The sequence below is a fragment of the Amblyomma maculatum genome, chromosome 2 (genome assembly GCF_055883805.1).
Source record: "Amblyomma maculatum isolate TAMU_Amacu chromosome 2, ASM5588380v1, whole genome shotgun sequence".
In the NCBI taxonomy this organism is placed as follows: Eukaryota; Metazoa; Arthropoda; class Arachnida; order Ixodida; family Ixodidae; genus Amblyomma; species Amblyomma maculatum.
The window spans coordinates 22,064,737-22,353,094 of NC_139345.1; the positions used below are offsets into that span (position 1 = coordinate 22,064,737).

Here is a 288,358-nt window from a genome sequence, read left to right on the forward strand (position 1 = left end):
AGTGCGCGCTGACGTAAACTAGGGTAGGGGGTACCGAAATGCTGAAAAGCGGTAGATGACTGCGGTGCACGAAAGCGGTGCACGAGCTGCCTTGAGAATTTCATATTTTTTGAGAGCGTTAGTTCTTGCATCTTTTTATTTCCAAAGTCACGCGCGTTTAATATGAACGTGAAACTGAGGCTAAAAGGCAATAAAATAGTTATCACGCGATCATACTAATTAAGATGCATAGCATCAGTGAGTGCATAGGGCTTCGAAAGATAACCACACCTTCGATTGCTTACATACGTGCCAGTATATCGGCCATATGTGTGGGACCATTTTCAGAACCATTTGGACACAATTTGGAGGTCACCTGTTTGACGCAGAATATTCAAGTTTGTGTCCAGGTATTCAGCACCTTCTAAAGAATAAAATTACTTTTGAAAGAAAGTCTAAAGTGTGCGCGAGAATCACAACGACGACCTTTCTTCCGCGAAGCCGTGAAAATGGTGGAATTTTTTTTAGGGGGGGGGGGGGCATAACGGCTGAACTGTTTGTCATATAGGGCTCCGGATGGTGGCAAACGGTTTGTCTCATTAAGATGGCCACGTTTATACGATCTAATATCTGATATAGCGAATAAATATTCCAGATAGAGCAAATGGGCTTTTAATCCATGATATTAGTATTTAATCCACGGAGCAGATGGCTATACATCAAAACGAATAGGATGTTTCCCTTTTGACGCAGGACATTCAAAGTGGCGTTACTTGACATGTTCAAGAAAATAAAACTACTGGTTGAGATGAGGCCCAAAATCTGCGTGGAATCCATACCGACGACCTTTTTGCCTCCAAGCTGTGCATGCTGAGGATCTTCAGACGGCCTTTACGGCCGAACTGTTTGTCGCAGTGGGTTCCAGTTAGTCTGCTTCGGTATATCGGGTATAAGCAACTCAGGCTATGAGGGACGCCGAAGTGGAAGCTCCGAAAATTTCAATCACCTGGGGTTCTTTAACGTGCACTGATATTGCACAGCACACGGGCTGCTTGATTTTCGCCTCCATCGGAAAGCGGCCGCAACGGGGGCGGGGTTCGATTCTGCATCCTTGAGCACAGTAGTCAAGCGCCCTAACCACTGCACCACCACGGCGGGGTGGTTCCAATTTGTGTCAAATGATTCTCTGTATTGTGATGCACACGTTTATGAATGTTAGTAACTGCATAATATAACGGATAAATAGGCAGGATATAACGAATGTGGCTTTATTTAACAATAGTTGCGCAAAATCCATAAAGCTGATAGCCCTGCTTGAAGCATCTGTAGCTAACGCTCTTAAGTCAAATACTGGAGCAGTGCTGACGGAAGTTTTTTCGGACTCAATCTCCCTGTGGAACTTGAATGCCCTACAAATCTCTTTCTCTTATTGTCATTTTTGTACATATGATGCTTATGCCAGCCTCAAGCTGAATTTCCGTGTGCGAAAACAGGCAGGTGATTTAGATCAGCTAGGACACCCGTTCACTGAATAGCCTCCTCACTTTCTACTCATTTTTTCTTTGGTGCATCACCTGTACAAGCAGCGCTTAAACAGCCTAAAGCGTTCCTTGTAAAGGTGATGGACGCGATTTCTAGCTCATAGCCTTATAGCATCATGAATCACGTTGTCAATTTTTGTGTTTTTTCTGTTAATTTTTGAAAACTCGGCTTCAGGGAGTTTGGAACGCACCAGACTCACTATTTTCAAAATGGGCAATGTGACAGGCACTTACGTATCAACTCTGCATGTTTCGATTTAAGTTTTTTCTTTGTTTGTTTATTTTTACGTTGCACAGCCATGCAGGCATTTTTAGCTTGCATTTCTGTTGGATTTGATTAATGAAGTACTAAAAACATCAATCACCACATTTAATGACTGAAGACTACGCATGACAAGGGTCTGCGCTCTGATATAAGCAGTGGGCGCTTGGAACATAACTTGGCGGATGTTTCTTGCCGGTCGCATTGAACTAGTTAGGTACCTTCGAGGAAAAGACGCTACGGAATTAGGCGACTTGCTATAGTTTTCAGCTATATGTTATGCGTCTTCCTCATCAGTATTTTATGTGCGACATGAAAACAGACATTGTGGAGACGCAGCTGGCTTTCCGCGCTATACTGAACCTGGTGGTCGCGCAATGCGTTGCGTAAGAACTATCGTTTTTCAAAGAAACGTCGAAACTGCTTGTATACGTTGCCGGCGCGCTTTGTTCGACGCTACCAAAAAAAGAAAAAGAAAACATCTGACCGTAATGTCTGATGGCAGCACTGTCTCCGGGTCAGTTGTTTTAGAACATCCTCTACTGATAAGGTGCAGTGTGAACCTATCAAATGTGGACATTTTTGGTTGATCGTCAAAAACCCGTTATTGATACTTATGGATGGCTCATTTTTATTAAGACTGTGGGTAAGCACAACAAGCCCGCTGGTTGCATTCACACAGTAACTGAAAATAATGGCCCACTAAAAGAAACAAAAATCAACCTTAAGCGCTATATGTGTACGAGGCTTACGCCGAGCTATTTTTCGTAAACTTAGCAGAAAATAAGGCAGAAGTGATTTAAAATTGCTAAAAGCCAAGGCCCCGTTTCGAACTTGATGAAAGGCGAAAGAGGTGGGGCTCCTTTGTGTCACTGCGCCGCGCTCGCTAGCTCTCACCCCCCCCCCCCCCCCCCCACCTTTTTTTTTTTTTTTTTTGCACTGCGCCAGCCATTACTAATGCAGCCTAGCCTGGTAATGGTTCCAAGTCTGGACAGTGGCAAACCTAATGAATATTTAAGCCCAAAGGCCCCTTCATCGCCCTCGGATATAGAAAATGAAAGAAAAGAAGCGGCGTGAACGGGATGGAAAGACTTCCTCACTCCTGGCTTGAAAGGCCTTGCCTTTTCGAGTGCCGATTCAGCAACCCGGCGGCTGGCTAGCATTACTTTTTCTTGCTGCACCTCTAGACGGATGTTAATTTACGTCGATTATACACACCCAGGGCATGTTTCTACCTTACCACCTTTATGCTTTGAGTACTTCTCCTGTGCACTAAATCGCGCACCCGACAGTTTGCCAGGGAGCCCACAGCTCTCGCTGGTCCATCAGCCAGCATTCATTTTTATTTCAGCTGTCTTATTTTGTCCATTTAATTTTCATGCATGTTCTTCTGTTTTATCTTTATCAGCGTTCAACATAACATTCTGAAGTGAGGGCGTTTAAGCAAGCTTGAATGAACCATGACGTTACGCTGTCAACTCTTTCAAGGAGGAAGAAGTCCTTTTTACTACTTTTTCTTGTCTTTTTGCAGGCGAGTGATGACGCACCCAAGTTTATTTTCAAAATTTATCTTGTCAGCGCAAAAGGACAGGACACACAGAAGGAAGACACGTACACACACAGCGCCTGTGGTGTACGTGTCTTCCTTCTGTGTGTCCTGTCCTTTTGCGCCAACAAGATGAATTTTGAGTCTGATCACCAACTAGCCCAACAATTAACGCTTTTAAGGTCTATTTTCTCTCTAGTTGTTCTCTAGTATATCATCCTTCCATTCAATAGTTGTCAAGATTCTTGGAAGGCGGAGTAAGCGCTCCACTCTGTTCTGACGAGCTTAAATAGGGTATTTGAAACAAGTGAGGCTAATAACTTATTATGCTCTGGTAAAACGGTAGAATGTAAGTGCGAGCGGTCGTAGGAGAGAGACTTACAGTGAAAGCGGCGATATGAAATTATTTTAGCCACATGTTCTCGAAGTCTGCCATCGATTATACATCGTCCGCTCTAAGGACTGAATTACTTAGGGCATTCATTTATTCGCCATCTGCTAGAGCGGGCAGGAACAATTTTAACTGAACTAAGCCATGTTGCCTGATTGGTTAGGACGTTGACTGGTGAACCCAAGGATACGGGTTCAGTCTCAGCGGTGGCGGCGGCCGCTTTTCGAAGCACGCGAAAAGTAAACCACGCGTCCACTGTACGATAGAAGCACGCCTTAAAAAACCCTGATGGTCAAAAATTCTGCCGCTTTCTAGTAAGGAGTCCCTCATATTTTGAGCTTGTTTAGGACTCAAAACCATATAAACCAAACCAAATTAACTGAATTTAAATATTTGCCCTATGCCATGGTGTGCAGGTGTAATTATATTCAATTGCATATTTAATTCATTGCCACCTGCCAACTGCTGCTGTTAGCGAAGTGGAGCAAAAGCTTCACCTCCGCGGTTTGTGGATAGGAGAGGAGAGGAAAGATGTAAGGGAAAAAATTTGCTGTGGCTTAGCTTATGGTTAGACCTAGTTACGCGAGAGCTTTATGATTGTCTATTTGGCTTAAAAGTAAAGACATGGATTTTGCACATAGTAGTTTACTCTGGTTTCATCTTTATGACATAGGGGGCACTTTTGACTACTAAAGTGCAATGAGGCGAAAGCCTCTATCTCTCGGTGATGAACATGGCTGGAAAGAAGAAATAAAGACTAACTTTAAACTTCTAAGAAAAGTGCACAAGCACCTCGAAAGCTATATCGCTTAGATGGCGGCTAACTTGCCACATAGACATCACATCTTTTGCGGTGGTATTAAGTCTGAAAAATGTGTTAACATACCCACATAAAATCATGTAGGACAACTTAAACGACTAAACTGTATTAACTAAACTATTAACACATACTCGTTTCAGTTAGCAAAATTTTGCATAACGGTGCAACAAAGCATCCCTTAGTATCGGCCTGTTTCTGCGCCCACTTCTCAATTCATCTGCTACCGGCTTAGACTATAACCAATCAAGCGTGCCTTTGGCTTCGTTTGGCATTGATTGCCCTTGCGTATCGTTTGTTTAATGTGGGAAACGTTGTGGTGTTATGTATTCGAGGAAATATATGCCGATTTGCATTCTTTGCTGGTAAGTTATCTTTTATTCTTGTTGGATATTACATAAATGCATACCTGGAATGTTTAGACTTTTCTGGCCTTCAGTTTTTGCACTTTTGTGTAGAGTTATGTCATTCAGAATAGACGTAACGTCGCCTTAGAGTTATGAACCTCTTTACGTCTCTAGTGAACTCACTTATCGTTGTTCTACGTTTATACAAGGCCTGAGATATCATGCGGGCCAAATAAAGCAAATGACAGCTATTAGCGGCTACTTGAGGGGATGAACTTGAGAAATCACCTTTGAGGGAAGCCCAGCAAACGTAAAGAATAAAAATCATCTTGAAACTCGGAGCCCCACGGGGCAACGGCTTATTAAATACCGTTTTTACTTGGCAATATATCTGGATTTTTTTAGTAAAGTTTGATGGTTACTCCCGCGCTTGTATGTTGCCATTGTTGGGGAGTTTGATATTTCGCACTAGTTCTTGTTAGTTTAGATTACTAAGCTAGCGATTGCGCTGTTTTGATGAGAAGAATACTCTTTTTAAGTAAAGCGTATCTGTTCTGTAATTTCAAATTTATTCAAGAGGCATTTAGCGGAGAGCACTTCTTCATAGGACAAAACTAAACGGGCTTTTGAAGCACCTTCATGTACCTTTTGCGTGCTACTTCGCTTTTGCTCCGTGAAAGCTGTCGTTTGTGGCTTAGGAAAGTGTGCGATATTCGCATTATTTTTGTCTCATTATATTGCCATGAAAGGCTATTCATTTCCTTCTGTTTCAATGGACTGAGTGTCCACTTCATACCTGTGGTACGAAAGGAGCTTGGTAAACGATTTCGATATTTGTTCCCCCTTTGGCGACACATATACAAAGCACCACATTTCCTATTTTACATTGAAATCACCCCTATCTCCTGAAACAGTGTCGTAAAATTGCAACCGGAAAATTTTTGTTGAGGAAAAACAACGTTTTCAGGCAAACAGCAGTAAAAAAAAAAAAAAAGACAAATATATAAAAAAAGACAGGTTCTGTTACTTCGAAATGCTCAAAATCTCAAAAAAGCTCAAGAAAAGCTCAAAAGCTCAAAAAAGATCAAAATACACTAAAGTGCCACTCTGCCTCAAAATGAAAAAAGAAATAATGCAAAATAATTGATGTTGGATACTTTGGGCTCAAAAAAGCGCTCGCTTTTACAGAAAAACGTACAAAAATTACATGGCACACAGCGAAACGAACGAGAAATAGGTACAGAGAATACTCGCTGCGCAGTAGGCGCTCGCTTTTTCCTTATTTGTTACGCAGACGTGTTCTACTTCGCTGCCGCGTCCGGCTTTGGTGGTTTTGCATGCCTTTTTTTATTTATTTCCTTCCCCTGTTTCCAAGGCGGCGTAAGGTATACCACCCATCAAGGATGCGAATACGGCAGTGTAAAGAACTATGCTCTGAGCTTCAATACCGTGCATCGCGAGCTGCTGCACTGTCATCTCTATACACGTAGCAGAATCTTACAAGCTATACGAGTTTTTTATTCGATCATGGAAATGAGCATAATTATAATACGTCGCTGAATGCCTTATATCTGATACAAAGAGAAAGGAACGCTGTTTATCCGCTTAGATCCCGGCAAAATCCTACCTTGATACTCAAGCTGGAAGGGGGGAGAGGGGTGGGGGGGGGGGGGATTTTATAAGGCGTACAGTACCTTGCGCTGTGCTTGAATTCCATTGTATAATATCACTTGTAGAATTTGCAGTGGTATAATTGCTCGGCGTAACAACAGCCTAAGCAGATGCAGGAAGTTCAAAGGTGCGACACTCTAGGTGCATGGGCAGGAGACTAAATATAGAAGAATTTACTAACGTCTCTACGTTCTCCTCGGCAGCTTTCTAATAGGTCTTGCATTTTTTCAAGTTCGTATCAAGTGCGTATCTCATAAGCGAGTTGTACACTTATGTGCTTAATAAGTCTTTTCTACCAGCCGCAATTCAAGAATGGAACCAGCTTCCCGAACACATTGTAACCGAACGTGACCCTACTAGATTTAAAGAACGCTTGAAATGTCATTTCGCTTCATAACCGATTGTTTCCTCTTCTTTTTTATTTGCAGTGCCTCCTTCATTTGAATTGTTGTATTTGAGCATTTTGACTGTTTGTACCTATGTTTAGACCATGAACGATTGTTATCTTTATGTACTACCTCCCGCCCCCCCCCCCCTTATGTAACACCCCACCCGGGGCCTTTAAGGGTATAATAAATGATGATGATGATGATGATGATGATGATGAAAAGTAGAAGCCAAACTGATATCATAATCAGACCCATAAGTACTTTTACTCAACATATAAACCTGTCGGGTATAGAGCGGGTAGGAAAGGCAGCCTGCTAGTTATAGGTAGAAAAACACCACTCCTTGCAAATCTGGACATGAGTAAAGAATTCGTAGCGATGCATAAATTTTAGAAAATAAAAAGCCTAAGCACTGCCTGGGATACAGCATACATTAGATAATCATAAGATGATTACTTCTTCGTCGATTATTTAGGGGAATCACCGAGGTGGGGTAGATTTATAGTAAGTGAGTAATTATTCATTGACATCCACCCAAGCGCAGCCATACGGCTGCAAAGGAAAGCTATACAGCTTTCTCAGAAGCTTCGTAGTTAAAGAAAAATTCAACCTGGTGAATTCTTCCTTAACTACAAAGTGTCTGAGAAAGCTGTATAGCTTTCCTTTGTAGCCGTATGGCTGTGCTTGAGTGAATGTCATTGAATAACTAGCCGCTCATTATGAGTATTTCTTCCTCTTTTTTTAATGTACTTCCTTATAGGTTCAATTTAATCTTTTTGTATTGACTTAAGTTTACTAGAAAGGAACATGACATTAACAGATTCAAACAGATGTTACGCCTGAACACAGCTTCACGTGATACTCTTGCTATGAGGACATACTTGGTGTACGACGTGCCTCCAAAGTCAAGTATCAGCAAGAGAAAAGCTAATTGATGGTGCACTGAAAAGAAGAGACAGCTGAAACAGACCAGAAAGTGAACTTGTTGTAGGCTTCTCGTTAGAATGCCTCATATATAATGGCAAGCGCTGTTCAGGGACGACAACACCAAACTCATGCTACAAGCGCAACAGTACGAGTCCCTTTGTCCGCCTCTTATCTAAAGGTCTCAGGATGTAAGCGTGCGATGAAAATTCTGAACGAAATGACGATCCAGGCTAAGGAAGGCGTGCACCAGCACACTGATGGGATACGCGGCCATGAATTAAGAGCTTTTCTACGTGTTTTTCTAAGAGACTATTTGGGGTGTGCGTTTTGTCATTACGTTCGCATACGGTGGAAAGAGACGTACCAGTTCTAATTCAATATAGCCTGAACACCACTGTACCGGCAGTTGTCTATCAGAAAACTTGTCTGCTTTCCGAAATTAGAGACAAATCTGCATGGACTGCTGTTAACCTTTGTAAGAACAGTAACTCTTTGCAAGAAAACGAACAGGATTCCCTTCAAACATACTCCCCCCCCCCCCCTTTTTTTTTTTTTGCTACTTTCTCGCTAATGTTTGTGATCCGGGGCTAACAGCTTTGAGGCACAACGTGATGCAGCTTGTAGGAGACATATGATATTATGAATTTAATGAAGAAATTGATTGAGAAGGCATCTTGATGACGGAAATGCCACCTCGTCAATTCACCGTTAAAAAAAAAAGAAGCATTTTGTGATTGCTCTTTCCTTGCACCTGCGCACAAAAATAAATTAGATTTAATAAAAAATATATAGAGAAATATTATTATTGTCTCATCTGGTTTTATGTTTGTAACGCATCTTTCATGTACATACATATTGAGAATATTATCAACATTCATTGGAAGTTGCAATGAATGGCTGACGAGGACAGCGTTGATCATCAAACTCTTCATTGTAGCACCTGAAATTGATTGCCTATTTTTGCTTGTGAGGACGCCTGCTACGATTGTAGATTAAAGCTTTTGGCGTTATTCTCCCTGAACCGTGCTTCATATGATATATGAAAACAATTTGGCAGACAAATGATTATGACTTCCTTTGCAGTTTACCTCAGCCCTGAATTTGTTACTTGAATGTCTTGAAATAGTTCTCTATTAATGCTTTCTGTCCACAATTATAAAGAACGAATAAAAATTGGTGTCATGATTCGGCCCTAGAATTCAAACATTTTTAGGTAGGTTTAGATCTCTTCAGTCAACCCCTTTCAAAAGCGTATCTGCTCATGCAATTTCCCCATCTAAATACCTGAATAAACGTCGCTCTTTTGTTGAGCCTGAAGTGTTAGCTACGAAGTGTCAAGCGCCTCAGAATACAGGCACCCAATATCACAAAAAGCGCTCTGGCAGAAAAAAAGCACAAGAAACAAGAATAATGAAAGCATGCATTCGCAACTGGAACTCGGTTTTAAATGTGAGAAAGAGACTTCACTCGCGGCTTTGCTCGCGTCCTTGTTTCACTCGGCTTAGTGAGTTAACGAATATCTTTTAGCAGCTACCGTAACTACACATTTTAATGGCACCCGTCTCGAGCAGTTACAAGTGAAGCAAACATCTGTGAAGAACGGCTGAAAGCAAACGTTAATGCAGGGTGACAGTACGGGGCGCCTAGTTGTAAGTACCTCACAATGAGCCGTGGGTGACGATGCGGAACGAGATGTTGACATGAGCCTTGCTACGGCTTTCTTAATGAGATTACAATGAGCTGTCTTGCTTCGCGAATGTCAAGTTTGTTCGGCAAGCTTGTTTGTCCAGAACTGCCGAATAAATGCGCCCAGAAAAAAGAGCAACACTTGATGACCTGATTTAGAAGTCCAAGAAAAAGATCTTCGATTCGACCTCGCAGTGATGCACTATTTCGTCTGTTTTCTTTTTTCTCGTCATGAATGGTATTCTTTCCCGCGAAAATTCCAAGCTTGCTTCTGATTCCGGTTCGTATCATGCTGCTTTGCAGCTGGTGTAATCTTGTCTCGATTTCTTTTCAAAACGAAGCGCTTTCTTTTATTCTCATTACTATCAAATATCTGGCAACTTGAGGGCATGCTATTCTGCATAAACATTCACTACATTTGGGGCTACTCTTCTGCCCATGAAATAAATGTGCCTTATACCATTACCGTAATCAGCCTCTTCACGTCGTGTGCATGAAAGAGCCTCCGCGACACATCTGCAAACAACTTTGTGTTGTGCCTGTTCTGGCACCCGTTTTTCCGCCCCTGTGATCATAGAATAAGCATATAAGAAGTGCCCAAAAATTTTAGTTTCTCGTACGTGAAAACTCAAGTCAAATGCTCCTCATGAATAGTGTAAGCGTCGCTCAAGATTTTGGACTTCGAGAGTACATTTTATTTACGTTGTAAAAATGACAGTCAATTACTATTTGTGGTCTCCAGAATATCAATATTTCGTGCGCGTGCGCGCGTGCGCGCGTGCATACTGTTAGCTCTGTAACAGGCTGAGCGCAGATTACATTTTCTTACCATCACCCGCCATGATAGATAAATCTACTTCTGTATTCAATGACTAGGTTTTCCAAACCATCCGTTATATTTGGTTTAGTTGATAGATATCAACACTCCAAAAACTATTCAGGCTTTGAGGGATGATACCCTGGAGGGCTTTCGAAATTTCTATTACCTGGGGTTTTTAACGTCCACTGCTATTGCACAACTCCCGGATGCATTGCCTTCTGCCTCCAACGAAAAGTAGCTGCTGTGATCGGGATTAAATCCGCTTCCTTGGGATCAACAGTAGCTTTCCTCGATCACAAAACCACTCTGCGAAGGCTTAAAAATGTAATCTTCGGGGGCATCATTTCGAAGTAAAATTTTATAACACCAATCAGACCTAATGAATGGCACTAGAAAGCACTTGAAAGTACTTTGTCTGCTTTTAATTGAAGAAAAGAGAGCTTCATTACAAATATCCGGCTATGTCCGACTTCAAAGTAAATCGCGTTTCGAAAGCGTTCCACATTTCTTTATCGGAAATAATGCAGCATGTAGCCCTGCCATTTCTCTAGAAAGTCTCCACGCATGTTCCTGGCTTCGAAAATGTTCTTACGCGTGTACGTTTCATATTACATGAGCACAGGTTGCCGAGCAGGAGTGAACGCCTTAAAAGTTTTGCAGCTACACTTCATATATGAGCGGGCGAGATAGCGACAATTCACTACAGTGGCTACCCTCCAGCGACAGCGCTCCCTCTTCTTGGCACGTCATCTGCCATTACCAGATTAACGGGCCTCGTTTTCGAAAGAAACCAATGCGATGTTGAAGAGGCGAGGTAGAGGCTGCCAAAAGCCTGAGGCCTGTTTGTGTCTACTGTGAGCTCCTGAAGCTTTACGTATACAGCCTAGGCTCGGTACGTGAAGGCGACCGTGCGATAAGGCGCAACTTTGGTAGACTTTCACGAACGAATTCCGAGTGTCACTTGACCATAACATGGAAAAGAAAGCTTAGAATGCGATCGGGGGGTCCTTACTCCGGCTGCGAGAGGCAGTCATCAAGTGGAGCCAAACAGTACTAAGCAGCGCGCTTGAATGACTTTACCGTAACGCCAGCAGCGTAAAGTGAAACCGAGTTGTGCGAACCAGCACCAAAGCCGACAGGAGGCACTGACAAAAAAGGGTGCAGAAGCTAGGTATCTTATTGCATGCTTGCCGGTGTTTAAGCGCTTTATTGCTGCCGTCCGGTCACCTGTAATTAGGTGGCGTTGGCTAAATATTTGCAGCTACATTTATTGCACTGCAGCCGACTTGCTGGCCGAAGGAGCAGACAGCTCCTGTGCCCGACCGACCCCGATCGCCGAAGTAAGCCCAAGTCGCTTTTCGCCGAAGTTAGAATCAGAAATCATTCAATACCAGACCACATCGAATAAAGCGTTTAACAAATTGGCGCAGGACAAATTCACTTCTTTTGTTCAAGCAGGTGCAGAAAAAGGACGACAGAGCAGGCTGAATCTAATAATAATAATAATAATAATAATAATAATAATAATAATAATAATAATAATAATAATAATAATAATAATAATAATAATAATAATAATAATAATAATAATAATAATAATAATAATAATAATAATAATAATAATATTCAACCTGCTCTCTATATTTTAGGGGAGACGAGGGGACGTCTACATGACGTTTCATAACTGCAATGCTATCATCACAGACCACCGGAAGTAGTCTTCATTGAGAGGTAGGGGGCAGCTCGAAGGACACTCATTCGAAGGGTTGCAGATGGCTTGGGGAGCAGCAGCTCAAAGAAATAGTAAAATGACGGCTTGTCATGTGAGGTGATGTCTTCGCTTTCGATTGTGGCTGCTCGTCTGCACCAGCGCGACGCGTAGTTCCCGTTATCCCTTCAAGAGCTGCGTTGATCACAGCGCGGCTGCTCAGGCTACTAGATAAACACAACGGGGGTCACCTCTAAATGAGTGCAAAATTTCCCCACAGTAATCAAAAAAATATTAACGCCGTCAAGTTGCATGCCAATGGAAAACTGGTGAGGGTTCGAAAGGTGTACTTCGGTTTGAATTTGCTGAAACAGCGGTGCTGCTGACTAAGACCATGCGTTTGTAGGAATTCATTTGGTTCTCCTTTGCCTGAAACCAAGGATATCTGCGCACATAAGGAGGAACATATTGCCATAATTAGAACGTTGGCATTGTGGCGACTTTTTTTTTTCTAAGCCTAAGCAATCAAGGTTTTCCACTAGTTGAATAATTCGAAAGCGCCTTTTTCAGCTTGTACGCTGCTGTACAGCTTACAATCAGAAGATGAAGAACGTTTGACCTGCAGGAGCGCAATAAACCACACATGCTCTATTTTTTTTTTTTTTCAGGAGTTTCTTATATTATGAAAACTAGCAAGAGTGGGGAGAGATTGAAGTTCTGTTATTTTTTAATATATAATTTGAAGGCAACGCCTGATAAATGAGAAGGGGCTTGGTACCAGCACTACTTACGTTTTGAACCCAATAATGTCTGGCTTCTATTGAGAGAAAAGAATGCCTAGCTGATGAAGAGTTCAATGTTGGACCCAGAAAACCCTAGCGCATTCATCAGCGCTTCTACTACTTTCCAATTTCCGCCCAGTTGAATAAAAAGGCGTGCTGTTTCAACTGACGCACGAGCTTACAAAACAATATAAGTCACCGCTACTTTAGCTACTGCAGAGAAGTGCATATCGCCGTGGCGATGCCGCAGCCATATTCAACTGTAAAGCTTGTTCTCATCATTCTAATTGTATAGAAATATTAAAAACAGCTTTTTGAATTTTTTATACAAATAACACTAATTATTCTGTCTCGCTACTGAGCAATTACATACATATTTAATTGATTTCTATGGTGCGAACTTCGCATTTACAGAAGTTTTGTTATAGTGCAATATAAGTGCGCTTCATCTCGAGGCCAAAATCATCGCTTAAGGCCCTCTTTTTTTTTTTATGTAATCCGTTTCACCCAAAACACGTTCCTCCCTGTCATCTGGACATTTTGTTTTGTTTCACTTATTCAGCGGTATTTCCATTTTTGTGACGTATCCTTTGTTCTACTTACCAGCAGCCTTCCCGGTAGTTGTCCTTTTTCACTGCACCTGCAGTCGTGGGTTCCGACCTGTACCCGAATTACGTCGGTAGAAACAAGCGGTCGCATGAATATTCTTTCCATGGGGGAAATCAACTTTCCCCGTCAGACAGAGATTTATGGTCCGCTGGCTCGGCACTCGCAGCAGTTAGGCACTGCGCAGATTATTCTTCGTTTCTATGTTTTTTACCTTTGATATGGCACATTTCAGTGTCCTTTGATTCTTATACTTTTTCTAGTCTTAGGACGCAATGCCATACATAAACTCCGCTTGGAATGACCCCCTTTTCTTGGTCGATATTTGCTTTCCATTTATTATTTTAGTCACTTTTTTACACTGTTACCCTTCCCCCAGTACAGGGTAGTAAACCGGGTTCTTTTACCCTGCCTTTCCTCCTCCTCCTCTTGCTCCTCCTTTTCGCACTGCAGTTTTTTCTTTCACCCAGTGGCTGAAGCCTATCTGGAAAATTGTTGTATAAAAACGTTCAAACCGTACATGACAAGCGATCATTGAATGAATTTTGAATGTGTTTTTGAAATGCTGCTGCAATAGCGCAAATTTGTCCTGCGATGAGAGCAGGAATAATTCGCGGATTACTCACATGAGAGGCACCAAAATGAAAGCCCTATCTATAGCAAATGTGCTTTTACAGACACCCTCTTCCAGGTTGGCATTAACGGGGCTGGATAAATGTGAATGAAGAAATTTATTTAAAAAAAAAACAGAAATTGACATGCGATCGCTGGAGGAGCTACAACTAATGAAATGCGTTGCATAATATACCTTCGAGACCCTTTACAGCGTATAAAGCTTAACAAGCATTTATTTTCATGCCATATTATTCCATATTCACTCTTCTTAATATCTGTTTACCCTTGTTTGCTTTAACTGTTTTTTCCCAGAGAAAGAAATCTCGCGACTCTGGTTTAGATGTCCTACGAAGGTGTCGCTATTGGGACAAGTCAGTTAGCCGCACGTCTTCCGCTGTGTACACCACTGGTTAAAGGTATCATTTTCATAAATCCTGCGACCCACTCAGACTGCACAGCGCCACCAAACTTTCAAGGCAAGCTCGCACACAACAACTTAAACTTAAGAGCCATATTCGTCATGCGCATGCAGTTCTGATGCCACCGCTCCTCTTCTCGGCACATTTTCCACCTTACTCTCCACGTTGCCGAGCATCAGCCCGACGGCTCTTTGCGGTGTAACCACTGTCAGGTTTCAGACTATTCTTCAATACCTCGCTTATCTTTACGGTTGCACCAGCCTTTGGATTGTCATCGTGCAAGCCACCCTCTGTCCTCGCCTCTGCCTCTTCACTTCCCTGTCTCCAGTTTCTTACCAGCAAACCACTGAAGGTCACGAGCGTATTGTTCCGGGCTAGTTGGTTTAACAGCAAAGGGCACAGCGCAAACACAAGGGAAAGCGAGGAACGAAGAATACAGGAACGAACAACACACATCAACCATGGATGGTCAAAGGTTATTCTTGGAAGTTTCGAGAGCACCGCATACGGATACCTTTTCTACGGCGAGGAGGGAGGCTCTAAAGCTGCGTTTTAAACGTTATGCTAATTTTCTCTAGACATGTGTCCCTAAAAAGGTCTTTGTTGCCTACACCTAACTCTCGAAGATTCACGCTACACACCTGTAATCATCTGTGAGTTTGCAGCCTGAACACTACTTAGCCTATTTTACCTAGCAAAGTCGGGCTTCATTACTTGCCCACGACTGCAGCGAGGCACTGAAGTGATCTTTTTTAGAAAGGATGCTTATAACTTTGGCAGTTAATCCGTACATCACTTTATGCGCTGGTCACAAAAAGAAAATCGTGATAACTCGAGTGAGCACGATCACACAAACCATCTTTGCAGACTAAGGTGTCGAGAACTATCTAAGCAGCGAGAGAGGCGCATGGGGTTTGCGGAGCCTCCTCCGAGAGCACGTACGCCTTAGAAAGTCGGGCTCGTATCGGTGTCCTGCATCCGCTATCTTCTAGCGGTGGATTTTGAGCTAACCACACACTGGGCGAGCCGAGGAGGCTTCCCAGGACCCTAGGTAATCAGGCGCCTCCCACTCTCCCGCCCTCTTTATCTTATGTTTCCATTCCTCCTCATCTTACTTAAATATAAACAGGAGTTTCCTCTCTGCACGCTGCGACCTGGTAACCGTGGTAGCTGCGCTGCGGAAACTCACCCCACGATGACGGGGTGAAACAGACGAACGAGCTAATAAGGGCTAATGCTCTGAAGCTTAAATGATCAGAGGAAGCAATTAAGAAATTACAACACAAGAGAGCAGTGCCTCTGCCGAAGACGCAGTGCTGTGAGGGGGGCCGGATTTGTTTCATAAGCCTTGAAACCCCAAAAGCAGCTCAGGCTGCGAGTGACAGTGCAGAGGAGGGTTCCGGATAATTCAACTACTTGTGGTATTTTTACTTCCACTCACATCGGGTGTCACATCGGAAAGAGGGTGTCACATCGTACTGTACACTGCCGCCTTGCTTTTCGCCTTCAGTGAAACGCAGCTGCAGCGCGGGCGCGGTCGCACCCGAGTAGCCTGCTTCAGTAGTCGAGCAGCCTAACAACTAGCCCACCACGGTGGGCATGTGGAGGATAGAAATGACTAGTCTTAATAAACTTCTAAAAAGAAGTTTATTAGTGAGTCCTGAGTAAAAGAAGCTGGCAATGATATATATATATATATATATATATATATATATATATATATAGACATGGTTTGCTTGTTACTAATGGGCCAAAGTTAAATTCAAACAGGATGTTACACAACTTTCCCGATTATCTATTTTATTCCAACAGTTTCGGACCGTGGACCGTCCTTCTTCAAGGTAGAATTGAGAATTCTCAATTCTACCTTGAAGAAGAACGGTCCAGCGTCCGAAACTGTTAGAATGAAGTAGATAATCAGGAAAGTTGTGCGACATCCTATTTATATATATATATATATATATATATATATATATATATATATATATATATATATATATATATATATATATATATATATATATATATATATTGTGAGCTACAACTTGAACAAACGTCTTTATTCCAGCCACACTCTGGAACACTGCGCGTCATTTTGCGAACACCGAACAACGGTGGTGAAAGAGGTAAAAGCTCTGGCATCGCGCTCACACAAATCCCCCCGGCAAGAAAGCGGTCACCCTGGTCGCTATTTAGATTGAAGCGGGTCGGCGAGTGCACGGCTTCATGCGCGAAACATGAACATCTCCTGAGCGCCGACGCCGATCGGCGATGGTATGCGATGGGACAACGCGGTATTTCATGGGAGATGTTTGCTGGAGCACGGTGTAAGGACCGATATAGCGATGGAGGAACTCCTCGCAAATCCAGGCGTGCGGATCGGCGTCCAGAATAGTACTTCATCCCCGGTTGTGAAGGAGGTAGAAGCGGTGATGCTGGTTATAGTAGTGCTTCCGTTCTTGCTGGGTGGCTTCAGTGTTGCGGCGAGCAATTCGCCGGTAATGGACCATACGTGTAGAAAACTGGTCGCCTTACGATGCAGATGGGGAGACAGGAGCAGAAAAGAAGGTGGTGTCGAACAGGGTTGTTGGTCGACGGCCATAAACTAAGAAGAATGGGCTGTAGCCAGCGGTGCTTTGAAAGGCGGAATTATAGGCATAGGTAACGAAAAAGGCAAAATGGTGTCCCACCAGTTCTACATATTATATATATATATATATATATATATATATATATATATATATATATATATATATATATATATATATATATATATAATATGTAGTATAATATGTAATAATATAATATAATATGTATAATATGTATAATAATATAATAATATGTATAATATAATATAGTATAATATGTAATATGTAGTATAATATGTATAATATGTAATATGTATCCATTGATTCATCAAGCCAGGTTCAAGCAAAAGGTGAAATATATATCCGAAACTTTCTTGCAGAGTATGGTCCACAACATTTATATATATATATATATATATATATATATATATATATATATATATATATATATATATATATATATATATATATATAAATGTTGTGGACCATACTCTGCAAGAAAGTTTCGGATATATATTTCACCTTTTGCTTGAACCTGGCTTGATGAATCAATGGATACAGGTTAGGAATGTCCGCAATACGAGCTGGTTTTGCGGATCAAAGCGTGAGGGGATACAGTTGCGATTATAATTTACTGGCGCATACAAAGATACAGTTTCTTCAAACAGCTGCTGTGAAAACAAAAGGAGCATGAAAGAAGTAGCGGTTGGTGTAACTAGGCTTATAGACCTCCAGAAGGCCCGGATGCCGAAATTCAGTTTGTTCAAACTACGATTGCACTGGCAGGGCCTCGAGTCTATTCTATTCGTGGATAATTAAAAAAAAAATAACTTTCAGCAGATGAAACCCGTAGACCTGCACGCCACTGCATTATTTAATATAGCTGTACACGGCAATAAATGCAAATACGTATGCTACAAACAGCGCACCAGGGCGTCTGCTTATGCAAAGAAAAAGAACAAGAGCGGACAAAAGAAATGTCATAGAAAGGGCGGGGGCGATCGATTGACCAGAACCGTTACCGAAACATTACGAAATCTAGCGTGAAGAAAACCTCGTAAGGAAAGATATGAAAAAAGGGGGTACATTAGGGATGCGTGAGAGATTAAATCTGTCACCTCGACATGACAGCCAGACATCTCGCGAGCCGGCTCACGGGACCGCACTGGGAAGGGATGGAAGCATAGAATCTTCTTTATCCGAATATTTACACGGCAGTATTTCTTTGTGCGTCTGTGCTGCATTGAGAGCCCTACACTCGGGCACTTTCCGCGTGGACACCCGTGCTGCGCTGCTGAAGCTTGGCACGCAGGCACCCCCGTTCCGGCTCCTGCTGCCGAGGGCGTACTAATACTGCGCTCGGTAATATCCAGAAATCGTTTTCTTGGGAGTATCCGAAAACGTCTCGGATTTGCCTTACCCTGCTCGCTTCGGTGCACCCTCTGTGTCCCCCCATCTGACTCCCCTCCTAGTGTCAGCGTTCGCCCTCTCCTGCTTCTTGTGAGATGGTTGCTCGGCTCTCCGACTTCTTTTCGGTCCGCATCGTCTCTTCTTTCCCGGCGGTCGTTTCCCGTGACAGCTCGGCTGGCGGGCCCATGAAACGTGCTGGAAGCAGGCGTAGCTCCCAGGAATATTTTTATTGGAGAGTTTGCTCATTTCTCTCTTATATTCTGCGGGGTGCTCTCCCCGTCTTTTCTTTTTCCTATGGTAACAGGCGCGAAAACTTGCCCGTATCGATTACCTCAGTGTTGTCTGAACGATACTATTGGGAACGATGTAACACTAAAACAAACCACTCACGGTCAGCTTTATGCGTGCGCCACCATAAATGCACCGATCGTGGTTTGTGCACTCTCAGGAACCCTTAAAGCGTTCGAAGGTAGCTATTCCAGTCTTTAAGAAATACTCTGGACTTGCTTGACAAGCTGATTGTACTTGTTGATTCCAAGTGAAAAACCAGTGTGATCTTTTGGCGGTCCCATTTCGCTGGTATCAAGCCACAGAACGAGCTGACGACAGAGGTTCACAGACCGAAAAAAAAAAAAAAAAAGAAATTTACGCTGCGAAGAGATGATGCAAATGAATTGCACAGTAATATTGAAACAGGTGTACAGTGTTCACAAAACAATTCAACATATGCAAAGCTATAAAAGAAGCAATAATACTGAGCAGTGTACCTACAAGAACACTCAAATGTGCGAGAGAGGTATGTAAGCAATCTTCAATATAAGCAGTGTACCTACAAGAACACATGTCCCGTGTCCCTCCTTTTCTCCCGTGTGCGTGTGTTTTTTGAGCTAAGAATGCTGTCTGAAGCTGAAAACCATCTTGCCCGTCTAAAAGTTCTTTTAAAAGAATACTCAAATGTGCGAGAGAGGCATGTAAGCAATCTTCAATTTGTTCAGTGTTCAAAAAGCCCTTCTCCCGGTACCAAACGTGGCACGAGCTGATTGCTTACGCTGGACGTCAAGACAGGCGCCCACGCACGCGTTCAACGTCATCACCTCTCCGCCGAGACGCGAATCATCATTGATCAGGCGTGAATAAAATCCGGAATTCCCGAGTAGGTTTATCGGCCGGTCGCCGCCAAATCCAAGTGAAGGGGAGACGGTACCGCTTACCTCGGGCAAGGGTATATATGCTCTCCGCTACAAAGGGTTTTTCTTCTAGGTTCTCGAGTTCTTTAGGGCGTTTGCTGCGAGAATCGTTTTTGTTTGTACCGCGCCGTCTTTAAACATTGGCGCAAATTACATGACAATGGGGGGCTGTCAATGGCGCGACGGCTTCGCCGATAGTCGAGTACTGCTCAAGAACGAAGATGCAAACATTTATCAATGGAGAACCTGCATCTATCGTGTTTACCGATTATCAAGGTGTCGCGGACAGATATAGATATAGATAGATGGATTTATTGAAAGGAAAAGGCAGAGAGGTTGGCCCGAATAATTCAAATCTGGCCTGCTACTCTGCACTGGGGAAGGGGAAGGAGAGAAGAAAGAAGGTCATGATGGGTGACGATGTGGGAGAAGGCATATGAAATATATATACAGGCACAGCAGCTTGCTTTACAAACGTGAATCAAGTCCGCTGGCGCTCAAATAACGGCAAAGAGCGCGCACTGCCTGGACGCCCTTCCCCTTGTCCTGCCAAGCGCCCAGCAGCAGTTCCTCCGACAGAGGCCTCTTGTCTAAACGCTTCAAGGAAGAAGCTAGCACATTTCTTTCGTTCGCATATTCTGGGCACACCAATAATACATGGTCCACAGTCTCTGGGATGCCACAAGTTAAACATTCCGGTGAGTCCAGCTGTCCAATTAAATGTAAGTACTTGCGCGCGAAAGCCACGTTTAAACGAAGTCGATGTATCAAGCATGTCTGATGACGCGGAATATCACGCGGAACATAAAATTTAAATGTTCGATCAAGCCTTCTTAGACGGATGTGTCGGGCGTCTGGTTGAGCCCAGTAAGCTGCTGTAGCAATATTCATATAACTCTTTAGAAGACACGTCGTATCCGCTCTTGAAAAAGGCACAGCTGTTTGGAAGCCATTGATGAGTGCGCTTTTCGCTTCAACATCGGCCTGCTCATTCCCATGGAGGCCGCAGTGGGCAGGAATCCATTGAAACATTATCGTGTGGCCTTGCAGCTGGGCAGATGTGATGAGATCCATAATGTTTAGTGCCAGGGACTGATAGGCAGTGTGGCGTACGAAGTTTTCCAAAATTTGTAATGCAATCTTCGAGTCCGTGAATATACACCATTTTTGAGGTGGTTCCCCACATATATAGCGAATAGATTCTCGAATGGCTACAAGTTCGGCAGCGGTTGATGTAGAGGTATGTCCCAAAAGGAAATGCAGAGTCGTTTTCCGAGCTGGTATTACCACAGCTGCAGCGGATGCCTGTGCTGACACAGATCCATCAGTGTATATGTGAATATAACTGGGATATTCTGGCCAGATGTGTGCCAGAGTAAGTTGTTTGAGTCCACTAATTGGTACCATTGATTTCTTTAGTATTCCGGGAACACGAAGGTGCACAAAAGGTTTATCCATCGTCCATGGTGGTTGGGTGGGATGATATGGGAGGGCATATCCTGTCGGTACTTGCGACTGATGGCAGCGGAGTGCAGTTGTAAAACTGCAGTCCGGCCTCTCATCCAGAATCTTGCTGAGTGGGTGAAAACGGTGTCTTGTAAGTGCTCGTAAATATACACGAAGTGGTTCGTGTGACAAGTATATGGACATTGGGCGAGCGTGTGCCTCTTCAATTGTGCCTTTGTTAGAGGTGCATCTGGGCAGTCCAAGGCATATTTTCAGTGCCTGCGCTTGCACGCTCTCTAAAGTCCGCAAGCAGGAAATGCTCATACTAGAGAGTACTGGGAGACTGTACCGGATGTAGCCAACAAACAGAGCCTCGTAAAGGCGTATTAAGGAGCGCTCAGTTGGACCCCATTTGATGCCAGCTATGTAACGAAGTACATGGCAAAAATTAATTAGCCTCTTCTTCACCATAGCAATATGTTTCGACCAAGATAGTCGGTGGTCAATAATTACTCCCAAGAATCTGTGCCTGGAGACGTATGGTATTACGACTCCATGAAGGGTAATCGGGTAGCGGCTGACACATTTTCCCGTAAACGCGATCACTGCACACTTTTCTGCCGTTAAAAATAAACCTTGACGCCGTAAGTACATCGATGTTAATGACACAGCTCGTTGCAGTCTCGCACGTAGTTGTGGGTGCGTCGAACCAGAGGCCCAGATGCAGATGTCGTCAGCATATGCACTTATGTGGATGTTAGTTGGCAGTTCACTCACCAGGCCAATTAGCGCAACGTTAAATAAAGTTGGGCTGAGAACTCCTCCCTGTGGAACTCCACGACCGACCTGAAAGTGGGTAGTATCTCCTTCAGGCGTAGTCATGTAAACAGAACGGCCGCTGAGATAGCTTACAATCCACAAGCACAGACGGCCACCAACTCCCACGTCGTCAAGTCCATCAAGAATAGCTTCATGGAGGACGTTGTCGTAAGCTCCCTTTATATCTAAAAATGCAGCAGCTACTAGTCGACGGTGACGCTTTTCGTGTTCTACTGTCGCCACAAGGTCGATGACGCTGTCAATGGAAGAGCGTCCGCGGCGAAATCCAGTCATCATATTAGGATAAAGATCATTACTCTCTAGATACCACTCAAGTCTTGCCAGCACCATGCGCTCCATAACTTTTCCAACACAGCTTGCTAGGGCAACTGGCCGGTATGAGGTAAGTTCGAGAGGAGGCTTTCCAGGCTTCAAAAGAGCAACCAGGCGGCTAATTTTCCAGTGTTCAGGAACAGTACTAGAAGCCCATATATCATTGAAATAATTAAGTAGTGCAGTTCTACCATCCTTGCCTAGGTTCGATAAGGTTGAATAAGTAATCCCGTCAGGACCAGGTGCAGATGAATGCCGACAAGAAGCAAGAGCGGCGTCTAATTCAGCTATTGTAAAGGGCACGTCGTATTGATCATTCGGCGAAGGTGGTGCAAAAACCTCTGAAATTGGTAACTGTGCCTGGTTTGTGCCCACAACCATTTTACAAAAATCTTCAGCTACGTCAACTTCGGACAATACCGTAGAGGGATATCGCAGGTCAATTGCTGGCACCATCATGAAATGGCTCAACGTCTATTCATGACTTTGTGCCGAGGCCATTGGTTGGAAAGTCTAATCTTAGCTGTGTTTCGTTTTGCCTCGTCCAGTTACATGTGACCTAAAATGTGCCTCGTGCATCCCTAACCACCTGGAACATTGAAGATTCCGAATACCTCCGGCGCTGCATGGTTCTTCGGAGTCGTATAGCCAACTAGCCCGCTCGCAAGTACTACTGAACATGGAAGATCTTCAGTCGTAACGTGTAACATTTAAGACACTAAAACAGAGATAGCCCTTTTTCTCATAAATGCAGTAGCGCGCCCCGCTTGAACAGGACAATAAAGAAGATATGACTACTATATACTCTACTCTGAAGACATATGACCCAATGATCAGGTGTGAGGACGGCTATTATAATATTCAAATATAGTTTAGTACAATTGACTTGGCTAATTAATTTGTAGTGGCTGTAAGGCCTTCGATAGCGTGGTCTATTGGGTCATGAAGAGTCGGTGAACTGTTAAGTTAGTCAAACAATGGCTCAAATATATGTTACTTTCTCATTTCCAGATTTCAGTATTTCCGGATACGGTTGACTGTATTATTGGCAGCTATATAGCTATCAGATGTCCGCAGACAAAGAGCGCTCTATTAACAGGCACCAATACTTATCCCCAATTTTTCAGGGAATATATGTGACCATAATAAGAGATTTAATGATTTTGCGATAGGTCACCGAACAAGATACACGGCGCAAGGATCTTCAAGAGGTAGCGAGTTATTAAGGTTGTGGCTCAAATATATGGCAGCACTTTTGATGTTGTTGGCGACGCTGTTTACCCATTCCGACAACACCTCATGACACCAATCAGAGACTATGGGCCTACACTATAGTGACAGAGTAATTAATTAGGCTCCGGCAGCTACAGCGCCTAGAACTAAATGTATTGTGCACCGTATTCTACTTTCCCGCGGACCCCCGTACATCGGACAGATGGGAAGTTGCCTAAATAAATGGTTGCAGAAGCCTCTAAACAAGCTAGACAACAAAACATTAGTGTGTGAAAAGCATCAGAAAAATGGAACGATACAAAACTTAGTATAAAAGCCTGGAAAGCTTTGATGTGGCTGAGGTTGGATGGAAGCAAAAGAATACTGCAGAGAAGGAGAAGTATCCGGAAGGATTCGCGCCGTGAAAATGGAGGATGGAGATCTAGTCATAGTGGCGACGCAAGCGTCGGAGAAAACGACGGTGGGAAGAATGGCGGTAAGGAGATGTAGCTGGATGGCACGAAAATAATGCGCAGCGTGACCTGTTGGGTCCTGGAAGGGGAGTGGGAGTGGAAAGAAAGCGGGTGTCGTGGGTTTCCGAAGCAGCGACAGAGAAGGAAGCAGCAGGTATTAACATTATAAAGAAAACAGTTCGCTAAAGTAAATGCCGAATCGTTGAAAAGTGTCACTGGTCTCTCCTGGCTTATCTTCATTTGAAAGCACTAGGAAGCGCCGCGCTGTCATCTCTGCTGCAGAAGAAGATAAGTTCTCCCCGCTACGCTTAGCGCTTTCTTTTACGCTGGCATTTTAGGTGAGGTACTTTTACCGTCGTTTGGAAAGAGGTTAACGCAAAACAGACAAAACACAAAGAAGGGAGGGAGACAAAACTAGCCCAGCAAGAAGTTTTATTATAGTTATCATATAGGCATCGGAGGGACATAAAGGTAGAATTATAAAGAGGAGGAAAACGACACGACATAGTTTTGGAATTGCCCTTGGCTCTTCATTTCTGCGTTTATTAACCTGCACGACTGGCGGCTGTCACAGTGATCAGCGTCAGTAATGCATCCATAGAATGTCAGGACAAGCTTCTATTCGATCCTATCTGATAAGCGAGGAACGGCGCTTTTTTCAGGCGTCTGCATTAGATAATGAGCGGCAGTTGTCATCACCTCAGGTGTTCTTATTATCGTGTCTGGGCGTGAAGACGCACACTACAAACTACCTCATAGCTTGAGAGATGCTGAAAGACATACTTGGTAATATTAGTTCTAAAAAAAATTGAATGATGCTAATTACATTTTACCAAATATAGTGAGATTGTAACTACGTACACTTAAAATTGCTTCGTATAATGTTACAATACATTACATTTACTGCCAAAAATAATTCCATCACAATCACTTTTGGGATTTGAGCAAGCGAGAAAACAAAGGAAGCAGCCAAAGACGCACCAAATGTATTTTTGGGGATGCGATGCACGTTTTTTTTTTTTGTGTTGCCAAATTGTGTTCGAACCTAAAATATCTCCATTGCTTGTTTCGCATAGCACAGACAGAACAAAACAAATAATGGCCCAAGGTTCGTCCCATTCCTTCACCTCAAAACCGGAACGAGTGGTGAACACAACCCATTTGAAAATGAGCCGCTATTGTCTTCGGTGGACGCAGTCATGCCTCTGCGGCGCTTTTGACGTGTTTTGAACTCCGGCTGTGCCATTCTCCCCTTCGGCGCTCCAAAGCCTTATAAACAGCTATCTGAGGAATGCTCGTAACAGGTCCAATATTGCTATACGCATTGTAAACCCGCATGAAGTGAACCTACAACCATAGAATCACCAACAGAGGAGACTAGTGGTCTTGGGTGGACTAGCTTACAGAATTCTATTTGCATACATACTTGTTCTGCTTTTGAAGTACCCTAGCTGACACACGAGATATAAGAGCTTTGCCAGCATACGACAGTTTGGTGTATTAATGGAAGTGATCACAGAAATGAACATTTATTTTCCTGAATAATTACTTCCGCTGCACTGGTTTATTGCGATACTGAATTACTTCATTAGAGATGTGTTCATCAGGTTACAAATTATTGATAGCATGAGGTTGATTTAAGCTTCCTGACCCCTGAGGCATTAGCCTTGTTCACTTTGCCAGCTGTAGCCCCACCGTAGCGACACGCGGGTATAGTTAATGTCCGGAGCTTGAGCATAGATCGGTGATCTGGATGCGCCGCCACCCCATGCGGAATCATCTACAACAAACAACTTCTGCTGTGGCCGTCTGAGTCCAGATCCGAGTACTGCAAAACATCATACGATAGGATTCCACGCTCACCTGATGCATTCATGCCGGAATACGAGCAGAGTCCATGAGAATGTGTTGTGGTAAAGTATGACTTACCAAAAAATATATTCTTCACAATATCACAGAAGAAATAACAAAAAAATCATTATACATAAGAAAGTAGTTGTTCAAAAAATTAGCAGTGAGGGGGAGGGCAGAAGAATTCAGGGTCTTGCTACGAAATACATATTCAGCTTTACCGAGTATGATATGACCTTAGCGTAGAAGCAATGAACAAAATTGCATAGATATCCTTACTGAGTGTGCGGTAGATGCAGGTGGTAGGATAGCAACAAAGGATACCGGTAAACTAGCTGAGGAGAAAACAAATTTTATTAAGAAACGCCGAACTCTGAAAGCTTCCAACCCAACAGACAGAATAGAATTGGCAGGGATATGGAAAGTAGTCAATAAGCGTAAAGTGGCCGACATGCGGGAGTACAGCCTTTGTCAAAAGTGTAGAGCCCGGGGGGTCTGCTTCCGAGCCGATGTAGTGGTGTTGATTTAGCAATAGTGGAGGTCCATCCCATTGGTGTGGGTAGGTCCAAAAATCTTACCATCAAGATAGTATGAAACACTGGAAATTCATTGCAAGCCGCACGAAGTGGATCAGAACCATATCCCCTGGGCTCTTCACTTTTGACAAAGACTGTACAACATATGGAAAATTGAACATGTTCTAAAGAACGGTCGTAGCCTGAAAGTGATAAAAGGGAAATTAGGCATAGGTAAAAATCAGATGTACGCACTGATGGACAAGGCGGGAAATGTCATTACTAACATGGACTAGACAATCAAGATAACCGAGGAGTAGTATACTAATCTATATAGTAGCCGAAGTAGGATAATATGATAGGCAGTAGTGAAAAGCAGTCAGACGTTCCGCCAATGACAAAGGACGAGGTTAAGAAAGCTTTAGAAACTACGAAAAGCGGGAAAGCAGCTGGGGCAGATAAAGTAACTGATGATTTGTTGAAGGACGGGGGAGATATAGTGCTAGAAAAACTGCATATACGCAATGCCTGGTGTCATCGACAGTACCGGAGTCATAGAAGAATGCTAACATTATTTTAATTCACAAGAAAAGGGACGCTAGGACTTCAAAAATTACAGGCTATTCAGCTTACTATCGTTACATATAAGCTGTTTAATAAGGTAATCGCTCACAGTATCAGGAGAGTCTAAGGCTTCAATCAAGCAAAATGTCAAATATGTTTTCGGAAAGGGTACTCTATTATCGATCATATCCATACCAGCAACAAGGTGATAGAAAATGCTCAGAATATATTCAGCCCTTATATATATCTTTCATTCATTACTAAAAAGTTTTTGACTCAGTAGAAACTTCGGCAGTCATTGTGAAATTAAGGTGTAGACGAGCAGTATGTGAAATTACCGGAAGATACCTATATTGGCTGCACAGCAATCATACTTTTCCATTAAGAAAGTAACAAAATTTACTAAAGAAAGATGTTAGGCGAGGATACACTATCTCCCCAGCACTATTCACAGCCTGCTTAAAGGAAGTATTCAGATACTTGGAATGGGAGCAGTTAGAGATAATGATCGAAGGAGAATAGCTCAGTAATCTGCAATTTACTAACGAGATTGCCCTGTTTAGTAACTCGGAGGATGAACTGCAAATAATGATTGATGATCTCAAAAGGAAAAGTAGAAAGGTAGGCATGAAAATCAAAATGCAGAAGACTAAGGTAATGTTAAACACCCTCGGGAAAGAACAGCAGTTCGCAAAAAAAAAATAATAAAAACATCCAGGGGGCTCTTTTGACCCCTAAAGTGCGTTGAAGCGAAATTAATTATAGTGTGGTGGATTGTAGCCCTCCACTACGGCACCTCTGTCTCCTTCTTTTCTTTCACTCCCGCCGTCCTGCCTTCCTTTACTGCGTGAACATGTATGTGTCCGCGGAGAATTGTGACTGATACTACACCTTTTCTATCCTGTAAATTAATTCTAAACGCCACTGATGCCTGCTGTACTAACACCTCCTAGACGTCGGTGTCTGCTTCTGTTTGCTGTGTGGTGCGGCGTTCGAGGAAGAGGCAAATGAAAGGCGCCGCAGGGACGCCTGGTTCGGACGACCGGCGAGGTTGGCTTCGTATATGCATGAATCGCATGGTGACGTCATGACCTGTCGTGACGGTACATCGCGTGCCCTTAGTTGAACACAACCAGCATTTCATTGAACGTATTGTGAACTAGAATCGCATTAAAGTTCACCGGCGTTCTATGATTTGTTTACAGGAGAGGAAAGGCGCAGTATCTGTCAATCGCGGAATCCCGCTATCATCCTCACGGTAGACAAGGGGAATAATGAAGAGCGTTTCACGATCCGGGACGTAGAGCGGTTGGTAAAGCGCTCGACTGGGGGTCCAAGGGAGGGAGGTTTGATTTCCATCGTCATGAATAATTCATATTTTTTCAAGTGTTTGTTTCATTTATGTGACGGACTCCACCAGTCAGCGGCACCAAGTGAAGCATTGAAAAAATTTTCGATTCTAAAAAAAGAAATTATTTGCAGTGCCAACAAAAAATAAATAACATCATTTGATGCATACAAACTAATTGGTTAGAATATAAGAAATCGCAGCCACATCCAACTGGTGTGGTCCGAACCTGTGAAGTTGGAGTTTCCAGTTCGATGGTGTTCCAACTGAACTGAAGATATTGCTAACGAATTTTCTGTTTTCGTAAATATTATAATGCATTCAACAAAGCATTTATCTTGTTCGCCAGCCACACCCTTGTGCAACACCCTTGTACGCAGTGGCGAACGGCGGCGGCTATAAGTTTCGGCTTGAGCGCGAGGGAGAAATGGCGCTAGGATCGTGCGCAACAAGAGCACCGCGCTGCCGCAGCTGTGGAGCTTGTTACAAGAAGCAGTTAACGGTGACGCCGACTGCGACAACGCGAAACGCAGGAACGGGGGCCAGAGAGTTACACTCTGATAAATAAAAAAATCAGAAATGAACCTAAATGTGTCAGACTTTGGATTCGAATAAAATGATTAGGCACCAATATTTTTGTTTTTCACTAAATTACAAAAGGGCCGTACAGAAGGCGTGAGAAAAACGGGCATTTTGAAGTCCTGGACCAAGTACTCAGCTTATGTAAATATGTAGCCCCCGCAATGTAAAATGTGCCTCCTTCTTGTAAAGTGCACGCTCTTATATACATCTTAAGCCAATCTTTCTGTGCAGAATGTCTTCCTAAGCAATTTGTTTTTCACGTCTTGCCATACCTCAGGCCCATACGCCGTGCCTTTCCCTGGTGTATGAAGTGCACACGTTCTTTATTTCCGAGCTCATCGTAGTGTGTCAAGGCCGCACATCATACCTCAATTAGGCATTACATTTCCGCGAGACATACCCCATCAGAATAGGGAACCATTTCTCTCCTTAGAGCAGCGAACTCTCTTTCAGTCGCTATTTGCATGCCATTCTCTGCTTTCCTGCGAGGAAAACAAAGCTAGGAGCACCTACACACATGTTCGGTACGTTACCACACCCTCCTCTTGTGAAGGGAGACAGAGACCCACTGACACAAAACGACCCAAGGAAAGAAGGCGAGACAAATGTGTCCCGTGAATGGGTTGTGTTACAGTCCCGTGCCTGCATATGTCAAACTGATCCTTTTTTCCCTGTCGGACGCCAACAAACACCTGACCTCTCCTCCAGAAAGCGAAGTGGAGAACCCGGGTTACGTGGTAGCTCCGCATGCAGAAAGAAGCGTGCAAAAGATCGATAAAGTGGAAGGCGCACCAGAAAAAAAAAAAAAAAAAAAAGCACCGTGTAAGCAGATACGGTAAAAGAGAAATCTGTCGAAGAAATACGTGTTTGCACTTGGCTCGGAATTTCCTCATAACGGCGGCGGCAATAGCACCCGGCGACCGTCTGAGCAATCCAATGCAAGAATGATAGAGCGGAAGAACGATGAAGAGAAAAGAGACAAAAGAAAAAGAAGGTATGAAAATGGGGTATTGGCGAAACGCGCATATGTCCAGGGTCTTTGGGAGGAGGCTTAATTCTACATTCATTCCTTAGTATTTTAGCTCTTTTTTTTTTTCATTCTATCTGTCGTGAGAGAGGCCTGCTAAATTTGGCGTTTCTCGGTCGGCTAAATTGCAGCCAGCCAGGCCGAGCTGGCATGTAATATTTCACGCCTCTGCTTTCGAGCAGATTTGACTTCTTTCTACAGAATGGAAAGGAGGACTGTGGGTATGTACGCAAACGAGGACGAGGGATGGAGGGAAGGGGTCGAATAGAAGATGTGATGGTTCTGATGCTGTGGCGTTCTCTTGCGCTAGTTTCTGCCTTAATTCTGCTAATATTTTCTCTCCTTTCTGCCTTGTTTTTTTGCTTCAGGGGGTGCTTTTTCAGTTTTTTGTAGCTAGTGTCTCCTTCCTTCTTGTTTAAATGTTTTCTAATTTCAAGGAGACGGAACCCCGCAGAAGAACCTTAATCCGTTTTCGTCACCTCATGATGCAAACGACCCGCTCGTTCCTGCATCTACTGCACCATTCTCCGCCATTCCCCTTGACACGTACTCATATGGTCTGGTGGGCTCGGTCGCAACATTTTCTTTTCAAGTATATTTTGTGATAAGGGTGCCGACCTTTCCTTTCAGATGCAAGTGTTATGCCTGGTTTTTATTATCCTCTGCTTGAACGCAGCTGCCGAGGCATTAACGCTTGCACTAATCCGCATTTTTGGGGCCTTTCTTGGTAAAAGTTTCTCTTTGTAGTTTTATTTCCTTTTTCTTTCTGGCTATTTCTCTCATTCCATCGTTTTCTTTTTCTTTCATGGGGTTCCTTTAGCAGCTCGTCAAGTAACCTTCTTTCAAATTTCCATTTTATTCCCTGCAGGAAGCAGGACAGCGGTGAAAATGAAGTGTGCCGGTCGAGAAGCTATATTGGTTGTGAAAATGCTGCATGTCGTTCCATTTCTTGCAATAAATCTTTCTTACTCTTTGTATCTTTAACTTTTTAAAAGAGGTGTGTTTCTGGAAGAGCAAATGCGGAATGTATGAAAGTGAGACTTGATATAAAAGGTGTGCAAAAAGCTTCATCTCAGCGAACAAACTGCAATTATAGCGCAGTGCAAAGCCCCAGTAGTAGTAGTATGCCATAAACTAACACTGTGTGTCTTGTCCTTGTAGCACGGAATCGGTAAAATAGAAAGCATTGAAATACGATAAACCCCTATGTGTTCGAACCTAGCGAGCAAAAAGCTTAAACACACCGAGTATCCTGACTATTCGTGTGCCGGCGTGCGCATCGCTATATATTTTTTTCTTGCTTTTTCTCTTCTTTCATTCTTGCGTATGTATGTCGACATTAGGGTAGTCCGATGACTCTATAACTGCTACTGAGAGCATGAAGAGGCTGCGCAGCCGTATGTATTTCTGAAGTTGAGTTTCAGAAAAGGTTTATATGGATTGCTTTCAACTTTCTTAGACTGTTCCGTATCTCATCCAGGTGCTCAAGGTAGAAAATGGTAGCCTGTCTGCTTTCACTAGCCTCTCTATATAGCTTCCCAGACACGAGTGTTTCATTAAGATGCCATCTAGTTTAAGTGAGATAAATACTGGATTAGGAGAAAAAGAACAAAAAAATGGCGTTCGAAAACAAATATACAAAGTATTTCTGAAACAATGCGCGCATAAATTTACTAATCGGTTAAAATAAATCAGCATACAAAGTTGTCCATTTATTTAGGTTTTATGAATACATTACTTGCGAGAATATTTTCGATATAATATTTGAGCATTAAATTTTTTTCTTTTTCTTCTGCAACCGAGAACTAGTCTGATTAGTCTACTACCTCAGTTCAAACACAGAAAAAACGAAGCTTGAGAAAAACATTATTACATCTGCACCCGTTACATGACAATAAAAATTAAACCAAATGTTGCCCTCATGTTGGCTTTAACGCTGCGCTCGTCTAAGGCTACATTATGGTGCAGCCTTTAGAAGCGTCTTCCATAAAGCCAGCTGGCAGTAGCGTTGGCGCCTAAGTTGCTAACGTGTCAGCTCTGGGCAGAAAAGAAAGGGCGAATTTCTCTAAAAGTGGAAAGCGTGTGACCCTCCTTCCTGGCTAGAAATTGTGGTCGTTGACACGAATACATACCGGATTCGCTGGCCCCTCGACAGCCCTTAATGATATGCGAAAACATTCATCAGTCAGTTACACCAACGGAGAAGAGCTATAAAGCTACAAAACTGCCGCCTCGTCCTTTAGGTACAACAGCTGCGCACAGACGGCACCACGCATCTGTGCTGCCTAAGATGCCTAGTGCGTAGGTGTTCGGCGCAAAGCAACTGTCATGTCCTCCTCGCACATCCCGGCTGCGGCAGCTGCATTTTAATGTGAAAGCACTTCTTGGATATTAGTGGCGGGGATGAAGCCTGTCATCAGAGCCAGGAACAGAACCACCATCCGATGAGATCAGCTTCCTTGGCCCGGGTACAAGAGGCCTTACTATCGCTACCTCAAAACACATAAAGCCTGGCGCAAAACTGCAACACACTCTCGAACTGTACAGTAAATATCGTCTTCAATTATTTCCAACTGCAAAACGCTCTCGCGTGGCGCAGTGAACATCATCGCCTTCAGGAAGTTCCATTTGCACCACTCTAATTTACCCAGTTAAAGGGGGAAAGGCGCCATAAGCATACGCCATCTGTCCGAGTGCGACCAAGGTCCGCTAGTGTATGTCGGGCGATTCCACCAGGCGGCATGGCAGAACACACTGCTTTCGCGTTACTGCACTAAGTTGTCTTAAGTGCACCCCAGGAATGATTCTTTTCTGTATGGAGACTAACTGCAACAGCATTAAATTGTACACTTCAGAATTCCAGATGATTGAGCAACTAAGAGATGTAGTATGGGTCTCTTCAAGACGCTAAGTCCCCCCTTTCCCATCCTATCCTCCTCGCACTTTATCCTTATCGAAAAAGAGTAAAAAATGCTATTGAAACAAGAGAACCTTGTAAAACGCATTCTCAACAGCAAAAATATTTGTCTGCTAATAAGAAATATTGAAGCATGGGAACGCCTGCTGTGTAAAATGAGCGCTTCCATTCAATTCTAGATGAGTTTGTACTGTTTTCGATTCTGTAGCTTTTCTCCTTTACAAAGGAATCTGAATCACAAGAAGCGCAATTTCTCTGAAAAGTGATATTTAAATATTCATTTGTGAACAAGATATCACACTTCAAGTCAAGTTAGAGGAAAGAAAATTCAAGACTACCGAAAGCCACAACGCCAATTCTTTACGTCTAATTCCATTACCGTTTTTCATTTTGTTTTTTCACGGAGAAAGTGCGATAATCTTGCGCTTCTTAAGTAACAAATTTGTCTTTCATCTAACCTGCCTTCATCCGTGTCAATACCTCAAATTTTACTGGTTATTGATCTTTTCGCATCTGCGCATGCCCCTCTTTATTTGCTTGTTCTACTGCATGTACCCTTTTACTGATTATCATCTTGGGGCTTTAAATTTATTGCTCCCAACTTCTCGTGGGGATGCCGTGGCACCTTTTCCTATCTGGAAGTAATGAGCATGAATACGCGAAAAATACGCACATGCTTCTCGAGGAACAGCGGCAATGAAAAGTGGAAGGAGGATTTGCATCGGCAATGAAGGCACCATGCAAATCACTGATTCCGCCATCATTTCCCAACGCCCACGAAAGCAACGACTAAGTGGGGCACGCTGCCGCTCCTTTTTATGACCCGTCAGCACAGTGGTTAGATCGGGCGACGCACGTCAGTGAGGGAGAAGAGAAAAACGAAAGCAATCAGATGGTGTGAAGGTAATGGGGGCGAATGAAGTAAACAGAGGCGTGAAAAGATTAAAGTAAGTCTTATTACCGCCTTCAGGCTTTACCTGCATGCAGAAAGAGATCGACAGAAGAAAGTAAACGGCTGAACTACGGAGTGGGTGCAAAATCTAGCGTTGTGAGATCTTTTCTATGCACAAGAGGTTGAGTGAAATCGAGGAGAGGTTGACAAATCCAGAGGTGCCTCTAGCAGTAACAGGGAAATTTGTTCCTGATTAGATTCTTCTTCATCGTTAGGGCAAGGTTTACAAGCATGAGCTGGAAAGAAAGATTTGACATTGCACGCCTTGCACCTTCTACTTCCATCAAAGAGCGATGTTCACCCATTACTTGCTTCAAAGTTAGCAGATGGTAAAAACAGACATTTTTAAGTCCAGACGAACAAAAATTTATTTAGAACTAAGCAATTTTCTCGTGTTTTAATTTTTTAGTAACTGTGAGCAATTGTCAACAAGACGATGACTTAGATGTGGAAAGGGCTGGTCATCAACGACACAGCACAAGGAAATGCTTTTCTTCAGTGTGATTTAGACCACAGCAGGTGACGTGAAGACACCCATACGCGATTCTAGCAGTAAGTGCCGTCCTTTAAGATGCGAGGTCAGGGATCATAAGCAAATAATCGAAGTCTGTTGGTTGTACTCTTTATACATGACGCCTTTCACTTAGTGTGCGTCCGTGAAGGTGTCTGCGTGCATACGTGCGTCTTTTGTGAGCAGTAAGCAGTAAGCAGTAAGAGCTAAAGCTCTTACTGCTTATAAATTTGCCGGTTTCTTGTCTGTTTCTTCGTCACTCTCAGATTGGTCAGCTCACATAATTATAGCTACAGCATTTCAAATAATTTCTGATATGCAGTCATAAGAAAGAGAGAGAGAAAAAAAAAGTATCTCTCTCTCCTCCCTATATCTAACGCTCTTAATCATACGCATACGACAGTCGAGCTCGTTTTTATGTTCGTGCGAGTCTGTGTGGATATGTATGTGCAAGCAAGCGGTCTTGGCGTTTGTATGTGTTTGCGTGTGCTTGCTCGTGCGTCCAGGAGTGTTTTGTGCGTCTTTATGTGCATGCGTATCTATCATTACTTTGGTCATCTGATGAGAAGAGAGGAGTCGCTGGAGAAAGATTTGATGTTGGGAAAGGTTGAAGGTTGCCGGAGAAGGGGTAGGCAGCGAACGCGATGGTTAGATGGCATCCTCGAGGTACTGCAGATGAAGTTATGTGATGTTAGGAAGATAGTGAGAGACCGGAAAGCGTGGCGTGACATGGTCCATAGGGTCACGAAGAGTCGGACACGACTGAACGACTGAACTGAATCTATCATTATCACCAACTTTAATTATCGGTCACTATGTACGAGAACCGCATCGATATCAAGCAGATCCCCGCGGAATCTCGCAACGGATGTCGCCACGCGATTTTCTCCATGTGTCAAGTAAGGCTTTCTCTTATGAGAACAGTAGCAGAATGGATACTATGAAAAAGTTGTGGTCGTTTCACATATAAGGAATATACGAAGTATAAATTTAGAAAGTGACCGCGAAATGTAAAGAAGAATTGTAAAGCGAATCCCGGCCTCGGCGGCCGCTTTTCGGTGGAGGCGAAAAGGATAGTGCTGGTGTGCTGTGCGATGTTAGTACACGTTAAAAACCACAGATGGTAGAAATTCCGGAGTCCCCCACTACGGCGTCTCTCATAGCCTGAATTGCTTTGGGACGTTAAACCCCACAAATCAAACAAAATTTATTTAAAGAGAGAGAACGAGAGGGACCGCTCTTTCTCTCATAGAGAGAAAGAAAGAGAGGCTTTATTCTTCTCTCACTCTATTATAATTCTCCCTCTCTACTTTCCCTCCTTAGAGAAAAAGAACGTAAATAAAATTAGTTGTGGTTTAGCTCTGGTTAACCCTAATTCAATTGCGAAAGCAACGTCGGAACCTTCTTTTGCCTGCTACATTATTCCTCTATCATGCCCTAGTATTGCAATGTTCTGCCTTATTGGGGACACTTAAGCTCCTCCTTAATGGGCATGAAGCGAGAGCGTAAGCTACCAGCCCACATATAAAGTCCCGCTTCAATCAAGCCGTATGGACGCGCCTGCGTGTCTTAGGTGTAACGAGGATGTAAACGGTTCTGGCAGTCTGATTCTGTTATCACCCTCCCATATGAACGGAGCGACCCGAGTTGACAGCTCCTGCCCGTAGCATAGGGGTAACGTGAATTCAAATGTCATGGCAGGCTGATTTTTTTATGAGGAGACCGTAGCTACGCCTCTTCACAGCGTAGTTGCAGCCACCCGAGGTCTCGCTTTGGCTGTCATAGTATTGCTTTTGCAATAAAAGAACCAGTAGCTATATTCAGTCTCTCTCTAAAGAGAAAAAGAGAGAAAGAGATAGAGTCTCTCTTTAAAAAGAGAGAGATAGTCTCTCTCTAAATACAGAAAGAGAGAGTCTCTCTCTCATTTTCCTATGTGTGTTAAGTTTACATAGCCTTGCAACGCGCTGAGACAAACGAGAGTGTAACCTTTTCAGCATGTGGGCGGCATGCTCTTGTGCCCAGCCTATTCGACGAACGTAGGCACTGGGTACCGGATTAAACTCATATTAGTCATGAGTAGCCTAAATACGCTGATTTGGAGTTATAATGGTGCAGAAGTCCTCCCAAATTTTGATGCGCTAGCGTAGCACAGCAGTCGTATAAGACAGCAAATTTCAAATTTGTGCCCACGGATCGCGGTACACGCCATTCAGACATCGCTCTGCCAAGTATTCCAGTAATTCTTCGAGAAAAAGTGCGCCACTTGATGCAATATTTTTAGGCGATAGTTTATGCAGCCCGTTTGGCCGAAAAGCCGTCGGCTTCGTAATAGTAGTAGTTGGCACCACGTGTCGAAAATAGTCGGGGGCTGCTTAAAAAAATAGTCTAATGGTATTTTGTGTTTGTAGTGAATGAAGATTGATTGCTATGTGATAGGCGATGCCGAGATAATGGAAAAATAATCAATTGATGACCTAAAAGAATGAATAAAATTAAAAAAAATGATGAAAGGAATGTTCAAAGGGGCCAGCCAAGATGCTTAGAATGAATAAAAAAATGCTCGATGATGGCAATTAAATAAAGTTTAAGGTGTAATTTTTAATTAAATGCAGTAATTAAAGAAATTGTAAAAAAATGGTTCAAAGGTGTCAGATTTCTCAGAATGAAAAGTTAATGCTTTATGATGTTGATTAAAACGTACTTTGTGTAACTGATGAATTCATGAATTTGAATAATTGCAAAGACGAAAGAATTGCAAAATCATGTTAGAAAGTGTAAAATGCTCAGAATGAAAAGTCAAAGCTCGATATTGCTAATTACGCAAATTTTGAGCAATAACAGATTCATGAAATATTTGACATATTTAAAAAAAAAATGAAAGTTTTCAAGAAGGATTTAAATATTACAAATACTCAGAATAAAAAGTCAGGCCCTAATGATAATGCCAATTCATCATCATCACCACCACCACCACCACCATCATCATCATCAGCATCATCATCATAATCAGCCGGACTATACCCACTGCTGGGTGAAGGCCTAGCTGTCCCATATTCCTTCAGTTATTATGGTCCCGTACTAGCTGCATCCACTTGACCCCTGCGAACTTTACCTAACGTTGCCCACCCAACTTTCTGCCACCCCCTTGCTAGGCTTTCCTCCCTTGCAGTCCGATTTGTTACTCTAGGCGACCATCGATTATCCTCTCTACGCCCTACATGCCCTGCCAATGCCCCTCTCTTCTTATTGGTTTCAACTTAATACCAGTTAAGAATATTTAAAATGTTAGGTAATGAATTATTAGAAATAAGTATTAAAATAAATATTTCAGGATACGAAATCAAATATGTCAAACTCATCATCATCATCATCATCATCGCTAGCAGCAGCAGCAGGACTATACCCATTTCAAGGCCAAGGCCTCTCCCATATTACTCCAAATAACCAGGTCCCGTGCTAGCTGCATTCACTTGGCTTTAATTCCTTCCCTCAGAATACAATTTGTTTTTCTTACCGTCCATAGATTATTGTGTCTTCGCCCTACTTGCTCTGCCCATGCCCATTTCTTATCTATTTCCACTAGAATGCCATTCACTCCAGTTATTTCTCTGACTCACACTAATTGCTTCCTTTCTCTTAACGTTGCAACTACCATTTTCTACTCCATAGCTTTCTGTGTTGTCCTCAACCTAAGCAGAACACTTTTCTTTCGCCTGCACGTTTCAGCCCCCAAATGAGTACTGGTAGATCACAAATACTTTCCTCCAGAGCGATATCGGTAAGCTGCTAGTCATATTCTGCGAATAGTTGCCAAGTGCACTTTACCTACAGATATTCTCCTAGATAATTTCCTTTCATGGTCCGGATCTATGGCTACCTCCTGTCCTAAGCAGACATATTCGCTTACCACTTCTAATGCTTCGTTACCTATTGTAACTGCGGCTCCTTCGCGACGCTGTTGAACATTACCTTACTCTTCCGAATATTAATTTTAGGCCTACATCTCTGCTTTTCCTTTCTAGGTCATCAATCAATCATGACAATTCATCGCCCGAGTTACCTAGCAAGGTTAATATAATCAGCGAATCGCAGATTACTCAGGTATTCCTCACAAATCTTAAGTGAGCAAACACTAAGTATCTGAATACTTACTCTAAGCAAACTATGTAATAGTCCTATGGAGATCGTATCTTCTTGCCTAACGCCTTCCTTTATGGAAATTCAATTACTTTCTTTATACAGAACAATGGTTTCCGTGCAGCCATTACAGATGTTTTCCGGTATATTGGCGGCTCGTCTACATCCTGATTCATCATGCATACATGAGTGCCGATATTTAGCATGACCCAAATACTTTTTCGTAATCAATGAATGTTATGCATTCTGGCTTGTTATATTCCGAGCATTTTTCCATCACCTGGTTGATAGTATGGGCATGGTGATGGACAAGAACCTTTTCCAAAAAACACTGCTTTATTATTTGGTCGATTGAAGTCCAAGGTTTTCCTGATTCTATTATCAATTACTTGAGTAAATACTTTGTACGTAAGAGATAGTAAGCTGATTGGTTTGAAAATTTTCAAGCCCTTAGCACTCTCTACCTTATGGGTTAAGCCAATGTGTTATAGTTTTTCTAAGATTTCTGTTCCGTCGATGTCATCAGGCATTGAGTATAAAGGGTGACCAGTTTTTCTAGCACGATATCCCCATAGTCTTTAAAAGTTTGTAGATACTTGATCCTCCCTAGCTGTTTTACCCCTTTGTCATAGCTCCTAAAGATTTAACCTCGTGTATCATTACTGGCGGGACATCTGACTGCTTTTCATTACTGTCAATCTCATTACGGTCCTGACTGCTTCGGCTACTGTATATATCAGTATAGAACGTCTGGGCTACTTTAACTATATTGTCCATATTCGTGATATTGCCTATTTGGTCCCTCAGCGCATATATCTGACTATTGCCTATGCGTAATTTCCTTTTCATCGCTTTAAGACTGCCACCATAATTTAGAACACACTCAATTTTTTCCATATTATGCTTCCTAATGTCGCACAGTTTGAATCCATTGAATAGCTTTGATAGCACTGCCAATCCTATCCTATTTGTTGGGTTCAAAGCTTTCACATTTCGGCGATCCCTAATCAAATCTTTCGTCTACCTAGATGATTTACCGGTACCATCTCAAACTATCCTACCACCTGCTTCTACGGCGTATCTGTATTGATATATCTAAACATATAGTTGATCTTCCTAGGTCAATGGTGAATATCTATTCTGTAGCGAGATCCTGAATTCTTCTACTTTCCTTCCCAGAGCTTATTCTTTGATGAATTTCTTGAATACTATTTTGTTTTCTTACCTTTTAAAATATGGACTAATTTGAGACCTTACCATCATGTGGTCACTGCATAATTTGGATTACCTCTACATCCTGCATAATGCTTGGTTAGAACACAATATGAAGTCCATTTCATTTTTAGTCTCCTCTAATGTTTTCCATTCCATTTCCTGTTCTTCTGCTTTCTGAAGAATGTATTCACGATTATTTATATAATGCGCTCAACAAACTCAACTAATAACTACCTCCTGCTTTTCCTGAAACCAATGCCATTGTCTGCCACTGCCTCGTCTCCAGCTTCCTTTTTGCCTACCTGCGTTGAAGTCACCCATCTGTACAGTATACTGCGTTTTTACTTTCTCCACTGCTGATTCTACACCTTCGTAGGAGTTTTTGGCGGTCTAGTCACCTTGACTACATGTAGGAGCTTGTGTCAAAGGTCTTAAAATTAAGAGCCAATGCTTCATGATGCCAATTAAAAATTTAGGTTGTGAAATTGATCAATTATTGCATTGAACTATTTGCAAAACTTTAAAACTGAAAAGCGGTTCAGGGCTGTCAAAATGCTCAGCACGAAAAGCCAACGCTTGATGATTTCAAATTAAAAAGTTGGGGTGCACCTTGATCAATTATTTCATTAAATAATTGAAAAAAGAAACCGCGAAAAGGAGGGTGCGAGTGTGTCATAGGCTCAGAATGAAAAGTATTGTTTGTTGGCTATAATTATTCGTGTATAAAAATAGAAAACAAAGCATAAGGCATAAAAATGGCTGTGGCTGAGCTCAGCTATGCCAGAATATACGTGTGAGAGGTACATTTCCCTGGCTAAGCTTGTTGTGGTAATGTATGTTTCGCAATGAAAGACTTTAGGTATACACATATTATATTCATTTCGCTTGACAATAACGAAGACTGCACGATGATCTGTGAAGTAGCATGCAGCAGTCTCAATATTGCCTACACAGCATTTCGATTTGGCAGTCTCTCCAAACGCAAAGTCTCACACATTCGATTACTCACTGGTGTCAAGTCCATTTGATGCCACAGACTCTCGCACACACTGTCGTGTCCAAACGGATTGTTCGCAAAGTCTGCTTCAAATGTTCCGGTAGCACTTGAACTTTCAGAAACACGAATGCAAAGATCGGTCACATGACGTGCCCTCAGATCATCTTATTTTGGTACCCTTTGACGGAACTCCTCCATAGGGCCCATCTCGGTGGCTACGCTCCGCCTATTACGCTCGGCAGTCTAGCATTATCGTTTGGCATGCCGTTTCTCTCTGTTCGGACGTCTCTGCTGCTTTCTTCGCTTTCTTACGCTCATTCTGTATTTGCTGCAGCTATGCATCTTTTCCCCAGCCCATGCAAAGGCCTCAAAAAGGTGGATGAGCGGCTCTTTCTCCGCCTTTTCACCAATACATTTTGATTCCTACTTTAGTGGCAGCTGCCCACACTGTGGAGCGGTGTCTTTTGACATATATCACATGGTATGGGCCTGCCCCTCCAACCCAGCTATTCCCCTATCCACAACCCAACCCGGGTGGACTGGGAGGCGATCCTGCTCGGCTGCCACGACTTACAGGCCCAACAAGCCTTAGTCGGGCGCGCCCGGGAGACGGCAATCGCCGCTGGGGTCCCAAACTATGGACCTCCTCTTAGTGCTTGTAAGAACCGGTTCCTTATGGGCTGATTCAAATTTACCTCCTGGCCCTTGCATAGCTAATAAATGTTCTTGCCACCACCGCCATGCGCCGCATTTGACACTCTGCAGGCGGCTGCGTTTCGATGGAGGCTAAACGGAGAGACATCCGTGGGCTGTGCGATGTCAGTGGACGTTGTTGTGGCTGTAGGAAGAAGGAAAAGAAAATGCACGGGCCTGCTACTGGCTCTGTGGCCGAGCCACCTCCGCTGCCTCGTGCGGACAGAAGAAAAAATAGAGAAGAAAGGAAAAGAACAGGGAGAGAAAGACGCGCGCCGCAACAACAACCGTCGTCCACCACCGAAGCAGTGGCGGGTTGCACTGACGGCCTACAACATATAAAATTCGGTGTCTGGCTAGCCCCGGCCGCAAGCGGAGTTTACCTACCATCCCAGCCCCGTAGGGGCAGGAACTGCCAACCTTCACTACCTCCTCCCCTGCAATGTTCAAAATCCCCAGGTGGTCGAAATTACTCCGAAGCCCTCCACTACGGCTCCTCCTTCCCTCTTTTCACTTCCTCTCCCACCTTCCCCCCTTTCATTACATCGTTGGTCAGGTGTCCACAGAGCAACTGGGACAGATACAATACCTTTCATCATGCATTCCTGCTTCCATGAAGGCAGGAGGAAAACTAGAGCTAGGGCCCTAAACAGAAAGTACCGAAATCACGATGGGGTGGTGTATACCGACGCCTTGGACTACAATATGACTGAAAGTGCCTTTGCCATCTGTGTAATTGAGCAGTACAGTAACTTCAGTAAATGCGTATCAGCCGCTTCGGTCAAAGTCCGCTACTCAGACCAGGCGAAAGAAGCCGCAATCGCTTTAGCCATCGCTACAACAGATGCGGACATAATTGTCACTGATTCAAAAACTTCCATACGTAACTTATCGCGTGACAGAATAACATACACTGCCAGAAATATCCTCGCGGATATCAGACTCGACAGAGAGATAGAACTCGTATGGACACCTGTCCACTCAGGGAACCGAGGCAATGAGGCTGCTCACCTACGTCGGCCGTGTAGTGAGACCTAATGCCGAGGAACTTGAAATGGAATGATTGCTCACATACAGCGACCTTACACAACACTTCAAACTCTCTAGGAGAGTACACCCACCACCACACAAATCACTATCAAGACAAGAAATTGTTTGGAGGAAACTGCAAACGAACTCCTTCCCAACCCTGCGGTTTACTCACATATATTTCCGGACAGCATGAGCTTATCCTGCACTAAGTGCGGAGAGAAAGCCGACCTTAATCAAATCCTGTGGGATTGATCAGGGGACCCGCCTCCCAAGGCTCTCATAGAAGCTCCCTCAGTTGAATCCTGGGAGGACGTGCTGCGTAACGCGAGCCCCGATATACAATTGGGCGCCGTAAGCCGCGCTAAAGAAGTCGCCGCAAGCCACCAGCTAACGGCCACTCGGCTCTTCCACTAAGACTACTCCCGACAATACAGCTTTCTCTCTCTCTCTCTCTCTCTATCTCTCTCTCTCTCTCTCTCTCTCTCTCCAATTTCCTGGGAACCAATTTATTATTATTGTTATTAATTTTATTATTGTTGTTGTTGTTAATCCACTTGGCAAGACGTTCTTCTCTTTGTCCGGGCGTCCCTGCTGCTTGGTCGGAGATGAGCGGTGTCTGCTCTTCGGTCGGCGTGGCGCACCAGCTATGCTGCTCACCAGCTACGCGGCCCTGACGTCACTCTGCTCCTTGCGTATGCGCAGAACTGGCGAAGCGAGAGCCACAGCAAAACGGCGAGACTGCAGCTAATGTATTTGTCGCTAAAAACGTAAAATAAGTATTGTCTGTGTATGTGAAGCTCTATTGTGTTGCGCCCTTAATGGCAAAGCCCCCGGCGTTTCATCGAACGCAAGCAGCGCGTTTCACTGAATGCCACTGGGACACATCGTTTTAAAAAGCGACGTCCGAGCTTACCTCTACGTCATCGTCCTGTAGGCTATGAGAAAATGAATGAAGCTGTTATTTGAATGAACGGATGGCTCTCGGCCGCTATTTGGGTAATTAGGGAGTTAAGAGGGTTGGGAGTCTATACCTTCGTCTCCATGGTCTTTCAAGCTGTTGCTCGTTGCTTGCCATGCTGCCGATCTGCGCGCTGTAAGTCGACCTGTTTCACACTACTCGAAGCAGGCCGCTCTCACTGTCGTATGTAGCAATGGAATATTATATTGCAGTGTTTGATAGAACCGGATCTTCAAGGGTAGGCATGTCGCCGTGTGGAATGTGCGTAATTTTGTTTCTTCCGCGTGAAAATGATGCAAGTTGCCATATAAGATGTTTTAGGTCTGCTGTGCACTGTTCCTGACAGTGGGTGCATATTTCGTGTTGGAATGTTTCGTGCCTGCCCAAAAACCGCTTGTCAAGGATGTGTGGTGTGTAGACTGTGTTTGTTATTTCATGGTTGAGATATATCTCTTGTGGTCGAGTGAGCTCTTTCGTGTTATCAAACACTAGCGTTGGTGTTGCTTCATATAACATAAGCGAAAATTTTATACAAGTAAATAACATAAAAATTAAAAAGTGAAAAACATCGTGCGTGAGCGTTTGTTAGCGCGCCACATCCTTAACACTATAGATTAGGTGTGCCCTAATTCTATTCTCTCCGGGATGTTCATATACAACAAAACATTTCGACGATAGCGCTGCGCACGATACCGTATCTCCGCCCTATCCATAAGGGGCGACGTTGTATATTCAAAAGTGGCAGGAGCCGAGGATGCGGAAAAGACTGCGCATACAGGCAAAGGTGCTTAAATATCCGTTCCTTATTTGAGCACATGTCTCAAACATTTACTAAACATTCTTAAGTCCGCTGTGCCTTGCCTTACGCTGTTTTCTAACTTTACTGATCTCTTAAAAGACTGTTCAGCTCCCACGTAGCGATATTGGCAAAAGAGCGCAAAATACTCATTATTGAAGATCTTTTTTAGTTACCCTCTTAATTGTTGTCGGAAAATGCAAGGCCGTCATTTTACAGGATGCGGCTTCTTTTCATTGCCAGAACGCACTGTCCGACGATTTCTCCGGGCTTTAATATACAGCGAAAATGTAGAAATTGGGGCTTCGGAATCGCAAGGTTTCATTTTACTGCACGTTGAGTTCACAGTTGGCGTTTCTGTCCCCCAAGCCGAATGCTTTTATTCATGCTTGCTACTGAAACTAAATAACTGCTATTTTGACCATGGGGTAAATTGCTTACATGAGCGTCATGGAGTAACACATTGACGTTATTTTAATAGATGACTGTGGGGCTTGATCTCGCATCCCTGCTTGATAAAACAGCTACTTCGCATAGCGAATACTACGCCAGACGGCTGGTTATTCTAACTTACGAAATTGTTTCGCTTCATGCATTGAAATAAGAGCGCATCGCAAGCCTGTGAGGAATAATTACGCTCGCCCTCGTTATTTTTCATGTCAGTCCAGTCGGCCGAAGCGGGTAATAAAGAACAGATTAATTCTTTTAATCACAAAATATCATGCTGCAGCCGTACATTTTCTCGTTATGGTGATTGTTGTGTCTCAATTATTCAACGTTATTTCGCTCAGTTAATTTGGCAGTTATGCTTTTAGATCACACAATGCTTGGGTTTCCAAGACCATTTTCTTAGAAATAATATATTTATTGACAATGACGTTGACGTTTTCTCTGCACAAATGCGTATCTCAAGCCCCGACATCGACCTGCTGCCGCTGTCGCCTTGTCCTCTGTTGCTCCCGTCGTCGCCGCGTCACACAACTAGTACGGTCACGGGTTGGTTAGGTTCTATGCTAACCTGAGAAGCAGCGACACGGCAGAAAGTATTCAAGTGTGCCTAGCTGCGAATGCCAACCAAAGCAAGCTCCCTCCTGTAACCCCCCCCCCCCCCCCCACCCCCCCCCCTCGTTCGGCCGCTCCGGCGCAGCACCCTTTTCTCTTAACTTTTGCACCGGTTTCGCACGTGTCGAGCGTGCCCCAACCACCTATCTTCCCTCGTTTAGAGAGTCGGTACGCGTCGCAGCCTTTTCTCTCCCTCCTGCACTACGCAGCATTTTTGCTCTTCAGGACACAAACACGTGCAGGTCCTCCGTGACAAAGACATTTTCCTTCTCCCCCTCCCGTCCCCCATCCGTACTCAGAAAGGTTAAAAGCCAGCTCGGCTTCCGACATCGGGTTTTTGCGAGAATGTGGGCAGTAGCGCTGCAGCGCTAAAAAAAAGACATCTCAAGCTACTTCTGGTGCCCCCATCCTGCACTTCACTAACACTCTAGGGGGGGGGGAGGGGGGCGGAAGGACTTCTTTTACCGACCATTGTCATTATCAACCCCGAAAACCTCACTCACGTCTTCTCAATGAGCATATCAGATCCGCCCAGATTCTCTCCTGCAACCACTAATAACCCGGAAGGAGGGAAGACGGAGTAGGGGCAAGTCACAGTTAAACAGAGAGCTTGCCGGAATAGAGAATGCTGATCATGACGCACGATTGTGCTCCTGTTGTCTCCAAAGTGGACACGGTTCGGGCGGGCAGTGCCCAATCTATGCATGAGCACTTTCCATCGGGAGCCACCCCGACCTCTGCCCCCTTCTCCAGTTTATTGATTCAGTGCTCCATTGCCCAGGTCACCGAACAGAAATCGACCACTAGCCGGGGCAAACACGCAAAAGCAGCCCAACTATTGCGCGAAACCCAAAGCAGTGACCCTACAAAAAAGTGTCGATACTATTTTCTTCTTGTCCCACGTTTTGCTAACGGCATACGATCTCGTTCACGTTTTCTCCCTTCTGAACAATTCAGTAATGATCTTGCCTACATACATTTATGCAACAACAAGCACTCTTCTTATGGTTCAGCGGTCTTGTGTGGGGCTAGAGTGTTTGTTGATGAATCGAAATCCATGAAAGTCTTTGTTTGCCTGCCGCAGAGCACTGGCGTGCTCGGTTTCCTTGTATGGAAACAAAAATGAGCCGATAGACATAGACCTCGCGTTGTCTATCTGAGGATGCGCTAACGAGCATTCGATAATGATTTGAATATAGTTGTTGACAACTTTATAGCGTGACGTGAATGCAGAATTGAAGCGACTGCATGTTCTCTTGGCGAACTGGTCCCAGTGGCGACGTTGGGTGAGAAAACAGATGAAAATACGAGGGAATAAATTGTAAAATTAGCTTTGGCCTCTTCAACCTTGTATGACGTTCATGAACTTTGCACTCCTTCGATATGGTTCTAAATTTTAGCCAGCGTTTTGAGACTGAGATACACGTAAACTAAAAAGAGAGTGCACGACAAGGCGGCGCGATAGCAGTGATCCCGCTTCGCTCTGTCGCCTATATATTGCATGTCGATCTCTTCATCAATTTTCAATCCGTGCGCAATGAATCCAACACGTGGCTATCGCATTAAAAATTGAATATCAGAAAATTGTATTCCCTACGCTCAAATCCGACTTAGCCTACCCCCAAAATATATTTGGCTCATTCCCCATATTTGGTTGACTCACCCTTAAAGTCGGAACATTCCTAAATATGGGCAGACAGTCTAGTTTGGACGTTGTTCATACGGTATGCCGTTGGTTGGCGGGATCAAGCTGTATGTCAAAATTTCTTATCACTTAAGGATTGTAATAAAGTTAAAGTTCATTTTAGACGATCGCAATTTTATTTTGAAGACCGACTTCTTCATATTTGGAAATATGTCTGCCGGTGGATGCCGGTTTCGAGCGCCAAGTGAACTTTGGGAATGTATTGTTTCAACCTCCCGTGTTAGCGAATAATAGTAAAGCGCTTGAACGATGTACCTCATATTTGCCCAAGTTGACGACTTCACAATATACGCATTAAAATTTGGGCGGATGCTCTCCTTCATATTAATAAGTTGAATGCGAGAGGCTTTCGGGATTTTATTAAATAAATATAACGGGCGTTTACGCGATGGGCGTTGAACTCGGAAACGCTCTGTAACAATAGTAGGCAGTGTCTTTAATCAACTTTACTTCGCTTCATTTCATCGTTTGAAGGCGTCCTGGTTTTAACGCTGGTTCCCAGTTCGAACTCATTCACTTTTTTTTCTCGTGAATGATCGCACTACGTGTCATTTACAGACTGCGAGTGTACTGACGGTAAGACGCTATTTACGTTTTTAGCCTTTTTGGCAAAAGGAAAATGGTAGTTTGAGAAAGCCAGAAGCCTGACTTTACTCTGACTAGCCGCCGGGCAACATTCGTCTTCGCCATCTTTGAGACTCAAGCACGGAATATTTATGCCCTAGCACTGAAACGTTGCCTCCCAACTGATTTACTTCGCTTAGGCCTTCTTCGATCTCTTTGTCAAGAGGTATTTATTTGTGCATGATACCTGTCAGGTGCGTAATAGTTCTACTGCGAATTTTTTTGTAATACACTGGGCTTAGATTGTCATCCATGTCACGCTGCGGCCTACTTGCCAACAGAAGGCCCTAGAATCCTGAAAGTAATGGTCTGTGCAAACCTTGTTTTGTGAAGACCCATTCCTAATCCTGGGCTTCTCTTTTCTTCATTGAACGTTCTTTTACGTGGTTTTAGCGGTCTCTCCTTCCTAGTTTCTATTTGTCTACTTGACAAAAAGATAGAGCATGTCATTACCACCACTTACATCAGCTTCTGTATTGAATACAATTAAAGAAAATAGGCAGGGAAAGCTGCTTCGAGATTCATACTCCTATGCTGGCAGATAGAAATGAAATGAAACGTTGACGGCAGCTCGTTCACGTACAAAGGCAACGTGTAAGAAACAGGAAGCTTAAATTAAATTATGGGCGCTTGTTCCCTTCCGCCTATCTGAAAGGAACAAAGTCAGAGCGAGAATTAAGCAAAAATAGCATTCCTATAGAGGGCTAGTCAGCTGAAGGCTCTACGGAGAAGGACAGAAGTCTGTTATGGCGGCGGACACTTCGGAAGAGCAGTCGAAGGAGGAGGCATCACGAACGATATTGACCGAACAAACAGCTCTCTCCGGCAGTCAGTGTTTGCATGCTCCGTCGGGCACGGCTGCCTTGGAATTTGTGCGCGTGCCAAAGCCAACGCACCCCCCCCCCCCCCCCCCCCCCCCCCCCCCCCCCCCCAGCGTCGGGTGATAAAGCACACGCCCGCCGAGCTAAACTCAAACAGAGCATCGCCCTCTTGAGGGGCTTCCGGTGCAGCTTGAGTGCACGTCATCACTGCTATCTGCAGAACTAACTGCTCCTAGGGGTAGTTCCGTGCACATCAAAAAATGAAAGATCCAGTGCATCAGATAAAATATATTTCAAGTGTTACTGAAGCGCATACTGACAGTAGGACTTTAAGGAGCTAACAAACGTTTTGAATTTTATGCATATAATATGAGCCTAGATATAAAATTTCCTCCAATACACTTCAACGATAAAAAGAAATGCAAGTAAAATCTAGGTGGCAGAGAGTTAGGCTACATAGTCATTCATCGCTCATAAAAAGAATGCATTACTAAACAACCATTGCTTAACGACAGACGGCTTTAGAAAATTGAATTATATATTATTCACACTGGGTCGACATGGTTCTATATGAATTCGAGATCGAACAAAGAAAACTTTCATGTTGTATCTTGTTGTACCAAATGTAACGGGTTCAGAACATTGCCATATTGCATGTTTTATTGAGGGAAACGCTTCCATTGTAAGACAAGTGTACGGAGGCTAATAAATATAATCCTCACTATCGTGTATGTACAAGAACGTTTTTGCTTGAGCAAGGCAGTTGCTGTGAATGAGCACTCTCTATAATTCAAGTCTGGGCCATTTGGCCGGCTGGTGAGATTTGAGCTCAACACAATAGCTAACTAGTATTATCAGCCGACAAGGGGAACGCTGTTGCTTTCTGAGAATGTTTATAAGGCGTTTGAAAATAGCTCATTTGTATTTGCCTCTCAAAAAACCACATTCAGTGAATGTATATACATATAGCTGGAAGGTTGTCACAGAATCAGGATCAAGGCTTTGCAGTGACAGACGGAGCCCCTCCCCCCCCCCCCCCCCCCCCTCCCCTTCTCTCAACCGCCCCAGAGTACGTGCAGCTGGCGAAGTACACAAGAGGGCTAATGGATGGGCAGAACCTAACCGAGTTGCAAGCGAAAGAGAACATTATTACAGAATAATTCTAAGTCGAAGGTGAGTCGACGGTGGATGGAGGATCTCTGTCAACGGACTTAACGTCTTCGGTCACTGATGCTTTTGCTCCGTTGTTATGAGCCAGCAAGGTTAATGAGGATTTTCTCCGACACTTTGGGAAGGAGTGCTTTGCGCAGGCTCGCTCTGTCTGTTAGGGCTAAGGCCTTATATTGCACATGGGCGAATGTTGTTGTGTGCAGAAAGCGGTAACAGAACCTCAGGTCCGTCAAGGAAGACTATGACGTTCTCATCCTGTTACCAATCAGCAACCCGGGCCCAATTCGAGAGCGATTTTTGACCCTCGTGACTGCACATGTCGAAAATATTTGGATTAACGCCAAGTTATTCAGTAATTTTCTGGAAAGCAAGAAAAAGTAAGAGATGTGAAAAGAAAGACTAAAATATTTTAGTCGGGTGGGAATCGAATCAGAAACAAGATAATTGCAAGGTGAGCACGCTACCCAGCGGCAACGAAACGTTTCATTTTGCTTTCTAACATTGTATTTATTGCTGTGTGGTAATGTTGTATATACCACAGCAATGTCAAATGCAGATTATGGCCCAACTGAGCTACAACAAACTAGACAAAATGCGATGCAGAGCACATCGCTATGAGGCCTGTTGAAATAATCCCGGCCAAATCTTATCAAGTGGTCTGTTGCAGAAACAACAGATTCGTGTCTGTACATCATGCATGTTTTTTAAAGACTGTATTAGCCTGTTAATAAGAAAGAAAATGTTTAACTGATCACTATAGAAAATTGAAGTACAGGGAGATAACATGTAGAATACTGTCCCAGGTAAATCCATTTTTCAATATATATTAATGAGATCCCAGAAGAGTACTGTACTTTTTGCAATTAACCACGTAACACTCAGCTGTTGCTCGGTCACCACAATGGTGGTAGTTTGCCGTAGGTGCGAAAATGCGCTTTCTGTCTAAACTTCTTATAGGGGCAAAGAGGCAATCTCTGGCTGTGCAGCTCATAGGAGGCAGCGTTTGGGGGGGGGGGGGGGGGGGGGGGGCAAGATTAATTTTCATTACTGTCAGCAGTTGGTCATGACTCGGTAAACCGTGTGCACCGAGTGGTACAATTTGTTCAAAAACCAAGAATCGGACTTCCCCACCTGGTCCGCTTTTTCGAGACCACCTTTACTGACATCTTCGGGTGCCCTGCCGTGCGCAAACTTCGCGCTGAGCAGCACCTTTGCTCTCGCTCCCAGCAGGTAGCTGATAGTTTCAGCATCTACATTGAAGACGTCCTTGACCTATGCAAGCGCGTCAGTGCAATATTCACAGAGACTGAGCGCATCAAGCATGTGCTTAAGGGCTTTGAAGAAGACACCTTTCACATGCTTGCAGCCAAACGCCCCACCTCTATCAGTGAGATCATCAACGTATGCCATAGTTATGACGAACTGCGCCGAGGGTGAGTCTTCACTCGGTTGCCCTCAACACAGGCCGCGACTCTTAATAACATCGACGTAACGAGAGGTCAACAGTTCTCTCATGCTCCAGATTTAGCAGTTTGTCAGTGAAGATGTCGCCCGGCAGCTGCCGCTGCTTTACTCTTTTCTGAACCCTCCATCAAATCTGGCACCGACACTTCAACACCTGATCCGGCAGCAAGTGTCCGAGGCCATGTCGTCAGTTTATCACCCGCCTCCCGTTGTAATGCATCCCTTTGCAGCGCCTCTTGTTGCTGCGCATCCTGTTGCAGCGCCGTTTACTTACGCTGAAATAGCCCGACAGCCGCCGCCAGTGTTTCCTCCTCTTTGATCTCCCCCTGAAGTCATTCCCGTTTCTTCTGTTCGGCCGCGCCCCAACGTTTTCAACCATGCCGAACACCAGGTAACTTGCCGATTTGTTACGCCGTTGGCATCGCTGTGCACGCGGTGCGTCACTGTCGCCGTCACGTGATGACCTATTTTGACGAAGCCGACCACCGAGCATACACTTACGACACTCCTCGGCATTTAACAGAACCCCGACTTCGGAGTACCTCGACTCCGAATATCACCCATCTGTTCGCTGCTCTCCATCTCCGCGCCGCCGCTCGGTGTCTCCCATGCATTGCCGTTCAACACCGCCGCCGGAAAACTAGTGGTCTTAGTTCCAGGGGCAAGAACTGCGTTTTTGGCGGAAGTTCTAAGCTCTCGGTTTTCGCCTCCGAATTTGATAAATGTTTCCGAGGAGGGCATCGACGTTATTGCCCTTGTTGACACCGCTCTGCTGTGTCCATGCTAAGCGAAAAATGGTGCCATCAGATGCGCAAAGCGAGAAAGCCGCTATATGCTTTTCGCTTCGTACCGCCAATTCTCAGCTCCTGTATACTGCTGCCGCCTGTACAGCGAAAGTTTGTATTCATGGCGCTCTCTACATCATTGTATTCGTCATTTCATCATGCTCTCACGATGTTATCTTGGGCTGGGACTTTCCATGCCAACATCAGGCAGTTATAGACTGCACTCATGCTAAAGTAGCGCTGTTTCTCCTCTGTGGTGCCACGACAACCGAAATCTCTACTACTTGCGCCAAACTCACTGTTGCTGACGATGTTTTAATCCCGCCCTGTCCTGCCGTTCTTCTGTCTGTCGCTCGACTCTCTTTCCGACGGGTCTGTCATCTATACGCCTTCCGATGGCTTCACGCATTGCCACTGTCTACCCCTGCTGTTTGCCGTGCTTACTGTTAAAGCTGGCTTCAGCGCCATGTCCGCCATCAATCCATTGAATTGCCCTTTCTCCTTTCTTCGTGGCGAGTGTCTGGAACATGTGCAGCCTTCTGCCTCGAAGCTGTAATGCGACAACTGCAATGATAATCCTTGCCATATACCGACCGGTGCTCTTACTGTCACTTCTGCCGATTCATCTCCAGTAGACATCTTCGCGAGCTCTATTGGCAATATGCGCACGCCGACTCAACGGACCCAGCTTCTTGCCCTGCTTGACCAGTTCCGTTCCTCCTTCGATTTGTCACATTATAGTTTAGGCCGCACATCGGTTGTTACACAGCGGATCGACACCGGTACACATTCGCCCCAACGTCAACGACCTTGCCGCGTTTCCACGACCGAACGTGAAATCATCAAAGAATAAGTGGCCGGCATGCTTAAGCGTGGCGTCATTCAGTCTTCGCACAGTCCTTGGGCCTCCTCTGTCGTTCTTGTCACCATCAGAGGGGGCTAATCCACCTTTGCGTTGACTATCAGCGCTTGAACAAAATCACCCGTGAGGACGTCTATTCCTTGCCTCGAATTGACGACGCCTTTGCAAGACTCCGAATGTTTCTCATCTTTGGATCTCCGTTTCGGGTACTGGAAAGTCCCGCTGGCTGATTCAGACCGTGCCAATTAAGACATCTTTCGTGACGCCAGACAGTCTGTACGAATTTAACGCCATGCCGTTCTGACTCTGCAATGTACTTGACACGTTCTAGCGTATATGATAAACACCATATTGCACGGCCTCAAGTGGAAGGCCCACTTGTGCTATTTAGACGACATTATTGTTTTCTCGCCGAATTTCCCGACGCATCTCGCTCGAATGAAACATGTGTTGAAATGCATTACTGCAGCCGGCCTCCTACTAAATATCAAGAAATGTCACTTTGCCTCGCGCCAGTTGACAATTTTGGGCCCTGTCTTTTCTAAAGACTGTGTGCTCCCCGACCCAGCTAAACTTCGTGCTGTCACTGCGTTCCCAAAACCATTCACGTTGAAGGAACTCTGAAGTTTCATAGGCCTATAGTCATAGGCCACGCAGTCGTTTGAACTGGCGCGTGTAGCCATAACTTATACTAATTTATTAGTGGGCACCTGCAAGAAGTGAACGATGGAATATGCGATAGTTGCAGCTCAAGGCAACTTTATTTCGAGGTAGCTTCTGAGGCCAAAACATGAAAATTAAGCTAAAACCGGCTTAAAGCTGCCAGGTTACTTTACACGCTAGACGGATGCCTAAGCAGGCAGCGATGTACCAAAAAGACGTCCAGCATTCGGGAGTTTCCACGTGCCAAGAACTTCATGTTTATGAAAGATCATTAATCGCACAAAGAGTGGTTGCTCATACGGATAAAAAAAAAAGAGAGAACAAAATTCGTCTTTAAGGGTATGAAGCGTTAGTATTAATGAATCCTTTTGCAGTTCTTCATTCACGTGCGTGCAGTTCCTGCTCGCTTAATTGCCAGTCCGTTAATTTGTGTATTTAATATGACGAGCATACTCTTTAGAATCCAGCCGAAAGCTACCATATTATCCAGCTATCGGTTGTTAGCGACCATTCATCTTAAATATAAAATGACGCTTTAACCAAGCCGTACAAAGGAATCTGTGTGCCCCAGGACCCGCATGCATTACTGGGCATCCAAGAGCGCCAGGTGGCTGATTGCCATCTCCCCCTCCCTATTTTTTATAAAGAGGAAGAAGAAAGCGGGCGATGCATGTACACTCGTGCACTTAAAGAGAAATAACACTATATTGATGCGTTACATTAGAAGTTGCTTCTTGCATTCTGCATATCGTTTCGCGATATAACAACCTGAAATGAGCAGCCCTGGTGGGGGGATACTCGGGATTTTTGTTTATAGTATATAGTATTATTATGTCATGCACCCAATCTACGCTTTGCAATTCCACATGCCAACTACGACCTGCCAGAGTTTCGCTCACAAAGCTGAAGGCGACGACACTGACGCGGAAGTTTCTGCAGAGCAGAGCCATCAACGCTGTTTCGTTAAAAGGCCATTTCGACGAAGCAACAATGGCACACCCATCACAATGGCCAACACCGAACATCTCCCAAAAAGGGTGGCGTCGAATAACTCTCACTGAACTCTCCCCTTTCTTTCCTTGTCCATAATGTATTATCATTTTCCAGCAAGCTGTGCACTTTCCGTGGGGAAGGTGTGAAGTAAGGGAAAAGAGGAAAAAATTAAACAGAGCAAAGCTACGAGAGAGGCGTGCTTTGAAGAACATTAAGGCTCTCTGTATGTAGCAGCAGGTCAGCTTCTAACCGAATCAGTACGATTGTACAATAGTGGGCATTGAGATGCTCCAACTAAACGAACCACAGAGCGCCTTGACGTTGCCACATTCAACAGCGCTTTTGTCCTGGTTGTTAGTGATTCGCAAATGCTACTTCTCATTCCTGCGCATCAAACTTCTGCTGAAGCTTCTGTAAAAACGCACTCTAAAAATGCTTTACTGCATCGCGTCTCCGCCCATAACTTTACTTTCAGGCTGTTGTTTCTTGCGGAAGTAAATAAGCCGGGATATTCGAGTGATAGGACAGCGCGGCAGGTCTAGAGGAACCATGCAAGATGAAAACAAAAGACCAAGGTAATCAACGCGTGCATGAGAAGACATCAAAAACTGCTTCCCGTTGATGTAAACTAAGACACAGCCAGGAGAAGCTGGACAGCGAGCACGCGCATGTTTTGTGCAATGACGAAACTTTTCCTGCGCTGCGGCAATTTTTTGCACTAACGCTTGTGAACAGCTGCGTGGCCGAAGCGCCGCCTTATTCAGGAATAATATTGTAGGAGAGGGAATGAAGGGCTTCGAAACGGGATTATCGAACCAATCCTTCCGGGCAGAAAAGGTATATGCTGGTGCTCTCGTAATTAAACTTGACTTGTCGGGCTGGTGTTCAATACTTCGCTCCTCAATATTTCTTTTCGCGCCATAAGTTTGTTTTGTTTCAGTTTAAACAAGTTTGGCGCTTTATATGTGTTTTTATGGCTGACGAAAAGGTGTCCAGGCGAACACTTTGTCTCCATGTTCGTACATAACGTATCTGCGGCGATTATTCCATCATCGAGCATCATACTCCCGTTGATTGCTGATCCGCATTCTCGCTAGTTGTCGAGATTCCTCTGCACGTTGAAATAATTATTCAGTCATATTTATTGCGGTTTACGTCGACATACATGCAAATCATATCAGCGAGGGTCATAGTGAGGCGTTTCATCTGACCAATGGCATCAGGTCATAGGTGGTTGCTTTACGGTGACTGGTACTGCTAAACCTGCGAAAGGTTTCTATAAATTCTGCAGTAAACGCTGCTCCCCTCAAAATAACAGCTTGAGGGGCTAGTTGGTGCTGCATAATACGCAGAAATGTTGCGCAACAAACACAAACACATGCGCGCGTGTTGTGTCTGTTCGCTTGTGTTTGTGGCGCCACATTTCTGGGTATTATGCTGCTCCTCTATCGCCTATTGTCAGTGCAGGAGCGTAATTCATGAGGACAATTTTCCGAACGAAGAACCGAACTGCTTCGGCGGCGGTGCCTCATGGCAGTGCTTTTCTTTCCACGTCTCCGGTGAAGTAATCGGTGGCAACAGTACATTTATTCCCGGCTGGAGACGTCGACATGGTCCCAAGAGGCCCATTCTGATTTGCTTGAAAAAAGTTTCTGGTACTTCGAGAGGATGAAGCAGACCAGCTTGTTTTACAGGTGATGATTTACGTCAATGGCACTCTACGCCCGTCTGTACATAGCGCTTCAGTGTCACTGGCATTTTCGGCCAGTGTAGTATCCGCGCTGTATTCAGCAAAATGCGATGGTGTAGAATAAGTGGCAGTCGGTTGGTTCATCGTTGTACGCTTGTACGACTTCTATGTGCAGGTCCGTTGGGACGATGAGTAGAAGCCTAGTCGGCCTGGGACGGAAGTTCTTGTAAAGAACGTCGTTCAGGAGACCAAAATAAATTAGTCCTCGTGCGCAGACGATTATATTTCAATGGTGTTTTTAAAAGTAACGGAGCTGGTGTGAACTTCGACTTTGGTGGGCAGCGGGCCATTCTAATATATTGCGGATCAAAATAAAAATGTAGGTGCACACAAGTACGGGCGCGAAGTAGATAAACTGCTTTTGTGTGACTGATGCGAAGGGAGACATGAGGAGCTGGTGTGAGTGGTGATTGGTGCTGGTTATTTCGGTGATTTGCGTTTTTCATACACAGAAAGGTTATCCAAAATCAGGCCACTGTTTTCCTACCCACGTGTTAAGCCAGTTTTATGCACCATGGCAATGTTCGTAGTAGGTCAACATGCGCGGCGTCGCTTGGGGTGGCTGTGTCTACAGACGCCATGTACTTGACCATACAATGAATTAACGCTGACATGTCGTAGCTAACCATGTGTCTGGACCCTTATTTCTGATGCAACCTAGTGCAGATAAGACCAAATCATGCTAACGTCTGCGTAGAACAGCAGGCGCACTTTCATACTATTGCCAGAGTGCTCGAGTATGCGGTTCACTCCTCTAAAATGTGGCTCCAGTTGTGCGCTTAGTAGATGTTGACTGTGCACAGGCACAGTTTAGATACCTTCTTTACGTTTCGCTGCTTAATTCTTGTCCACCTGCGCATTTAACTGTTGCATACAGGGAACTTTTTGAAGCACTTATATCGTTAAAGTTTGAAAAAAAGAAGAGAGAGAATAATCATAGCGGTGATTGCAGGCGGCTTGTGCGACAGGGTAGATATAATGTGCCGTGTTTTACACTTAGAGAGCAACTTGGAGGGCGGGAAAGCCATGCTTCCAGAAACGCCTTTGCGTGAGCCGTTGAAAATTGGCGGAATCAGCCGCACGAGCGGGAAGAGCAGCCAGCCGTGCTTGTTGCACTAGCGGCTTTGCCACCGATTCTCACGGGCTCTCGGCTGCGAAGACGCGAGTGCAATAAGCACGGTCGACTCCTTGACTCTCAGCTGCAGCGCTTCACAAAGAGCGACGATAACGCGCTAGAAGCTTTGTTCTCTCTAGAACAATTTTTATGTGATAGACTTTTATAATTACGCAATTAATAATTTACATTACTCATATAACTTCCTCGCTTTTGATCCGTGGAGACAAGATTTAACAGCCAAAATAAAATCATGATCGTGAAAAATAGTCGGTTCCAAGATGAACTAGCTAAGCTTGCATTTCTTACAACTCAAATGCAGGCACTATTTGAGCCTCTGCTTATTTTAGGCGATTGCACTCTTCTTTCTGAGGCGATGCCAAGCTCACGGATATTATCGTCTAAACATGCAATGCAAGAAAGCCACCTTAGCAAGCTTTCAAAGGGGTATCCCGTTCGGTATTTCAAACTAAACTGCCGATTAGGAAAATTTAAACACTGGCTCAATTTTGGTTATGAGCGCTTTAAAATTTGCAATATGTTCTTGTCCCTGAAATAAAAATTCAAATGTTGCCTAGTAAGTTCTTAGTAATTATTCAAATATTGTCAACCTCTATCACGTGCAGTGTTCACCCTGTTGTATAGGGTTCGATCTGCACAGACCAAATTCATATATATCTCGCAGGTTTTACAAGAAAAAAATTGTGAACATTAAAATTAATGTTCCCGGCATATATCAATATATTAGTATACTTTCATTGCTAGATGGACTTGTGGTCGTCTTTCTTGAGTCTTGTTCACTTCCGCTTTCTGTAAATTGTGGCAACTTTCTGACTATACCGCAAATCCACTGTGGCGGGAAGCACGGCAAAAGTCCAAGAAAGATGAAGACAAGAAACGAAGCGCACTTTCTCAAATCGCTTTGTTTGTTGTAGCCAAAATAATTTCGACACGTTTTTCGCTCGTTACATTTTGGTAAACGGATCGCCCTTGTGTGCTTTCTACATTCCCTATACCAAGAATACATGTGCAAGCGCTCTTTCATGTTGCGAACTTAAGATCCCTTAACTTGCAGACAGGAGTAATAGTTAAGGTGTGGCGTTGACAACGATATTTATGTTGGTGCGGGAGCTTCATTACAGCTAGAACCGTAACTTTTTATTCATGAACCACTACACAGAACTCTCAAAGAATCTGCTTTTATATACGCTTGATAAGCGAAGTCAGGCATATATATATATATATACACACTCACTTCGACCTGGTTTGGTTTGTGGGGTTCAACGTCCCAAAGCGGCTCAGGCTATGGAAGACTTATGCACTCACTTCGACTTAACAGCAACATCATCCATAAACGAAGCTCCGGGGAGAAGTGCAAAGAGAGATCTAGGAATTTCTTGAAGGACCTCAAATTAAGGGAACTCAATTATTATTCTTCCCAGCACAGCGCCCGGTAAGAACACGAGATCTTCAGCTTGAAATCTGCAGAGGGGAGGAACAGATCATAGAGAAGAAAAAGAGGCAAGGTGCGCACTTCAACAAATACCCGAATCTACAGACGTCCACTCCATCACGGTGCAACCCCAGAGCTAAAAGAGCAACGCTTCCCTATAAGCACAAGTATATAAATTAACAAAGCATACTCATAACAGGGTCGTTTATATTTCTTGGATCCCTTCCGGATTTCGTAGCCAGCGAGCCATCGATCAATCACGCCCGTTCCGCGTTTAAGGTATGTAGACTGTGCATCCGGGCTTGGTTTCCACTCTCCAACACCTCTAAGCGCTGAGAAAGGGACAGAAAATAAAAATGACGCAAGCAGAATAACATATATATTTAACGCCGAGTTTAAATTACTGGATTGATGACTACCTTGATCCTGGGAAATGATGCATGCAGAATGAAATTTATTTAGCGTCGTTTAAGGCCCATATATGCTGTGCTGTTATGTCCTTTCTTCGCAACCATGGCAAAGGTTAACACCTCTCAGTATCTGTTATAACATCTAAGACTAGCACGTGTGTGTGTGTGTGTGTGTGTGTGTGTGTGTGTGTGTGTGTGTGTGTGTGTGTGTGTGTGTGTGTGTGTGTGTGTGTGTGTGTGTGTGTGTGTGTGTGTGTGTGTGTGTGTGTGTGTGTGTGTGTGTGTGTGTGTGTGTGTGCGTGTGTGCGCGTGCGTGCGTGTGTGTGTGTGTGTGCGTGCGTGCGTGTGTGTGCGTGCGTGTGCGCGTGCGCCCATGCGCGGAAGCGGAAGGCGCGCGCTGGGTTCGCACTTAGTCCGTTGAATTTCCGCTAGGGCGCGAAAGGCTCCCGCGAAACCCGAAATATGTCTGAGAGCGAGAGAAACAGGACAGAAAAGCAGGCAGGTTAACTAGGAGGTTATCGAGCGATTCTTAGTAGGTTACCGTATACGTGCAGAAGAGAACAAACGAAGAAAACGGAGAGTAAACACGAAAAATGTCTGAAGTCACGGCAAAAAGTCAGGGTGGCGCCGCGTTCGCGTATCTGTTTGGTAAAATAAAAAGCAATAATGACATTATTTTCTGGCTGTATTAAAAAAGCAACAAGCTCAAACAGTCAATTAACAACAGCATATGATTAGTGCTTTGGAGCACTTACTAATGTTTTTGGAATAAATAAGCAAAAATAGAGCCTGCGTGCATACCTGAGCAAAACATTACATGAAACATACCCCATATTAGCAAGGAACTGTCAGCAATGTCGCGTGCCCTTTCCATCTTGGGAAGACTCCTAATTTCATCAGCGCTGAAGTGAATAGATTTTACTAGCCAAAACCGCTGCAAGCAGCTACGCTGTCTAGTTTTGGGTAGACGTTTAATGCAGTCCTTGGCAATCTCTCGTTGAAGGTCACCGCAAAATTCCGTGCACAGCCCCACGCACCATATGACTCTTGAGGTTGTCGCACGCACGAACCGTCCAGACAGATAATTCGAAAGCATCCAGGTGCTACCTGAAATGCCTCATGTAGTGCAGAGCAAGCGCTTGAGTTATCAAACTGCCAATGCTGCGCTTGGTAACAACCGCGCGGATCGATGGTTTCTTTATGAAAGCAATTCTTTTGAGACGGGACGACTACTAGTGCCCTCGTGCGGTTGTAAATTTGCGTCTTCAGAATTTATCGTCTAAAAGATTGCGCAGCTAGAAACTAGCCATATGACGCCGTTACAATGCATTCTGCAATTAAGATAATATGTCTCCCCTTACTTTACCACACAGCTTCAGCGACTCATCAAGTGCGATGAGGTAACAGGCGACTACTATCAATGTCAAAATGTCAACTTTTTTCGCAGTCTTGAAGGCGAAATGGATTTGCGAAAGATAGCATCAATTAGATGCTACACCACTCCGTGTGCATGTTTAAAGACTCATTCGAAATATTATCTTGGCCGGTTACTTTCTTAGGATCTTGGATGAGAAGATTAAGAATACTGTTATCTGTAATTCTGTGAAGTTCAATATTATTACTGAGCAAAGTGCAAGGTTCTGCACTTTAGTGGCAATGTGTAGTTAAAATAGAGAAGAAAAAATCGTACACATTAGCGGTTTTATCCGTGTCGTCTGGGGGCAATCCGGTTAGCGCATTTTCATGGTTACAAAAATGGATCCAAAATTTTTGAGGATTATTTCTTAAATATTTTTGGAATGTTATTTTGAAATAATGGTCTTTCGTTTGCTTCGTAGCTTGCTTGAGCGTTTCAACACCCTTTCCTATCTAAAACATTTTCGAGAGGCTTTCGCATTAGATATTCATTGACTGCGTATTCCTCTTACTCGACGCTGTATGAGAATAACGTCTGTTGTGATCGAATGGTTCTTTTGTTCGACATCTTTCATTTTTAGTGGAACGAAATTTTTCACACAGTTATTTAGTATGTTTTTGAAGGCGAGCCAAACAGTATCTATGTCTAGATTTGCATGATACGAATTCTGAAAACCTGTCGAATTTTTATGGGGAAATGAGTTAACTACGGGCGTAATCTGCCCTAGCAAAAAATTGTTTATGGTAGTGGTTAGGGATTGGGATTTTATCCTACATTCGAGAGGTAACTGAGATACTGGTGTTGTGTGGTTTGAGAGGCCTTCGGTCATGTGAGTTACAACACGATAAAGAAGAAAATGATCACTGATAAGAATGCAATCAAGAATGTTCTTTTTTTGATCCCTGTAGGAGTGTAAAATCAAAAGATATTTAATGAAGGTTAAAGCTCATGATCAAATTAATTAGCGCGAGACGTAGTCCAATTGTAGTCCAATCTATATTCAGGAGATTAAAATCGCACATGATAATGCTTCGAAAAATTACAGCAATAGTACTGCAGGAAATCGGTTGCTGAAAATATACTTTCTTGACCAAACAAGAGCTTTTGTGAAAGCTGCCAACAATAATGTTAGTTTTGCTATAAATAACTATGCAAAAAAGCTGCTTAAGCGCCAGTTACTTTAGGAATGGTGGCAAATGTTTCTTTGTATGTGCAGAGCCACACCTCCACCACGGGAAGCACGTTTCGTAGTGTGGTGGAAAAAATACACGGTTTCTAATGTCTGAAAAAAATTATGTTTCCGTAATCGCAATCATATTTGGTTCATGTTCAGGCAAAACGTTTTCGAATGATTTGACTTTATTTATAATGTTTCTAGCATTTATAGTGATAATCATCAATTCCTTGACCGTGCCCCCTGTCGAGTCACTTATGGGCTTACATCTGTATCATTTTTTTTCCCGGTGGCAATTCGTCGTTCTTCCCATCGTTCTTTTCAAGATGCACTCAGTCATTCTTATCATAATCCCAGACGTATGTGTGGACATTGATAAACAGCTTTTGGAAAGCTAAGGGTACCTTTTCCCTCGCGCTCGTTCAAAAGTTCTTGATTTCGTGAGTCCTGGGGAAAAAAAATCTTCATCCTTGCAGAATTTTGTGTTGTTTAGGTTGCGGAAGTTTTCCAATATAGCAGTTTTTTGTATTGAATATAAAAGTTTAGAAGTGTCCGGTCGGTTCCTGTTAATCTCAGGCCTACATGTCTATGGATTTGTTCAATAGCGACTTGGTCGAGCGAACAATAACTTTAATAATTGTTTTATTAACAGCCTGCTCAAGGGTTTCATTGCACTATCCGTCCGCGCCTTCTAAGCTACACACTATCAGATTCAATCTTCTACTGAGATTATATAAATCGTCAATCAGCTTTTCTAAGGTATCAGTAACTTTATGCATGCGAAAGATTTCCTCGTGACAGGAGCTTATCTTCTTTTCCAACACTGAAAAGCGGTTCAGCTTTTTGTCTATATTTATTAGCCGTTTTTTTTTTTCGTATTTGCTTTATCTCACAGACAATACACTTGAGTTGTTTCGCAATCTGTGTGATTGCGAAACAACTCAAGTGTAACACTACCCCCATCGGCAAAAGGCAACGTCCCGGTGCGTATTAGGCGTGCGGTGTGGAGGGGGAGTAATATGGCTTGAGGCGGGCGACATGTACGATTTCGGAATTGGGTGTAGCAGTCGGTGACTTTGGGTGGAGCGGTGCGTTAGCCTGCTCTGGTCCCTATAAGAAAGGAACGCCTTTCTTCAGCAGATTGGTGAGAGGACGAGCAACAGCGGCAAAGTTTGGGACGAACCGGCGAAAATAAGAGCATGAACAACATGGCATGAACAAAAATATTACCTTCAATAAAATTAAACCCTTCTATGTCTTATTCGTTCTGTTATATCGTTAATTCCAAACAAATGGCTTAAAGCTCCGCTTCAATGCTATTGACAATCCAGACAATAACGGTGCTGGGCTCAGGGGTGTCTGAAAATTTCACATAGTGCTTCCAGGCCAAGGTGTTGCTTATTTAAGGTGCATGCCCAAAGGCAGCGTTTTCTAACTATTTGTTTTAGTTCCCATTAATGCGATTTTTAGTCGTTGTTGACGTAGGTCATCGGAAAGGACGTCACCCTGGTCTAACAAAAACAGGCCCACGATACCACTTGTATAGAAAAGCATCACGTACTCATGCCAGAGAGGAGGTGTGGTTTCGATACCAACGAATGACCGAGAATGAAAACCCACTAGTCACGCCTAATGAGCTTCGTCCACATTTATGTCTTCTGAGCTAAGTAATTGGGCGTCTGAAGCACGACATTGGACTTGAGTGTTTAGTGGGACCTAACTAGGATGGATGCGATGGAAGGAGGAGGCCATCGTGCCGCAGTCGGACGGGACATGTCTATGACTGCTCGTTTGCTTCGTCAACTGCTGCCATTCCTCACGATTGCCAGCTTAATTCAATGTAAAATTGTTGGATACCTAGAAAATACGGCCACACATAAGATACCAGCTCGTCGTTGAGCTAAATCTTTTTATTAGAAAAAAAATGAGACTGTCTGCATAGTACTTAGGCGAGAGGTTCCTTCAAAAATCAGTCACCATGCTACACCCGACGTTAAGGAATTACAAATGACCTATCACTTCTCATCGACTATACTATGCAGACAAACTGCTTTCTTAGAATAAATAACTCAAAAGCATTATTAAAATCGACCTTAAGAATCATCATCATCACCATCATCAGCCTGATTATACCCACTGCAGGGCGAAGGCCTCTCCCATATCTCTCCACTTAACCCGGTTCTGTGCTAGCTGCATCCACTTGACCCCTGCGAACTTCTTAATCTCATCCGCCCACCTAACTTTCTGCCGCCCCCTGCTACGCTTTCTTTCCCTTGGAATCCAGTTTGTTACCCTCAGCGACCATCGGTTATCCTCTCTTCGCACTACATGTCCTGCCCATGTCCATTTCTTCTTAATTTCCACTAGAATGTCGTTAACTTGAGTTATTTCTCTGACCCACTCTGCACGCTTTCTATCTCTTAATGTTACCCCTACCATTTTTCGTTCCATAGCCCTCTGGGTTGTCCTCAACTTAAGTAGAACTCTCTTGGTTAGCCTCCACGTTTCAGCCCCATAGGTGAGTACAGGCAAGATGCAACTGTTGTATACTTTCCTCTTGAGCGATACCGGTAAGCTGCTAGTCATAATCTGCGAGTGCTTGCCAAATGCGCTCCATCCCAATCTTATTCTTCTTGTTATTTCCTTTTCATGGTCAGGATCTGCGGTTACTACCTGTCCTAAGTAGATATATTCGCCTACTACTTCCAGTATTTCGCCACCTAATGTAAACTCCTGTTCCTTCCCGAGGCTGTTGAACATTACCTTAGTCTTCTGCATATTGATTTTCAAGCCTACCTTTCTACTTTTCCTGTCTAGGTCATCAATAATTATTTGCAGTTCATCTCCCGAGTTGCTTAGCAAGGCAATGTCATCAGCAAATCGCAGATTACTGAGGTATTCTCCATCTAGCCTTATCCCTAACTGCTCCCATTCCAAGTCTCTGAATACTTCCTCTAAACAAGCTGTGAATAGTACTGGGGAGATTGTGTCTCCTTGCCTAACACCTTTCTTTATGGGAATTTTGTTATTTCTTTATGCAGAACTATGGTTGCTGTGCAGCCATTATATATATCTTTCAGCACTTTCACGTACGGCTCGTCTACCCCCTGATTTCGCAATGCCTGCATCACCGCCGAGGTTTCAACTGAGTCAAATGCTTTTTCGTAATCAATGAATGCTATGTATAAGGGCTGGTTATATTTCGCGCATTTTTCTATCACCTGATTGATGGTATGGATATGATCAATAGTAGAGTACCGTTTCCGAAACCCTGCTTGATCCTTTGCTTGATTGCAGTCTAAGGTTGTCCTCATTCTATTAGCGATTACCTTAGTAAATACCTTATACGTAACAGACAGTAAGCTGATTGGTCTGTAATTTTTAAGGTCCTTAGAGTCCCCTTTCTTGTGAATGAGGATAATGTTTGCATTCTTCCATGGTTCCGGTACCGTCGATGACACCAGGCACTGCGTATACAGGGTGGCCAGTTTTTCTAGCACGATATCCCCCCCCGTCCTTCAGCAAATCTGTAGTTATCTGATCCTCTCCAGCTGATTGCCCCCTTTTCATAGTTTCTAGTGCTTTCTTGACCTCGTCCTTCGTCACTGGTGGAACGTCTGACTGTTTTTCCCTACCGCCAATCTCATTACGGTCCTGACTACTTTGGCTACTGTAGAGATCTGTATAGAACTCCTCGGCTACTTTGACTATCTTGTCCATATTAGTGATGACGTTGCCCGCCTTGTCCCTTATCGCATACATCTGGTTTTTGCCTATGCCCAATTTCTTCTTTACCGCTTTAAGGCTTCCCCCGTTCTTTACAGCATGCTCAATTTTCTCCATGTTATACTTCCTTATATCGGCCACCTTGCGCTTATTGATTAGCTTTGATATTTCGGCCAATTCGATCTGGTCTGTTGGATTGGAAGCTTTCATACTCTGCCGTTTCTTAATCAAATCTTTCGTCTCCTTAGACAGCTTACCGGTATCCTCTCTAACTATCCTACCGCCTACTTCTACCGCGCACTCAGTAATGATATCTCTGAAATTATTGTTCCTTGCCTCTAGGGTAATGTCGCCATCCTCAGTTAGAGCTGAATACCTATTCTGTAGCGAGATCCTGAACTCTTCTGCCCTCCCCCTCACCGCTAATTCGTTGATGGGTTTCTTTCTTACTAATCTATTGCGTTCCTTCTTCAGATTTAGGCTAATTCGGGACCTCACCATCCTGTGGTCACTACATCGAACTTTCCCGATTACCTCTACATCCTGCACAATGGCGGGGGTTGAACACATTATGAAGTCGATTTCATTTTTAGTCTCTCCGTTAGGACTTTTCCATGTCCATTTTCGGTTCTTCCGTTTGCTGAAGAAGGTATTCATGATTCGTAAGTTATTGCGCTCTGCAAACTCAACTAGTAACTCCCCCCTGCTATTCCTAGAACCAATGCCATAGTCACCTACTGCCTTGCCTCCTGCCTGTTTTTTCCCTACCTTGGCATTGAAGTCGCCCATTAGTACAGTATACTGCGTCTTTACTTTTCGCATTGCCGATTCTACATCTTCATAGAAGCTTTCAACGGCCTGGTCATCATAACTGCATGTAGGTGCATAGGCCTGTACAACCTTCAGTTTATACCGCTTATTAAGCCTAATTACGATGCCTGCAACCCTCTCATTAATACTATAGAATTCATCTATATTACCCGCTATATACTTATTGACAAGGAAACCTACTCCTAGTTGTCGCCTCTCTGGTAAACCTCGATAACACAGTACATGCCAATCCTTCAGTACAGTATATGCCTCATTCGGCCTCCTAACCTCACTAAGCCCTATAACATCCCATTTCATGCCCTCTAGTTCCTCTAACAGCACTGCTAAACTAGCTTCACTAGCTAGGGTTCTAGCATTAAACGTTGCCAGGGTCAGTTTCCAATGGCGGCCTGTCCAGCGGAGCCAGGCTTTCTTAGCACCCCCTGCTGCGTCACAGGTCTGACCGCCGCCGTGGTCAGTTGTTCCGCAGCCGCTGGTGACTGAGGGCCGGGGTTTTATGGAGCTTATCATAGGAGGTTGTGGCCAATTACTGCACCAGGGTGGCCAACTCCTGTTCTGGTGAGGGAGTGCGTTGCCGGAGGTGTTCACCGGCATCAGGTCGCACCCCAAACCTGTATATGCAATTCCATCGACACGCGGATTTTTTTTTTTTTTTTTTTGTCATCCGGTGGAGAATTTGCGCGGCGCCGGGATTTGAACCCCGGTCCTCTTGCATGCGAGGCGGATCTTCTACAGCTACGCCACCACTGCACTTTATTTACTTTTCATTCATTCATGCCTCAGCAGGAGCCTTTAGCCGCGAAAGCGCAGAAAGGCTGTTCCCGGGAGCCTTAAAAAAACGTCAACGTAAAAACGTTTGTGCAAGCTACAGCAAGACTTCTGATTTTTCTTCACAACGACTCCTTTCGCGCCAGTTTCGTTGGGCTCCTTCCATACTAACCCTCATGTCCAACAATGGCAGAAGAAGGCTGTGGGACATCTTTCTTTCACGCTAGTCACGTAAGGCGCTCGCAGTTTTTCCAAGGCTCGTGAGACTTCAGTCAGAAACCTGATCACGCGCGACACTTTTCCTCAATCACAAAAAAATATTGCAGTAGCTGCTACGGAGTATGTGAGAGATACCTGCGGCTTCGGTTGTACAAAAACAAAGAGAACAATATGTTAAGTAAATGTGCGCTTAACGCTTTTAGTGCTTTAAAGTGAAGCATACCATGATCCCCAGTAACTTTCTAAAGCGAAACTTCGGAGCTAAAAAATTAAATTTAGCGTTCACGATTTACCCTGTAATAACTGTCACAAGTTTAGCTTCGTCACTGTTCTAGTGAGTGAATCCGTAGTCAAAGCAAAAATGCATTACAATTGTCCCAGTTTGGGTTCTGGAGTGAAATGTCGTGCACTACATACAAGTTTTTTGAAAACGAATCTCTTATATTTTATTCATTTGTGATATGGAAACCAACAATAAGCCTGGCTCTCTGCATGTAATTGGAAGGGTTAATTTATCACAGCCTCTTGCACTTTTGCGATTCCTGCTATCGACGATGCCAAACTTGAAGCAGTAAAGCTTTGTCCAGTTCCTTATAGGTGCTCTCAGAGGTAGGCACCATACCTTAAAGCTTCGAATGGACATTCATGCTCTTCATACAGATGAACTGCGCAGAAACCGCAATATTATCGGTAACATAACTCCCTTTGTCAGCCAAGAGATGTGAAATGGCTTTATTTCCCCTGAAGGGTCAACAATTTTCCGAAATAGCGGAGTCCGAATTGCGGCCGATCGGCCGTTGTACCCGCTTATCAAATGCGCTCGACAATGACCCTATCCACAAGAGCCGGCGGAAACGCCTCCCGCTGAATGGCCTTTTTTTCCACCAGGCAAGAAAAGTTAGATGCTTGAGGAAAACAGGAAAGAACATTTCTACATCGAAAAGAGGGTCATTTTCCTTCGATGTTGCTGCTAATGCTTCCACCACATGCTTCTCACCAGATGTTTTCATCTTACGAGTTCCTCCATTGCGTGTTGGTGCCCAATTCAATGCGCTGCGAATTACACGTTGCAATGACGGAAGCATAGGCGTAGCATCATTCCAATGGAAGAATATGACCGCCCAGTTTGTATGATCGGGCATTCAAACAAACTGTACGACATTTCTTTTTTTGGCGGCACTTGTGACAAATGCGAAATCTTGTAATAATTCGCCAAATATGGAAAGCAGCCTCGCCTTTTAGATGCGGTGAGGGCACAACATGTTATTTCTTTATATGAGTTTGCGAGTACTGGTCACGTCAGCGAAAAATGCAATAGTGTTAGTTTCTTCTTCACCGTGTCAGTTTCGTTTATGCCAACTCTTGGTTTCTGCCTTTGCGTCAACGCATCTTGCTCATAAGCCTCATTTCAATGAGCCCCAACCATTTCTCGCTAACTATGCGTTCTTGGGAATTTTTGAGCCAATTAATGCTGAGCTCTCGTAAATCTGGGGTATCATTTTCGCTATGCTTTAGTCACAGCCCTGAAGGCGCATTTCGAATAAATAGCTTAGATAAGTAAACATTTTCCTGGAAGCGTTTTTTTCTCCGCTTTCTGCTCTGAAGGTTTGAAGGCGTTCCCGACAAATTAATCTACAGGGATGAGAATAATTTATTCTTTCTTTGTTGTGGCTAATTCTAGTCTAAGAGCTGGCTTGGAAGGCGAGCTTGCTCTCTTAATATTGTTGCGAAGAAGAAGATCGGCAGAAGCGCGAGAAGAGTCCTCACGCTAGGCCAGCCATTAAATCATTTTTCACTCAATGACCATGTTGTGCCTTCATTTTGCTTGTCGCCACGTAAAATGTTGGTGGAGGTGCGGGGTGCGTAATTCAAATCTTCACCTTGGAGCATCGACGCCATCCATACGCCGGGACCATCTACCGAGAACCCATGGATATCACCGCGCAGCCTCGCCCAAACCCTTCCTGCCCAATCCCGACCAGCCACAACTACCGCCGCCCCACTCCCAGCCCGGATCTGAAGACAAAGCGCACAGACAAACTGACCAGAGACGAGATCCGAGCAAAGACCAGAAGGAACCGAAAGACATGAGCACATAAGCCCGCCCCGCCCAGCCGCCCAACGCGACCTCGAGCCATCAGTCCCGTGGATGCTTTAGTGACGGATGGCTGAAGAGCTCTAGGGTAAACGGATCACCCAAGCATCATCGTGGTCATCGTCATCGTGGTGGCAAGGAAATCATTATCTTCTATTTTTTCTTCAACATTCTTACCGCCACGTCATCATCGACTTCAAAGAACTGATCGGGACGGTCACTCGGAGGCCCTGAGAAGTGCTGCGAATAAGATCGGCAGTGGTGCGAGAAGAGCCCTAGCGCTACGCCAGCCATTAAATCATCTTTCACCCAGTCGCCATGTTGTGCGCCGATCTCTTGCTTGTCGCCACGTAACAATATTATAAGGCGTGCTACTCATTAGCCAGCAACATACAGGTAAACTCTTTGCGTACTTGTTTCTAAAGAAATAAAAATCAATGGAAGTTCTTACACACATATTTTTCTCATGTTACGCCATCTGAACCGCATTTCCGATAGCAACAGCAACAAAGGGAAGGCCTCATAAATTGCGTGAAATAGAAGTGTAGGAAACCAGGTTTTACATTTCGACTGCAACTGCTCAAAGATAATATTTTGGAACTACATTTGCTCAACTAAAAATAACTTTTGGGTTCGATGATAAAATAGCATTCGTGCGTATCATGAATTTAGTTAACTGCAGTGAGTAATCGCTGGAAGCAGACAATCCAAACGTACAATTCGAACACATCAAATACGCTGCGAGTATTATTTGCTGCGAGGAAAAACTGGTAAGAGAACAGCAAGGAATGTCCGATTTCTACGGGGGACGGACACAGCATGGCAGTACGCATTAACTAAACTCCGCTTTAGAATACACGCCACTTCTGACTCTGCAACTTCCGCTTAGTTCAGCGCTTTTAAACCCTTGTTTACTCAAAGAGAACCTTTCAAACGTTTGCTTTCACGCTTAACCTTCTCTTTGAAGTTGCCATACCACTGCTGACACTCAAATTGGTTTTCCCGAGAAATGCCGTGTGCGAAATGGTGTTCCGAGCCTTCGCTTCTCAGACAGAAATTATCCGGAGTACGTAAACATCAAGAAGTTTTGCTATTTCTTTTGTTTTCAAAACGTCCGCATTGATTTTCATGTTTCTTTTTCACTGCATTGCAAGGCATTCCTTGCATTCACTACTGCTCCGCATGACATTCCAGCTGACCATAGAAATTCTGGATGGAAAAGCTGCTTTCATCGAACAGTTCAACGTGCAAAACTATCGAACGATGGCAGCGCTGTTTTATTCGAACTTTTTGTACTAATCACTGCGATTGCTTCAGCAAATAAGGCAAGTTGTACTGATGGTAAACACAATAAATAGTTTGATAATGGCAACAAAAACAACCGCACGTGTCCTGTCATCCAAACTGGTGCAAATGGGAGTATAAGTGAAGGTGATGACACAGAAAGGGGAGACGAGGCAAAGATTCGGCAGCCATAGGCTGCCTAGCACGCGGAGTATATTGCCGGGTGAGGTCGGTAATAGAGCTAAACTGCCGGTAACTGAGGATAATAGGTTTATTTCCCCGCAGTGTACAATAGTGTATACGCTATTTACCTCGGGCGGCCTCAAGCTGCGTAGCAAGAAATATTTTCGGGAGGGGGGGGGGGGGGGGGGGGGGAGGAATTATATGCCGCTGGTCGAAAAAAATGATATGGCGAATGAAAAGGCCGAAAGAAGCCCGGATGCAGAACGCAAAAATTTCTGAGGAGAGGAGGGAGTGTTCGACGCTGAACACCTCTTCCGCTCCCCACGTTACTATGGCCCTGGTCGTCTCGTATCAGTCACAGACGTCACAGTACTGTAGAACTTCAAGCTGCAGGGCCCGTATTCCGAGTTTGCGTCGTTATCGAAGCACCGCTATCTCACGTGGCCTCCAGTCATTTGATGGGTAGAAAAGCCGGAACATGACGTTGCCATCTCTTCCAGTTCTTTAGTTTCAACACCCGGTTCCAGCGTTTCGACCAATCAGGTGTCTAGATGTCACGTGAGGTAGCGACACTTTCGATAACCACACAAACTCAGAATACGGGTCCAACTCACGACGTAATATCTGCCCATTATGACGTCAGGCTAGTCTGTGAACGGTAAATTTCGGGCAACCGGAAAAATCCTGCCTCGCCGCGTACTGATGCGTTTAAGCAATCGATCCTGTTTTTTTTTTTTCTTTTTTCGTGTCAAACTATTTGCAAAGTAAAAAGCGAGCGCTAAGCTGCGCACCAGGCTCCCTTAACGGTTGTGTTTTATAAGGCCTCAAGGTCTGAAAATGACGGAAGAAGCGTTCATGTATTCTGAACATTTGACGGGCACCGCTTTTTGTCAATCTGTGTCTTCGATGGCTAACTGTTGAAAAACTACGCAGCGGTATTCGAAGCTATAGATGTGTGTCGTATCGCACTGTCCTAGAGTACATTCAGCGGCACGCCAGGTGTCATTTTCTTTGCATTCGGTACGCTTGCGCATGAGCTTACGAAGTTTTGGTCGGTTGTCCTTTGTTTACAAGGCATAAAAAAATGAGGAATTGTTTTAGGCATGATAAGGAAGCCACATCAATTTTTCTTCAGTAGTGTACCCAATGTTTGTATTGCGTACTTAGGAGTACAGACAAACCTGGGCCCACAAATTCGTGCATTAAATAAAGCAGGCACTTGTAGGCCCCTTCAGCTGGAACTTCATCAGCGGCCCTGTGCTTGAAACCAACGGAGAGTAGCTTCAGTGTCTCACTCCTGTATTTTATCACCGTGAGATGTGCCATGGAAAGAATGGGGTTCTTGTAGCTCGCTTACGTTTTGCTACGTTACACTTGCGTTTTTTTATGCATCCATGTAACTGGTTTCTTTTTCCTGTAAGGTAGTCGACTCTGGCTACAACCGCTTGGCTGTGTTGCCGTCTAAGCTTCATTCCCACTTTCCAGTGCCGACATCTTTTAACCACGGGGCCCATTGCAAACGAATCACCCTGCGGTAGGCAGCTTTTCGATGGAGGCGAAAAGCAAGGCGCCCGTGTGCTGTGCGATGTCAGTGCACGTTAAAGAACCCCAGGTGGTCGAAATTACCGGAGTCCTCCACTACGGCGTCTCTCATAGCCTGAGTCGCTTTGGGACGTTAAACCCCACAAACCAAACCAAACTAATGATCCTGTTGGACGCAAGGAGGCCTCAACAGCCACAACAGCGGACTCCAAGAGAAAGCTTGGGGTGATGCGCCCAGCACACAAGGAGAGGTTGCGACAGCCGGCGTGGGCACAGACATCATTGCCACGCGGTTCCTGGACGACAAAGAAAACGGAAGTGATCTTTTGTGAAGCAGCTCATCTCTCTCCTAGCAGAGGGACAATGGCGACCCTTCGGCGTGAGGCCTCATCGCTTGCCAACACTGGTGCAGTACGCGCCATTATCGCGCTGTTTCTTCGCACTCTCAGTTCGGCGACCAACGGGAAACCATTTGGGCGTCGCTTAGCCGCCGGTCGCTTCTTTATACCTCTGCTTTGGGCGGAGTTTATCCGGTGGCTTTTGTTGGCTGCCGAACGTTGATGGCCAACTCAGCTGATTGAGCTCTTTTCCGCTCCTTGGACGAGACGCCTTCCGTTTTGCTTCAAGGGCAACCTGGAGAAAGTGTAGAAAAGGGAACGCGGGGAAAAAGAAGCGAAACAGCGGGAAGACAAAAATGAGCAATAGTCTTTAAAATGTAGTCTCGTTTAGTACGATTGCTTTTGTAAGGTTGCCTTTACGCGGCTAGGCCTCACTGGGCTGAAAGCTGAGACAACGAAGACGACTTTATAGTAAGTTATATAATATTTATGCGTCTAGTTTTGTAATATTTGCGCTTTTGCTTTCGTCTGTAATGCGAACCCATTATTGAACAATAATTTATTCGCTGCAAATTGTGCACACCTGCATGTGAGTGATAGGTATAGACCTTAATATCGCAACACTATTAGAAGAACTCTCTAAATTTTGTTTTGTAGCCATATTGGTCCTTAACATGGGTCCCTCTAGAGAGAGAGAGAAAAACTATAATACAAAGGCAGGGAGGTGAACCAGGCGATGCCCAGTAGGCGAGCCTACACGTGGGGAGGGGAACAAAGGAAGAAAAAGGAAAAGAAAAAGCTCCAAGAACAGGAGACTTTCACATGTTCAGAGATATGTGAGAGTGTACGCCTAAAATCTTGAACTCAACCCCGTGTCCTTTAAAAACTTAGGAGCACCTTCACTGATTTTTTTTTTTTTTTTGATGAAGGAGTCAGCAAAGGGCCCAGAATCTACACTGAGAGCGCGAGAGTCCAAGCGGTGGAGTGTAGCAGCCAGGAAGGAAGGCTCACGCTCAAACTGAAGCTAGTCACAAAGTATGTGCGCAATAGTTTCACCACACCCGCAATGCTCACATGTTGTAGAGTCTCCCATGCCGATGACGTGGGACTATGAACTTGTAAACGCCACTCCTAGCCGCTGGCGACAGAGCATTGTAGCATCACAGCGGGGGAGTTCGAATGGTACCTGCAGCGGAAATAAGTGGTCAAAGCGGTGCGAGCGGGACGTCCAGCCTCCAGGCGTAGACCATAATTGGTACAAGATTCTAGTATGCACTAATTCTGAGCTATAGTCCTTGTGCTGAAAATGTTTAAACAAGGTTTTGATCTAAACATGGATGCTAGGTCTTCGTAAGGAGGCCATGACCGACCTCACGCCATGAACAATTGATACATTTCATGTTGTTCAACGTAAAAATGCTTAGCCTACTATTGTACTTGCGCTCACGAGGCTTAAATATGGCCCCTCTGAGATGTAGAGGCCAGCCCTATTTATATTCTCGAAACACTCTAATAAAACATCGCTTGGACAGAGTATTGGTCTGGCTAGAGCTTTTATGTGCTCAAAATTCACAGTGCCACATATGCTGAAGCTTGAAAGCTCATAAAATGCTGCTTACACGTGCGAAGAGGAAACAGAGAACACGAGCCGGAAAAATTATCTGCTAGGCCTGCTGAAACGTTACAACATGTAGCACACTCCTTGTCGGGACACGTTGAACAGAGATGTATGAAGGTGAAAATATGAAATAATAATTACGACAGTCTCACGAAACAGATTACAATTTATAAAGCTGTCGTTCTGAGTTGGAGTGAGGCATACTATGGTTAACCTTTTCAGCACAATCGGGATGCTCAGCGCTGGCTAAATCTAGCTCGTTAATTTACAGGAAAGGAACTACTACAATGTGCTCATGATTACTGCAGCGGCTTAACGTACAGGCGACCTATTGAACTCCAATCAAGATTGCAGGCAAATGTTCATGTTTAGAGGGCACATGCATCCACAAGGTGAATTAAATTCATCAACAAAGGCATGCCAATGCAGCTTAGGCTATTTTCGACCAACAATGTATAGATATTACCAGTAGTCACTACAGCCTAAAACCTGTTTTATGTAAGGCCTCATTCAAAATAATCTTTCTCGTTCTCTCTACTTTTTGCATCGCTTGCGTGTTCGATTACAGGTGGAATTCGTGTGGCCGCAACTTATAGTGGATCACCCTACGTAGATGACAGCTACATGAATGCAAATTAGCCTCTACAAATATGTTTTAGTATTATCGAGACGTTTAGATGCAAAACAGGCAATAAAGCAAGCTATTCAGACTTTGGGTTTGATTAGAAGAATCGGTCCTAAAACGGGTGGTGCTGGCTCGTCTGTTGCATGCGACATGGTGGGGGTGGTTTTCCAGCCACGTATTGTTTATCAAGCCCAGTTCCAGCATCTTACAAGTGTACAATGGGATCGCCTTGAAGCCGTGAACCGAGAAGCGAGCGGGTCGTAGCGTTACAAGAGAACGCGCAACTCAACACCATCAATCAGCTAGTGTAGCACAGTCGTGACACTCGCAAACTTAAGGCCACTCTATCACATCCATGCAAGCGCTGAGGGCGTATACAACTTCACACATTATTATTCAGCCACCTGTGCCAGTTCTCCCTCCCTGAAAGTTTATAAAGTTAGGCGATAACAAGCCAACTGATAACAGAAGACCACCTTCTGCCATGGTCGGTTTGCCAGAGGTTTGGAGAGCAAGATGCTCACCAGCCTCAAGTGTTCATTGTAGTTTACGTAGATGCTAGCATACAAGATTGTGAAGGAAAACCTGCACTTTACTGTACGTACAAACCTAGCCTGAATAAGTCCTCTGTGTTTCAATTTTGGGATCCACCTATAACCGTTCTGCGCTGAGCTTTTGGCAGTTCAGAAGGCCCTCTGCTCCGTGGCCATCATAACTATGTTCCCTGCGGCGCAAGTTGTCATCCGCACTGACGCACTTCAAGCAGTACGTTTGCTCCCACGTGTCTGCAGTTCCCCAAAAGTATTTCAAGACATCCACCAGCTTGCCGCATGCATCCCGCCGTCAGTACGTATTGAGTGGGTTCCACGAGACCTTCTGCCTTCCGGAAGTCACGCAGATTTACCTACCTACCTGGTGACTTAAGACTCATCCGTGCCACTACTCCTAGATGTGGACGACGCAAATCTTCTTTTATCAAGAAATGGAACACTTTCGGCGCCGCTCACGTGCTCTTATACCTCCGTGTGCGGTGACTCTCCCGCGCGGTCTCACCCGTGCCGAGGAGGTTGCGCTTAGGAGGATCCGAGTCGGGGTTGCCCTCACACCAGCTGTCACTAGGACGTGGTCTCACTTCCGACACTTATATTCTCGCCCAGGGTGTCCGATTTGCGAAAACAAAAATATTGAAGGCGACATTCATCACTTTCTGTGGGACTTCCCAGCACTGAAACTAACCCGAATCTAGCCCATTACGATAGCTGGCCCATCAGCAAGCAATCCTGCCTTGTATATCGTCTGGACGCGGGTACCTCATCATCGCTCACTCCTGGATTTCATAAAATCAGTCAACCTTTTTCCATTCATTTAATCATTTCCTCAACCTTCATCTCATACCCAACAGATGCCCTGAAGCAATAAATACAAAAAAAAGGTTTTGACGTCAATTCGTGTGCGCTAATTCTTCCCTGTTTGCACTGTGTTTTAGTGGGCTCAAAGTTACAACAAAAACATATTCCTTTTGAGTTTCTTTAGTTCTACGGTAATGAAAAAGAATTATAATTTAGAAAGGCCGAGTTTCATTTGCGAGTGAGTGTGGATCCGTGCATGCGCGTATTTGTATGTGCGTGCGTGCGAAATAGGCAGAGGGGGTTACAAAGACAAGCCCTCTCCATTAGCTGTGGCATTACGTGGACTTTCTTGGATGCTTGAGCAAGTATTCGTTTACCGCATGCGTTGTGTTCAGGTGCAAGAGATAGGGAGCTCTATTCTTGTTTTCTTTAGGTGTGTAACGTGATCATCATTATTGCTATGGTATATACGCACTTGTGCCTCGTGTCGTAGAACTTTTCCTGTACATGATCCGCGTGATAAGATTTCTTAATGGGAGCCTGATGAGAGACGGGCGATACTTCGCAGGAACGGTAGTCTTCGAACGTGACCGGCATCAGGAGGAGCACTGCGCGGCGTCCTTTTGTTGCCTCTCCTATTGTCCGGGAAGTGGACTGGCGAAAAACTGTCGCTAGGCAGCGGAAGGCCGGTGAGCGACGCTAACGTATTCTGCGAGACTAACATATTTTTCGCATCCAGAGGGCGCGCGTTTCTTCATGCATGTTTCACTAGAGGTAGTTATGAATAACAGAAACGTGTGGTCGAGAATCGCGACATATCTACCGCAGTTTTCTCAGAAAGTGTGGCCGTCTTCAAGGCTTCCTTCAGAATACTACCGTGCTGCCGACTTACGGCAAATGTTTTCTTCACAGCTCACGCTGCTAAATTTAGCCGTGCGACGTTAGCGTTAGTCCTCAGGGACGTCTAGACACATAAGGCATCTGTTCCGGCAAATAACACTGGGATTTGGCTATCTCTTCCACTGCATATGGGGCCGGTGTGTAAACGCCTGGCCCGCGCGTATTTGACCGCCTGCAGATGAGCCTCGATGTACACGGCGCGCCACGCAAATATAGACCGAGGCTGTGTATAGACTAGAAATTACCCAGCTGAAAGGCAGTCGCGAAGACAATTTCGCAATAGGCAAGCCTCGTGCGCAGACGCACTAAGGCACAAAAAGAGAAAGCGAAACAATAAAAAGACTGCTCCCTGTCTGAAAACGGAAAGGCAGTGCAAAAATGCCAGAGAAAATTGAGCATCATCTTCCGTCGTTCGTTTCGCGAAACCAACGCCTCCATTGTCTAACTCAGTCTGCGCGCGTTTTCAGCGAGCCAGGGCTCATGTACGCCGTAGCCGTTCGTCGACGGCGTATTCTTCGCATTCGGCCTGCTTAGTTCAATGCTGAGAGTGAGCTCATCTGTTCTTCTGTGCGCAGCATATTTCGCAACAGACAAGAACAGGCAGACAACACAGGATGCTTTAACTACGTTTCCATTATAATGCCACTTCTACGTTTGGTCACTTCACGTGCATGTTCGCTTTTTTTTTTTTTTTTTTAAGTCGCCTGCAGGAAACGTCTTTCTTCTCTTTGCATGATTGACGAAGGTTTGTGCCTTAATGGCAGGCTGGTTCCATTCTCGACAGATTTGAATCCGTTAGGTCACGTTAGTAAGACTTTTAACTTCAGCTGAAGTGTACATTCGTTTTAAGGGTGACATGTCGCAATTAGATTTTGACTTTTTATGGCGGGGAAAATCATTTAGCGTTAGCTACAGGTATACGTTCTTTTATCTGCCGATTACTGCCTCAGTGTGTGTATCTGTCTGTCCGTAAATTTGAATGCCGGCGTGCCTACGTGCCTGCCTTCGTGCGTGCGTCTGTGCGTATTTAGGTCCACCTTTCGAGCACAGACCTGATTAAAACACATCGCCTACATACGCGTCACTCATGCAGCTGAAGCCGCGAATCACCGGAGCGAAAAAGCGAGGACCGAGGTATATCAAAAGGCACAAGAGAAGGCGACGAGTTATTAGTGTTATGTGCAACCAGTGGTGCTTAGGCAGATATGTCATATTCCACGGCATTTCCTCTATGGAATTTGAGCTCAACTGAAAGAGAGACGAAGGAAAGATGAAATGGCTGTAGACTGGTTGCTTATGTTAAAACACCTGAATATATCAGAAATGTGTAAATTAAGCTTATTTAGGTAGTGTTGTTGAGAAAAAAGATATATTTAACTCTTATTTTCAAATTTTCAACTTCCCACAATTTTAGCATGAACCCAAAAGGGAGACAGTGTCAAACATTTACACAATATATAGCAAAATATATCATCATATTAGGCCCCGGCTCGTTCAAAACAGTAGTAATAGTCAAAAAGCTTTTTGCACTACGTGAAAGTACCGTAAACAATGCGGATTTTAATTACTAAATGGGACGCTAAATATAAAAAAGAATATTTTACAATAAGATACCGCCGTGAGTACTTCGCGTCCAAACCTTTTTTTGCAGATTACAGCTGGACCAACAGAGGCATGCAGTCCAGAAATGTGCGAATGGCTGTCTAGTCTTTGTTTCCTCACTCTTTGCCTGATCGACATTTCTTTGGTTCTGCTCGCTTTTTTTTTTTTTTTTGCCTCTCAAACAAAAGACAGTGAAATGGCAAACATATTTACATCATTTCAGCAGCCTGGCTTGGCAACCTCATAGGGTCAACTCTCCTTTTCCTCAACTGATTTCTTACACGCATGGAAGAGATATTTAGGTCTCCATTATGTTTAGGTTCATATGCAAATGCCTCATTTTTGCATCATTCTGGAACTATATCTTCATGACAATTTTTTTGATAAACTTCCTCGCATACAACGCCTTGAATTCTGCGGAAGACGCCAACGACACGAAAAAAAGAGAATCAGTTCTGTGCCGTAACGCTTCCGGCTCTGGATTAAATGCTAAAATTTGATGATTATGTTCAAATAAAGTGGTTTTAGGGCACAATAGACGACTGATTCTATAATTTTAACATGCAGTAACTTTGACTATTCTCAAAACTCCCCATTTCTGCGCTCAACTTGTGTACACAAGCGCATATTTCTCTATATTATCTTGGAATCCTGATTATTTTCACATAAGTGGAGGCACATGAGCTTCGATCAGCAAAGGGCACTTGACGTTTCATAGTCCATAGGCTTATTTTAGGCCTTGACACAAGGAAACAAGCTTCGTAAATGACGATTAGAGACACTCGCGAGTTTTCTCAGCCCTCGTGAACAGTGTCTTCTCGCGACTTACTCTGCGAATGTGGCCTGTCCAGGTGAAGATCCGAACGATAATCCTCCTCTGAGTCTTTAAACCTTCAAAACTTGCAAATTTTTCCGACAGCGGCAATACAAAAGCACTGAAAGCCGATGGGGTTTCATTTAGATTTGTGGCTACGGATGATTGTTATTTCAGCTATCTCGGTGACTTTGCGTCCTGCCCGTTGCTTATAAAAATGCGTTCCGATAAACGTAGCAGCACTTGAAGGTGGCAGCAAATGCAAATAGTTTAAAAAAGGCCGAAAAAGAATGAATTTGAAGCATCCATGGAAGGACAAATATAAATAAAACCAAGTAAAATGAGGCAATTGCGGCAAAAAAAAAAAAAAAAATAGAAGCCTCTTGGAAGAATAAAATCGTATTACTGCATCAAAACATTCAAAAATAGGGGAATCATTGTTTATTTCTGGAATACGTTTATTTGTGCAAACATTTTCTAAATATTCTATTTTTTTGGTCACTATGTAGTCTCACCTTCCTTAATTACCAATCCCTGAATTGGTACCTCTAATCTCTCACACATTCTTTACAGCACACCGTGTTAAGCTTGTAAGCTATCCAGCCACTTATCGTGAGCGACCACGCGACATAGACATAAGGCCCCGCCTTAACCAAGAGGTCTGAACTTGCCTGCGTGGTCTTGAAGTAGCGTCCCTGACTCGGCACCAAAGAGCCCCGGAGTAAGATTCCTATATCTGACACTCTCAATTGAAAAGAGCAGCCCAAGTTCGCAGCTGCTCTCAACGTTGTGATATTTTCTGGTCTCGTTACGTCACATAATTTATTGAGGAATGAGTGTTCTGCCATGTCACCCGCCAGCTACCACCTGGAACACCATGTCCGTGATTTGTCTTCCACAACACCGACAACGTCCGATTTTCTGCAAAGCGGAGAGTTTAAATCCATAGCTGTAATACAAGGTTAGTTTACAACTACTGGCACTTCTTCAAGTAACCTGCCTCTCTTGCCTGTAATGATAGATGAGGCTCAGCCACGCATTTGTTTAGCCCTCATGGCGTAATTTCCTCTCTACCAGGCTCCGTAAACGCGAAGCCGCATTTTGTCAAGTTTCACGCAGAAGACTCGTATCTGTTCGATATACTGACTTCAATGTCACAAAAATGCACACTTCTTTCCTCGCAAGAAACTGTACAATGTAACAATGTACAACTGCACAACTATACAAATTATTCGGTCATCATTCCTATTTCACCTTAACTGGGCAATTTACTTTGTTTCTCGCTGAGATAGTTTTTGTGTTTGTTTATGACTGAGTATATAAATGATGTTCTCTATTACTATTTCGCTTACCCTCATTCGTATACAGCAGCTTTTCTTTACTTTCCTTTCTGCACCATTCGCTTCACAATTTCTCGCACATTCTCTTCTCTATACACAAGTGTTATAATAAGCGTGGAAGGAAAAATGGGCTCCTTTTTAGCTACTCTATGTTTTATGCTTGTAGAATGCAGGTTTTTCCGTAACACTGTTCTCGACACCTTATTGTCTGCAGCCGCCATAGCACAGTAGTATTGTCGCCAGGTAGAATATCAGCAGCCAATTTACCAGCCGTAAGCCTACTCTACGTCTTCCTTTGGAATTCCGTAGGGTTCTAGGATAGTTATTATGTTGTTATTTCTTAACATCGATCGTATATATATATATATATATATATATATTTCTTTTTTTTTTTTTTTTGAGCGGAGGATATCATTTCTCGCTCGCGTTCCCTAGCGTGTTCAAGGATTCTTCGGCACTGCATGCAACCTCTTGTATCACGCTCAATTTCAGTCAGGATTTCCAGCCACTCATTCGTTCATAAGCTCAGCTGGCGACTGTTATTGAGCAATGTGTCGCGTCCCAGCCTCTCTATGCTCTTCCTTTCATTCCTCGTTTTTGCTTTCATCCACGGAGCGGGAAAAAATGGCCTACAGGGCGATGTAGCCTCACCGACTCATGTTTGCCAGAGATATCACAGCAGTAGTAAAACGTACCGTGCACACGAACCTACTCTGGGTGTCCCCTTTGTGAGTCTACGATGTTCGTGTCGAACCGGTATGCCTGCCGCGACTATTTCGACACTCGGCAAAGTGCAAAACCAAGCACATCCTGAGACGCATAACAGAAGTGACAAAAAAGGGTGAAGTAATACGCTCTTAGTACACGAAACTAACTAAATAAATAAATATTTAAATAAAAATAGATAAATATATATAAATAAATCCATGCAATGCACTGAAATATGGGAGACGCAGAAGTGTATATCTGCATTAAGGCATTGCTTCTTTATACTCTGGCCAGCCTTCTTCAGATTATAACTTTTTCTTCCGGACGAGAAAGTAAGAGTTGCGAGCATGTCACCATGGTGTATTCCAATGGTTCAGGGAAAGGAACGTCGCCTTGCTTGTTTTTTGTGCCCACATGCTGGTTCGCCTTTATTCTTTTTCGAAATAATAATAATAATAATAATAATAATAATAATAATAATAATAATAATAATAATAATAATAATAATAATAATATATTATTATTATTATTATTAGAGGCAAATAATAAGACAGTGACAAATGCAACTTTTCCAATAATAATAATAATAATAATAATAATAATAATAATAATAATAATAATAATAATAATAATAATAATAATAATAATAATAATAATAATAATAATAATAATAATATATTATTATTATTATTATTATTATTATTATTATTATTATTATTATTATTATTATTATTATTATTATTATTATTATTATTATTATTATTATTATTATTATTATTATTATTATTATTATTATTATTATTATTATTATTATTATTATTATTGGAAAAGTTGCATTTGTCACTGTCTTATTATTTGCCTCTAGCAAACGAACAGTCCTCATGCAGTAGCATCTGGATTTAAGTCTCTACGTAGCATTGTCTCTTATGTTTCATTTTAGTAACGTATTCTGTTGAAGATTGGCTTTCGAGGCAAAAGAAAAAAAAAACAATTGGAGTAAAGACAAACGCAAAAAGTAACTTCAATCCCACTCTACAGCTTGGTGTTAGAAATGCCGGCGGCTTGAGAGAGGGGGTGATGAGAGGCGGAAAACTTTATTGAGAACACGCACTTGTTGTGGCCGATATATGTTAGTGGCACAGAACTGAAGAGCAGCCTAAATACTTGCATTGCAACTATCTACAATGGGCGAGTACTCGTATCCATATACGGACGCCGTCCTTTACTGGCAGTTTATGCGAGTCTGAAACATGTGTGGCTAAACAAGCAGGTCACTGTATAAAGCATTGGTGGCATGGCAGCACTCTGAAGAAAAAACAAACAAAGATCAAACAAAACTCCTCAGTGCACGCACAAGCACGAACCAGAAAGAAAATGGAGCAAGAAAGTATCTAAAAAATAAATTGACCCCTTGAACGAATGCGATATACCCAAGAAGTGGCTCGAATGATCAGAAAGAAGTAGACTGGTACGAGAAACACTCCGAGCACTGCATAAATTTGCTCTCTCCGTTCTCTAAGAACGAACTAGGAGTTTAAATCTTCCTGCAGCAGCTTGCTAACACAACGCTTGGTCGGCGTATGGTTTTTCCACTTTTGCTAGCTTCCCCGATCGGTCTGCCGCGATCCGGCCCTGCCTTTTACAGCCCCGGAAAACAGTAAAGTAACTTGACGAGGGAGCGCCAGTCGTAAACACCTCCGTTGATGCAGGTGGAACAGCACCGGGCAACTCTCGCCCAAGTCTCAGCTGCTTCTTTTCCGCTCGCGGTGATTGCAGGCGGCAACCCCGTACCGCCGAGATGATGGCTTCAACCTTTCCAGCACTGCTACTGTGATGAATAACCCTTCGCTCTTCACTGATTGCCTTTCATGGCCGTAAGCCTACGAGAAGTAGTGACTCAGAACATGAAAGCTGAATCCAGTTTTTACAGATGTGCTTGGTAGCAGCTAAAATAAAGTGCGTCGTACTTCCTGAACGTCCTTTTATCGCGACAGTGCGATGGGCCTCGTTCTGCAGAAAATCCGGCGTGAGCGTTGTCGCCGTTGGGAGCGAAAAATCCCGGACATGCTTGTGGCAGGTCATAGCTACCAGATCGCATGGCCAGGCACTGATTGGTCGTGTTGTTATGTGACATCACGCGAGCACGCGACATGACCGATTTGACAGGGGCTACCAACTCGGGCTTCCTATCTCATGGTAGAGGGGGGAGGGGGGGGGGGGAGGATGCAACCGTCCAAAAACCATTTATTCGGAGTCAGGCATGCTGCCCTCCGATCATGCAGGCACATTCGTACTTCCTGGTTTAGCGCTGATTTATATCGCTGTCGAAAGTTTGTTCACGTAATGCTGTAGCTTACGTCTGTATGCTGAGTAATACGAGTTAAGGGATTAGCGATTGAGAGAGCTGCAACGTGCATGTACGTGAATGAAGATTCGCAAGCTGAGAAGCCGCGGACAGCAGGCATTAACGATGTCCCATCGTACGCCTAAATGGCAAAAAACAAAGCGTTGATGTCTTGTGCATTGTCAATGCACGTTACGGAACCCCGGGTGGGCGCAATTTCCGGGGTCCTCAACTATGGCGTTTCTCGTAGCCTGAGTCGTTTTGGGACGTTAAACCGCATGAACTAACCCAACCAAAGAAAAGACTTCGACGGAATGAGCAAATGAGAACAAATTAGTGTATGAGTTTCAAGAGGGAACGTGTTAGGTGGGATGCTAGTTGCGGTCATCACATATTTGTGGAAAAGCCGGCAAGCAAGAGAGTGCTCTTCGAGAGGAATTAAAGTGCATAAACTCTGGGAAGAAAACAACGTAGCTTTGCAATCTCAGCAACGTCTCAACGCCCCCCTTTCTTAGTTAAATTTATGGCGACTCCGTTTGAGTCGAGTTTCCCAGAAAAGCCAGTTGGTGTCCTGCATCTGTAAAGAAAATTCCGAGAGCACTTTGGAATCTACACTGCAGAAATGCGAAAGCGGAACGCTGCTGCTGCACATTATGCATCACCTTAACCATCATCGACTAAATTCACGGTCATAATCATTGCTAATGTCATCATTGTCATTATCACTAATTGCAGCGTCATTGTCATCGCTCGCTGCTATCATCATCATGGTGTTTCACGATTTCAGGCGTGGCGCAGTTAGTTAAAGCTAGGCTCGGGATCCGAGGGATGGACATTCGATTTTCGATGGAGAGAGGATATTTGTTTTTCCGATAATGTCATCAGGGTGACTGACCAGTGGCACATCAGGGCACTGATCCGACGCACAGATCCAACGCACAGATCCCGCGCACATCTCGCGCACATCTCTCGCGAACAGGATGTCTTTCCATGAGCCTACAAAGCATTTTGCTTTAAAACCGCTGACTGTAGTTAAGCGTCCTATGCGTCTCTCACAAAGGACTTTCATTACTCCAGAGAGACCTCCGTGTCTGTCATAAGCATTCCTGATTGTTCGGAGTAAGTCACATGGTCTCATGATGTCACACACTCGCGCAGTAATTAGCTTTCGGTCAATCCCTTCACATTGCGACTTCTTCAGCTTCTCGGTCAATCACAGAATTTCACAGCATGCTTGACGAATGCTCTCCCACGCTTTGCAGAACCGTTAATTTGTCGGCGGGGAGTGTGATATCACAACATCGCATGACATGGTCTTGTGACCATGTAACATAGACTTCCCATCTGCAAGTACTCTAGCACGTCCTCTTCGCTTATGGCATCAACATCAGGATTGCAACAACAGCCGAAGAGCATTACAAATTATTTCTGGCGATCGAAAAGCAATTTTGCTGGAAAAAAAAATTCAGACACGGCTTGACAGGTAGTACTGTTCGAAAGTGTTCAAACCTCGCCGGTCCATCCATATTTAGGCAATTACGACCTAATTTTAGAACTGAGCCTTCATAATTTTGGGGCTGGGCGAAGTATATTACCCGATAGCGTATACAATTGGTTCCGCTGAACAGGTTTCGCCGTAGCTCAAAAACCTTGGCATCGTTCCTGACGTGTCGGAAAAATACGCATGTCAGTTCGTATAAAAATTGTGACGCAGCTGTTCTTTGTGCAGAATTCAGGGTATTGTAATGCCATTTCGATTTTCATTTAGCACCTATCGGCAACGGAGTACCACTTTCAGTGTACCATCGCCAGCAGTACGAAAAAAGCGGGTACATGTGGAAAGGGAGAGATGCGGCCCTTCGAAGCATGTGCATGAGAGTACTAACTGCGAAAGGTTACGGTCATCGTCCGGAGCTCTCACCTAGGTCAGGCATAGTAGATCTACACAAGAATGCTAAATTGGGCGAGTTGGTGCATTCGCATTTTAGGAAACGTAGCGCAAAGAAGACGAGGACAAAAAAAGGAAGGAAACACACACGAGCGCTTACTCACAACTGATTTTTTATTAGGAAGGCTAACAGAATATATAGGAAACAAAAAATTATCAAATACATGTAATAAAGTTCTATGCATGTCGTAGCGCTACTCTCGTGCGACAGTGCATCACTTAGAGCCGCAGCGCCGTGTCGACATAAGTGTGGTTTTGAAGAAACGTGTGCATTCTTCGAGTTCTACCTACCGATTCCGTCAGCAATGCTACAGCAACTACTGACGTTTATTTCGAAGCATCTCTAAAATTCACATGACATCTGAATGGTGTCATTGGTAACGTCACTCCATTCGAAACAATCTTCACATCGTGCCACATGGAAGTCATGAGTGACATCACTGTACGCTGACGGGTCAGTGTTGAATGACGTGCTATCAGCCAACGAAGCCAACTCTGTAGAAGTAAAAAGCGTTTCTGTAACACCTGTCGCTTTAAAGAGGGAAAAGGTGGCGGCATTTCCAGCTCCCAAAGAACTTAGTAACTATCCGAAGACCTGCACAGCGATTTGGATGTCCCTACAACAAATGACATGCTCACAGTAACTCTCGATGTTGAGGAAGACTACGCATTCTCGTTTCCTGCTTATCAATCATAATGGCTTTGATTCTGCCATTGAAAAAGCCGACGGCCTCAACCTGTTCTCTACCGTTTTCCGTTTTTGAAGGTACTGGAGCTGGAGCGTCTCTCTTAGTATTGACTGGCACTTCAGACGATTTTATCAGTTGTAGAGCCTATATGCGATAGGGTCGGCGTAGGCGCGTCGTTGCTGTGGTTCTACAGCCGTCGCAGCCACACGTTACCGACTGGTAGTTTCCGTTGAGCCATACCACGCGAGGAAAATTGCTACTCCGAAGTGCTTTTGCATTTACCCAACTTTGTATTCTCATATTTTTAATTATTAGCTTACTTACTTTGACGAGTGGTACTTATATATGACTACTTCTCGTGTGAGGGCCTCTGACACATTGCTTCAAATTTCATACTTCCATATCCTACAGAGCAAGCACTCAACCTTTTCACATTGCTGTCTCCGAAAAGAGTTCCTTTTTGAATTTTCAGTTTTTAAATGTAGGCACGGATCCAAGCCCATCGATGCCAACCTGGACACATTAACCCTTGCAAACGCCGTCCGTGCAAAATTCATTGGTGGATAGCGTCGAGCAGACTTGACTTTATGCAGGCAGTACGATACTATGGTACACCGTGCAAAAGAACGCCGAGGTTCAACAGCGCGATACGATGAACAACAATAAATCCATCGAACAAACCTCCAGTTTAAGATGGATCGTATCAGAGTCCGTAAATGGGACCAGAAGTAAAAAGCAACTCGTGCTCGATGGAATGAGGAGGACAAGCAGCATGATCAGCTCACTGAAATTGGCACTGTAGCTCAGAAGGCTGTGTCTATATGAGGTACGACTGCGATCACCTCACTTTTGGGCTGGGTTCCGAAGCATATTTCAATGGGTTTGACAGTGAATAAAAACATAATGATCGTAGAGAAGCGATGTTAAGAAATCAGTTTTGCTGCAACTCTGCTGACTAGATTGAGTACTTTAGTGGTCACCGTTTGTTTTGAACGCCATTGGTGGGGAACAAGAGAAGCCGCGCCTCCCCCACTTACTCCCCCTGTTTTGCTTTACTCCGACAATGGATCAGGTTGCGCTAGGTGGGTTTGCATAATTGAAAATTAGCGCAAAGGATGAAAGGGAACAGAAATGACGACACGATAGAGTGCTACTCTTGCCTCCAAGTGCACGGCAGCCTCTAAAAGCAACTCTAGGCTGCATTGTAGACATTGTCAGGAGGGTGAGCCCAAACCAAATATTCATGACTGCAAGAGTCTAAAGAAAAATTTGGAGGACGCTTAAGCTTCGCCTTCAAGAGTGGAACGCGATAGCGTTATTGCACCTTGTCGAGAAAACTTATTAAACGCAAGGGTATCGGGGCATCCTCGCACCGGTACTCGTGCGGCCCGAAGGGGAGAAGCGGGTGAGCGAAGATAGTGATCTAAAGAAAGGAAAGACGCTTGATTCTACAACCCGTGAGGGTGCACGGCGAAACGTCAGGGGCGAGTGGCGCGCCACGTGTCGGGGCAGCGCCGCACATTGCGAGGAGGGGTTCTTCTGTGTTTGCAGTAAGATGGCTCTGCATGTGCGCAGAGCGCATAAGAAATGTAGCGGAAACGTACTTCGCTACTCGTGTAACTGCGACTTCTGTAAGTAACATGCTCATAATTACCGATATACACCGCAGTATAACGTTCTACGGCACGTTTCTAAGGCAACACCGCATTCACTAGAAGCGCTTTTGTACCGCTTTCAAGCATCGAACTCGTGGCTGAGCGACGTTGCTTGCGCGAGGGTCGCACTTCTTCAGCTCGACCTAGAAAAGGCGTTTGACTGTGTTCCACATGATGCACTGTTTGCAATATTGGATTATATCAATGTCGGTTCTATTATCAGAGAGGGCGTAGCCCTGGCGTACCGAAACTGCACAACGTGATTGATTGTTAATAAAGTATTAGGGCAACCCATAAATGTGCGGCGTTCGGTACGTCAGGGTTGTCCCCTCAGCCCTCTTCTATTCTGCATTTATATCGAAACTTTATGCCTGTCTATTATGCAAAATCCATCTGTTCAGGGCTTTCAACTGTACAAGTCTGAGGTCAAACTTCTGGCGTACGCTGATGATGTGGCAGTGTTTTTTGCGAACAAAGAAAGTATTTGCGCCGCAGTTGAAGTTGTGAAAGATTTTAGTGCGACCACAGGAAGTCCAGTAAGCTGGGGAAAGTGTCTTGGCTTCTGGCACGGGGCGTGGACATCAACGCCTGACTTTTTTGCCAACGTTACATGGGTTACAACACCCGTGAAGTATTTGGGTGTACCTCTAGAATTCTATGAAGACAGCAAGCCATTTTGGCGCGCCCAAGTTCAGGAAATACGGGAGAAGGCTGACAAGTGGAAAGGAGTGCCGCTGTCTATCTTTGCACCAGCCACTGTGTGTAATCTATTTTTTGTTGCCAAGGTGTGGTACGTCATGCAAGCACTTCATTGTTCTAGGTTGAGTGTTTAAAAGCTACACCGAATCTTTGCTGTGTTTGTATGGGCATCAAGCTTGGAACGATGAAGTCGGGATAACCTGTTCCGGCCAATTAAAGACGGAGGTCTCGGGCTTGCTCACTTATTTGTGCGCCAGCTTGTACACAGATTTATTTTCTTTCGCGACGTTACCGACCCCTTTTTGCGCACTGTGTGCCAAGTGAGGCTCGCGCGGGCGTTGCCCAATTTCGTTGTTGCTACGGAAAGCATGCCAGGGCGTCTTTCTAGTTTTTTCAAAGAGATTGTCAGCAGTGTTCGAATTCTGTCAGCTCGCTTCTCGACAGAATACTTAAGTTCAGTGAAAAAGAAGAACCTGTATAAAGCTGTTTGTGACGACTTCTTCCCTGTTCCTGTGTACAGAGCCTTGTATAGCGGCCGTCTAGGTCAAGACGTACTGAAGCGTGTCAAAAGAATGCCAGTTTCTCCTGGGGTAAATACGTTTTTCTTTAAGTTACATACAGGAACATTATCGGTACAAACTTTTTTTGAAAGCAAGGGCTTTTATCTGCCATGGGGTTCACTTTGCTTAATATGTAAATAGCCAGAGACAATAGACCATGTATTTCTGCACTGTTGGGAGGGCGTCTATTTTTGGGACGTGCTGCAACGAACTGTTAAAAAAGAATTACCATTAGACTCATACGGGATTAGATTCCTGCCAACTGAAAATAATGATGGGATTCCACTTGATACGGTTATGCTAATAGGCCTGCACAGTCTATGGCGGTCCAGAATGGCGGGTTTTCACTGTGACCCTGACGCCCGCCCTGCAAGGCTCTACTTCCGCGAGGGTATACACGCATTGGTTGAAATGCACAAATTGAAGACCACTGTGCCAGACTGGATTTTAAGAGTCGAACCACTATGCGAGCTGAAGGAATTTTAACTTGACAAAGGCAACTCGTATGAGCCTGCCGGCTTCTGTATTAAGTGTCATGCTTGTGGTAACCGCTCTGCTGTGAGCATTCGATTGTAGCGCGTTTTTGTTGGTTTTGTTGTGTGTTGGTGATGACCGGCAATAAAGAAAAAAAAAAAAAAAAAACTCGTGGCTGAGCGGTAGCGTCTGCGTCTCCCACTCCGGCGACTCTGGTTCGATTCCCACCCAGCCCATCTTCGAAGTTGCTTTTTATTTATGAAGTGCATGTTTATTTATGAAGTGCATGCCGAAATTTATCGCTCACGGCCAACGTCGCCGACAACACCGGCTTTTCTGCGACACGAGCTCCTTAACGCTACCGCGTTAAAATTCGGGATACACTTACGCGCGAAATCGCTGAAGCATTTATAACATATCAAAAGTCCAGGTAACGACTCTGCTAGCCCTACTTCGGTATTCTTGCTATATAAAAACTGGAGTATCTCGAGAGATAGATTTCATGATTTGTTGCGTCGTCACTCAGCTTCACCAGTTTTTTTTTTTTTTTTTTTGGTATTAGGGATGGCGTTGGTGTTCGAGGAGGGTGTCCGTGTGCTCCTCCTGTAGGGGTATTCATAATGGCAAGCAAAGGCGACTGTCTTATGGCCACAAGGGAGAATGGGCTTACAAAAAAACAGCAATATTTGCTTAAAGGACACTAAATAACATTGCGTGATTGCTATAGTTGACCGTAAAATGTGTTTTTGATGCGCCTATATTTCACTCACACTTACAGGCTCGTACTTTGGCGGAGTTCCAAATAACAACAAGCCATTTACTTCTTACCGTTTTCCAATAGCACAGCTAGCTTATACGCGAACGTGCGAAGAAAAATGGGAAGGATTTAAATGAGGGCAGGACTAAGCCGGTAACGAGCCTTTCATTGTAATGCAGGCTTTTCCAGCGCATTCTTGACTAAACAACGCGCTTTAGCGTGCGCTCGTTTAAGGTTTAGCAGCGCGCTTTAGCTTAGTTAACGCCATAATAAAAAAAAACGAATTTTTCTAAAAGTGCTGCTTACGCAGCTCAGCCGTCGCTGGAAAGCAGCGTGACACGGGTGGAAATTCGCTTTATCCGTGCTTAGGCGCGTCTGGGCGGCTGTCATGCGTGCGTGCGTACGCGACACTTAAGGCTTCAGGCGTACAGCCGTAAACGAGGAGCGAGGCTACGAACTTTACATTTCTGTCGTTTAGCCTAGACAAGACAACCAGCCTTAAAGCCACCGGTCCTTGTGTGCGTCTAGCAGGAAGCCCAGCATCAGCAGTTAATGCCTGTGACGAATTTCCACTAATGTCCCGCCTCGCTAATGAGCAACGAACGCGCTAGAAGCACGCGCAGGAAGGCTGTTCACGCTCCCCTTAGGAAGTCGGCCTAAGGTAAAAGGTAAAGAGGATGAAGGGCGAGCGATGAAAAAAGGATCGAAGCCTCATCACGGAAGCGTGGGAGAGGTAACTGCAGGCTGCAATAGGTCCAGAGAAACCAATACAGAGACGAAAGAGAGAGGCAGCAAGTTCCAGGGAAGAACAAGAAAGGTGCCCCCTAGGAAGGTGAGAATAACCGCTGTATGCCACACCGGTGTTCCAGTGTCACCCATTTAGGAATACTTGGGACTTCCCAAACCATTTCGGAACCACGCTTGTCACCTTCGCGTTTGCACCAAGCCATTAAAGTGCCTCCCGGGTAGAGTCAGAGTTGATTGGTGGCCACCCTCAGCCGCCGTCCGCGTTCTCTGTTGTTGTTATTTCGACACTTTGTCTCATACAAAATTACGGACAAAGGAAGGGGATAACCAAAGAACACACATGGGTGCATACATGGACTGTATCATTTCTGCGTTTGTGTCTTTGTTTCTTCTTTCAGCGAAAACAAAGGCTTCTCCTATCGTCCTCCTTTTTTTTTTTTTATTTTGCAGTGTGTGGTCGTTTACCCGGTGCCCTTTTTCTTTGTGGGCACGCGCATACAAAGGAGCTGCATAAAAACACCACACGATCCAACTATTTCGAGCAGCCGTATTCTTCCTTAGTTGACTTCTAGCTTTCCATTTTAACTTCTTGGGATCGCCGTTGTAATCACCACACCTTCTTAACGCGCCAACATCTGGCAGTGTGTCATGCCTCAGCCTTTTGGCCTCCGCTTCGACCTCATGCCTCACTCAAGACATTCACCCAAGACATTCACTAAAGCAGAAACAGGCCCCTTGTCTTTGTGTCCCATTGCGCGCGGACCTGCAAATATTGGTAACCCCTCCTCCCATTGCCTCTTCCCTCATTAGTCAATTTCTTTATTTTGTTACTCTCCTCCTTTTCTAGGCATTCTGTGGCAGCCTCAGGCCTGGGCAGTTTGGCTGGCGAAGGTGGTTAGAAAATAAAGCAAGTTGGTGTCGGCATTCTACGACCATGGATTTTCAATTTTCTTCTCACAGTTTTCCTACGCTTTTTCGGTTATCTCCTCCTCCTAGAGGTGTCTGTGAAAACAGACGAAATTGTAGACAATGGCCTCTCCGCTGCCGCACTTATTTTCCTTCTCTTTCACTCGCAAACAGCCAAAGTACAGAGTAGGAGGCGCTGCATCAAGGAGGCTGCCATCTTCAGTGGGTGAACTTCGAAACTGATGTTGGGCGCCTTCCAACCACGTTTCGTGACGTATATTCGTTTCCGAGATCCATATTCGCTGCACTCCTGCCTTCCTCTCACCGGCACGGGATATAGGGGTGGTAATGGCGCCCAAACGTGCGCCATCTTTTCTATCCTGTGACCAGCCCTTGGCATACGGTCGCTTCCCTATCAAAATAGTTTTTCGAGATTATCCAGGACGACCATATTGAGAACTGGTACGTCTTAATGAACGCTCGATTCCCGAGGAAGACTTGTTTAATTGAATATAGGACGCTACACTAATGGTGGCGCTTATAATTGCATACATCGATGATAATTTCAGTTTGTGATACACGAAGGAATGAAAGTACACAAATCTTGAAATAGCCGCATTATGGTTCTCGTCCTCCAACTGTTCAATTGAGGAATTGAGTAGTGTTTAAAAATAAAGAAAAAACATTTACGATCAACTTAGCTCGTACTGTCAAATATTTAGATGTATATCCAGCGATAGATTAAAGCGTTTTAAGATGCAAATGAAAACACGCCGGCGCTGTTCTTGATCAAGACCATGCGACAGTGGAGATTCCGCGCGTGTACGGCTGGTGCCGAAAGGTCGAGCAGCTACGTTTGGCGGCTCACATTTTTTCGACGGCAGGGAGTGCCTATATCAAAAGGCGAAGCTTAAGCGTATAATTGTACACAGCGTGTATTTATCAACATTGGACGCAAGATTCTGCGCAGCCTCCGGAATGCACCATGGTCGTCGGGAACGCAGACATCTCAGACAGGTTTATGAAGAGCAGCTTTGGGGTCCTGGGAGACCCATTAGCACCGTCACACCCGACAATTAAAGGCGTAGCTTATGTTTTATGTTGGCTTATGAGGATTAACGTCCCAAATCTACTCGGACTATGAGGTGCGGAGCACTTGCGGACTCCAGAACTTTAGACCACCTGGTGTTAGCGGTCGCTGACATCACACAGTACACGGGTTCTCTGCTTTTCGCTTCCACCGAAAAGTGGCCACCGTGGCCGAGTGTCGATCCCGTCTCTGTGGGTTCAGCAGTCAACCGCCCTAAAACTGAGTCACCACGGCCGGTAAAAGCTTGTTATCCGCCCCCCCCCCCCTCCCCCCCCCACACTTTCCCCGCTCCTCCCAAATTTCCTTGCACGTTTTGCAAAACTATGGGGAGGTTCAAGGTATAAAGTCCTATAGCGTAAAATATTCAGCTTCATTTCACTAGTTCGCTCTAATGTTCGTAACCTAGCCGCTATATTTACGTCGGTTGGCAGCCTTTGAAGCCATCTTCGCATACTCAGACGATAAAATTGTTGCTTGCTTATCTTGCAGAGGATTGCTTAAGCCCTGAACCAACCACAACACAGAACCGCACTTCTTAGGTGTGCTATCCAGTGAGTTTTGTGGAAGATGGTCTTCTCATTCCTTCCATTATGTTTATTTTTCACTTGTACTTTTGCATGATGTTACATATTACACTTCTCTTCTGTCAGTTTTCAGGTTTGTTTAAACTTACCTACTTCTGTATTTTGTATGCATACTTTTACATTTTTTGGGTTTTGATTCTCTTTATTTAGTTATTATTCGAGCTTACATTTCTACGTTTATGTTGTACTCATGGCCATCAAATTTCAATGTGTACATTTTGAGCCGCACGCAGCTAAATCCGGAGAATTCAATTAAAGTATCACTAAATTCAATGACCTAGATGCATACATGCCATAGTACTTCGTAATTTGCTTTAGAAGCTGCTAAACTTATCGGTGCCAGTCAGCGTAATCCCCACTAAAAAAACCACAATGTCTAATTGCCAAGGAATATTTGAAAAGTTTTCTTTCCGGTTCTTATATTCCGCTACAACGACTAGATTCACTTGAAAGGCGTTGGGACGGGAGGGTGCTTTCAGAGAGTTATGAAAAAAAAAAAAAAAGCGGACATCATGGCGCCCGATGCGGGCGAATGCGCGCAGCTCCCAGCCCGTTCGTTTTAGGCAGCAATTTTTGCCGTGCGCGTCTTGCAAACAGCGTTTTCACTGCAAATGCATCAACATACAGGCCGAGAAATACAGCATCCTCATGGAACCCGGGGCCAGCAAGTGCAAATGTGTTCATTGCGTGAAGCGGCGTGATCCTTCGGCGGAGGGGCTTATCTGCGGAACTAGCGACACGAAAACGCCCTCCGGAGCGCAACGCTCTTCGCTGGATTTTCAAGATTCAGATTCCGTCAGTGCTTCCTCGAGTGTTATTTTAATGCTACGGGACATGGCTAGTCGAATGAATGCGTTAACGGATGAGGTGCGACGGCTTCGTGCGGAAAACGCGCTCCTGCGTGAATCTTAGAGTGGCCTGAGTGCATCTGTTCGTACCGCCAGCCAGTGTGAGTGTTCGAATTCTGACTGCTCGGAATTTCGCAACTACTCTTCAGCTGTGGCGGTACATCTGCCCGCTGGAATGTCGGCCCCTCCAACGAAGCCTCCTGCTCAGGACCGGAGTACTCATCTGCCACGCCCGTCGAAAGCGGTGAGCCAACCCCCTCGGCCTCGAGCAACGTTTGGCACAGCTAAGCAATCCATGCTTAAATTAGAGTCCAAACTACCGGCGAAGAAAAGCTTATTGTTTCTCGCCTTGACCCGACAACAACGGTGTCGGATATAAGGAACTTTTGGCGGATACAGTAGGTGACACGGTTGTTACTTGCACGAAACTGAAAACGAAGTACGATACACATTGCTCAATTTACGTTTCTCTGGATGAGCATACATTTGAACTTGGGAACAATCCGGAAGTGTGCCTGATGGTTGCGGATTTCGCCCTTTTTATGGAAAGCTGTGGTCCTCACGGCGCTTCGATGACCTTAACGATGCTAGCGACATCCGAAAATGGCACAGGAAATTAAGCTGTGTTACCAAAACACAAGAGGGCTGCAAATTAAAAGGGAAGATCTCTTCGCGAATGCAAACGAATGTGAGTATGACATCATGTGCCTGACGGAAACGTGGCTAAACTCCTCATGTTCAAGTGCGTCTTATTTCTCAGATGAGTATGCTGTCTTCAGGGCCGACAGGGTCTATTCTGACAAGATTAAATACGAAGGCGGAGTACTGATAGCCTGCCGTTCTGTGTTCACTGCATTTAGGAGACCATACCTGGTGACATACGAAGAATATGTGTGGTTGGAAATGCCAACGTGTGAAAAATCGCACTATCTAGTCGGCTGTTACTACTTTCTACTAAATTCTGCTCCTAACGTTTTTACCGATCATTTCTTGGATATGGGAAAAAATCGATCTTTCGAAATACAAGGTTCACATCTACGGGGACCTTAATCTTCCTAAGGTCGATTGGTCTACTGGTTTGGTCACTAGTGACTGCACAGTACTTCGAGAAAAAGCCGAATGTTGAATTGATTTTAGTAATTTTCATGGTTTACGTCAATGCAATGCAATGAACTGTGCTGGAAACATTTTAGACCTAATTATATCTAATGCCTCTTTTTGGCGTGCAAGAGGTGCGCGATCCTTTTGTTCTGATAGACAAATATCATTGCCAGTTTACCTTGTCGTTCTTTTTGTCTTGTCATCCAGTGCGTGAGATGGTGCCAGAAAAATCTATATACGCGTATGGCAATTAGCTTAGGCTGTACAATGACCTTCTGGCATACGACTGGTCAGAATTGCTTGAGATTGAGGATATAAACACAGGCGTCGAGCTACTTACATCAGTTGTATAGGGTATAATGAAAAAATGTATACCACGCCGTAAATCGAAGAAGTGTAGATTTCCTTGCTGATTCTCGCGCGATTGGAGACATTACTTGAAGAAAAAACACAAGTGTCATAAACTCTACGTGAAATCAGAAAGTGAATTTTGGTACCATATATATTCACTGTGCAGATAAATTATGAAACGACTGATTGCACGTGATGAAGGCGAGTACCACAAACTTCTTGACCAGAACTTTAAAAAGGAACGAAACAGTTTTGGAGATTTTGTGCGCAAGCAACGAAATGATAAGGTTAGTGCTGTTGTGATAAAGACGCGCGATGGTATCTGTTTTAAACCTCAAGATGTGTGCCAAGCATTTGCTGATCACGTCAGCTCTTGTTTTGTGCGCCATGATAACACAACTGCTATTATCACTTCTGAAGACAGCACTGACTGTTAGGCTTATGATAATGTTACCAAGCATGAGGTTCTTTTGGCGATTCAGAAACTGAAGCCAAAACTTTCAACAGGAGTTGATGAAATTCCCAGCTTCGTAATCAAAGGGTGCGCTGACATTTTTGCCCCTGTTTTAGCGCATTTGTTCGTTGCGAACTGATGTTTTTTTTTTTTTTTTTTTTTGTCATTGGAAATTGGCAGTAGTTGTTCCTGTGTTCAAGTCTGGCGATGCTTGTGATGTGAACAACTTTCGACCTGTGTCACTGATTTGTTCTAACGCGAAAGTTTTTGAAATGGTTATGTACGAACGCATGGGCTCATACTTCAAGCAGAAGATCTCAATTCTGCCGCACGGCTTTGTAAAAGGTCGATCTCTGGAAACGAATTTATGCAGCTTTCTTGATTATACTGGCCCACATGTACTTAATCACGGTCAGGTAGATGCAGTCTACTTTGACATGACTAAAGCTTTCGGTACCGTTTCCCATGAGGTACGTACTTCTGATGAAGATGGAAAAATACGGACTTTGCCCCATGTTAAGTGTAGCTCAAGAGCTACACTTAACAGCCGCCCGAATATGGTCCGATTTTCCGACTGCATGCCCAACGAATTTCTATCATCTTCGGGAGTGCCTCAAGGCTCCAACTAAAGACCGCTGTTATTTTTAGTGTTTATTAATGATTTGCCGTTACATGTCAAGAACTCGAGAATTTTGCTCTTCGCAGATGATTTCAAATTATTCCGCAATATTGGAGATATTCAGGACTGCGCCAATTGCAAGCTAACATTAACAAAAAAAATGGTGTTTGTTGGATCGCTTAAAGTTGAATATTAAGAAGACTTCCGTCTTGTTTCTAACAAGGAAACGCGACACAGTTGTGTTTGATTATACCCTTTTGGCGGGTCAGATTTCTCGTGTGGCCCATGTACGAGACCTTGGTGTTGTTGTTGATTCAAGGCTTGATTTTAGATTGCATGTAAATTCAATTGTGTTACGCGCATTGAGACATATTGGTCTTATCTCCAGACTAACAAAAAAATTTCAACGGCACGAATGTCAACGTACTCTATACTGTGCCCTAGTGAGACTGCGTCTTAAGTTCGCATCAGTAGCATGGAATAACGTATCTGCCACCTATTGCACAAAAATTGAAAATGTCCAGCGTAAGTTCATACGCATCATTTATGATAGATTTATTGGACGCCGTTGTTTCTACGACTACGATTCTCTCTTGGCAGCCCTGGCAGACCTCAATATGTGTACTCTTGGTGAGAGGCGACTCATACGTGACATGTAGTTTCTGCAAAAAATCGTGCGCGGTTTCATTAACTGTGGAACCTTACTGATGTCACTAAATTTTGGTGTACCGCATGCAAAGGCCGCAAAATGTTTTGACACATTTTATCCAGATTTGCACGCCAACTGTCCAATGACTCGTATACAAATCTTGTATAACAAAACATTTATTGACACGGACATATTTGCCTAATTGTTGTTTTCATGCCTGGTTTTAAATGTATTTAACTGGTCATTCTGATGTATCTGACCTAGTGTGCGCTCCTTTAGGCCACCTGACTGTTGAGGCACACTCAAATAAACATTATCTATTTATCTATTATGTTGTAAATGCTCCTGAAGTTAAAGAATACAGTACTGCAGAAATAACCGCCCCTTTCAAACTATTTTAATACCACCTAAATAGGGGCGAAGGTGAAGTGAAAATGAGTTCACAGTCTAGTTTCCTTTGAAGCTACTTCAATTTCAGTATATTTGTTTCAAAGTAGACTGCTACAATGGCACAGTAATCGTACGTACGTGTGGCATCCCGCAGCCGCAAAGACTACAATCAGCTCTAAATTCACTTCTCCTTGATTATCGCTAATGTTGCTGGATCGGCATCCACATTGCAATTTGCAAACTGGTATCATTATCTTGAGACAAATAGCGCTGAGGAGGATATTTTTTTTTTGTGTAACGGTCTCCATGTGTGCAATTTTCATTTATATATGTATGCGTCGTTTATTAGCGCCGCTCTTAAACGCCTGCGCGAAATTGGGTGCTACGATTTCGATTAAAAATCACATCTGGCGACGTTTGAGAGTAGAGAAAGATAACTACTTAAAATTTATTTATTACTAGAGTTTAGTAGAATGGTGTGTACTCAACACAACCGTAATTGGAACATGCAGTCATCTATCTACCCATGCGCTGTCGTGAGTTAATGACGTAGGCTGTACCCCAGAGCTCAAGCTATTTTTTTTTTCGGAAATATAGAGCGAAGCCAAAAAACCGCGAATTCCCTTTAGTAAAAAACGAGTGTGAATCGGTGGTTAAGCCTCGTTCAATTTCCTCATTTCCTGTATCATTGAAAACAAGACAATAAGCCTCAGCGTTTCTATGTCTGCTAGGGTATGGCACGTGTAGTCAGGAAAGGTAGTCGAATGGGAAGTTTCGCCAGCGTGCCAACAGGCTAACACGCCTTTTCCTCATGCTTCTTAGGCAATTTTCTTACGTAATTTGAGTGGCTGCAGCGTTGTTCCATTCACAAGAAGGGGGGACTACGACGGAGTTACTGAAGATCAACATTTCTGCGCCACGGACGAATGGTAGGAAAACAAGCACAATAGTACCAGTGAAGAGAATCTCACCATTCGGTTGTGAGCTGCTAAATCGCCATGATCATAGATTTGAAGCAGAGAGAGAGTAAGTGAATTTTCCGCTGTTTGCGGGAAGAGTTTCAGCACTTATTTTCTTGCGTCTTTTGTTCTGTCTGCGTGGCGTAATCTGTAACCTTCTCCCGGTTGAATCTGGAACCTTGCCGCACAACCACTCACCCATACGTATACATCGAATCACTAAGTGAACAGGAAGTCAAACTGCACAACAGAAGGTTTAATACGTATCAGTAACAAACACCAAGAGAGCAGGTACGACGAATGAACAAAAGCCGACGTCGGCACCGCTGACCTCTGCCGATGGAAGAGTGTACTCTCTATTCCTTGGGGTTATTATTTACCGCGAGCCTTTATTGAAAGGGGAGAAAGAGACACCATTAATTTCGTCGGGCCCAGCTTTTATTCCTGGCGCTCGTGGTACAATACTTCGCTTTGGCTCTTTGCACGCCTATGTCTACTGCCTACCGCAGTGCGTAAGCATTGCAGCCGTTACAGTTTATGTGTTCCAGCGTGCATGCGGGATGATATTGTGAAACCCGTATGATTTGTAACGGCTGCGAAATTGCCGGTGAGCACGTGAAACTCAGCGTTCCCCGACCACCGTCAACTCTACCCGCCATTCCTTCTTCTAGTATCCTTGAGTGCACACATAGGCCGTATTCTCTTCTGCCCCCTATGGATTTCGTTTTTTTACAGTGGCCTCTTGCAGCGTTTATCAGTGCATTCTGTGTGAATGAGGGGGGCAAGGTGGATGATCCATTTATTTCGCAACTTGAGAGGCACGTAAACACATCACCGAGAAAATGAGCACGGTGATTTTCGTGTGCCTCCTTCAAAAATGGTTGTACATGAGACACCCCGTACTTCGAGCCACTGTTCCATTGTGTTCGTAGGTGTCTGCCATGTTTCATGTTTATAAAACGTAGGTACGGCGTTGGTATATTTAGGCTTCCTACTGGCGACGCACTTAGCATTCTCATTGAGGCACAACTAACAGCGCAAAAACAGAGGCTCATGCAGGCTGAGGCGGAGCTCTGTATCCTGAAAAGCTTACGTATACGGGTTGAGGGCCCTTCAAGACAGGTGGTTTTGTCGGCAAAAATGCGAGAACACATTTGCGTCAAACCACTTCCAAAGAACATGCAAACGGACCGTCATGAAATCCAGAGGTGGACCAGTGCGAAGACGTTAAGAAAAAGTATCAAAGGGACAATAGTGGCGTGTATGTTGATGCGGCAAAATAGAACATTACTGGAAAAGACGCTTTCGCTGTGAGCGTGGTGAGTACTTCCCGCAGTGTAGAAACTAAGGTGCCACGGACAGAGCGGAAGAAGCCGAAGAGGCCGCAAAAACATTAGGTATAGTTCAGAATGACACCAGCATTATTCTATGTTACTCCAAAACGGCCCTTCGCAACTTCGCCAGGGGTAGAATCTCCGCTCCTGCTTACAAAATTCTTAGCGCGATGCTGAATAACGAGGCAGCTCACCAATATGCTCGCGGTTTTGTCATCCGAGCCGATTAGGGGGACGGCGGGTCTCGAACGCAGGTGCCAAACAGGATGAAGCACTGAATAAGTATCAGGCAATTACCAACTATTACAAGGAGCGTAGAGCTAGCCTGCTTCTTCCACATGTTGCGCTCAGCCGAGAACAGGCTACAAGTGGTGGCACCTCCAAATGCGTTCGCAGCCAAATCCCTGGACGTGTTAAAATATTTTCGTCACAGAGTAAAGCGCTCCTGAAAACTGTGCGGCGAGAATGCCACCTTAGACCATATAATCTGGGACCCGCCTCCAGCATATCTGGAGGACCTGCTTCCGAGAGGACCCGCCTCCGGCAGATATGGTCACGTATTTCTCGCTTGAAGAATTGGAGTTGTTCTCGCCAGTCGGGACCCGGACGTCCAGTGCCGGGCCACGGCAAGAGCGCAAGAGGTCGCCGACAGACTTCAACTGCCAATCACATCATCATCATCATCATCATCATCATCATCATCATCAGCCTGATTATACCCACTGCAGGGCGAAGGCCTCTCCCATATTTCTCCACTTAACCCGGTTCTGTGCAAGCTGCATCCACTTGACCCCTGCGAACTTCTTAATCTCATCCGCCCACCTAACTTTCTGCCGCCCCCTGCTACGCTTTCCTTCCCTTGGAATCCAGTTTGTTACCCTCAGCGACCATCGGTTATCCTCTCTTCGCACTACATGTCCTGCCCATGTCCATTTCTTCTTCTTAATTTTTACTAGAATGTCGTTAACTTGAGTTATTTCTCTGACCCACTCTGCACGCTTTCTATCTTTTAATGTTACCCCTACCATTTTTCGTTCCATAGCCCTCTGGGTTGTTCTCAACTTAAGTAGAACTCTCTTGGTTAGCCTCCACGTTTCAGCCCCATAGGTGAGTACAGGCAAGATGCAACTGTTGTATACTTTCCTCTTGAGCGATACCGGTAAGCTGCTAGTCATAATCTGCGAGTGCTTGCCAAATGCGCTCCATCCCAATCTTATTCTTCTTGTTATTTCCTTTTCATGGTCCGGATCTGCGGTTACTACCTGTCCTAAGTAGACATATTCGTCCACTACTTCCAGTATTTCGCTACCTAATGCAAACTGCTGTTCCTTCCCGAGGCTGTTGAACATTACCTTAGTCTTCTGCATATTGATTTTCAATAACATAGAACCGCTCAAACGCTCGACCTCTAGCATCTTACTGACAAATGAAGTTTTTTTTTTCTTTTTCTGCCTCTCTTCTAGCGTTCGCGCGTACTGGGCAGTATCATTTTCCTCGGCAGTTTCACCTGCATAACAAACACAGCCCACATAGACAATCCACATTGACCAGGCCTACACAGTCAGGAATGCAGCCTTGTTATTGATCTGTCGCGAACCACAATTTTGTGTAGGAAATGTCTCCAGACTATGCGCTGACTATCTTCGATATAGTAGGGAGATGAGGGAGAGCCTGCCGATCCCCAGACAGGCTGGTTCACAGGCAGTCGTAAAGACGTCTACTTGCGCTCCCACCATGGGGCTGAGTTGTTAGGGCCCTGACTGTTGCGCACAAGGACGTGGGTTCAGCCACGGCCATGATGGCTGCTTTCTGACGGGCGAAAAACGCCAGTTTCTATGTACTTTGCGATGTCAGTGCAGGTTAAAGAACCTGAGGTGGTCGAAATTTCCAGAGCCCTGCAGTACGGCGTCCATAATTTCGAGAGGGGATAAACGTATAAACCTAACCTTTATATCTGCAGGAATTTGTCTTAACTAAGAGAACAGACTTCGTTTCAGAATACCTTTATCTTCGTTCAAAGCTAGTCCCACTTTCTAATACTATCTTGTCCTTTTATTATGCATATAAATTTTAAAATATAGCAATCATAAATTCAGCAAAATACAAGTAGAGTAAACTTATCATATGGCTTCTGCCAAGGTTCAGCGACCGACAAATTTTTGTTTTCCCCAGTTTATTGCATTATATTGCAAAATATTATATTTATCGTTTCTTCTATTCATTCCCTTCATTTCGTCCCATTTTCATTTTCTCTGCAGGTTTACATTCAAGAGCAGCATCGAATACTTAATGTAACGTTTTCTAAGAACAAAGCGATATAAGACAATAAGGCATTGCTGATCGGTGCACAATTCTAGAGGTGAAAATATTGAGTTCTGTTTGCTAACGTGTTTTGATAGCACCCATGATACAAAAGGCTAGGCACCTGCCTTTGAAATGTGAATCAATTTTATTATTCTGTTATGTGACAATACGGTAGCGATAGAGAAAAAGAAAGGTGCATGGTGAGCGATGGGCAAAAGAAAATATCTTAAATCTCAGAGTACGAAAGCGATTGAGTTCATTGCATCATTATACGGTACGATAATAAAGAATAAATATTCTTTGTAAAACATTAGCGCTGTCAGATTCAACACGGAATATGTCCTAAACTCAGTAATAAGGTTCCTTCTTGTCTCTCTACTTTATGTGCGTGTTTACCGCTTCGTAGCCACAGGCGGACACGCTTGATCAAAACGAATCGCCTTCGCGAAACACAGCGACTGAAGAACGCACTGCTCAGGACCTGCATGGAACCGCTGCTTCAGGTTTAAAAGATGGCGTGGAGTTGTCCAATATACGGCGAGCTATGCTCCAGGGCATTGGGTGCCTTTCGACACCTGCCAATTAAGGAGCATTCTGCGCTGCTTGGGTTGTAGCCCTCTACACACGCACAGGTGCGAGCATTATCCCGTGCTTTCGCTTGCAGCCAAAGGGTTTCTCAAATTACTTGGACAGAAAACTGGCTGCACTTCGTCCACCATGAAGGCACTCTGAGATGCATGGAAAAGAATGCTTCGCATTTTACATGCCTATTGTTGGGTAAGAAATGTGTTTTTACCGGCAAAAATACAACTTTTCTCGAGATAAACTTCGCAGAAATGGTCCATTCACTCGTGAACACTACCACAAGGTGATAGCCGGCGGTGAAAGCAATTAGGGGACAAACTGCTTTGACCGAGCTTTTTTTTTTTTTTTTTTTTTTTTTTTTTAACAACGTCCCTCTGTTTTGTTATCCTACTTGTTCCCTTCTGTCTTCAATTACCGCCCGCCTCATTCTGTTATCCTTCATTCCTGGGTATTTAGTTTCATCGCTGACCTTCGAGCAACTTCATCCGCGCAACTGGTCAGGGTGTTCTCAGCACAATAGCTTACATGGCAGCAGAACACACTATTCAAATAATACAGTCTGCGCAGAAATGGCATCATCATCGTGTAGCTTCCGATTCCGAGTTTAAGGTCATTCCTGAAATCAAGCACTAGACAAGCCAGGTACGAACGCTCATCTTCCCGACATTCACTCCGTAGTTGAAACGCTCTTTGAAAAACCCGGTGCAGACGTTGACGCCATATGTTCCCCTACGTAATATTGCAGGGCCTCTGTCGCTTTCAGCAGTAGGGACGCTGGAAGGGAGGCTACAGACAAAGCATGACCGCCGCAGCACAGAAATATCCAGGAATATCCCCCAGGAATTTCCCCAGTGTGCCCATGGCGCTGTCAAAGAACGCACGTGAAATGTCACTGACAAAAAAGGAAAAAGCCATTTCAAATACATCCCAGCCCGGAGGGAGCCTGCTTTCGCAAACAAAGCACTCAGGAAGGAGCTTGCGCTCGGCAACGACCGGTGTTGTTCTCAGGTGAGACTTGGTATTTGCTTTACGGGGACACAGGCCAGGTTCGCAGGTGCGTCGCCTGGCTTGGACATGGGGTCCGATGAATAAGATGAAAATACGCTTGCGACGCAACAGGAGGAGAAATGAAAGAGGAGTATCGCGAAGCACCAGAGAAAGCACATCGGTCCAGTGCCGTGTACAAAGGAGGGGAGTCGCAAATACGAAACACACACGTTCCTGATTCTCAATTTTGCCTGTGCCTTGAGTCGGGGGCAATAAATTTTCGCTGTCTCGTCGTTGCTCCTTCAATTTCGTTGCCTGCTGCAGACGGCACCGACTCAGTGCGCTCGATCCAACAAACTGAATCACGACGCTGCGCCTGACGTCGGTTTCGTTTTCTCCTTGCCAACAGCACAGTTCGATCATCCGTGCTGGTAACGCGGAAACGCACAAGATTGCCCATGAGGCCGAGCTTAGAAGGAAGGCTCGCGCCTCATGCCCGTATGTGCGTGTACTTAGTTTGAGTGTGTGAAACATGCACTCTAGCTTAGATCCAAAGTTATAGCTAAGGAGGCGTACTACTCCTATTTCGTTTTTTATAAACCTGCTGAAAATTTCGGAGGGCGCACTTGTTTACATATTGTCCAGTGGGGATTAAAATGTCTCAATTACATAAGAGCAGACCAAGACGTTAAAAAAGAGCTTTTTATTCGCCTTACTTGAGCCTACAAAGAATCAAACAGCTCGGCAGTTTCATAAAAAGCTAGTACTCAACAGCTCGGCAGTTTCAAAAAAATCTAGTACTCTGTGGTAGCATTGTTGAAAAGTGGCCCGCGGTATTTGCAATTCGGAGCGCTCACACGTGGTAAGAGAAATAACTGCCGATTGGAAACACGTTTCATTTGTTTTTGCACGTTGCATCTAGACGTTTTGCAGTTGTGACCTCCGTTGGCAGTTGATTCTAAACCAGATCGGTAAACAGCCAGTTGACCGAAAAATATTAGTTGGTTAGTTGAATTAACGTCCCGAAGCAACTCTGGGTAAGAGAGACGCCGTAGTCTAGGGCTCAGATAATTTCTACCACCTGAGGTTCTTAAATGTGCGCTGACATCGCACAGCACAAGGGTTCGTTGCTATTCGCCACCATCGAAATCCAGCTGTGATTCGATGCCGCATCCTTGGGCACAGCAACCGAGTGACCTGCATCCCTAAGGCGAGCTAAAAATGAATGCCCGAATGGTTTTTTTTTTGTTTTGTTTTGTGTGAGGAGAGGAAAAGAGCTATCCAAACATTACTTCGAAAATATTTATCTCGTTTTCCGTTATTTCTCTCTATTTCGCTCAAAAGCGAGAGATTCTCTTTGTGCAATTGTAGCAGCTCGCTCCGTAATTTTTTACTCATTTCTGTTTGACATGAATTATTAATTTTACCAATTATTTTAGCGGTATCTGTATCAGCATGCCATTCTGATATTTAAGCATACTAGTGGAGGGACCTAACAAAGACTATCAAAGAACGCAGGCTCACAGAGGGCAGAATGGGCGCTTTAATATGCAAACGCAAGCTTATAACATCGTGATGTACCTTAAAGTTCAAGTCTGCCCTATCTGATGACAATTTGTTTCTTTCGCTTTGCCTTTTTTTTTCTTTCGTTATTCATTCGTTGTTCCTTTTGTTACTATTTTTTTTGTTCCCTAACTTTGTTTTCTTTCATTGCAGATTTTAGTCTTCTCTATGCAGATAGCTGTCACTCTTGATTTTTTCGTCGCTCTAATCTAAAATGCAGGTGGGTCTTCGGGTAACATATACCTGCTCCTTACTCCTATATACATGAGTAAGGAGAATAATATAAAAGCAAAACGGGAGGAAGAAAAGCAGAAGTGGGAGGGGCGATCGGCTTGAGGGACGGGAACGATCGGCAAAATATATACTTGTTTACGCAATATTTAAGTCGCAGATAAGACCAGAATCCGCTCTGGATAAAACTTCCCTGCCCATGTACCCACCAAACTTCATGGAGCGAGGAAACCGACATCGTTTGCTTTCTGGTAATATTGCCCAGCATGCGCAAAAATGCAGGATACGCATCCCATGCTGCAGACTCAGCAGGTCCCCGTCATGGTGCATTTTAGTCGGCAGTCACTTTTTCTGCATTTTTTGTCTGGCGTGATGTTGATCCTACTCTTGTCAGCGTGTTACTTCAAGAACAGCTTACGCTCTGTTCTGCAGTGCCGAGCAAAACGTCTACAAGCTTCTAGCGGAGACATATCTTCGAGCTCTGAACCGATTTTCTTGACAATTGACATGAAACTAAGTTCTTTTTTCTTTTTCCTGGCTGCGGATATATACGTTCTGTTGTTTTTTAAGTATTATTTGCCACGTAGCAAAAAAAAACATTCCCTGGACGAAATCATTATGTGGACGGTCGTCAAATTGAGCTGAACGTAGGCAAGCATAACTGATGCTCCCCGAAGCAATGACGATTAATTGTAGCGTAGCAGGTGCAAGTCGGAAAACAAACTTTGTTCAGATAATAATAGTGCTCAGAACGAAACAAATATTCACAGAGCGGTTGCGGGTATCTAACGGGAATGTTCATCGAAAATTGGTGCAGGAGATTGGAATTACACCAGAGGACGAAATTCAGTTGGAGAGAGATCGTAGAAGCGTGAGAACGAGAGGAAATTATTGGCCTTGCCATGACGCTCTCGAGTGACGTCGTCAGCTGCATTACTACGTGCTGACAATTCATCGTTGTAGATTTTTGATGCAAAATCATCCGCTTAAAAATGCGGTAACATTTAGTAAGACTAACGGCTTATAATAAAATTAAACATATACCTGCTATAAGTAGTACACAAGGTAGTCGTCGAGGTATGATGGTTCAATACTGTCGACTACGCCATCCTAGCATGATTAAGAATTCGCCAGCTAACGCACATATTCGTCACCAACAGCAGTGAGCTAATATATTGCCCTAAGGTGGCTAATATCGGCCTTTTTTAAGTTTCCTTTCTCGGTTTATTGCCTTTTCTCCTCTACATAAATGAGCTTCCTCAATTTTATAGAACGCTTAAATGTGTTTTACACGCTGACGAAGTCACGATTCTGTTCACTGTAAGAATGTTCAGATTTCTTTATTAACAGTTTCAATGACGACTCACGATTCTGTTCACTGTAAGAATGTTTAGATTCCTTTACTAACAGTTTCAATGACGACTCATCTAGAATTACTAAATGGTGCCGAGAAACATTGCTCCGCTTCAGTCCGCTAAGATCAAGATTTCTTCTGTTTCCATCCCACCTTATACAAGTACTTGTGCACCCATTTATTATCTTCGACTGTACTGTCATCCCAGCTGTCGACCGAAAGTCATTCATGGTGTATAACTCATATACGTTTTTAAATTCATAAAAGTTGCGAGAGCACGTTTTGTTTTTCTTTTAAAAAGCGGCAAAATGAATTATAATGCTGATTAGAGTCCGACCTTACAATAATATGCACCCACACATCTTGTTCTACTGGCCTTTGTTTGCAGCCACATCAGTTGCTGCATCTCACCTTGGGGTATCAAATACATTGGCTATTCATCACTTAGTCGACACGTTCACAACCAAGCTGTTCGAATTATCTACTTTAGTAAATATTTGAGTTGTACAGCGCCATTACTCGCCTAATATAAGACATTATTAATTTATGATTTAACCTAATATACACTAGGCAACTTCATTTTATAATTTCATAACGCGAGGCTGCTGTTTGCTTTACTCGCCCATAGCCTACCTAATTGCCTCAAACGCACTTTCTCTGCATCTGTGCACCATCGTGCCACTAATTATATCGTAATTTCAGTTCGGAACGCGTTCCTATGTTTAAAAGCCGAGAACACTACGCCTACTTAATATAATTTGCTTTCCTTTTATCCAAAGTAATTTCAGGTATATCGTTGGCAATTTCTTCTGTTCGCTAATCAGTGGCAATTTTTTCAGTGCCCGTGCCCTAGCCTAGCACATGGATCCAGCTGCCGGCAACGTGAAGAACGAGCTGCTATCGTTCATATATATATATATATATTCTGCCAATGGTAGCCGCTTGAAGGCAACCTCAAACGTCTAGAGATGCGCTCATCTTATTTGTTGCATTTCTTATTTGCCTTCCCCTCAGTGCGGCCCAGTCACGCAAAGTGAGTGATATCCCTGTCATTGGCAGAAAGGTAGCTCCCACGCCTGCAAATTTGAGGTGCTGGTGGCACCACAGTTGTGCGACTTAGACGCTTCAATGTTTATTCTTTTACTCTTGAGGCTTCCGACTTTCTTCAGTGCCATATAGGCCATACGTGCTAAACCAGTGCCTCCTCGGATCGTTCGAAATTGTCTCCGGAACGGTATACTTTACCGGTGACTCTGGCGATGCAACTCAGCGCGCTTCACTCCTTGAAAGCATCTCATGAAGGCGCGCGCCGTGGAGATTGTATCGCGTCCCAGCTATCTTCCTTCATTGCTTCACCATGCGTGGTGTGGGTCGGGAGGTTTTGCTGACGCTCAGGGGCTTCGGTAAGTCTCATAGGAGCGGCAATGATGTGACAGGACATCAAACACATGGCATTAGCAGGCGCGAGGACTTTGCACTCGTAGTTGATAGTTGAAAGCGATATAAGACCTAAATGGAAAGGCCACAAAAACTAACATGATGAGGATCTCCCCATTTACTGCAACATTCAAGTAGTTTCATAGAGGAGCGTTAAAGCGGAAGGGCTTTGTGCTCTTTAATAGACACTGATAAAGACTCTCAGCGGACAAAAATAAGAAATAGTTATGTCGAGAAAAATTAAGATTACACGTTCAGTCTGGCAATATCCAGTTACCAAGGCTCACCTACATAACCTAGGGCTATGAGCCCTCTCGGTCACGTCAGCAAAATCCGGGTAATGAGAAACTAACACTCTGGTTAAAGCAGGGATAGGAGGCGACTCGTATGACTTAGGTGCCTGACATTATCGAAACAACGTGGGGGCATGATAAACTGGTCCTAACGATCGCTTAAATACAAGAGCATGGAGACAAGAGCAGCCGTGAGCCATTTGGCCATGTTTGTTTTCTTTATTCAGTTATTTATTTTCTATTTTCTTTCATATAGCTGTCTGAAAGGCCGTCCCTAAAGTGCAGATTAAAGCAGGTTGAGCGTATTCTCGGTCAGAGCGAAGGAAGCGGAGAAGAAAGTGGCCGCAGTACATGCTGAAGGCACAACGTCGCCTCACGATCGTTCATACAATATAGAGTGTGAAAGGAAAACAGCGCATTAAAAATAATAATTTTACGGCATTGTTCTCAGCAAATGACCTGCTTTCAAGTACGCTAGCGCGATAAATTCTGATTTGCTCTCTAATCACACAGTACACGGGCAGGTTCTCAATTCACTCTGGAAAAGCGCAAAGAAGAAAAATCAGACGGACCGAAGGAAAAAACAAAATCAAATATAGCCATTATTTTGCTGTGCCCCGTTTCATGCATAAGAACCTTCGCTTCTTTTGAACTTCACAGCGCGCGATAAAAGAACGGGGTAAAATCCACGCAGTCGAATATCAGAAAGGAGACACAAATGTACTAGCGAAATGAATAAATGGGAATTCAAGAACGCGCATTTCCTTTCCGACTCCTTAAATATATTGTGTTCGTTTCTACCTTGCACCTCTTTCTCGCCACACTTTTTATTTGAAGGCTAGCGTTTCTTGCTGCCAACCTCAGAGAAGGCGCAGCGAAAGAAAAGAGAAAGTAATAAAAGTGGCAAGAAAATGAACTAACAGACAGATTGAAATCACATAGAAAAATTCCGAGTACGCGTATGAAGGTTGAGTGATTTGGACTGAACAAAACAAAGATTGGTTTAGGTTCTCAAGAACCTTCAATTGTCTACTGAGTATTGTTTCATCTGTTGGCCATTTGCTTCTTGCACCTTACTCGCTCATTTAGGTTCGTCCTCGCCGTTCATTTTTTTTTTTTTTTTTTATACGGCAGCGCGTTGAAAGACTATATTGACACTTCATAAATGCCTGACAGCGTTGGTTTCCCACAAACATCCTCTGAATTGAAATTCCTCTCAGTTCGTCGTCGTATCGCCAGCCTTTGCTTATTCTACAAATTTTATCATAGTTCACTTTCCTGCGCGCCCTACATCGTCCCGCCAACCCGCATATCTCATCGCACTTGTCATCCTTCCCAGGTTTCTCGTCCACGTGTCCGCACGGTTACTTTTGCAGCCTCATTTTTTCCCCGTACCATTGTTGACTGGAACGACCTTCCCAGAGACATTGCAGCCATCATGTGCTCCGCGACCTTCGCTGACAATCTTCATGCTCATTTTTCATCGTGTTAACACTTGCCGCCTACAATGATGTACCCACCCCTTATGTAATGCCCCTCACAGGGCCTTTAAGGAAAATAAATGAAATGAAATGAAATGAAATGAAATAAAGAAACGTACGCATTGCTTATGTCATGGACTGAATGCTCTCATCCCGATCAGAAACACTCTAACAGGAAAGCTGCACGTACAACAGTCATGAAAAATACACAGGCCACCGGATAGTCTCCTCCGCTAAGCACTGTGCATTGCACTGCTTTGCCAGCATTACGAGAGTGAAGACTGCAATATAATCGTTCTTTACTCTGTGACACCCGTTAATAATTATAATTTGTTACCGATGCACCCCTATTGGTGTACACACACCCAGATACCCTTAGAAGTGAGTTAGGGTAGCTGTCCTGGTCTCAAAAGAGATGCCCTCGACTTGTGTGACAAGCAGGCCGGAAGTATAGTGGCAGAGGGGGGTGACCGTTGTGTGCCCAGTTTTCGCCGAATAAAACCAGAGTGAGGGTCGGAGTCAGAAGCAACAAAGAACAATTAGAGGGTCTCTTAGATGTCTGTTAAGAGGAGAATGGCAAAAACCTGCCCTTCATATCTTATAATATGCCTCCCATCGTTAGCCTCTTGTCGGCATTCGTTGCAGTGCTACATATAATTATAATTAGTTTACAGGAAAGGAAAGCCACAGTATCTGTCACACTTTCTCCGGCAAGTGAGAGAGAGAGAGAAAACTTTATTTATTGCCTTACTGGGTCTTAGTGGAAGAGCTTAGCTGGTGGCTTACGGCGACTTCTTCAGCGCGGTTTACGGCGCCCAGTTGTGTGAGTTTGGGCGGTACACCATCGCTCCTGTCGCGTGGCGTTCCTTGGCGCGCGTTCAAGTGTGGCATTGCAAATGGCAGGGACGCATCCCACCTCGGCCAATCAGAACGCCGCAAAAGCTGGATACACCTTTTCCACGACAGCATGAGCCATTAAAGGTTAAAAACAAAACTTTTACACAGCAATAGACGATACAGACGAATTTACACTAACACTTAGAATACACAGACAACAAGTTCACGAAAATGTAATGCAAAGCATGCAACTAATGCGGCTTTCAATAATCACAGAGGCTTTACAACACTGAACATTGCACCAGGCAGCCTGACATTATTGATAAAGTGACTACAAAAGCCAATATTAGTGACCGTGTATGGCTCTAAGCCTCCTCCTGTGTCCTGGGCTCTAAGCGTTTGCATCAGCGACGTAATTATCGCTCACCCGATTTTTGTCACGTTCGTCTTGATCTGGTTCTACCACCAAGATTCGTGGGTAAAGACGCATAAGTACAGAGTTCTCTCCGTTTGTCATCACAGCGCTGGAGTAATTTTGGTACACATCAGGAACTAACCGCCCTCTGTGTGGTCAGTGTCCGTTAGTAGCAGTCATATAGAGGCTTTGTTAAATACAGCAGACCGCTTACCCTCTGTAATTTCAGGCCAATATGCTTATATTAATCAGCGATGAGGCAGACGAGCTAAACTGAAGCGAAACAATCGATGCCATTCTGCGTATTGGAAATTATGACCTCTCGTAGTTCTACAAACTCATCTGCTTCTGTATAGAAGATCCCTTGCAGATCCCTGTTTAGAGGAGCCGACAGGGCTTAGTAGGTAACTTGGTGTACATGATACCATGACAATATATCCTAGGGGTTACCTTGAGAATATACTAAGTAATTACTCTTTAGCATTCACCCGCATGAAACCATAAGGCTACAAAGAAAAGACGTACATCTTTCTCAGAAGCTTCGCAGTTATATAAAGATTCGTCCTGGTCCTGAGTTCAAGCCCTGAGCCCCCTCCAATTCGTGGTTGTTGCTCTAACTCTTGAGCTAACGTGAATGGCCAGCAGATCAGATGCTAGTGGGAGGAAAAATTGTTCAAACTCGAAGTGAGGACGATGTTGGCCCAATATTTACGGAAATTGCTCAGTGTGGAGTAGAGTCGTGATAAGGTAGGTATTACTCTTTAACATCCACCCTAACGAAGCTCTATGGCTGCAAAGGAAAGATGTTCTTTGACAGAAAGAGTCAAAACGTGCGAAGAGTGGGTCAGGGAACAAACTCGAGTTATTGAGATTCTAGCCGATATCAAGAATACATAATGGCCATGCGTTCTAAACATGAATAAGCATATAAGGGTGCCAAACATGGCATTACGTCGTCTAGTGCGTTCTCTGTTGGGATCAATGCATGCTGCAGGAGCCTTGGGGATAGATACTCATCACTAGAAATGCAGAAAACTTGTGGTCGGCAATGGAAGCCGATTCTCACTACAAAATATCTGAAGTTCTAGCAATTATGAAGATTTTAAACGAAGTTTCATGATCCTCTAATCGCTAACATCAAAACTTCTGGTATAATAAATATGTCTCCTTTCATTGCTAATGACATCTAATCAATATGATCTAAGAAGAGAATATGTTTGATTTAGCAAAGTATTGCATTCCGTGCAGTTAGTGGTAAAAATCTTCTCGGGGGCTATGCGAGAAATAATATTCCGAGATGGTATTGCAGGGTAAACGCAGGTACTGCACCAACTAAGGGGCGGTAGAGAAGGCGAGAAGTTGGCGCGCATTAAAACAAACACGCAAATTACTAGAATTGTGCATTTTTGTTGTGCATATGCAGTGTCATTAAGTCCTCAGTCGTAAAAAGCAACATAACCGGGCCAGAAATACGACAAATGTTCTGTAGTTCTGTAGAGCCATTTTCTGAGGTAACTACAGATTTTATGATGCTAGTATTGAACTGAACTGGACTTAACTGAACTGACAGGAATTTCTGTTGTCACTACAGGTTCGCTGTCAAAAACTGCAAAGAAATTTTTGTTTCTACAAAGCATGTTCAGTAGTTCTTTTTTTTTTTCGCTGAGTCGGTCGGGCGAGGGAGGGTCACGGTGATTACAGAGTAGAGCGAACACTGGTCCGCGATAGGCCCGGGTGAAGAAGTCCTTCGTCTAGCCTCTTTCCCTCGCAGTCGATCTTCAGTCAACCGCCCTAAAGGTGCTTCAAACTGCTCAATGTCAGCGTCGACGAACTCCCGTTCTGTTGGCTTCAGTCTTCTATATATGGGACACAAATTAGTACTGAGCACTAGATCAGGCGTGCCGTAATAAAAGAAGTAAGACGCTATGCACAGCATCACAACACCCGTCTCCCCCCTCCCTTCGACCATAACGGGAAGCCCTAGCCGGACAGACTATCTGAGTAATTGATGAGCCGTACAGCCATCTTCCCAACTTAGAAGAGGGAGTGACACCGCTCTAGTAAGGCGTCCTATCATCTTTTGAGCATGCCGTAACACCTCCCTCGCTCATTCCCGCACCGCAGCCTCCAAAGGAGAGACGAATAATCATTTGTGGCAACCAGCAGCAGTCGTGTAATGGAGCCCGAATAATTTTGTGACCCGACCAGGCGAAATTCACCCACCGCCCAAGATCATCAGTTCAGTTCAGGCGTTCAGTCGTGTCCGACTCTTCGTGACCCTATGGACCATGTCACGCCACGCTTTCCGGTCTCTCACTATCTTCTTAACATCACATAGCTTCATCTGCAATGCCTCGAGAATGCCATCTAACCATCGCGTTCGCTGCCTACCCCTTCTCCGGCGACCCTCAACCTTTCTCAACATCAAATCTTTCTCCAGCGACTCCTCTCTTCTCATCAGATGACAAAAGTAGCTGAGCTTTAACTTTAGAATTTGACCCTCCAATGAGCAGTCAGGGTTTATGGTCGACAATATCGACTGATTTGATCTTCTGGCAGTCCAAGGAACTCTTAAGAGTCTTCGCCAGCACCACAATTCAAACGCGTCAATTCTTCGGCGGTCAGCCTTTTTCACAGTCCAACTCTCGCATCCATACATCACAACTGGAAAGACCATAGCACGGGTTATACGGATCTTGGTTGGTAGACTAATGTCTCTGCTCTTTACTAGGCGGTCAAGGCTAACCATTGCTCTCTTTCCCAGAAGCAGGCGTCTCCTAATTTCATGGCTGCAGTCTCCTTCCGAGGTAATCTTGGCGCCCAAGAACAGAAAATCTGTCACAGCTTCCACTTCTTCTCCATTGATGCTCCAGGACTTGATAGGGCAAGACGCCATGATCTTCGTCTTTTTAATGTTCAGTTTAAGCCCAAACTTCTCACTCTCTTCTTGTACGCGCATCAGAAGTCTCTTGAGTTCCACTTCACTTTCTGCCATTAAAGTGGTATCATCCGCATATCTAAGGTTGTTGATACGCTTTCCAGCAATCTTCACTCCAGCTGAAGACTCGTCCAGACCGGCCTTCCTCATGATGCACTCGGCATATAGGTTAAATAGGCAGGGCGACAGTATGCAGCCTTGCCTCACCCCTTTCTCAATCGGAAACCAATCAGTAAGACCATGCCCAGTTCTGACTGTGGCCTCTTGCCCTTCATAAAGGTTCCTGAGGAGACAGATGAGGTGAATTGGAACTCCCATCTCTTGGAGAGCTTGCCACAATCTGCTGTGATCTACGCAGTCAAACGCTTTCGCATAATCAATAAAGCAGAAGTAAATGGCTTTCTGGAACTCTCTTGGTTTTTCCATGATCCAGCGAAGGTTGGCAATTTGGTCTCTAGTTCCTCTGCCCTTGCGAAACCCAGCTTGCACGTCCGGAAGCTCCCGATCCACATACTGCTGCAGCTTACCTTGCAGGATTTTTAACATCACCTTGCTAGCATGCGAAATAAGCGCGATCGTGTGGTAGTTGGAGCAATCTTTGGCACTGCCTTTCTTTGGAATGGGTATGTAAACTGACCTCCTCCAATCCTGTGGCCACTGCAGGGTTGTCCAAATCTTTTGACATAATGTATGCAGTGTGTTAACAGCGTCGTGGTTGAGGTTTTGAAGCAACTCAGCTGGAATAGCATCAATTCCGCTAGCTTTGTTCTTAGCAAGGCTGGCTAAGGCCCATTCAACTTCACTCTTCAGGATGCCCGGCTCGAGATCAGAAATCACAACCGTCCTATGTTGGGTTTGCACATCCGGGTCCTTCTTGTACAGTTCTGTGTATTCCTGCCACCTCTTCTTTATCTCTGAGGCTTCAGTGAGGTCCTTGCCTCGTTTGTCCTTTATCACGCCCAGCTTAGCACAGAAGCTTCCTTTGATATCTTTGATTGTCTTATACAGAGCTCTTGTGTTCCTTAATTGGCTGTTGTCCTCAACTGCTTGACACTGTATGTTCAGGAAGGCATTCTTATCTCTCCTTGCTATTTTCTGAAAATCCGCATTGAGCACCTTGTATCTTTCTCTTTCCCCCATACCTTTTGCCATCCTCCTTTCCTCAGCTATTTGCAAAGCCTCTTCAGATAACCAGTTTGCTTTTTTGCATTTCTTTTGCTTTGGAACTACCTTAGTAGCAACTTCTTGTATTATATCACGAACATCAGTCCACATCTCTTCGGGCTCTTTGTCTTCTAGATCTAATTCTTGAAATCGATTCCTCACTTCCACAGCATATTCTAATGGAATCTGATCCAGATCATACCTGAAAGGCCTTCTAGTTTTCTGCGCTTTCCTCAATCGAAGCTTAATTTTGGCAACAAGAAGCTGATGATCGGTGCCACAATCGGCCCCAGGCCTTGTTTTTACTGCTTGTATAGCGCTTCTCCATCTCTGCCGGCAAATAATATAATCGATCTGATTCCTGTACAGACCGTCCGGTGAAATCCATGTGTACAGGCGCCTCTTGTGCTGTTGAAAATGAGTATTCGCTATGGTCAGGTTGTTTTCTTGACAGAACTCTACTAGCCTCTGCCCAGCTTCATTTGGCTCACCAAGACCGAACTTGCCTGTAATTCCGGATATTTCTTCACTCCCGACCTTAGCATTCCAGTCTCCTATGAGAAAAACGACGTCTGATGATGGGGTGCGGTCTAAAAGGCATTGTAGGTCCGCATAAAATCTCTCAACGTCAGCTTCTTCAGCAGCAGTGGTCGGTGTATCAGTTCAGTTCAGTTCAGGCGTTCAGTCGTGTCCGACTCTTCGTGACCCTATGGACCATGTCACGCCACGCTTTCCGGTCTCTCACTAACTTCTTAACATCACATAGCTTCATCTGCAATGCCTCGAGAATGCCATCTAACCATCACGTTCGCTGCCTACCCCTTCTCCGGCGACCCTCAACCTTTCCCAACATCAAATCTTTCTCCAGCGACTCCTCTCTTCTCATCAGGGTCGGTGCATAGACTTGGATAAATGTTATGTTGAAAGGGTGACCTTGGATCCAAAGTGAAATCATTCGGTCGTTTTTGGGGTTGTACCCTAGCACTGCTTTGCCCATTCTTCTGTTTACTATGAGAGCGACCCTATTCCTTCTCTTGGATCCGTGCCCACAATAAAAGACATAATGGTCGCCGGAGTTAAATTCTCCCATCCCGGTCCACTTGAGCTCGCTGATACCCAAGATATCAATGTTCAATCTGTCCATTTCTCGCTTGACGATATCCAGTTTACCTTGCGTCATAGATCTTACATTCCATGTTGCTATGTGATATATCTCCTTGCAACATCGGACTTTCCGGTCGCTTCCCGACACATCCACAACTGAGCGTCCTTTTGGCTTTAGCCCAGCCGCTTCATTCGTCCTGGAGCTACTAGGAATCGCCCTTTGTTCATCCCCAGTAACATGTGGGACGCCTTCCAACCTGGGGGGCTCATCTTCCGGCGCCATATCGATAATGGTATTGTGACTGGCCATAGGGTTTTCTTGGCAGGAAATACTGGAGTGGGTTGCCATTACCCAGATCATACGGGCACTCATTTAACGCATTAGCCCCTTTGGTAAAGTGTTAAGCAACTTTGAAAATAGGTCGACAAAACGCTTACACCGCGAGGCTTTCCGCAAATTATCCTTCCATGCACTACGCGAGCGAACCCTTGTCTCGTGCCTGCAAGACAGTGCTCACATAGGTCGTTTAACAATAATTTTTCTACTCTCCAAGGGTGGCCGCGAATGTCAAGCTTCTAGTTTAAGCCAGAGTTGCTCTGACTGCATTTCGTTTTCTTCAGTTCAGTTCAGTCGTTCAGTCGTGTCCGACTCTTCGTGACCCTATTGACCATGTCACGCCACGCTTTCCGGTCTCTCACTATCTTCCTAACATCAGATAACTTCATCTGCAGTGCCTCGAGGATGCCATCTAACCATCGCGTTCGCTGCCTACCCCTTCTCCGGCGACCCTCAAACTTTCCCAACAACAAATCTTTCTCCAGCGACTCCTCTCTTCTCATCAGATGACCAAAGTAGCTGAGCTTTAACTTTAGAATTTGACCCTCCAATGAGCAGTCAGGGTTTATGGTCGACAATATTGACTGATGTGATCTTCTGGCAGTCCAAGGAACTCTCAAGTGTCTTCGCCAGCACCACAATTCAAACGCGTCAATTCTTCGGCGGTCAGCCTTTTTCACAGTCCAACTCTCGCATCCATACATCACAACTGGAAAGACCATAGCACGAGTTATACGGATCTTGGTTGGCAGACTAATGTCTCTGCTCTTTACTAGGCGGTCAAGGCTAACCATTGCTCTCTTTCCCAGAAACAGGCGTCTCCCAATTTCATGGCTGCAGTCTCCTTCCGAGGTAATCTTGGAGCCCAAGAAGAGAAAATCTGTCACAGCTTCCACTTCTTGTCCCTTGATGCTCCAGGACTTGATAGGGCAAGACGCCATGATCTTTGTCTTTTTAATGTTCAGTTTAAGCCCAAACTTCTCACTCTCTTCTTGTACGCGCATCAGAAGTCTCTTGAGTTCCGCTTCACTTTCTGCCATTAAAGTGGTATCGTCCGCATATCTAAGGTTGTCGATACGTTTTCCAGCAATCTTCACTCCAGCTGAAGACTCGTCCAGACCAGCCTTCCTCATGATGCACTCTGCATATAGGTTAAATAGGCAGGGCGACAGTATGCAGCCTTGCCTCACTCCTTTCTCAATCGGAAACCAATCAGTAAGACCATGCCCAGTTCTGACTGTGGCCTCTTGCCCTTCATACAGGTTCCTGAGGATACAGATGAGGTGAATTGGAACTCCCATCTCTTGGAGAGCTTGCCACAATCTACTGTGATCTACGCAGTCAAACGCTTTCGCATAATCAATAAAGCAGAAGTAGATGGGTTTCTGGAACTCTCTTGCTTTTTCCATGATCCAGCGAAGGTTGGCAACTTGGTCTCTAGTTTCTCTGCCCTTGCGAAACCCAGCTTGCACGTCCGGAAGCTCCCGATCCACATACTGCTGCAGCCTACCTTGGAGGATTTTCAACATCACCTTGCTAGCATGCGAAATAAGCGCGATCGTGCGGTAGTTGGAACAATCTTTGGCACTGCCTTTCTTTGGAATGGGGATGTAAACTGACCTCCTCCAATCCTGTGGCCACTGCAGGGTTGTCCAAATCTTCTGACATAATGTATGCAGAATGTTAACAGCGTCATGGTTGAGGTTTTGAAGCAACTCAGCTGGAATGCCATCAATTCCGCTAGCTTTGTTCTTAGCAAGGCTGGCTAAAGCCCATTCAACTTCACTCTTCAGGATGCCCGGCTCGAGATCAGTGATCACAACCGTCTTATGTTGGGTTTGCACATTCGGGTCCTTCTTGTACAGTTCTTCTGTGTATTCCTGCCACCTCTTCTTTATCTCTGCGGCTTCAGTGAGGTCCTTGCCTCGTTTGTCCTTTATCACGCCCATCTTAGTACAGAAGCTTCCTTTGATATCTTTGATTGTCTCATACAGAGCTCTTGTGTTCCTTAATTGGCTGTTGTCCTCAACTGCTTGGCACTGTTTGTTCAGGAAGGCATTCTTATCTCTCCTTGCTATTTTCTGAAAATCCGCATTGAGAACCTTGTATCTTTCCCTTTCCCCCATAACTTTTGCCATCCTCTTTTCCTCAGCTATTTGCAAAGCCTCTTCAGATAACCAGTTTGCTTTCTTGCATTTCTTTTGCTTTGGAACTACCTTAGTAGCAACTTCTTGTATTATATCACGAACATCAGTCCGCATCTCTTCGGGCTCTTTGTCTTCTAGATCTAATTCTTGAAATCGATTCCTCACTTCCACAGCATATTCTAATGGAACTTGATCCAGATTATACCTGAAAGGCCTTCTAGTTTTCTGCGTTTTCCTCAATCGAAGCTTAATCTTGGCAACAAGAAGCTGATGATCGGTGCCACAATCGGCCCCAGGCCTTGTTTTTACTGCTTGTATAGCGCTTCTCCATCTCTGTCGGCAAATAATATAATCGATCTGATTCCTGTACAGACCGTCCGGCGAAGTCCATGTGTACAGGCGCCTCTTGTGCTGTTGAAAATGAGTATTCGCTATGGTCAGGTTGTTTTCTTGACAAAACTCTACTAGTCTCTGCCCAGCTTTATTTGGCTCACCAAGACCGAACTTGCCTGTAATTCCGGATATTTCTTCACTCCCTACCTTAGCATTCCAGTCTTCCAGTTTCCTTAGCATGCATTTTTTTTAATATGGCTTGAAAACGGAATACGGGTGGTAGGGGTTCGTCGGCCTTGAATACGCCGAAAATGGCCAGAACGCTTTAATGAGAGAATCAGAAAATGCAGTCAATGGGCTACAAATATATTAAACTCCATTATTGCACCCTAACATAAGCTAATGGCGGTAAGGAACAAAGTAAACGTAGTGCCGGGATTTATGAGGCACCCAAGCAGCACAAGGTGTGGCATGAGGCAATGCCTATATTGGCCTAATATGCCCACCATACATACAGGGCGGTTGTGTGTTCTGAAGACCATGCAAAAAATAGAACAAAGTAGCGCCACTCCATTATTTCTAAGGCCGATATTGGCAACCCATGCCAGGAATGTCAGTTCTGCAAGATCGAGCACCTCTTCCAGTTAAGGTAGGAGACCGATGCGTTTCTGTGAGTGGCAAGTAAATCTAGCCACGCCTGCATCCTCTCCAGAGGTTGCCGATGTAGGTATTAAAATATTGTTGCGACTTTTTGTTTACTAGAGTGGTTAGTTCGGAGCATGCGCACAAACGGGTTTCAAGGTTGGAATTTCTAACCGCTTAGAGGACGATTAAGTTTCGCCTTAAGAGTACATGTGATAGCGCGGAAAGTGTCCACCCTATACTAAAAGAAGTTGCTTTTAATCGAACGAGGCACCCCAATAGAGCTGACAAAAGGTGGCCATTAACGCTATCCCATTATTCACTTAAAGGTGGAGCTTAGGTCTCCACACAATTTTAGGTCTCCACACAAGTGCCCATATTGTTTTTTCGACCGTCGTCCTAAGCTCCGGTGGCTTTTCAGAGGAATGAGCTGTATAGGCTGCTGCCAAAACTGATCATATCATGCGTACTAAGAGGTTGCCTGAACCTTATGACCTCCCGCGGCTATAGCTCATTCTCCCTCATGTATCACGTTGGTGTTCTCTGAATCACATGTTCGGATAGTTCACCTGCACATGATGTGAGTGATAATGGTCTCAAATTATTAACCGTGGGAGGTTTTCCGAGTTTGAGTATTAGCATTATCTAAGCAAATTTCAAGTGCTCTGGGATTTCCCCTGTTTCTCAGCATCTCTGCATGAAATTACTTAGCTCCACTATCGAGTCGTTATCCAAGTTCCTTGGCATTTTGTTCGTTGTCTCATCCTGCCCTGGGGACGATTTCGACTTCAGTCTACGAATTTCTACCACTACTCCAGCTACTTTTTTGGGGCATCTAGTCGCTAGTGTGGTGTCTTTTGTAGTTTTCTCATTCATCCGCAGCCGTGGCCCCGAATCGTTTGGGCGCCCTTCTCAGCTGCGGGAGGTGGTCGCAGTTCGAAACCCGCCGCCGGACACCCACCGGTAAAATTGGGTACAAGCGTCCCCCCCCCCCCCGGCGCCCGGCTCCAAACAGGGGTGTGCGCTTGGAAGAGGCTCCGCTAACCGTGCTGTGTGAGAAGTTTCGAACAAACGCTTCGACCTGCAAAGGTTTCCCTGACAAAAGGGCCACATACTGAGCTTTTGCCGCGTGAGGCGCTCTTATTGTTGTCCGATGGCGGAACGGATAACTCACCCATCGGCGCAACTATTTGGGACCTATGACCGCCTTCCTAAGCATTTCATTCCGAAGAGCCGAGCACCAGGCCGGGGGAAAACTTGTACCCACTGTTAACCGGTGGGTACCCTGCGGCACGGGGATCGAACCTGGTACCTCCCGTAGTCAATCCCATGTTTGCCGTGGGCCCGTAAATCCAAGTCACAGGATGGCTCGAGGGGGACTACAACACGGGTGAGCTGGCACCCGAAAGCCCTCCGTGCAGTTTTTTTGATGACGAGTGGATTGACTTTTGGCTGGTCACAGGGAGGGGCCGCGCCCTCTTGTAACCTAGCGGGGTGCAACCATTGGCGATGAAGCCTTGAGGAATGAGGCTGGGAGCAGTGGGGCGCTCCTGTAATCGAAAGAGGCCACGCTGATGGATGCTCAGATTGCCAACTGGAACCTCGGACTTTGGTGCACAATGGGGAAGTCTATCTCACTGAAGTTGAATAGATTCTCGGGCTTATAGACTGCTACGGCGGAGCTCATTAAAAACTACAGCCTTTACCGATGATGTCCCTATCAAGAAACGGGACTAGGAATAAGGCTGGTGACCTCCCGAAGCCACTGGAGTTGGAGGTGACCACTCCCTGTAGCGGAAAGTAAGAGTCAGTTCACCTGCCGGTGCAGTCCAAGGATGTTCTGTGCCGGGTAAGTCTCTATGTAAGGACGCCGCAGGGAAACCCTCGCTGACTAAATAACTAATACGAAGGACATGGCGTATAAGATGTGAACGCTTACTTCCGAAGCGCTCTTCGCGTTTAGTCGTGTATCGCCGTTGTCGACCGTCTGCTTCAGAGAGTACGCGTTATCACCTAGGTTTTTAACCTTATTCAAGTTCACTTTACATTTAATAGATTTCAATCAAGGAGATCTTCTTGCAGCAGCGCCGCAGACGGTACAAGGGTAGGGGGTGGGAATGAGGATGTGAAAGGAGAACGCGCGGACCTCGCATTTCCAGTTTCTATCTTTGTGCCCTAGATGGAGCACCCCATAAGACAATTGAGCTAACTCCGCATTCATTCTATTCTCAGGGATATCTCGGCGATTAGAGAGATGAAGTGATCGCCAGCAAGAATCACGCTGGGAGGGCTGGCTGACAACACCGTCAACTAAACAACACAGCATAAAACAAAGGAGAAGCCAAAATTAAGCGGCACCAGTTTAAACTTCGCTTAGAGGAATATATCAGGGTTTGTGACGAAATCATGGCAACATACAAAAAAACCTTACAAGGTGAAGGAGATCAGATGGAGAGGCAGCAGACAGAAGGTTTACAAGGGCTGGCTGTTAAAGATTGATTACGAGAAAGGGGAGTGCGGCGCCCTCGGTCTGGCTCTGGCGAACAGCCACCAATTAGCGGCGTGTGCGCGCGAAGACAGGGCTCGAGATAACGCTAGCTAGACAAGCGTAAAGGCAGAGGAGAAAAGCGGGCGTTAAAAGCGGGCATAGTTCCTTCGAAAGAAGCAAAAAATGTTGCACGCTCGAGTGAGTCGGCTTTCAATTAGATTGCTCACACCGCACTCGGAGGACGAAGCGAAGCAGAAAGGGGCACATCAATGAGAAAAAAAAACTATGGTAAGCTGAAGGAGTGCAGTTTCCTGTAAGAGTGTTTGGACCTGTGATTACAGCTGTCTAGACGTGCAGTAACGTGTATCTCAGCTTCCGCTCTGAATTACGTAAGAAAGCACACAAGCTGATCAACCGGCTCCCTAAACCAAACAGGAAGCTCACAGATTCTTGTAACAGCAAGGCCTTAAATACTGCAAAAAATATCTAGCCATCTAGAAAAGGCTGCCATATTTATCTCCTTCTGAGAGCCCCATCGATTTTAGCAGCCCTAGCAGAGATGCAACAACACTCTTCGAGTAGTGCATCACCTGCGAGAGAGAAATATGTCGAATTCGCATGTCACGCGCACTTTAACAGAAGTAGTAAATATAACCAAGATTGTAACGCAAGCGTTACTGCGCTTGTTGGTGTAGGTAAACTCGACATTAGTGATCCCTGCAGGAATCCTCGAATGATCAAAGGGTCGGATACGAAGGTGACATTTTACAGCAGAGGAAAAATTAAGAGACGTGTTGGTTAATGAATGAGAAAACCAGTCGCTCAATATCTAAATACATTTTTAACATGCTCAGGGCGTAGGTATAGTTTTTCGGCGTTGAGTATCTGATATGCCTATCTCTTGAAGGCCCTCGAAAAGTAGTGCCTATCCGGAAGCAAACGTAAAACCTTCATCGCTCCGATGAAGCTTTGCAAGAGAGCAAAGGTCGGAGGCATAGCTATAAGAAATTTTGGGAGGAGGGAGGACACTTTAGCTCCACCTTTAGTGGTGGGACAAGACAGCTTTAATACCTACCTTTCACCAACTCTCCTTCCAGATCCTTGATGGCGTACATAGACTTTGTTGCCCTACTAGTTACCAATTTTTTAAGGTGTTCCTTTAACATATCACCAAAGCGGCCATGTCCTAAAATCGCGAGACGTCAGAAAACCCTATGACCAGCCAATGCCTGGTCACGCCAGCCACCAGCTACCTAATAACAACGCAATTATTAATTAATAATTTAGCGCAACACAGGCAGACAAGAAAGAGGGCCCCACGGTTGCCCACAACAGGGTATTCAGCGCACCACTCACGTAAACAAGAGGCACCACAGATGCTTACCAAGATCCCGTGGTGTCATCTTTCCGTGCCGTAGCTCAGCAGCTCTTAAAATACACCAAGTACTGATTGCCAGAGCCATGCCTGTGACCTTTTGTTCACTATCCCGGCGCCGGATGTTTTGAGAAGGAGCGTTTAAAGTTATCGCGCTAGAATGCGGTATCCGAACGCCTTCATCTTGTAGACCACCAAGCTTGTTTTCGTGACGTAGCTCACTCAAGCACTTGAAATAACTTTTAGTCGGTGTACCCGTGCTCATGCTCTGGTTTGTTCATGTATTATTCGCAAATAATGAAATAAGGAAAATAAAATATCTCAGATTATGGTCCATTTTTACGCCTCCGACGTTTCGGTCACATGAAAAGTCTGCATTGTGACAACTGCGGCTCGTTGAAACTGTGGAACATATCCTGCTTGAGCTACCCTGCCGGGGTGGCGCAGTGTTTAGGGCGTTCAACTACTGTGCCCGAGGATCCGAGATCGAATCCCTTTCGGCGGCAGCTTTTCTGTGGTGGCGAAAAGCTAGGCGCCCGTGTGCTATACGACGTCAGCGCACGTTAAAACACCCCTGTTTGTCAAAATTTCCGGAGCCCTCCACTACGGCGTCTCTCATAGTCCGACTCACTTCGGGACGTTAAATCCCCTTAATCCCCTATTTTAAGACAATGCTGATGAGTCTTTCTAAGGTAGTTTAATTTATAGATCCATGAAGTCTCTCCTCGTTTTGCGACTCAACAATTGCGCTACGGCGTTGGCGTGCTGAAAAGTTTTGTATATGTACTGGACCTACATCATAAAGTAATATCAACGGCCAGTATCGGGAACTACCTGCTAGAATGAACCTAAAATAAGTGGTAGCGACCCACCAAACGGATTGTTAGCCACTGAGCCTACGCACTTCATTCCTGTTGTCTCCGTAAACTTCCCGCTAGTAACTATCACCAAAGTTTACACAAATTGCATATCTTGAGAGACACATATCGCTTTCAAGAAAGTAAAAACCACTGAACGAATGGTGACAACAATATGTGCACATTTAAAAACAGTGCGGACCTTAGGATGAAAAAGTCCACGACTTTTCAATTCGAAACTAGCCGCTGCGGCACTGCCCAATTCCTTCATTCCTGGCCGTGCTATCTATGACAGACGTCATCCTGGCAGAATTTCGTGATGTTCGGCTGTGTTTTTCGGTATTGCTCCAGGAAGTGGATTTTAAGACAGTGATCATGACAGCCAATGTTTCGTGCCTACGGAGCTCCATTTCATCGTTACCTCTAGTTTATATTGCATTACGCTACATCACGTTATAATAAGTGCCTCGGATTGGGTTACGTAAGGGTCGCCGTTACGCAACCATATGAGGCGTTTCGCAATAGGCTTCGCTCAGAGGGCCGACGTTGCGTATCACATCGATCTAAGAACTGAAGCGATGCACTTTCCTCTCTTCGCTTAACACCTATGTTTTGCAAAACAGCACGTATGTGTAAAAGTTAGTTACTAAAGAGGGGCAGATCATAAACTCCGCGACGCTGTCGCTACCCTGCTCTTTGTTGTTTCTCCACAGGATACGAATGAGCATCGCGCTGCTATTAGCAGTTTAACCCAAGTTATTCGCCCTGAGCTAAGTAGTTCTTGTGAAAGCATGGGTGATTCGCCATAGGAGAGGAATGTATTAGTCACGCGGTGCCCGATGCAGCGCTGGATACTTTCATGCCGGCCGCGCATATTTCTTTTTGCGCTGTACTCGGTGAGGGGCATAGTAAAGGCAGGGGACCCACTTTCTCTGCGAGGGACGTTTCTGGGAAATGTATCGACTTACGACACGCTTTATTAATTATTCCTAACAAACCGCCCCTCAACAAAATCATTCATTCACGTCGAGCCCTGCTTGACGACCTCTTTTTCTCACCAGTATTAATGCTTCGCAACTCCCTTTGAATAGCCCTGTAAGCATAACTAAAAAACTCTTAGTAGGTGTTTCATATAAATCCTAATAACATTTTCTGGAGTTGAGCTCGGAAGAACATAGAGGGTTTCTAGAAGTCTCCATCCACCTCACCTGGGACATCCTGCACACAAACTGCGCTGACCCACCAAAACAATCTGCTGCTTTTCCTGCGTCGCATTTTTCAGAACACTGGGCATTTCTATTTTTCCTCGGCCTTTCTTCCTCAATCTTCTGTCGTTTCGACCACACTATTTTCTAGTTGGCAGTTCATGATTGCCTCTTCGTCTTTCCCTTTGGCGAAACGAGGTTTTGTACGGCGTTTTTGATCTTTTCTGCCTGTCCGCTTTTGTATCTTCGACATCACGAAGGCAAAGAGGCTGCCTCCCCGTTTCTGTTGAGCAGTCTTGTGGGTGGTTACCCAGCTCTTGAGCCCCTGTACGACAGTTTGCTTTATTTACATTAAGATAAATATTTCATTCAGTTAGAACTTTTTATCTTTTCCTTTTTCTTCTTTAAATCTTTTCGCTTTAGTCTTGGATACCACGTATTTGGCTTAGGAATGCGAGAGTAAAATGTTTTTTTTTTTTTTATTATTTCTTGCGCAGCGTTAGTATCCTTCACAAATATTTTTTATAGGACTGCTGCTGCATACATCTGGATATCACGCTTAAAATGTCAGGGCAGCGGCTCGAGGCAGGAATCTTATTATAATTGCAGCCTTTTCCGCGGCTCCCAACCTATATTGACGCTAATAAGCTTCAGTGTACGGCAGGGAACAAAAACATATGTTCCAGTTGTAACTTTTTTTCACCTCCTATAACTTGGGAATAATCTCAAAGTGAACAGTTTCACAAGTGATGGAATGGAGCAACTCAGAATAGTTTGTAACTAGTTTGGAAGAAGCACAAGAGCGCGTGACCACAAGTTTGGGATAACATACAGCCTAATTACCGTTTATAACAAACCTTGATCTGTCATCAGCGTTTAATGCTCAAATCATAGTGAACCTCCACGAAGAAGTTTCTCGCAGGTGATCACTTTTGTTACGACTGGTTACCAAGTTACGTCAGAATAAAGGTCATTTTTTTCATTTCTCACCCAGGAAGACTTGCAGCCGACGAGCAGAATGCGCGGCAGTTCTCTCGATCCTCTACAATATTTTTTCACCTAGCTGTTCCTGTACACGTACAATGCTGTGCTCCTCTCTCTCTTTTCGTGCGCCGTTTTCGGTCAGGAACGCAATTCACCTGAGAAGGAGATGATTTATCATGCGATTCCAGCAGGGAAAACGATAAGAAGTCCTTTCTTCCTCCTGCACATTGCCGCCCTTCATCGCAGTTGTGGCGCACCGGATGCCCTACGCAGGTGTGGGACATAACTTCCTTTCCCTTACTTCGATCGCATTTCTGATATGAACGTTTGCGTGGTTGTTGAAGTGCGCGGGTGCTCTAGTTAACGATTACTGCAGACAATATCCTGCCTGGTTGCGTTTTCTGCCCACAGAAAGAGAGGAATGCTTCTCTTCTTATGCTTGCTTATTCTTTTCCGTTTTGTTTTGGACGCATAATGACATTGGGCATGTTGCTCACTCTTTAAGTTGAGCTTGTAAATTCTTGCTCGGAGAATAAATTTGAGCGTATTCTCACTATGTGCTTATGGAACACACTTCCCGAGAAAATGGTAACCCGTGCAAGCAAGTGCGCATTCCCTTTTGACACCAAAGCCGCCGTCCGGCAAGCAATACGTAGGCTTTCTAGTTTTCGTCGGCAGGAATGCGACTCACCAGAAAGCTCCTTCTTAAACTCGGGTATTACGACCGACGACTTTTTGGCCTAACGAGCTCCAGAACGCTTCGAGTTATAAAATATTCTTTAAATTAAGAAGCGCTTTCACCTGCCAAGACATGACATTCACGTGCACTTGTGGAAGCCGTGTGAAGTGCTAGTGACAGAAAGCTTAGCAGTAAAAAGGCTTAATATGCACGGTGCTGCCCTGGCTAGTCCTCTTTTTCCACTTTTTACATTCTTTCACTTGCTAACATGCAGTAAAATTATAAAGCACGAGAAGTTAAAATCCGCGATATTACGTGAACATTAAATGCAGCGTGACAATGCGGCGGCAGAAACGAATTTGGAGAACTCAGACCAAACGATATATTTCGAGCGTAGAGGTAGAGAGCGTAGAGAGCAGCAGATAGAACTCGATAAGTAACTGGAAGTTGTACACAGTATTTTTACTTAATTGTATTGCTTTCCGCTCTCACTGTGCAACACTGGCAGTGAATACCAGATCAGAAGAGGTATGAGATGTGTTTGAAATATGGCTATGATACGGGTTTAACAGATCCACGAAAAACAAAAAAAGAAAAAGGAACGGGAAACCGAATTTGAGCGTGGGGTGACTAGGTGCATTAACCTCTTTTAGGTTTGCCTATAACTAATTTCCAGAGGGACTAATTTCTCTGGAAGGAACAGCAGTTTACATTAGATAGCGAAGTACTGGAAGTAGTAGGCGAATAGGTCTACTTAGGACAGGTAGTAACCGCAAATCCAGACCATGAAAAGGAAATAAGAAGAATAAGATTGGGATGTATAGCGCATTTGGCAAGCACTCGCAGATTATGACTAGCAGCTTACCAGTATCGCTCAAGAGGAAAGTATACAACAGTTGCATCTTACCTGTACTCACCTATGGGGCTGAAACGTGGAGGCTAACCAAGAGAGTTCTACTTAAGTTGAGGACAACCCAGAGGGCTATGGAACGAAAAATGGTAGGGGTAACATTAAGAGATAGAAAGCGTGCAGAGTGGGTCAGAGAAATAACTCAAGTTACCGACATTCTAGTGGAAATCAAGAAGAAGAAATGGACATGGGCAGGACATGTAGTGCGAAGAGAGGATAACCGATGGTCGCTGAGGGTAACAAACTGGATTCCAAGGGAAGGAAAGCGTAGCAGGGGGCGGCAGAAAGTTAGGTGGGCGGATGAGATTAAGAAGTTCGCAGGGGTCAAGTGGATGCAGCTAGCACAGAACCGGGTTAAGTGGAGAGATATGGGAGAGGCCTTCGCCCTGCAGTAGGTATAATCAGGCTGATGATGATGATGATGATGATGATGATGCGGTTAAGAAGTTCGCAGGGGTCAAGTGGATGCAGCTAGCACCGAACCGGGTTAAGTGGAGAAATATGGGAGAGACCTTCGCCCTGCAATGGGTATAGTCAGGCTGCTGATGATGATGATACTTAATTTTGCCAATGCATTTACTGTGGTGCTTTACGTATGCCCGTTCAGTTTTTTTGGTTCTTAACTTATCGAACACCTCATGCCCTCTTATCAAAAAAGCTATCTCCCTCGTCTAGCTCTCGGACGTCCATAGTGCCGGAGGTTCGCGGCCGGTGCACACCGTTCCCAGTGCGCCGCGTGGCGCCCCTCTGGGTCCGACAAGACAGGAGGTCGCTGCCTTGCGGCGGGCCAAGCACCGACGAAGACTTCGTCCGCAGGCGCCGGCCGTCTCTTTGCTGACCGCGGAGACACGGCGGCGCACAGTGCCATCCATAACCGTGTTATCGCGCCCTGCAAATGACGCGGTCGTTTCTGGTGGCCTACTTGCGGCCTTTCTAGCGTTTACTTCTAGCGCAAGCTATATATTCAGTTTTACTCCATTTATATTTTTGCTCTGGGGACGCGCACTCCGGCTTTAAAGCTATCCCGGTACTCTGGCCTTTCTCAGTGGTGTGATTTTTGATCTCCGGTACTCTGCTGTCCTCTGGTCAATTTGTTCATTATGCACTTCAGCTTTTTTGCCCATTCGGAACAGTTAGCACGTGCGTGCGTGCGTGCTTGCGTGCGTGCGTGCGTGCTTGTGTGCGTGTGTGCGTGCGTACGTGCGTGCGTGTGTGTGTGTGCGTGCGTGCGTGCGAGAGAAAGACAGTGTGTATGTGTGTGTTTAGAGCCGCCATTTATAAAGCGACCGTTATCGACTGCAATCTTCTTTCTGTTGCTCTTGAGTTATTTTGCTTTTAGCGTTATGGGTGTTTCCCTTCACTTGCATTTCAAGATAGCTAAATAAATGCACAGCGCACTGAAAACCATTTGAATGGTGATCACTTAAAGGCAGGTGTACCCAGGAAAATTGACCTGGCGCATTTTTTATTTTCATGAAAAATCCAAGAACAGGAAATCGTTGGGTTATTAATTTAAATTTTCTTTCTTTTACAAAATGAGAAAACGTGACTATTTAAAAATGTCCTCCTGGCCACCACCTAAGTAATCATCTTCATTTTTAGGGTGACATTACCTTCACCGTCGGCTAAATTCTGCGGTGACAAGCGCGCAACTGAAGACCCACCACGACCAAAGCGGGTAAAATAAAAACGATAAACAGGCCCCTTTCATTTCCTTTTATTCCCTTCCTCTTATTTTAAGTTTTCTGCGCCGTATGTGGCGTTCGCGGCACCCTCACTTTAAGCTGACACTATTGTACTCGTTACGTACGTGAAAACAGGGTTTAAAAGTTGAGAATTTCATCTATATTTAATTCACTTCAATTGAACTGAATCAGAGCTTTCTTCACCGTTACCATCCCCAGCACCAGAATAATTAGGAAATGGCCGTTGTATAATATATCGTCGCAACGAAGCTTAAAAAGGCCATGGCAAGACGGCGCCACCTACTCACGCCGCACAATTGATGATGTTATGTAGGCTACCACGAATTACGTTTTCATTGTTTGTACAGTGGGAGCGCCCTGTAACAAAAAAAAAAAAAAACCTTCTAAAAATATTCAACCCGACAAAAAACAAAAGCGCGATAGGAACATCCTCTTTACCTAAACAGCTGATTGTGCGCCCATGAGAGTTTTGTCCGGCTCTTCTGTGTTCATGAACCGTGCAAATATCCGATTTATATATTTGCTCTTTATATAAAAAGATTCCCTTTATATCTTCATGTGCGTTATGTACCTAAATATAAAGTCAACTCCTTAGAAGTGGTGTCTGGGCTAGTTGGTGCGTCGTTTTCAAGAACAGCTTGACTTGGGCAAGAACCGAAGGAAGGTACATAGGGACAGGGCATAATCTAATTAGAGCTGTTGCTTATTGTTTGGAATGCATAAATAAACAGATCAGACTAAAAGCAAGAAGAGGAGAACATATAGGGGTGATGCACACTTGTTCATGCACATAAACAAAAAACAAAAGATGAAACGGCATCATCATTTCTTTGCAGCAATAAATTCTAATCATTTTGCGGACATTGCTAAGGAGGGGCTGTTGTATCGCTTGGTTATTTGTGCGGCTTGAATTAATTCTGGGGTTAGTTTCTCTCTGTGGTTACTAAACACTTTTATTTATTAGATATATACTATTGGCAAGTTTTACTTTCACCGTCTCTGCAGTGGATACCGAGACGCTATTTAACTTCATTGTGCACATTGCTGTGTTCTCTTGCGCGCTCCTTAACCCTTTCAGGGTCGAATTGTATTGAAAAAAAAAAAAGCTTTCCCAGATGGTGAAATTACTTTATCGCAGATTTTGAAAGTTCAATATGAGCAAAGGCAAGGAAAAGTTGGAGAAAAATATTTAGAACCGTATTTTGGGGTCAACATTGCTCCACACTGCAAACTCAAGAACCTCAGGAAACCACAAGCAAGGAGAGCAGTGATACCTCGTGAGCGTCGAAGATAAACTAACAGCAGCCCCAATAAAGATGGAAATCGGTTTCTGTGACTGCACCAGGAGTGGCCATACCGATAAAAATCGCGTTTTGCGTGCCTCCATTGCGATCACTTGATGAGGGGGGAGGGGAGAGGGAGGCAACCAAAACCATGCAAGGACGTTGCCGAAGACCGGGCCGCAAGCTGCAGCTAGGTTTTAGCTCCGTTAATGCCTTGCACGGAAGCGCCCATAAAGACAGAAATCAAGTTTCGCGAAGTTTCGCGCCTCCGTTGCGATCACGTGGCGAAAACCGAAATCGCAATAGGGCAGCGGCGACCGGGCGACATGCTGCAGCTAGGAATCACTTGTGTTTACATTCGCAAGAAGGCCATAGAAGGCAGCGGAATAAATTTCAAGTGCTTCTTGTAAGTCCTAGGAGGTAGTAGCACCTCCCAGTGAGCATGCATCGTCATTAGGGCGCGAAATTTCTAACAGAGGATTGAAATCGTACCGGTACTGCAAAAACCTTGCGGGACGAAAAACCGCCGCCGTACATTTACGGCAAAAAATCTCAAAGGGTTAAGATATCTGCCCATGTGACCGACGTACTATTTTCCGCGTGATAGTAGGATGGAGTAGATGACGCATTCTCGGAATGCAACAAAATGATCATCATTCCTTGTAGCGCACATTTGTGGTGTGAATTCACTGTTAACAGTTTGCGGAATTGTTCAAGCAGTTCTGATGTGGGCTCTGTTACCTATCTTTTTTAGTATATGTGAAAATTTATAAATATAGGGAACAACCGTTGTATTTTTTTACCGTATTGGATGCTGTCTGATCCTTCTATTTTTGCTTAAACCTGCGAGAATCTATACTGACACGGAAGCGACCAGTAGCTTGGGATATCCTACGTTCACAGGATGATCAGTTTAGAGGTTGAAACAATCCTGTATAGAGTGAAATCCTGATTCATTTAGAGCATTGTTATAACATGACTTAGCCACGCGCGTTTCATCAGCTCCGAAATCCACGGCGCAATTCGAAGCAGTGGCATGCTGCTTCGAGATTCATAAGGCCAGCAACCATGATTTGGTATAAAGCAAAGTCCGAGGTCATAGAATCTAATCGCGTCATTTTCATATACGTTAACGGGAGCAGATGAATACACTGAACAAAAATATCTTGAATCTGGTGCATGACTGCGTCGAAATCACGGACAACTGTATGCCACAGAAAAAGAAAATTAACGATAAACCTAAAACAGTACGAAGCTTGTGACCCTTCTTATTGTCATTGGAGCCTACTATCGTTTTGTGCGAATAAAATATCATTAAGCGCTGACGATATGCATGAACCGATCCACACTTCAATTACAGCAGCTAACGTTTACCATCTCAGGTAGTAAAGGTTGAATTTAAATATGTTTGAACTAGTTCCAAGAACCCTGCGACGGAGAGGCCTGTTTAATTTTAGACTTCGATGCACGAAAACAGCACATCATCTCTCAGCGAATAATAAAGATATTCAACATTAAATGAGCAACCTTGACACCTTTGTTCTTATGTGTTTCTAAAACCTGGGTTACATAATTTGATTTTTTCACCACACAGAGATCGCCTAAGGTTAATGAATTTAAAATTATTTTAAGAAATACAGCTACTGCTTTTGACCACTTTCCGTTCTCAGATACGAGTACACGGAATGGACATTTCAACTTTTTTTTTGTCTTTGCACTAAGGATTAGCTGTAAACTAAGACCTTTACATTTGTAAAATGAATTTGTCAAGAAACAAAGGTTGTGCATTTAACATACTTTCTTTGCTTTAGTTCAGTAGAAAGTCAGCGCCGGCCCATGTGTGCCTTTTTTCCGTCTTGTCTAAGTCGCGCTGTTCTTGAAAATGACAAATTCAAGTAATCTCGGGTAACGAGAACCCTACTAAAGGATCAACTTACTTCCAGTGTTGCAAATTTATCTTCAATAACCTAGACAAATTGTGTTCCTGCGTTGATCTTCGAGCAATGGAGGGAAGTTGACCACTCTCAAAAACGACAGTTCCTCGAAATGGCAGTTGAGCTTTGCCCGTTTTGGTTCATTTTCACCAAAATGAAAGTTCGTTCTCCAAAATGACAGAATGCGACATTCATTTATTTATTGCTTTTAAAAAAGTAATCATGTCGGCATTTATGAGGACCGAGAAGAGAAAGAATGACCTTTACTAATACTAGGTCGAGACCCTGGAGCAGAATTGGCTTCAAGGATATTGGCGAGGGGACCGATGGCGTGTCCATCATCTACGTTGGACGTCCCCCAATCAGCTCGCCAAACAAAGGCCAGGCCTTTCCTCTTTCCTGAAGTACCTATTGCAGAATATCCAGCCAGACTCAGAGCGCTTCTAAGCTACCTCCCTTGTTTAGCACATGCTCAATTCTCCCCGCATTATACCTGCATTTATCACTTGCTTTCCACATATTGATTAACGTTGATAGCTTTCATAGTACTACTCTGCTTGCTGTGATAGCCTTTTGCGTCACGCTCTTGTAAAATATGCCTTTTATTTCTGCAGGTGATCATGCCATGAGCAGAATTCGTTTCAGTATTTGTTGCAGCTGCTCCAGCGAAGCCACACGCAATCTTGCGGCCGGTGGTTTCTTAATACTGAGCGGCATTCTGCAAAAGAACGATTCCCTTCCTTCACTGCTCGACACCCACCGTGCCACGCGTCATACAGAGAAGCGGAACGACAATAATCGCTTTCTCCATCGGCTGCTTCCTCCTTGTGATGCGTCATACGCGAAGGTGATATCATTGTCTCCAGGTGCTCTGTCAAGGAAGATAACAGTCCATCTGTTCGGTCCTCATTTCCCGAGCTCTTTGATCGTGATCACACAGAAGGCTGCCATGTTGTAGGAATCGAGAGGACATCCATCATTGGCAGTTCGTGCAACTAGCGTAGTCTCCCGGCTGAGATTGTTGTCTTACTGTAAGCTTCTCCAATCACTATAGCGCCTAAAAGCAGTAACATTGAAGTAGAGAAGCAAGCAAAAAAAAAAAGAAAACAGAAAAGGGGCAAAGGCTTGGAATCATGGAAAGGAAAATCCTCATATCACTCTCCGGCTCTGTGTTGAAGAGTTGAAAGCAGTGAGCCGAAACAACCAAGATATCAGAGCGTCTATATCTCAAATTCAGATAGGAGCACGCTACAAAATAATGGCGAGAATTTTGAAAGATATGAAAGCGCCAGACAATGGAAGGCAACAGTACATACATGTGGAAAGGGTTGTTTTTACATCTAAAGAGGAATGCCGTCACCTGTAAGACATCATCATCATCATCATCATCAGCCTGATTATACCCACTGCAGGACGAAGGCCTCTCCCATATTTCTCCACTTAATCCGATTCTGTGCTAGCTGCATCCACTTGACCCCTGCGAACTTCTATCTCATCCGCCCACCTAACTTTCTGCAGCCCCCTGCTACGCTTTCCTTCCCCTGGAATCCAGTTTGTTACCCTCAGCGACCATCGGTTATCCTCTCTTCGCACTACATGTCCTGCCCATGTCCATTTCTTCTTCTTAATTTCTACTAGAATGTCGGTAACTTGAGTTATTTCTCTGACCCACTCTGCACGCTTTCTATCTCTTAATGTTACCCCTACCATGTTTTGTTCCATAGCCCTCTGGGTTGTCCTCAACTTAAGTAGAACTCTCTTGGTTAATCTCCACGTTTCAGCCCCACAGGTGAGTACAGGCAAGATGCAACCGTTGTATACTTTCCTCTTGAGCGATACCGGTAAGCTGCTAGTCATAATCTGCGAGTGCTTGTCAAATGCACTCCATCCCAATCTTATTCTTCTTGTTATTTCCTTTTCATGATCCGGATCTGCGGTTACTACCTGTCCTAAGTAGACATATTCGCCTACTAGTTCCAGTATTTCGCTACCTAATGTAAACTGGTGTTCCTTCCCGAGGCTGTTCAACATTACCTTAGTCTTCTGCATATTGCCTGTAAGACAAAGACGGCAAAAATGGCGTTGAGGCAAGCTTGTTCAGGTTTAGAATAATTATCGGAGCGTGCGCAGCTACGAAAAGCGAGCGGCTGCAGTATACGCCTGCGTACGACCGGTACGACTAAGCTGCTGCTTGAGCGGAAGATCAAAGGTAAGCGCACTCTAGATTCGCAAATAAGTAAAAACAACACATAAATTTAGGCATCCGCTGTGAGGAGACAAGGCAGTAGGCGACTATGGCATTGGTTCTAGGAATAGCAGGGGGGAGTTACTAGTTGAGTTTGCAGAGCGCAATAACTTACGAATCATGAATACCTTCTCAGCAAACGGAAGAACCGGAAATGGACATGGAAAAGTTCTCACGGAGAGACTAAAAATGAAATCGACTTCATAAAGTGTTCAACCCCCGCCATTGTGCAGGATGTAGAGGTAATCGGGAAAGTGCGATGCAGTGACCGCGGGATGGTTAGGTCCCGAATTAGCCTAAATCTGAAGAAGGAACGCAATAGATTAGTAAGAAAGAAATCTATCAACGAATTAGCGGTGAGGGGGAGGGCAGAAGAGTTCAGGATCTCGATACAGAATAGGTATTCAGCTCTAACTGAGGATGGCGACATTACCCTAGAGGCAAGGAACAATAATTTCAGAGATATCATTACTGAGTCCGCGGTAGAAGTAGGCGGTAGGATAGTTAGAGAGGATACCGGCAAGCTGTCTAAGGAGACGAAAGATTTGATTAAGAAACGCCAGAGTATGAAAGCTTCCAATTCAACAGACCAGATCGAATTGGCCGAGATATCAAAGCTAATCAATAAGCGCAAGGTGGTCGATATAAGGAAGTATAACATGGAGAAAATTGAGCATGCTGTAAAGAACGGGGGAAGCCTTAAAGCGGTAAAGAAGAAATTGGGCATAGGCAAAAACCAGATGTATGCGATAAGGGACAAGGCTGGCAACGTCATCACTAATATGGACAAGATAGTCAAAGTAGCCGAGGAGTTCTATACAGATCTCTACAGTAGCCAAAGTAGTCAGGACCGTAATGAGATTGGCGGTAGGGAAAAACAGTCAGACGTTCCACCAGTGACGAAGGACGAGGTCAAGAAAGCACTAGAAACTATGAAAAGGGGGAAATCAGCTGGAGAGGATCAGATAACTACAGATTCGCTGAAGGACGGGGGGGATATCGTGCTAGAAAAACTGGCCACCCTGTATACGCAGTGCCTGTTATCATCGACGGTACCGGAACCATGGAAGAATGCAAACATTATCCTCATTCACAAGAAAGGGGACTCTAAGGACCTTAAAAATTACAGACCAATCAGCTTACTCTCGGTTACGTACAAGGTATTTACTAAGGTAATCGCTAATAGAATCAGGACAACCTTAGACTGCAATCAAGCAAAGGATCAAGCAGGGTTTCGGAAACGGTACTCTACTATAGATCATATACATACCATCAATCAGGTGATAGAAAAATGCTCGGAATATAACCAGCCCTTATACATAGCATTCATTGATTACGAAAAAGCATTTGACTCAGTTGAAACCTCGGCGGTGATGCAGGCATTGCGAAATCAGGGGGTAACGAGCCGTACGTGAAAGTGCTGGAAGATATATATAGTGGCTGCACAGCAACCATAGTTCTGCATAAAGAAAGTAACAAAATTTCCATAAAGAAAGGTGTTAGGCAAGGAGACACAATCTCCCCAGTACTATTCACAGCTTGTTTAGAGGAAGTATTCAGAGACTTGGAATGGGAGCAGTTAGGGATAAGGGTAGATGCAGAATACCTCAGTAATCTGCGATTTGCTGATGACATTGCCTTGCTAAGCAACTCGGGGGATGAACTGCAAATAATGATTGATGACCTAGACAGAAAAAGTAGAAAGGTAGGCTTGAAAATCAATATGCAGAAGACTAAGGTAATGTTGAACAGCCTCGGGAAGGAACACCAGTTTACATTAGGTAGCGAAATACTGGAACTAGTAGGCGAATATGTCTACTTAGGACAGGTAGTAACCGCAGATCCGGATCATGAAAAGGAAATAACAAGAAGAATAAGATTGGGATGGAGTGCATTTGACAAGCACTCGCAGATTATGACTAGCAGCTTACCGGTATCGCTCAAGAGGAAAGTATACAACAGTTGCATCTTGCCTGTACTCACCTATGGGGCTGAAACGTGAAGGCTAACGAAGAGAGTTCTGCTTAAGTTGAGGACAACCCAGAGGGCTATGGAACGAAAAATGGTAGGGGTAACATTAAGAGATAGAAAGCGTGCAGAGTGGGTCAGAGAAATAACTCAAGTTACCGACATTCTAGTGGAAATTAAGAAGAAGAAATGGACATGAGCAGGACATGTAGTGCGAAGAGAGGATAACCGATGGTCGCTGAGCGTAACAAACTGGATTCCAAGGGATGGAAAGCGTAGCAGGGGGCGGCAGAAAGTTAGGTGGGCGGATGAGATTAAGAAGTTCGCAGGGGTCAAGTGGATGCAGCTAGCACAGAACCGGGTTAAGTGGAGAAATATGGGAGAGGCCTTCGCCCTGCAGTGGGTATAATCAGGCTGATGATGATGATGATGATGATGTGATTATAGCACTTCTCGGTTTGTGACACAAAGCAGTGAGTGAGGTGCACGCCACCTGCCTGCACCTGCCTGCACTCACAGACAACGAGGCGCGTATCATCGTAATTAGCGGCCTGGTCAATATTTTGATCAAAGCGCAGGCTGTGTAAAGGTTCGGAGTGTCTGGGCCGTTTCCGAGTTTCCTGCTGGTAGCCGCTAGCAACTGCAGCACCAGCGTGCTATTTCCTCGTTTTCATTGACAACGTCCGCCTGCGTGACGGTAAGGGTCTGCCCTCCGTGCCTGCATGTTTGTTAACGTGTGCGTTCTGGATGCGTAGCTTGAATTTAACGTTACCGAGGATTTTTCTTCATACGTGGAGCTCCACAAATCCGACCCTAGAAATTTATGCTTGGAAGCACTGCGAGATTAAAAATCTAGCGGGCACTTTGTGCCCCTGAAGTGCGATGAGGCAAAAGCGTCTGTTGCGCGGTGGTCTGAAGCCCTCCACTATGGCACATCTTTCTGTTTTTTGCACTCCGACAAGCCGAAGAGGCATCCGTATGCTGTGCGATGTCAGCGCACATTAAAGATCACAGGTGGTCGAAATTACTGCGTAGCCCTCCACTATGGCTCCTCTTTCTCACTTTTCACTTTCACTCCCACCTTCCTCCCTTCTTCTACGGCGCGGTTGAGATGTCCACAGAAAACAAGTGAGAGAGTTACCGTGTCTTTCCTTTCCAATAAATCAATCAGTTCCTTAGGGCTCGGTTACGGCGTTAAGAATGGTGACAAATACTGCGTCTTTTCTTTCCTACGAACCAATCTGAGAAGCCGCTAATGGCGGCTGCGTTTCTATGGAGGCGAAACGAATAGGCGTCCGTGTGCTGTTTCATATCAGCGCACGGTAAAGTTTCCCAGGTGATCGAAATTACTCTACAGCTCTCCACTGCGGCTACTCTTTCTCACTTGCCACTCTCATTCCTACCTCGCTCCCTTCCCTTACGGCACGGGTCAGGTGTCCACATAAACAAGTGTGACAAATACGGTGCTTTTCCCTTCCTGTGAACCAATTTATTCTTCATATTATTATTACTACTCCTATTATTATTAATATTATTTTTATATAATTAAATGAATATTTATTAATACGTAATAATTAATGAGTGAGTTAATTAAATGTTAATGATGTCTGCTGTACTGCGTGTGATTTTGTATGCTGTGGGGTGTGGCGTTCGAGGAGGAGCCAAATGAAAGGCGCCGCATGGACGCCTGGATCGGACGCTCGTCGGGGTCGGCTTCGTGTATGCGCGAATCACCTTGTGACTAGCGTTTTTAGATTAGCTTGTGACCACCGTTACTTGGCTTGTGACGGCATCATCACGCGTGACGTCGTGATGACATCACATCCGGTTATGACGTCCCGGCCGATGATGTCACCATGTAATGGAGAGACGCTTAAGAAACAAGTAGAGAAAGCAACAACGACCCTACGGAAGGACGATGCGCCGGTGACGGTTGACAGAAAACTCCTTCATATGTGGGAAGCAAAATGCGGCATAGAGAGGCGTCTCCGGTCGCAAAGATGGAATAGGAACCTTAGGCGAAGGATAGCAAGATATAAAAAAGAGATTGAAGATTACGCAGTAAAACTTTGCGAACAAAACTGGTGTAGTAGGTGTGACGAGATGGAAGGGAACATGAGCCTTGCTAATACGTGGAGCCTACTCAGACACCTACTTGATCCTGACAATTCGAAAATTCAATCGAGCATAAGAGTGACGAAAGTCAGACACGCGTTCGAGAGCACGGACGGGGAACGCATGGCGAAACTAATTAACATGTAAGTAGGCGACACACAAACCTTACCCCTGCCGGATATTAGGCCTAAAAACAAAATAGGCTCCCGGCCCAGACGGAATCACAAACAAGGTTCTCCGAAATTTGGACGATAATTCCATCCGCACGCTCACCAAATACATAAGAATCGTATGGGACAGAGACCACCTCCCAAAACAGTGGAAGACGGCAAACATAATTTTGATACCGAAGCCAGGCAAACCCCCTAAACTAGAGAACTTACGATCAATATCTCTAACATCCTGTATAGAGAAATTGATGAAGCGTGTAGTCCAAACGCGACTAACGCGTTTGATGGAGTTTAACGACCTGTGGCCGCACGAAATGGTTGGGTTCCAGCCCGACCTGTGCACACAGGACGTAATGATCCGCTTGAGGCACATTAGAGAAAGCGAAACAAGGGACGCGAGGGTACTGCTAGGTCTAGACCTGACAAAGACGTTCGATAATGTAAAACAGGCGGCAATTCTTTCTGGCCTCCAAGAATTGGGGGTCGGAAAGAAAACGTACGACTACGTAAAAGACTTCCTGTCGGGTAGAAAAAATAAAGTTTCAGGACATTGAATCCTCCACCGTCAAACTAGGAAGCAGGGGTACGCCACAGAGTTCGATGCTGTCCCCGTTCCTCTTTAATGTTGCCATGCGAAACCTCCCGGCAGAACTGAGGAAAGTGGAAAACTTGAAATTCAGCATGCACGCGGATGACGCCAACCTGTGGGCCACCCAGGGGAGTGACGCCAGCATCGAGGAGCGCTTGCAAGCGGCGGCGAACACCGTGGTGTCCTACGCGGCTGAAAGGGGCCTCTCGTGCTCTCCGCAAAAATCTGAACTGTTTACCTACAACCCGAAGGCGCTCAGGTGCAAACGCCAGATAAACATCAGCGTAACAGTAGACGGCCAAATAGTGCCAAAAGTCGAACAAATTAGGATCCTGGGACTGTTTCTACAAGCAGATGGGTACAACGATACCACGGTAAAGAAACAAGTCACGGGTCTGTTCAGGAGAATCGCACTCAAGGGTCGGGGCCTTAAGGAACAGAGCCTCCTGAAACTAATGCAGGCTTACATCACTAGCCGCATATGTTACGCCACACCATTCCTAAACATCCGATCAGACGACGAATAGCAGAGAAAAGCCGCACTCATCAGACGATGCGCGAAGAGGGCTCTGGGATTACCCATCTCGACCTCGACTGAATGCCTCCTCGAAATGGGGGTGCACAACAATTGGACGGAACTAGCGGAGGCTGTGCGCATGGCGCAACTAGAAAGATTGAGCAGAACCAGAACCATCCTCGGCTGGGTGGGACTGCAGTCGGATAGAGGAACAAGCCACAAAGTAGACATTCCACGAAAGTGTCACGAATATATAATAGTGCCCCCACTACCTAAAAACATGCACCCTACGTACAACAAGGAGAGAAGACAAAAGAGGGCCGAGACTCTCGCAAAGAAAGCGGGGAAAATGAAGCTAGGGGAGGTCGCCTACGTGGACGCGGCTAGCGGGAAGTCGGTGGCGGCTTCGTACCCGCCGCCGCCGCGTCCGTTAGAAGCCGAAATGTAGACACGGCTGAAGAAGTTGCAATAGCGCTCGCTTGCGTTGGAACGGAAGCGAGCATAGTTATTAGTGACAGCAAAACAGTTGTCTGGGACTTTGGAAAAGGGAGGGTCTCGAAGGAGGCAGCCAAAATTTTAGAGAAAGGAAAACTTGAAAGAAGGATTCTAATTATTTGGACCCCCGCGCACGAGTCCGTCCCCGGCAACGAGGCGGCGCACGAGCTAGCCCGAGCTCTCTACTTCCGGGCAGCCGTAGAGCCGCCTGATTGCGATGGAATGGACGACAGGCTGCAAGCTTTTAAGGAAATTTTAGAACACTACAGACTTAGCAGAAGGTCCCTGCCACCACCGGACCGAACGCTAACTAACAATGAGACCGTCGCTTGGCGGCGCCTGCAAACTGGGAATTTCCCAAGTCCCGTCTGGCTTTTCCACACGCAAGTAGAGGAAAAGGCGGACGATAAATGCGAAACCTGCGGAGAAAGGGGTACTCTGGATCACATAATCTGGCAATGCCTTGATTCCCCTGGCGCCAAGGAAAACAAATAGTAGAGAAGCCTGGGAACTGCTTGCTACTGCGGAGCGAGTCCCCCGCAAACCAGCAGCAAGCTATCCGCCTGATGCCTGAAGCCGCGAAGAAACACTGGCGCTTCGCCTGTCTTTAGTCGCGGAGGCCCCGGCCTCCGTCCCATAGGCCTGCGTACCAGGGGCGGGGAGTAGGGAGCCTCCTACATCGTTGGAAAAATAAAGTTCATAACAACAACAAGTCTGCCGGAGGCGGGAGATGAAGGGCTCCTTTTCGATGGAAGTAAAGTTTTCATTCATTCATGTCACAGTAAGCCTGTCATTACTCATCCCTATTTACTCATGACTAATGGCCAATTAGTAGTAGTTAGTAACTAGTTAGACAATAGTTAGTACTGGTTAGTGAATGTTTAGCCATTAGTTTGTGACTAGGTCTAGCTAAGGTGTGGCATTGTCGTGGCCAGAAGGACAGAGACATGGCCGAAAGTATGAGCCATTAAATGATTTGGCCTTAAATAAAGCGTTACGGACGGACGGACGGACGGACGGACACAATCGTGGCCGCGAGGATGAGCCATTAAAGGCTTCTACCGTAATATTTTTCAACTGAGCAGATCATCCTTGTACCGTTCAATACTGATAACCAATAAAGGAGTATTTGCTAATCTTTGCCTCTTACGCACGTTGGTATCAGTCGCCAAATTAGCAGAGTATTACTGAACCCAAAGAAATATGGAGCAAATCAACTTGGCAGACTTGTCAGCGTCAATCTACTTGAATAGTTTAATGGCGCACGTACTACAGCTAGGCATGTACTCAAACGCTTTGGCGTTAATTTTTCACCAAACGCATGTGCTCGCGCGGCCATCCTGAAACGTCTCTGATATTAACAAGAGTTCGCATGAATTAAACAGATTACAAAGCGCGCTGAACGGTAATTCTAAAGCAAAGGACAAATATTTGCACCATAATAACGGGATAGCTTTAAATGTCCCGTTCTCGAGAGAATCCTGCGTAGGCGTTGTCGGTGTCTGCGTTGCGAGCGAATATAACTGGCGATCCTCCGGCAGGCTTCTGCTTCCATCTTCAAAGGAGCTGCCTTCCCTTGGCCCATTCTTTCTTTTTTTTTTGAGAGAGGAGGGAGAGATGGGGAGGGGATCTCGAATGAGACACGCTATTTCTAGGCCACGCAAGCACCCTCATATCGGACTTGATTAATGCGCAGCGTTATATTTATGTTGTGTACTCCTGCACATAATATGTTAACTTAAAGCTATGCTTGTGAGTATCGGTGATATAACATAGGCAAAAATTCAAGCATTCGTGATCGTGCTGGTAGCAAAGGCACGAGGACATGTAAAGGGAGGCGGACAAGGGAGCCATTAACGCTTCTGCTATAGTCCCTGGAAAAGCAAGATTTTCCATAGTCCATAACATTGCTTCGGTGATACCTTTAAAGACGGAGCTTAAGTGTTCCCCATACTTTTTTATTCTTTGTTTTATGGAGGACTCTAATTTAAAACAAATGAACTATAACAGCTTTCACGCACTGCATTTTAGGACGTTCCTTTATATCGAAATTCGCTCTATGATAATAATTAGAAAATTTGCTATCGGCTCTAGATATGTTATGTGCATTATCTGCAATAGCCACGTTACCGAAAATTCTTCCGAAATGTTATTCTAGTTTACACTATTGAAATCATTCTTTTCCACAGGTAAGGTGCTTTGTTTCTTGCGTTCACCATAATATACCTAAAAAAGACCTCCTCCTACATTCCCTCGTCAGGATAAGCGTTACCTTCATTCCGTGCAATTCACTGAACGTTTTCGTATGGCGAAGGCCGCTTTCCTAGTATTTTACCACAGCGGACCACACTCGTAGGACCTTATACTGACCACTTGGCTGTAAAGCTCGCGAAGCAATGGTGGACTCTTCTTCATTTCTTGCGTAAGACGTGTCTCGGTTAGCAGTTGCCATTAGATGTGTTTCTCAAATCTCTTTCTGCTCACGGCGTAACACATCGTGCCTCTTGTCCAGTGAAGAGTGGCAGGCCAGGTTATCCTCTATCAGTCTGGCATCTCCACCTCTTACAATTCTCCCAAACGTTCGTGTCGTGTGATATCTTTTAGTCGTGATCTTGTGAATTATTCATTTGCAGTTTATTTTCGCATTTTGTGCGTGGTTCTCTACTGTTACTAAAATTAATCAATTCACTGATATATACTCTAACTACATGCTTTCGGCCGTCGTGGATGATTGGCAAAAGCTAAGATGCATGTACAAGCAGGCACTCGGCATATTTTACAGGGGTCGATTGTTACAAGCGGTTGTGCTAAAGCAGGCCTCTATATGCTAGTATGATGAATCCGTAGCTATTATAGCAGAGCTAATGGCGCCAGACACAGATGCTAAAGAATTTGCATGAAATAGTTTCCAGTAATAGTTTACCCATATGAGCTGAATTTAGGCGCTTGAAACTAGTTTCTTAGTTTTACTAGCAAAGGTACAAGCTGCATTGCTTTTCTCATGCACAGGCGAATATGTCTATAATATTTATTCTAGTCCAGTAGTCAACCAAAGCTTCCCGTATAGTACTTGAAATAAAACTTGTATCCTTCGTATATTTTAGCGATGGTCTAAGCACACGCTTAGATATGCTATTTTAGTGCGAAACAGAAAAGATGTGCTAGTAATGCAATGTGGATAGGTGCACGCTAAAGTGGATCGATAAAAACAAAAGTATACGTCGAAGAGAAGGTTAATTCTACAATTTGATAGCGCTGATGCGAACATGGTGAAGGGGCTACTATGGACACGATCGCTTGCTCAAGCCTTTATTCATACGAGAGTTGAATGGCAGCTGCACTGTTCTTTGCATCTTTCGTAACTACACCATCGTAGAAAAATCCATTCAGATCAAATTTAACCAGCTGGACCATGTAACTATGCGAGGGACAAAAACGCTGCATCAAATACCAAATGATGCATTAAAGACGCTGTTGAACACTTCAGGCTCCGATATAGTCAGCTGCATATGGCAAACGTTCGGCTGTCCTTGAAGTGCTGCTTCTAAACAATGGGGCAAAAAGGTCCTGAGTGGACGATATTACAGAGATGTACTTTCTGAAAGAACAAAAAAAAAAAAAAAACGAGAATGCGTTAAATGGACGGGCACTCAGTTCTATGTCGTGTTGGCATATTACTCTTTTGAGTATCGCGTACACATTTATCCATATTGCTTTCAAATAAAGAACGATGCCTGCTGTGTCACGCTTCAAGGAACATCTCCCTCGACTGAAGTGACTGCTTCCTAGTGCTGAAGACATCGCAACAAAAATCCGAAAAAAGGAGGTTGTAAAACATCTCATTTGCAGCAGCAGGGCTGCCTGTAGGATGTAGGAGTGAACGAGTAAAAGCAGAGTGAACAAAGAAGTGTACATATTTTTTCTTGCAGTGTGGTAATGAGCCATGCCTGCAGTAGCATTAAAGTAAAGAAAAAAACACTAATTGTAGTCGGAGACCTTTGCTTTTAGTAGGCCCAGCCGGTTCTCTTTGAAGTAGTGTGTCATGTCGGCCGATCGGAATAATTATAGTTGGAGAGCAGGCATATATATATACTTGCTCCAGTTCGCATAGTGATGTTACGACGCAGGAACATGCCCACTCTAAGAAGGGCTGCCATAGGTCGACATGAGAGATCGCACTGTGTTAGGCTTGTTCATTGCACTCGCGTGCGGCCCCATAAGCAACTCGGAAGTGCATTCTCGCATGAAGAGCGTCTTCCCGAGCGGCTGATTGCGTTTTCGCATTCGCCGCCTCCCTTGGCACGGCCGCTGTCTGGAAGGGACGGCCAAATTCAATTGGCTATCCCGACGCCACCTTTCTTGCCCGTCTGCGTGTGGGCTGCACGTCTGTCCGGTGCACTGGGGACGAATTGCTCTTGTTGAGTGTGCCAATGGAACTAGCACTCTCTGCTACCCGCCAGCCTTTTCTTATTCTCAACTATCAATGTATAAATTACAAAAGTTGCACACACTCTTACTGACAGACGCATACATGTGCTGAAATCCGAGCGGGCGAGGATTTTTGTGAGCTATTGCCAACCAACTTGGTTTGTTTGTTTTCTTTTCTGTTTGCTTCCTTCTCCCCTGACCCTAACGTTCGCGGCCCGCCTTCATATCTTCATTTCTTACCCTGCCATCTGCCGGTGTGTTCGGGTTGCATTGTCTTTTGACTCGCATTGTCGTCATCGCTTCGGATGTTTTATCGGGAGGGCATGAAAAATAAAGTTTGGTGTGAACCCGGGCGCTCCGCATGGGTACTGAGTGGGTTTCTGATGATTACTTACAGCTCTTTTTGGCGTTTAATGTAAATGCTGACATCGCAGGTCAACAACGCGGACAAAAAAGAAAAATGTCACTAAACTCAGAACGATGGCTTACATTTCTCGTGTGTGCGTTACAACGCAACTGGTTTCTTTGTCACGAGGATACATTATAGAAGCAAGTAAGGCTAATATGGACTATCAGGCATGCCATGCAACAGTTCTACGAAAGCAATTGGTTTGACTATTGACGCCAATGCTTCACTCGGATCAGTGACTCTAGACAGCCAAATCTTTCACGAACACACCACATTTCTTGGTCACAAGACGGTCACATTATCTCAGTTAATGCATAGCGGCCATAAACTTGGAAACTGAACACATCCAGCTATTCTCCAGGAATAAAAATTTTGATACCGCATCAAGGCGAATTTGCGTTTTGCTCCGCGCAATGTGAATATCATTTTGTTCGTTTTTCACATGAGCTCTCAAACTGCATATAAGAAAAAAAAAACGAAAAAATCTTTGTTAAAACGCCTAGACTGGAATGGTTACAGGAGAAAAGCTGTGGCATTCATAACCACCGCTTCCAGGTGTACGAAGTGAGGTGTTCTAAGGCGAGTAATACGAAGAAACATTTAGGAGCTACTTATTCATACTGCATGCTCCGAAAGCAATACGAAGTCCTCTCGACCGCTCCTGCTCCACCGCAACCGCTTCTCTCCACATATGCTGAGTCTGTGCAGCTGCCGAAACTTCGTCGCCAGCAACATAGCACCACGGTCACCTTCTCCACTTGCGTGAAACGATTTTTTTGCAGTACGATAGATAAAGGCGGCATTGATTGGGGCTCCATTCCAACCTGATACAAAAACTGTCTAGACAGGTAATTACACAACAAAGCGCAGCATGCCACCTAGGCGCATCCACCGCGCACTGAAATGCGACTTGACTAGCTTACTTGCCATTTAGCAAAGAACTTGCCAACTCGAGTATATCACATAATATCTGATATGCCACCCACCTCGATGGCCAAACATTCTGCTGTCATGGGACATGCTCTCAATACGGCACATACTCCGTTGGCCAATCACGGACATTGCGTGACAACGGTGGACGCCGTAGGCCGCGAGGTTTTTCCTGCCATTAGTCTTTTCGTGGTATCGGATTAACTGGACGATTTCGCGCAGGGATTTATGATCAGGACGTGGCGTGCGCTACTAAAATCTTTGAGAGTTATCAGAATTTACGAACCGTAATCCGCGTATGCGCCGCAGCAGGTTTAGCGGCGGCGGTAAGGGCTGCATGATTCAGTAATGGTCGATGAGAAGGAAGATATTTTTAGCGCCTTGCCCGTATACGTGCTGACTAGGCTTGAAATCAAAGAGTGTAATGCGGGCACAAGCCTAGATATTACAGCAGGGATTCTTATGAGTAAACACTACCAATGCACGGTACCACGGGCCAAATGTTGCGCACCACCTTGTGCTGAAACATATGAAACTAAGATGGATTTAAATGGAAGCGGTTTATCCTTATGCACTTTTAAAACTCGCTCCTAAACGTTTCTGAACATTCGATCCCTCACTCTATCATTCAAAAGCCTTCTTAGTGACTATAGGAATCTGAGTACAAGAAAGTCCTTGGATGAAGGCTGAGCCGCAATGTCTCCCGTGGTGAGCGCCATATCGACCCTAAATCTGATTTTTTCACTCCCTTCTATGTACCTTCTCCAACACGAGAGTACATGCGCCACAGTTCTTTCATATCGACTACACGAAGCAGTGTATAGCTTCAGCTTTCCAATTCTTCGCAGTAGGTCCCTCTGAGAAGAAAACGGATACTAGTTCGTTTTCCCGGTGACGGATGCCGTGCCTAATGGACCGGCCGATACCGAAAGCCGCACTCTCTAGAGCAGTACTGATTTGTGATCGACTAATGTTATGGCTCATAAGCGGTGTTGGTGTTAACCCTTCCTGCTGCTTTGTTTCCTGAGGCCTATGCGACACAACGATGACGCTGCTACGTATGCCGCGCAAGGACCTGCTGCACCGTGAGCACGCCGTAACGCCTTGTTGTGCGTCATTTGCACAATTTCACCACAGAGAGGAAAGGTTGCGACGTTTTTTGTTTGCGCATGCTTGAGTTTAGAGAGGACTGTGAAAAGAATAATAGTATTGTAACCCGTTTGGATTTGTTGAATGCAGGCGATCTCTATCTTGTTATGCTGGCGCTTGAAGAATTTTCGGACTAAAACACATTATGTTTCAGGTAACTTGTTTCATGAAAAGATTACGTTCACTAAACAGAGTTTCATGTGTAAAGAAAATATAAAAGAAAGCATTGTACTGTGACCAATTAACATTGCTGTTCTTCTACAGAATATTGCCTTATTAGTGGAATCAATGAGGCCTTGTTTTAAAATATGCATTTGTAATTGTGTTTCGCAAACAATAGTAAAACAAGACCTTCTTTGTGGTGCCCTTCTTGGTTTATTGATGGAGGTTCTTTCAATTTGTGTTATTTGCTTTAATTTGCCGATTTCAGCTGCTCCCACTATGTGAAGTTTGAAGAGGTTTTTTGTGTCCTCTGTTGAAACACAGGGAAGTTTCCTTGTGCGACTGCACAAAAAGTGGCACTCGATCTTTGCCTGAAAACCGCCACAATGGCTCAGTATTTAGGCGCTCAACTGCCGACCGCTGCTATTCGAAAGCTGTGTGATATTAGTTCTTACATTGTCTTACGTAAGTAGGGAGAAAATACATGCCTCATCGCGAGCATTTCCGACAACGGCGAGATACGACACTAAGGTACTTTCCTCTGCACACTACAGCCTCGTGTCCGGTAATTTTCGGAAACCTAAGATTACCTCAAGTGGAACGAACACATTGATAAATTGCACAAGTGGAGCACAGAACGTCAAATAAAAGGGCAAGCTCATTTTTGCGTTGTGAAAAACTATGTTTCAGCATCGATCTCCGACTGAGAACTGAAGAATAGCTTGTAGGATTCCAAACTTTCAAAAATAATTAATTTTCATTGTAATGGAACTGTTCGAATCATCTGGGAAATATTAAAGCTCTTGTTGCAATATAATCAAGCATATTTATGCAAGGGAGTGTCATAAAACACTAAAAGAGAGAGAAAATAAGTTTGCAAAGAGCGAAGATAGGTAAGATGAAATTAAAACTTCGTTTTGAAAGAAAAGGGCATGGACACCTAACAGGAATAGACTTTAGTACACTTTAGTGCGGATTTTTGACGCTAAGGGCTTTTTAAGCCAGCCGTTCCTGTTATTCGTAGGAGTACCCGAAAAAAAAAAAAAAAAGATTGATCGCTTTAGTGTGGGAGGTTGAACATACCAAGGAGGTCCGGGGTATAAGAGACGTAATAGTAGAAAGCTGCAGAATAAATTATACCATCTGGAGCTCGTTACCATGCACACGCATTGCACAGTGCACGGGCTTCTTGCGTGCTACTTCCACCCTAACACGGTGGGCCCATCGTGGTTGAGATGATATCTGAATCGTCAGGCTGAGGAGCCGAGCGTGCTGAGCGCTTGGTCACCTCGGACACGAAACGAGGAAAATACGAATGCAGAAGAGCTGCCCGCAAAATACAGAGACCAGGTTTGATTTGTTGGTTTGGTTTATGGGGCGACTCAGGCTATGAGGGAGGCCGTAGTCGAAGGCTGCGGAATTTTAGACCACTGGGGGTTCTTTAACGTGCACTGACATCGCACAGCATACGGACGCATTTCTTTTCGCCTGCAGTGAAAAGTTGCCGCCGAGGCCGGAATTCGATCCCGTGTGTTTGGCTTCACCCGTCAGCGTCGCAACCACTGAGTCACCGTGGCGGGGTGATATGCGGAGATCAACAAAGACTCATCAGTGCTGCAGTCGGGTCATGAACGCTAACGAGGCTCCACTGAAAATAGGACGCCAACGTAATCAGCGACGATAGTGAGAGAGAGACGCATCCCTTTAAAAGACAGGTGTACATCCCATAAACGAGATCCAATTACGGAATGAAGCACGCCCAGACTTTCATATTTCGATCTGGCGCCTCACTCCGTTCTTAGATTATTCGCCGATTATTCGCTGGTGGCCTCGAATTATGTGGATAACGAGACAAAATGAACATAAACGAGACTACTTCGAGATCAGGTTATCAAGCGTAAAACGAAGACTGATTGCGGTAGGGCTGAGAGATGTTGAAACCAACCCGACATTCATTTCAAAAACGTATGGGTATAGCGGCGGCCCTTTCAAGTATATACATGGTGCTGCTCATAATTCTAAGGCATATTGCGGCGAGCTGATTTTCTTAGAAGTAGCAAAGGAACTGTAGGCATCTTTATGCAAGAGAAGTTTCCTCTTGCCTCCACATCTAGCTCAGCCTCATCTGTGTGTGCCTTGAAGCATAAGTGGAATAGCAGGCACCATAATGGCGCAATGAACTAAAAAAAAAAAAAATAGAGGTCGCTGAGGAAACCGCATTTGGAGAATGCAAAATTATTAGGGCTGCCGCGATGTTGTTGACACCTAATCGACGACTTTCTGCAGTTATACTATACCAGTTCCGTTAAGATCCGACCGTCAGCCTTCGAACTCCGATGAAAGGATTGGATGATTTTAATTTTGTGAAGTCGGGCGTCGGTGTCATTAAACCACTAATGTACACTTATACTCGTGAGCGATGTAGCTTTCTAAAATTGTTTTTGTTAGAATCTTTTTATTACATACTGCCGCTGTTCTCATTTCTTTTAGCGCCCTACTGATTCCTGATAATTACTAAAAGTAAATGAGTAGTGGTTATTTGTAGTGCGCTGGGCTGGGGACTTGGAGGCATAGTTGTTCGACTCCTTGCGGTCACACAATTATTTTCTTTAAATGTCAATGCGAAGGAAATTTGCTGGTCACACGAACCATGAGGTAAGACTATGTCTCTTGACGACGTCATGAAAGCAACTTCCAGCGACACATTTTGCGCACACTTTTGTCTCCACCATTGACTACTAATGCTTGTAGCGACTCCCGCACGTGTCGCAACAGCGATGACACTTTGTTCGTGTGATGCACACGAGAGATGAGCAGTGCACAGCCTGCCATAATAAAAAGGCACGCCGATTACTCGACGGGAAAGTTGTGCCTGCAAGCCTGAGTGCGGTCAGTGGTATGCGTCCTCGCTTTTCACTGTTCCAGTAAATTTGTTTTTCTTTCGTTAAGTTTGCCTTTGTTTGTCTTGCTCTACCAACGGGCGGAAAGCAGCAAGCTACACTCCAATAACTGGCGCACAACGTGGTTTTGCTTCCGTCCCTAGGAATTTCACTGAAAGTGCAAGTATGTGCTCCTTAATTCTTTTTTGTTTTTATTTTATGCCTTCCTCGTCACTTCTGACCTGTACGTGTCTACGCTGTGGTTTTCGCGGATTCGTGTCTTGGTGTCAGTGGCTGCGGTGTGCTGTTTTTTTTTTTTTTTTTTTTTTAACTATGCCGGAGGGCAGTGACGCCAGGATGCAGCTCCGCTCCGGAAAGGTGCTGGCTGAAAACAGTGATCAGTTGGGGGGATCGAATGCATGAAGCCGTCTTTAATTCAGCGTGTTTTTTCAGACACTGGACGTATTTCCAACCAGCTGCTCAATCTACTTGTAGAGCCGAAAGCAGCGCGTGGCTGCTCGTGCTGCTATAGTGTGCCTTGTGCCCCGGAGCATAGCTAGAATGGATATTGCCAAAATATCGCGCAAGAAATAAGCACAAGAACACGAGGGCAACAAACAGCGAAAGTCGTGAAGAAACATGTAGAATCTCTAAACAATAAACAAGAGGAATGGGGGAGATAAAGACGGAAGGGATCACATTAGGAAGGAGCGAGACGAAACCTTAAGGGTGAAGAGGGCTTTTGAGAAATGAATAGGTTTACGGAGCCTAGTGGTATTCGGGAACAGATTGGGGAGATACCAGAAGAAAAGCACATTAGGAGAATAAAAACATCGCTCTAAACTTCATACAGTAACACAGAACCAAAGCACAAGTAAAGAGTTCGCTATCCCTTTGTCCTTCCTTAGACTGCTGCGTGTTCGCGTAGCAAGCGCATTCGCATGACGCTTTGGAGGATGATAGGAGACCGCCAGAAGGCGGCTACTATTGAAACTGAGTTATCGGCTCGAGATAGGAAACCGTTAGAAGGGGGGCTATTATTAAAACTGAATTATCGGCTCGGGAACCGATAACTACTGGTTTATGTCTTCGTTTACTTTTTGTTGCCCTGTTAGCTGTTCCTGCTTTTTAAAATGCGCTGAATATAACTGAGGGCAAACAGACGTCACCTTAACAGCGGATGCCAGGCGTAGCTAAGTATCACTACTGCGGTATGTTTAGAAGGTTTGTCTATAGTAGAGCACTGCGTTAACTATAAACCCATCACCAGAAAGAGCATCTGACATTCTTCAATGCGTTTTTTGACAAATACTTGCGGATGGTGTACTGTACAGGTACGAAAAAGCTGTTGTGATTAGGATTCAGTGCTGTGAATCATACAGGTACGAAGAGGGCAGAGTGATGATACCGATGGAGACCATCTCTGAGGCCTGTATCTTCTATTTCTGAAACTGGATGCTATAGCCCCAGAAGTTCGTCATGGTTATCGGCAGGCCTCACTATTTCGGCTGGTGGCCATATAGGCCGACGGTCGAAATGAGTATACCTCCAAAATCTGCTCCAACTCAGACTATAAATTAACTGCCAACAGGCTATCGCTGATAATTCGATGACATACCGTTAGAACAGGGTTGCTAGATTCGGCAATTTATCATCAAGTTGGCTACTTTTACAGGCGTCTAGCGACCGAACTTTTAGGGTGGCGACTTGGCTACATTCTGGCGTTTTTTTTTTTTTGTTTTTTTTTTTTTTTAGGTAACATGTTGCACACTATCGATTTTTCTCAACACATAATTTTCTCTTTAAAATTTCAATTATTTTCTATATGGAAATTAAGTGTGATACCGAAAATGTGGCACTGTTCATGAAAATTGCAGAGAATAGAGAGGTCGTCAATGGGCAAAGGTTCACCTACGGAACGGAATCTCTAACAAACTGCTTGTTGCTATCTTCAAGAATAAGTTGTGATTGCACCTGAAAGGCGCTACAAGATCTACCACAGACGTGTCTACTGAAATGGTGCAAAACGCTAGCGGGCATTATTTATACCAGCCTTTGAGGAGCGTGAAGTACGCGGTGTGCGCATTTGCTTAAGTTCACCTGTTTGTTGTAAAATCTGATTGAGGACATTTGATCTGGTTAAGATTTTTTTGTTTCTGGTCCTTTCAAATACGCTAAAAGAATCAGCTGATTCTTTTAATAAATATTTAAAGTAAGTTAGCATATGCGATAACAGGTTTTGCCTATTCTTCGCTTGATCACAGTATATTTCGAAGAAAATGAAAACAAATGGTGGGTTTTGTTTTTCACGTGAACATTCTTGAACCTCTCGCTTTCCTGGGAACAAAATATATTACAGCGCTGACTGTCCTGCTCTCCGAGTGTCTCCCTCCATATTAAACTTCCACGCTACCTGCACCCTACAATTCACTCGGCGTCTCTTCTTTGATAGAGAAGCTGGGATATAGTGAATTATATAGCTGTATATGTGATATTTCTAGACGTTGGTAAATGCGCAACATACTAGTTTTTACATCGCCTTGTCTGAGACAAGTCTGACTCGGCTCCTGGATTATTTACTAAAGGTGGACACACAAAAATGGCGCCTACATCCTGAGCACAGAAATTGACGTGTTTGCAGTTTTAAAATACAGCGCGACATTGCTTTTTGACGATAAAGCTAACAATTCAGGTGTCGCGGCAAAATAAACCTGAAACATAGTTGCTTTCTTGTACGATGGCGGCATTTTCGCGAGTAAACTAAATGTTTTCTCCCATTGGCAACATTTTTAGCTAACTTTCAAATTGTTGGCGCTTTTGTTTTCATACAACCTTACAACCCTATGTCAGGTCAGTAATCGTAGTTGAAGTTCTCTGGTAACTGACCTTGGTCAAAAAATGAAAGACGTTTCAGGAACACTACGGCTTCCTCCTTCACAAACCTGCAGCTTAATGAAGACATAAATTCGACAAGTTTCGACCTAGATTCTGGGAGGTGCGCACAAGAGCGCAGCGCTGAAACAAGCCCGCGAATGATGCAGCACTGTGGCAAGCAGCGTAGCCAAGGGAGAAATTGTGCCCAGCACTGCGTCAGCGTGCTGCCGACGTGGTATCCTGGGCAGGGCATGTCGGACATCAGTGGCATGATTTTTCTAGCGTCAGATACATCCTACGCGCACTCCTTCCCTTTTGAAGGAAGCGTGTAGTACACAGTTCTCCACGTTAAAGTCTGGGCGGCACACAAGGGTTCTTACGTCCCCGCACACACCGAGCGAAAGCACAGAGCGCGGACAATGCCAGGCCCCACTTATTCATTCACGCCGCAATAAAAGCAAAAACTGTTCAAAAGCTGTTTGGCAAATTTTTTTGAGGTTTTGTTACTTTTTTGGTAACTTATGTTTGGTTGGAGTACTGAAAACAAAGCGTAGGAAATGATTTGGCATTGTTTCTCTCAAGTGTGCCTTGATATCTTGTGATAATTTTCCTAATGGACTATTCGTGGATGAAAGTGCCCGCTACATCGTTGCCCAAGGCACATAAATGAGAGGGTACCCTTCGCGAACTTATAGAGGACTCAGCTGTGCAGGTTAGGTATCAAGAGCATAGTTACGAGACAGCCTATAAGAAAGGAACCTGCGCTCTAGTCTTTCAATGGAAGATTTTAAATCTCTCAGCATGACAGCAGGTTCAACCATGCAAGACCTTGAAAATCGCGACTGAAATGGGATTTGTTCTATATATATATATTGTCCGAAAGTGCCCCAAACAAACTTCGCTAGACTCAGCAGTTGTACTGGCGTCGTCATACTGCCAATATGTTGGTCCATTGTCTCAATGCGCACAGCTGCATGTTTGGTTTTCTCCTGAAACATTACCTGCGGGTTCCTAGCGTCTCAAGATAGAAAGAACATTACGTAAATTGCTTGATGAAATGCAATATAGAAGACTGTTCGGCAAATAAGATGGCAGATAGCTTATGAGCTCACTATATTTATTCGATATTAAACATTTCTCCGAACTTCTTACAGTGTCGACGTTTCACAGGGCGTAGTAAGACTGCGACGTATGAATAAGACATGCATAATCTTTAGTCCCCCCCCCCCCCCTTCTTCCTAATTATTTTTCTGTTTCTAAACTTTTTTCTATTTGGTCTTGCTGGCGGCCAAAAACAGCAAAGAATGGCGTCACAAAGAAGAAAAACGAAATGAAAAATTTTGTGCAGTAAAATGCAGTGGAGCACTGTTAGGTTTTAAGAATGCATCGGATAGGGGCCCTGCGAGGTGGCGATATAAGTATGCGCTCGACCACGGATAAAGCCGTCTCGGATTTCCATACGTGCGTGGCTATGCAAAAATCATATAAAATAAAGATGTCGTGACACGTTGCTAAACAAACGCAGAGGGGTGCGGCAGTAGAAAGAGCAAAGCAGTCATTCCCTATTCCAAGGGTTAGCTGGGGGAGCACCCAGAGTGCAGGCGCGGCGATTGGATTTTCGAGCAAGACATGTTAGACTGCGAAGCACGCAATCCTATCGACACCCGCAGAGGGAAGAAGCCGACAAACGTGAAAAAATAAAAGGAAGAAAGATGGCTTTTCCTTTGCGCTTTCTCTCTATATATCTATTCTTGTTTTTATTCGTTACGTTTATTTTTATTCACACAAGCGGCTCATTTTCGTAGAGTTCTGTCCTTTTCAGTTCCCTTGACGTATTTTGCACCGGCGCGTGACACTGGTCGTTCAGAAAGAGAGTGGCAGACAAAAGAAAATGCAGAGGCATTCTATGTGGACAAGTTTTTAGCCGCCGTTCACGTAAGGAAAATAACTGTGGCAATATTTTTTGTTTGCAAAACAAAATGAATGAAATCAAATGCTGGAATAAGCAAAATCATAACATGATGTGATCATCTGACAAATTCCTAACTTGCTCGCCGGCTTGAATTAGACAAGGGTTTAAAAGCTAAAAAGAAAGATAAAAGTTGAAGATGATAAACATGTGTCAATCAGAATGCTTTAGGATGTGTATTAGGGTGATCGAAAATACCATGCAGTAAGCTCACATGCTAGTATTCTTTCTTGTAACTTGAGGATCTGCCTTTGTGTAGCATCTGTATTTACATATCTATTACTTTGTTGCGTGCGCCTAGGCCACGAAGCATTAAAAAAAGGCAGTAGAAGGCACGGAAAAAAGTATTTCCAAATAGACAAAGGTTCAGATCAGAGATTGGCCACGACTCAAACGGTCGTCCTTCGTTTGAAGTCTGCCTAGAACAGAAATCGAGGTTACCTGGTTACCTAAGACAGCGTTTGATAACCAGTTCTCAGCCCTGTTTTCGTAAGATACTTGAGCAGATTCACCGGGATCCAAATTATTGTTTTCCCAAAGTTACATCAATACCATTCCTTTACCAGAATGCACACAATAAAGTACATATAAATATCGCGGTGCACTTAAGCTCCGCCTGCAAGGGTATGATAGGACAGCGTTAATAGAGAGGTTTAGCATAGTGGATAAGTGCTAGCATAGACGGTATACTAGCCAACCCGTAGGCCGGCTGCGCATGCGCACTGACTACGCTTTGCCACACCTATGCAAGTACGTGTACACAAGGGAGGGTCCAGTTAGGTTGTATGCTTCCACACTAAAAAAAAAAAAATAAGACACTGTCTCTAGTGGCTCCCGTCTGTGGCTTCCCTTGCGAATTCTCCTTCGCGTGCATACAGTATTCACTGATCCCTTCATTTATCCCGCTTTTACAGGGGGTGCCCGAATTGCGCCTCTGTGCAGGTCTAATAACTACTGCATGTGAACCCCAATGCCCCATATTGTTGGACATATTCTGGAAAATAATTTTTGAACCTTATTTTTTCACATACTGCTTAACTTCATTAAAGCAATTATATATTATCCGCAGATGTTGCCTCGGCAGGATTTTACTTCTATTGATTTTCAAAAACCCACTCGATTAGTTTTGAACAGCAGGCTGAATTAGCTTTTTAGGAGCGCAGGGCAACATACATCAGAGAAAAAATTTGTACTTATCGGAAGCTTTGATCATTTATCTCAATCTGTTCATTTAAAAATTGAGGGAACACAGAAGCTCCTCTGCCCCGCCGGGGTGGCGCAGTGGTTACGGCGCTCGACTACTGTTCCCAAGGACGCGGGATCGAATCCCGGCCTCGGCGGCTGCTTTTCGATGGAGGCGAAAAGCAAGGCGCCCGTGTGCTGTACGATGTCAGTGCACGTTAAAGAACCCCAGGTGGTCGAAATTTCCGGAGTCCTCCACTACGGCGTCTCTCATAGCCTGAGTCGCTTTGGGACGTTACACCCCACAAACCAAACCAAACCAAGAAGCTCCTCTCTCCTCTCCTCTCCACTCTGTTAATGGCTTGCGTTTACCGCTTTCTTCGCACGTCCTCGTTTCAATCTATTCATTTTACTTCTTGTTTAAATAGTAACCTTTCATTGTGCCGCATCGTTTATCTCACACCGACTCATTAGCATGCAGTCCTAAAATACCACATAATGCGAAAGGCCCCCTGACATAGTGTAAATCCCGCTTTAAAAGCCGTACACAAGTACCTCATGGCTAGAGCTAGCCTGTCTAACTCGGGATACAAGGTTCCTGGAAGGATAGATTCCGATCTCGCGCTCCCATTTAATTGGAGGCGAATCCCAATACGGCTATGCCTGCCAATTCGGCCATGTCACTTTGTCTCGTGATGTCTCACTACCCGACGATGTCACTTATCTACCACGACCTGTCAGATCAATTTTCGGGATTTTTCCATCACATTGCTGACGCTGGAGTTTCTCGATAACAAAGCCTTAAAACGCTATCCCATTATACGTACCCGATAATAATCCACACTTGCCTCAAAATTATTTTTGATACCCCAGTCAATTAATTTTCACTGGTAATTTGAACTGCTCACAGTTAACGCAGGAGAAACTTTAGGACATATTTCTTTCACGCATTAGAGCCAGGACCATTCTTATCAACACGCATGCTTAAAAATATGTAATATCCCACAGTTGCCTCACAATGAAATGGCGTTCTAGATCCTGAACTTGCGCCCCTTTCTAGTTCTGCCTCTGGAAGAAAGCTTTTTTTTTATATATATATTAGAAAAAAGGAGCGAACATGCAACCATTGTGGGCCTGGCTGCATGTACATACTGCAAAGCGGGTTTTCCTCAAGAATAAAATCGGCAAAACCAAAACATCGTAAGATCATCAAGGAGAAACACTTGGCTGAGCTGCTCCGGACAGAAGCTACGTCATTCGAACTACACCTCAAAGTGGTAATCGGGCGACACAGGGCTGAGTTACAAGGAGGAATAGCGGCATGCATGATTAGGATTTACTTTCGTTTATGACTTGTTGGATAAAATAAAAACATTCATCGCCCTTTTTACTGCTTCTCATGTTTGGGGGTATTTTTTAGGGCTCTCTGAATCGCCCGTTTTGCCTCCCCTGCTCTACTATGTCACACATACTAGTTAGCATACACGTCCAAGCTACTGTATTATGCGAAAGACTACTCAAGGTAGCTAGAAATTCCCGCTCGGAGGGTTCGATTCTGAAGTGACTGTTCCATCTCAAAGGAGCTGTCGAGTTGTCAACTGCTATCAACTCGGCCACGTATTCTGGCTGGTGACCGGAAACACCTCCCCCCCCCCTCCCTCCCCCCTCTCCCCCCCCCCAAAAAAAAAAAAAAAAACGAGCGCCCGGCTCTGTCACCTGCTGTCTCCTGCCAAAGACTTCTTCGTGATATATCGCTCACAATTCCGAAGCCGACAAATCGCCACCGCCACCTTATTTTCTAGAAAAAGAAGCCTTTAACTATATCATGTTAAAACGTTAAAAGAAGAAACCCATAACCAAACCTACCTGAAAGGCTGAAACGTGTATTGAATTTGCAGGTCGGGGAAATTTATCGCATGTGAAACCAGCCTTTCTACGTTCAGAGAGCCGGTGGCTTCGTGCTTGAATGAATTTCAGACAACAAATTCATTACAAAGCTATAGTTATTCAGCTCATTCCTAATGGCATGAAATTGTACACTTAAATGCCAGAAATATCTATTTTTGCCTTTCGTAAGGCAAGCCGCTTGTTCAGTTGAAGGCTGACAATGAAAAGTATCTTGGAATACGACACACCGGACCACCCTATGTAATAAACAAAAGGTTACAAAGAGCGTGGACTTGTGCCTATGAGAGACAGTATCAGTATGAGTTAAGAACGAAGATTTGCTATTTAGATGAAACGTGTTTTGCAACAATGCTTAAATAGTAGTCTAGCGTTTCCCCTGTTTATTCTCATGTTGAGAAATTAGTGAAAAACATTGCATTCTCTCTGAACCTAGGGCGAAATGTTTCCGGGAACATTCACATGTGCTGCATTTTATTGTGAGCACGTCTTAAGAAAAGAAAAATATAAATGCCAGGATTTATGAGAACTTTGTTTAGGACGCTTCAGCAGGGTTGCCTGGAGTTCCTGTCTAGGTACATAAGCCATCGAGGTTCTAAGGAACATATACAAAATTAATGCGTCGGTATGTTGAGTTCCTACGTAGGCATGCACTGTAGATGCCCCAAATTGAGCCATTTTATAACGTGTCGTGTTCCCGCGTGCTGCTCTTAGAAATGCGGTCACCCACACTTAAGCGCTTTCTCCGCATCCTAATGTATGCGTCGGTCCTCACATGCAGTAAAAAACGACAGAATGCTTAACTTTGGCAATAGATGACGTTCGTTGATTATATCCTCAATAAAAAAACGCAAAAAATAACTACAGCGACGTAATCGCATCTTGGTCGAGCCTATCATTATGTGCACAGTCAAAATGAAGGAAGAGAAAGCAGTACAAATAAAGAAAAAAGACAGGAAGGGACGGACCAGAGTGCCTCATTCATATAGAGGCGGCGCGTTCAAAGGAGCCCGTAGCCAGCGACTTGTTGTTAAAAAGACAAAAACGAAGACCGAAACAGAAGCAGGATTAGAGGTGGAAGTTTTGAAGCGCTCTTTCTTCTCTTCGGCTAGTGCAAGAAAGCACAAAAAACTGCAACAAGTGTTGAAGGGCGACGTTGACTGCGCCACTAAACCTCATACGACCAGAGTGGCCTTTTGCTGCTGCCTTTGTCAACCACGGGGATGAACGGTGGCGCTCCGACGACCCTCGTCACTACTGGCCGACCACAAATTCGCGAAAAGAGGTTTTCGCTGAGGGCGGCAAATTTATCGCGCCACGTCCGCGGGACGACCGCCAATTTCTATCCCTTTATGGCTTCCCCTTGCTGTGTGTTTCCATCATGCTTTTCTTTTTGCCTCAAGCTCGCTGCGGTGCAAGCAAGGCAGTCACGAGCACACGAACACGGAAGTTGGAGACAACAGGCTAGAGCGAAGGGAAGAGGTGGGGTGAATGAAAGAAAAAGAAAATTCCAAATGACAATTGGTCGAGGTTTTGTGAAACGAACGAGAAAACAAACAAGGGATAGAACTGCGAAAACGAGGACAAATAGAGACTAGACGAGGAAATGAAGAACGTTGAAAGCTGACCGGGATATCGACGAGGTGTGCAGTTTTGGGGGACGCTTGTTATCAGCCGCGTATTCGGACCTTCCTTTATTCTGTCCGGACGAATGCTCGCCGCAAGGAAGTTACGAAAATGCCGTCGTTGCAGCACGTTCACACCATAAAGCACACGCGATGCGATGCTAGAAAATAAATATGATGCCAAGCAAGAACATCTATATACAGCACGAGCCCGTCACAAGCGCAACAAGGTCGCAAACAAAAGAACAAAGCCGAGAGAGGGGCTGAGGACGAGTGAGTATGGTAAGAAATGCCAAGAACGTAAATTTGTGATAGAACATAGCGGAACAAAAGAAAGAACTTGCCAAAAGCTGAGATGATTGGGGAAAGAACATGACATCAAAGTGAGCTCAGGTCACGCAGCAGGAGCACGCTCACGTAAAGCTCCCTTCACGCCGAGCTGACTTTGCAGTCTTCTCCAAGAGTTCAGTAACAGGAACAGCCAGTTACCGAGGGCCAGCATGTAAGTCAAGAAGGCTGCAGATAAAAACACCGTTCGCACAGTACTTAAGAAAGAAGAGGCGACGAGCAGGAAATGTTTGGATTTCTCTCGCCTTTTGGCCGAGAGGTGCAAACCGGAGGGTCTTAGTGGCCACACATACGTGATCGGAATTTAGAAGGGGAAGTTAAGAAAAGCCTGAAAGGTTGAACTCGCCACCTGCACCCTCGGGGAGGAATGCAGCATCTTTTACAGTAACAGATCTCCCCCCCCCCCCCCCTTTTTTTTTTGTTCTCTTTTCCGTTGCCACAAGAGTAAGACTACAGATCGCCTCGGCCAGCATAGCACAACTTCGCCATTCGGCACAGCTTACTTTACTCGGGAGAGAAACGCAACTCATCTAACGCATGCAGCGAGGAGCTCCCGCGTTGCCCCATTTCTTTCAGTGGACGTTTTTCTTGGTTTGTTTTTCATGAAACTAGGGATTGTGGTTGAGATCTGGAGGGGATTGTCCTTCCTGCACACTCCCGTTCTCACATTTGCAGCTGCGTTTATGTTCGCTTGTTGTCTTCCTATTTTATGTTCATTGATGACCGCGTTCACACGTGTTTGTCATTCTATATCCCTCTGCAGGGAGCACTTTGGCAGAGCGCTTCAGAAGGCAATACAGGAAGCAGCGTAAGGTGCTCTAACATCGCATTTTTATCGACGGTTCGTAAGCAGATAGGTTGACTGCGTGTTTCTGTTCATTTAGGTATGCTGTAAGCAATCAGTGTGACTCGGCGTAGCATAATCTGAAAAAAAAAAAAAGAAACTCCTGGAGATCATTGCGGTTCACGCGGGATGTATGTGTTAGCCTAGAGTGTGCCTAGCACTTGATTCTCCTGTACACAACTTGAGCTGCTAGATGAGATCCTCCTGCGTCTTCGGGTTTACTTTCACCATGGATTTGTCGTGTCCGCCCGCTTATGGAGGCATCTAGGTCGGTGGTGGCTACAGCTTTCTGGAGGTTGAATGGTGTGTGGAGGTTGGTGTGGGTGGGGTGGGTAGAGGCTCGTAGGTGGCAGATGCGCCTTGTGATCTCGAACGATGGCAGGAAGGCGAATGCTTCAAGCGACAACACCTACGCCGGGGCAAGTGTTGGCTATCTAATGCTAAATAACTAAAATGGCAATATATATTATTTTGCCTGAGCAAACCCGAAGACTGGTTGCCGGCTGCCTGTTGTTCTCTACAAGCATTGGGTTGTGTGTTCGGCAAAGATATCCTTGTGCCGCTGTTCACTCTCCACTTAGGCCGTCACTTGCGAATGTAAACCAGGTAGCGTTTACATGTCGTGAGCTAAATGTTTTCCCATTAACAAAGTACCTGACTATTGCGATTGCTTTTTCTACCAAATAAACCCCACTAACTTGTGTATTACATTTCTGACAATTTTTGACAATAAAGAAATGATGAACGACCATAGGGTTGACGCGATTAGACACTCGGGTCATAGCTGCGACCTCTGCAAGCACAACGACAAGTACAGGACAAGGCGTTTACATGATCGCCGCGGCTGCTGCAACGAGTCGACACTTGAAGAGAGCATCTGTTTCTCAAAGCAACGTGAATATCAGTTCAGATACAAGGACAGCGGTCTGGTCGCTACCCTATTCCAAAGATGCACTACAAGCAATGGATGTGCATGAAGAAGTCGCCACTGCACTGACACTTCGCCACGGACACCCCAGCCGGTCAAACAACCAGGCCAGACAGTCATCACACCGCCCGCAATAAAGGTCGTCATTTAGAAGCCATGTTGCGCTTACCCAATTTCAGCCTTGCAGCATTCATTCAGATTACGTAATAGACAGACACTGCAGTCTGAGGTTACAAAGATGCCAGCCAAAAGTTAACAGAGAGTCATAAGCGCGGCACTTGGGGCACTGTTACCACGGAATTGTAAGCCACAGGACATCTAACAGTATTACATTGCATTTATTCACATTTGAGGGGAACTCAGAATGTGTGCACTAAACTCCCATTCGATCCGAGGAGTATATTCCGATATTGATCCCCGGAGAGGGTGGCAACAAACCTCATCTTGAGAACGCGTACTGCTGGCCGCACGTCGCAGAGGAACAGAGACTTTATTCTTGTAACATTACAGGGACTAGGCATCCTTCCGGATATATTCCACTACAACGTCTATAGAGTGCATCCTAAGACTTACGGACCTAGACCGGTGCTTTGTTCTATGCAGATGGTACAAAGGAGGGCATCTGCAAAAATTAGGTCTATACGGAGTTAATCCACTCTGCGTAACTGAATATGGCGAGGCGAAAATCAAATGTGGCTTATGATTATGAATATGATATAATTATATGCATTCTATAAATATGATTATGACTCCGAAAGGCGTGACTAAAGGCGTGACCATCAAAACGTCGGTGACTGCATAAAATGAACGCTAGACGCTGCGTGGAAGGAAATCGCCAACGTAGTTATTTTAACACCTCTTCTAGAAAACAAAAACTCACCGAGAGTAGAACTGCAGTCATGAAGAGATACGTTAGCGATTATATACAAACATGAAATGAAACAGGGGCGACGACAAAAATTGAGACTAGCGTAATCGTGTGCCTCCGGTCTAGGAGGGAGAGAAATCAGAAACCAACAGTGCCGATTGTACTGTACTGGCTGTCCTGAATTTCTAATGAAATAATTAGTGTGTCGCTGCGAGGTTCAATCCTTTTTTCACAAAAGGTCCCCATGAGAAAAAACCACATGCAGTGAATAAAATGACCTTTCATAAAGTGCGAGAAGGTGGATGTGGTTGGAGATAGTGGGAGTAGAGACACAGGACGAGACACGGTGCAGTCTCCCCTGATACACTCGGGGTCCCTAAGTTTAGCATACGAAGTGAGCCCACTTGTCACCACCCAGGCCCACGTTTTATGGCAACGGGCGCTAATTCAATCTGGGCCCTGCCTGCTTAACGCGGTTTGTCCGCGACCGAGCTAACGAGGCTGGCACCGTGTACCTATGCGCCCGCCGGGCACGGCCTTGGCGAAATCTGGGATAGTCGGAAATGGGGTTTCGCGGTTGGGGAAAAGGGATACGGCCTTCCGATGGTTCTTTCTGTTTGCTCAGTGGAGGACTGGGGAGAGAGTTGAAAAGGTAGCATGCGATCCTTCTAAATAACCGAACTTCTCCAGGCTCGACTACCATTCATTGCAGCCAGATTTATGCGCTCCAGTGGCACCAGAGCAGAACCTCGCTAAGATATATCTGTTAGTAATTGGAGAAGCCAAAGGACGGATAAGCACTTTGAGTCTTGATCGCTACAAGAAATATTGTTCATCGACAGCACTCATAACTTTACATTTTAGCAGTGTCCCATTTGAAACTAGCTTAAAGAATAACAAGTATTTAGAAAAATTGTCTCAATATCACTCTATTTGTGCAGTCTTGTGAGCAAAAAGTTTTCATTTTCTTTACGGAAGCATGCCTTCGGCAGCTGCTGTTATTTCGCAGATGGTTCTACTTACGATAAATCAATTTCTTGTTTTTGCTATCTAAATATTGCGGCTTGATACGGATTCTTCTTGGCCGCGGTAGGGACTTGAAATAGTGATGAAAAGTCAATGGTCCTCCGTCTCACACCGTTGTGAAGATTTTCTTTTTAGCGCCCTTTGTTCTCCTACTACAAGCTTTAAGCCTTATTCGTTCTAATGGGTTGACTTAGTGGTTGTTTCCTAATTTAAACAAAAATTAGCAAAGAGACTGCTGTCGCGTAACAATATGATATATCAATATGCACGCCGCAATTTTTTTTAAAGGCATTTTTAGATAAACTGCGAACAATGAGCAGTTTTCTTCCAAAAATTCAGCTTTGATTAGCACCTGGCAAGCACATATTGATTATCAAAACGACCTGGCTTAAGAGAAGTCCAAGATCATAAAGAATCTCTTCACACTTCCAGGGGGGACTATGGACAGAGGGCCCTTCTCGGATTAACGAAGCTGCTGTTCGACCTTAACAAATGGTTTATGTCCTCTTCGTACTGACCCACCCTCATCATTTTCCTTGCGTGGCCATTTATAACGATGTCTCACTGTTAATCTGAAAAATGACGCCAGTGCTCGCGTCAACAGCAATAAACGAGAAATGGCGTCGGCTTCCCGTAGCTCTACACGCTGCAACAATCGGCACAGTGACTCTGAATTTACGAAAGGAGGGCTGTATTTGTGAGGGCAAATATATGCGGAGAAAGTTAATATCTTGATTTTTCGGAGGCCCATGAAATATGCGCGTTGGCCGATGAGACTTTCAGGACGACTGAATATGCCTACATCACGTATTTTAGGGCACGACGGTTCAGCAAAAACATCTCCTCTACCGGGGTTGTTCTCTCGTTATAAGGCTGGTGTTGTTGAAGCGACTGACATACATATTTTGAATATAACTACCCTAAGAACCGATGCTACGAATAGCTATTGCTCTACATTTTATGTGAAGTGCATCCTGCATACACACGTGCTTTTATTTGCATATGCGTCTACATCATTGCCTATAGCGATAGTTACAAATCATTCAGGAATTAACTCTCACTTGCACGGTGACACACTTGAGTAAAACGGGTGTTTGAAAACGGCGTAGTTAATACTACACTGCTAGTAAAGATAGAGAAAAAAGACCAGGTCGTTATCTCCTTCAGAGATCAATCAATGCAGTTTTTCAACAGGGGGGACTTAGTCGTAGCAACCGATACTATCGTTGCGGTCTTTTTCTTCTCGTTCGGTTTGCCAAAATGATCAGCGTCGACGCGTGCGTCTGTTGCTTGTAGAATGGCTTGATTTCTTGTGACAGATTGCTAGTTCTCTCTGCACTGCTGTAGTGTACAATGTTTCTTACGGTAGCATAATTAGGATTCTGTACTGCTACAAACAAGACGATTTACGCAAAACATGACATAAACTGATGACATCATTTAGTGTCTTTGGCACACCACGAGCTCTCCATCCCTCGTCACTGCCGCTTTACATTCTTCTATCCGACAATACGTTTTACGTATTTTTTAAATGCATGTTTTATTCGTGGTGAGCACCAAGGAACCAATGAAAATAAAATCATGCTTCAGTTGCGTTTGTTGCTCTAGTTCAATCAAATAGAGCTCAGCTACAGAAATCGGAAAGGAACATTTGCAAACATCCATCGTTTGGACTGTGTATGACTTATTATAGGGAGACTTCGTTTACGCTTCGTACTAATATCTATGCACTACACCTCCGTCACCCCCCCCCCCCCCTCTCCCCTGCAATTTGTTTAATGTCTTATTTTGGCAAGTTGCAAATAAAGCAACAAGACATGCTGAACAAGTGAATGGAGCTAGAATAAAAAAAAAATGTCCTAATAACCACCAGCGATCGTAGCTTTCCTCACTCTGAAACATACGCCAGTTGAACATTTCTTCTAAGTAAGGACGTGAACTCAACGGCCTCTCGCAAATGCGATTTTTTTTTATCTCATGGATTTTTTGCTTGCGAACGCACCCTTGAGCATCATGACTAATCGGCAGGTGCACAGTACATCTAGCGGTGTATAATGCCACATTGGAGCCACTTCCTCCTCATCGCTTCTTGTCTCCGGCCCCTGACGGCGCCGCGGCGCGGTTTCATTTCAGGGAGCACAGAAATATCAAGTAAAGCACACAAGCAGACGGCCAACACGGTTTTCGCCTTCCGTTCCCATCCGTTGCGGGCCTCTTCTTTTCTGTGGCCAGCGCAGTTTCTGATCTTTGCTGCTCTTGCTTACAAAAGCGCGAGCAGTGGGAGCGCGGTATCGAGCAGAAGACGAGTTTGAAAAGAAACTTTAGGTACGAACAATGAGATAGGAGAAGGCAAACATATGTGCAATCGCTATAAAATATGAGGAGAAAGAGAGAAAAGCTCATTATACCCTAGCCAGGATAAGCGAAGAACTCTTGTCTTTCTTCTTCTCGCGTGATCCTATTTTGTGGTAATGCTATAGCTCCCACACAGTCACCCATCAGGAGGGTCTTCTTTCTTCTCCACTTCTCCTTCCCCAGTGCAGAGTAGCAGGAGAGATTTGAATTATTCCGGCCAACCTCTCTGCCTTCCCTTTCAATAAATCCTTCTATATATCTATATCTAGCTCCGAAGTTTTTTATTATTGATTTTTATCTTTTATTTTTCTGCGTGAAGTCTCTCTCTTGTCAAACTTCTGCTTTCAAGCTAGTTTACGTAATCGATAAAATCAATAATAACCGCAGAAACTTCAAAGGCAACAGTGAGAAACGTACTACATTGCAGATAAGGGAATGTTGCACACGCCGCTTTCTTCCCACGGAGAAATTAAAGAAGGCATTCAGGAATTGTAAGGGACGCCGCGTTTGAAAAAAAAAAAAAAACATAAGATATTTGTAAATATTTGTTTACAGACTACGCGGAATACTTTGACTTGTCATTTCCTCACGCTTAATTGTGTTGCAGCAGTTGGCTTTTGAATAAATGAATAAAAACATTTGTTTGTATGACAGGGAAGGTACTGGAAGGACCCTTTGAGAAGTAAAAATAATACAGGAAAAAATTGTGAGAACACTGCAGCATCTGTAGCGGAAAAATGTGAAAGCCTGAGCGTTGCTGCTGCACACGGTATATCGGGCACGCCTTGATGAACACAGCCAGTGTTCCGTTAAACGCATCAAAGATCACCGTTAGTTTTCACTTGTAAAATCTCACTGACATATTTTGCGGACTACGCAGCAACGCTCAGACCTACGCATTTCGCTAGTGTAGTTTGCTCTCGGGATTTGGTTCGCTTTTTTACGCCCTAACTATATTTGTTAGTTGATTAATGGACACTCATTGCAAACTTCTCATCACTCCCAAGTAGCACACAGCCCACCTGGGGCCCGTATGGGCAAGTTGGGCTGGGGCAACCACAATAACACCTATTAGGGTCCCCTTTAGGGATCAAGCGGGCAAGCCCAAATTGGACTTGCCCCTGCCTTTCACACCTGGGCATCATATAGGCGCTGGAAGGGCTAACTGAGTACATGTCCCCATATCTGGCCCTAAAGATTCCCGCTTGGGGAACTTTAGGGCCGATGCCAAACAAAATTTTGCTTTGTGTAGAAAAAGCCTGGGCTAATCTAAATGGGGCTGCCCAGTCAAAAGCCCAATAGGTCCACATGGGCTGCGGCGGGGCTAAATACGGGTATGCCCGCACATTGCCTACATGGGATCCTGGGGTGGTACGCGAGGGAAGGTCGGACGGAAATGTGGGATTCGTGCAGAAACTTCCTGGGCTGCCCCAAATGGGGCTGGCCACCAATAACCTAGATAATTTTCTTATGGGCTGTAGCAGGGCTGGAAAGTGCTCCTTCCCGCTTCTGCCCAGATCGGTCTCTTGCGGGGCACTTAAGGACAGACCCGATGCTAGCCCGAAAGGGGCTGCCCACTCAAAAACCGAATAGGGCCCGCATGGATCGCGGCCGGGCTGAAAAGTGGGCATGGCCCCACGCTGCCGAGACGGGTATTTCTTGGGGTACTTACGGAAAATGCAACATATATTCGTATTCCACGTGGTAAAAATAAGATTAGCCCAATTGATGCTGCTCATAGAAGGCCGCAGTGGGCCCCAAATTGGCCATAGGCGGGGTTTCCGCTCTGACACGTCTCCACCCTATCTTAAAGGCACCATTTTATTCACATAACTGTCCTAAGCATATACATGCCACGAATAAAGATTATCTATTGTTACTCTAAAAACTACGTTAATTATACAGTATTGTCAGAAAATATGCAGCAGTAACTGTTCCGCTTTACGAGAATGTACTGAACTAGTCCAAATATTTCCTGCGCGATTATTATTCTACACACACCACCAAAATAAATATTCATACACATTTCGGAAGGATGTGGGACAGCCCACATTAATATAGCGTTGGGATTAAATTTTTCTATGTTACTGAGTGTCGAATACAAGGTGCTAAGATAGTGCTCAATGTTTCACACATAATGATTATTGTAACTTGGGCAGCCCCGAAAATGCCAGTTTCAACCCATGAGGGCAGCACTTGGGCCAGCCCAGATCGGAATGGCCTCCACAAAGCCTGCGCCGGTACAATTCTGGTATTGGAGGGATTAATCAACTAAAAAATTAAAACCTTGATCAATAGGGCAGCAGTGCCTGTACAAACCTAGGTCCCGTTAATGATTCTATTATGCTGCACACCTTCGGCTATCTGGACTGAGAGCGGGCAGCCCTTATTTGGGCTACCCACACGGATACAGATTGGGACCGATCGCGGCAAATTTGGGCAGCCCACGCGGGGCCCCTCTGGGTACGTGTTGCAAATCCCGCATTGCGCCCGTATGGGTTGCCCCCACGGGCCCAACGCGGGTCCCCACGTCATAGCCCAATTTGTGCTACTTGGACTATTTCGAAGTATTTCGCTCATCAAGTCAGACACACATCCACTTCTGATCGGCGTGATATCACATCCCTTGGTCGTCGACGTTAGTCTTATGGCTATTTAGACCTAATTAGTTTTACGTTTGCATTTTTTGTTGAAATTATTTACCTAACAATCCTATCGGCAGCTTTTTTTTTTCTGCAGCATCCTCAGACCATCCTCTATTGGTTGCGACCAGAAGTCTGACTTTACCTTTTCTGAAAACGATATAACGGCTGCGGACACGTTTTGTACACGTGACACTGCTGGCATGGCCTAGGAAGGATTCCGCTTTAAAAACCATTTTTCAGAACAGAGGTCTGAACGATGTCAGGTAGAGTAACAAAATTTAGAGGATGAAGTAAGCCAAATTATGTTGGCTATTGATATATGATTTATTCTAACGGATACAAGCAGAGGTACGCTACGACCTGTGTGTCTGCGGTTCAAAATGTTACGCCCGTCATTTCGTTTTTCACCAACCCTAATAAATATTTATGAACTTCACAAAATACCACTGCCCTATATCTCCAGGACATGTTGTAAACTTCGACAAGATATCCGTCGCTATTTGGTTTTCTTTTTTTACTCCACCAATACTATGATCAGAATGCCCTCTATGCATTTTTCTTCGATGCCGCCAACAGGGGTCACAGCATCCATCTTCACAGCAACCTGAAAAAAAAAATCAAATTCGGCAGCGCTAATCTTCTCCGTCCTACTCACAGTGCTGATTTGGTACTGTCTGATTTTTATCTTTCAAACCGATGAGAACACGGTTGCACGAAGACTTCAGGAAAAAAGCTAGTACGGAGAGAGCATACGTGACCTCATTCATCTCTGGGGCGGATAGTGGACGCTGGTGTGCATCTAGAACGTAACCCACCGGCGCTTCTAGGCACTTATTTGTGCCGCCGTCTTCACCGCATCAAGGACTTCCTCCTCCCCACCAAGTCTGCAATCTTTCGATGGCGTGTTATCAGGAGTGAGGAGGTGTGCAAATGCGCGATATTGAAGTGATGAGGATATTCCCTCGACTATGGGCACGCTTTTAACCTAGGGAGCCTAGGGAAGGCAAACTCTAAATCTTGGACACACTCGCAGTTTTATAAATAAATAAATTGGTTCACAGGAAGGGAAAGGCGCAGTAACTGTCACACTTGCTCTGTGGACACCCGACCCGCGCCGTAAGGGAAGGGAGGAAGGTGGGAATGAAAGTGGAAAGAGAGAAAGAGGAGCCGTAGTGGAGGGCTACGGAGTAATTTCGACCACCTGGGGATCTTTAACGTGCGCTGACATGTGTTCTTGTTCTTGGTTCTCGACTTATTCTTCAAAGATTGAAATAAACCAAGTCTTCTTCATCCTCCAACTTTGCAGCCTTGCACTCGTCAGCACCTTTCTCCTCGGTGCAACGCGCGTCGCCTTGGCCAATGAATGGCCAAGCGCTGCTCCCGAACCCCCACATATAACAACTGGATGGCAGCCGTTGGATCGACCATGCTACGTGGTGCTGCTTGTGCGGGTGAGCGCTTGGACGTTGCTTGATATTCGCAAGGCTTCAAATGTTGAGCTTATATAATCTGAACTGCGGGGAGTCAAATGAAACTTGCTAAGTGAGACGCTTGCGATAACCTCACAAGAACGTGGTTTCAGCAATGCCAGAACTCAGAAAAGCAACCATGCATCTTGTGAGGTGGCCGGATGCAGATTTGCTGGAGATTTACGAGGAGATGGGTTCGGTAGTTGATGATCAGATAAAGAAAACTGATATTTGTAAAGTGCTCCTGAATATTGCAATGAGGAAATTTAAGCTTTATAATGGAACTCCATAAACCAGATGAAGAGTAAGAGGCATATGAGCGAACTAAAAAAAGAGAGAAAGAAAGAGAACGACTCGAAGCCGAAGAACATCAAGCGGGGCAAGCAAAATTTAGAAAGCAGCGGGAAGAAATAGAAAAGCTATATGCTGAACTAGACATGCTTGGGCTCAGACCTGAGACGAAGCGAAATTAATGATAGTTGTTTAACACCGGAAGGCGAAAAAGGCGACAAAGTAAAGCACCAAGAGCAAGGGCGTGAAGTTAGTCGTAATCTATTAGTTGAGGGGCTAAGCGACTGCTACATAAGGAATACTGCGGTGCTTAAAATTTAAATTGAACGAGTGAAACTGCGCGAAAAAGACGGGACGTAAGAAACACACAGGCACACACTCGTTCAATTATTATGAACCAACTAGCCCTTCAGAGTGTATTACTTCAGTAAAATTTAAAACCTAGCACCAAAATTTCAGGACGCACTTTAATGCTAGAGCGATACGCGATGTGACCGCCGTCCAGAGAAAGCCGGGTCAACCTCCGAACGTTGGCGGATTGCCAAATCGCGAAGCTATAACTAGGAAAAAGGCGTGTAACTGAAACCGATGGAAAAAAAAAAAGCGAGAACTCTTAATAGAGAGGCCTTTGAGGTTAAGGAGACCCAGTACGATAATTCGTTCGGATACAGAAAGAAAGCGCGAAAATGGGAAAAGACGACCTCAGGAATTGAATCAACACAGATGAATAAAAGAAAAAGTAGAGATGCCCTTATGGGCAGATCCTGAAGTTGAGGATAATCTCGGAAAGTGTGCACAAATCAATGTGGAGCAGGAAAAGCAGACGAGCTGAAAGGAAGCCAGGAATATATGCAAACGGTCCAAAAATCTCTCATGGAAGTTAGCCTGAGGTAGGGAGACGTCTTTCGATAGATACACTACAGTGTGTCCTTGGCTCCGACACCAGTGAGATCATTGTTCGTGAACCGAGAGCACAGTGTACGCGCAGTGCACATGGGAATCCCAGAAAGTCAGCAAGTTGGCTAACGAACACGAGGTGCACGCAGAAGGCATGCAGCCGCGAATAGGGAAAAGAGTGCCACTACCGGAGGTGGAACACAACGAAGGCCCCTATCTCGAGTTAGCAGTGCTCATTGTCACTGAAGAAAAGGGTGGGGTTGTTTTGAAATGTGAAGAAAACATATCCGCGGTGCGTATCAGAAACACAGGAGAGTTTCCGATTGTGCGACGCATGCGGATAGTTAAGACAATAAGCCCAGCAATTATTAGAATCAATTTTCTTGTGTGGGCGCTAAACTGGTAGACCTGACTCATGGCCAGAGGGAGACAGCTGAAGAATTAGGCAGCAAGGTCATGCCAATTTTGGGCCACACGGATATTGAAAGCGATAGGACATACATAGTTGAGCTACAGAGGCCAGAACAGCTTATTGTGAAGGACGCTCAAGTGGGAGTCGATGAGCACAGGTGCTAGCAAAATGCGTAGAAGGGATGTTCAAAATGTGAAGTTCAGCTAGGCTTTTCAGAAGTGATGACGCTGCGCTGCGATAACATAGGTGTTATTTCAGAAGAGGGGAAAGAGTGTACATGCTGTGCGGATCAAAAACCGCAGGAAGCTGTATTTGTTCGCAAAATGCACGCGGAGGTCTCTAAGTGTGAATGAACATATAGAACGAATTCTAAGCGGAGACAGGCCAAGTGTGAAGCTCTAGGTTCCGTCATGCGGATGGTCACCTGCGCTTCGATCAACTGCACTCGGCGCGAAGTCCCCAAATACGTGGGAGACTTCGGAAGGATTAAAAAAGTGCCGTCCTAAAACAAAGGCAGTGGGAGCACAGGAAAAGCAGCCTAGGATATCTAAGGGGTATAGGCGGCACGGAACTCAGAGTACACTGCCACAATATTCAAGAAGGAAAGGAGAATGTTTAAGCAAGTTCACCGAGCATACCTAGGAGAGGAATCGCGAACCTGTGCGAAGCCGTTTTGTCGAAAGCTGTCAGAGAAGAACCCTTTCAAAAGCTCAACGCAACGGAAGAGGGGGTAAACTCGTTTTGCTCGTGCTTCATTCTTGAGCACTGTTTTTAGACTTCATCCGCATGGTAAAAGCTTCATGGCGCCGCGAGTGCGCAGAGAGAGACGGCGGTCAATCAGGTATTTGTCCCTACGCCTTCCGTCACGCCTCGACAGAGGTATAAAGAGACGGGCAGCGTCCCCGCAGGGCACGCCTGAAAGAGTGATTCTTTCGAAGGGGCTTTTTTTTCTTTAGCTTGCGGATTCATTGAACGAAATGCTAATTTGTTTCGCGCCAATGCTTTGAATTTGTTCGGGAATGTTAGTTCCACCGCAGAATTTCAGAAGAACGCAACTGTACCTTTCAGGTGACAATTTTAGGTGTCAGTATTGTCAACGCTACCAAAAAAGAAACACAGGCACTCAAAAGAGTTTGTAAAGATTTGCATCGACAAGAGAGACGCATGATGAGAAGTTTAAGCTCGGTTTGAAGCACAGTGTTGTCCAGTGCTAGTTAAATTTCTCTTCGAAATCGTTATTCGTTACCTCCAGGAAAACAGACAACCGCTAGCGTAATTGCTTTTGTGAGGTAGAAAGTTGGTCTAGTTAGATCTTATTAATATTCAAAAAACGGGCTAGTATTATGTTTTTTCTACTCCTTGGTCCTCTTTTTTTTTTTGCGCTACCTTCAGTATGAATAATTGCTTTTCTTTGGTTTTACCGCAATGCTTGAGGAGAAAGCTTTCCGATCAGAGACGGCCGCTTTCGAGCCATCTCAGTTACGAGCATTGACGCTTGTTCGATGAGCGCTTCAGGTCAACCAGAACGCTCAGTCAAAACACTTTTCGATGGCTTTTTTTTTTGTTATATTATTGTAGAGGTATGTGAGCGGTGTAGATGAAAATTTTAGTTTACATTTTCTAAGCCTTGCGGAATACCCACCCACCTTTTCGTATACAGCCTGCCGGACCTATCTTTGATGACATTATCTGGGACACGGGAAGTCTGTGAATCAAAATTCGTGCAAAAATTAAGGGGGTCAGAATCCAGGAATTTGTTTTCTTTTAATTTAGCTGAAAGCCGTGTGGATCTTGAGTGAATTCCGACTGCGCGTGGGGCAGTGCTGCGTTGTTTGGCAAGTTCCACCTCTGCTTTCCTTTTTTGGTGTTGGTCGGCTTTTGGTGTTGTTGCCTGTGGAGAGGCTTTCTTTCAAGCCAAGCCATCCAGGTGAATGCAAGCCAATTTCTCTTCGACGAATGATTGTGATCAATAGCTGACCGAGATTTTCTCCACCGAGGATCAGTTTGTTAAAGACGGCGATAACCAGCCGAGCAGGGAAGTAGTCACCTCGAACCCCGTTGGCAGGCTCCCGGAGCAATCAAGCTGAAAGCTATGGAAGACGGCAACTACGAGACGCGACTTGAAGCTGCCATCGCAGAAAAGCCGAAGGGGAACGCGGTGTTGTTTGGCCCATGAATTTCGGTGAACGAGAGGGCCGTCAGGAACAAAACGGATTAAGTGGCTCCGCACTGGTGTAGCATTGAACAAGGGTAGAGGGGGGAAGCCTCAGTTCGCAGGCCGAGCCAAAGTTTCGACAAGTGGGCCTGCGAACTGAGGATCCCCCCCCCCCCCCCCCCTCTACTCTTGTCGAGTGTTCTTTCATACCGTGTAAGCCACCTTCTACATCTCGGCGTACATGGATCCACATTGGCCGGTACCGCCAAGAAGGCCGCGCGGACATTCTCCCTCCAGGGTAGCCAGACAGAGGGGCAAAAGGACCGTTTTCGGTTACGTTTTTCTCTCCGCTTGCCAAGGCCAGCGGCAGCTCCTTTGACGATGGTGTTCACCCAGAACGTAAGACACCGGCAGACTTTCTCCTCACCACCAAGTCCAACACCTTTCGGGGGCGGGTGATCAAGAGTGAGAGTACGTGAAATTGCGCGGTAGTGAAGTGATCAGGAGAGTGTCTAGGTGAAGGGCTGGTCCATAGTCGAAGAAGTGAAGAAAACACGAACTCTATAAAACGGTACGGGCGTTCGTGCATTCGCGTACTTGGTTCTTCCTTCATCAGCTGAAATTGTAAATAAACCCAGTATTCTTCATCGTCCAACTTCGTAACCCTTCACCCGTCAGCACTTTTCTTCTGGGTGGAACGGGCGTCAAGGAATCGTCATGCGCGGCCAAGGAATTGTCAAGCGCGGTACTCTAATCCAATATCTAAGAGGGTATGCATACGTGTTCAATGTTTAGGGAACAAGGCGTCTCCTGCGTCCGTGCACAAGACCATTAAAAGGAGTCTTGACATGCCGCCCACTTTAGTCCGCTATTGGGGCGGTATAACTTCCGCCGAGCGTTACTGAGACCCCTACCATTTGCAAAACTGCATATTCCCCGAGATTCTAGCTGCGGTTTGAAAACGCACATCGCTTTCAGAAAAATTGTTCGTTGGGGAGGATGGAGCGTCTCTGCATTCCCGGCTGGAGTATGCGCATTTCAAATTACATTTAAATTTTCACTTTTTCAACTCGCCTAGGGGGCGAGCTGGTTCATGAATTAAAAACCACTACGGCGCAAGGACGATGGCACAAGAAAGAAATGGAAATGGCATGCGGCGTCCTTTTCTTTTATTGTGTCGTCGTCTTTGCGCAATAGTGGTTTTCAACTTTATTTTTTTTACTTCTCTTCACTGATCTGTGTTCTATATTTTAACAATTTGTGTGTAATCTTTATCGTTTCTGACAAAATGTAAATGTAACTTCTGGAGCAGTAATTGATAGTGTTAAATAGCTTCATGGGTTCATGTACTTCTATCAAACCTAAATGCGCGTACGTATTTAGGTCATCTTAATTCTTAAATGGTTTGCGCTTTACCTTTGATGTGCAGAGTCCTCCAAATTATTCTGTTTGCTTTTTAACTACGCCGTCTCATTTGCAACGCGTAAAGTAAGGCCCTGGTGGCTTCAGGTTTAGATGATGAAGCCGGGATGCCCATGTTTGGCATCGAACAGACACACGGAGAAAAAACAAACATGACAGTTTTATAGTGGTAACTGCCGAATATCAAAAAATGGTGAAAGTTAAAGGTTTCGCAGTTAAAACCAACCAGCGAAAGCTCAACTGTGGCCATCGGCTATGACAGCAATAAGCCCTTCGCCTCTACCGCTGCCCTTTCTCCTCGCCTTTACTGCGTTCACTCAAGCTGTTGTGTAATGCGAGACTTCAGGAGGCTACACTTCAGCAAAGGGCAGTGGCCACACCCCATTATCGCGAGTTTCCCGCAAGGAGGTAACTTTTCGTCTTTGTGACTTGCAACGACCCAAGCTAAGGTTGGGAAACTTCACCTGCTTATATTCTCTGTGCGTTCAAGATAACGTGCCCCCGTTCCCAACTCTGTCTTCTTGCCATTACTGTTGCTTTCTTCCGCTCCACAATGCAATGTCAGGACAGTTTCATGAAGCGTGTGAAAATGGATACACGAAGTGTGTGGTTCGCCCCTGTGGTTTTCTACCCGCCCTTCCGTGGGCCATACATCCCCCGGATTATCGTCCTTAGAAGACCCAGAAGCGCTTACGGCCAGAAATGTGCCCCGGTAAGACGTGGTGAGTAGGGACAGAGAGAATGGCGGCCGTAACTGAGAGAAGCGATAAGTGACAGTGTTGCCTGCTAGTCCACATATATGTGCGTGGAAAGCCTGCGATATTCCGCAAAGGAAGCTTGAAGCGCAGTGTGGATGGTGTAGAAGGGCAGATTATGTTTGATGTCATGGGCAAAAGTTCTTTATTGGAGACGCATTGTACAAGAGACGAATTCTCAGATATAATGATGCTTACGTTGCACTGGATCACAAAAGTGTGTCGAGAAACTTAGTAAGGGCATCTGTTTTTTGACTATCGTAATTTTCACGCAACTTAAAACGAAAACAACAAACGACTACATGATCAACACTTCCATCATACAAAGGCGTGGCTTGTGTAAGGACAAAAACGTGACAAACAAGGTATGGAAACTGATTCACTCTAAAGGCAGGATGTACTTCCTTCAAATTTCTCAAGCCCTCAGAAAGTTCCGTCATGACTAGAAGCATGTAACAGCAATGCCCGTGAGGTGCTCTAAAAACATTAATTGGAAGCAACATTTGCGTGCTGTGCTCAGCACCAATATGAGGCAAAGAAAAGTACAGGAAAGAATTTGGTGTTTAAAAGGATCTAGTCACGGGCGGTCACAACGAGCACTCGCTCGCTCGCACGTGCGCCGAGACCGGTCATGCCAGAGTATACAGCAAGAAAGAAAACAATGTAAAGCCTGCACACAACAAAATGAAATTAAAAGCGCAAGTTTTTGCAGGAAGAGAAAAAAAGGGAGTTAGAAAAAAAGGAACAAGGGGGAGTGAATAAAAACATCGGCTTCTTAAAATTGCTGAGATAAGAAAAGGTTAGCGAAACCCGCTAGAAGCTTCAGTGCGGGTTTGGAACCCCCAAATCATCTGCCAAAATTTGTAAGATCTGTGTGTAAGATAAGCGTTACCGCAGCGAGTAACGAGAATTCGGGCTCAACTTGTTGGCCCGAACAGACGGCACTTTAAAGGAAAAAGAAAGAAAAATGAAGTTTACGACTTTTAGGTGTTGTATGCAGTACAGTGGAGCCAGTTGCCTGGAAGCTTTTACACTAAACAGTAGGGGGGCGGAGGGTTATGTTTTGGCTGCTCGTCCAGCTGCCTAACGAATGCTTTGGTTTTGCACCGAGATTACCGCGTATGTTTTGCCTCTATCAGGTTTTTGCGCCGGCATCTAAACATCTGCGGTGCCATGCGACAGTCAAGCCCTGTTTTCTTGAACAACATTTATATTTTGAGGCAACGGGAAAATATTAGTGCAAATCGCCTTATAATCCTAATTGTAACACATAAAATTCCTGAAATCTCCATAAAAAATCAATGGACCACGTGTTTGGAACAAAATAACAGAAAACTAGAAGGTTTCAAGGAACCATCCGCCGATATATGAACTGTTAAGGTGTACTCTTATGATTTTAAAAATGAAATGCGGTTATAAATAAAATTCAGCTGAATCAACGAATGCGCGTGGGTAGAAAATCTGGGTGAGAGAAGGCAATGTACACTTATAATATCATACTACAGGCAGGGTACATTGTCCAGCGAATAAATGTCTGTTGATTTGCAAAAAGCTTTATCGGTAAGCTCTTGCCAATGCTGCACCGAATAATGTCCATAGTTACACAAGCACCCGCACCCATTGCGGCCATTTGGGGGAAGACCGAGCAAAAAATTACTAATGGGCCTTGTCGCTTTCATGTCCTGCGAGCGATATGCCCTCTGCACACTGTCAAATTCGGCTGTGAAGGATATCAGCGACACGGCTCCGCCATGGGTAATAATGGCCACACAGGAGGGATGGGGGTGGTTTTCAGAGACACGAGCCCAGCCAGCCATTTGTTAGAGCGCCGGTCTCCGTGGCGAAAATTACCGGTCCTTGCGGGAACCTTATTCCTAAAAATGGAGGAGGATGCGACAGGACCGAGTTTCATGCCCGCCGGCGCTCCATACCAATGCGGCGAGTGCGCACTCCAGCGCAATGCCTCGGGGCAACGAATGCGAGGCGAGTGACATTAGTCTGAAAATAAAGCACCGTCCAGAAGGACATCGAAAGGCTTATTGCTGTTCTAGTAGGTTTAGATCGCTAAGAAATAGCTTGTGAGCCAATGGCATGTTCAATAAACTTGTCTCATGATGCGCGCTCTCTTCCTCTAACGAGACTAAATAGGAGTTAATACAGAAAAAAGAATTTCAGTGACAGCTAAAGCTCGTGGAACTCTAGCAGGAAAAAGTTATAAAAACTGTTGCTTTCCTAGCCTTTGGGGCTGCTGAGTTCCTACTTGTAGTCCTTTCAGGCATAGAGGGTTTATGCGTTCCTTTCTTTAGAACAGCACAGGCAGACCTTGTCCTTTTCTCTCAGTTTTTCTCCTCTTGCCACAACCGATACACGAGCCGCGCTAGGCGGCTTTCAACAGCGACAACCTCGACCAGCAACCTGGATCATCTATAGTTAGTCCACAAGTCACCTGCCGCCAGCGAAGCCCTGGACTTGGGGCACCGACCATCCAGCTCCTGCTAAATATTGTTACGGGGATGTACTTAATGTAACGGCACTGCGATTGGCTGAACTCGACGCTAAGACTTCAGTAGCCGTGCAGTATTCACTCTGTCAGCGTCGTCCTCTTTCTTAACGCTTCGTCGTGCCCGCGTTCCTCGGTCGTCGTCTTTGTAAGTGAGCACATCACTTTGGTCCCGCGTTTCCCGGTAACACTACCCCCTCGGAAAAAGGCAACGTCCCGGTGCATATTAGGCGTGCGGTGTGGAGGGGGAGTAATATGGCTTGAGGTGGGCGACATGTACGATTTCGGAATTGGGTGTAGCAGTCGGTGACTTTGGGTGGAGCGGTGCGTTAGCCTGCTCTGGTCCCCATGAGAAAGGAACGCCTTTCTTCAGCAGATTGGTGAGAGGACGAGCAACAGCGGCAACGTTTGGGACGAACCGGCGAAAATAAAAGCATGAACAACATGGCATGAACAACAATATTATCTTCAATAAAATTATACCCCTCTATGTCTTATTCGTTCTGTTATATCGTTATTTCCAATCAAATGGCTTAAAGCTCCACTTTCACGCTATTGCCAATCCAGACACTAACGGTGCTGGGCTCAGGGGCGTCTGGAGATTTCACATAGTGCTTCCAGACCAAGGTGTGGCTTATTTAAGGTGCATGCCCAAAGGCAGCGTTTTCTAACTATTTGTTTTCAGTTCAGTTCAGGCGTTCAGTCGTGTCCGACTCTTCGTGACCCTATGGACCATGTCACGCCACGCTTTCCGGTCTCTCACTATCTTCTTAACATCACATAGCTTCATCTGCAATGCCTCGAGAATGCCATCTAACCATCGCGTTCGCTGCCTACCCCTTCTCCGGCGACCCTCAACCTTTCCCAACATCAAATCTTTCTCCAGCGACTCCTCTCTTCTCATCAGATGACCAAAGTAGCTGAGCTTTAACTTTAGAATTTGACCCTCCAATGAGCAGTCAGGGTTTATGGTCGACAATATCGACTGATTTGATCTTCTGGCAGTCCAAGGAACTCTTAAGAGTCTTCGCCAGCACCACAATTCAAACGCGTCAATTCTTCGGCGGTCAGCCTTTTTCACAGTCCAACTCTCGCATCCATACATCACAACTGGAAAGACCATAGCACGGGTTATACGGATCTTGGTTGGCAGACTAATGTCTCTGCTCTTTACTAGGCGGTCAAGGCTAACCATTGCTCTCTTTCCCAGAAGCAGGCGTCTCCTAATTTCATGGCTGCAGTCTCCTTCCGAGGTAATCTTGGCTCCCAAGAACAGAAAATCTGTCACAGCTTCCACTTCTTGTCCATTGATGCTCCAGGAACTATTTGTTTTACTTCCCATTAATGCGATTTTTAGGCGTTGGTGACGTAGGTCATCGGAAAGGACGTCACCCTGGTAGTAACAAAAACAGGCCCACGATACCACTTGTATAGAAAAGCATCACGTACTATTGCCAGAGAGGAGGTGTGGCTTCGATACCAACGAATGACCGAGAATAAAAACCCGCTTGTCACGACTAATGAGCTTCGTCCACATTTATGTCTTCTGAGCGAAGTAATTGGGCGTCTGAAGCGTGACATTGGGCTTGAGTGTTTAGTGGGACCTAACTAGGATGAATGCGATGGAAGGAGGAGGCCATCGTGCCGCAGTCGGACGGGACATGTCTATGACTGCTCGTTTGCTTCGTCAACTGCTGCCATTCCTCACAATTGCCAGCTTAATTCAATGTAAAATTGTTGGATACCTAGAAAATACGGCCACACGTAAGATACCAGCTCTTCTTTGAGCTAAATCTTTTTAGGAGAAACAAAATAGGACTGTCTGCATGGTACTTAGGCGAGAGGTTCCTTGAAAAATCAGTCACCATGCTACACCCGACGTTAAGGAATTACAAATGACCTATCACTTCTCATCGACTATACTATGCAGACAAACTGCTTTCTTAGAATAAATAACTCAAAAACATTACTAAAATCGACCTTAAGAATAGCCATAACCAGAAAATCCCAGAGGTAATTAAAGCCGTAGCGTAAAAAGTTTAAAATGTAAAACCATTTTTATGAGCCACTGCACATTCCCATCAAATGGTACATTAGAATGAGAAATCAGAAACACTGACACTCGAAAGAGTGCGCGAGAAAAAAAAAATTTAAAATTTTCACTTCACTGTAGCAGTTACTGGTCTTGACCCTGTTTTTATTAGTTATTAAGTCAAGCGTTCTGTGACTTGCAATCTACACCTAAGGCTCAATATTCTCTATCTACAAACGCTTTCTGTCCACAAGAAACAATTTTTAGCGAGAGGTTCTAAAGCACCATCTGCTGTTTGCTGGGCGCTGAAGCCAAAAATAGCGAATAGCTAGCTCAGCGAATGGTGCCTGCAAACAAAATTTATTTTTGTTTTGCCGTAAACATTGTGCAACTTCTTAACAAAGGAATGCCTGGAGATGGGCAGTTGACGCACACTTGAATGAAACGAACTGCGTTCAAACTGCATGAAACGACAAATATGAAAGAAGCACGTGCGCCATGTCCACAGTGTGATGGAACGAGCCAGAGGTGACGTGCATAATTTAATGAATAGTAGCCCCATACGGACAGAAAGCATAAAACGGACTGCAAAACTTTCTTCTTCTATATATCCTCATGCAATTGGTTTGGCTTCGAGGAGCAGGCGAACACGTTAAACTATGTCGTGCACAGTGAAAAATGAAACGACGATGTCAATGAAGTCTTAGACTAGTTGGCAAGAAACTTCCTTCTTACCCGATCGCAAACAATTTAACCTTTTTTGGTTCATTTCTCACTCCAACTTCCTGCAATAAAAAAAAGAGACTGAATATTTTAATATCCGGGAGTCAGAGAACTAAGACAGACAGGAAAAATAATAATATTTAGAACGCAACAATGAAGGGTCGGAAATTGCCATTTGTATATGACCAATGTGAGCGCGGCGGGTGGTGGCTGTAGTAATATTAGAGGGCGCAACAATTGCAGATAAATATTAAAAAATACATTTGCGGCGACAATCTTCATTTCATGCGAGTCGTTTAATGCGTGGAAGGTTGGTTATATGAAAAGATGTAGGACTCATCCGCCATCTGAAGCGAGCGCGCGCCATCCGCTGGCTGCATCGATTGGCCATTATCAATGCGTTAGTGCTGACACCTCCAGACACCTTCGAGGAACCACCTAACAGCCAGATGGCTGAATGTGTCGGCTATTGTAGAATAGGCATGTTGAAGACCTGAACTACAACCACGATAAAAATTTGTACTGAGCACAATGTAATGGCATGAACAACTTGTAATGCCTTTCATTCTTTGTAATTTCCTTCCTTCTGTTTGACGAATAATCTACGGCTGCATGTGCTGCACTGAGCAATAACAGCAATAAAGGATTAAGATGTCTATACACGAAATCATTTGATATCAATGCGAGTAGCAAAAGGAAATAATGGCCATTTTCTGTGCAAACGAGAATCAAATGGGCCTACACGCTTGATAGCGGCAGCTCACATTAGCTTCTCCCAGTCGAGGCTTCGCTTTCGTCACTTCGCTTACCAAAATACGGCTTCGTTTAACGACTTTTTTCTGGTGTTAAGAGCGCGCATTGGACATAGCTGCTTCTTCGCCTGATATCTGGCGATATTTGGCGAAGGAAAGCTACAGTAGCGGTTGTCAAGCAAGAAACTAATAACCGCCTGAAGGAAGTGAAAACTGCAATTCAAAGACTGTAAGCACTTAAGAAGTTACTACGTTTGCAAGAACGGAAATAATACTGAGTGAATGAATTTCTCCCTACATGTACGGACAAAAACACGTTTCCTCTTGGGGAGTTGAAAGAGCGTAATTCGGAAGAGATTGTGAAAAGCCTTATCGAAAGGTATTGATCAAATGGAAAGAACATAATGTGATAATGCAATGTGGTATGAAAACTCTATGTTACCAGGTTCGCTTTTTCTCTTTGCGACCTTGGAACTCATAGGCGGCACAAAAAAAAACATATGGAAGTGTGTTAAGACGGCTAAAGCAGAGCACGAGTTCCATCACCACATGGCGCAAGAGCATCCATGAACACGCAGATAAAATTTCATTGAATGTAGGATGCTCAGAGAAGCGAATCTGGCAGGAAAAAAACCCCGTGAGCGATTGGTTCATGGAAGTTTACCGTCCCAAAGCAACTCAGGCTATGAGAGACGCCATAGTGGAGGGCTCCAGAGATTTCGACCACCTGGAGTTCTTTAGCGTGCACTGACATCGCACAGCACACGGGCGCCTAGCTTTTCGACTCCATTGAAAAGCGGCTGCCACGGCCAGGATGAAATCCTCCATCTTAGGGCACTGTATTCGAGCCCCCTAACCACTACACAACCACGGCGGGGCCCCCCTGAGTGAATGACCATTTCTGATAATATACAGTCACTAAAACCTTCCGATTTCTTGCTTGCGACCATAGTTCGTATGACGCCTTTTCACTTTCTGTGTGTATGGCACCCTCTTGTCCATACGGCGTAAGACGAAAAACGGCAGCATTCGTCGAATGGTTTCTAGCAGCGTGAACAGCTGCTGGTCTGTTTAAGGCGCCGCCTCGTCCGACCCGCCTCGGATTTACATGTATGATATGTTTTAGCGCCACTACTTCCCACAGTCAGACTCAAACAAAAATGTTGTGGCCTTTATGTGACGAGCTCGGGTGAAAAAAAAAAAAAAAAAAATTGAGCGCACCTGATTCCAACCAAACAATTTTTCTTGTGAAGAGAGTATGAAACGTCCCAGCTGTCGCCACAGCCAGCCACGCGTGTTGAACTGAAACTCACTCTTGCATTGTGCTTTGAGCCCCCTCGTCTCCACCAATTTCTATCTGTTACCTAGAACATCCACATGTCCTACTTGTTTTCATCACGTTAAAACTATACAAACTGTTTCCTTCAGCTGCTCCTCAAGTGCAGTTTTCTGACGCAGTAGTTTTAATTAGGAGGTAACCGTGGAATATTGTGAGCTACGGTTATGAACATGTTTATACAAGAGGTTTAATTTTTCAGTACATGGCAAAACCTAACTTCCCTTCAGAGTTTCTTCTACACTAGTACCTTGTAGTAAATACTGCGAGTTGATCTGCGGATATGCTCATTATCAGGGTGCAGTATTATGAAATGAGAAAGTACAGATCTCGGCCATTGAAGTTTTGGGACGTGATATTTTGCTATAGTGTAGCAAACTCACTGGATCATAATGATAGATAGTCATAAAAATTTTCACCTAGGTGCTGACATGCTTTGCTTTTATTTTTTGTTGTGTCTGGTTTTCTGGAACATATGAAGCTGTTTTGATTTCGTGATATATTTAGGTTAAGCGCTGAGATACTTGCATATGTGCACCATGCCCGCTCGGCCTGTTTAGTTTTTTTTTTCTTCGTTTCACAGAGTAGGTACGATGGTCTCTCCAAGTGGCATGTGCTAACTAATATAAGCTGTACTTTTTATTTTTCCTAGGAAATATGTGACAGACGTTAATAAAAGCGTTCTCCATAATATGTTTGCTACACATGTTTCGTTGTACACTCTTTTTTTTTTTTTACCTCAAATGGAGCAGTGCGTCACTTCGCAAAAATGCTGGCTTCTCTCGATGGCGGAAGCGCAAAGCCTTCAAAGGTCACCAGAACCAGTCACCAACCACACCTCCTTCCATGTCTCTCTTACTAGAGGAAGGCTCGTAATCCAACGACACTCAGCATCTATTTCAGCAAAGTACCTTTCTTCATGTTCACTCTAAACTAGCGCCACCAACCCACATCAACCATTCACAACGGCCCCAGCCAGTAGTACTCCAAGAAGCAGCTGATTGAAAACGTGACGTCGAAATAGAATTCAAACGCGACTGGAAAACGCAGCTGCCCAACAGAAAAGCGCCCACCATCTGTCTCCCTGCCCCACCTGGGGGGGGGGGGGGGGGGGGGGGGGGAGGTGAAAGGGCGATCTCACTGCTTTGAAAAAAAAAAAAAAAAAAGAAATCTAATAATGGCGGCACCAACCGCGCAGACGACACGCGCGCAGCGGGGTTAGAGCCCTTACTCTTCGAGCACTGCCAATTAAGACAGGCAGCGCTTTGACTCCGCTTCCTCTTCCTTAGCGTGTCAGGGTCCCCGCTTGGTTCCTGCTGGGGGCCCATTTATTATCGAATGGGAGAGGCCCCTTGAGAAGAGAGAGCAAACCAGGGGGATGTCCAAAAGCCAAGCTGTCAGTGAAATATCTCATCGCCCTCAAGAAATACAAAACTCGCCACAATACGAGTAACCAGGCACGACATTTCAAAACATGACTACAAATTGCTACATTATTCCTGCTTTAACCTACAGGGCTTGAGATGGTTGTCGCCTTTCAGAATAGGATGTATGCTTCGCAGCAAATGCCTTGCTGAGGGAAGCCTGTGTCCGCAACAGCTGTTGTGGACACATAAAAGGATGCATTGACAACTGATGGGCAACCACTTCCATGTGCTGGAGTTCCGGATTACCGTTTACATTTGAGGTAGTTGGCGCATGTTAATTTGAAATAAACCCCACAGTAGCACTGCTATCTCTTGGCGCTATTTGTTTCACACTTTCCTAATTCTGCATTAACAATATAAATGGTGGCAAAGAAATAGGCGTGCATTTTAACGCTAACCTAGGTGCTGTATTTAACTGTACTAACCAAGTTATCGTGGTTTCCATTCGCTGCCGTTGTCTAGACCGCATCTGCTTCATTGGCGAGAAAATCAAAACAATTTACGTGTGTAAAACGCAACCGCCTCGGGACAGCGGCTATTCTAGGCACCTTTCGATGGTCCAGTGAAGGTTAACTGGGACCACCGAGTTCGAACAGGGTACCTCAACCTCCTCAGGGATGCACAGCACCTTTCCACTCAGGCACATATCCTCCTAGCCATTCATAGAACAACGCGCCTGTGCAATGTGTTCTTTTTTTAGACCGTGCTCTAGTTCTACCAATCTTGAAAGTGTAATGACGCCGGAATTTTCTGTAACAAAGGAATAAAGTCGATAGTAACGTACACCATCACCGTAGCAAGGGTGCCGCCCGAGAGCTTCGTCATGTGTACAAAGTATCGATGTCCAGCCTAATTTGGAGGCAAAAAGGTGGTGGCTCCCAAATTCAGCCCAGGTCATCCCCAAAACTTGGTCAGCGGATTTGCCCCGAAATCAATGTCCAGTCTAAGTCAGCTATGGAGAAAACGATGGTGACCACCAAATTTTATCTACGCCAACCCCATATTTGACCCGGGCCTCCCCAGAATTTCACCACGGCCGATTTGGATGAAAATAGGTGTCCTGCTCGATTCGAGTATGGCGAGCACAATCATCATCATCATCAGCAGCAGCAGCAGCCTGATTATACCCACTTCAGGGCGAAGGCCTCTCCCATATTTCTCCACTTAACCCGGTTCTGTGCTAGCTGCATCCAGTTGACCCCTGCGAACTTCTTAATCTCATCCGCCCACCTAACTTTCTGCCACTTCCTGCCGCCCCCAGCATTGTGCTCGCCGCAGGGGGCGAGCACAATGCTTACCTCCAAACTTTGGCTTGGATCTCCCTCGATTATAGCCCCAGCCAGTCCAAAAATTTGACATCGGCCAATGTGAATTAATACATTACTGCATAGTGTGCAAATATTACGTGCACGTGGCACTCGTACTATGCATACCGCGTCCAGAAAAAACAACCGACACAATCTTCGTAAAAAACAATTGTTAGTAACAATGACTCCTCGTCTACAAACCGCTGACTATTAAACCGCTGACTAATCTTATTAGTAAGTGAAATAATCTGTTGAAAGTTTGCTCAATCGAACGACATATCGGAGTAAGCATTCTTCACCTTACTCCTTATTCTAGACATTAGCTCCATTTATGCCTAAAGAAAAGTTTTAACATGCAAGCTTCTGACCGCAAAAACAGTTCTTTGGGGCTGCCGCGAATGTGGGTGGATCTTACTGCTTACTTAGGTTGCATAACCTCTGGGTATTGACTTTTTGCCGCCGTTTCTAACGCGATGATTGCGGCGCTTCTCGTGGGAGTTATGGTGTTAAGGGAAATGACAGATCGGCCGAGAGCATGCGCTGAATGTGCAAGCAGCGGCGTGCTCCACAGTCCATGTGCCATTGGGTTTTAAGGTCCTACAATATTTTTCTTTAGAATAGTGCCAGTTCTTTGAATTTATTTTCATTTCGCAAAAGGGCGTCGCGATGAGCGCGTGACATCGCTGAGTAATCAAGGTGACGAATATTCAAACACACGCAAAAGCCTTGAATTTATGTATGCGGCATTTTTTTTTATGCAACCGTTCCGTTTACTGATGCCGGACATGCGATATGATGGATTGGGACTTGTCCAGTATGCACTGATGTTCAGGAAGAAGTGGTTGCAGGACCATATGCTTCCAGAAAAAAAAATCTCCTGCCATTCAAAAGCAATGAAAAAAGGCCACTCTTGTCAGCTGGAACAGTCTGGGAGCACAGCTGTTTTCTGAGATGCGGTGAACTGGGGCATGAATGCTTCCGAGAAAAATCCCTTCATGCAGGCCGAGTCTTATCTTTTCGTGTTAATGCTGCTATGCTACAACAAAAAGATTGACCCGTATTCAGGCGACTGAAGGTTATCGAATGTAAGCAGGGAACCTAATATGGACAGGTATTACGATTCACATTTCAATAATTCGAGCCGGACTCCGACGGCAGAGTAAATACTGCTCCCACTACAAACTTCTCGCAAATATAATCCAAACAGTTGAAACTATATGAATCTCTATATTGTCAGTTGCGCTGGAATCGCACCTGGAACGCACCGCACATGAGGCAAATCTTCCGCGGTGGGTTCGGCAAACCACCGTAAAGCAAGCGACATCTTTTCGAGAGTGAAAGTGCCTCCAAACAGCCGTTTGTTATTAGAAAGGAGAGACTCAATTCTGCGCCTTTAATTTAAGCCTACAGAGGGCGAGTGGGATATTTCTGAGATTTAAAGCATTCGTTTTCTTACGTTTCTAGTCAAAAGACTTTCAATATAAAAAAATATCGGTTATATTGTTCCCAGGAAGAATAAAATATTTTGAGCGTGCGTGCGTGTGTCTGTGTGCGTGTGTGTGTGCGCGCCTGTGGTTGTGTGCGTGTGCGTGCGTGTGTATGTGTGCTTTTGTGGGTGCGTGTGTGTGTGTGCGCGCGCTTTCATTTTACCGCCAATAAGTGTTGCACTTTTCTTTTACAGTTATAGTTTCTCCTTCATACAAGAGCTGCCACCGGAAAGCACGCTTCACAAGGTAAGAAAATGGCCGTCATCCGAAAGGCTAAAACTATTTCCCGTTACAGTTATGTTAAAGCTATGGACTAGCAGAAATCCTCTACACTAACGGTTAATAGCCTTACGCTTTGATGTTGCATATATTCTCCTTTCTAGCATTCAATTCAAGCATAGCCAACTCGAGTGCTCTATCAGAGAAGATGACAAATGTGACAGCACATGATACTCACGACGGCTTTCTGGTTTCTTGGAATACAGTGTGTACTTCCTGGGAAACGAAATGACTTCGAGCAAAAAAAAAAAACACTGTACGGAAAGGGCTATTTTCACTTCACCAGACACCAAAAAAGGGTCATGGTTTCTCCCATCATGCTGGTTACATCTGGTTGCATTTCTGGTTTCCAATAACAAAAGGTGGATTCGCGGTTGTTAATAACCAAATGCGGTAGTTTTATAGGAAACCACCGTATCACGGCCGCTCCCATTGAGCCCACCCATAGCTGCCCTTAGGATTTTGAACGGGCGAAAAAGAATCTTCCTTCTTACTTCGCTAAGGCCATTAGCGGGGCCTATTAACCCAGCTATAACCGTTCGCTGGCTAGCACGCTCTGCTGCAATGCAATCTGCGTTAAAGCTTTCTAACATTACCACCTAAATTTCGCGGCTGTTTTGCAATAACGCTCTTTGAAATTTTGCAGTTATTTTACTTGCGGCGTCCAACCGCTAAATAAAAAAACAGCAAACAACTTCACTTGAGGATAGTTTTTCTCCGCTGTTTTTACTAGAGATCTTTAGTATGTTAAGAAAAGATATGAGCTATGTTAACTGCCTGTTTGATGTGGACTGAACAGGTGTTTGCAGACCAAGCCCACTTTTAGTTGTGGCTAAATGAGAACTTTTCTATGTCTTGAGCTGTGTTTCGAAACTATGTTATTCACTTTACGGAAAATTTTACTTTAAGAGTACCTGGTAATGACAAACGATCTACACATTTGACATGTCTATGCTGTTGTGTTTGGGCACCGTTGTGGATCAGTGGTTTTAGCGTTAACTTTCTGATCCTGTAGTCACGGGCTGCATTACGTGGCGGCGGCCGAATTTCGAAGGAGGTGAAATACAACCATATTCATAGGCTGACGGATGTCGCCACGTACTGAAGAATTCTAAGCAGTCTATGTTAATAACAGGCCTCCACTTATAGCCAACATGCCGCATGCAGGAAGAAGTTACACGATGTCTTGTCTACCGTCGCTTTTACTCGAACACTTGCGAAGTACATGTAGCGTGAAATTTCCCAATGCTTTAGCGGTTTATTAACCAAGTTTTGTATGCATTCGTAGATAAAATTTGTAAAGCGATATGAATTTCAGCTGTTTTGCATACATGCAAGCTACAGGGGAGTGACTACAAATTATTTTTAGCTCGCTAATTTGTACTTCTACAAATAGTAGTAAATATATAGCGACTAATAGCAGTGTCATTCACGTGAATGCGACTGGGGAATAAAATGTCTCTAGAAGAGTCACTATGTAGCCAGAGCGCCTCCAGCTTCCGCTGCATGTTTGAACTTCTAATATGGCGGACATCTACAACAACACTGTTGTACGATTGCCGGTATGCTTAGGCGTCGCTTGGTCTTTTTAGAGAAAACTTTATTTGTCTGCCAGAAAAAAAGTTCTCGCGTAGCGCGATACATGATTCATTACCGTGAACCGCTACCGCATGCCTAGATAGTCTTGACGGCGATAGATGGCCCCACATGCTGACAGTTGGCTTACAGACCTACCTTGAAGCGACCATTTAGCGTGCACGCACCGGCCACGCATGGTAGCGGGCCATGGTGACGAATCGCGGATCGCGCTCCCTTAAAAACTCTCTAAATATCCTTTTTTTTTCTCAATGACACATAATATTGAATAACGTGACAATTGATTTCACGGCTACTTGTAATACCTACACTATGTGTAAAAGAAAGGTAACCTCAGAATAGTAGGGTTTGTAGCTATGGCTTCTGGGCGACCTCCTCCTGCGCATCAAATATCTAGCAGTGAACCATGGAGACGGATAAAATAGGCAAATGCCCTGTGAGAGCACCGCCCTGCCATTTGCTGCAAACTGGCCCGGGATACGCGCACATATTCAGAACAAGCTGCTAGAACTCCAAAATTTACTCCAAGTGCTTCATTATTATGCTTTGTCATTGCCCTTGGCAATGCATGGCATGCTCCATTTCATTAAATGTAAACTGGTAGCGATCGAACCATTCAGAATGCTGTACTCTTCCGAGTCGAGCTGGCTGAAGCGCCGTGGTTGTTCTGACAGCCCACGTTTTCCATTCAAATAATCTCACAAACTTTGATCTGTAGTTGACGAGGCGCCTGAATATGAGACGTCATTAGACAATGACTACATTGGCGAGTATAACTGCCCAGCTACACCAAAAGGAAAGTCACCAGAAAAAAAAAAGCTCCCGAAAATGAAATGCGCTGGCAAGGATGTTGTACGCACAAGCTCTATAGAAAATCCTGTTTCTCCAGTCATTTTAGACTTGTCCTCTGCTACTCACCCGCCCTCATTTCTCTAGAATCGGTCATCCTCCTTTCTATCACTCCTATCCTTCTCGCTGACAGCCATAAGGCCAACTGGCCTATTCCGTCTTAATGACTGTCGCATTCGGTGCCCCTGCTACAGCTCTATCTGTGTTTCGTGCAATGTGAAGCTCTAAAACAGAGAGTATATACTTCTCTCTCTTATGTGTGCTTTAGGCATGTTAGGTTCACCTCTCCTCCCACTCTACATTCGTCGTATGCTCTTCTCTTGCAAAATTTTAACCTTTATTTCGGTCTGTTTACATAAATCCTCCACCTTACCGATTCTCAAGACCTTGCCAATAGTCGACAGTATTCAAGACCTCGTACAAGCACCCTTCAGGCTATACCATATATACTGATTCAGTACACGCTATATGCACCATTCATATGGGGTCGCATTCCTGAGGAACTGCAGGATGATCGACACAGAGCTTTTAAAAAGCTACGTCCCCACACTGTCCAACTGATGTGGATTCCTGGTCAATCTAGTATCCCAGGCAATGAGGTTGTGCATTGCCTCGCCCGCGAACCTCAGCACCGGGCGCCTAGGACTTCCTGGCCTTATCCACCCACGTGGGACACTACTCTTCACTGTATATAATTAAGAAATCAATCATCACAATGACAACATTAGGGAAACTCTTCCTACACTTTCTCTTCCTGATAAATTCCTCACTACAACGCCAATATGCATTCTTTGACGCATACAACTAAATACACTCCTTACTACTGCCCGATCGTTTCTATACCGAATCAAACATTCCTCCACATGCCCGAATTATTCTTAACACTATGCAAACTTAGAATACTGCATGTCTTCCTGCCCTGTTGTAATTAAGTCACCTCACTTTCCACCCCCTCCTCCCCCAACGTGACGGACTTGGTTAGCCTCTTACGAGCTGAAAGACCACCTTGCCTTGGTGACCCTGGCCCAGGACATTCTCGATGCTTAATAGTGCGTGAAATAAAGTTGTTTCCTCCTCCTCCTTGTTCTTGGCTTCCTCTTGTGGCCCACACGTCTTGCGTTCCCATTGGCACTGCACGAGGTGCTGTCTTTTCTTCTCTCGGTTTATTTTGTTCATTTTTGTTTTATTCAAAATGGTTGTTCGCATCGTCCTGCTAGCCTATTATAGCCAACATGCTTAAGCATTGCAATTTGTTCGCATTCTTCCTTTTTCGACGTGTTGTACTCTTCTCAGAACCACTGACCGGCTTTCCTCCTGTGACTACGTCGCCCCTGTGTCTTCTCCATTCCCTCCCAACAGAAGCTATCGAGCCGAGCAAGCGGCCACTCCTAGGGACGAGCGGTGATCCACCCTCTTCTCGTTGATTCTACGCCCGCTGCGCATTGGGCGCCCGAAGGAACTCATGTGAAGGCGTGTGCTTTGTATCGGCCTGTCGAGAGCCGTGGTAATAGCAGAAAAGCGAGTGCTTGCATTCGGCACTGCTGCGCTGTTGTTAGCGCAATTATGCTTCAAGTTCATTACAGTAAAATATATAAGCAACTGAATACAGAATCCCGGATGACGTACGCTGTCTGCTAATCAATGAAGGACCGCGTGAGCGGTAAAATGAACGGAAGAGGTTGTCCGTAGCACCACTAAAATGGGCCCCTAACGGCTGTGCGGCACACGCTACCGACCGAAGTGAGGTCGTTTAATGAGTGCTCCGATCGAAGCATATTGAAGGGAAATAAGGCATAGTCCCAGCAGCGGAATGGGCTGCATGCTTATATTTTGCATTCTAGTTTCAGTATATCAACGCGTATACGACATGCATTTTACTGTGGCGCGTTACAACGGGGCTACGCAACAGGAATTGAAGCCTGGAGATCACCAAACAATGTGATCAATTTAATTCTGCGAGCGTGTCCGCTCATTGTCATACATTGCTCTCAGTTGCCAGTGACTGGACTCAGATGGTTCACACACCGCGCTACTTGAAGCGATTCATTACACGGCACGGTATTTAAACGCATTGTGTCCCACACGCAGGATGCTGCTTAAATAGGAGCCACCTTATACCGATTGAGGGTTTGAATACCTTTTATTATTTCGCTTTGCCCAAACTGGTCTGTGAGATGTGAATATGCACAAAAATAATTCAATCCAGGGTCAGTGCGGTCTGCCGAACAAACATATTTATTGAAACCAATAAATAAGACTTGAATGCAAAATCTCAAAATGCAATCTTCGCAATGTTGCCAGAATCGAAACGGTTAGAATTGTACGCGAGAACGACCCGTTCGTACTTGTAATCATGCCTAATTTTGTATTTTCGACACGAATTAGTTTTGACATCGGATAAAGGCTGAGCTATATGTACTCAAGAATTCACGAGAACGCGACGGCGGCACGCGTCGCGCGAAGACTTCGTGCGAGCCGAAATGCATTGAACGCTTGGCTCGTCGCTCGGATCTGGAGAAACAGAAATTTCGCTCGTTCGCCCGAAAGTGCATGCGCGATCAGCCAATAGCATGAACGCTGAGCATCCATCACTGCCGGTCACTTCGCGCGCTTTTTTTAAGTGTTGCAACAGATTGCCGTGTATTTCGCGCTTCGTACTAAGTGGTGGCCAACGTTCAAGGCTTCAATGAGCTCCTTGTTGACGCAGTCGTGTGCAAGCAGGTCCTTTCGGACCAGCAGCACAGGCACTATAAGAATACCAATCATTCTGATGTTACTTTTGGCCGAGTTTCAGAAGTCTTCAGTGCACCAGGTGAGCAGTTTCGTAAACAATTTGACTGAGTTTGTTACATTGACTACTAACTGCTTCCGTATGCAGACTGGATGTTTACGAAGTTAAAGCGCTCATTTATGTTTCATGCATGTGGTCTCAGCTGTCGTCGAGCCATCGTTATCTTCGCCAGAAAATGCATGCAGCCGGCAGCAGATTTGCCCGACAAGTGAAAGCGTGCATGCGGAACTAAATTTCACTATTTGACAGAAATATGGTATTTTATCTTGTGGCACATTTAACGGCATGTGCTCTTTGCATTCGCAGTTCCAGAAATATAGGCCAGGTGTAAGAACTTGCGGGACACATTCAGGCGTGTGTTTAAAACTCGCGTCCGTGCAAAGAAGAGTGGGGCTGGGGTGGACGACATGCAAGTGGAGGATACGACTTGGCCTTACTATGACCGAATATGCTTCCTAAGAGACACGATGCGCAGCAGATCGTAAGTCAATTTCTCATGATTGCAGCAGATTTATTGCACTTTAACAGCAAAAATATATACCAACGGTATTTCCAGTCTGCCGATGCTTAACATTGTTCCAAACGGGTTCCATTTGTGTTTACTGTCTGAAATAATTCAATGAAAGTGTCTATAATATTAAAGTGCATTTTAACTTACAAAGGCATCATTTGCCTTTTGCAAGGGAAGTGTACACTTATCTTTTACATCACTGCAGAACCTCAGGCAACTTGGACCCCCTGTCCCTCAGTGTAGGGGCCGAGGATGTAGCAGAGGATATTAATGACCCCAAGCCATTGCAAAATGCACAGCAGGGTTTTGCTGACATGTAGAGTGGGGAAAAAGTTGTCTCTGCCAAGCCGTAGACCAAGCTTAACTCCAGCAGTAAGCGCATGAATTTAGCTTCTGCCTAAAGCACCTTACTGCATTGAGCCCCGCAAAAAAAGCAGATACGACAATCAAATTCACAAACTTGATATTGTTACGAAGCGGTAAGCCGATGAAAACAGAAGAACAGAGGACAGAGTGAAGATGCTCGATGGTCGTGAGATGATGTTTAAAGAATATGTTAGCGGGCTTAGCGCGCGCACTCTTTTTTTTTTTTTCGAAGAGTTTGCCACAAGGCATAAGTTGAGAAAGGGGGAATGGGATGCAGGAGATAGAAAGTTAAAAGAAGGAGTGCAGTCCAGTTGTGCTTATGTATTCGAGAAGGCTGGTAGTATAGCGATTGTCCATTGTCCATTTCTCATAATCACTATCGCGATTCCACCGCAGGCCCACCTTCATGATTTTCCGTCGCCTAATGTGCGTTGTTGATGGACACGTCCACAACAAGTGACGCACATCGCAGACGTCAGGGGGAGTCTCACATTGAGGGGACCTGTCAGTCACTGGTAGGTCTTTTTCCCGCCATCGATGTCGAACAGATGGGGTCAGAGCCGCCCCTGCCCGGATCCAGCGCACTGTCACCTCCTCCTGCCGAGTAAGAATACGGGGGAGAGGGGGGCGAACACGGAGGAATGAAAGCGCGTGTTCGCTGGCGCAAAACTTGCGAATCGGAAACGTGGGACAGGAACGGATCTGGGGGAAGAGGGGAAGGTGGTGGATCGTCTGATGTGTTTATATGCATCATAGCATCTGCTTGTATGTTATGTGGATCGCGAGCATGGCCGTGAATCCAGTGTATGCGAATAGGACATGGGTACTTTGAACATAGCAAATTTATGGACTGTGTTATTTGGAATGTGCGTCGAACGGCCTTAAGCTGTTTAAGGGCAGTAAGAGAGTCTGTGTAAAGATGAACTGCATTGAATGTAGGAACTGGTGGAAGGGAATGTATAGCATTGTAAATTGCTTGATGTTCCAGTGCCAGAGGGGTGCACGTATCCGCGGTATATGTCACGTGAGTGTTGAGATGCGGATGAGAGGGACTATACACAGAAGTAACTCCTCGCTCTGCAGTATGTGATGCATCGGTATATAATATGCACCCTTCAGGCAGATGTGCGGATGATACCGATGGGGAAGCAGTGGGGCGATTGTCCGTGAGCTGGCAGTACGACCATGGAGGCAGTGTCTTTAAATGATGTAGTTGTAAAGACTGTTTCCGAGCTCTGCCATCCGCTGATCAACGAGTTCAGTGAGCGTATTTAGCTGGGCATACTCCTGAAGTACTGGTATGGGCGTTAGGCGGGGAAGATACATTATTGCACGCATAGCCTCACGATTGATGGCCTCAAGGGAGTCCCACTGTCTGCGGGTGAGACGTTGAAACTGTGCCTGGTATATTATGCGTGGCTGGAGGACAGAGCGAACAAGCTGGCTGGCCGTGTGAGCACGCGCGCCGCCAGAGCGCATAGCTATGCGACGAATGAGACCTAGAGTAGCGTGAGCGGTCTTACGGATGGCTGTCAGCCACGGGGTGCCAGCCCCAGAGAAATGAAGAAGACCAAGAGTGCGAACGGTTTGTACCTGAGGAATTGGGGTATTATCTATCATAAAATTTATAGTGGGAGCTTTCCGTAAGCCAGCTTTATTTCCAATTCGAATGAAACAGGATTTTGTTATCGAAAGAGTTAGGCCCAAAGGAGGGAGGCGAAATGTCAATACATCCAGCGCATGCTGGAGGGCCGCCTGATGGACAGACGTATCTGGGTGACAGCACCATAAGGTTATATCATCAGCATACGCAAGCACGCGTAAAGAAGGGATGGCCTCTAGGGCTCGAATAAGTGGAATGAAGGCCACATTAAATAATGTAGGGGCGAGAACGTACCCTGGGGCACTCCTCTGTTTGAGGGGAAGTGACCAAAGGGCTTTCCATGGACACGCTCACTGAATGTTCTATTTGTTAGAAAGGCGTGAATGGCGAGGAGAAACCTGTGAGGAAGACCAAGAGTTTGTAGGGAGGAAAGAATGGCTGAGTGAAGGATGTTATCATATGCCTTTGTTATATCTGTAGCGATCACAGTTCTAACAAGATGACAGTGCGGAGAGTGGTGAAGCACGTCAGCAGCCAAAGTAGCAAGACCGTCCTCCGTTCCTATTTGCGGGCGGAAGCCAATTTGGGAATCTGGATAACAATCATAGGATTCCAACCACCACGATAAGCGAGTGGCGAGAATGTTTTCGTAAAGCTTGCAGATTGTTGACGTCAGGGAAATTGAACGAAGGGCCGAGAGAGATACTGGAGGATGACCTGACTTCGGTATTGGAACAACAATAGAATGCTTCCACTCGTCCGGCATGACACCAGAATGCCACACGTCACTGAATGCATCAAGCAGGGCCTGCAAAGCAGTCCCTTCCAAGTTGCGGAATAAGGAGTTAGGTATGCCGTCGTGGCCGGGAGCAGAGTTAGATTTGAGGCGTTCAATGGAGGCCAGCAGCTCTGCCATGGTTAGGTCAGAAGTAATCGCATCGGGGGGTTCGGTAACCGGTAAGCAAGGTGGAGAAGTTGAGGTGGAATCATAGTGGGGAAAAAACTGTCTGGCCGCCTGTTTTGCAAATGTGTCCTCATCTACATGCATAGCAAGGCGAATGCTCTCTGTATAATCAGAAACGTGAGAAGAGCGCTCCATGGCGTGAAACACTCTCCAAAGTTGTCGATTACTCTGCTTGGAGGACAGGCGCTCACACCATGAAGCCCAACGTTGCATTCCTAGACGCTTTTCATACCGCCTCGCACGCGCGGTAGCCCGGTGAAGAGCGGGGATAGCCGATGGGTCATCGGGGTTACGAGCAGCATAATGATCTGCCTGGCGACGCAGAGCCCAAAGATTCAGGATGAGGATGTCCGGGTTTGGCTCGTCTTCATTTACAGTGGTGGTAATCCTGTGGGACGCAAGAACAGCAGAGAGAGTAGACAATGCTGATGATGGGGTGTAATCAGATAAGCGATTGTCTGCGCGTACAGAGTCCCAAGATGTTATTCGTACGCTACGGCGTATTTTACGTATCCGCGAAGGAGTGATAGAGATAAAGATAGGACTGTGATCACTACCCCAGGTATCTGGTTCAACAGCCCAACGAGGGCTACCAGGGCCTAACCACCAAGTCAAATCAGGTGAATAAGGCCCACCTCGTGGACGGGTAGATGTATGCGGGTGGTTTAAAAGATGAAAAGAATTATCTGAAAAGCTTTCCTGGATGTGTGCACCCCTGGGAGAATCCGATGGGTAACCCCACGAAGTGTGTACGCCATTGAAGTCTCCACCGACTAGAATAGAGATACCCGAGTAGGTAGAACGCAGAAAACGAACCCATCCAAGATTAGGAGATGCGGAACCAGGACGGCCATAAAAGGAAACTAGTATAAGTGGCGTGCGTACAGGCTTAACTAGGAGTGCTACCACCTCTTGGCGTGTGTTACACCAGCATAAAAGGTCGATCAGTGTGTGGGGAACTGAAGTGTGAATATGAATTGCAGATTTACCTGGGCTGTGGGAAGAGGTGATACAACGGCGATCAGGAATGGAAGGTGAATGGTAAGCGCAGAATCCTGAAAGGCGAGGAAGTGAGTTATGCTCTTGAAGTAAGAAGGCCCACGCCTTTAGCTTTTTGTCGCGAAGACGGATGTTCACTTCAGAGGCCTTATTCGCAAAGCCTTGACAATTCCACTGCCCCACCAGAGACAGTGCATTATCCATTGCGAGGCCGAAGAGCTTCTACGATGAGGGAGGTCACCTGCTCCATAAGGGCTAATATTTTATCCACTGTCGGGGTATTCGGGGTTAACGTGTTGTCTGCACGTGATTGTGGTTTGATGCTTATTGGAGGTGACTCATTTGAAATTTTATCACGAGGTATTATAGTTCTTCGAGAGGGGTGAGAGCGACGCTGTTCTCGGAGCTGGGTGAGTTCGTCTAGACGTTGGCGAGCCTCTGCAATGGCATTGTCTAAAACAGCGTCTTCATCTGCGGCATCCACATGTGATTGGTGCACTGGCCGTTTTGGTGTACCATTTGATCCACGAGGGTGGGTCGCTCGTGCGTATGAACCATGCTGAGAAGACGTATGATGAGCAGGTGGGTCAAGTAAAGGAAGTACAGCGAAGTTGGTTTCATCACATGTAAGAGCAGCGAAGCGATTACTTGTAGGAATATCTTCTTTTCCAGGCGGCTTGCGCGACGGCCTCGTTCTCTTCTTATTTGGACAAGCGGGGGAGCCCTATGTGCTTTGTGCCCTATGCAAATCGGCGGACCATGACATGCGGGGGAGCGCATGTCATGGTCCGCCGATTTGCATAGGGCACAAAGCGCTATTGGTTCATTCATGTCAGCCACAGCTGCCGGATTAGGGCAGGTATTTTGCATGTGCCCTTCTTTATGGCAGCGATAACAAAATATACGACGAGGTCTGAAGGGCTGTGGTTTGATAATCGCACCAGAATAGGTTAGGTACTCAGGCAAAGTCAGCGGGCCTTGTACGGTGAATAGGTATGAACCTCTGCGCCCCAGAGGTCGTGCTTGCAACACTGAGTGAGTTGAACAGCGAATGTTTGCTCGCACCTCCTCAGAAGGACTTCTGCTGTCAACATGGTAAACGACCCAGCGGAGGGTGTCAGGGCCAGAGGCAAAATATATTTGCACTGAGACATGCTCATTCGCATCCAGGGGAATTTGAGTAACTGCACACATTTTCTGGGCGTCCACCAAGGATGGCAAGTTCACCGTAATGGTGTTCGATGTGCGATGGACGACAAATCCACAGTAGTTAGTAGAACCTAGAACTTGGTCAATTGTGGCTTGGACACACCGGGGAGGGATAGTCGTTATATCAAAGCGCAATGTAGGCTTGATGGTGACGCGGAACGAGTTAGCAGCAAGTGGAAGCGAGGCTCGACTCACTGGCGGAATCTGTGGTGGTGTCAGGGGCTGACACGCTGTAGTTGGCCTTGGAAGGGAAGACTGAATCGGTGCCACGGGCACAGTTCCTTGAGGGAGGGTTACAGGCACAAAGGCGGCGGAGCAATCCATGGGTCAAGCCGAAGTCGTTCCATCCGAAGACGAAGCAGGCTGGGGGCATGTAGGCGTTGATGATTGCGTGGACGTGGATGTCGCGCCAGGTTGTAACACAGCGGAAATCCGCACAGCTGTCGTCGGCGGAGCAGAATCCATGCAGGCGCGTAGCCCAGCCTCGCTCGGCAACGCCGAGCTAAGCCTAGCTTGCGCCTGAGGAATCCGGTTGGACTTTCTTACTTGAGAAAGGGCCCACCGAGGCGGAAATCGCTCCACAGGGGCGTCTTCGTCATTCGTTCTTACGGAGGGCACTGTCCTACCCACACAAAACTCTTGCCCGCGCCCCTGCCCTCTTCTTCCTCCTTCGTCCGTAACATGATCCGGGACCACCGAGCGATCGTCCCGATCGTAGACGAGGAAGTTTACCGATGACTCTATGGCATGATGATTGGCGTGTCTGGATGCTTGAAGAAGAAGAGGAAGAAGGAAGAATAGAAAGGCTTGCAGGCATTATGATTCCCGATGAACTTTGGCCCAGGACACTCTCGGGCCACACGTTGCCACGACTCGATGACAGAGGTCAAGGCACGCACCACAAGGCATAGGCAGGAGAGGATGTGTAGCGGTGTCTTGGGTCGTGGGTCGTGGGGTCATTGGTCGGCACAGCAGGTCACTGAGGTCACATATGGTTGTTCAGGTCTCTTCTTGGGTCTTGTGGTCATGTGTGGCCGTCTCGGGTTAGTCTCTCCTTTGTCGTGTCTTGTGGTCGGGGCGGGGGGATGGGGCGGAGGAACGGAAAGGTCTTGCTGGGTCGGGCAGGCTGGGGAGCAGCCATGCGATGCCTCCTAACCTTTCACTGACGGCGCAAGAATTCTCAGGGTGGTGAAGCTCCGGACCAGGATGAGGGGATCATGATGAAGTACCCCGCACCTCGAACCAAATGTTACGAAGTGGCAAGCCGATGAAAACAGAATAGAGGACAGAGTGAAGATGCTCGATGGTCGTGAGATGATGTTTAAAGAATATGTTAGCGGGCCTAGCGCGCGCACTCCTGCCCGCACCACTGCCCTTTTCTGCCTACATCGTTCGTAACAATAATCTTAAAGATGTTCCGGATGAACTAGGCCACTTCGGCTTTTTTATTATAGCAAAAATGAGAAAAGTTTCCAAAAGGTTGTCGAGAGAGATGCAGCTGGCAGTCTTTCAGACGGTCGCTGGTTATATCCAAGATGAATGAGTTAGTCGTTCATCCTTTGCTCTACAGGATGAGTAATTAGCTTAGACATCCTGTGCATACTCAGGAGGTGCAGAGACTGCTATTTTTGTGTAGGGGGCAAGACGTCCTGTTTTTCTTATTTATTTTATTGGGCATGAAATAGTTCTGTTCATATTTTTTTTATTTTAACTGTTTTCCTTATATGTGTGGAATCACTCGAATCTTCGTGCAATAATTATGGCATTATATTTTTTTCAAAATGCGTTATAGCCAACTATACCACTATATAGACATCTAACTCTTTTCATAGATTTTTACTCAAGCAATTATACTTTTCCACAATACTCAGTGAAGCAAATTTTGCATTAGGAGGTCACCATTTATGCATTGTTGATGTTATGCTGACATTGAATGCTGAGATGTTTACATTTTTTGCAATGATCAAGCCACTTGTGCTTTGTGCATTCATTATTATCTTTTCATTGAAGCAGTCACACTTTATTCAATATACTAACTTGGTCATCCTGTATATGACCAACTAAATATGTTTATTTTGGTGGTCATAAGCGTTTTTGTAGTTTACTGATTTGAACTATTCCTATATAGTGGGTGCTATCACTCAGATATTATGACATAATATAGGCATCAATATTTTATGTGTCAGACGCCATTATAGCCAACCATCTCACTGTACAATTCTGCCTGATTAATATGACCCCCACTAATATGTGAGATTCTAGTCCTGACAGTTTTGTTGTATTCAAAAATTTCTCTTTGCATGTTGACTGTGTTAATATAGAAACTTTTGACAACAGAGAAACACGCGGATCCCATTGGGGCCCAGTATTTTTATTTCGTTAACGTGAACAGTTATAACAAAAAGATCTCTACTGACCAATCGAGATATTTCATTTTTTGTGCATGCAATGAAAGAAGCTGAAGAGCTAAATTACAAAGTGGCATCCTAAATGAGTAGCATTTTATTTTGCGGTTTCTTGTGTTACAAAGCGAGGTCATTGAGGTGATGTACCATTGTCCATAATGCAAGCATGGCTGAAAAAAAAAAAACTACCTCCGCTGTTCGTGCAAAGTAGAAAATTCAGTCAATTTCGATCTGCTGAATGCCGATGTCAGGTATATGAATAGCTGTGAAAGTTACCTCCGTGATTCGTGATATGTATTAAGCTATCGGAGACCACTGGACAAGTCAATTAGCACCACAGCCGTAAGTGTGCTAGATAATGGGCTTGCAGTTTCGAAAATTGTCTAATTTCAACTTCACTGAAAACCACTGGGGGAAAAAAGCACACCTTTAAGATAACACGTTTTTCAAATTCCTTTCTTTGCAATTTATTGTTACGGACGACTCGCATATTGGACAGTTTACCGAGGAACCAAAGTATCTATATTAATGAGGCATGATTGCATACATATCTTTCTGTTTTAAATTTGCAATAACACATTTACACTTCTGCACAATACTCAGTGTTTATACTTTGCATTTTGAGGTCATTATATAAGTGTTTACATTTCTATGCATAATCAAGCCATCAGTGCTTTGTGAATTAGTTATAACAACTCTCCACAGAAGCAGCCACACTTCTGAGCAATAGTCAATGTTTCATGTTATTCATCTTAAAATAGCCATCTGTGCTAATGTGATAACTGGATAACTGCATGCTGCTGCTACATTTGCAATGTTTTTAGCCAGCAATCAAAGTTCATAACAATATACAGTTTATTTTGTCAGCGTTGTCACATGGAGTCACAGTGATGATTTTGAACTCGTGCATCTGTATTTCTGGGCAGTACAATGTGTAAAATTGCCATCTCCTTTAACATCTGTGCTGTTTTGATGACTGCATGCTGCTGCAGTATTTGCAATTTTTTGCTAATAATCAACTTCCTATATTTATACATTTTAATTTTTAGTGAACGTTGTCACTTGGTGTCACACTGATGATTATGAACTCGTGCATCTGCATTTTTTGCAGTACAAGGTGTAAAAGTGTCATCCTCTTTAACATCTGTGTTGCTGTGATAACTGCATGCTGCTGCAGTATTGGCCATTTTTTTGCTTATAATCAAGGTACTACCGTAATGTGCTTTAATTTTCAGTCCACGTTGTCAATTGGGGCCAATCATGATTTTCAGCCAGGACATCTCTATTTCTGTGCAATAAAAGATGCACTTACGGTTTCTTTATTTTAGCAAAGTGGATACAAGCAACTGTCTGCTTACAAATTCATTTAATTCTATTATTTATAAGGAACAGGTAGGACAGAAATCTGCAGCAGCAGCTTGGCTAGTTCTCACCTCCTACAAGGTGACAAAAGTGGATGCTTCAGAACTTGACTAAGTGACATGACAGTGCAAAAAATGAGAAAAAAAGACCTCGTACAACACAAAAAGGATGCGAACTGGTAAACATGTATAATTATAACTGATTATAATTATACGTGCTTATAACATGTACAACTTTAGGCTTGCTTTCTTTATATAAAAATAATTTGTAACCTCTAAAAAAGAATAACCTGATATAAACACATTATTGGCCCTACTCAGGAAAAATAAGCTGCAGTGGAAGATCCTGAACAAAGTTCCTGCCCATGATCTTCTCGTCTGGCACTGAATTCTTAAAAGCAGTTCGCAGAGTACCTTTTCAAAAAATGTATTCTTATTGCAGCGCCTGATAATGACAGTAAAACGCATAGTTTGACCGGCTGCGGCGACAGCTATGATAATTTCCTGCCTGGCCCCTGACTGGCTCCAGCACATTGAATCATTGAAGGGACTGAAATAATTTTAGTCATGCTAGCTTAGTCAAACAGGGCTGAGGTTTCTTTGATAAAAAATTGTATATTTGAGTGCAATAAAAGTAAGCAACGAAAGCTACGAGGCGCTTTGGCAGCTTCCCACGTGAAATACCTATGCCCCAATGCGCTCAACTACGCCGGGTTTCTCTTTTTTTTTTCATTTGCTTGTTGATATGCTGTTCCCGTGATGCAAGCTGCCCAAATTACCAGGAGCGACACAGACATAATACCCGCTTTAACCAAGCCTAACCAACGTGCCTGCATGGCCCAGGAGCAGCGGCTCTGTTGCTTTAAGTTTAAGGGTCCCGGAAGGCTTCATTCCGATCTCATCTTTGCATCTCAGTTGCGAGCCCCGAGCTGGCAATTCCTGCCACAAGGAGCACTCATACCCGAGTTCGAATTTATCATCACGTGGGCCATAGATTTCACAACAAATGTTCCCTGAGTTCGCAGATGCTTATCTATTTTCGCAAAATATATTGGCAGCAGGCTGCTCTTACATATCACACATGTGGTAGGAAGCTCTATCACGCTTCGTTTGCAATGTGGTAAGCTCTAACCATTTCCTTAGAACTAGGTTATCCACAGTGTGTCTGAGTAATGTACATAAAAAGTATATCCATAGGGACCTCGCGAACAGTGCATTTTCATAGCACCTCTATATATAGAGTTTTTACAAATCGGTACCAGACCGGTAGCTCTCTGTCTGTCAGCCTTTAAATGCTTTTGCTTAAACTTGTTATGTACGCACTGCCGGAAGAAAATAGCAGCACTCCGACAGTGAGAAGATTCTAAATAATGGAGAAAACAATTGGAAGCACCGAGCACGTTATATATTTTATGAATGCTGGACGGTGTACGTTGGACCGTTTTCTGCCAAACTATAAGTGGCATCCAGATGATCTTAATGGCAATCAGCCTGCAGCCATCACAAATAAATCACTGTCTGTACGATTTATTTAATGCGTATAGTGCTCCGCTTTACGTAGATGCACCAAATGAACTTCGATCGGCACCGGTGATCCGTAAATGAATTTGGTTTGCAAATACTTGTTTGGTTTGTTTGGTTTGCAAAAAGTCCGCTGAATTTGCAAGGTATGGAGTCGTTTCAAGATCTCGAAGAATGATTATGGCGTGCAGTGGACGCTGCACATTTTATATGCTAAGACTAGGTAGGTTTGTGATGGTATAGTAAAAGCAATAACTGACGAGTGACACAGCGACACATTGTAGCTACGGGTACCTTTGGCACAGGTATACCCTTTGTTATGAGCAAAGAGGCGTAGGGAAATATGAAAAAATACAAGCAGCTGCAAAAGGTGCCTTTTCATGCACTGTATATCTTTTCACTATTTCCAAGGTCAAGAACTGGAGCGCTGGAATATGACTACAGAAAAGCAAACTGCGCAACGAGGCAGCGTCAGGTCTCAGATATTTCAGTCAGTTCAGTTCAGTTCAGTCGTTCAGTCGTGTCCGGCTCTTCGTGACCCTATGGACCATTTCACGCCATGCTTTCCGGTCTCTCACTATCTTCCTAACATCACATAACTTCATTTGCAGTGCCTCGAGGATGCCATGTAACCATCGCGTTCGCTGCCTACCCCTTCTCCGGCGACCGTCAACCTTTCCCAACATCAAATCTTTCTCCAGCAACTCCTCTCTTCTCATCAGATGAACAAAGTAGCTGAGTTTTAACTTTAGAATTTGACCCTCCAATGAGCAGTCAGGGTTTATGGTCGACAATATCGACTGATTTGATCTTCTGGCAGTCCAAGGGACTCTCAAGAGTCTTCGCCAGCACCACAATTCGAACGCGTCAATTCTTCGGCGGTCAGCCTTTTTCACAGTCCAACTCTCGCATCCATACATCACAACTGGAAAGACCATAGCACGAGTTATACGGATCTTGGTTGACAGACTAATGTCTCTGCTCTTTACTAGGCGGTCAAGGCTAACCATTGCTCTCTTTCCCAGAAGCAGGCGTCTCCTAATTTCATGGCTGCAGTCTCCTTCCGAGGTAATCTTGGAGCCCAAGAACAGAAAATCTGTCACAGCTTCCACTTCTTGTCCATTGATGCTCCAGGACTTGATAGGGCAAGTCGCCATGATCTTTGTCTTTTTGATGTTCAGTTTAAGCCCAAACTTCTCACTCTCTTCTTGTACGCGCATCAGAAGTCTCTTGAGTTCCACTTCACTTTCTGCCATTAAAGTGGTATCATCCGCATATCTAAGGTTGTTGATAAGTTTTCCAGCAATCTTCACTCCATATGAAGACTCGTCCAGACCGGCCTTCCTCATGATGCACTCTGCATATAGGTTAAATAGGCAGGGCGACAGTATGCAGCCTTGCCTCACTCCTTTCTCAATCGGAAACCAATCGGTAAGACCATGCCTCTGTGCCTCTTGTCCTTCATACAGGTTCCTGAGGAGACAGATGAGGTGAATTGGAACTCCCATCTCTTGGAGAGCTTGCCACAATCTGCTGTGATCTACGCAGTCAAACGCTTTCGCATAATCAATAAAGCAGAAGTTGATGGGTTTCTGGAACTCTCTTGCTTTTTCCATGATCCAGCGGAGGTTGGCAATTTGGTCTCTAGTTCCTCTGCCATTGCGAAACCCAGCTTGCACGTCCGGAAGCTCCCGATCCACATACTGCTGCAGCCTGCCTTGGAGGATTTTCAACATCACCTTGCTAGCATGCGAAATAAGCGCGATCGTGCGGTAGTTGGAACAATCTTTGGCACTGCCTTTCTTTGGAATGGGGATGTAAACTGACCTCCTCCAATCCTGTGGCCACTGCAGGGTTGTCCAAATCTTCTGACATAATGTATGCAGAATGCTAACAGCGTCATGGTTGAGGTTTTGAAGCAACTCAGCTGGAATGCCATCACTTCCGCTGGCTTTCTTCTTAGCAAGACTGGCTAAGGCCCATTCAACTTCACTCTTCAGGATGCCCGGCTCGAGATCAGTAATCACAACCGTCTTATGTTGGGTTTGCACATTCGGGTCCTTCTTTCGCAAAACTGGTTTAAATATAACTGACCATAGCTCTTGCGTTCAGCATACTTTACCGCCCTGCGCAAAAAAAAACAAAAAAAAAAAAGATAAAAGCAACAGCGATTGAAACCGTTGGTCCCAGTAATCCTTTTTGTGTGGTCGGATTGGCGTGCACACAAGTCTGTCTTCCAAGGAAAGCCCGAGATACGACACACTGTGAAGCGGTGCACCTCAGAAGAAGCTCATGGAGAGGCGATAAAGAGCCGGACGCTGCAATCGGGCGGCGAAGTTTCCCAACTGGGATAAGGAATCGCAAACAAAGAACGAAAGGCAAGAATCGGCTCCTTGACAGAATCTTGAAAGGCGGTGGAAGAGGCTCCAACCAAGCTATTCTTTTGAGAGGGGCCAAAGAAAATAAAGAAACAAAACAAATGTTTGGCCTCAAGCCTGTAAAAACAGAACGGGGATGATGTTTTGTAATTGCATCGTAAGTCTGAAGACATTTTTCTTGTTTTTTTTTCCTTGTTATCACAAATCGTAGGCATCAAAGACGCTGAAACGGTATTCAGTTCTTCCCTTAGCGTAGTAGTAAAATTTTTTCGTTTTATATTCATAAGCTTTGAATCTGTTTTTCAGTAACGCGGCTAGCTTCTATACTTTTTCCAGTCTTTGTCTCTCCTTCACACCTGTCTTAGCAGCACAACACCAAAACGTCCCGATTTCTACATTTTTCAAAACTGATGTTTTGATCAGAGAAAAAATCGTTAAGTGGACGGTGGAGTTTCAGCAGAGGCGAGATGGCAGGTGTTGATATCGACGGCGCCCAAATATCGAAGCCTGCGCATCACTAGCGGTTAACATGCCTCCATTGAGGAAACATCGTCGAAGCCTCTATTGTACTTCCAAAAAAGAACGAAGGTAATGAATTCACGAGCCTCCGGAGGAGTTTGCCGTGTATATACTTTCTGATTCGTCCTTGTGACGTGCCGTCCTCTTTTCATTGTATGCACTATGCACACAGAACATCAACTACGCCTCGCTTCTCCTCCATGCTCAGAACTAAACGCGTTTACGAATGTGCGCATTTTTTTTACCCTCAATCACTGTTGTCTATTTACTGAAAGTAAAACAAAAACACAGTCAATAAAATAATCGTTTCGGATAGCAATTCACCGGAAAACCAATAAACAAAGAACGGAATGAAAAAGAAACAAATGATGAACCTGAGGACTCTGTATTTAGGTGCACCAAACACAAATGCAAAGCCGATTCAACCTACGGAATGCGAGCCGAGAGAAGTCTAGCACAAAAGCTTTGCATGTGGCCTCCATTTCAGGTTCCAACAAATGGTTCAAAGTAACAGTCCGTAGTTGGAGGGGGAAATTAGCACCACAAACAGAAAAAGCAGAAGATGCATTTCCGCCAGTGCAGTGGTTCTAAGTAGCAGCATTATGAGCGCAAACTAGCCGATCGATTAAAAAATATAAGTCCACCGGCTGGTTGACCTTGGGGCTAATCAAGAATTAACGCGGTCTGGCATGGTTAACTCCTGTTTCGCATGGTTTAACATATTTTCAGTCGTTTTGCTTTATCTGAACTGGCTTACCTCTGTCCATAATCACGATACATTCTGCCCAAGGTGACAGGAGCGACACAGAAAGCCCCTTGTTAAACAAACCGCAGAGTAGGCCGCTTTTTTTTCAAGGCATCGCTGCCAGACGCAGTGACGCCGAGTTGAAGCAGGGGCCCTATTCTAAACAATTCGCCATTTCCTTCAAATTGTGACGTACGCATAACGTGAGCAGTAGGACGGTGTTAGGTTACCACACAATTGAATTACGCTTCGGAAAAAAACAAAGAGGAAAAAATTATAGAAAAACAATGCGCGGTCGTCTGCTACAGTATATTGGCGCCAAGTATGAAAAACGATGATGCTCTGGAGCCTATAGCCGCTTCGGTATGCTGCGGTGCATTCCGTGATTCAGAAGCCTCGTGTTGCAGTGAGGGCGAGTGAAATATGTTGCATCGTTGCGGTCTCAGTGTGCAATGACATACTTGCGGTCGGACATTCGGCAGCAGCTATACGCGAATAGGCTGAGCGATTTTACGAGACACGAGGAGCGTTACAGCTGAAGAGCAAGGACGGCAACGGAATATTTGCAGTGGCTTGGTGCAGAATTGGAGCAGAAAGTGAAACTGCTCCTTATAAGCGCCGATGACCTCTCAAGTTCGCTTATCAGCGGCTTCTAAATGCAGGAACTAAAACGTTTAAGGACCTCGTCGTAAACAGAAGGAATCGACAGATTTGCGAACTAGCTCCAGCCCTGTGAAGAGGCGACCGCGTGCTGGCATGGCCCACGTCCAAGGGCCATGCACGTAATATCAAAGTATCAGTGTTAGGCTGCGCTGGCCACCTTTTTCGAACAGCCGCTTTATGACCAACTATTGCCAGGACAGCAAGTCAGCTTAGGTTTCTAACACTTTCTGTCGGCTTGAGTTGCGTAGAGCGCACAAAGTAGGCGTAGAGAGAGTGACACACACACACACACACAAGCACACACACACACACAAGCACACACACACACACACACACACACACACACACACACACACACACACACACACACACACACACACACACACACACACACACACACACACACACACACACACACACACACACACACACACACACACACACACACACACACACACACACACACACACACACACACACACACACACACACACACACACACACACACACACACACACACACACACACACACACACACACACACACACACACACACACACACACACACACACACACACACACACACACACACACACACACACACACACACACACACACACACACACACACACACACACACACACACACACACACACACACGCACGCACGCACGCACGCACGCAAACACTTGCACATGCAAACGCATGCGCGCGCTCAAACAGGCAAACTGGGAAGCACGCTTGGTATTACACGCAGTCGGTTAAATTTACATGCTTTGGCACACGAAAGGCTCCTGCGAAACGCCAAAGACGTCTGAGAAAGAAGAACGGAATAGCAGGGAGGTTACCTAGCGGTTCCCAGTAGGCTACCGTTCCCAGTAGGCTACCGTTCCCGTGCAGAGGGGTATAAACGGAGAAAAAGGAATGGAAGCGAAATGTAGCAGGAAATCGAGGCATGAAGCTAGGATAACCCCACGCCCGCGTATTCTTTACTGTCGAAAGGATAAAATGCAAAGCAATATAGGGAGAATATTATCTGGCTGTGTTAAAATAAAAGCTATTAACAACATCATATCATTAGAAGGTATCGTCAGAACGTGCTCTGGAGTACTTATTTTTAATTTCTGAAAAAAAAAAAACATAAGGAAATGGTAAGTCTGCTTGCATGTACCTCAGCAGAACGTATCATGCAACACATCACATGTGGCAAGCCAACATGTGCCATGTACATGGCACATACACTCCTCTAAATAAAAAAGCTCTCAGTAATTTTGCTTGCTTCTTCAATCGTGGGAATGCTCTTCAATTCATTAGCATTGAAGTGAGTGCATTGTGCTTGACAAAAAAAAAAAAAGCAGCTTTTAGGGCCGACGTTTAAGGCAGTCCTTGGTGATCCCTCGCTGCCTGTCGCCGCGGGGTTCCTTGCACAGCCATCGCGCCACATGCCTCCTCAGGTTGTGGCGCTCACGAACCGTCCAGAAAGATAATTCGAAAGCATCGAGGTGCTGTCAGGAATGCCTCGTCTCTCGCAGATCAACCGCTTGGGTTAGCAGATGGCCATTGCTGCGCTTGGCAAAAACCGCTCGGTTCGATGTTTTCTTAATGAGGTCAAAGCGTTTGCAACGGGAGGGAAGCTAGAGCCTTCGCGCTGCTGTAAATTTTCGTCTTTGTTATTAATCCGCTAAAAGGTGGCGCAGTGGAATTGTGGCCTAATGACGTCTTTTTAGTACTTTCTGCAATTACAACAAGATGTCTCAGCTTACTTCACGCCCCACTAAACTCTCTACCAAACAGCGGTCGAATTCGGCATGTTTTTATACGCTCGCCTCAATGTGGTCCCAAATGGGGCGACCAAATTCTGCTATTTATGGAAATGGCGGTACATCCTTTACGTTATGAAACGTCATTTTGACATCATCGTACAATTTATATGCATGACGAATTTACTGCTGCACATTGTCAGCCAATCAGATTTCAGGAAGCACCCCTTGACAGCAAGCGGTACATTTCACCCCATTCGTAATACAAGTACAAGTGGTTTCCTCCCTACCATATATACTTTCTTTGTCTCCCCACAATTCCTTATATTTACTATCCGGGCCGCATGCATAGCTAGGATGAAAATCTGTTTGCAAGGTCAAGTCATTTTGACGTCACCTCAAGCAGCTGTTTTGACAACTCAAATTTTCCGCTCAAATTTGAAACACGTGGCTATACTGAGAACCAATCAGAAAATAATATAGCGCCGAACAGCGGCCATACTTGTCTAGAATAGGGCCCCCAGTGTGGAAATCAGAATACCGAACAGGGATTAGCGCCGGTAATACTGATGAATCCAAAGTTGTCAGCTTGGCTATTCTGCTTCGTGCAACTGCGCGAACTAAGTTCGATAACCGAATCTGCAAAACGTTTTGTTTCATGTTCAATCTGCTTCGCAATTGTTACTTCTAGTGATGCAAATGCGTAACGTTCCATAACGGGCGCTACGTGTCACCACCAAGATTCCACATTCGTGGCGCGCCAAGTCCCACCCATGTTTGAGGGTGGCGTCTAAAAGCCTTCTTTTGACTACAAATTAATTCACAGGTATAGCCAGTGTCATCTACGAGTGTCCTCTACGGCAAAACGTTTGTCTGATCTCAAACGTGTGTTCTTTAGAGATGCCACTCGCACATTACGATGCGGATCAAAAATTACTTGGTCGCAGCCTATTCGAACTCCGATGCAAAACAGCCGATAGTCAGCAGAGGTTGGCTCGCCCAGGTCAGAACAGCTTCGCAGATGGCCTTATTTTTGTTTGTCTCATGGAAATCTTTTCGTCTCTTACTAAAAGTTCTATTAGAGCACTTGGTCTGTCTTTCTCCGTATCGGTCCTCGTCCCTGGGGTGCCACAACAAGATGAATACTTACCAACTTTCCCAATTTTCTACTCTCGTTCTATTAGGCTGTTCAGAAGAAAACATTCGTTGATAAATTTTTTCTCTGCTTTATCGGAAAAAGTGTGATCTATTTTAGGCTGTTACTTTTCGCGCGCTTTAATGTGGGTAAAACATTCAACAAAGACACTTAAGACCGCCTAAATGTACGAATACGAAAGCTCGCTCGTGTGGTTGCACCGCCATCAGACCCCATTCTTGCTGTTCCTTCTGGGGCACGCGCATACGTTGTAAACATGGAGCAAACATACGTTTCGTTGACGAATCACTCTACAGATTGGTGAAAATATCGTGCTTGGCACAGTAGAATGACTGCTGAAGGGAGAATGATGGCCTTAATATAAAACCACGAAACACAAATGCAGCTCATTTTCAGCATTTTCCCTCAAAGGAATTTAACTTCAAAACATCCTTATAGCACCGAAGGCCTCATCCACAATATGACCTTGCCTTTCTTTACGGGCATTTTTGCATACAAAATAAGAATTCTTAATACCGCTGTTTTGTTTCCTGGCTATCGGCAGCGTCTTAAGAAAAGGAAAAATACAGCTTGAAAGTACCATTCGTTTCATGGAGGCATGAAGCTAAGCTCTCACCTATCTCCCCGTACGCAGTTTCCTTCAAAAGAATGACAAAATTAAGGAGCGCTCAAGTTTCGCCTTAGGAGTAGAATCGATGGCGCCTTTGTCATTTTTTTTTTTTTGTAGAAGAGGGAAGGTGCAGTATATCATACTTCTCAGCAGGAACCCGAACTACGCAGTGATCGAGCGGACACCTTCAATTTCAACCACCTGCGAATATTTAACGAGTACTGACACCGGACAGCACACGGTCGCCTCTCAATTAGGCCTTCATCGAAACGCAGCCGCCGGCGAAAGGATTCAAACCCAGGTAGGTTCAGTAGTCGCGCTTCTCGATTACGGCACCTTTCCCTATTTCCACATTCTCTACCACCTTCTTCCCTACCCCTTGCGGCTAGGTTCAGGCCTCCACGAAGATAGTGTGACCGGTACGGCGCATTTTCTTTACTATAATCCAAATTGCATTTAGAGTTTGTGCCGCATGAACTGCAGGACTTTATCCTGACAGCTTCACCCCCTTCAATTTTACACGTTCCGAACACTTCCGACAACTCCCGAGAACACGCGAGCCGAAGCTGTGCAATGACGGCTTTTGGCCCTGGCGAGCTGCTTATGCTATCGCGTAATAAATCCAAAATGTCTTTAACAATAAACAATAAACAATGCCGTCATGGGTCGTTACTGTGATTATACGGGCTCGAACTGCGGCAAAAATATGCAAAACTTATCAAAAATCAATCTGCAACAGCTAGCAAAAAAAGCTCTTGAAGGCCTTGTAAAAACATACAAACAGAAAACAGAGATTTATCGATGTCGTTATCGTTATCTTCCTGCAAAAGCAATCTTAGTGTTTGTTTTTACTCTGCATTATTTTTATTTTTCTTCCAGCATGCTTTACTTTTCCGGATTATCGATTCCTTTGCATCGCAGGACTCATTGTCTTCATCCCAGTCAGAAGCGGCATCATTCGCCGCGTATAGCGAGGGCATTCCTTTTGTTCCCGAGCGCATCCGCACGCACCAAGTCATTTGGGTAGCATCGAGATTGCAGGCGGGCGTCCCCCAATTTTCCGTCCAAATTACTCCTGCCAGCGCCGTCGCTCAGCCAAGCATTCCGGGCTCTGTTTCTTCCCGATTGCATACTCTAGCTAAAGGAATTGAAAAACGGCATAGAGCTGGCAACGAAAACCAGGGAAGCGTTAACGGTTTCCTTGAAGCCACCCACCACTCTCGCAAGCATCCGCTTCTTTTGGGACCTTTTTCATTAAGTCTTAAGCATTTACAAGCCCTCTCGTGAGGTAAAAGACATCACTGTTTGCTTGATTTTTGTAAGTTTCTGGGAAGAAAAGAGCTAACTTTTAGCCGCTCTCCTTTCAAACCATTGTTCTCGCCCTACCTTTCTTCCTATCATCATATTGCGTTTCATTTTTCACTTTTCAACTGAGCAGCTTACTTCTAGTCACCGCTTCAAGAATTTAAGACTCCGCAAAGGCCTCCTTTAACATATCCAGACCATCCGTCAACATTATGATCACAACGCAAGCAAAAAAGGTAGCTGCGAAAGGAGCTGGCTCTTTCTACATGCTCCACCTTTTAAGCAGTGCAAAATATTGTAATGCATGGGTAGAGGTGACCCCACTGCTATGCTTTTCATAAACTGGCACAATTGCTGTTGGTCGAAGGATACTAACTTTCAATTATGGAGCGAAGCTGCGGCGTTATCAACGCCGTTTTATTAGTCCCTGCAAAAAGCCAGAAGTTCATTCATGAAATCACGCACACACACACAAAAAAAAAAGAGGTGTGAAGGTATGTGTATAGGAGGGAAGGATTGGTGAGAAATCAGAATGGGGCCCTTGATGAATTTAACTGTAATTTGACGCGAACCCTTCTTCTTCTCTCGACAGCCTAACTTTTGTGCGTGGGCTGCGTGCTCTTACGGCTCATCTATTCGGATGTGTGAAGACCGGCACACTGAATGACAAGCAGATCACCGCGGTTTTTTCGGAGCCCCAATAGCTGGGGGATGAAGCTGAGAGGCAAACGTGTCTGTCACATGGCCGCATTGCGAAGCCATTGTGCTTCTTGATTTTGCTTTTACAACAATTACTTACATTCTGTTTTCATATGAGTATCGTAGCCCGGTCAGAAAACAGATCGCCGCTGCGAAGCTTACTTCTCATCTCTATATTGTAGCCACATGTATCTGCGTTATTGTAGCATGTACCAGCTTTGATTAATTGCACCTTTCTAATACTTATGATTGATACGACGATATAACAACTATGGCCTGGCACGGTGCTTGTGACCGGCAGAAACGAAATTCCTGGCGAGCAAAGCCCGTTTTCACGGAAGGGAGGGAGGTGGTGAAGGGTGGCTGTTCCTGGCCCTACGGGGCTAGCCTGCCACCGGAATTTTATTTGTTGCAGGCCGTCATTGCACCCGCCACCGCTTAAGTTGTGGACGACGGCTGTTGTTACGGCGCGTGCCTTTCTCTCCCTCTTGTTTTTCTTCCTTCTCTAATTTCTCTCTTCTGTCCGCACGAGGCAGCGGAGGTGACTCAGCTACAGAGCCAATAGCAGGCCCGTGCATTTTCGCTTTCTTCTACGCACAAAACGTACAACAACAACCGCACGTTTGCACGGAAGCAATACGAAGTGTGGATAATTTTAGGCAGCATTCGTTCAGCGAGCGTTCACACGACAGAGACGACGTGGACCTACTGCGAACTTCTTAGGCGTATTATATAACTTTAGGCCAATTAATTATAATTTTTAAGTCCTGCCCTTCAGCTTTAACCAGCGATTTGGAAATTTACTTCACTTCTATGTATAATTTTTTACGCCCTAATGTTGATGAATGCTTTCCGTCTATCTCTATTTCACAAGTTTGAGACGAAGAAATGAACAACGACAAGGCCGTCGTTCGACGGGTGTGGAATTTTCAAAGTTGGCGCCCGTGAAAAAGACATTTCCTGCCTTACTGACTTCATGAAGAAAAAAAAGCTGCAATTTACTAATTTCTCCTTTTTCCACTGTTTGCCGTTTGGCACTCTTTGATAGAGGGGCCACAACTGAGGCACTGATATTTTTAGCGATGCAGGTAGCGCTACTGCACAAAGTCGTAAACTGCTCAAAATGCTGATAAGACCCTTTTAGTATACACGAAGCCCCAGGACCCAGCATAAGAAAAACGTGTGACACGCCAGATTTTTTTATTTGTTTGTCTAGCAAAGACACAATCATTAGACGGCGCTAATGTTGAACGTTGACGAGGAATTATGCACGGTAGGCAAGCAGCCCAATTCTTCCTAATTTCAGCTTAAAGTGGAAACCAGTAGAGAAATTCATTAAGTGTACGCGAGATCACAGGAGCACGTTACAGTGTTCCATTTCTTCTCATCACCACCGCTGAGGTAAATATATATATATATATATATATATATATATATATATATATATATATATATATATATATATATATATATATATATATATATATATATATATATATATATATATATATATATATATATATATATATATATATACGCGAAGATGTAACATCTTGTGCAGCAATATGCGAATCCAGTTGTCTTTATTCTTGATGAATATTTTGCCGCTTCTACCGACATGTTTTTATTCTATGTCGTCGCTTCACACACGCGACATAATTGTTCTAAAGACTGAACGTAGGATAGAGTTGCACGCGTTGTGCTTTTGAAGGTTTTAGATGGGGTGGGCAAGGTGGTTAGAGGGTGGTGAGAGATGAGTGGGCTGCCCATTAGCTCCGGTTATTGGATGGATAGGACTGCGAGACGGGTGAGGCTTTTGCAAGACAGCTAGCTTGTCAACTACGTCTTTCAACTCCATTTCGCCCTTGCTTTTATTGCAGTAGCCTTCCTATACCCATTAAGTGAAAATACGAGAGTGACTCTGACATGTGGCCAACTGAAATTATTTGAGCCAGGTGCAGTTTTAGCAATTTGGTCGTGCTCCTGTGATTTTAAAGCTTTGGTGTAAGTTGCAGTAAGCCCTATCGCTAACACCTTCGCAACGGCGTCGTCGAGTCTCGGCCGCAGCTGGTATCATTCGCTCAAACCGGGATTGAGAGCAACACGCTCTTGGTGCACTAATTCACTAATCAGGCATTTTTTTGTATTTCGCAGGATTTGTTAAAACATAGAAAAGAAATACACGTGAATCATTATTTATCACGAATAAGGAAATAGATGTTCCTGAAAGCACTCGTCAGCCTTCTGAACAATTTTCTAAAGTCAACATTTGTATTTTATAAAAATTATGTTTTTACTAAATAATTTATTAGAAAAGGAATTGTCTATGGTGCGGAAATGGGTTGGAAACTGTGTGCTTCTAGATTCACTGATCTACATGAATATTTTATTTTTATCCCTTGGCTTAAAGTTAACTGGGACATCCGGTATACCGTTCCACACTCAAAATAAAGACCTAGTTGAAATCCGCGCAGTGGTGTCGTCTTTATATTTACCATGCATAATTTTCTGGTACCCAAATTCGCGAAAAGCACTAAAAAAAATTTTAGGCTACCGCTTCGGTAATGAGGAAATAAACTGCGGGATGACAGCTTTTCTGCAATGAAAGATGACATTGTTTAGCGAGTGCAATGTGGTTTTGCCAATCAGTCTTCCGGTGAAATCGCAAAGTCGTGCAATCTGTTCTGCCTGCAACTCTATGGCTGCCCTAATTGGCTCTTCTAGCGGGTGTCGTTTCCAATTCGCGTTAATCTCAAGCGGAAGAAAGCTCGCCATCCATGCCTAATTAGAAAATCGGAAAAGTCATTAATTACAGTTCAATGAGACAAAGTGCTGCAGCGTAAAATGGCCGGGAATTATTCGAGAGGCAAGGACTGAATCCATACGGGCTGTGTGCCCTAATAATATTAGCTGAATTCTAACTTCTTGAATAGTGAAAAAGATATATTTCAAAGAACAAAGCCTGCTCTTGCTAACGGCACATTGCGTGAATCCTGGGTTCTGAAAAAAATGTATTGCTAATAAAGGCAACTGTGCGGATTGTACCATTCGGTATTGAGTAAATACAATTTGGTACGCAGCTCTGTTGAGCTCTCAAGACCCTGCAGGTCTCAAATAACGATTGAAGATATTCACTGCACGTACGCAAAAACAAACTAATTTTTTTTTAAATATTCTCTCAAGCTGTGGATTGGATGAAATCACGCGCGAATCCAGATCAAAAGCGTAAATATCCCATGCATTACAGAAGCCGCAGTATGTAGCCATCTTTTAAATGTTCAAGTTTCTTCGAGAGATGTTGGTTGTTTCATGTCTTCATAATGATGCTGAACTGAGTCACGCAAGTATGGATAACATAACTGTCACGAGAGTTAGCAAGACCAGGGCTGGGTCGCGTCCAGTCTAGTAAGTAAAAAAAAAAAAACGCGCGAAGATATATATCAATTGCTCGAAGATCACGAATTGATTTATCTGCCATGTAGGGACTGAGCTTATTAACGACCGATAGAAATAAATTCGATCCGTCCTTTTTTTCATAGAAAAGGGCGGCAAAACTGAAAAGTATTGTTGTTGTTCTTGCATTTATTTGTAGTACTCAGCAGCCAATCAAACCACTCGTCCCTGAAAGGCTTTGGCATACTTTTAACCGCGTATCATAGCACGAAAGCTATATTTAAGATAATTTAGTGCACAAACAGCGTCGCCCTATCCGGCGATGTTGTGATACGAGACCCGTCACATTTGTTAGGAGGACGTTTTTGTAGAGCTCGAGCGCGCAGTTGCAATACATGATATTCCCACCGTAAGTAGTCGTGATGCCCACAAAAAATGAATGCCAACTGCAGGAGCAGCATGAAAGACTGGTCTTAGTCAGTAAGGTTGGGTGCTGGTAAAAGCTTTCACCATCCATGAGATTAAATGATACGGTCACAATTCATTTGTTGTTTGTGGAGTTTATACCTGACTGCGAACGGGTTGTATTGTAATATCACGTTTCTCACAGCGACAAACACCACGGAGTTCCCTATCTGCAGACAGCCCCCCACCCTTCCCCTTTTGAGACGGCGAAGGATCAATAAAATGGTCCAAGGAACCAAAGATAAGAATTACGGCATACTGAACACTTTGGGACACCGACGCCTATGCATTATTCGTTTTTTTATCAGGACAGTGATGCATGTATTTGAATTCTCTTTTCAAAATGTTGTTCGAGAAAGGCTGCAAAAAGTGTGCCCAATATTCTGGTGTCAGAAAGATGCGAAGCAGGAACAGCCAAGGAGGAGCGGCGTGTGTTGGTCGAACAGCCTCGAGATGCGAAGTGCCGCGGATTTAACGAGCCATTCACGTGCGGATATGGCGCTTGGCGTACACACCGCGACTTTCTAGTTTATCCTGTTTCTCACCTTTCGTCTTTAACGGCGGTTGGTAACTTCCCTTCTCTCTCAGTGTGACTCTTTCTTATTCTTGGATTCCAACTTGATTCCAACGGATTTGATTCCAACTTTCCTCCCTTTCTACTTCGCAAAACATCATGACCGGAAATACCGTCCGCGCGCATGAGCTGACGACGCAAAAGGAAAGGAGCACTTCCTCCCGTGGCCACAAGGAAGTCCCTTGAGGTGGGTTTAAGGAAGCGGACCGTATACCGTATCGTGGATAATCCGTGTGCGTCATCGCGGATGTAGTGGCGCGTGACCACGGATACGTGAGTCGCTGCGGACGACGAGCATTCTGGCAACGGGCAATCTGGGGTTTTTCTTTCCCCTGGCCTGCTTGCGCTCTGCTACCGGAAGCTTCTCTCTGCTACCGGAAACACCGCTACTGGAAGTTTCAACATAGACCCCGAGTGAAAGCAACCTCTCGCTGCACAAGCCCTTTTCAGTGAAGTGTCCAAGGACGACTAGAAAGCCTTGCCGGCTAGAAAGGGGTTATGCTGAACAAATTCACGGCTGAAAAAAAAAATGGCTGGGCATGCAGAGCCTTATCGCACAAATTATTTCTTAGCACCATGTTGAGGCGGTCTCCCTGTTCACCGTTGCACATAGGCTGACAGTCCTCAACGAACGCTAAAAACGGGACGGTCACTTCGTCTCTGAGCGCTCTCTTTCCAACTGCAGTCATATTGGCAGAAACAACACAGCAAAGCTGTCCCTCATGCACGCACAAACGCTCAATCACATGCAAGAACGACGCAGTGGAGCAAATACGGAGCGAACAACTCAGTGAACGAAACACCCTGTTGTTGTTGTGTCTGTCGGAAGAAAGAAAAGAAAATGCCCGACCCTGCTACTGGCTTTGTAGCTAAGCCACCTCCGCTTCCTCGTGCGGACAGAAGAGAGAAAGTAGAGAAGAAAGAAAGGAAAAAGGAGAGAAAGACGCATGCCGCAACAGCCGTCGTCCACCACCGAAGCGGTGGAGGATGACTACTGAAGGGTGGCAGTTGCTGGCCATACGGGGCTGGGACGGTATGTCAGCGCCGCTTAAGGTGAGGGGGGGGGGGGGGGGGGGCAAGTTAGCCACCGAATGTTTATCTGTTGTAGGCCGTCATTGCACCCGCCACCGTTTAGATGATGGATGACGGCTGTTGCGGCGCGCGTCTTTCTCTCTCTTCTTTTTCTTTCTTCTCTACTTTCTCTCTTCTGCAGCCCGTTATACTTTGTGGCACGGGCAGAGGCTCTTTATTTTTCTTTCCTTTGCATGCCTCAACATAATATATGTCCGCACGAGGCAGCGGGCTGGCCCCGCCGGGATGGTGCAGTGGAAGCAGGAAGAAGCTGTACAAGGATTTTTGCGACTTAGTTCTACCCATACCAATGTACAGGGCCTTATACAGTGGAGGACCAGGACGCGACGTACTTAAGCGGGTGAAGGCGATGCAGGTCCCGTCAAATGCAAAATCTTTTTTCTTTAAGTTACACACGGAAACACTGCCGGTAAAGAAGTTCTTGGAAAGGAAGAATTTATTTTTACCTTGGGGTTCGCATTGCTTAATTTGTAAACAGCCAGAAACTATAGACCACGTTTTCCTACATTGTTGGGAAGGGGTATACTTTTGGGATATTTTACAAAGGTCTTTAAAAAAGGAATTTTCATTAGACTCGCATGGTATTAGGTACTTGCCAGTAGGGAATGAGGATGGGGTACCATTTGACCTTATTATGCTAATGGCCTTCCACTGTATTTGGCGCTCGAGAATGGCAGGATACCATTGCGATCCTGACGCACGGCCAGCACGGATCTATTTTCGGGAAGGCATGAATAGATATATTGAAATTCAGAAACTTGCTGCTGAAGCTCCCGAGTGGCTCGGAAGATTGGAGCCATTAGTGAGCCTAAGAGAATTTTAGCACGACGACGCCACAACCCACCTGGCTGATTGTTGTATTAATGAATGCTCATTGTGCCCTGTAAGTGGTTTTTTGTATTGTGCTGAAGTCAGGCAATAAAGAAAAGAAAAAACCCTGGGGTGGTGCAGTGGTAAGACGCCCGACTACTCTGCCGGAGTACCTGAGTTCGAACCCGACCTCGCGGCTGCGTTTCTATGGAGATGAAACGAAGAGGCGTCCGTGTGCTGTGCGATGTAAGCGCACGTTAAAGATCTCCAGGAGGTCGAAATTACTCAGTAACGCTCCACTACGGCTCCTCTTTCTCTCTTTCCACTTTCACTCCCACCTTTCTTCCTTTCCTGACGGTGCGGTTGAGGTGTCCACAGAAAACAAGCGAGACAGTTACCTGCCTTTATCTTCCTATAAATCCTATAAATCAATCAGGTGGCTCAGCTACAGAGCAAGTAGCAGGCCCGTGCATTTTCTTTTCCTTGTTCTTACAGCCACAACAACCGAAGCGGTGGCGGGTCCAAAGAGGCATACAACACGGAAAAATTTGGTGGCAGGCTAGCCCCCGCCAAAAGCGGCAATGACCAACTTGTCCCAGCCCCATTAGGGCCAGGATCAGCCACTGTCCTTTCTTCACCGAAACGCGCGAAAAGGGCACACAATGCTCACAATGATACTGCTGGACTTAAATACGGCAAAAGGCGCACCAAAAGGAAAGGCGCCGACATGGAGCAAAGCCGATCTCATTCTGAACAGCTCGTCACGAGATCCTCGCTAACACGCGCGGACCATCCGCGTTCCGGTCCGCTCGTCTGAACCCACTTACAGCAGTAAAAGCCTCCAAGCTCTGCTGCTGGAGTGATTATTTCTTTTACACTCGGTATCTAATACAAAACCTATCAGTCGCACCTGTAGCCAAACGAGTAAGCATTGCTTTACTGAACATGATATCGTAGGTTCGACGTCTTATCGCGAGGTGTTCGCATCTAGATAATCGCGAAAGGTATAAGGGCGCCAGAACTAGCCCGAACCTTGAAACTAGCCGGAGCTCAATAATCTGGAGTCCAGCTTTCCCCAATGCTGGTTCGCGACGTGGGCACATCAGATGTTACAGTGCTGTGATTTTGACATCGAATGGACTGTCAGTATCAAAAGGATTGGACGTCACCGAAAATGTCATTATGTTCCGCAAAAGAAAATCTCCGATCATGTGCTGCTTAAAAAAAAAAAAAAACGTAGTCCGGGTCTGTCCGAGAACGTGCAAAATCACAGATATTCCCAGCTTCAAGTGAAACTTGTTCAAGTGGCAGAGGGTTTCTCTTGGGCCAGGGTATATCAGCACAGCTTCGCTGCCACTTATACAGAATTGTCGTCCTTGACGAGGACGACAATTCTGGGCTATTTTTTAGGTGACTTAACACATGTATTCGATCAGCGAAGTTCTTAGTGCAACATTACGGAAATTATATATGCAGTACGCACGCGGCATTAGGCGTTCCGTAAGGTTTATTATTGTTACGTGCAAAACGTGGCAGTGTTTCATTAGTATTTGAAAATAAATAATAGACTTTAAAGTCAAGGATCGTCAAGGGATTAAACTATTTAGGTCCCCAGATAGCTCACTCGGACGGTCGCCTCTCAAACGTATGAACGTAGCCGACAGCAGCCTAATAACTACCTCAATTGCGTCCTTGTAGCATAGATTTGATTTGGTTTGTGGGATTTAACGTCTCAAAGCAACTCAGGCTATGAGAGACGCCGTAGTGGAGGCTTCGGGAAATTTTGACCACCTGGGGTTCTTTAACATGCACTGACATCGCACAGCACACGGGCGCCTTGCTTTTTGCCTCCATCGAAAAGCTGCCGCCGAGGCCGGGATTCGATCCCGCGTCCTTGGAAACAGTAGTCGAGCGCCGTAACTACTGCGTCACCCGGCGGGGTTTGTATAGAGAATAGTAAATAATTACACTGAATCGAGCAAAAAGAACGAAACATTTGCCTAAAATTCGTTCAGCAACATTAAACACGACTACCTATACTATGCACACATACGCGCATGTATCTTCCATCATGAAAGCACGAAGGGATGTGTATGTTGCGCACACTTTGACGAATGCGAGCTCCTTTAGCAGCGTCATTTTTATTGCCAAAGAAAAGAACAAAAAGCTTCCGTTGACAGTCATAGCAGCCGCTGCCAGTACGCCTTTCAGCGTGTAGTCATATAGCACTGTCCGGGTAAAATTAATGATGAAACAAGTAGCCAACCTCTCTGCTCTCATTATTTCTATGGGTCGATATAGAAGCACGAAAAGCACGAAAAGTTATCGCCGCGCTTCAACCCAGTGTTTTAGAAAAATACGTACAGAGCAATAATATAGAGCAATAATATAGACTCTATGCCACTTTAAGCAACCAGATTACAGTGTTTTTTGAATGACTGGCACAACTCGGTGTCCTATTTCGGGCGACGACTTCACTCGACCGATTTCACATTGCGCTTTCTGCCGCCCGCCACCCACGTTGTTTCTATCGATGGATGGGCACTCCCGGTGATGAAACGCAATTGTCTTCGGTTGCTAGGCACATGTCCTACCCCAAAGGCGCGCCCCATGACCCGTTTTTATATTTTATCATAGAGCAGAACATACGCGTTCGTTGTATGACCCATTGCCATATTTTTATTTACTCAATCGGTTTTCTTGACCATATTTAGCTTGGGTGCCCTTTGGTCACGATTATGACTTCATGTAGAGGCCCATCATTGGGCGGGTTTTCTGAGGTATTTGACATTGCCAAAGTCAATAAAAATTCAAGTGAATCTCTTAAGGCTTATTTTACACTAAATAAAGCGCGGTAACAAAGCTGCTTTTTTATTTCAGAGGAAGGCTACGAAACGCAGGATTATAGCAAGCTGCTTGGTTTCTCTGAAGTGCACCATCACATTTATTTTAGGTTAAATAACTATCAGAACGTGTGCGTATTTGCAATAATGAAGAGCGCATTTCGCAAAATAGCTAGGTCTGCAAGTTACTAATTTGCATTGAAGCAACAAGAAGGTCGAAACTTTCACAGCACAAAAGCAGTGTGAGCTGTGAGGACCGACCGAGAGCACCATGCTCGGAAAGATAAAATTTACCAGACAAGCGATGACCTTCAGCAATTTCTCTTGCCTGTTTATTCTTTCTCTGTTTTTGCTCCTACATTAAACAAGAAGCTGACATGTTCCTAAACCTTTTTCGTGTTTCAGGACTGAGATAGGTAGGACATTAAATCAACAAGACATAGCTTCCGGCTCCTGTTTTTTGTTTTTATCTTTCCATCTGTGTCTAGTTTAAGGTGTAGACGCGGCATTACAAATGTTCCTCAAATGGCATCTGTAAAGCAGAGACTATTCCAAGAACAAGCCTTGAAAAACTGTCTGGTTGTATTTAATGATGGCTAAATTTCTTTATACTCTAGGCCGTGTCTCAGAAAGGAGTGATAACTGTTTAAGAAATCTCTATAATAATACATCGGACAACTTCGTTAAAATTGAATACTCTCGTATACTGCAGAGCTTAAATATTAAAAAAATAAAGCTGTCGAAACATCTTCATTTTTGTGTTAGGGTTGGATTAAAGGATTTTGGTCCTATTGATAGGTGTTTTCTTTGTGGGTATATTGGCCATATCATTTTTAGTTTTAGAAGAAATGGGAAATAGCTGCTTATTAATTCATGTAGGGCCTTTGATTGCCACAATCTCATACGTATCTACTGTCATTACCAGAGTATAACCGGCACCGGGTAAACCTAGTAGTAATATAAATTTGTTCTCTAGAAAGAATAAAGTACAAACAAAGCAATAGTACGCACGGTAATGTAGACTAATCTTTGTTGCGGTGATTATGATACTGCAGTTATTTTGCAAATTTGCAAACTTTCTACGACTTCCTTTCTCCGAACAGGATATCGTTCGTTAATTTAGGCCGGGTCATTGGAGTCTTCGTTACAGCGTGTCAGCTCCGACTAACAAGATCAATCTCGCTCAAGGTCATTTTTACCATTCAGAACTTACGCGGCAGACAGGCGAAAAAACGGCGACAGTGGTTTCTATATGCCATCAAAACAATAATGTCGCAGTTTAAGCTCACCTGATTTCGCAAGTACGTTTTGTACTTCTTTTTCGTAGTGAAAGCGGGTATTTTTTAAGGATTCAATGAGCCCGATACAGAGCGATTTGCTAAGAAAACGTTGAAATGCTGCAAATTCAGGCAGCTGCTGTGCCCATAACAAAGGTTCGCCCTTCATTTCCTCTACTGTGCTTCTGGCACAAAGAACTGCGCAGCACCTGCCTGAGTGCGCTGACGATGGACACATTCGGTTTGCATTGCGCCTGCGTGAGCAACGCCAATAAAACATGCGTCGCAATAGCCCCGCAGTTCCGTGTTCAGCTCGTCGAATCGAGGCAGCTACAACTCTCGATTTCCGCGCTCAGTGTGTCCCCTCCCATGCCCGTAGATGCTTCATCTATTTGTTTTCGCGCATACGTGCTTGTCCGCGTGGGCGTAGACGGTCGATGCGAAAAGAGCCAACGCGCTCCGTTGCCCCACTAATGGCACGAGACGGCTGCTCCGCGCTCTGTCCATTACAACACACGCAATTCCGGCGCTAAACGAGAGCAAATAGAGAGCGAATGGCACTTAGCAAGCAAAGCCGTTGTGAACTGGATGAAGGGGATCCAGCTAACATAATTAATATCTGTAAATACGTCTAAACAACTCTTCGTGTTGAGAATAGTGCCAATGGGATAGAGAGAATTGTAAGCGAAGCGCGTGGATGGTGCCGCTTTTTTTGAGACAGAAGACGTCCTCTTTTCTACCGTATTTAAGAGCTTAGCCTCAACTTCAGATCAATTCGCAAAGAGCATGCCTGTGCTGTTCATAAATTTCCGGTGATGTTTGACGAGGATGTTTATTTTGGTAAGCTTTATAGCGCCAGCGCACACCTCGGTCCGCCAAAATCCTAACAGGCCTTCTATGCATCTCTGCGTTACAAAGTACGCCGTGTAGCTCTCCCTGGGTCTATATTGAAGTAGCTAAAACCATTCCAATTTCGAAAGTCAGCACAAAACGCTGAACTTATACAATAAATTTCTGTAATGGGGTTACACCAGTGCTCTCTTGAATACGGTTTACCCGCTTTCAAAGCTTGTTGTAGTGTCGAAAAAAGAAAACTAAGACTGCCTCCTCTCTTTAATAAAATTACCTATTTGGCATTAGTTTTCCACGAACACAGGATGTTACGGTGCCAAGCTCATAATAAGGTGCTGACAATCTCGCACACAAATTCGTGTCCCTAGAGTACGGCGTAAAAGCTGAATGGCGGTGGGGTGCCGCACACATAAAAGAAATGAAGCGCCCTTTTACACATTGCTATCCGTATACACCCAGTCAAATGAGACGAACAGGGTAAATTAAATTAGCTGAAGGGAGATTAAAACTGCATCTGCGCAGACATTTCACGGATTTTTGTGCGAATATTGGAGACAATGCTGTTATTCTTGCCTATGTGTTCTTATGTAGTTTCAGGTGCACTGCACGTACATTAGAAGACGCGAATGATCGTACATCACTTCTCTAAAAAGAAAAGGTGTGCTTCGCGGCCACACAAAAGCTTTAAACGGAGGTTCCTGGCTTCATCTCTATGTTTACCATTGATAAGAGACATCAACCAATGATGCGGGAGACAGAAGCCTTTATTTTTCTTGATGATTAAACGAAAATGAAGGAGACAGTGCCAAAGCATAAAAGAAACCATGCTTTGTCCATAGAGTGTAAGCACTACTGCTCCCATGCCAAAACCTCAAGGTAATATGGCACCGAAAGTTTGACTTTGAACTCTCGAATTCTGTACCAAACATCATCGTCAGCACCGTCGCGCCCAGGAACGAGAGTACTGATATCGCCACAGCTGACAACGCCTCGTGTAAGACTGCAACACAATCTCACGCTGTGCAGCAAACATCGTCATCTTCAAGTTCTAACTGTAGCACGTCATCGTGCCGTGCATTGAACAACATCCTCTTCATGAATTATCATTCGCATCCCTCCGTCATTAACCTATGGGTATATACACCATACACATATCGCAATCTGGGCGAGTGCAAGCGAGGCCTTTCCGCGTAGTGTCGGCTGAATCAACTAGGCGGTGTGGCGTAGGGGAAGCTACTATCGCTAAAAATAGAGACCACAGCCGTTACAGACGGACTGCCAAGACCATCGAACGAGAAACCATGCAGACTAGCCCATTGCCGACATGCTTACCATGAGCGGAAGTGAGTCAAAATCGAAGCGGCAGCAGGAGCTGCGGTTGCCGCCGATGGTTACGGATAGGAAAAATTGGTTCGTTGTGCCCATAGCGTAACCAGCCAAACTCAACTGCAGCCATAGAAGCTGTGGAATCGTAGCAAATCTGTTGCCCTAATCAGGTAATCTTGCTTTGAAGATGTCGCAACGAGCTTGATAGTTGGAGTAAAGAGAGAGACGAGCCAAAGTGCTTCCCTTGGTTCCAATTTCAGTCATTCGAGAAGCCGAAAACGAAGCCTTTCTTTTGCTGATGACCTGCATTGAAATGACAGAAAAAGCGCTCTATAAAGCGCTTACGTGGCACGCTTGTTAAACCAAAATTTATGATCCTACGCTTTAGGAATTCTTAAAATTAAACGTACATTGAACATGCCGCAAGAAATGCTTCCCTGACAATGCTTCAGAAGTCCTAAATATTAGCTATAACCGCTGCCATATGACGTGTAATGCCCGCCTAATGCGAGGAGTGCAAAGGCCTCTATAGGCAATAAGAAAAAAAAAAACTAAGTAAAGAAAAGGACTGGTGAACGAGCAAGATAATAGAAAAAATACAGTAATTTAACTCTAAGCGGCCGAAAGGCAGAGGTTGAGTGGTCAAAAAAGGTAGAAGGCTATACGAAGAAAAGAAACGCGCGCACAGACTTGACGCCCGACGCAACTTGTGAAAAAAAAAAATTGTTCTCACCGTCGAGTGGCGAGCCAGTCTTCTGTTTATGAGAAAATAAATATTATACACGTGCTCCGGCTGCAGTTCTACAGCTTGTGCCGGCCTGCCAGAGCGAGACGCTGGATTGATAAATCGCTTGCTGTCACAAGACCCTGTCAAAGCGTTACGATGCCTATCTCTCCGTTGTTAGCCTTAGATTGTACTTGCACATTTTCCTCTCTACTCGCCGCCACTCAATTCTTTTTTGATCACCAGTTAGTGGAGATAAATTATGACTCTGTTTTCCATAGGATGATCACATTAAGCCCCAACATGAGGCGCAGTGGATGTTGCCTCTGCCTCTTATATGTATGTTGGGTTGCTTTCTTTCAAACGTTTTTTTCTCCTACGTAGATCTATGTAAGGAGGTGCTGCTATTCAGGAAAAAAAAAAAAAAAGGCTTTTGTAGATTAACGATAAAAGAAGTCGTCCGATACCACCCGAGGTTAATCAATTTATATATCGCATGCGGTTTGATACAAACAAGCCACAGCGAAATCAAATGAAAGAACGAATGGGATGGCAATCACTATAAAAGTAGGACGTAAAAGCGATGAGGGTAATCCAGATTTGCCGCACATTAATTTCCGCGCCACTAATGTGGAGAACAAAGTCAAGTGCTAATGATAAGTTGGTTGAATTCAATAACGTTCTCCTGGAGGGCGCGGTTTTGCTAGAACGCCGCACCAGGTGCCTCCGTGGAACGAGCGTTCCGAAGAGGGAATTTGGAAATCGAAAGGTTAATGTCGCCGTTTTTAATAGATTGTTATATAAAATTTAGCTCTGTTAATAAAAACGCGTTAATAAAAATATGATATTTTTTATCCCGCTCCCCTGCGAACCGGTACAATTTATTTTGGCAGTACGTTTCATGTAAGGAAAGCTGGCAGTTATTAGCCTCTAACTTTTTTTCTTCGCTGGTGAAACTTCCGATACAAGAGAGCCACACTTATTACGTTGTGCATATTTGGCTAAAAAAAATTAATTTTAAAGGCCATCTCATTACAAAAAATGCGAAGCAATATGATGGAAGGAGGTGTTTTCTCTCAGCTTTTATGATATCTCGGTATTTCCAAGGTCGGTTTCACTGCAGCATTTCGCAGATTGTATCAATTTTCGCAATAAGCCCACCCCGCAACCCTAAGTCCTAATCTCCCCCCCCTCTCCTCCTCCTTTCCCCCGGCATTTACAACTGCGTGCACCCACGGAAAATTGGGTCATCGTTGTCACAAGAAAACTAGAGCAAGTTTCTGAATAATTTATGAAATGATAAAGAGAACTCTGCATTTCCGATTGTGAACTCGAATATGGAAGTTTTGTAGATTTCAGTTTTCGCTTAAGCTCTAGTATTCATCGCATAAGAAAGTTACGCAATTTGCCCATTTTTCTTTTCATCTCTTGCTTTTTCTTTCCCGAAAACTGAGGACCACGTTTAAACTCCTATCAGATATTGTAAATTTCGATGCGGCATATCCTGCGCCAAATATTAGCTTGCGGCTTCTTAAGAACTTACTACGGCAAGTCAACTGTAAATAGTCCCTGTTTGCCTAATTTGAAACACTGAGAACAAATTGTAGCTCCAAATATTTGAAACCATCCAGTCCCGAAAAGCAAAAATTACAAGGGTTCAACGCTGCTGACCCAAATATTGAGCGAAAGCATTAGCTGCGGGGGACCGAGCGTTCTTCTTCTCTTTTTCGTCTTCCTCAGCCCACATATAATGCCCCGCTTTAACCAAGCCGTAAGAACGTGCCTTAGCGGCCTATAGGGGTAACGAGAATGCTGGGGTCCTAGCAGGCTGATTCTGACATAACCGCCCGATGTGAAACGAGAGACCCAAGTTGGCAGCTCTTGCCGGTCCATTTCTCGCTTTTGTGTCACGTGGGATGTGACTTCACGCGCGGCGCAGCGGCTGTGGCTGCGCTACGCCGACCGCTTGAGTTGTTAGCCCAGCTCTCACCCTTGTGTCACGTGGGGTGTAACGTCACAACGTCACGTGGGTAAGACGTGGCTGCCGGCCGCGCTACCCTGAAGGCTCGAAACCTAGAGTAGTATTGCTTTAGCAATAAAAATTTACAAATATACATATCTCAGATTATGAATATAAAGTTCATTCATTCATTCATTCATTCATTCATTCATTCATTCATTCATTCATTCATTCATTCATTCATTCATTAAACGTAAACTGTGAGTGGCCATATCTCTATCTACAAGTGAGTGAAGCATGGACAATTAGTGTCATCGTAGAAGCTACTTGACTTGATTTTCACTAACCTGAACACGCCGGCTTAAAAAATTGATCTGAGTGTTTGCGGTCAAGATGCTGGTAAGAAAAAAAAAGTCGTGTATTACACATCATCCAGATTCAGAATAATTTAGGCGAAAAAATGCACGCTACTGAGCCCGTTAGCGCATTTGGTTTCTTTCGGCGTCAATACATAATGAGCCTCCGTAGTTGCGTAAACCGGCGAACTACAAAGTGTCTGCTTTTCCTTGAGCGTTCGCAATTACGCTTTTCGTTTATGCTCTTATTTAAGTGAACTGAGCTGAGTCGTCTAGCACCTTGGACGGGAAAATATAATTATAATAATTCTATTTAGGTTATTTGAATATTTTGCAGGCACCGCACACTCGCACCTTGATAATCAGGTACTCAAAGAGACGTGTACCATGGAGAGGCTGAATGCAATTAAATAAATTTTATTAGAGAAGCCCTCATTGCGACACGGTGTTTTTCCCAGCAAGTCCGCAGGGAGTCATCTTAGGATTGAGAGTGATGGTGATGAGAAGTTCAGAGGTATGACGACTTTAGCCAGGTAGCCATTGCAAAATAAATTCACCTTTTTGCTGAAGCCAGACTTTATTTAAAGCTGGAAAGGCTGTTACTCTTGTCGAGACGCTGCCACCATTAAAGAATAAGGTTTTACGCACCTTAAGGGAACCTTGCAGCTCGAACAAGACTAAAGCGTAAGCGAACTGCAACTCAATTCTGGCCATTCTTTCTGCATGATTTACGACTAGATTTTCACAGCCGCGACAGCAGAGCCGGAAAAATACTGTTCCAAGACAAATGCCCCATCCGCCCGCTATCTCAAAAGGCCGACTCGCCGAAATGTACGTACGCGTTCGCTCGAAAGACATGGCGGTGAAAACGAATGAGATTCAATGAGATACGAGGCGCTGTGGCATGAACCGCGCTGCCCATTTGTTCCTAGCTTTTTTTTTTTTTCGCCACAACAGCAAATAGGATGTCGGGGGAACACGTGCCGCTGTGTTTTTATGGGCAATCAACCACCAGGTAATAAAAGAGTAATAAACACAAAAACACAGGCGGGAAACTCTAGGCGACAAAGCACGAGGAAAAGATAAGCTAACTGTGCAAAGCCGCGCTCCTGCATTCAGCATGGCTTTGAGTCCGTCTGAATACAGGATTGTTACATTTCTTATGAGATCACCTTTTTCTCCTAGATAACAGAAGGAGAGACACTGATGTTGATACAAAGGTTGCTACAAAAATATACATTAAATCTCTATATGAAGGATATGAAGGCGTTCGGATATATTTAAACTGATATATTTTTATTCTGCATTTTCTCAAGCATTAAGAAGCGTATCACTGGCTTACATTGATTCTAAATAGCAATTGTTTGTCTACAAATGCTATGGCGATGGGGATTACATTCGGATTTCATTGTTTGTTTCTCCTTGGTATTCAGAGGTACCTCAACTTAGTCTGAAGTAAAGCTTTTACGTTTGAAGCAAATTTTTATAATAAAAGGTACTAACTTGTTAATTTTTTTAGGTTCTCGCCCAGCATTTAACAGGCTGAGTCATGCGCTCAGCTTGATATAGGCTTGGCGAGAAAGCTGTCGTACATTTTTACTGAAACTAATAAGCGCCGAAGTGCTCAATTTCCATGCCAACTGCCTATCGAGATATATTTATAATAGCCACAATGATTTCAGCACTTTTTGCTGAAACAAACCTCAGAAGAAACAAGCTAAAATGCGAATAATAGGGCAAGAAAAAAGTCATCTATATTGCCCTTCTAATTTTGGCGACTGTATGCAGGCATGTTTTCGACACTCCGCCGGCTCTATAACACCGAAATGGCAAATTTCGGGAGGATAACTGAAAAAGATGTTCCCGCAGCCGGAGTTCTGTTGTTCTCGTAGCAACTTTCTCGGTCTTTTTCCTTTTTTATATAATAACTTCTTATCCATTTATACTCCCAAAGAAACGGTTCGCCTTATGAGTCCATCATTTCTGCGTAAACCTATTTCTCCAACATTAATTGTAGCCAAGTCACAGACCACGGTAACAGCGGATAATAGCAGTACTGAAGGATAGCGCATAGAACCATAGCCGGGGTAAGAGGAATATATAAAAACCTTCCTAACCCTCTAAAACTTGGTCAGCGCTTTAAGTCTAAGAGTTGCAAATCTCTGCTTATGTAGACATCGTACTTGGAAGCGCGCCACCCTGAACGGAAATCGCTCTGACTTGGAGGCTTTCTCATAAGCAGCTGCACTGTTATGCAAACCTTAGGTGAGATATAAAAATTTGAAGCTGGGTTTGATGCCTGGCACCGAAGCCCAAAAGTCGAACCTCCTCCTACTTCGCCTCAGATAGTTCTGGCGTATGAAGCTGGATTTTGGAGAAAGAGTCTCTTGCGATGCGATAAAAGACCTGAGCTTCTCAGCTTCAGGCGATGTGTTCAAGCGTGGTGAATGACTCGTGGGGAGCTGTGCTTAAACAAAACTTCAAAAGTTGGTACGGATTGCTTTAATTTACTCAATCTTTTATTTCTTTTGAATTTTCTGGCAATCTCAAATCCTTGCTCGTGGTTCTCGTTTAAAGAAGTACAGTCCCTCTTAGCGCAAATAAATATGCCCCCCCCCCCCCCCTCCTCCCATCTCGTCTTGTAAAAAATAAAAGAAAGAAAACGATAAACTGAAGCCAGCAAAGCCAGCAAATTCCATCAGTTGGCTCTTTTCCTACGCTTGTGTTTTCCTTTAACGTTTAAAAGTCCTCAACTTCTTTCCCGCCAGACACGTGCCGCCGCTCTACTCAATAAACCATCTCATTTAATACTACCGGAAGCATTTGATGCATTTTAGGTTTTTTATTAGTGCTTGGGTTTTGGACAGAAGCGCGCCAATTTATCATATTATGCTCGCCACGAGCGAAAACTGACCTTGCGAACTTAAGATCTTTACACATTAGCGCATTTTTCTCGTATCACTTCGAATGCATGAATGTGATTTTCAGAGATTCAGGACTTCTCGCGAAGATGTATCCCCATTTCTACAAAGTTTGCGCCACAATCCTAATAGGCCAATGCGAGGAGTTTGTTCAATAATTTATAACTAGATACAGTTTCGAGTTTAACCATAGTAGTTTATGCTGAAATTGTTCAGTGGTCGGTTGTTTTCCACTGTAAATAGGGGTTTAAATATACGTTTGAATATAATTTTAATTACATTCATTTAAGCTTTCTTATGTTCAATAAAGTTCTCTGAAACTCTATAAAAATTGCAAGCCCTATTCTAAGAAACTCGTGCGATGTAAAAGCGTAAGGTTGCACACCAGTCACCGGAGGAAGCCTGAGTTCTTTTTATTTTTTCATCGATTTTCAAGGAGCGCTCGCGAACATTCGCTTCTCTGCACTGGTGCAACGAGACGCCAAACGTCGTCTCCCCGTTCGCACTCACAAAAAAACAAGCCTCGAAAGATGGTGGCTGACTTAAAGAAGCATGAAACTGGGTCAAACACATTTTGCGTGATCCTTAAGACCGAGTATTATCCTGACGATAGGTTTTGTCTGTATCTAGGGCGAGCTCATCGAATGCCCCCCCCCCTCCCCCCCCCCAATCCTCACAGCACTTCACTTACTTTCTAGGCCTTTTCAGGGATCACGCATGGAAATCTACTGGCTCCTAACGTAGGTATAAGGCTCTTTGGCACATTGTTCGCACCTTGTTTTGTTACGAGGCTGCCACTTACTTTGCAGCACTTCTTTCATTTTGTCTCCAAGAAAGTCAGAAGTGTCAATAGGCTTTGGCAGTCCAGGATAAAATGCAACAATTTTCTAAAAGCCGAACAGAATGGCATCATTTAGGCATTGTAAAAAACTGGAATAAGGTCATTTTTTTTCTGCGCTATCTTATAGAGCCACGATAAAACGATAAAATGCTTCTGAATTGCAGCTTTCTAGATAAGAACAAACTAGTTAAATTGTACATTTCAGGTTTCGTCCTGAATTTCGTAAATATAAATTATTTTAAGCTAGCTCTTCCTATTCGCTTAGTTATTAACCTACATTCCTATAATAGGTTACACTGTAAACGCTCAGTCGCAATCGCAATACACCACACTTAGAAGGTGGCTCATATTTGTCTACGTAAAGTTACCATTTTTCGGCCTGTTGCAAAAACGTGTCACAAGTAAGCGAAGTACGCGGCGAGCAAGAAGGGTTTCAAATAATCGACGTCAGCTTAGGCAACAGAGCTGATTGTGTCATCACGCGAGAGTGACCTCCCAAGTAGTGTCTCTGAAAGTGGACACAGATTGCAAGCGAATTTATTGCCTTATTCCGTTTTATCAAAGGCTCAAAACAAAGTCTGGTTTAAGAGCAAGCCCCTCTGTCCTCCGCTCATACACCGGTGACGTTATAAAGCACATCGGCGTGGCTATGCTCCAAGGGGTTGTGAACGAGAAAGTGGGTACTTCGACTTCTTCATTGTAAAAAAGGGCAACCAGGCCATATTTGAACTGTGTGCAAGTGAAGCGTTAGGTCTGTTGTCACGTTCTGTGAAGACTGTGCACGCGAACAACACTGACCAAGTGGTTAAGGAATTTCCCGAGTTGTTTCAGGGCATCGGCTGCCTATCCCACCCCCACCAAATAGTTCTGCGCGAGGATGCAACACCGGTATTCCAGCCAGTGCGATGGGTGCCCTTGGCTTTGCTCGAGCCTCTGCAAGAAGAACTGGATCGGATGGAGCGGGCTGGCATCGTGGCCAAAGTCAGCGAACTCACTGATTGGGTGAGTTCTTTTGTTGCAGCAAGAAAAAGGATGGGAACCTGCGCATATGTATTGACCCTAGGCAAATTAACGAGCGCTTGCGACTTCCCTTCGGCATTGCTTCGGCGCCTGAGGTTTTCCAGAGAACTATCAATGAAATATTCGACCAGGCTCCAAGGATCCCAATCTATGTCGATGACATGTTGATATGGGGGAGTACAAGGGAAAAGCTCAATACTCGCCTCCAACTAGCCAAAGAGCCCGGACCTGACGCTCAATGCGGCGAAATGCAAATTCGATGTCACAGAAATTGACTTTATGAGTGATGTCATGAACAAAGACGGAATAAGACCTAACTCCGCACTGACCGCACCATTAGGTGAAATGCCTCAGCCAAATGACAAAACCGGCGTTCAGAGAATGCTCGCGGTAGTGAACTACTCCGGGAAATATATACCGCACCTAGCGGAAAGGACGACACTTCTACGAACCCCTATTAAAAAAAAACGCCCTTTTTGAATGGTCTGAAAACCCCTGTAAAGAATGGCAAGCTGTCTGTGACGGACTGAGCGGTCCGCCTTTGCTAGCCATTTTCGATCCTGCTAAAGAGACCAAGGTCGTTGTTGATACTTCGAAAAATTGGATTGGTTCTGCCCTTCTTCAGAACTACGGTGGTAGTTGGCGGCCGGTCGCCTATGCATCACGCACAATGACGGAGGCAGAACAAAGATACGAGCAAATCGAGAAAGAAGCAGTGGCCATTAGGTTCGGCTGTGAAAATGTTTTTTATTTCGTTTACGGCCGCAAGTTCACCATCGAAACAGACCACAGACCGTTGATAGCAATTTCTTCGAAAACCATTGGTGACATGCTGCCAAGACTGCAACGATTTTTCCTGCGCTTGCTAAGATACGATTACGTTCTTGACTTTAGTCCAGGCAAACAGCTGTTCCTGGCCGATATGCTTTCGAGATCGTCGCCAGGCGTTCCAAGCGAACGTAATGACTTCACTAATGACGTCGACGTTCATGCAGTGACCGTGACTTCAGAGCTGGTAAGCAAGAAAATGTTTGATCGACTGGCAGAAGCGACAGCCTCTGACCTAGACTTGCAGACAGTGTTGCGGCAACTAAGGAATGGAGAACAAATTGAAGGCTGGATGAAACCCTTTGGTCCTGAGTTATCAGAAGTTAAGAGTATTATTATGAATGGGACAAAGGTCTGGATTCCGAAGAATACGAGAGCTGAAATACTGTGTCGATTCATGAAGGTCACTTAGGCATAAATGAGTGCAGAGCGAGAGCCCGTCGCTTGGTATTCTGGCCGAGACTGAATACGGACATTGAAAAAATGGTGAAAACCTATTCTGTTTGTCAAAAATACGCATACAAACAAGAAACCGAACCAATGGTGCTTAGGCCGATTACAGACCATGCCTGGTACAGTGTGGATGTTGACATCTTTATGTACGGCGGAAACTCCTACCTGTGTGCGTTCGATGCGGTTTCAAACTTCCCTGAAGTCGAAAAGCTTACCGACACACCGACATGCACTGTCATTGCTAAGCTTAACTCACTTTTTCCACGGCATGGAATTCCGTTGGAAGTCTACACCAACAACGCCCCTCAGTTTTCCTCACATGAATGTGCTTTGTTCGCCTTTAGATAGGACTTCAAGCATGTGAAGTCCAATCCGCGATTCCCACGGTCCAATCGTCTCGCCGAGAAGGGAGTCCAAATTGTCAAAAGAATAACGAAGAAGACTGGCGAACTCAACGAGGACTTCTGGTTGGGCCTTCTCGGTTATGGCTCGACTCCACTAGCCGAAGGCCGGTCCCCTGGAGAGCTTCTTCAAGGCGGAAAGTTACGCATTCGGCTACCAGACTTCGTGTCATGCTCCAGTCAACAGAAGTCCCGGCGCCAACCACGCCAGCAAAGGCCCGCCAAAGGGAAACATCTGCCCGAACTCAACAAGATGTAGTTGTGAGAGTACGAGGGGATGCATGGGACTGCAAGGCTCGAGTCATGGGCCTGGTGGCACCAAGGTCCTATCGCGTCCTTACAGAGGACAACAATGTACTTCGACGCAACCGACAACATCTTCTACCCACACGTGAGCCATTTCGAAGTGACTTAGCAGATGACTCTGGCAGCGAAGATATTTCCCAGGAAAACGGGGGCAGGCGATCCACCCGACAAAAGAGACAGCCCAATCGTCTTCACTACAACCAGAATTTCCAACAAGCGTCGCGTATTGTGCTCTCAGACTTTTAAAGATTACACCGAGGTAGATGTATTGTATCAGTCGCGCATGCGCTCTGGCCGTTATCATGCAGCCTCTTGTAGGCTGTATATACCAGCAAGCAATCTCGAATAAACGTTTTTCTTCTTGTTGCTTCCACGCTGCGTGTTCGTTGTTGACGCCGGAACAGTTGAAAGTACACGCAATTATACATCAAGCCTTGAATCAACAAACCAAGGTCTTTTACATGGGCAGCACAAGACATCTGACTAGCCAAAAGTGTATAACTGAACATAACTGGGCCGCGTTCCTAGTTATAAACATGACGGAAGCCTTACATTTTGAGCGCTGTATACCGCTTCCGCTTCCGCTACCCCACCCTAGGAAGTCAATACACTCAACACATTTAAAAAGCAACCTTGACGGCACAAATTTAACATCCATGAGGAGAAGTCCTCTAGGACAACCTCTCGATAAATGGCTCACTCATCTTTAGGGCTTGCGTCTTCGTTCGTGCGCTAAGGAACGCGTCGCGAATGACGCATGTAAAAGAAAAGAAAATGTAGCGTGATAACCACATCCTTTCACATCCTCTGACCAAAAGTAACAAAACATACCAGTCATACAGCTCTAGCGGAACTATACTTGCTCACTCGGTTTCACAATGTCGTACTGGTGGGAGTGCCTTTTCGGATTCAGTGGACGTTTCTCCACCCTGGCGGAATTTAAATGTGAAATAAGGCCCATAAAGCAGGCATATACTTCAGACCTGACTGAACTACATCGCTATACACACTATCACCCGCAATAGTCAAAAGTCTACTCCCTTGTCACCATACTGAGTCCTAATATGAGTCATGAGGGAAATTTAAAGGAAGCCGTGGCGCCTTCTTTCTACATGACTGGTTCCCGCGAATGTAAAAGCGTTCTCAAGATAAATGTAAGGAGCTATCGCCTTCTTGAAAAACGCGAAAAAAGCACACCTTTCCTCATTGTACATTGTACACTGGACGCCGCATGTGGAACACAGCGGAGATTATGTCAGGCCCGGCTTATACATCTACGCAAGGGTACGAACAAAGCTCCCGCTCTCGCCTCGGCAGCCGCTTTTCGCTGGAGGCCAAAAGCCAGGCCCCCGTGTGCTGTGCGATATCAGTGAACGTTAAAGAACCCCAGGTGTTCGAAGTTTCCGGAGTTCTCCTCTACGGCATCTCTCAGAGTCTGAGTCGCTTTGGAACGTTAAACACCAGAAACCAAACCAAACCGCTAATGCTTCGTAGTAAGGTGCATTAGTATATTTTAGTCACTTGTTCACACATGGCTTGTGTAAATTCGGCAGGGTTTTGAAATGGCTAAGCAGCTTATTTCTGAAGTGTCTCTTGACATTTTAAGGGATATTTTATTCGTAGACTGTCAGACAGAATTTTATAGGCGAGGCCTATAAAGGTGTCCGGCTCCTCGTTGCCCCTTATACCCACGTGCAAGGGCACACATGCGAAACATACTTATCAGCCCCTGCTGGGCAGATTAGAAACCAAAAACGGTGAGCTAGGATGCAACGCGTATCAGCAGGAAACCCGCACTCAACCTTCGAAGGGCAGATTGTGAATCTTCCAGGATTGCAGAACTTAGGCGAGGGTACGCAGTGAGAGAGGGGCCTTCTGTAGTTACAAATTTCTACAGCACACCTAAGCAGCATTTATTTGTTAGAAATTCGTCGTTATTGTCCTTCTAGGCAATAGAAGCGACCTAACGTTCAGAATTTTAATACACATATGGCAACGGAAACTATAAGAAAACATATATCTTGCACCTTTTGCCTACATATTACCTGGAACTCTTTCTTGCTGACGCTGCGATAGGTACGTCGGTGTGATCTGAACAGTTGGGTTATAAAGCTAGCTTAACATAATCTGCGTAATCGAGTATAATGATCGAAAAACTGAATGTAGCAGAAAAAAATGTTCGCTATATTTAGCCTTGATTTTATGGGATGCTATAATGTAGCGAAATCGAAGGCTGACAACATCAAACGATAGTACGCCCTTTATATTTCATTCATGCGGCAACGTCTGTCAAAATATTGAACGCATTTCGAAGTTGAGAAGCCTTTCCAAAAATGCATGTGCAAAAAATAGCGTCGGTCGCATTTCCTATACGTAAAATACAGGCGCTGCATGCGTTTTTGATTTAAAAAAAAAAAAAAAAATGTCATGCGACTTTGGCAACATTAACATGCACAACAAAGCCATTTCATAAATACGCAATGTGGGAAAGCTAACTCAACAAAGTTTCAGATATAACTCAAGAGGGCAGATTTGGCGTTCAATGTTTCGAAATACTTAGTTGATTAAGTCAAAAGAAAACGAAAAAAAGATTGAGGGGAACCACAGTCCGCTAGCCAAAGTTTCGACAAATCTTGTCAAAACGTTGGCTAGCAGAGTGACGCCACTCCTCCAACCTGGTTTGGTTTTCTCTTAGTTTGCTCACTCCTTTTCTACGCCTCGTGCTATCCACTGCTTTTTAATAAAAATTCTAAACTACGCACCCCTAATGTGATTTGCGCAATGTATTATTACCCCTGAAAAAATGGAATAAGCTGTGTTAAGACGATTAGCTTACTTAAGGTATCCAATCCAACACCTACTATGCTCTATTACGACATAATGTCCACCGTATTATACAACTCGCCTTCACTGACCGCGCAAGTGGTTTAAATATAAAAATCTGTGAACTATTAAATAATTGTTTGGCAAAAAAATAATTATAAGCCTCTGCGCAGAGTTGGCAATGCGAGAATTTGTTCTGATGAAAAGGCCATTTGCCAAAGCGGAACACTTTATGCGTCTTTATGCACGCTTCTGGAAAGTTACAGATCAAAGTAAAAAACTGCAGTTTTTTACTTTGATCTGTAACTTTATGTTTTCCTAATGTGCATGCACAATAGAAAAACATAAGAAATAAACTTATAACTACTTCTATTGCTTTCATTTGAACACGTAAGCATTGATAGTAGAAACAGTAGAAATTAAATACTATGCACGTACTTACTATTTCCGCTGGTATATTTATTGATGCAATGAAAATCGCCAAACGTATCAAGTTCCGTGTTAGAAGATCAGTTGCTCTGCTACTTACATAAATCGAGCGCATTATTTGAATAATGGCACGGTCGATACGCAGCGCAGGTCAGTCAACGCTCCGTGGTTGCCTTATTTATTCATGACCTCAATGCCTTCGTTCTCGATTCGTTATGTTCCCGAATTTCTAATTCATCTAGTTTTTTTTTTATGCCTTCCTGCCCTCTTCAGCGCGCTGCGTGCCCCGGTCTTTATTTCCCCGAGCAATTCAGCAGGGGTCATTTGGTCCTTAATATCGCGCTTCACGTGCACAAGAAGAACAGCGTGCTCAGAGAATGAACGCCACCTTAGCGCGGCATTCGAAAAAGCTTCACTGAGCCTTGATTGATCGCGTGATTATACCTCCGGGTGTCGCACGTGCATAATAGTTACCGGAGCAAAACGAGTTAAGAGATTGAAAAAGAAAGATTAGGTAAGACCGCAAGAGAAAGGAAGGCAACGAAAAAAAAAAAAAGAGCGAAGGATGGAGATCCGTCCGCGGGCCCATCACTTCAGTCATAAAGCCTGGCCTAACGCCGTGGTTATCACTTTGGGGCTACGCCGCTGGAAAACTGCTTAAAGAATTTATTGCGCTGGTTACTATACGCTGCCGCAGCCGTTCAGAAGGTGCTGCCATCTGCCGCCACGAGGGACGCTCACAGAATGCATGGAGCATTAGCCCGATTGTCGGTACCTTGCTGCAATATTATATGTGCCCGCGAAGACGCAGCAAAACCGACACAGAGAAGCAGCGACACCTTCTCTTACTCTCGCCGAAGCCTAACTGAAAAAAAAAGGGTTTTGTCGTATTTGTAGATTTGTACTCTTTGATGCACTTCACGGGATTTTATCAATCAATATCTTTAACAGTGCGGAAAAGATGCGAAGCGAAATGCGACAGAGAAGGAGAAAAAATGAAAGAAAAAGTCCAGGAAACCAAACGATGTGATGGGGCAAATGTGATATAGAAAATTAGTGGAATTCGAGTCACAACCCATGGATCATGTGTTAAATTGTTGTACTCATACAGAACCATATACACAGACACAGAGATGCACACACGTACGCTTGCACGCATAAATGCACACACACGGGTATTCGGGAGAAAGAAGGCTATACTGCTCGTATAGAATTGTGCCATTAGGTAGCTATGCACTCCTCTCTGGGTATGTGCCATAAGTTATTTGGACAACAACAACAACAGCTATGCCCAGCTCGCTGGCCTGCTACAGCTAGGAAGATAAAGTGAGTGAGGAAAATAAAAATAATAGAAGTTGAGACCAGTTGCAGAGGGGAAATCTATCGAAGGGACACGGCCTTTTCAGGTCGAAAAAATAAAATAAAACAGAAATGTGCTATCCGGGTGCGAAAGAACGTGAAATGGTGGTTTGTAGATTTGTAGTAAACAGCACTGGAAGCGTAATGTTGCACCCACACGCTAGGCTACTTCATTGCGAATGCTGCACCTTATTTCATGGGCAGAAAAAATCTGCAGACTACCTTTAGTTTGAAAATAAGAACCAGTTAAGAGAAATCTCGCAAGAGATGGCGATTAATGAGTTCTGGTAGATACACGAAAGAAAAAATCAGGCACAACTTTAGAGGACTTCCTCAATAGTGTTCGCGTTATTTTTCTTCTCATCTGCACACCTATTCTCTCGTGAAAGAAGACCAACGAGCTTTTGACTTCCAGGACTTCTTTGGTTTCTGTACCAGCTGACGAGTATCAGATTGCCACGCAGCGGCACCATTCACGAAACTATGCACACGCATTCTTCCTAGTTGAGCTCGAGCTCATTGTGCGTGTATCGCAATGGGGATTAATTTTTGATCAACTGCGAAGAATTCATTTAAACTCTACACGTCGATGCAAATCACCGCTTGAAGAGCGTCGTAGCAAATCTAAAGGACGTCACTCAGACAAAGGAATTACCTGGAGACAACCAACGCCAGCACCTGGAATTTCTTCTTTTCAGACGTCCAGTGTACATTAGTAAGTGGTACTCTTTGCGTTGACGGGAAGCTGTGATAACATAAAAAAGAAGTAGCCGCAAGCACAGTCAGTACCAGTCTAAACAACTCCTGCCATCAAGAAAAGATTCAAGGGATAAGTTCACAGGTGGCACATTTCTAATTCCTAGAGGCTGTTCTCGACAGTGTTCACCACTATATTTTGGAGATTGAGCCCAGAAGCCCCAACGACATAGGAGCAATCAGAACAATCAAAAACGATTGCGATCACTTATGTCATCCTGAAATAGGCATCGGAGCAGTTCTACGTAAAGCGGGTTTTATGTCCACTAAAAAACAAAAACAAAAAAAAACATTAGAAATACATGACAAAATCACGACAAGTGAAGACCCGCGGACATACCAGTGGTAAAAGAAACATGCAAAACCTTCACTCATTGCAAACTAAATTCGTCTACAGAATGGCCTTATCCACGGTCATCAATCAGAGGGCAAGTGGCCGTTGTTTAAAAGATAGACCAAGAGATCAAAATAAAGATGCCAATAACGGCACGAGGAGGAACTTACCTAAACACGGAATCACTTGCGAGTACACTGTACAGTTTCACAACAGCATTCTCTCAGAAGATACCGGCCCCAGCTCGTGCGCGAATATTATATGTGATGCATATGTGATTTATTCCCTGCATATATGAGCGAACAGTGTCAGCACTGCTATAACATTCAAAGGAAAATAGTCATACATGGCTAAGAACTGTTCTGCTGCTTTTATGTTTTTATCCTGTGGGCATGGTCATGTCGTATAATTACCGTTGCCTCAACAAAATTTTATCAGCTGATGGTACCCGTCTGTATTACATTTTTTGTCCCGTTTGCTGCGCTTCTAATTTGTGGTAGCTGAGAGCTTCATGTTCAGACAGTCTTAAAATGAGTCCCGTAGCTGACGACTGTATGAAGCCATTCAATGCAGAGTAACTGTAAATGTAATGGGAAGACAATAGTGCAGCATAAGTACTAAAGAGGTTAACTTAATAGGATGCTTATAAAAAAAGTACCAATAAATTACGCGCAAATAACTTATAATAGCCTATGATGCCTCCTAGCTCTTGGACTAGCAGGTAACTTGCCAGCGATTTATTTCGACTTAGCAGTTCCGTCCCGCCTACTGCTAGTGAGAGTTTCGAATCATAATGCATCTGCAAAGCACCGTGTGGTGGAACGAATTGCTCCGCTTCGAGAAGCCCTGCACATCCCTTGCGATACTCGGAGTCTGTCAAGTGAGAAAAACCCCTTTCATGGGATGCCTCCGCGTTGATTCTCGATTTCTGCCAGCTCAAGATAATCAGGAACAAAAAAAAAAAAATAACGAAGTTTGACTTCCAGCTCTGAAACCTTCAAGCATGAAAAACCAGACGCAATGTGTCGGGGCCTCTAGCGCGTTCGCCAAGAACACGAACTTAGTTTCTTACCTTATTTCGCTCAACTAATTTTACGCTCCGAATCACCCAATCTCGCATTCTTTCAGTGTGCGGCCATGACCTCCGCGTTTTGCCATCGATATCGGTTGTGTTTCGATTCCAGGCCATGTGCGAACGACGAGTGGTTCGTAGCAATCATCTAATTAGAGAAAGAGAGAATCGTTATTCACAGCTTAGTGAAAATTGTTCCAGCGGAACAGCGCTGCATAAAATCTATATTCGCTGCTATATATAAGTGTACGTAGCTTTGATACACATGCAATGCGAAGAAAAAAAAAAAGACCATTCTATTTCTTATTTCACATTTCGCATCATAACAGTTCTTACTGTTTGTTTGCTAGATGTTTATTCGCTGCAAAAGGTTAGTTAGCGCACACAAGAGACACAAAACCCCTGAAGGATCCTCCTTGTTAAGACCCTGCAATTCACACCGAGCGTAGGCCATGCTTGCCATGCAAGCAAAAAGCAGCGCCTATCGCGTGCTCAAGGAATGCGAAACCTGTTTCCCGTTGGGCTATGCGCACCTGAGTGCGCAATATTTGGCGTCACGCTGCATTAAATCCTTGCACTTGAAGAGCTGGACGAAATTTTTGTTACCTGGGGAGACATTGCGTAGCAAAACTAAGTCAGAGTGGTTGGTTCATGGTTATTTACAAGATTTTTGCAGCGCTTCATTACGACACAAAGAGAAGATGCACAGGGCAGCGCTAAGCAAGGAAGTACGAGCTGTATCCTTCAATACCACACAAATGACATCTACCTCAACAGAAGACTACACGCCGCGAGCCGCAGAGAGAATTGTGACGATACTGGGAAATTTCTGTGCCTGAAAAAAGTGAGTAACGGTGGAAATCTTCACCACATATATCGGGATGAGGGCGTACACAGAACGCCACAAATACGCACTTGTAACGCTGCCTCCTTTTTACTCCCAGTTTCCCATGCATGTGACATTCTTCCGGGCATGGTTTCTTGATGTCTTTCCTTTAAACTGTGTACGAATAGTGAAATATTGTAGCGAAAACGTAAAGCAAAATGGTATTTGCAAGCACTGCGCAGAACAACGACACACGTTCATGTATACTTGGAATTTCGAACAACTGCGGACCGAAACTGAGCGCAAAAGACGTATCACGACAGTTATGTGCACACTAACTATTGAAATATGATTTCTTGGTACGCTGTTGCACACCGAATTCTCAGCGCAGTGTACCGATTCAAATTTCAAACTTTTGCTGTACCAGTTCTGCAAGGAAGCTAAGTGAAAATGGCAAACTCTAACGAGCAGAACTCAGATAGAGGTGTGTAATATTACGCTGGGTTGTCTTCATTGAAGCTTCACGAATATAAGAAGAAAACTGGCGAAAACAAGCTCACATCTTCCAAAGGAAGCAGCAGCCAGCGGCGAAGTAGCATGCGATGCGAAATGAATTTTGCCCATCAACGCAAGGATGGATCACTCTGCTTCTCTTTCACTGCAAGAAAGCGACGTAAATAGCCCACATGTCACGTGCGGTGCTGCGCTGCCTTCGAACAAAGGTGAGTGCCAGAAAAAGAACTTCCGTGTCTCACATTATTCTACCTCTTTGCTTTTTCTGTTTGCTCTCAGAGAAATGTTTTCTAGCTAGCGTCCTCCCCGTTCGAGTCTTAGCAGGCTTTTTATCGAAGAGGTTTTATATTTCAGAGCGTGCATATAATTTTGAAAAAGAGGGCTCACTAGGCGACAGATTTCCTTGGAAATAAAAGGAAGCCTACAAGAGTAAACAGGTCGATAACTGTAATGTAGTGTCGCCGCATGATGGTATCGACGGTACAGATGGGTCTAACAAGTTGCTCTCTACGTGATAATTTCACTTCCTTGTTGGAGCAGCTGGTGCAATTTGTGCAGCTTGTTGTAACTATAAGCGCCTAGCAAATTTGTTGTAATGAGGAAAATTTGATTTTTGCATCGCTATCAGCGTTGTAAGGTTTCGGTAGGATTTAAAAACTACATGCATTGTACCTCATTCCAAGAAAAAAACTACTAACTGCTGGTGGAGTCTATATTCTGATGCTTAGGAAGAAAGGCATGTTTCAGCTGCGCAGCTTCTCCTTCATTTTCACAAAACGTTGCCCAGGAGTACAATGTGGTTATAGCTGGCTGTTTTCAGCGTACGGTTACGTGGTACGATCAGACAAATGGCCACAAGGGACATTTTTGGGGCGGACAGACAGATTTACAAGCTATTCGCTTAGTCGGGAAGCGACGTGTCTCAGAGCATCGCTAAGGATGAATCGTAAGCCCATAAAGAGAGAGGTAAGCGCAGAGCAGCAACAAATATTGTGCGCAAGAGTGAACGCAGAAAAACAATTCGGACTAGGTTACCTTCACACAAAAAGTAAAGGTGCAGCGCCTGTGACCGTAACCCCTTATGCCCGCATATTTTCCCGCGCACGCCACGACTGATAAACAATGAAGCGAAAAGGCCTTCAACACTTCAGCGAAGTCCTACTATAGAAACCACGTATTACAAAGTTGACCTAAAAAAAGCGCGGATTCTGACCAGCAAATAGTGTAATCCTAAATAATGTTGGAGATATATACGCGTCCTTGATTGGCCCCGCCGTGGTGGTGCAGTGGTTAGGGCGCTCGACTACTGTGCCCAAAGATGAGGGACCGAATCCGGGCTGCGGCAGCCGCTTTTCGGTGAAGGCAAAAAGCAAGGCACGCTTGTACTGTGCGATGTAAGTGCATGTTAAAGAACCATAGGCGGTCGAAATTTCTGGAGCCCTCCACTACGGCGTCTCTTATAGCCTGAGTCCATTTGGGACGTCAAATCCCGCAAACCAAACCAAACCAAACAATCCTTGATTGGTGATGCCAGAATTTTTGTCGAACAGAGCAATTCTCTGGGCTGACTACAGTTTAAAAACTGTTAGTGTTTTTGGCATGATGATGAAGTGCGCTCCACTATAAATCTGCACTACTGATCACGTAGCATGTGACCTCTAGGTAGCGGTTTATAGTGTACTGCAATTGATCATTTTCTGCTCTGTTTTTCTGTGTGTCGCCTGTCACCACACGGCATGATTTTACATAGACGAAATACTTATGCCTCGTCTCCCTATTGTTTATACGGTTTTCTTATATTTGTTCTAGTCATCGACGAGTAAGGGTGAACTTAACGCGTAAGGATAAGTAAGAGATAAGAGGTAACCATAGAAATGTCGAGGTTTGCTCAATTAAAAGTAGGTATTTATATTCATCGTACCAGGCTTTTAAGGAACGACTTCTAATCGAGTTTCAACAGCTGACTCAGGCCATTTCCAACCTGTCGTAGAGCTGTGATCTGCATTTCTTTTATAGCCGCGGGGCCCATTATGTTCTTATTTCTTCAGTTCCGTGAAAGGATTTCTTTTTTAAGAGTTATGCGAAACGCAAGGCTTCAATAGCTTCAAGATTCATGTGTTATGATATCGTATCTAAGTGTGAGCATCACGTCCTGTGTGCTTAGCCCCGGCCTGAAGCCCACCATTTCGCGTGGCAAGAGGTTCTCTTGCTCCATGAATTTGGTAAGTCTCGTCTGAATAACGCGTTCCATTAGCTTTCCCACGCACGAGGTCAGTGATATGGGTCTTAGGTTTTCTAGTTTTGGCGGCTTCCCCGGTTTGGGTATAAGGACTATACTGGCATTTTTCCATGACTGCGGTTGTTGTCCAGTCTCCCATACCTTATACATGTATTCTGTCATGGCTGTGATAGACGCGTCGTCTAGGTTTCTGATAATAGTGTTCGTGATACCGTCAGGTCCTGGGGCTGATCTTGTCTTTAATCCAATAATCTAAGCTCGAACTTCAGCACTAGTGATGGGGGCGTCTAAGTCTAGGTTAGCTTTCCCCTCATATGCTGGTAACGTTTCTGTTTTCGTTTATCCGATGTAGATTTCGATTAATTTATTCATCAATTGTTCGTCCGAGCCTTCGAAGGCATGCTTAACTTTAGTTTGATTTACGTTGGCTTGTGCTTTAGATTTTTCCGGATCGAGCATGTGTCGTAGACTGTTCCATGTTTTGGAGAGGCTCATGCCTTGTTCCATTTCATCACATCTGCTACACCAGTTTTGTTCATTTAGTTTGATGGCGTGAACAGCATGACAGCGAGCGTTTTGTCCTTTCAATGCACCACACGGTGACGTCTACTCCAGTTTAAAAAAGTATTTTGCGAGTTCTCTCACACTTCATTTTAAAGTTTACTGTACTAGGGACGACGAACAAAAGAACAGCAGGACTTAGAGACAGCAAAGTAATTTTTGTCATTCTGAGTCGGTCTCAATAAAGCTTCGCATCATTTTGGAGAATACAGGGAGATTAAAATGGTCAGTACATGTCCAATGCGAGTTGTCTTCATACAAGCACGTTTGCTAGTTGGTCGAGGTCATTGCTAATTCTGCAATGAATTATCTCAAAACCTATGAACCTATGTTACTGCAATCTGACGACGAGGCCATAGGTGTAAATGGTTTTGGCGCCGTTCTTAAACCTGAACAAACATCCTTCGACCGAATGACAAATTGACCACTTCTTTGCTCGTGTTTATCCGTTCAGTGTTCTTTAATATTACTATTTTTACAACATTTGCTCATATTTGCATATCAAAGAGTACATTTGGTACGGTTTTGTGGACTTCAGTTTTATTGGCGTTCGCTTTTGATTAGAGCTTGATTTAGGCTATATTCGACAAGGTACACTATAGTTCAGATTTCGGCATCGGTAAGAGTCTTGTTTCTTATTGACTCTGGTATTGATTCAGCTTGAGTTCGGCTGTGATTTCGGTCTTGGTTCGATTGTTATTTGGTTTATATAAGCTCCTATTTTATTCTCTCCTATATCTCTGTGTTGTTTCGTCGTGGTTTGGCTCGGTACGACTCGATTTATATCGGTACAGATCGGTACTATCCGGCTGAGTTCCACCTCGCATACATAGAGATGCACATTTCCAGTAAAAGCAAGGGCTTCGTTCATAGGGCTTAAAATCTGAAATCGATTCTCAACACACGGGGCGCGCCGCACAGGGGGACGCCGAAAATTGTCACCATCCGTAGTTATTTACAGTACACTGGCATCGCGGACCACACGGACGTTTTTCTTCCTGCTCCCCGTAGAAAAGCAGCCGCGAAGGCCACGGTAAAACCCTCGTCTTTGGAATCAGCAGTAGAGTAGAGAGCCAAAGCGGTGAAGAAGAGAAAGATGATAGTTAACTAGAAACCAAGTGCACAAGAACAACAATATCCTTAGCAGCCATTTATATCTTACAAAAAACAGGTATTTCGGTACAAGATAAGAGGGGGCACAACGGTTGCAGAAAGAACTCTCCAAAACGGAAATATGATAATCGTTTTGATGCACCACTTTCTTCGCTGTGGCTGCGTTAATAGCCGGTAATAACGAGCCATTCCAGAGCACCAGGAAAGCATAGAGGTTATTAGCTGTTTTGTTCTGGGCTATCTTTTGCTGGCGAATGTGATGATTATGATGAGACAGACATGCATGCTGTAGCCATTTATTCATTCATGCAAAGCGGTTAAGGCCTCGCTACGTAAAGATATTTCACTGCCAGTGACGGGATTGAGGGGATTAAAACTTGCGCAGTTGAGATAACCTTTCTATTTCACCCCGGTTTCCGTGGGGCCCCACAAAAGCCCCTCTTATAAATTTACTTTAATTTCTGATTAAGAACCAACTTGCGAGAACTTCTCGAACCTTCTCTTTTCTACGGGGAGCGAAGTAGACGGCAGCTGAGCCACACGCAGTCCCAGCGACAGCACCCACCCCGTCAGCCAGGTTGATCATGTGATCACATAAGGAGCACTCTTTGTAGTCGGTGCCACTGGACATAGATCGCTGTTGCGGTTTTGATACATTGTAAAGGCCCAGCGGATAAACAACTCTTCCTTATGACACACTATGACAAATGCAATGCCTGCGATTGCCGAGACAGCTTCGTATATATGGGTAACACTTTAAAGAGACTGAACATCAGCTCGGGCTTGCCAGTTTGTCTTCGACTGTGTCCGGTCACTTCAGGTATAATGGTCACACGTAAGCCACCAGTTTTGAGTTCACCATTGTATTCAATTTATCATCTCCGCCGCACTCGTTCACAACCGCAGCTGTTGTTTCCAGACCAGCCGAGGTATCTCGGTAAACAACAGCATGATCATGGGTTGGTGTCCAGCAGGTCACAATGGCACACTGGTCAGGGGGCGTGTGAGAATTTTATTGCATGGCGTAGAAAAATAACCAATCAGCCCTCGAATGCGTTCGTTTGAAATATTTTTTCCTCCATATTGCCTATAAACATACTAGTGCCCGCCAAGTAAAACGGAGAACAAGAATGAACAAAATTTTGTTTTGCGGCACGTCCTGCAAGCGGATGCGCATGTTTACTTCCTGGGTGCGTTTGGGACACCCGGATGTTCAGCTTGACACCCTTGACGTTCGGCTCATCGGCAGCCCGGACTAAGAAGAGCATTTTTTTTTCTACATACCTGTGCTACATTTTATTTTGGTGGAAGTAGTACATTTGACGCAAGAACTCGTTCACCATTGTGTGAACGCAACCAGTTTTTTTTTTTTTTCCCTTACCATGAGCAAGTGGCCTCGGCCGTGATGGCATTAAGTTAGAGAGCTTGACTGCTGAGTTCGGAGACAAGGTTGCAACTCAGTCGCCACGGCCGACTTTAAGTGGACGCGAAATGCAAGGTCCCTGTGTTCATAGGCGATCAGTGCCTGCTAAAGAAGTCCAGATGGCCGAAATTTTGCGGATCCATTTTTTGCGGCGTCCCTTCCAACCTGAGTAGCTTTGCGATGCTAAGCCGCATAAATCTACGTCCGACCTTCGTATGAGTGAAAAATCGAGCAGTACTGGTAAGCTGTTTATCGGCATGTTTGTGCACTTTTTCCAGCAGTCAGATCCCGAATCCCATAATCTAAATTCACTTATTCTTAGAACGTATAACGTGCATTCTATCGTTTGCTGTCACACACAACAACGAATTAATAGCGGTGGACGAGAAAACATCTTTCGCTTCTTCAGTTGCACAAACAACAGAAAAGGCATCAACCTACCATCATCCGTGAGCAATCTGTGTCACATGTGGAGCAAGGTGTTTACTCCACGCACAATTTTCGGAGGGTCGCTTATTTTGCTGTCTTTTTATCTGCACTAATGATAGCGTGCAGAATCTACACAACGTGAAAAGTTGTCAGGACCGGCCTCGTTTAAGCTCTTTGAGCACCTCGCTAATGCATGTCTTCCGACCCACGCGCATAATTAGCATGCTACAGTAGTGCGTGCGCTAATGTCTTTGGTTCGCTTGCACTCGTCGTTGACGCAGGCATCTTCGAGATTTTAGGCAACACAGTGGCAACATGCACGCAACGAGGCACCAAAGCTCAGATTACGTGGTGGTCTCTGAACATTTACCTTAATGTAAAAGAGTTCCCCGAGAAAAAAAGGCCTTCTTCTAACGTACACGCCCTGAAAAGGGAGGAAAGGCTAAGAAATACGCAGTAGCGCCGCTAAAAGCTGATTCATCCTGTAATCAAGGAGCGCAAGTTTAAGTTTTCAACAGCTGGCAAACGTGAGACATGGCGTCGCTAAAACACAAATAAAATACAAGAAGCTTTCAGTTAAGAGGCTGAAATATAAAGTTATTAACCTGGCATTTTGACGATCAAAGTTTCATCGGAAGCAGTGGTAGGCCACACAAATCTCGCTTCTGACTTCTGCACTCTTCACCCTTTGCGAAAAAACCAGGAAACCCGGAAATTTTCAACATTGGTACTACATATAAGATGAAGAATTTCTTTTACCTTTTGAAGGAGATAATTCGGGTTTTGCTGTGACAACTTCCTGCAGATTCATGGTAGTGGCCATCCCACGGCGGAAATACTAGCTAACCGCATAAAACCACAGCGGAAAACTCGTACACTCAGGTGTCACTTGACTTGAATTGTAGTTTATGTTTTAAAGCCTATACCGGCTTCGTCCTATGAAAGAGCAACCCACTGTTTTGAATGACATCTTACTCTACAAGCACGCGCCACTTCACTCATCAGCTGCCCTTATTGGTCACATTGTAGCATCAGAATTATTGGCATACATCGTTATTCACTTCCTTCAATAGTTACCAGTTTAGGCCGTAATGGGGACTAAACCGTCAAACTTATGCGTATGATGTTTGGAACTTTGTCTGCATGCACGTGACTATATACATTATCAAAAAACTAGCATACTCATTCCCTTCAAAGCAATGCTGGTTTGAAAAAGCTAGAGATAGGTACTACATGAAGGCGGTCAGAGTAGCTGTAATATTAGCCCAAAGCTATCCTGAGGGAAAAGCAGCGTAGGTGATTTACTCATACCTGACCGCAAGTTACCTGCTTAACTTGCGATGTCATTCTGTAACTTTGTACCGTGAACTGGGCGCAATAATAAACTCTGGCAAGAAAGAATATGTAAGAACGTACAGAAGGAATCAAGATAAGGTAAAAAATAAAAAAGTAAATTCAGAAGAGCTGCACCCCCATACGGCCAACCTATTTTGGTCCAGCCCGGTAGTAATATGGAACTAACTAATACTTAAATTTCCTCAAAAATGGTCGAATGTACGACGGCAGATAATAAGAGTCACCCTCAGTGATGCTCCATTCCGGAAACTACCTCAGCTGCAGGAAATACCGAAATCAGATAGCACAAACGTAAATATTTGATTCAGAGGAGCTTTATCTCTACACGGCCAAACCAGTTTTGTTCAGTCTGGTATAGTAATGCGGATCCAGCCAATATTCAACAATTCTCATAACGATTCTAATGTACGACGACAAATGAGAGGAGTCACCTGTACTGGTGGTTCATTCCCAAAATTTCCGAAGCTTCAAGGCATGCCGAAATTGAATAAAAAAAGTAAAAGTAGGTTAAGAGGATGCACCTCTACATGGCCAAAACATTTTGGTGCAGTTCGGTAGTAAAGTGGATCTAACCACTATTAATAATTTACCATAACAATCCTAGTGTACTAAGACCTATAGAACTAGTCGCTCTCAGTGCGAGTTCATTCCATGAATTTTCCCAGTTTCAGGAAATGTCGAAATGTTGAAGTTGGGAAAAGAGGTCAAACATCTTGATTTTTGGTCTCATGGGAACGATTGTCGGTTATGACGTCGAATATCTGTTTCTCTTGACCGGGATTTTGATTTGACACCTAATAGTTGCCACAAATAAGCTCAGAACTGAAGGAATTAAAACACCATTTCCCATTCCTGAGCTACAGCACATACTGCTGCCATTCGTTTTTCTTCGAGCGTCCGGCATTGTGGTATATGCATCGAAAGGTTTGTAAAATGTCGTCTTGCTTCTCTTTTTCCTTACCTTCTTACTAAGCGAGCACCATCCACGCAAAAACACTCTTTTTGTATGATAGTTGACGACCAGCTTTTCATTTTTATTACTACCTAAATGCACGCGCAAGCAAACATTGACGTCATAAGCAAGCATGTGGAGCTGCTGTATAAATGGAAAGGAGCACTTATCGAATATTAATCCAGTCCTTGAAGAGCTAAAACTACGAGCTGATGGAGTGCGTGCTTGAGCTAAACACTGGGCAATAAATGAGTAGTAAAATGTTGCCACAGTCACTGATACAGGGCTTTCAGCTTGGTGTTGGTGGCGGCTAAAAACGTGAAATTATGTTTACCACGAGATTCTAAACGTACTATGTTCTGGCACCTCGGTGGTCGTCTTCGGTTCACGGGCTATGTTGTCAGGCTCTGGAGGAAAAAAAGGTCCAGTGAAGGACACGACGGAGTTAGGCCTTGAAATGCTGAGCAACTGGAAGATTAATACTTCCAGCTGCTACCTTGAGGTAGCTCGCGGCATGTTGCCCTTCGTGGACATGTGGACCCAAAAGAGAGCTGCGGTACCTGCGTCGTGTAACGCGGGGATTGTCGGATATATTTGTCCAGCAGAACTATGAGCGAATCCTAATTATTTCACTCTGGTCGCCAGCTTTAATATGTGCATTTGCTAGGGAGAATATTACACAACTGACACAAAAATACTTGTTTACTTGCCTTATACCCCACTGAACCAAGCATTAGAGGACTCCACTATGCGTCCTTTAGTGAACTGTTTTCAAATCAAAGACAGTACTCGCCATCTCCCGGTTTCGTGTTTCCATGTTACGACTCAATAACCAATTATGTAACGATTCTGCAGCTTTCCGATCTCATATTTCAGCTAGTTGCGCGCTTCTTTGTTGTTTAATGGACAAGTGATGCAGTGAAAATGCATTGATCTTTGATATCTTAATTCAGAGTAAGCATGTGAACCTCTCAGGTGTCTTTGAAGTACACTGCACTCGAAATAGTATTTCTATATGGTCAAGATGACTGAACGTTCACTTTCTGCTTGCAAAACTTCTGAGTATTCACTTGCTCTCAATTATATTCAACGCAATTTAAAGGAGATCGGACTTTCCAAGTGCCGAACACTGCACGTAACCCTATTTAAAAAAGAAGGTGCATGGCGCAATGATCTCATAAAGCTTTGGCCCGACGTGGTGCTGCAGTGGTTACGGTGCTTGTCTACTGTGCCCAAGGACGCGGGATCGAGTCCCGGCCGCGGCCGCCGCTTTTTGATGGATGTGAAAGGCAAGGCGGCCGTGCGCTCTGCGATGTCAATGCAAGGTAGAGAGTACCAGGTGATCTGATCTTCCGGAGCCCTCCACTACGCCCTCCATGCTCTCTTAGCCTTAGTCGCTTTGGGGCGTTATATCCCACAAACGATCATACAAGCTTTATCATTACATGTCGTACAAATATCCTATGGTATCATATATTCTGAATGGTATTATGATAGTGTACTGCTTTTATATGTCATTTTTATTAAAGCCCGTAGGAGGTTATTGCACAAGACGTTTTTTTTAGAATAGAAAAGTATCAGCTCGGTAGCACATCTACAAGCCGCAGTAACTATAGCGCGAATGACTGGAAAATGCGCATGCGATGACTTAGAAAATTTTCTGGCATGCCTTTATTTACTTATTGGTCACGTGTTACTCTTGAAGAAGTAGATGTCAGGCGACACTTAGAACACTTAACAGGATTCTGACAAAAGTTTCTGTTACGACCGTGCATCATCCGCACTTGCGCGCTCTATTGTTCGCCTGTGGGCATAGGATAAGTGCTGTGGATATGTGCTGTTGGTACAAGGGCGCTAAGTGAGCCTGTTTCCAGGAATCCTTTTGTGTAAGCCTGTTTTGCTTTGTGGACACCCTGCAAATGCCAAATTGACCCTGTCAAGAGAACGTCTAGAAAAACACAAAGAAATGTCCCCCTGCGGGAAATAGCCGGAAGTGCTTTGGTTCAATTGTTCACCCTTCCCGTCTAGAAGCCCTATCGTCCAGTGAGGAATGCCTACTGTCCAAAGGAGACGACAGAGTGACACGTCCGCTGACGTACAGGACAAGAAAGGAGCCAGGTGATTACGGCCATTAGAGGATTTCCCGGGAATGCAGGAAAGATTTGCAATTGCCGGAAAGGGACAATGCTGGGAGCAGTAAGCGGCGCGCACGTGCACTTGGGTTTCTGAGAAGTAAATCCACTTGCCGGAACCAGCCTATCGATTCTTGGCTGAAGAATAGAAATGTACCTCCTCGCCGTTCCCAAGCTTTTCCCGCCAACAAGTGACCAGGCCCAACGAAACAATGCCGGGCCAGTCAGTGCTTCAGACCATCAGTGCAGTGATGTGTTCGATTGGATGCCGATATCTGAGGGGCGTGCCCTGGATTTGGTTGGTCAGCATCTTCAGAGAGGGGCTGGACATAGGGGGTTTCAAGGACGTTGCAGAGCACGAAACGGCTCTGAGCCCTGGGTAAACGGCTCATCCAGAAGCTTCTCGCTATGAACTCTTAACGCTTGCCATTTTGCTGATGTACCCTTCTTTTTCATGTGAATAATCATGTAAATAAGTTTTCTCAAAGTGCCATTAAACTTGCTTGTATATATTTTAACAACTTCGAAGATTCAATCCTTCATCAACCCCGAGTCTCTGCACGCTACCAAGTGAAGGCCGGGTCGACTTAGTCCCAGCGTCACGACAACTGGTGACCAGCGTTGGGATCTGGATCTACAAGCTACAACATCTGGTGATCGGAGGTGGCATCTCAAGCAACAAGCAGGAGCAACAATCGGCCAACAAGAGGGCAGCTCGGAACATCGATCGCATGTGTGGGTGAGTGCTTGGCTTTTCTTCTGATGTGGACCAGGTTCTAGAACAGGGTTAGATTTTAGAACTGGTAAAGAGAGTGTGGAAACGCCTTTAGGTTTGGTAGTTTGCACAGTTGTTTTGGAAGTAGCCGACACTCGGAGCGATCATGGACCTACAAAAGCTGCAGAAACCGGACCTGTTGCTATTGTGTGAGGAATTGGGAATTGATACAAGTGGTTTGGCACGAAAACCCTTGATTATAAAGGCAATCACTGATCTGGGAACCTATGATGAGGAGCTCAGTGAAGCATGGAACCTCATCGGTCAAAAAAAGGAACAGCTCAGACAGCAGAAAGAGCGTGAAATTGAAAGAGAAGCAAAAAGGCTGGAGCTAGAAATTGAGCTCCGGAAATTAGAACTAGAGTTGAGCAAGAGGTCGGGCAATTGTCCCCAGCTAGCGGTACCTCTTCTCAACAAGGAGGCAGATTTCAAGATGTCAAAGTACATGCAGCCATATGTGATATCAGGGGATATCGGTCTGTATCTGGCTAACTTTGAGTGAACCTGCGAAAAACTGTCCTTCCAGCGAGACACTTGGTCTCAGAGATTATTGACGGTTCTGCCCTGCGAGGCAGCGGAGGTTGTCGCGCGGCTGAGCAAGGAGGTCGCGGACAACTACGAGAAGGTCAAAACTTGCCTTCTGAGAAAGTATAGGCTTAGCGCCGAGGCGTTCAGACAACGTTTTCGGAACGCTACTAAGTACAGGGACGAGAGTTACCCTGAATTCCTGTACAATTTAAGAGTCAATTTGGGCGAGTGGCTAAAGAGCACAGATTCCTACAGTGATAGGGACGCTGTAGTCGAGCGAATTCTTTTGGAGCAGTTTTATAACTGCCTCCCAGAAAAAGAAAGAAATTGGTTACAGGACCGAGGCGACATTAAGTCGGCAACTGAAGCTGCCGAACTTATTGAGGAGTATGCTTCGCGCCGACAATTCAGCAATCCAGCAGTGGATAGGCCCCGCAATCCCAAGTTCAGTGTGAATAACCGTCAGAAAAGGCACTTTACTAGATTTGCAAACGAAGAAAGGAAGGCTTCTTCAGGCAAACGCCCTAGAAAGGACGGCAGTGAGAAAAGTGGGGAAGTGACCAACGCGCAGAACACAAAGAACAAGCTTGGGGCTAGGAAGCCGCTCACATGCTTTAAGTGTATACGAGCAGGGTCACATTGCCGTCAACTGCCGGAAACAAAAGTTTGCTTTCTCGTATGTCAGTGACTGCGATGAAAATATGCAGCTTTTGGAACCCTACCTGCATGACCTAGTAGTCAACGGGAAGCCTTGCAAGGTACTGCGCGATTCGGCCTCAACGATGGATGTTGTCCATCCGGTGTATGTGTCGCCTTCCGACTATACAGGACAGTGTGCGTGGATCCGCCAGGTAGTGGAGGAACAGAGTGTGTGCTTGCCAATCGCGAACGTGGTCATCGAGGGCCCTTTCGGAGAATTAACAACCGAGGCTGCCGTTTCAGGAAAGCTTCCTAAGTGCTATCCGTATTTGTTTTCCAACAAATCGGACATGCTACTGCGAAAGAGGGGCATCCTTTTCGGAGACAGAGTTGTGCAAGCCTTAACACGTTCAAAGGCGCGAGAACTAGCTACACTGCTCATTCCAAAAAAATCCACAGCGGAGGAAACGGCAGTTAAAACAGTGGTAGATGCGGAAGATAGCAGGTCAGAAAACTTTGAGAGCGAGGCATCTCAGATAAGTCAACTTGAAAGTGAGCTTGATGAGACGCGGAATGAGGACGTTCTTGAGAGTAACCTCTTGCCGCCAGTGTCTAGTAATCTCACGAGACTTTTAAGTGGAACCCGAGAGGACTTAGCTATGGAGCAAGCCAATGATCCTAAGATACAGGAGCTTCTCAAAAGGACGGAGCAGATACCAGAACTAAAGAAATCCCAGCTGTCCGATCTGGGCGAGATAATAACAGAGTTTGAGGCCTGCTTCGTGGACAGGCCAGGCAGGACTGATTTGACTAAGCACGATATTGAGCTGACTTCAGACGTGCCAGTACGATCAAGGTGCTACCGATTTTCTCCAAGGCAAAGAGAAATTCTGAATAGGGAAGATAACTCGCATGCTGGAATTGGGAGTAATAAAACCCTCGGAAAGCGAATATGCTTCGCCTATGATCTTAGTAGAAGCTCCAGGTAAAGACCCTAGGCCTGTGGTAGACTACCGAAAGCTAAAGTCTCTCACCAGGGATCAAGTGTATCCTATTCCGAATATTGAGGAGAGAGTAGAACAGGTCAGTAGAGCGGCATATGTGACTACGCTGGACCTTACTCGAGGATACTGGCAAGTACCGCTCACTGAACGCGCCAGCAGATACGCGGCTTTCGTCACTCCGACGGGCAGCTACCAGCCAACAATGATGAGTTTCGGGCTCAAAAATGCTCCATTTTGTTTTTCCCGACTCATGGATAGGGTTTTAAAGGGGTGTGAAACATTCGCGGTGCCTCACTTAGATGACATTGCGGTTTTTTCCGACTCATGGGCGGACCATATGGTACATCTAAGAGCTGTACTGAGCCTTTTGCGTCAAGCTGGACTAACCGTAAAGGCCGAGAAATGTTGCCTGGCAAGGGCGACCGTGGACTACTTGGGTCACAATGTAGGTCAAGGTTTCAGGAAACCCAGCGAGATTAAGATTTCTGCGGTAGCAGACTACCTGCGGCCGAGCACGAAGACGGAAATTCGAGCATTCCTGGGTCTGACTGGATACTACAATCACTACATCCCTAACTATTCAGCTTTGGCTAGCCCTCTGACCGACGCTCTCCGCAAGACAGAACCGACAAATGTAGTCTGGGACGAACAAAAGGAAGCCTCCTTCGTAAACCTGAAGGCTGTGCTGATTAGCCGTCCGGTATTGCGAGCTCCAGACTATGGCCGAGAATTCACGGTCCAGTGTGATGCCAGTGATCGAGGGCTAGGTGCTGTTCTCTGCCAGAGAGATGACGACGGTAATGAGCACCCGGTGCTCTACCTGAGCAGAAAACTGAGTTCTAGAGAGAGGGCTTATGGCGCGTCAGAGACAGAGTGCGCTTGCATTGTATGGGCCTTCCAAAAATTGCAGTGCTATTATCTTGGAGGGGCCAAATTCACCGTAGAGACGGACCATTGTCCCCTGGCTTGGCTGCAAACTGCGACATCGAAGAACAGTCGCCTTCTTAGGTGGAGCTTGATTTTACAGCAGTACAATTTTGAAATAAGATACAAAAAGAGGAAATTAAATGGGAATGCGGATGCGCTTAGCCGCTGTTTCTAAGCGGTCCGAGGTGTTCCTCACCATGTATCCAAATTGATAATCAGGTTTTTTTTTTTTTTTTCTCGTGCACTTGTACATGTGTGACTATGTAAAGCAGCACATTTGGTTTTCGAGGCATACGTGGGTCCTGAGCGTTTTGAGTGTGGGCTTTTCTCGAACAACGATGGCAATTTTCTTTTAACCTGGTCTCTTCAGACGGGAGCCGAGTGCTTGCTTGGACATGTGATTGAGATTCAGACAGCTCAAGCAATTTGGCCTAGGACAATCAAGACAACGCGACAAGCAACAGAGAGCTTCAAGCGTTCATGTACAGGCCATTAAGTCGTCTCTTCATGCAGCAGCTGCGACTGCTGCCCTCCGTGACTCTTCTGGCGGGGGAGGAGGCTGTTACGACCGTGCATCATCCGCACTTGCGCGCTCTATTGTTCGCCTGTGGGCATAGGATAAGTGCTGTGGATATGTGCTGTTGGTACAAGGGCGCTAAGTGAGCCTGTTTCCAGGAATCCTTTTGTGTAAGCCTGTTTTGCTTTGTGGACACAAATTGACCCTGTCAAGAGAACGTCTAGAAAAACACAAAGAAATGTCCCCCTGCGGGAAATAGCCGGAAGTGCTTTGGTTCAATTGTTCACCCTTCCCGTCTAGAAGCCCTATCGTCCAGTGAGGAATGCCTACTGTCCAAAGGAGACGACAGAGTGACACGTCCGCTGACGTACAGGACAAGAAAGGAGCCAGGTGATTACGGCCATTAGAGGATTTCCCGGGAAATGCAGGAAAGATTTGCAATTGCCGGAAAGGGACAATGCTGGGAGCAGTAAGCGGCGCGCACGTGCACTTGGGTTTCTGAGAAGTAAATCCACTTGCCGGAACCAGCCTATCGATTCTTGGCTGAAGAATAGAAATGTACCTCCTCGCCGTTCCCAAGCTTTTCCCGCCAACAAGTGACCAGGCCCAACGAAACAATGCCGGGCCAGTCAGTGCTTCAGACCATCAGTGCAGTGATGTGTTCGATTGGATGCCGATATCTGAGGGGCGTGCCCTGGATTTGGTTGGTCAGCATCTTCAGAGAGGGGCTGGACATGGGGGTTTTAAGGACGTTGCAGAGCACGAAATGGCTCTGAGCCCTGGGTAAACGGCTCATCCAGAAGCTTCTCGCTATGAACTCTTAACGCTTGCCATTTTGCTGATGTACCCTTCTTTTTCATGTGAATAATCATGTAAATAAGTTTTCTCAAAGTGCCATTAAACTTGCTTGTAGATATTTTAACAACTTCGAAGATTCAATCCTTCATCAACCCCGAGTCTCTTCACGCTACCAAGTGAAGGCCGGGTCGACTTAGTCCCAGCGTCACGAAAGTTACACCGCGAGCCGAACCCATGACCAATAAATCACGACGGACTGCATGGCCTAAGTGCAAGACACTTCCGTGGTGCTTGTATAGTCAGTGGTTTTTCCAGCTCTTGAAATCTATGACATTTTTTTCACCACTCATCACTGAACATCGCAGCTGAAAAACAAAACATGTTATAGAGCACCTTCCCTCTCAGCGGGGAAGCCTGCGGCTCGTGACTTAAGAATACGCTGCGTGTGATCACTCTCTCCCGGCTTCGAGCGTAGCAATTCTCTTGAGCTCTCGTTATCATCTCAAACTTATTTCTTGCATGTCACAACCTCGACGCTGTCTTGCCATTATATCCCCTTTTGGCTATGGCAAGCAAAGTCTAAGGCGGAAATATTACTCCAGTGCTGTAAACCAGTCAAATTGCGTCGACATCGGCTAAAACGAGACGACACTAAACCAATCCTAGAGCGCGAGTTAATGTGTGAGCTAAAAGGGATGGCAGAAAAAAAGGCACTAGATTCAAGAAAAATATATGGCAACAGAAAACGCCAAAAAGCAATAAAGTGCTGATGAGTCCCTTTTCTGGCTGCGCAGGGAAAGAAAAATTGAAATCCCAGGAATAGAAGGCGCAGGATCACGAGAAAATCACAGGTCTAAAAGGGCCAACACTTTGATTCGTCTGAAAAGCAGCGAGCTTGGTACGCAGACTAATCTCCCACATTCGTGGCATTCGATTCCCTGAGGTCAGGCAGGCATGCCCACACAGGCGCATGGGCCTGCCTCAGTGGCTCATTCTGAAAGACGACTCCCGGAGGCAGAATCCCTATGCTCTAAGGGTGACCGTGAGACTACATCGGGAAACACACATCGGCCATTTGTACCGAATCAAACAGCAGCACTCGTTGTGCTGCGGAAGTGACGTAAGAGGAGTTTGCATCATATTCCACTCATCGGCTACCTCTCTACGCTGCGACTTCATAAAGTAGCCGTCGCGCAAAACAGGGCTTTGGTAGGTCAATTCAGGTGATTCTTTTGCCTTTGACGAAGAGTCACGTATTATTCCCTCCTGTCCCCTCAGTGCGTCACAGCTGTTTTAATTTAAACTACAGAGAGGATTCATTTGAAACAGCGAAACAGAAAAACGAACTCGGAAATACGTCCATAGCCATGCACAATATTTCGCTTAATGAGGCGTTGTCAGAAACAAAACTAAATAAGCATTCATGGGTGTGGTAAGTGGCTGACGTAGCGGTTAAAAATAATGAGCCACTTTAAAATACGTCTGAGACGGCCTAACACATGCCTTGAAATGATGTTATTGATACGAGAAGTGGGTATTAATGAGCTAAGAATGTTTTCAACGTAGAAAATGGGGTGTTGTCTGTAGAAGTAACCTCACCTTAGGTCAGTAAAATGGTATATCTTAGACTCAATTTATTACAGAATGAAATTTCTTGCAGCCATTAAAGTTTCTACATGTTATGTGCCGTTAAAACACTAGCTCTACGTAAGTAAATTCACTTGTTGGGATAGTTTGTATACTCGATTTCATTTCACAGTTTTCAGTGCAACTGCGCGCGGTCAAAGAAACGGAGGAAGAAGAGAAGAAGGACAAACACAGCGCCGTGTGCTTCTTTCCTCCATTCATTCTTCTTTCGTATGGTCGTGTGCAGTTGCCCTGACAACGATAACCTTATACAGTAGCGGTGATAGGATTATTTTAGCAATGCAGCTTGCTATGCTGGAATGTAATACGTCAGCCGTAGAGCTTACTTTCTTAGTTCATAAATTTAATTGCTACCGGCCACCATTGGCAGGTTAAAATTGAATATAAAGATAAACATGCGATGACGGTGGCGTAAAGGTATAGTATCCGCCTCGCGTGCAAGAGGACCGTGGTTCGAATCTTTGTGCCACGCAATTCCCCAGCGGAAACCTAATCCGCGTGGTGATAGAATTGCATAAACAGGTTTGGTGTGCGACCGATCCGGTGAACACCTCGGAAACACACCCCTTCATCAGATCAAGATTTGGCCACCCTGGTGTGGTAAACGCCCACTATCTCCTATGAATACTCTAACCAATCCCGACCCTGAGTTACCAGCGGCTGCGAAGCACCTCACCGCAGCGGTGGTCAGACCTGTAACGCAGCAAAAGGTGCAAGAATCCCTGGCTCCGGACAGGCCGCCATTGAAAACTGACCCTGGCAAAGTTTAATGCTAGTGACGACAGTTTAGCATTAGCGTAATTATATGGCATGTAATGGGATGCGAGAGGGCTTAGTGAGGCTAGGCGGCCGAATGAGGCATATAATATACTGAAAGGCGGACATGTGTTGTGTTGTTGAGGTTTACCGGAGAGACGAAAACTAGGAATAGAGTTCCTTGTCAATAAGCATATAACTGGTAATAAAGCAAAACTCTGCAGCATTATTGAGAGAGGGGAAGGTACTATAATTAAGTCTAATAAGCGGTATAAACTCAGGATTATACAGGTCTACGCGCATACGTGTAGTTATGTGACCAGGCAGTCGAAATCTCCTACCAAGATGTTGACTTTGCAATGGGGAAAGTAAAGACGCAGCATACTTTACTAATGAGTCACTCAAGGCCAAGGTAAGGAAAAGCAGGCTGGAGACACGACAGTGGCGTTGGTTCTAGGAATGGAAAGGGGGAGTTAATAGTTGAGTTTTCAAAGCGCAGTAACTTAAAAATCATGAATACTCTCTTCAGCGAACGGAAGAACCGGAAGTGGACATGGAAAAGCCCTAACGGGGAGACTAAAAATAAACTGACTTCACGCTGTGTTCTAACCCCGGAATTATGCAGGATATAGATGTAATCATAAATGTGATATGCAGTAACAACCAAATGGTAAGGTCCCGAATCCGTCTATATCTGAACAGGGAACGGAACAGGTTAGTCAGATGTCCATTAAAGCATTAGCAGTGAGTAGGAAGGCAGAAGAATTCAAGATCACGCTACAGAATAGATATTCATCTTTAACCGAACATGATAGCCTTAGCTTAGAAGCCCCGAACAACAATTTCAGAGAAATCATTCTTAGTGTGCAGTATTAGTAGGCGGTAGATATAGTTAGAAAGGATACCGGTAAACTATCTATAGAGACGAAATATTGGATTCAGAAACGCTGAGGTCTGAAAACTTCCAACCGAACAGACAGGATAGAACTGGCCGAGATATCAAAGCTAATCAGTAAGCGTAAAGTGGCCGATATACGGAAGTATAACATGTTGGAAAATTGAGCATGCTCTAAGGAACGGGGTCAGCTTTAAAGCGGTGAAGAGAAAATTGGGCATAGGCAAAAATCAGATATATCCGCTAAGGGATAACGCGGGCAGCGTCATCGCGAATATGGACAGGATAGTCAAAGTCAGTTAGACGTTCCACCAGTGATGAAGGGTGAGGTTAAGGAAGCTTTAGAAAGCATGAAAGTGGTAAAGCAGCTGGGGGGAGGATCAGGTAACTACAGACTTGTTGAAGGCACGGGGGATATCGTGATAGAAAAACTGGCCCCTGTGTATGCTATGCCTGGTGCCATGGACAGTACCGGAGGCATGGAAGAACGCTAACATTATCTTAATTTATAAGAAAGGGGACGCTATGGACTTGAAACATTACCGGCCAATCAGCTTACTGTATGTTACATATAAAGGGTTTACTAAGGTAATCGCGTACAGAATCTGGACACTTATACTTCAGTCAAGCAAAACGATCAAGCTGGATTTCGGAAATCGTGCACTACCACCAATCAAATCCACGCTATGAATCAAGTGATAGAATAATGGTCGGAATATAACGAACCCTATACATAGCGTTCATGAAAAAGCGTTTGACTAAGCAAAAACCTCGGCAATCATAAAGGCATTGCGAATTCAAGGTGTTGAAGAGCGGCATGGCTGCCTTATCTAGCACAGCCCACTTAACTGCGCATGCTTCAGCGTCGTCGTCTGTCAGCCCTAACGCTCAATTCTTCTTCGTCAAAGTATGACTAAACAAAAGCTTTCAAAGGTTTTGCTGCTTCACGCACTATGCCGGTAAATATAACTGCACCATTTTCTTACAGAAACCGTGGAATTTTGTTCTCGATCAAATAAAAAATGTGTTACCAGCACTTTGCATTACGGTAAATTTATGCAATTTTACATATAGCGATACCGTTACCGTTTAGAAATGCGGATCTTTAAAAATTTGTTTTTTTAAGCTCTTGTGTTGTTAGTAATGAAATACTGCTTTGCCTATTGAAAACTATACCTACTCGGAATATGCTTCCAAGAATTTGCTCGCAATTTAACCAAGAAGATTCCAACCAGTAAAAAAAAAAAAAAACATAAGCAATCGCAGCAACTGCAGAGGTATAAGTTGAGCCTGCAGGATGTAAGCGGGGTCATTGTTACCCCACATCGAATTGAATGACGCTTCCCGTGCTGACGCACTGAGCACACCTTTATGCCTTGTCGCATTGTCGTACCGTTATAGTGCTTCTTTGCCGTTACCAACATTGGTACAGACAACGCTGTCTTCCTACTGCACCTTGTTCAGCGCGTCGTGACAGCTAAGCTTCATAAAGCGTTGCTGCATCTCTCAAGTCCAGCTCACCCAATACGTCGCTAGAATATATTGCTCTGCGGAATACCGAAATGCCGCTTCCTCTCCACTCGGTCCGCGTTGCGAGATGGAGCACATCAGCGTAAGCCGGAAGTAGCAGTGGCGTCATTGCGATAAGACGTCGTAGATGCACTAGGAGAAATAAGGCCTAGTCCGAAAAGCAACAGCGGACAGGCCTGAATTCATGGGATGCTATCTGCTCAACAACCACATCGTTTACTTAGCCGTGGACCCCTGCATCATGATTCGTATGGGAGGTTCTTCTCTTCAGATGCCCATCCGACGCGCAAATCACACCCATTCAGCCTCACAAAGCCGCTGCTTCGGCATCGCAGAGTAGCATGCGTCCTGTTCTCTTTTTCTCCCGATCTCAGACACGAGTGTTCATTGGATTTGTTGTTCACATAACACGCACGCATATACTTTATTTCCCTTTTTATATACCACAACAACTATGCTGCCTTTGTCCATAGGGAATTTCCGCTCCTGCTTCGGTTCCTCTTCGCTTCTCCGATCGTCTTATCCCGTGAGTAGCTACGACCAGCGAGCGTCTTTTCACAGCTTCGCGACAAACATTTCCTTCTGCGGAGAGCCACTCCACCGCTAATGTATTTATCTTGCTCGCCTTTTTTTCTTTGCAAAGAATACTATGCATTATCTAATTCTTTCTATCTCCAGATGTGTCTATACTGCGTAGACACATAGGAAAAGCATTTAAATGAAGAGGCCAAAGAATGGTTAGCAATTAGTTTCCAATGACTACGACATTTCTGTCTGCCGCTTTGAAAGCTTCGCCGCCTCCTTTCATCCTCGAACTGTGTTCAGTGCCCCATACACCGTGCTCCGCAAGCCTCGTCAGGGCTTTTTGTTTCATGGACACAAAAAATAAGAAGGAATGCTCTGCAATGACATGATTTGATGCATTACTGCAAAAGAAAAGGTTGACTGCGCTAGCAGGTAGTAGTTAGCCCCTCTAACGTCTGCCCGGCTTTTTTCTAAACCGCTGCAAGCATATTTTGTTAGCCATTGCAAATTGTAAATACCTTCTTTTATTAATTAGTGAGATGACGGGTGCAAATATTGTCACGTGGTTATGACAAGTCCGATGACAGAAAATGGAGTCTGCGAGTGCACTAAGAAACTGTTTTAATGGGCTGACCTGAGCTCGTAAAAGAACTAAGCGATTAGGTAGCGGCAATAATAGCAAACACGCTAGCTGGTCGTCGAACAGAGAATGCCTGTCGCACCCGTCAATGCTCAATTTAAATGCGGCAAAAACTTATCGATAAACAGAAAAGGTGACTAGGATAAGCTGGAACATTGTAGAAACACACGCGAAAGCCTGGATTCTTGGAGATACATATCGACGCATCTTGCACGACAAAGAAAATGATAAAGCGGCCTCGCGACAATGAGTAGGAAAAAATGATACAAGATTAATCTGCACGCTAGAGTCACAGTGATAGGTTGGCATGCCTACCGCTTGCGAAAGCGGACAAAAAAAAGGTTTGAAAGTTGGCGGCAATATGGCAGGCGACATACAAGTTCCATCATATCACTACTCAAATCTTTTTTATATATTTTGCCCCGCTTTTTCAGGTCTTGCAAGAATGCAGCGAAACTCTCACCTTAAACAAAATAAAGAACGTTTTCTAAAAAAAAAAAAAAAAAAAAAAAAACTTGTTGGAGTTTAAGCATGGCTTGAAACTAGGGATAGAGCGAAGGCTGTGAGTGTTACTGCAAATTTTTCTGCCGACACACCTGGATTTAACGTGCCGCCGTCGGTGAACGTTCGAACGAACTTTCTACCCAGGCAACTCGCTGTTGTCATTCGCCGCTACCAACTACCGAGTTATCTAGTCTTCTTCTTGTTCTTCTTCTTATGTTACATCTTCTTTTTCTTCTCTTTTACATTTACTTCTTTTTTCTTCTCCCTATTATTTTTCTTCTTCTTCTTCCACGATGCTATGGTAACACGGTGCCACGCCGACGGCTTGAAAACATAGCGCAGTGTAGCTTTCTCTGCAAAACACAGATGTTTGCTCTATAGCTAATATAAATCGCTAGCCATTGCAAAATTAATATAGAGGTACTGCTACTGATTATTATTTTTCTGTGATCGTTCTGTGAGCCTGATACTTGAACATGTTTGTGTGGTTCGAGGTCAGAATAGATCATGCGGATTTTCCTTTTGAGAGCATCGTAGCCCCACGTCCGAAAGATAAAGAATCAGGCGCTCTTCTCGTCCATCCTCTCTCTCTCTCTCAAACACACAGACACGCAAGCACGCACCATGCGCACACACACACACACACACACACACACACACACACACACACACACACACACACACACACACACACACACACACACACACACACACACACACACACACACACACACACACACACACACACACACACACACACACACACACACACACACACACACACACACACACACACACACACACACACACACACACACACACACACACACACACACACACACACACACACACACACACACACACACACACACACACACACACACACACACACACACACACACACACACACACACACACACACACACACACACACACACACACACACACACACACACACACACACACACACACACACACACACACACACACACACACACACACACACACACACACACACACACACACACACACACACACACACACACACACACACACACACACACACACACACACACACACACACACACACACACACACACACACACACACACACACACACACACACACACACACACACACACACACACACACACACACACACACACACACACACACACACACACACACACACACACACACACACACACACACACACACACACACACACACACACACACACACACACACACACACACACACACACACACACACACACACACACACACACACACACACACACACACACACACACACACACACACACACACACACACACACACACACACACACACACACACACACACACACACACACACACACACACACACCTGTCGTAGTTTGCTTCTGTTCCGGGTCCAGAAACAAAAAAGGTGACCTTTCTATAAATGCTTGTTAAGTGCGAAATCCCCCCCCAAAAATTCGACGTTTGATACATAAAATTAAATGGTATCACTGGACCTAGAGTAGAGGAATTTCGTTCCTGACAAAACAGCCTTCCGATTAATTTTTTTCTTTTTAAATTTGCCCTATCTTGCATCCATCAAAAAAGGTACGAAGGTTGCTTCGCTTAAGCCTGTATATATTATAGATCAGTGCACTGCGGAAATGCGGATGAAACCATTTTTGTAAACTTTTTATGACACCGCGCTAACACATTGTTCCCGATAGAAGACGTTTTCGACAGTGACGAACACTGTCTGATACGGTTGGGATTTTCACTATTCACCCGAAGATCGACATCTTACTTTTCTCGTAGGCTCTGCACCGGCGCCCAACCGATTGAATTGGAGGACAAAATGGACAAAGAGCAAGCAAGGAAGCTTTTTACGCTATCGAGCCGGCAACAAATATGGCGGCGCACTGCCAGCAGAGCAGCCCGTGTTTCCCCGAGAGACGATCGCTTTTCATTATTGGAAGTGCACCGTCAGCGACGAGGGCGAGTACGGCGTCGAGTCGACCGCGTATGGTCAAGGCTGCCGCTGCCAGCAATTTTATTTCACGCAGCACTCTTACATACTCTCGGTAGCGTTGCCAATGTCCGCAGTGTGCCTAGACATCCGAGTTACACATCATGTCTGTGAAGCTTAACTCTCCCCCATGCAGTCTGATTGGCTGTGGCGTGTGCTCAGTAAGAGAAACGTACCTAGCTGGCAGTGTAAAACTGCGATACTTCGCGGAATGAAAATCGTTCAATGCGCTTTTGCATGCAGCTTTCTATTGGTTTTGTTTCTTTTCGTATCAGCCAGTAGACTTTAAGCGAGTTCTAGAGAGGTATTCTAGGGCATCGTTGAAAATATTGTTTACGGAATCCAAACAGGCAGAGATTACAGAATTTGGAATAGGGACCGTAATCTCAACGTTCGAAGATGTGGTCCCCGGTAAAACTGATTACAGTACAATAAGTGGTTAATAATCACACTATTTAGCGTATGACATTATTCTAATAATGCGATATAAAGTGCTAATACCAGTAAACAATTGCTTACAAGGAATTCTCGGAACGTCAATGTATAGGCGCGAAATTTCACAAACGATGGCGCCAAAGGAAGTTTCAGCCATGAAACAACCTAAACAGAAAAGTTTAAATTGTCTCACAATACGAAGGAAAGAAAGAAGCAAATTACTCAGCCTCGCAAGAGTTATTTAATTTTGGAATCAACTCATTTTGTAGAGAGAAACTGTTCGTGTTGTTATAACAATGGATGTGTTAGGAGCTTTACACAGAGTTTACCAGTGAGGTAACTGCACAAAGGACACGCCGAAAAGAAATGCACGGGACAGGAACAGGCTCGCAAAGTGTACTGCTTACGAGCATGAAGAAAGTAAAATGAACAAGGGTTGAGGACAATGAGGGCTCTGCGTGCTTCCCAAATTTTCGACATGACTGAAGGCTTTGACAAAGCTGATTCCGAAAATTCACCTATTTTTTACTCGTGCTTTGCCTATATGTCTTTTAAGTGCGGTTCGCACCATTATTCCTGTTTGTGCAAAAAAAAAAACAAGTGCTTGAATTTTGCCGTCGGCTTCTTATTTCTGCGACGGAGCCGTTACATAATGCTACTGGTTGACTGATGGAAGATAAGGCAGGCGAAGTGGGTGTGCATATGGCGCATGCTCGGGGGCTGAATCCTTGGCAGCTTTCTGTGATTTGACGTCCGGTGAGCCCTGTGTTTGTGTCGCGTTCGGATTGAGTACACCAGTGTTTTACGTGTTGGGTACGCCTACTGCTACATAACATCTTGGTGGAGGTGTGGACTTTCCCATCCCCCGCGTCCTGGCCTATTGCACTACGGAGTGTTTCAGCAGTCGCTGCACCGGAATGGCTACAGTGACTCAATCCGACGACTCGTGAATTCTTACAGCCACTACAGTCTTGGTCATTCCCGTCACCCCGACATCTTTTCCGACGCCTTTGTTGAAATTGTCGACAAATTGATGTCGATGTTCGAACGTATCAGCACCCATAACAGGTGGGACCCAACCGTAATGCCCGCAAAGGTCATTTTCTATTTGTCCGGCACATCGAGCCAGTGGTATGACTCCCACGAGGACGAATTAACGACTTGGAACATCTTCAAAGCAAAGCTTTGTGCTCTCTTTCGACCACCAGCTGCTTTGAAGCTCGCCGCCAAAACACACCTTGAGTCTCGTACGCAGTCTTACAGTAAGAGCTACGTCACCTATATTCAAGACGTACTCGCCTTATGTCACCAGGTTGACACCCCCATGTCATAATCTCAAAACGTGGACCACACCTTAAAAGGGTTTGTGGACGACGCTTTTAATTTGCTCTTCTGCAAAGGCTCCAGTTGTACGGCTATTTCAGCAACCTATTCTCGTGTGCTACTGGTGTGGTATCCAAGGTTATATTTCGCGCTACTGCAATAGGCAAGTGCCGTTGCGTTAGAACCATGCGACGGCATCGTCACTTCTCTATTTTCTCTTCTGTCAGCACGAGGCAGCGGAGGTGGCTCAGCTACAGAGCCAGTAGCAGGCCCGTGCATTTTCTTTTCCTTCTTCCTACAGCCACAACAACTCGCCGGTCACTCACAAACTTCAGGAAGAACACGCTCCTGGCTGACGTACGCACTAGAAAGTGAGTTGAGTTAGAGCAGACTGAAATCGAAGAGCACATTGTGGACAGTCCTCAAAATTACATTTAAAAAACTCCTACCCTTCGCAGGTCGCACACTGCTTGAACTAACATGACAAACACAGCTGCCGGGCGCAGTTGGTAGAAGATCAGCCAAGATTGAGCACGGAATTAGCTCCGAGAGTATTACGATTCATTTATTCAGGAGCCGTGAACAAATTTGCTAAATAATACGACACACAAGAGAAGAAAAAATATAAAAGGACGAGCTCAAGAAGGGCAGTCTGTTCTATGTGTCCTTATTTTGTGGGTCGTGTTTTTTACCCTATTTCCCCCTGGCTTCCGAAGAGAATATTATCGCTTCGCTGGTATGGTGTAGTCCAAGAAAATAACGATTCACGGAAGACAACGCGGAAAAAAGACTCAAGCGTGTAAAGTAATGTCCCTGAAGGTCCGAATATGGTACATTAAAAACCCATGCAATCATATACCTCAATAGGAAGCCGCTGAAAAACACGAAAACGTGGATTTTCTGCCCTTTTTTCGGATGGGTCACGTTTAGCTCGAATCTCGCCACTTACCGCACCGGAAGACTGGAATTGCGGAGGGCCAAGCAAATACTGCGATTAAAAATCTGGAGAACGGTGGTGAATCTCGATTGCTGCACCGTCGGAAAAAAATATAATAGAAATGGTAAGAAGCTTTTGGGAAGCGATTCGCGAATTTAACTCGATGAAAGAGAGGAAACGGGAAACGTAAAGCTGCAATGAGAATTATGCCATTGAAAAGAAGGCTGCTAGATGTTGCCGGATGTTGCAAGGTAATATTTAGCTTGCCGGGTTCGAATTGGACCGCCAGCGGCGTTTCGATGGAGGTTAAACGGAGAAGCGTCCGTCCGTATACTGTGTAACGTCCGTGTACGTTAAAGGTCCCTAGGTGGTCAAATTGCTCCGTCGTTTTCCACTACGGCACCTCTTTCTCTATTTCCACTTCGACTCCCACGTGCCTCCTTTCCCTTAGGACACGGGTGAGGTCTCCTCAGAGAAAAGTGTGACAGGCACTGCGTCTTGCTTTTCCTATCAACAAATTAATATATTATGCTTATACTGAAAGGACGTCAGTAACACAGAGGCAGTTTGGTGAAAATATTTATTTAGAGTGGCAAGAGAAGGCCCTATATTTGGATGGGAGGACGCAGTGCGCATAAGGCTTTGTATGTGCCACTTTTATTTGTGTATATATGTAGATGCACTCGCGCGCTATACTCCTTCAAACTCTGCGTAGAAATTCGCAAATGAGTGATGTATGTTTAGTTGTATATTAGAAAAATACAAAAGTTCTTCTATACATGTCCTTTCATGCGCCATCGTATTCCTGTGTTTTTATTTCCGCATGCCACAGCTAGGGTGCGGAAGATAGTATACAGCAATTGACCTGACCGGATGTTACTTTCCTGTCTGTTTTATTCGAGTTGTTTAAGTAATCAGGCACGAAGAAAAAGACGGACAAGGCAACGCATGTAGGTTGGTTCTTCCTATAATTCCTCGGCGGACAACACAGACACCAGATGAAAAGACAGATGAGTAGAAGCCTTAATTGTATTTTTATTTATAGGGCTTGTGGAAACGCGTATTTTTGTAATGGTTGTAAGCCACATCTTATGGGACGCTACTATGTTGATTAGGAGTGGGTTAGCTGCTATCAATTTTCCACACCTCTCCACGCCTCCACACTGTGCATCCGACTGCGCATCACAGTGCTGTATAGACTGCGCATCGCAGTCTAACTACAGCAACGCGCAGGCTTGCTTCCACTGTCGCGTTACGCACTGCATTGGCCATGTCTCCAAAGTTCATAAGTTGCGGCGCCAGTTTCATTTGCGCCGCGTCTTATGAACTTTGCTGGTCTTTGTAAGTACGTCGTTTATGAATGCTCGTGTTCAGTTTCGAAGGGTAGAGAACGGTCTGAGATTTATAGCCGATGTAGTTACAAGTGTATAACGCCGCTATGTTGACGCAAATACTATTCTTGCAGTCTACTGTCAGGATGCTGCAAAGGATTTGCAGCTGTGTACCGCTGTTGAAGCTTTAGTGTTATAGACTAACAGCGTCTTTGCAAACAAAGGGAGCGCTTGCAATGCCGCAGCAGACTGGGGTGAAAAGTATGCTTAGCGCCGAAAGGAATACACGGAAACGAAATATTTGAAAGCAGTTTTCTAATTTCACGGTGCCCTCGGTATATCGTTTTTTGGTACAGAGCTGCAATTAACATCTCGAAACAGACTGGGCTAGCATTAAAGGTCACTTAAAAGGCACACTATCTTTAAAACACCATACAATGTATACGGGAGTGAGTTGGGAGAGGGGCGCCTAAAAACATGTAAACACAACTTACCGCAACGTTTTCTATAATTTCGCATGGCCCAAGAAGTGGCCGGTCGTTAAACGTTTGCGACAGTTTTGAAGAAATGTGTGACAAAGTTTATTACGTCATTACGGAGGCAATCTATTTAGAAAACGCCGCTTAACTTACGTGCTGTGAAGCCGTACATGCATATCGCCGACAGGCTCGACATTCGCTGATATTTCTGCAAATGCCGCAGCTTTTCTTGCTGTCTGATATGCTGCCATACGCACTGAATTTGCTTAACAGAAACCGTCGTTCTTAGTGTGGAGACTAGGGTATATTGCATTATAAAACCACTTCTCAAAACATCACGTCAAGGCAGCGGAGGAGAACGGCCCATTCTAACAGACAGCTTTAAAGACGACGCTCTATTCGAGCCCGGAAGACGCCGGCGAGCGCGACTTTGTGACCAGACGGGGCATTTTGGTCGCCTGCTACGCGCGGTTCGCTTATCGTGCTGTGTGAAGACTACACGTTCAGCTTGAATGTTTGTATCATTTGAGCAGCAGTATTTAGGAGGGAATGTAACTGGCGCCATTGCACGTCAGCAAAACAAGAAGCTGTAGCGATTGCGAGAAGCACCCAGTGAATAGGTACTTTTGCAGAGGTCAATTTGTCGTACGTCTTTTGAACGCACATTTATTGAGGAACTTTAAAAATTGATTAATTTCAAATATAGCGTAGCATAATTTATCACACATTTTCTTCAAAAACATTCGCTAACATTCAACCATTTGCCGCGTCTATTTGTGCTCTCAGAAACCGAAAAATTATTTTGGTAAATTTTGATGGGCATGTGTTGCAATAGAGCCGGGCTCCTGACTTGTGCCCCTTATATTTGGTGGTGTTTAAAATATACCCTGCCTCTTAAATGAGGTCTCAGAATTGAAAATGTTCTACGATGTTCAAAGTTACTCTGCACCGAATAACGAAATTCTAGGTGCACCGTGAACTCACAAAAACTGCTTTGAAATTTTTGCGATCTACGTATTTCTGTTGACTCTAAGCCTATTTTTCACCTCAAGTCGGCCCAGTCAGGCAAGAGCAGCAGCGCATCTTGCTTATGTAACAGATCGGTGTTTATGTATACCCTGGCCCACATCACCAGCACCCACCCACACTAACTGAAGCCAGTAGAACACTGCCAATTATAGACGAAGACCAAATTTTAAGCAGCTGTTTTACTTAGCGCTAACATATGGCAGTTCCCTCGAGTTGCACATCGACTTCGCTGTTAAAGTATAAATATGTATGTCCGGCGGTTACCACTCACAGACCTCGGCACCGGGAGATAGATTCTCTTATCACGCCACTGCATAGATTAGCTTCTCTTCTCTCACGCAAAGTGATGGCTCAGTTTTTATGCCTTCGAATTTTGAGCCATATAGTTCCTACTTCTCCACGTAATCAAACAGGAGCAGGTACGTGGCTAAACACCACCTCTCGCCGTTCGTTCGCAAATATGCCATGCGTCGAAAACCAAGCGCGAACGACACGAACAGCAGTATCTATTCCTATGCCAGGTGACATATGGGGCTAAAACTGCACATAAGCCTTATTGAACCAATGCAGCATGCTCAGCTAAATGCACCACTTTCTCTTCCAACATTTGTCGCGGCAAATGCGCAATGGTCGGTTCGCCAGTTTCAGCGTGTGATGTATGCGGTCAACCAAACAATCTCACACAATTTGGCAATAAATACCACACTCATCGCCTCCTAACGCGGTCACACAGCTGCCCGATATATTTACAGCCTCTGTCAAAGAAAAAGAGCTCTGAGGTCGCTAACTCAAGCATCGCTCTTGACATCATCCAATAATCCTGCAGCCAGCTAGAAGCTCACTCCACGACCTTGTGAAAGAGGTAGGTTTGCCCTATCAGGAACGAAAAAGCACTGGAAAACATTCTTGCCGCTAACTATATTCTTCAAAAGAAGGCTCATTCAGATCACGCTTGATGTAGCATGAAACTTAATAATTGGTTAGCATTGGCTGGACCTTTTTCTATGGGATCGCATCGCATGGATGATACTAGATCTTTTTTCTGCATTACAAGACCTGTCCTTTCCGTTTCCATACAGGATAAGCAAACTCTCAACACTTCGTCTCACATATGCATTCATGAATGCGCATGTGTTGATTGGTACTGACATCTCTGGAGATAAGCATACAACATTAGTGCAACGGCTACTTGTTTTTATGCTGCACCTATTGTGTAACTAAACTTTATGTACGCGTGTCTGAGCAACAAATTATATCCACGACTTCAAGAGGCGAGTTAATTTCAAAAATTCGTTCCCACTGCCGCCCGGCTAGTGCGTGTTATCTATGAAGCCAATTTAAAACGTGCAATATTTAGCAGACTGCAGACATCTGATAGGTTAGGTGGGCGGATGAGATTAAGAAGTTCGCAGGGGTCAAGTGGATGCAACTAGCACAGAACCGGGTTAAGTGGAGAAATATGGGAGAGTCCTTCGCCCTGCAGTGGGTATAATCAGGCTGATGATGATGATGATGATGAGACATCTGATAGACAAGTGGATGTACTTCACACCAAATTCCGACTTTTAACAGCGCTCCGGAAACTGATCCGAAAAGCGAACGTCAGGGAGCACCCTATCAAACTCGCACGTGCAGCACCGTAACTTCTCACGATGGCGGTTTCTTGGTAAAAGGCTCCATCGACGAATAAGGAAAGCGTAGAATGCCTGCGGGATCAAAAGCAACCAGCGAAGCACCTAACTCGCGATATTCAAGAACGCAGCAGCAGATGAATCGCTATGCTTCACATTCCCCGACCAAGAACGCTGCCACATTGGCGGAAAGAGATGCCTTTGAAGAGAGGCCCAAGCGAATGATTGGGCGCCTGGGTAAGCACAGGATGAGCCGCGCATTGCAAAGAGGAACCCCATCTTTGGCAGGGAGGAACGGCGATAGTGTTACCTCCGGTGCTCGAGTCAGCCGGCACACTGCGATCAACGTTTCATGCAGCAGATGCGGGGGGCCATCATGCTCGTGCACCGTACACAAAAAGGAGGATACTCGCCTGCTCTCTTGCCCAGAGTGACACCGTCGAAGCGAAGGGGCGTTGTTCAAGCGACTGGAGGCGTAAATTCTCGTGCGTTAAATTGAAACAGGAGCTGAATGCGACGGTGTAAAAACCACATTCAAAGACAGTTTTCTTTACTCTGGGAGGCTTCGCACATAAAGCATGTGAACAGAAAAGAAACATGTGAACAGAAAAGAAAACCCGGATAGAGCGCCAAACATAAAAGGCGTCAGAATTAAAAACAAAAAAGACGACGACGACGGAGATGCGAACGTGAAAACTAAAAAGGGCAGAAGTTATGTTATAGCACAGCCTGAAAAAAAAGAAGGTTCCTAAGAATCACAAAGCAGAGCAGTCTGAACGAAACGCCAAAACATTAGGAAGAAATGATGCATACCGCCCACCATAAAGAAGCACTGTTCTCGGTTTACTTAACAAATTCACATCTATTCGCATTTTTTTCGGCCAGTTTAGTTGGGTAAACCCGGACCAATGGTTTTTCATCTTTAGCGCTCGCAATAATCTTTACCATGGTCGTGGAATCAGGAATTGTCATACTCACATATTTCTCATTTAATGTTTATTGTGCGGCTTCTCAATTTGTATTTTTGTGGATTACGTCCTCCATGGACAGCTGAAATCAGAAGGCCGTGGTGGGGAACCGTCTATCTTTCAAAGGAAATCTCGACGCAAAACGAAACCAGTCGGGGCGCAAAGCAAACAGCTTAGGCGGATATCTTGAAGACTAGAGGAGCTGGTTCGATGTTAGCCAACTGAAGACCGAAACTAGACGAATCTTTCCGCGAATTGTTCCCCCAGGGACGCGGTGCTCCTGTACCCCCGAGTAGGCCCTCTGTGCATATGAAATTGCGTATTTCAAACGTTCTTCAGAAACTTTTTCCCTCTTTGTTCTCTTAATATTTTTTATCCGCACTTCAACACGCATTTTCAGCTGATGCGTCTGTACGTGGCCTGCGCTTTTGAGAAAAAATGAGGAGAAAAATGATGACGAAACGAGAACGCGGGAGAAACTCCGTTTAGAAATAAATGCCCCGCATCTTTCTTTCTTTTTGTCTCCCTTGGAAGCTCTAAGAGGAATAAGAGAATAACAAAAAAAGAACTCAGCCCAGAAGACGAACGATAAAAAATAAACAGGCTCGCAATAGGGGAATCACTGACCGGTACGTGAGAGTGTTTCGAAACTGAGGCGAGCGAAATACCCACTTTAACCCCGGCGATATCAAGCGAAGCATCAATAGCAGAGAAACGCGTAATATTTATTCATTTATTCCGATGACCTAACGGCTGTTACGGGAATTACATAACTGGTGGTCATTAAAAATAACACAAGATTTTACGTTACAAGGACATAAAAAGCGGGAAACAGCAGTAAGTTTCAGTGCCCGGCGCAAGCATCTGTATTGCAGTGTTCGCGAAAGAGGAAGTTCATAAAAATAAACCGAGAAAAATAATAAAGAACAAAATATATGCATTATTCCCATAGACCGCTTTGAAGGCAGCGGGTAATGTAACTTCGAAAAGCCAAATCACTATAAACAATATGCTTGGAGCCATTGTGAAACGAGGAACTTTTGACTCTATAGCGCTTTCTTCACTCCCCCGAAGGAATCGATTCGTCTCGCAAGCTTGAACGGGACACTATCTCCCGCATTTCTTCGTTGGGTCATGGTAACCACCTCTTGCCGCAAGTGCTCGCATCAAGTGCTCGCAAGACTCAGCCGCTTTGGTCTTGCGGCTATCAGACCAAAAAGCGAGTTCAGCGTTGTAGAGTTGGACTTTCTCGGCCATCGTGTCAACGCTCATAGCATTCGCCCGTTACCGGCCCAAGTCATCGCCATCCCTCAATTTCACCGCGACGCCCCCACCTAGCAACTACACAAATGTCTTGGCCTGATTCTGATTCTATTCTGATTCTCCAACTATTATTGGTGCCTCATTCCTTGCTGCGCCGCAGTACTGCAGCCTCTTCACAATCTTCTCTCGGGCCACAGCAAGCCGACTGCATTTGTCTCTTGGACCAATACCGCTGACCGCGCAATCAGGGTATCAAAGCAGCCATTGGAGGCATGACGCTCCTGGGTCATCCCAAATGCGACTCGCCCAAGTCTGTCATGGGTGATGCTTCGGACACGGCTGTTAGTGCGGTCTTCCAACAGCTCGTTATTGGTATTGGGCAGCCAATCGCCTTATTTTCCTAGAAGCCCCTGAGCGCCGCTACAGCACCTTCCGCCGAGAGCTGCTAGCTATAATTCAGCCGTGAAGGACTTCCGCTATTTTTTCGAAGCACGCATCTTTCATATCCTTACTGAGCCCGAAACTCTGACGTCCGCCCCAGTATCCAGCAGTACCTCCTATGCTCATCGCGAAATCAGGCAGCTCGCCCTAATTATCGAGTTTACCTGCGCCATTCTTCACCTCAGCGGCAAGTCATAGTGACTGACGCTATTTCTTGTGCCGAAGTCAATGCGATGGACAATGAACGATCAATCATCCACTTCGCAGCTATGGCTGCTGCTCAACGAGCCGATGCCGAGCTGCAATGGCTTTGCAGGCGCAACACCTCTCTGGTGTCGGAGGAAGTCTCGTACCGCCGAACCGTCTTTGATGCCCTCCATTCTTTGGCCCATCCTGGTAACCGCGCAACCCGTGCGCCTCGTCACGGCTCGTTATGTCTGGACGCGCATCAACGTTGACGTTCTCCGCTGGTGGTCGCACGCGTGCCTTAGATGTGAGCAAGGAACAGCATCGAAACACTGCGACTTCTCTTGGCACCATCCCGTCGTCGGACGCCTGCTGCAGCCACCTACTCGTCGATATTGTTCGTCTCCTTCTTCCCTGCGGGATCCACCGCTTCCCGTTATTCTGCATTGACAAGTTCACGAAATGGCCTCAATGACGCCCCTTCTCGACATAACAGCGGAATCGATTTCAAGAGCACTCGTCACACTCTGGATAAGCCACTAGGTGTCCCTTCCACCATTAAGACTGATCTTCGTCGTCAATTTGACTCCACATTATTACACAACCTATATCGGCTACTCAGCATCAATCATGTATATACGACCTCTTACCACCCGATTTCCAACGTTATCATTGAGAGTTTTCATCGGCAGTTGAAAACCTCCCCTTTGGCGTCTGCTTTCCTTTCACCATGAATTGAGCGCCTACCCTTCGTCTTCGTTGGTCTCCGCACCTCAACTTCGCATTGACTTTTCTACCTGTGCAGCAGAGCTAAATTTGGCACTACTCTCCCTGTCGCTGCTGAATTCTTTGAGCCCTCTTCACTCACGCCTGATGACATTTCAGATTACGCATGGCTTCTACGTAACGCTATGAGCACTGTCGTTCTACAACATGAGCGCCAGTATTCTCGTTTCCACCTCCCCTCCGACCTTCAGCGGTGCATTCACGTCTGTTCCCCACGATGTTGTACGCCCACTCTTGCAGCCACCATACTATAGTCCGATCTTGGTGCTTCGGTGTACTCCTAAGCTCTTTCTTCTGCTTATCGATGGCCGGGAGGACACGATCTCCGTTGACCGTCCTAAACCTGACAACCGTGATTCCGACGTCATCGCCAAGTGTGCTGCTGCATCCCCTCCCGACCACGTCAGTCCTCTCCGCGTACGATTCGCGCCAATAGTATCCGCTTTTCGAGATTCACCCTCCACTCATGGTATTCAGAAATGTGGCGCAACAAACACAAACACAAACACAAGAGAAGAGACACAACACACGCGCACACTACCAACTGTAATAAGGATCTGAAAACACTTCCTCTTCACCACTCCTTTTCTTCTACACTCGAGTACATCTTCTCATCTTCCTCTTCTTTGCCAAGGGGATATTGGAACTTTCTTCCTCGCAGAACATAAACATCGTCCAGGTATCGTGTGTGACTATGTGACAATGTGGTGATCTTTGCTTGTCCAGCGTGGTATGAGTTTCTGGGCAAAGCAGAGGTGTGGAGAAACAAGACAGTGTAGAATTGGTAACTGCCATGCTTGGACGATGTTTATGTTCTGCGAGGAAGAAAGTGCCAATATCTCCTTGGCAAAGAAGAGGAAGAGGAGATGTACTTGAGTGAAGAAGAAGAGGAGTGGTGAAGAGGAAGTGTTTTCAGATCCTTATTACAGTTGGTAGTGTGCGCGTGTGTTGTGTCTCTTCTCTTGTGTTTGTGTTTGTTGCGCCACATTTCTGAATACTATGCAGCACCAACTAGCCCTTCAAGCCGTTATTTTGAGATCCACTCATGGGGGGCTTCATCGCTAGAGAAAGGGGCGGGGGGGGGGGGAGGGGGTATCTTATAACATGCCGCGTGGAAGACGACGTCAGCTCCAGCACGCATACAAAAAAGCACTTACAGATATGATTTTGCGGCTGCTCACCTGAATTCCGCTGATGCGCTATCCCGTTCCTGCCTGGCTGAGCAGGTCCTGGCAAATATATTTGTGCAAACCCGAAATCGACTTGTGTCTGTGAATAACATCCATATATCCGTAGCCACTTCATTATGCATGGAAATATTTGTCCTCTATTTCTTCACCGGTATAGCAGTGTATGTGGTTGTAGATAACCGTTCCTTTTTCTCTTTCACAGCGGTGCCTGGCGTCATTGAGCAGCACTGAGAGGTAGGGAAAGCCCGAGGCCAGGGAGGCGAATGTGCGCCATCTGCTCTCTCATCTTGCCCGTCTCCAGCAGTATTGGGAGAGGAAATCCCCTGCTCCGTACTATTGCGGATCGTCCTAATTATAATTTATTGAACGACTCGGCCCTGTCGTTTCTCACCTCTCCGCCTGCGGATAAAGGCATGCGCGTTATTAGGGTTCCCTTCATTGTTCCCTAGTGCGAAGGTGAAAGCCAGGGTTAGGAGCTGCGCAGGAGGAGGCATTCGGATGTGGAGCAATCTTTCATGGTGGAGCAAAATGCGGAGCCGCCGCCGATAAAACCGTCACACTACTCGTCCCAGCCGCTGCTCTCTGAACCATGTCGCGTGATCGATTGGGACATGTGCTCTTCTGCAGGAATGAGGTGAGCTCTTAGTGCACTGCCCCTGCGATCACTGGAAGCCTTGATCATATAATCGCGCTTCCCAGATGCGACTTTCTGCTTTGGTGGAAATATTGGCGACTGGTGCTTAGTAAAAATTGGGAGCTAACAAACAAGAAGACAAAAGAAAACACTTGTAGGTTTCTACATTATATTTTTTTCCTTCATTAGTGCGCAAGTTTAACGAGGTAAAATAAATTGAATAAACCTAAATTGAATAAAAAACGATTTAGTCATTGTTGGATATGAGCTAAGGGATCCCATCATTGCAGTGATATTCGGAATGCACAGGACACTGCCGCACACTAGGTTTAAGGCTCGAGAAAGGTTTTCTGTGGTTCCCAGGGCAACATTAGCTTAAGACAAACTTTCGCGTTTCTGACCTCTATTTCTTATGCCGTCTTCAGTGAGTGGATTGGCAGATATGATTTTGTGTAACCGCAACGTATCGCGTACTGATGCATATAGAAGTTTTAGAAAATCGCTGAGTAGTTGCGCATTGATTCTGTTTACTTTAGGCATGGTGCAATGTTTTGTGCATATTCTGTAGTGCTCGCATCATTGCTTATGGCCTGTTTCTTCTGGCTGCCTATTTTCAGAGCAACAAATTGCTTCGTACGCTCGAAACAATTGCAGTATTGGAGCCTGCCCTAAAGTAATAAAATAGCATGCTAGCACTACTCGCTTCGTAGGAGCAGCCTCAATTTTTTCAATAGCAGCGTAGAGAGAACTGCTATTGTCGCAACTTCGTAGGACATTTCCTTTTGAACCTTTTTTACTGCCTGAAATACTTTTCCGTGCATTTAGTTTTGAGCAGCGATTATGGAAACATAACGTCTATTGGAGCAATTAGTAGCTCTGAGTAAGTTGAGAAGAGTGTTGTAAAAATTTAAAGGTTAGGTTTCGATGTGCGGTGCTTAAATATAGGTTTAGCTCGGTGCAATAGGCTGCCTTGGGACGTGGCAGAGTAGGCATTTGGCTCTACGGGATGACAGTGACGAGACTATAACCACGCCGCCCGCACTGCTGTCGTTAAACACATTATCGCAATAGTCGTCACAGCACAAATAATTTTGAAAGAACCGAATAGTGCAATAAAACGAGGAGCACAGAAATCACAGAAAGCAAAGGCACACACGGATGCTTCCCCTTTTCTGCATTTCTTTTTATTTGCACTGTTCCATTCTTTCAAAATGAGGTATCAACTCGGTTTCTACGTTATGTTGCTAGCAAAAAATGTTATCCAGGTTAGATGATAGACCTTCTACTATTACGGCGACTAGGTGAACAAGACAGCTGATGCAGAACTAAGCCGAAGCTGCTCCGATTTCTTACTTGACAATCCGCATGTGTTTTGCAGACCTCGGTGATGTGTGTGTCAATTGGAATGGTCATTATTACCCTGCGCAGCCATTGCTTTGGCCACCTTGTCACTTGGATCAGTTATTTTCTATTCCAAAACATACGAGCTCGGATATATCTGACATCAAGGGAAAACGGATCTAGAACGCTCACCTTCAAGGCGGGCAGAATACAGTTCAGTGCCAACTAGCCTAGCCAGCTCTTACATGCTGTGGAACGCGCGCCGAGGTAGAAATGAGCAAGCAGCCTAAATTAGGTATAGTGCATCAAGTTCAATAAATGGGTGAGGAACGGGGAAAATCAGAGGCTGGGAGCGGATCAAGCAACACGTAACCAGCGAAGCACGCAGGACGAAAGGGTGTCCTCGTTACTGCCACATATTTTATGTCAGCAGTGTTGCAGGTACGCATTTACGCCTTGCTGTCCACTACTGCGATGGGCGATCAATTAATTGTTTTCTTAAATCAAGCGTAACAGGGAGGACAAAGGTTAAGCTAATTTTATTTTCACCTCGTTCTTCGTAACCGTTCCCTCTCAAGACCCCGCTTTCTTGGCTAGTACGCTCCCTGATGTCAAAGGCTCACGCAGTGCGCTCTAAGTCTCTGTCATGCTGAGCACAGTTTGCTGCTTCAGCTCGCTAGCCGCCGGCGTCACGAAGAACAGGCGTTTGATGGACTTCATTGTCCCCGGGAAATTCATGCATCAGCGGTTTCACAAGACAGCGCGGCTCGAGAAATAGGCTTCCTCATTTTCCTCCGCGTATGAGAAGGATTACGCAAAGTAAGAAGGGGTGTGCGTACCCGGAGCTGAGTTCATAACAATTTACTTAAAAGTAGTTCGTCAATCGCTGATTGCTATCTGAATTCGGGTTATGATATTCGCATCCCGCTTGTTGAATTCATAGAACAACGCATCAGTACTGGGCTCTTATTTTACAAAGAACCGCGTCTCTACAGTAATCCGCCTCCGGATTATAGAGTAATTTTGGTGTTCTGACTAAATTTAGAAAAACACTACACTTCACAGCATGACTGTTTTAAAGAGTTAATATCAGCAACAACGTAGGCGTCTTGGTTACCTAACGAACACGAGGAAGCTGGAAGGAAAGAAAAGAATTTTGATGGAGACATATCTCTAGAGAATGGAATATGACTTTTCTAGACTGCAACAATAATACAAACACTCTATCTGATATTTATGATCTGCATATAAGCCGGTGCACGAAATGGGCTGCACAGTCACGTGCTAAGCGCTCTGAATTTCTATAATGAATACCCATTTATTATAGTATGTTTTCGTTTATACCCTATGAATACATAGCAAAAAGTAGTTGAGAAGACTAAAGAAAAACATTGCAATATCAAGGCCTGATTGTCTACAGAAATAATAACACAGGAGGTATACCAGTTATTATGAAACAGTTTTCAAACTGTAGTGCAAAGTTATTGAACAAGAAATGAATAAAATGAAAGACAAAATTTGACCGAGAACGCAATGTAAAAGAAAATTTTGTCAGATATCAAAAGGATAAAGACAGGATGTAACGTTACTATCTAACAAAAGTCCTCGCAGTTGGAAAGAAATGCTAGCATCGTGAACTCATACATTCTTGGAAAGGTGTCAAAATGTATGGTTCAGATGCTTTAAATGATCGGGAGTCATAGCTTGCTCTTTTATAACTTTCGCGCCGCAAAATTATGCGCGCCCTCATCTGGCAACCATTCTTTCTAGACTTTCTTCTTTTGTTCCTGGGCAATTTTAATCTTATCGTCTCTGCGCAATTGTCGCACACTGGAAAAGAGGTTATTACACGATTGCTCGACGTTGGATGTTTTTTTCTATTGTTTAATTGAGCAACGCCCTCTTTGCATCATAGGGGCAGTTTGTATGGGAACTTCATTTATGCGCTTATTTCATCCCGCTGTTTACATTTTTTCTTCCAAAGCTTGGACGACATGAAGAAAATATCGAACAATCCGATTTACAGCCATAATGTTCGCACTTCAGGCTGACCGCTCATCAGAGTCATATAGGTTTCTACATTGCTACAGCTTCGTCATGTAAGAGCTGTGTCGAAATAGTTTAGCAGACGCCCACAGTGGAGCACGCTGAAAATAAGCCAATCACACAGCCGCGCAACTAGGGGCCCGAAATAAACGCCGTCTATGTTTGGAGGATGTGTCGCCCAACACGTTATTAGTTGTCTCCAAAATGGACTCCACAGCACACGGGCGACCAAGTTGAGGAAGGCCAAGACATACAGGCCAACTCCTGCAATTTGCCATAGACTCCGGCGCAAGCATGTGTAAATTTGAGCAGATCTGCTGTGTCTGCGATGAGAGCCAAAATTGGTTTCCTTGCGTAAGATATATACGCGAAGAGATGACCATTTATTTTTCTTCAAGAACACGAGATTTTCGCCACCTTCCACGTTGATTTCAGGCTGCCACGAAGCATTTAATTAGTGTGCAAGTGCACACGACACCATTCAGTTATAGTTCTCAAAAAGGCAATGCGACCAAGAACGCGGCGAAAGCCAACAAGGGCACGGAGTCTTGAGAATAATGGTTAATTTTAATGAAAACCAAAATTGAAAAATAGTCGCCAGTGAGGTCATTATTCATAAGTTGGTGATGAGTACGTTAGAGTTACTGACGTGGTCGAGATTCTTGTGCCTACGCCACCGCTTCAACGCTTGGAGCAGGGAAACTGCTGTTTTCAAGATTGAAAATTTCAATCGTTTAATTCTCTGCAACTACCAACGCCGCTTCGCCGCTCTTATTGCTGTTGCATGATCATCGTAACTAACAGATACAGCTGGTATTTACTTACCAAAAAAAAGAGCGAAGAGCAGCCCTAAGCAGCTCTGCTACAACTAGGTAGGCTTTCCTATCTTTTTTCATGTTCTTCTTCTTGCCCTTCGGCCATGCTTGAGTCCGACTTGTAACATCATGCTACACAGCCGGAAAAAAGTGCCGCTCACAAGCTATGGTAACAGGAACAAAACTGATCTTAATACTGCTCTGATTTAAATCGTCAAGCTATCCGCGCCTTTTATGGCCGTTTCTAGCGAACTATTTGATTTATAGCATGCACATTTTGCACGACCAAATATTGAAAGACAATTAGAAAAGATAATCGAAGCCTTCAATATTCGCGGCATTTTTTTTTTTTTTTTGCCACTCTTGGATGGTCGCATAAACCGAGCAAACATTGTTTATTTTAATGCCATGCCATTTTCTGGAACAACTACCTCGTAAAACTTCATCTTTAGTTTTAGCCTTGCACTTGCGTTGCTCCCTTTATACCTTCAACGAAGCGATATGGGCTTCCCCTATAGCAGTATAAACACGCTAAAATCTACCGTGATAGCTTAGTTGAAGCATAAGCGCCTTGCTTAGTACAACACGTCAAACTATCTGCAAGAGCTACTGTCAACAGGCTATCTTTCGGAATCATGTCCCGGATAACCAAGGTGACATTGACAAGGGGTGCTCAATCCCTGTAAAAATCGGGTCGATAAGGGAGGGGCAAACTTTGAGATGACGCTCTCATATCGCCCAAATGTTTCGCGGCATTTCATATGCCTTCAAAATTTTCTATTTTGCTCGTTTTCCTGCCTTAATTTCTCCCTCTCTCTCTGTCTGCCCTTCTCCACCCGGCCCCCTATTTTTTTTTTTTTTTTTATTCGAGGCTATTTTCACAGGCGGTACGCTCTCATCCGTGCGCCTCAGTTTTGCATGCTCCTAACAATTTCACGAAAAGTCATCTAGGGCCCCACTTTCTG

At 44.8% G+C, this 288,358-nt stretch overlaps 1 long non-coding RNA gene across 2 annotated transcripts; it reads left to right on the forward strand.

Moving 5' to 3' along the window:
* Window positions 1-33,613: 33,613 nt before the first annotated feature.
* On the forward strand, window positions 33,614-195,784 carry LOC146198119 (uncharacterized). Of its 2 annotated transcripts, XR_014704712.1 has the most exons (5): window positions 33,614-33,725; window positions 76,683-76,803; window positions 172,141-172,285; window positions 189,994-190,045; window positions 195,621-195,784. It is a non-coding gene; the product is annotated as an uncharacterized LOC146198119 (long non-coding RNA). The 2 variants fall into 2 exon arrangements; XR_014704713.1 differs by lacking the exon at window positions 76,683-76,803.
* The last annotated feature ends 92,574 nt before the right edge of the window (window positions 195,785-288,358 follow it).